At 39.7% G+C, this 240,394-nt stretch overlaps 2 protein-coding genes and 1 non-coding gene across 5 annotated transcripts; 2 read left to right on the top strand and 1 right to left on the bottom strand.

Annotated features, from left to right (window-relative positions):
* Window positions 1-1,307: 1,307 nt before the first annotated feature.
* LOC124718830 (DNA replication licensing factor Mcm6) lies at window positions 1,308-72,773 on the bottom strand. Its single transcript, XM_047244451.1, has 15 exons — window positions 72,578-72,773; window positions 72,360-72,503; window positions 71,725-71,989; window positions 64,819-64,967; window positions 51,569-51,839; window positions 48,021-48,192; window positions 39,810-39,934; window positions 37,401-37,634; window positions 30,416-30,583; window positions 24,221-24,358; window positions 20,427-20,579; window positions 14,777-14,999; window positions 12,899-13,048; window positions 8,267-8,406; window positions 1,308-1,741 (listed from the first exon to the last, which is right to left on the bottom strand). Exons 1-15 carry the CDS (start codon window positions 72,667-72,669, stop codon window positions 1,634-1,636), a joined length of 2,532 nt encoding a protein of 843 aa, XP_047100407.1. The 5' UTR covers window positions 72,670-72,773; the 3' UTR covers window positions 1,308-1,633.
* A 5,382-nt stretch (window positions 72,774-78,155) lies between these two features.
* On the top strand, window positions 78,156-204,598 carry LOC124718945 (coronin-2B-like). 3 transcript variants are annotated; one of them, XM_047244612.1, is made up of 14 exons: window positions 78,156-78,571; window positions 103,695-103,788; window positions 116,861-117,058; window positions 124,398-124,514; window positions 126,541-126,690; window positions 136,731-136,895; window positions 142,127-142,351; window positions 148,278-148,364; window positions 149,895-150,017; window positions 161,165-161,282; window positions 170,134-170,273; window positions 185,951-186,124; window positions 200,166-200,261; window positions 201,113-204,598. In XM_047244612.1, exons 2-14 carry the CDS (start codon window positions 103,774-103,776, stop codon window positions 201,239-201,241), a joined length of 1,737 nt encoding a protein of 578 aa, XP_047100568.1. In that variant the 5' UTR covers window positions 78,156-78,571; window positions 103,695-103,773; the 3' UTR covers window positions 201,242-204,598. The 3 variants fall into 3 exon arrangements, with proteins under 3 accessions (XP_047100568.1, XP_047100567.1, XP_047100569.1); XM_047244611.1 differs by having other exon boundaries at window positions 161,165-161,339; XM_047244613.1 differs by having other exon boundaries at window positions 78,158-78,571; window positions 161,165-161,339; window positions 185,951-186,049.
* Trnaa-cgc lies at window positions 159,096-159,168 on the top strand. Its single transcript has one exon. It is a non-coding gene; the product is annotated as a tRNA-Ala (tRNA).
* Window positions 204,599-240,394: the final 35,796 nt, after the last annotated feature.

Below are 240,394 nucleotides of genomic sequence, written 5' to 3'. Positions count from 1 at the left end.
TTCCCCGAGACATCCTCTACAACCACTGAACGTTTGTTGCAACATTTCTGGGACACCCAGTACATTTTATTAGAGGGCAGGCAGATGTCGTGATCATGGTTAAAGTCGTCTTATTAATCACCAGAAATCTCTAATGATACAGTGATACATCAGCCATGTGATTAGAGATACCTTGAGTGTGAACAACAAAAATGACCACTTCTCAACTTTTATCAGCATAATCGATACATATTCATACTTTCAAGGAAATTTATTCCACCTAATGGAAGCATCTAGTGAATTCATCATCTTTCACACACCTTCAATTATGCCATCGAGCTCTTCAGTAATTTGGTGACTAAGATTTATGCTGTGGATCTGCTGTATCCCAGCAGCACGAATGATCCCATATTCTTTTATCAGAAACATTAAATTCGCTTCTGACCACTCCACTGCCCACACAACTAACGACAACAAAAGTAAACAACAGACAAAACAGCAGATGAATGCTCTCTATGCTGGTAGTGTGGAAGCAAAGATGATGTGAACTTTCTCTGACTGTTCACCAAAAGGCAAAGGAACAAGTGTGATGCCATTCGGTTGTGTCCACATACCTTTGACACCAGAGAGAATTCTTGTTCATTGTTGCTCATTCACTTATGTTTGCCACAGTGTAAACCAGTAGTTGCACAGCTGTTTATCAAAAGGTCACAGGAGCATATTTGAATCTCTAGCGTGCCTACGAATTAAGTGCACCGACCACAAATAAAATTGTTTTGCACCATTCCATTGTTGTTTCACAACTGTGAGCCCATATTTATTCCTTCATTACTGCTTCGCTAACACAGTGATAAACTGTATTGCCATATATCCAAACAGTCACCTAACCTGAGGAAAAGATTTATGTTCCTTGAAAGAAAATGACCCAGGTTATGAGCTAGCAGCACGACCCACAATGAGACAGTTGTCTACAAGATAATTACCAACTGAATATGCAGTTGGCTGGGATCTGATACGACTGTGCTGTTTAATGCTTAGATGGGTCATTACTGTGGGATAACACCTGTCCATGGTAACATAGTGATGAAAGTTTATTTCATTGTTGTTTAATTTAACAGTGCTTTAGCTCATATTATGTAAATTACGTTTGCTGTTTTTTCATTAAACAGAGATTAAACTATGATTTTGCTCATACATACATGCTTATCTTCGTAACATAAAGGCAGCAACTCTTTGCACGTGTGCGAAGTATGCCATGTACCTACTCGTGTTATGAAAAACGGTGCACCCACTTGAGGTTTAAGTAAAAAATTCTGAATGTCTGAAAATATGTATAAAAAATGTTTATTTTGTCTTACATAAAATATTGAGGATTTACATTTCATGACAAAAATAAATGGTGTTTCTTTACAGTGGCAGAAGGGTTGGTCTATTTACACATTTCTAAAGTCATACTAAAAAGTGCATCTGGATATAGCATAAAATATTATAAAAATAATATTGCCCACGAACCCAGATAGCCAAAAATCTGGTGAAGCTAGTGCCACATGGAGACAAATGTGATGTTCTGCAGTTTCACATTTGTAAATGTCTACTATTTGTGTGCTTAGAAGTCCACAGAAGTAACTTTCTTCCTTAAGCCTCGAGACACTGATCACATGTCGACCACGTAGTTCGGATGCACCACGAGCAGCGGGTCATCTTCCTCCGACTGCTCCTCTCCCCGGAGCCCGACACTACTCAGGGGGATGATCACCTGGTCCTGTGAAAAGCAAGCCAAGTGGATGCAGGCTCGGGCAACATATCAGTTATAACTACCCTTAAAAGATAATCAATACAACTATTAGCTTATCATGCTGTAACACCCCCCCCCCCCTTTCCACACTCACAAACAAACCACCTTCTGTTTCTCAGTACACTATTTCACTTATATTTTTAATGAACAACCCAATGCACTCATATACTTCAATCTTGTAGCATGTCATTTGATATTGTCAATAATATACAGATTTTAAGCACACAACTAACCCTTCACATACAGTTTTTAAGCACACAACTAATCCTTCAGGTCAATAATTTGAGTATTTTGCCCTGATTTAAAAGTATCACTATTTGCATAAGTTACAGACAATAATAATAATAATAATAATAATAATAATAATAATAATAATAATAATAATAATGTGGCTGACACGTATATCATTGATTTTTGCCATTAAAATCACAAATTGTCATGTGAAAATGAATTAACTGATGCAAATCAGAGTTTACTTGATTCTACATAATGATTAATTACTGTATACATGCAATCACTTTCTTTTAAAAAAATAGGAATATAAATAAAAGTATAGCAGATGGCGAATTGTATGAGAAAGACAAAATGCTTCTCTCAGAGAAACACATTTTCTGAAAAATTACAGGTCAACAAATTTACTGAATAACTTATCAAGAATAACCAAATGAAGTTCTGTGGTTTCAGAGACCTCTTCAAATCTCAAAAATCTATGATGTATATTTGCAGACTGAAGACCAAGGCCAAGGAGGTGTACTAAGTTGGCTGAGGCATAAGTGGGAGTTTGGATTGAGACACAAGGTGTGGTAGGGTAGTTGTGCAAATCCACTGTGTGGTGGAGGCATAGCAGTCTAGTCTAGTGAGAAGGACACACGTATTCAAATCCAAGGCTTGGTACAAATTTCTATTTATCACTTCAGTCTGCATAAATAAATCACAGATGTCCAAGATTCGAAGCACAGGTCTCTGGAACCGTACCGTTTCATTCAATTAACCATTTGACATCGGGACGTACGAGTCCAACGATAGGTTATCAGAGAAGTGCTGCATGTTACTACTATGTATCAATGTACCACAGATAAAGGGAAGCCTACTAATGGTTAGCAGAATTCTTATAATCACAGATTGCACCTGTATGTTTTGCTGTCCTCAAGTTACATTGTTAACAATCAACTGTATTTTCACATCAAATCAGTTCACACCTGCAGATACGTATCCCGATTAGCAGCTCTGCAAAATGGGCAGCTTTCACGCCTTCCCGGACACATCGTGTCAACAAGTTGCACCCACACGCTTGCCACATTACAAAACGAAGACCATATTCAGCACCTGTAATGTGTCACAAACGTGGAGAAATACTTTGTCCACAGATGTGTGTGTGTTTTCAGAATGTCTTGCACTTTCTGTGCAGTCATCGTCTGAAATGCTGCAGGTACTTATGAATAATCCTGTATGTCCTACACCTCGCCCCCCCCCCCCCCTTTTGCCACACAGAAAATGAAACGGCAGGAAACATCCATTCCATACTGTTACATATGATTAAGACATTTAATTAAAACAATCACGGATTAATGTTTTTTAAATAAAATTCGTAGTCAAAGGGTTAATGCATCTAAGCTGTGGTTTCATTCAATGCTGAGATGCTATTTGAATTAAGGGGGAATACCAAGCGTTGCTGAGACGTGAACTGGAATTTGGATTTAGGAGGCAGTCTTGCTGGGGTGGTCTGTCCAGTTGTGAAAAGCCACTGTGCCAGGGTGGCATAGTGATTAGCACACCTGCTTGCCGAGCAGGAGACCCACGTTAGAATCCCAGTCTTCGTACAAATTTTTATTTGTTGCTTCAGTCTGCACATATGTTATCATGGATAATCTGTTAAAAATTGTTTAAGTGGAATAAATTAAATCATAAGAGTAAAATTTAACAAAGCAAGAACTGTACTGTCATTTAAATGATTATAAATAGGACGGCAGCTGTGACTGCACGGCAGTGTCGGGTTCATTCACAATTCATTACTGTTTAGGCTCTTTACTATCACCAGTCTCAGCTACAGCTCTTTCACAATTTGCCTGTCACACTCTTAGTTTTGACTCAATGCTCACTCATCATAATGTGTATTATTCAGTGTTCAGGGCCGTGACAAGGTTTTGTAATAAACACCACAGATTAAGAGAGGCAGAAATGCTTTTCATTTGCATCTTCACTGGTGCACTAAGATCACAGGACCGAATATCATCTCCTATATGAGCTAAGTAGCTGCTAGGTTAATGCCCCCATCCTGACACAACCGCGCCAAAGCACTTGTTCGTCATATATGCCCGTCACCCTCATTCACTGTTGACGATACAAAGATTTTTCATGTTGAAACAAAAAGACAGTGACAGTGAGACTAGTTTCATACCGAGGAAGTTATGTTATACACTGTCCAGTCACATTATTGTAACCACCAGTTAAAAGCCTGAATAACCAACTTTTGCAGCACATACCAACACAGAACACACAAAAATAAGACTCAATGAGGTTCTGGAAGGTACAGACACACATTGTGGAGCCTCGGCAACTCCAGTTCCGTGGCCAGTTGTGCTAGGTTTCGTGTTCGGAAAGACTTACCTTTCCGCTCCCGGGATTGGAATGACTCCTTACCCTCTCTCTTAAAACCCACATCCTTTCGTCTTTCCCTCTCCTTCCCTCTTTCCTGATGAGGCAACAGTTTGTTGCGAAAGCTTGAATTTTGTGTGTATGTTTGTGTGTCTATCGACCTGCCAGCGCTTTCGTTTGGTAAGTCACATCATCTTTGTTTTTAGATATATTTTTCCCACGTGGAATGTTTCCCTCTATTATATTAAAATTATATTGTAAGATATATATAGATCAAAATTTGAATTTGCTTATCTCTTCACACAATATGCTGAAAATCTGAGACCCGCAATCTCATTGCAAGTTTACTTCTTTTAGTCATCACATGTGGTCAAACAATACTGGCTCTCAAAAGCTATTTGCATCCTGCCAAGTATACCGAAGCATTTGGCTAGGTAAGGCTACACAAAATACTTTTAAAGTAAAAGTTTTCTGGAGTAGCCAGTGCAAGCTGTAAAATGCCTATATAAACGTATAGTTGTTCTCTTGGAAATTTCACTGAAACCTCGAGGCCAACAACAACCAACGAAAAAAAGTTCGTCCCTGTTCCCAGTTTTTTTCGATCTATATTAAAGTACCACAGTGGGGCAGTCGAAAGTGCTACCCCCAGTAGGTATTCAGATTGAAGAGCATAAAGCTATTGAAACCTAACCTTCTGCCAAAGACCACAGTCCTGTTACCAATTTCACAGACAAATTGCAGAATGAAGTCCGTATGCTGTATATCATATCCAAAACAAATGTCTGTAAAGTTTCAAAAAATCAAAACACGATGGCGACTGTTTCATCAAAAGATTTCTCCGAGATCTCCCTGCTGAAGTTGCAAACTTAGTCGAACCAATTCTTGTTGTACGTGAGGGCAGTTATTTCTTTTCTACTTTTATAGCCGCAAGTGAATTTTTTTGAGTTGCTACATCAATTATAAGTCCCCAGAAATTGAACTGTTACCACTGTCCACGATCATTCAGTGGCGTGCTGCGCCACTACGTGATAACTTCGAGTAACCCTCACAGGAACGTGGTTCAAACTGTTACCACCCACGTGAAAAGTCAGCACACTTTATAAGCAACAAAGCACGGTGTTTGAAAGCCAACTCTTTCGATGCTGATCATTGTTAACTTGAAGCGTGACACTGTGAGAAATACATCAAAGCACTTCTTTATATTCAACTTAGTAATAAGACCTGAAGCCTAAATATTAATTGCCAATCTACAACACCGGTGTGTTCAAATATGGATCTGTATTTACAGGGTGGAGCAGAGGAAACGCACGTTTTTTGAACCGCTAGTATGCGGCGACGAGAAAGGGTATTGACCGTGAATGAATGTTGGCAGACTGCCCGTACAATGCAGTTTCAGTCGCTATGGAGCGTACGGCATCGTCTGTTCGTTGTCGAGCAGTACTTTAGAAACAATGATTCCGTAGTCACAGTGCAATGTCTTTTCTAGCAAAATTTTAGACTTGGGCGTCGAGGCGCAGTGCCTGATCGAAATATTGTACTCCGATGGGTTGCAGTATTTAGTAGGACTGGATCTGTGATGAAAAAGAAATCACCTGGTCTTCCCCGTCCAATTCATACTCCGGAAAATGTAGACCGAGTGAGAACGGCAGTTCTTGCTAGTCCGAAACGATCGGCTAGACGACAGGCTCTAGTGCTGGGTATGTCACGTCACTCGCTTTACTGCATCTTACATGATGATCTTTAGTTTCCCTGTACAAGATATTGATCGTCCAGCAGCTTAGTGAAGGGGATTTTGTGCAGCGCACAGAGTTTTGTCGCTAATGGACGAAATTTTTACAGAAGATACAGATGCTACAGTCTTCATGAGTGATGAAGCACATTTTCATGTAGACAGTTGCGTCAATGTTCAAAATTGTCGGTATTGGGCACCAGAGAACCCACATGAATTACGCCAAAGACCTCTCCACAGTTTAAAAGTAACAGTGTGGTGCTGCGTTTCAAAGATGGGGATGTTGGACCCCACTTTTTTGCAGAGAAAGGAACTCCAGTTACTGTGACATCAGCGCGCTACATTAAAATGTTAAACAAGTTTCTTCATCCAGAACTTGAAAGGTGTCAAGCGAACATGAGAGAAATATGGTTTCAGCAGGACGGTGCCACAGCTCACATGGCGAGAACATCCATGGAAGTGGTTTGACAAATGTTTCCAGGACATGTTATTTCGAAATATGGTGATGCTTACTGGCCCCCTCGCTCACCCGATTTGTTAATATGCGAATTCGTTTTGTGGGGATATTTAAAATCAAAAGTCTACATGAACAAGCCTCGCACAGTCGATGGCCTGAAGAATTCCATTCATCAGGAAACTGAAGCTGTGCCGAACAAAATGTTGGAGAGAGTCAAGCTTAACTTTTGAGAAAGGATCCAAATTTGTATCCAGCAAGAAGGACGTCATATCAAAGACATTATTTTTCGACCCTAATTAAAGTATGTAATTTCAAAACTGCATTAAGAAATCTATCACTTAATGCTTGTTTTTATTATTTTTATCAAACTGTGTCCCAGTCATTCAATAGCAAAAAACATGCATTTCCTCTGCTCCACCCTGTATATTTTTCATGAAACTGAAAAAGCCATATTTAATTTTGTGTGGACAAAGATTCTGCAGCTAGGTAACAAATTCTCTTGGTCATATTACATTCCATCCCACTCTTAACTGTGCAATGAAACACAGACTTGGACCCCCGAGACCCACAATCAATAGTGAAGATTTAGAAGGTCAGCGAGCAACTGAGCGACAAACAACATTTCAACAGCGGCGAATTACTTGCTTCCACAAGATGATCACCTGTTTACAATAAAGCAACTGAGCGACAAACAACATTACCACAATTCAGTGAACTACTTCACCTTTCTTTACATGGCTCCTCAACTGACTGTTTCCAAAGCAGAATCTCAGAGACCTTTGAAACAAAAAGACTGTACATTTGTTTTCACCACCAAAAAGTTCAACTCCCACTAGTCTCTCTCAGACTCTTCCCGAATCTTTCTAAAATACCTAACCTTTCCAATAAATTCAATCCCCCTGAGAATTCTCAGTTTTCCAGCCACGTCACCTCCTGCATCACCTTTGAACACCAGAAACCAATGTCCATCCCTTCAGGGTATTACAACATGACAACACGAGACCCATCCCTTGTATCACATGGAATACTATCTTGCAACAGAAATCTAATTCATTGTTTCATTAGGGGAGGGGGGGTTGGGTTGATTGGGGGAAGAGATCAAACAGCGAGGTCATCGGTCTCATTGGATTAGGGAAGGACAGCGAAGGAAGTCAGCAGTGCCCTTTCAAAGGAACCATCCCGGCATTTGACTGTAGCGATTTAGGGAAATCACAGAAAACCTAAATCAGGATGGCCAGACACCGTATCGAACCATTGTCCTCACGAATGCGAGTCCAGTGTGCTAACCACTGAGCCACCTCGCTCGGTCAGAGATATAAGGTATTGCTTAGATGGACCAGTGGGTCAACTCAAACTACCAATATCAGATGTCAGCTTTGTCCTGAAATGTAATAATGATGTGGCACATCATGCCCACACATGTGCAAACAGAAAGAGAATGGAACAATGACAATATTTCTTTTGTACTGTCAGTTGCAGTGACAGACTGATCTATATCCTAGCTTGAGGTCTAAGGTTAGATTGGAGGGTGACAGTTTGGTCGAACTGCCAAAGTCAACGAATGTTGACAAAAATCCTGGATGTGGCAACAGACTAATCCATAGCGCAGCCCGAAGTCTAGGTATCCTGAAAGGTAACACATTAGTTGTGAGGTGGTAATGTGGAATCAAACGGTTCATTCAGTCACTCTGGCTCTCGGCTCTTTACTTACGTGGTGCACCAGCCGGTCCAGAACCTTCTCGACTAGCGCCTTCCTCTCGAGCAGTTCCTCTTCTGTCTGGATCTCCTCAGCAATCTGCTCCAGGTACCACGCCACTATCACACTCCTCCTGATGCCCTCTGTACTTCCACCTGCAAAAACAAGTGTCATATGTCACAAATTACTTGCTTAAACAACATACCCACTAATTTACTACACAATAATAAAGGCTGATTCACACTAGATGTCATGGAACATAATGTCCGAACATTCCACAGCAAATTTCAAAGGAAGCCATTCACACAGACCACCAACAAAATGAAGCGTTATTGCCAAATATTCTCGGGAAGATAATTCTGATTGTCATATTGACAATGGCGACTATTCACTTGTGTTACAGTATTGAGTTCTGTGTCTTCTAGACCTTTATTGGTTGCTCTTTTTTATGACACATGTGAAAGACCTGTATATTTTTCCTGTAAGTGTTCTTCCACAAAAGATGCTAAATATATGAAAGTGAAAAATGATTTACATTTTACAACACCTGCACGAAGAAAAAAGCCTTCACTGCGTAAATAAGTGCGCAAAATAGGTTACACAATCTTCATTAAACATACTTTTTTTAAACAGTGAAAATGAAAGCTCTATTTCCATTTTTGGTGCTACTTAGCAGTTGAAAGAAAAAAGACACAGAGGATAAAGTATTGCCTTCTAAATATTCTTTGATGTTGTTTGTTGTATATATTTTCTTAATCAATCAAATGACGTAATGTTTTCACAACACTTTTCTTATTCTTTTAGTTCACAGTCATGTGGAAAATTTACCACACAATCTTCGCCAAGAACATCTTACAAATTTTCCTTTGGTCATTGATAAAACTTTTACTACCATTGCTGGTTCCTTAATTTTTATGCTATACTGCACCTTTTTGTAAGACAAACTGTACTTCATAATTTCACTCAGACCATCCTGCACAGGACTAGAGCCATGACATCATGTTGATGTTCCTTAGGGTGTGACATGTCTACATTTGACTGTGACGTTGCCTGTTGTTCTATCCAAGTGATGTCCAATACATAATGTACTTTAACCTTATACCTACAATGTGAAATTAATTTGAACAAATAAGATGCCTATTAAATGTCAAATTCTAACAGTCATAATATGTTTACATTGTCAGTTTACCAGCTGACCCTGTCATGAATAAACGTAACTTTGAGGTGTACCTGCAGGTGTGCCGAACTTGTGACGTGCAGCCTGCCAAACATAGCATTTTATGGCAATTTTTGAATTAAGAGCCTATAACACAGCATTTGAAGTTTATCATTTAACTGTGTGAAATTTTAGTACACAATTTATAATTAAAGAACTGACGAGAAATGGAAAGAAATGAACTCATTACGGTATCTGTAACAATATAAGCTGGAACTATCCACTTTTTCTGTTGTTCCACTCCTAATAATATTTTCTTCCTTTCTTTCATCTCGTTTTCTGAAAGATATACATAGTGATTAACTGAAACTGTCACTCGCTATGTAATTTTTCAGTTATGTTACATAATAATCACACTTTGAGATAATTTATGTGGTTATATACTCATGATTTAACACTTGAAAATGAAAATGAGAGTGAGTAACATTGACTGTATTGACATATCTCCTATGGAAGCTCCTCAGTTACTCTTTGCAGTAAATTTCTTATGTTTCCAAAAACATATTTCAAAAGTTATATATAGTTAAAGTGGATGCTGTGGAGGAATGAGGATAGGGTATGTTGGCCCTGAATGCATCACCAATCAATGAATAATGAACATTGCCAAACTGTGGCCAAGAGCAAAGTTAACCACGCAGTGGCAGAATATGCTGCTGAGCACAACATGTTCGATTTCGATGCCTGCTTCACCATCTGCATCCTTCCTCCATGCACCACCTTCTCTGAACTGCGGAGAAGGGACTTCCCCTTGCAACACAACCTTCACTTCTGTAATCATCATGACCCCTATTCTGCTACCCCCTGCATCTACACCCTTTACCCAAGTCTCCCCTTTCTTCTGTTCTGTAATTCCATCCCAACCCTCTTACCCACATCATCACCACCACCACCACCACCACCACCACCACCACCATTACAATCACCATCTGTGGCACAAATGCACCGGCTCCAGTGCTGGTGTATCACATTCCTGTTCCATACGCCTGCTGACTTCCTCAGAGCCATTAGAAAACCTTCCCCAATCCTTCCACCCACACCCCCACTCTTTTCTCCCATCATCATCCCAGTGTTCCTGTCAATCTGCAGGCCCGGCATTGTGTACCGGCAGAGCGGTGGGCGGCATATGCACATGTGCATGTACTCGAGCTTGCAAAATTAATCGTCAAAATGCAATCCAAGCTTTGTTTAAATCACTTCTGGGCTACAATCGCTGTTCTCAGACTGTAGGAAGGCTAGCTGGGTCTCATTCCCATTTTGTTTTGTTAATTATCTCCTTAAATGACCATTTTTCCTTTGTCTTTCTTAATTATTATTAGTGTCAGTGAGAGATTTGCTACAAGATAAAGCTGTCATTTCTGTAATTCTGAGTATAAGGCCAAGACCAACTTCGCTAAACTCCATTAATTAGAAGAATTTCCTAAATAATTCGAACCATTTCAAGTAACTAGTTTTGGTAAAGCTCAGCTCAAATAACTAAAAGTGATTATTTCCTATTCTGGTCACATTGTTGACACAAACAGATGTAATTACTTTATTACTGATAATGTTAGGAAAATAACCCATTGAAATCCTTAAACTATTCACGTAGCTAATTTCAAAACCACAGTAGGAACATCGGCACTTAATTAGTTTCCAGCTAATTAACACTTATGTATGGTATCGCTTATTTAGCTGTTTTTGCAGTTTTGTCCACACTGTCCAATGAATCTGAGATGTAAAATTCTAACTGTAAATCATCAAAATTACATATTTAACAATGTGAAACTTTAGTAGCCATTTTTGTAAAGCTATATAAGCACCAGGCCTGAAGCCATTTTTAAGCCAGTCGATACTGAGATTTTGAGAGTGGAACCCATGTCAGTCAAAACAGCAATGGTGCAATGATGTATGGCCATAAAAAAAGAAGAACAGTGAAGCACGACAATTAACAATGATTGCCAATTAACTTCAATATTATAAAGTGCCAACACATCGTTCATATGTGCAAGACTGTTGTAGGTTGGTTAGGTTATACTGCACAGTGCATATTGTCATATAATTAGAAGGTGCAGTACGTGCATAACTGGGAAGTGAGACTTAGCTACGTAATTGAGACCACGAACTGGGCATAACTAATTCTACGAGGTGGTCTGACATTTACAGAAGTAAAACCTGTGAAACCAAACGTGTGTTTGTGTGTGCGTGTACGTGTACCACATTATTGGAAATAGATACTGCTGCACCCAACGATATTCACGGCTGTGATCACAGCAACTGAGAAACTATAAGCTGATTTATGGCCATGTACGTAACAAGATGCTACAGGTGCAATTTTAATATTCACGATCTGTTCAGTTGAGATAGTAGCTACGTCCTGCGTGCAGTCTCCGGCTGATGAAGGGGGCTCTCTGCAACTGAGTGCTGCACAGCGCACTCCGGGCCACATCGAGCATCTGTGTCTGCCCAGTTGTCGTAAGCACCTGGGAGTCACAAAGCTGCCCTTGTAATCCAGTCCGTGTCTTATCTTCAGAACTTACGGACAATGGTGTAAACAACTAGCAGCCCAAACTGCAGCTCTATCAGCCATCAGAAATATGTACCACAAGAAAGGTTCCTGTGTTTTATTCTTTCACTGCAAGGCCCTTACTCCATTTAAAATATGGGAACAACCTATATTCTACTTTATTTTTTATAAAAACTGACTGAATGTTACTGTAAAATTCATTAAATTTTACAGTTTTCACAAGTAATGACTGTCTTTCAGAGGACATGCACAACAAGTAGATAAAGTAGGGAACGAAAAGTATTCCTATTTACATAGCTCCCAGATTTTCGGTATCATGTTTACTTTGACAGCACATGAATCTTTATCTACCAACCACCACTCATAGGTACGATCCATGTATACTTAAATAGCACTTTATGTAACTCACAAATGGGGCTAGTGAAAATACTTTAGTTGATTTAAGGTCTTGATACAAGCTTTTTATTTATTTTTTACTATGGTAGCATTTGAAGATGGCCACTGAGGGCTGGAACTGGTAACCTCTGTGTTGTTGTTAAAAGTGACTGTGTAAAAAATAAAACTTTATAATATCTCTATCACCATCTCCTTAACCAGAATGTTGTTTTTTCCAGAAGTTTTCTCATTCATGTGTGACTGTCAATGACTCAACAATTCTAATATTTGGCGAGTTGTTTCCATTACTCCTAAGTTATTATATTCTGCCATAATTGCCCACTATATGGAGGTCCACAGCGAAGTACTGAAATGAAGGCAAATTTTCATTAAAAATATTTTTTTTATGTAGGCATCTAGGATGCAAGCTAGCTCACCCGTGCGTAAATATGGCCGGGCTGAAACTGTGTGGAGGTGGAGACGAATTGCAAGTTTCGTGCCCACACTCCAAGGAAACACACTGTGTGGCATCCAACAGCCTGGCCTCACTCACCTTCCTCTTCGCTCTTTTCCTCCTCCTGCCTCATGTGGATTATCAGCATGTTGGAGAGTGCCTTGTACTCGGCAAACGACAGCGTCAGTTTCTTCTTCTGGGGGCTCGAAGGGGGGGCCGGACTCCTGGGGGCGCTGGCTCTCCCGAGAGCTGAACAAAAAAGCAAACATAAAGTAAAAATACACCAAATTAAATGGCGCACACAATTTAATAAGGTAAACACAAATTATTCAGAGTTTACATTTTAATTCTGAACCAGTAAACTGTTCGAAGCAGGAGATATGAAGGGTTGTTCATGAGAGTGGAACAACTCTTCTAAAACAAGGACAGGGGGATAGACAGAAATCTGAAGTAGTATGAAATGAGAGAGAGGTAAATCCTGTGAGGCAATGTTACCAGCATGGCTATCGATCATTTTGGCAGGCGTCAGCTTCGATTTCAGTCTTATTTTATACAGGGTCCAGTCACACTAATGTGACCAACTATCAAATGCCTAAGTAACCACCTTTTGCAGCACAGACCACTGCAAGATGTGCATTGTACCTTCCCGAATGATGTAATCACCCAGGGAATGCCACGAAAACATTCCCTGTACCACAATGCTCCCTTCTCCAGCCTGGACCTTGTTGTAGGGTATGCCAATCGCCACCTATCTAATGGTGCATAGAACGTGATTCATCTGAAAGACCACCTGTCACCACTCAGTGGATGTGCAGTTACGGTATTGGCATGCAAATTCAACTCTCTGTCACTGATTAAGAGCGGTCAGCACAGTTGCACGAACCGAGCAACTGCTACACATGGGCATCCGCTTAACAGTCACTGGGGAGACCCTGTTAGCAGCAGCTTTCATCTGGGCAGTCATTTTCTCAACAGCAGCACATCTGTATGTCCATAGACATCTCAGGAGCTGTCTTTCACCCACAGTCTACAGCCACGTTGCACCACTGTTGGTTCGGCAGCAGTTATGGATAGTGCCATTTGGCCGTCCACAGTATATTTTAAGAACAACAGCATGCAACTTAGCTGCTTTGCAAATGCTTCCACGGTTGCCATTTTGGACATCAGATTTATTGCTCATTTCTGCATTACTATAGTGACTGCACTCTTTGCTGCACCCCCCCCCCCCCCCCCAAACACACTTTATATACCCTCCACTGCTTGTGCTACCACGTCATCTGTGAGTGGGTTATTGCATGTTGACATCAAACACAAAGGTGGTGTGATTCAACCGTGTAAATGCAAAGAGCGTCATGTGTGATTTATCAGGCAGAGAATCACACACACAAAAAAGAATGGTTCCTTACTTCTGAGCATAGCTTTATCTATTCTTGAGTTACAGCTGATGTTCCTTCCTAGAATGTGATGTGAATGCTGACAGTGTGAACTTATTAGGTAATAAATAGTCCCTGATGAGTATTTTGATGCCTGTCATGTACATATACCGTGTATAGTGCATCCTATACATAATTTTCACTGCTTAAAACATTAGCTCTGTTAGTACTTGCATGAGAATTGATTATTAAGTGAAACCGAAATTATAAAATCTTGCAAGCAGCTATGATGGCAGCACCATCAAACGATGTCTTCTGACAAACCAAGCAATATATAATTTCCTGGCAGATTAAGGCTGTGTGTCAGACCAGTACTTGAACAGGAGCCTTTTGTAAGCAATGCTGTTACTGACCGAGCACGACTCATGACGCCCGCCCCCCACAAAGCTCTACTTTAGCCAGTACCTCATCTGTTACCTTCCAAACTTCACAGAAGCTCTCCCAGATACCTGTCGTGACAAACTGCTTCGTGACAGGGTATTACCAATAAATGGCTTAGCTGTAGCTTAGGGGGTTCTCCATGCAAAGAAAAATAGACACTCACCTGGGGAACGGGGTGACTGGTGGCGTTGCCGGCTGGGCGGACGTGTGTCGTCTCCAACGTCCATCCTCTCGATACCACTGAGGTTGTCGCGGTCCAGATCCATCGGTTCATCCGCATTCCCGAGCCCCTCATCATCCTCGGCGAGGTAGATGTCCGGCTGCTCGACTCTAATTATCGACTTGTTCAGCAACCTGTACGCCTCGCGGACGTGCTTCTCCTGCACCTGGAGTAGTGTGTAATTAAAGACGTATAAAAATTTGTTCCAACAATAAACTGGAAAATTCCACATCAGAGGTACTTTTAGTGACGTCATTTCCCCTGTACATGAGCGAAAATGTTGAGAATCTGAAAGTGACAGTAGGCAAACAAGTTTTCTTGGGTAACAGGTTCACTCTCACCTTTGAAGGAGACCAGCGATATTTGTTTGTTAGGTATAGAGTATGTATGAATGTCCAGGATCTCCTCCCAAGCCCCTACATAGATTTCAACAAAAAACAGCACAGAAACATCAGGCTTTACAGGTGTCAGCACTGTAGGATTTATAACTTTCTAGCTCCAATAGGTGCAGAAATACAGGCAAAAACATGGTTTTCCCAGTCTGCGGCATATAGGCAGCCCTGCGCGAACGGCATGTTGTGTCTGAGCAGTATCAGCCTGTTTTGCAAGGCAGTCCTACACTCAGGGACAAAAAACAGTTTTCCAGGCACCAACACATAGGCTACCCTGCATGACACGTGTGTTGTGTTGGAGTAGTACTGCCCTGCTTATCAACCTGTTTTGCATGACAGCCTGTAAGTCAGGGGCAAATAAATGATTTTCAGTCCCATGATGCGTAGCCTGAACTGTGTGAGAGGCGTTTCACAACACCAAAATCAGGCTGATTTACTGATCTGTACTGCAGGAGCTACACGTGCAAATGAGCATGGCTGGAGACAGACTGAGACAGATAGAGGAGGGGACAGACTAATTGTGGGGGAGGAGGAAATGGAACAGAGGGGAGGAGGGGGAGGTCCATGAGGCAGGTCAGAGGTGTAGAGGGCTGGTGGAAAAGGAAGAGGGGGACATGGAGATGCAAAAAGAGAAGGGGGGAGAGGATATTGTTAGAGGGAGAGGGAGAAAGATATGGTCAATGAGGGGGTGGAGGAGATAGAAAGAATGGGGAGGAGGGGATAGGCATATATAGGTGGGAGGATGAAGTGGACACGAGAATGAAGCGGGTGTGGAACATGTATGTGGGCAAAGCCTCAGAAGAGGCTAGTATATAAATAAACTGTAGAATTTACAATACTGGCCACTTTTTAGTTTATTTTAACAGATAACTGGTTTCAGATACACAGACGTCATCAGATATTAAAATAGCAGCAGTAAGGAAGTGTCCTCAGCGGCTTAAAATGGATATCAGTTATCTGTTCAAATAATTTTATAGTTATCTGTTCAAATAATTTCATATGGGACTAAGACTGAATTATATAGTTCATGAGCTCTATACTGCCTGCTGTGGCGGTTACTGCTTCTAATGGTGTGCCATAAAATGTGTCAAATTTATCCAGTGTCAAAAGTATGGTTGCAAGATAGCTTGATCAGAAAACACTGAAATTTGTGACAATAAGTGACCAAAAAACTACTGGAAAATAGCTTATCAGGCATCAGCAGTTCTAGACCAAACCACTTCATTTAGAAAATCAAACTCAGACATCAAAGGAAAAAGGCAGTGACAGAAAACTGCACAGTGAGACAAAGTGCAAGAGGGAGAGACAGCAACACAAAGTTTCGCAGATTATTTATGCTTTCTGCTTTAATGTATGACTGAATTCAGTCAGAAGACAGTAGAGATTCAGGGTAACGACAGAAAACACAAAGATAAATATTAGTAGAAAGGAGCATTATGTCGAGTGTAAGATGAAAAATGGCTGAGACGTGTAGGAGAAAACTGATACAATTCTTGTAGCTAGGAGGTGAAATTACAGAGAATGGCAGAAGAAAAGAAGCTCTAACAAACAGTCTGCTACCGACGACAAAAACTTTCTCCAACAAAAAGAGCTCTTGAAATGCAAACATTTTATGTTAGGCTTGAATGTGACGATTGATAATATAGGTTGTAATGTAACAAGATATTGGAGCTTTCACACTGCTGCACTTTCCACCTCAGCAGTTACAGGTGAGGAGACTTTGCAGTAATATAATACATGTTAAAATGATTTTTTTTATGTATTCAAATGATTTTTGCTGTATATTACAACACTGAATGAAACAGACATTTCATAAATGTGTGTTTTTTTCTATTTCATATGAAGTGTACGTGAAACACACCATGCCAACAGCACAGTGTTCATTGCTGCAACCACTGAAGCTGAGCCGGCCATCCTAACACCCACATCCACAAGTTACGGTGCAGTGACAGTCATATACATTTTTGCAACATAGAAAATCCTAGGTGGGTATGCCACATTAATAGACAAAGTGAGGTGTTCCATTAACGTGTGGTGTGGAATCCTTATTTCAAAGGTGCTCCGGCACGTGAGATGTACTGACAATGTATTGAAAGTGCCAATATAGACACAGGAGACATACGTGGATGGTGCAGGTTGGTCACATGCCCATTCTGTGTGTGATGACATGCAGACTTCCTAGAAGGTGGTTAGAATCCAGTGGTCATCAGGAATGCTCTGCGCAGTTGCAAGGTTTAAAACTGGTAGATTTCTCTTTGTGGGGATGTCTGAAGTATTGTGCTTATGTCACAACACTAGATGACTTCAAACAGTACATCAAGGACATCTGGCACTCTGCAACATCGGCAACTTTACGCACATCATTGTGAAGTTGCACCGAGCTGTGCAGTCGGGAAAACACATCACTTCAGTGAATACTGCGCAACCAGAACATCTATCTGAACAAAGCTAATAACGTACAGCATGTTATATCTGCCCGTACAACTTGGGTAGAAACTCATTTACTTTAATTTGTAAATAGTTGGTTTAAATACATCAGCTACAAGATTGGGGGTGGAATGGGAGGACCGAAACGACGACATCATACACAACTCGAGGTTGTAACTCTCTGGAAAATAACTACATAAACTATTTGAATAAGAAATAATCACAACAGCTGCCGTGAGAAGATTTATTGATCTTCTGTTGGTTCACGCCTTATTTTGCAACTAAAAAGTCACATCTTCAGGTGCCAAACAATCTAACTAAAGAAGGTGGGAAAAAACCTTTTTGTCAACCAACATAGGCGAATCTGTATGACAATTTTAGTTACGTTGTAAATAACAAATGAAAGACCATGGACCTTTTTAGACATGGAAGCTGCCCCTCATAAAAATCACAGATGGCCCCATCATGCTGATCGTAGCATAAAAATGCAATGGTCAAAAACTTGTGGGATGTAACCTAGAGCAAAAATTGGTACTAAGAATCCAATTAAATTATAAAGGAACCCCACCCCATCCCAATAATAAATGGTGCGTACACAAGCAGCATTGTGAGGCCATGCCCGGAATGGCACAGCCCTAAGCACAGTGTATACAGACAACTCAGCTGTTCCCACGCATGCACAACAGCGCAGTATTTCCGTGCATTACTCCTGAGTTGTCACTACATGTATGCTTTGAGCAAGGCCACTCTGGGCACGTCCTCTCCCCACTGCCTGTGTACGCACCATTTATTATAGGGGATTTTTAAAATGAGTTCTCAACTTCCCTTAAGCAACCATTATTTATCACTGGGATACTTTTATAGTTTGATTGGGTTCTTAGTTACGTCTCGGATGTAGTCCACTGTCAAGTTTTTGACTGTTCAGATTTTAGGTTACAAACAACATGAGGGTAAATGACAATGTTTTGTTGAGGGCCAGCTTCCACATCTGAAAAGGCCCACGGTCTTTCCTTTGTTATTTATGAATAATTAAAAGTAGTCAGAGTATAGTCCATGTGATTAAAAAAAGGTTGCTTGGCATCTGAGGATGTGACTTTACAGGCAAAAAACTAGTTGTGAACCGGCAGGAGATCAATAAATTTTCTCACGGCAACTGTTCCAGTTTTTTATTATTAAAACTGATTTCTACAGCTGTGGCTTTCCCCACACACCAAGCAATCTATCTCTAAATAAATTACGTTGATAACTCTGCAGACAAGAGTAACATTGCTTAGGTTTACCTATCTAAATTAATATTCCTTTCCTTTCACTTATTATTTTGCCATGTACAGGAAAAAGTAGAAGCCAACCTCAGGTAAAATCAGTTTGGATTCTGTAGAAATGTTGGGACACATGAGGCAATACTGACCCTACGACTTATCTTAAAAGCTAGATTAAGGAAAGGCAAACCTACGTTTCTAGCATTTGTAGACTTAGAGAAAGCTTTTGACAATGTTGACTGGAATACGCTCTTTCAAATTCTGAAGGTGGAAGGGGTAAAATACAGGGAGCGAAAGGCTATTTACAATTTGTACAGAAACCAGATGGCAGTTATAAGAGTCGAGGGACATGAAAGGGAAGCAGTGGTTGGGAAGGGAGTGAGACAGGTTTGTGGTCTCTCCCCGATGTTATTTAATCTGCATATTGAGCAAGCAGTGAAGGAAACAAAAGAAAAATTCGGAATAGGTATTAAAGTCCATGGAGAAGAAATAAAAACTTCGAGGTTCGCCAATGACATTGTAATTCTGTCAGAGACAGCAAAGGACCTGGAAGAGCAGCTGAAAGGAATGGACAGTGTCCTGAAAGGACGATATAAGATGAACATCAACAAAAGCAAAACAAGGATATGGAATGTAGTCGAATTAAGTCGGATGATGCTGAGGGAATTAGATTAGGAAATGAGACACTTAAAGTGGTAAAGGAACTTTGCTATTTGGGGAGCAAAATAACTGATGATGGTCGAAATAGAGAGGATATAAAATGTAGACTGGCAGTGGCAAGGAAAGTGTTTCTGAAAAAGAGAAATTTGTTAACATCGAGTATAGATTTAAGTGTCAGGATGTCGTTTCTGAAAGTATTTGTGTCGAGTGTAGCCATGTATGGAAGTGAAACATGGACGATAAATAGTTTGGACAAGAAGAGAATAGAAGCTTTTGAAATGTGGTGCTACAGAAGAATGCTAAAGATTAGATGGGTAGAACACATAACTAATGAGGAAGTATTGAATAGGATTCGGGAGAAGAGAAGTTTGTGGCACAACTTGACTAGAAGAAGGGATCGGCTGGTAGGACATGTGTTGAGGCATCAAGGGATCACCAATTTAGTACTGGAGGGCAGCGTGGAGGGTAAAAATCGTAGAGGGAGACCAAGAGATGAATACACTAAGCAGATTCAGAAGGATGTAGGTTGCAGCAGGTACTGGGAGATGAAGAAGCTTGCACAGAATAGAGTAGCATGGAGAGCTGCACCAAACCAGTCTCAGGACTGAAGACCACAACCACAACAACAACAACAACAACAACAACAACAGGGGGAGGGGGACAGCTTGCCCAAAAGAACTGCTATAAAGGAGTGTCAAATGCATCAAGTGGAGGGAAAGATGGAATACCAAATCACTCGAAAGGGTGACAAATGATGCGCTGTAAAATGAACAGACAGAAACCACCTGTTTTAGCTCCACTCAGAAATTGATTGCTCATGACTAATATCTTAAGCACCACGTCTGCACTCCCTACCTCATCCGCACACTCCATCTTGGCCATGGCCTCCGACAAGCGCACCATGCTCTCCAGTTGCCGCACGGTGATGCGCCACGTAGACTTGCTGCCTCCCGAGCCATCCCGTTGCCGCAGCTTCACATAATTTTCCACCATCAGCTCACCGGCCACCTGCAATGACCATTTCGCTAACTTTATTTGACAAATTCGAGGAGGAGGAGGAAGAAGAGGAGGAGGAGGTGGTTGTTATCATCATCATCATCATCATCATCATCATCATCATGGACATCATCATGGACATATCTGGGTGCACATCATCAACATACTTAAGTCTGCAGAGGTGAACATGCTTAAAATACGTGTGTTAAACAACTTTAGAATAAAATATTTCCTAATAAGTGTAATAAAATGTGTGTTAAATGATTTTAGAATACATTAATAAAATATTGCCTAAAACTTCTTATGAAACACACAAAAACAAACAAAATACAAAACCTTGTCATGTGTCCATTCTTAATATGTGGATGAAAGGAAAGCTCAAGAAAAAGGTATTACAAGACATTTCACTAGCTTATCACTGTGTTGTAATTAAGAGGAACTACTTATATAAGGTGTCCCAGGAGGTATGGTCAATATTCGGAGATACAGCAGGAATGATTATTTGTAGCAAGGAAGTCTAGTAAACGCTGCTTCTAAAATGCATACCTTACATGCGTACCTTATGAGTTAGAAGCACTGGTTCATTTTTGTTACTGAATAAATGCTCATGATTATTAGTGTATGCATTTTAGAGCCCATGTTTACTTCATAACTTTCCTTTGAATGATCGTTCCTGTCCTATCCCTAGATTTTGGCCTTTCCTCCTGGGACATCCTGCGTGTACCTAAAAATACAGTTGGCTACCGGCAACAGCATTAGAGAAGTGTGATACTTTACCTGGGCATACCGATATCATTCGGCAATTGGCAACTACAGTAGAAAAATTTTTAAAAATATATGGAAATTAACTTTCAAGTTACGTGCATATGAGCTTTCTGCATTCATTTGCTATGGATAAAGTAATTTTGGTAACAAGTTAATTTGGAAATTTAAGCATGTAAAATTAGTTTGTTCACACCATGCTTGACGTAATTGCAGTTCATGTTATCAGCTCAAGTTAGCACTTCATAATAGTCACTTGGGTGTTTATTTTCTGCAGTGTCATTCTTGTGAAGAAAAAATGTACTGTCATTTAGAAGATTATTTTGAAGGCAAATTACAGAAGAGAGGATGCAAAAGAAATCTGTGTTATTTAATAACAGATGCCACTTACATGATCTATTTCGATTTCTGTACATATTATAGACTGAAGTCAGTCACCGTGTTTTTCTGTCTGTCTAACTCATGGATAGCAAGTCATCCAGCATATGTGAATACTTAGTAACATTCATGTGAAAAAGGGTGGGTTGCTAGTTATAGATAATTGCACCTTCTTTGTGATGCAAAATGTGAACCAACATACGAGGGCTATCCACAAAGTACATTACGTTTTGGAATTAAAAATAAATAAAGTATTGGAAAATTTTTTTATTATATACAGATGAAAGCCACACTTAAATACTACTTTTCTACATAGTTGCCATTTAAATTAAGGCACTTATCGTAGTGATGGACGAGCTTGGAAATTCCTTCGTCGTAAAATTCGACCGCCTGCGCCTTCAACCACGTGGTTACCTCTTCTTGAAGCTGTGCGTAGTCATCAAAACGCTGCATAGCCAACCACTTCTTCATTGCTGGGAATAAGTGGAAGCCGCTCGGTGCCAGGTTGGGACTGTATGGCGGATGAGGAAACAACTCCCACTTAAAAGATTCGAGAACTTCAAGAGTGGCATTTGCCGTGTGAGCCCGGGCGTTGTCGTGAATGAGCAAGATCTTTGAGCCCAACTTTCCCCTGCACTTGTTTTGTATTGCTCTTCTGAGGTTGTGCAGAGTTTGGCAATACCTTTGAGAGTTTATTGTAGTGCCTCTTTCCAGGAAATCCACAAAAATCACACCTTTTCTGTCCCAAAAGACAGTCGCCATCACCTTCCTTGCCGACATTGTCTGCATGCATTTCTTGGGTTTTTGGGGGAATTTGTGTGCCCCACTGCATTGACTGCAATTTTGTCTCACAGTTCACATGCTTAACCCATGTTTCGTCACCAGTACCAATGCGATCGAGTAATGAGTCGCCATCTTTCTCGTAAGCGTCCAAAAACGTTAACGCTGCAGCCATTCGCTGATTTTTGCGAATCTCTGTCAAGATTTTTTGTATCCATCTTGCACAAAACTTGTGGTAACCAAGCTTTTCGGTAATGATTTCGTGCAACAAACTTCGTGAAATTTGTGGAAAACTCATAGAGAGTTCCGTTATTGTGAAATTACGGTTTTCACGGACCGCGGCATCGACTTTTTCGACAAGTTCAGCAGTCACAATGTTCTTCGTCGTGAACGTTAGTTCGGCCATTTTTAAATTTTATGACCCATTGACGCACTCCACCTTCAGTGATTATGTTGTCCCCATACACTTCACAAAGTTGCCGATAGATTTCTATCGGTGTACAGTTTTTTGCAGTCAGAAACCTTATTACAGCACACACTTCACACTTTGCGGCATTTTCAATTAACGCTGACATTTCAAACTGTCACAGTAACTCAACAGAGCACAGCACGAACCTCTCACTAGCACGGCAGGATGCCGTCTAAGCGGCGAAATGCCATGAACCCAAGATGGCCGTGCTAGCCCCGCCCCTAATGGACACAAACTAAAACATAATGTACTTTGTGGATAGCCCTCGTATATCATCCCTAAGAAGACCTTGCCATCATAAGTAAGAACTGTTTTGAAATAAAAATGAAAAAAAAAGCAAACTTTTTATTTGCAATTAATTTTTACATGAAAACACACACTTTAATCAACTTTTCTACTCAGTTCCCACCAGTAATTGGTGTGTTTATGTCTTTTGTGGGAATCTGAAATGCCTCGTCTTATGTGAGAATCTGAAATGCCTCCTCCAACTGAAAATACCATTGATTGTGCAATACATGCAGTGATTCATTTTCTTAGTGCTAAAGGAGTGAATGCAGCTAAAATTCATCATCAGGTCTTCAAAGAGTATGAAGAAAACATTATGAGCAATGGTACAGTACGGAAATGGGTGAGAGCTTTTAAACGTGGTTGTACAAACGTGCATGACAAGGAATGAAATGGGCAACCTTCAATCACTAATGATTTGGTGCAGAAAGTTGATGAAAAAGAGAGAGAACAGACACTTTAAGATTTCAATGTCGAGTGATGAGCGTCCTCAAGCATCAAAAAGTGTTTTATGCAATTCTTGCCTAATCAGGCACCAGGTTTTTATGAGGATGGCATTCAAAAGCCAGTTGTACAACACAATAAGTGTGTTAATATTGATGGGAATTATGTAAAAGCATATATTAAAGTACGCGCTTTCAAGTAAAATTAAAATTGTTACGAAAAGTCTGTTTGTTTTATTTTTATTTCACAATGATACCTACTTTAAAAAAAAACACACACATGCCTTGTATACCGAGGCAAGTGTTAGATTAGAATTTTTTTAAAAGTGAGCATGTTTTCTGACAGTATGAATTTGAATGACACAATCTGCATATGAAAGACACATCACTGAAATTTGATCTTTGGTAAGAGGGGTGTTACATCTCATTTAACGAAAACAAAAAGTTAACCACGAAAAATCAGAACTAACAAGTGTAGAGACAAACTGAGAAAGAAAGAAACTAGGCTAAAGAAGCATACAAAATGTTTGACTCACATCACTGATGAACGGCTTGAACTGCCTCGCAAACAGAATGTATCTTATGACATCCTCCTGCGAGTACACCCTCTCCACCGACTCCTCGACGTTGCTGTGCAAGTCAACGATTTTCCTGGCTATGGCATAGTCCACCACCTGCAGAAAATCACAATGCCAGAAAAAATGAACCAATTTGTAAAATTTAAGAAATTGTATAATCTTACATTATGTCACTATCTTGACTGGAAACCAAAGAAAAGAAACAACCCCCCCCCCCCCTTTCACACACACACACACACACACACACACACACACACACACACACACACACACACACAGAGAGAGAGAGAGAGAGAGAGAGAGAGAGAGAGAGAGAGAGATACCATTCACAAGTTTTTGTTGATTTACTTAAATCATTTTATAAAGCAACTTATTTTGAAGCATAAGCTTAATCTTAAGGCTAAAATGGCAGCACAAAAAAACCATTTAACAGAAGTACATAGTAAAGTTGTTCTGTTCAGTCTTTGCATGTGCTGTGGCCATCCTGGGGAGAAAGAGAAGTATGACCTAATATGAGGGAATATTTACCCTGCTTTACATAAAAAGAATCACGCACTTTGTTCATGTAACATGTCTTCTTGGGGTGTGTACAGTTACATCTATTGCTATTGCTGCTTGGATTTTGTTTACTACTATTTATAAACTTGCAAAGGACACTCAAAAACATGTCGTCACAATTATCTCTGCTGTGCAATAGACAGAAGATGGTGGTCAAAACAACACTCGTTTTGATTTAACTGCTGATGTGTGTATTCTGGTGGCCTCTTGTCATTCGCAACGTTATCTGCACATCTCGCTGGTGCATCTCTGATATTAGTTCACAAAATATATTAAATAAGAGAGATGGTGACAACTTTATAATTTATATAAATAAAAATGAGAGTTAGTTTGTTCAAAATCTTAAATCTCTTGAAAGATCTTCACCTATTCCTCTGGAATTTTGATCCAATGCTGCATTTGAATCAAATACAAAACAAATCCGGGTTACAGCTATGGGCACCCGCATGGCACCATCCCACACCAACCTATTCATGAGCCATCTAGAGGAATGCTTCCTCAACACCCAGAATCCCTATACCCTCTCCTGGTTCAGATTCACTGATGACACCTTCATAATCTGGATCGAGGTTGAAGACACCCTATCCAAATCCCTCCAGAAACTCAACACCTTTTCTCCCATTCGCTTCACCTGGTCCTACTCAACCCAACAAGCCATCTTCCTCGACAATGACCTCCACCTCAGTACCTCTGTCCATATCAAACCCATCAACCACCACCAATACCTCTCCTGCGACAGCTGCCACCCCTTCCATACAGCCTCGCTATCCGTGGCTGTCGCATTTGCAGTAACAAGCAGTACCTCTCCAAATATACCGAGGGTCTCACTGAGGCCTTTAAGACTGCAATTACACTCCCAACCTTGTACAAAAACAAATCTCCAGTGCCTTATCATTCCAGTCATCCACCACCTTCCAAGATCCTACCATCCAGCCACAGAGGAGCATCCCCCTGTGAGTCAGTACCACCCAGGAATGGAGCAACTGAATTACATTCTCCGCCAGCGTTTCGATTACCTCTCGTCGTGGCCTGAAATGAGAAATATCCTTCCCACTATCCTCCCCACCCCTCCCACAGTGGTACTCTGCCGCACACCGAACCTAGACAATATTCTCGTCCATCCCTGCAGAAGCCTACTCCCAACCCCTTGCCTCATATCCCTGTAACAGACCTATATGCAAGACCTGTCCCATACGTCCTACCACATTCAGGGAGAGCTGAAAGGAGGAGCTGAACAAAGGAAGGGGGAAGAAGAAGAAGGAGATGGCCAAAGGAAAAGGAGGAGGAAATAGAAACAGGAGGGAGAAGGCGATTAGGACGTGTATCCAATTCCCATATATACAAAGAGGTCCAAAAAAATGTATCCACTGCTTAAAAGTCCATAACTGGCAAACTAACTGACGGAGTTGTCTCATCTTTGGTAGTGTAATAGTTTGTAGTTCCAGCAATCACCACACAAGCTTTGTATTGCATTGTTTTGTTTTGTCAGATGACAGTCGCCAGATAGTCAGTGTTTTTGTTCTTAGTAGCACCTAGTTACTCGAGTTAACATGGCTGGCACAAGGCTTACATTCAATGAAAGAAAGTTAGTTTTGAAGTGGTATTTTAAGTACGAAAACATTAATGAGGTTCAACGGCAATGGCGAAATGAGTATCAAACAGAGCCACCAACACGTTTAACGATTCGTCGCATTCAAGACAAATTTGAAGACAAAAGCTGTGTTAAAGATGTACACAAACAACGATCTGGATGACCTGTAACAGCTAACTGCCATTGTGTGTTACAACAATTCACTCGCTCACCACAGAAGTCTGTGAGACAGTGCGCCCGTGAAATTGGAGTGAGTCGCTGAAATGTTTTGCGAATTTTGAAGACAGCAAAGTGGAAGTGCTACATCCCACGATTGCTACACACAATGAACGAGGACGACCCAGATCGTAGAATGGAGTACTGCGAGTGGTTTACTAACATGGGTGGCAGGGATGAAGAGTTTGCAGAGATGATTGTGTGGTCTGATGAGGCACAGTTCAAACTCAGTGGTACAGTAAATCGCCACAATTGCATCTACTGGGCCGCCGAAAATCCGAACGTCCATGTAGACAAAGCCGTGAATTTGCCAGGAGTAAATATGTGGTGTGGGTTGTCTTACCGGGGCTTGATTGGGCCATTCTTCTTTGACGGCACGGTTACTGGTGAGGTGTACCTTCAGAAGCTTCAGACATCCATCTTACCTGAATTCCAAGACTTGTATGGAGACGGAAGAGTTTACTTTCAAACAGGATGGTGCCCCGGCCCACTATCAAAATCGTGTTAGGGCGTATCTCGACTAAAATCTACTGGGAAGATGGATAGGCCGTAGAGGTGCTGTGGAATATCCACCAAGTTCCCTAGACCTAACTCCTCTGGATTTTTACCTGTGGGGAACACTACAGGACGTCGTTTATCGACAAATGCCACGCACATTGGATGAACTTCGAGAATCCATCATACATTCATGTGCAAATATCCAACTGAACACGTTGCAGTCAGTAGTTCCTGATGCAGCTCAGCGGCATCGTTTGTGTGTTGATGTTAATGGTGACCATTTCAAACACCTAAAGTGATATCTTTAAGTTGGACTTTAAGCTACACTTTCGCCAAAAATGAGACAACTCTGTCAATTAGTTTGCAAGTTATGGACTTTTAAACAGTGGATACATTTTTCTGGACCCCTCTGTGTTATGAACACGTGCGTTCTCTTTTCTTTCTTTTCATTTTAACCAGAGTGAGCCACAGCAGTGTGTGGCAGGGAGCAGCTAGTGGCAGCATAAAATTTACTTTACAGAATTACAAAGATATTGTGGCTGGAACACAGATTCATGCATATTCTTAGTCATCACGTATTTCCTAATTTTAAACTACTGAAAAGAATTTGGTGAATAAATTTGAGTTCTTGAAATCTGCGATTTGATTCTGTATCTTGTTATTCCACTTGTTGGCACAGATGGACATTTCCTTCAAGATATCCATTTTATGGCTCTTCTCTAAAGTGTACAGTACTTTAAGACATTTATCTATCGGAACATGGTATCCAGTTTCATCTACGTGCTTTGCTATAGCTGACTTGTTAGCTTTATCAAGTCTGAAACAGCCAATATGTTATTCAAAGCAGGTTTTAAAATTTCTGCCCATTTGGAAAGTGTACTATTTCTTACAATGACTGCATGTCACTTTATAAGTTACCAAATTACTCATTTTCTCATCTGGCTGTGATTATTAAAAAATATTATTTTTATGGAAACGGCAGAGTAATAAACAAAGTAAATGTTCCCCCCACGCTAGGTCATCATTTGTCTACACGAGATAGCCACAGCACGTGCCAGACTGTAAAGAACAACTTTAATACATATGCAGAAGTTTTGTTAATTATTGCCATTGTGGCCTAAAGTTGAGGTCTGTGCCTCGACACATGCCGATTTACTAAATAATTTAAGCAAAAAAGGTTGTGACTGGTAGTGATCTCTGAAAACCTTTCTATATTTCTGAAGCAGCCACAGCCAATTAACAGTGAATACGGCTTTTAACCATCACACTCACCCACTCACACTGTCTAGGCCGACTACACTGGGCTGACACTGTTGCTCTATTGGGACGAGGGGTCGTGTCATGTGGAGGGGGTGACAGGAGAAAGGAGGCACCGAGCGAGAGGAAGGGTCAGATGAACGGCTGACAGCTGGAAGGGAGACACAGTAGGTGCACAGTTTACAGATGCGGCACCAGTGGGCTCGTTCTGGCTGCAAGCAGGGGGCCTTGTGTGTAGCGTATGGAGGTGTGGAGGAGTAGCCTGGGAAGAGGAAATTGAACAGAGGAAGAGGAAACTGTGGTAAGAGTGGAGAGTGAAGTGGGGGAAAGGGGGTACAAGGGTGGAGGTGGCCTTGGGACGGAGACTAACAGAGATTGGGTGCCTGGTTGGTTCGTCAGTTGTGGGATAAAGGGATTAAACAATGAGGCATTACTTTCTCAGTTGAGAGAGAGAGTTCAACTGGAGTTAGTGACATCAGCCATAAATTTGATCAAATTCTGGAAGTACCAGTCGAGTACCCGGTGATCTATTTATTTCAGTTCCAGTATTTCATCTCCTCATTCCACCCCACTCTCTGTGTATCTCCTCCTGCCCCCTCTCTCTGTCCATGTCCTACTCCCTCCTCTCTCTTTTCCAATCTCCTCCTCCCCGCCCCCCCCTCCCCCTCTTTCCTTTCTATTTCCACATCATTTTGCCCCCCTCTCCCCAGCTATCTCCTCTTCCCCTCTCTCTCTGTGTCATACACTTTTATCAGTACATTCAGTGGCGTATGTGGATACAGTCTGCTAAATGTGTTTTGCAAATAGAGTTAGTAGCAAAGAATTAATAAATTTAAACATAAAGCACAATGCAGCAGTTTTTCATGCATCTCAGTGTTTACGGCTTCAAACCTCCTGAAATATGTACAGTACCACAATGTAATTTTGTAACTGCATTTAGCGGCAAATGTGGATTCTGTCTGCAAAATTTATTGGGAATAGAGTACCTAGCACAAAAGTAATGAAATTAATTGTCATACACGATGCAGCAGTTTGTCAAGCATTTAATTGTGTATCATGTTGTGTCTCCTGAATTAGGATAGGTTAGTGGTTTTTACCTCCACAGTGATTTCATCTGTATGTTCACTGAAAACATTCTGTCATTAATTATAATCTCCCTTTCCCACCTTGGAAGATTCTACTCCTTGACTATTCCTAACATAAATATTTTATAAAAACCTTGCTCTTCCACTATCACTCACTTTTGACCATATCTTGAGCTTTGATTTTCTGTTATTCATATTAACACTTTTTCAATGCTCACATCTCTGCTGCATTGAAAAGAAATAAAAATCAGAGCATAACAATTTTACACAACTTTAAGAATAACTTTTTAAATCTAACACATTACAAACCCTGGTGAGCTACTTATTTACATTTTGTACTAAACTACAAAGAAAGTAAAAGTCTGGTACAGGTTTTGTTGCTCGACAACTTATCCTGACAACTAGGAAAGCTGCTCAAATACCGGGAAAGCAAAAACAACTCTGCTGTAAGCCCAAAACTTTTAGAACGTGAATTTGGCTAAGAAGGCTCGATTATAAATCCTACTGTGAAGGAAAAAGTAAGGCATGGCCTTAGAAAAGCAGAGATTAAACAGGTCAATTCACCACAAACTTGGGAATCATCACCACTTTTAAGTGTCTGCGAACTACGTATTTACATTTTCTACCAAACTACATGGATACTAACCGACCACATTATTAGTGCACTCACCTCCCGTGGATGTTATTGGAAAAGCATGGTGATGTTAAAGTAAACAAGTACAGTTGTGACTAAGAGAAAAGTATCACACTGTGAATGATTTCAAGAGAGATGTGCACGCACTATCAAATGTCCTCATGACATACCACGATAAAAATTCGTGATAAGTTGACTGAAGAGCCATCACTCCCAGGTGCGATAATATTGTGGTCGACTAATAATTAAAAAGTACAACACAAAACAATTCGCCAAAGTTTGGTCAAAGTACATTCAGTCATCCTGGCACTTACCTCGTTGCACTCGTCAACGAGGATGAAGAAGAGATCGAAGCGAGACATGATGGGCGGGCTGAGCGAGACGTTCTGCTGCAGCGACTTGGTGCGGTCGTAGCGGCCGCCGATAGGATTTGCAGCTGCCAGGATCGAGGTGCGAGCGTTCAGGGTCGCCCGCACTCCGGCCTGCGAGGACAATATGTGCGTTTCCACACTGCCGCATTAGGTGGTTCCGTGAATGTGAAACAGCTGAGCCATTATTTTCAAAATCTTTATTACACTTCATTACACAAATCAATTTCCGCAGCTTTCACTGAGAGTGTTCTCAATGACATTAAAGGAATACTAAGACATTTTGTTTATTTAACCACAATACTGGGCAACAACTTGAGTCAAAGTGTTAGTATTGCTGATTGGCACATTTAAAGCTAAGTGCCTTGTCAGTTCCAGCTGTGGGATTGTTAAGCATGGGTCCCATGGCTACCAATACCCATGATAGTTCAAAATTAATATGCTGCATATTTTATAATTACCAAATTGGGTGGGAAAAGAAAAGTCTAGTAACACCTCAAACCGGAGACACAGTCAGTTCACTGGCGGCAAAATGCTGTTGCTATTCAACAAAACAATCAATTCTGAAAGCTTACATACATCCACACACAGAAAACAAAGGCCATTTCAGAAAAAGAAACTACTGAAGTTTTTACAAAAGCAGACATTACAGTCATAAAGTTCCCAACTAGCACTTTTTTTAAAACACTCAATTTCAAAGTAGTATGGCTCTGTTTGTCTTCACTCACATAGCGGTGAAAACCTTTTGAATTTGTGTGGCAAATCATTTATATTTTATTAAATATATATACGTGAATTTTGCAAAAAAGATTTACAGGGTGTGATTCAAAAGTTTCAAGACTTAACTCAGAACTAGAAATTTATTGGACATTTAAGTGTAGTGGACTAAAATTTTTCAAAATATGATCCTTCAGCATCAACACAGCGCTGCCAACGCATCTTACAATGTTTGTAGCCCTTCTGGAAGGCCTCGGACGTCATGCTGTCAAGGGCTATCGTCAAAGCCTGCTGGATGGCAAGATGGAGTCTAATAGCTTTTAGGCCTGTCTTGATTCAGGGGAAGAGGAAAAAGTCACTTGGAGCCAAGTCGGGGTTGTACGGTGGCTGTGGCAGTGTTGTCACATTGAACTTGACCAAAACTTCAGCGGCGGCGCACGAGACGTGAGCGGGCGCATTGTTGTGGTGGAGAATCCAATCGCCCTCGATCGCCGGGCGGACGCGGCGAACTCTATCCCTCACATGGCGGAGCACACCAACGTAAAATTCACCTGTGACAGTCTGTCCACAAGTAACGAACTCCTTGTTAATCACTCCTTTACCTTTAAAATAAAAACAACAATCAGCATGCACTTCACATACTACTTGCTCATGCAAGCTTTCTTGGGCGTCGGTGCGACTCAGAATCGTACTTGTAGACCCAGGTCTCATCACCAGTAACCTCTTTCTCCAGAAGGTTCGGATCAACATTCAACCATTGGAGCATTTCCTGTAGGTCATGCGCCCTTTCTTCTGATCCACCGACAAAACTTTTGACACCAGTTTGGCCCACACTTTTCACAACATCAAATTCTCCATCACTATCCTCCACACCATACTCAGACTGAGTCCCAGTTCATCGGCAATTAATCTAATACTAAGACGACGGTCATTGTTTAAAAGTTCCTGCACTCTCTCCACATTTTGATCCATTCGGCTTGATGGCCTCCCAGAGTGGTCGTCGTCTTCAACATTCCCGCAGCCTTCTTTGAAACATTTGTGTCACATGAAACTCATTGCACGGGACATGGCTTCTTCCTTAAAGGCCTCTTGAATCATACTGAGAGTCTCCGTGGCAGTCTGGTTCAGTCGCATGCAAAACTTAATCACATAACACTGCTCCAAGTGCTGCTCCATTTTCGCCTCTCCCACATTTTGACCGAGGTCAATGACATGCACCCACGCTGCAAGTGATGCGCACTCTCCAGGGTTCTGGAGGCAACTGCCGCATCTTCAGTTCCTTCCCTGAGACTCCCACTACTTCCCCCAACCAGTCCGCACGCACTCCGCTACTCAGAAATGAATCAGTCTTGAAACTTCTGAATCACACCTTGTATGTGCATTTTGCAAGAAAGATATACATTCATTTTGCAAAAAAGACTTGCATTTTTAAAAAATATATACTGGGTGATCAAAAAGCCAGTATAAATTTGAAAACTGAATAAACCACGGAATAATGTAGACAGAGAGGTACAAATTGACACACATGCTTGGAATGACATGGGGTTTTATTAGAAGCAAAAAAATACAAAAGTTCAAAAAATGTCCGACAGATGGTGCTTCATCTGATCAGAATAGCAATAATTAGCATAACAAAGTAAGACAAAGCAAAGGTGATGTTCTTTACAGGAAATGCTTAATATGCCCACCATCATTCCTCAACAATAGCTGTAGTCGAGGAATAATGTTGTGTACAGCACTGTAAAGCACGTCCGGAGTTATGGCGAGGCATTGGCGTCGGATGTTGTCTTTCAGCATCTCTAGAGATGTCTGTCGATCATGATAGACTTCAGGTAACCCCAAAGCCAATAATCGCACGGACTGAGGTCTGGGGACCTGGGAGGCCAAGCATGACGAATGTGGCGGCTGAGCACACGATCACCACCAAACGACGCACCCAAGAGATCTTTCACATGTCTAGCAATACTTTTTATTATTATTATTATTATTATTATTATTATTATTATTATTATTATTACTATTTTTTATAAAACCCCATGTCATTCCAAGCATGTGTGTCAATTTTTACCTCTCTATCTACCTTATTCCGGGGTTTATTAAGTTTTCAAATTTACACTTACTTTTTGCAGAAAATATATACATGAATTTTGCAAAAAAAGATATACACAAATTTTGTGAAAGAGGTAGATGCTAATTTTGAAAAGATATGTGCGGATTTTGCATAAACGATATACACTGAAGAGCCAAAGAAACTGGTACACCTGCCTAATATTGTGTAGGGGGATGCTGCATTTTCCAGTCCCTAAAGGTTATGTATAACATACATATAATTAGGGCTTGACAGAAAATGACTCCTTTGGTTCAAGCTCAAAATCTTAATGAAGTTGGCAGGAGACCACAAGTAAAGAGGATCATGAGCAGGGGCACTACATCAGTGATGTGAGGTGTAAGTTGAGAATTTGGGTCCGATAGGAGGCATGCTGTGGTAGTGCATGAACTTGCGGTGACCACCGTGTGCGGATGGCGTAATGGTCAGTGCACCTGCCTAGTAACTAGGAGACCTGGGTTCGAATCCCTGTCTGGCACAAATTTTCAACTTTTCCCATTAAAATAAATCAATTCCCACTGGCAACCAATGTCTTTAGTACCTTGTTTCTTTATCAGACTATTTGTAGATTATCATTACATCTTAAGATTGGAGTTAACATGTCCTCTTTTACTGTGTTAGTCGCGATCTTATTGTAATAAATTACTTCCTGGGATAATGCACTGTTTTTGAAACTTTGTGGCAGATTAAAACTGTGTGCCATACTGCGACTCAAACCTGGGATCTCGCCTTCTACAGGCAGTGTTGCTACGACTGAGGTATCCACAAAGGTAGGCGAGAGACCTTCTGCGTAGTTTGGAAGACAGGACTCAAGGTACTGGCAGAAGTAAAGCTGTGAGGACAGGTCGTGAGTTGTGCTTGGATAGCTCAACTGGTAGAGCACTTGCTCACAAAAGGCAAAGCTCCCAGATTCAGGTCCCAGTCTGGCACCCAGTTTTAATCTGCCATGAAGTTTCAAAAACAGCATACATTCTGTTGCAAAATGAAACATTCATTCAGGAAACTCCATAAAAATTATACAAAACATTGGCAACCCTTGTTGAAGTGTTCTAGGGCCTCTGCAGCTGCTACAGGGCGACAATTACTGAACTATACAAAATAAAATCGTCATAACTTTCGAACGGTTTGTGTTAGGACGTTTAAACTGCACGGTTGGCTGCGGGGCACGATGAGAATTACACTCCTGGAAATGGAAAAAAGAACACATTGACACCGGTGTGTCAGACCCACCATACTTGCTCCGGACACTGCGAGAGGGCTGTACAAGCAATGATCACACGCACGGAACAGCGGACACACCAGGAACCGCGGTGTTGGCCGTCGAATGGCGCTAGCTGCGCAGCATTTGTGCACCGCCGCCGTCAGTGTCAGCCAGTTTGCCGTGGCATACGGAGCTCCATCGCAGTCTTTAACACTGGTAGCATGCCGTGACAGCGTGGACGTGAACCGTATGTGCAGTTGACGGACTTTGAGCGAGGGCGTATAGTGGGCATGCGGGAGGCCGGGTGGACGTACCGCCGAATTGCTCAACACGTGGGGCGTGAGGTCTCCACAGTACATCGATGTTGTCGCCAGTGGTCGGCGGAAGGTGCACGTGCCCGTCGACCTGGGACCGGACCGCAGCGACGCACGGATGCATGCCAAGACCGTAGGATCCTACGCAGTGCCGTAGGGGACCGCACCGCCACTTCCCAGCAAATTAGGGACACTGTTGCTCCTGGGGTATCGGCGAGGACCATTCGCAACCGTCTCCATGAAGCTGGGCTACGGTCCCGCACACCGTTAGGCCGTCTTCCGCTCACGCCCCAACATCGTGCAGCCCGCCTCCAGTGGTGTCGCGACAGGCGTGAATGGAGGGACGAATGGAGACGTGTCGTCTTCAGCGATGAGAGTCGCTTCTGCCTTGGTGCCAATGATGGTCGTATGCGTGTTTGGCGCCGTGCAGGTGAGCGCCACAATCAGGACTGCATACGACCGAGGCACACAGGGCCAACACCCAGCATCATGGTGTGGGGAGCGATCTCCTACACTGGCCGTACACCACTGGTGATCGTCGAGGGGACACTGAATAGTGCACGGTACATCCAAACCGTCATCGAACCCATCGTTCTACCATTCCTAGACCGGAAAGGGAACTTGCTGTTCCAACAGGACAATGCACGTCCGCATGTATCCCGTGCCACCCAACGTGCTCTAGAAGGTGTAAGTCAACTACCCTGGCCAGCAAGATCTCCGGATCTGTCCCCCATTGAGCATGTTTGGGACTGGATGAAGCGCCGTCTCACGCGGTCTGCACGTCCAGCACGAACGCTGGTCCAACTGAGGCGCCAGGTGGAAATGGCATGGCAAGCCGTTCCACAGGACTACATCCAGCATCTCTACGATCGTCTCCATGGGAGAATAGCAGCCTGCATTGCTGCGAAAGGTGGATATACACTGTACTAGTGCCGACATTGTGCATGCTCTGTTTCCTGTGTCTATGTGCCTGTGGTTCTGTCAGTGTGATCATGTGATGTATCTGACCCCAGGAATGTGTCAATAAAGTTTCCCCTTCCTGGGACAATGAATTCACGGTGTTCTTATTTCAATTTCCAGGAGTGTAGTATGCGCATGCACGGGTTCGTCAATAAGCAAAATTGGTGCATTTGGGGGACCAAAAATGTGCATTTTGTGATCAAGAAGTCTTTTCACCCTCAATTGGTGACTGTGTGGTGTGCAATGTCCAGTCACGGAATAATAGGTGTGATATTCTGCAATGGCACAGTGACTACCAAACATTATATGAAGGTTCTGGAAGATTATTTCACCCCATTATCCAAAGTGACCCTGATTTCGACAAGATATGGTCCATTCAAGATGGTGTTCGACCCCATTGAAGCAGGAGAGTGTTTGATGTCCTGGAGGAGCACTTTGGGGACCGCATCCTGGCTCTGGGGTACCCAGAGGCCGCTGGCACGGGCCTCGATTGGCCACCATATTCTCCGGATCTAAACACATGCGACTCTTTTGTGGGACTACATTAAAGACAAGGTGTACAGCAATAACCCCAAAACCATTGCTGAGCTGAAAACAGTCATTCGGGAGGTCAGTGACAGCATCGATGTTCTGACACTTCAGTGGGTCATGCAGAATTCTGCTAATAGTCTGCACCACATCATCACCAATGATGCAGGCATATTGCACATATCATAACCTAAGCCCCAATATCTGTAGTAACATTTATATGTTGAATAAAGTGTTCGCATGTCATAGTTTGTAACTAAATTTTATTTATTTATTTATTTATTTTTTTTTCATATAGTCACCCTGTATACAAAACATTTTGGAGACAATCTGAGCATGCTTCTTAAGATTTCTCACAGATGATGCTGTTGTTTACTGTCTTGTGACGTCATCAGAAGATCAAAACTAATTGCAAAATGATTTACCCAAGATACCTGTATAGCGCAACGAAAGTATGAATTCCTCTGTTTCAGTACTAAGAGGAAATTTCACTTAAACAGCAAATAACCCATATTTAAATGATGTTGTTCACCTAAATACTTTGGGATTATAATTATAAACAACTTAAATTGGATCACCTCATAGAAATAATAGGGAGGGCAATCCACAGACTGTTTTTGTTGGCAAAGTGCGTAGAAGATGCAACAAGCATACTGAAAAGGCTACCTATACTAAGCTCGTCCAGTCTGTTCTATAGCACTGCCTCATCATTTGCGATCGTTACGTGATAGGATTGATACAGCATGTTGACAAAGTTCAAAGACGGACAGCTTATCTGCATTATTATTGAGTACAAGAAAGTGTCAATGACACGATTTTTCTGGCTCTCCACCTACCCAGGAAGAAATGATCATCATCATAAAATAAGGCAAACAGAGCTCATATGCTATTTGAGACTAAAACGGTACAGAAATAGTCTGAAGGTGATTCGATGAATTGTCTGCCAAGTACTTAATTGTGAATTGCAGAGCAATCGTGCAGATGTAAATGTGCCAAGGACCATGACAAAATCAACTCAAAGAGTACACTATTTTCATTGTACATCATAAAATTTTTCACAGAACTGGAAACCTTCCTTCCTCAGTGTGGGCCAGTAACACTGACCTTCGCTATGGATATCGTCTGCTGCTCCATTGCCTCGTGGATCGCCACCTGGTCCCTCGGGTCCATCTTGTCAAACTCGTCGATGCAGCAGATGCCATTGTCGGCCAACATCAGAGCGCCTGCCTCGATGACGAAGTCGAACGATTCTTCGTCCCTGACGACAGCTGCAGTCAGACCTGCCGCCGAGGACGCCTTGCCGGAGGTGTATATTGCTCGTGGACTCACCTCCGCGATCTGATAATTTGAGATGTCAGTAATTATTTCTCATCTGCCACTCGTAAGTATTGGAGAACACAATACACACAACTTGTAGATAACCCAATACAAACATATATTTCATATTCATAATATACCTTTCAATCTTTCATTGTCCTTCAGTTTTTCGGTTTGATATTTCTCAATTTTGATTGTTTTTCTGGTTCAAATGTTTCTGAGCACTATGGGACTTAACATCTGAGGTCATCAGTCCCCTAGAACTTAGAACTACTTAAATGTAACTAACCTAAGGACATCACACACATCCATGCCCGAGGCAGGATTCAAACCTCCAACCGTAGCAGTCATGCGGTTCCGAACTGAAGCGCCTAGAACCCCTCAGACAATTGTTTTTCTGTATACCATCTATTCTTTATAATCATATTCAGCAATATGAGAAAGTAACACTGTAAATCAAAAATAAGCATGCATAATGTATTGTACTGTTAACATCACTTAATTCAAGGAATATTCATAGAAAAGATGTCAGTTTTCTAGGAGACTTCTTTTCCGTAAGGATGAGGAGTATTCCAATTCTTGTGAGTGAACATTAAATACCTTAATAACAGAGAAAAGTGTTTACTGGAAAGAAGCAAGATGCTTAAGACACAACATGCACAACATGCTTAAGTCGCAACAGAGTCACGCAAGGAGGACTGCAACCACTGTGGAAACTCAGGGTACATCTTGTATCACTGCTTTACTTGGTTGCTAAAATCAACAAATCACTAGCTGTTCAAAATGAACTTGCTGGCACATTTTGTGCATAGCCCATCATCAGAACAAGTCATATTGTCTTAATACACAGTATTGTGTCACATAATTACTTTCTCAAGATTGGTTCATCACCAATGCCAAGAATGTAATTATGTAACATATTACTTTGTATTAAGGCATTTTATACTCTTATGATGTCCTTACGATGGTCTCCACACTAAACATTTCAGCAAAAAAATTTTAACAGCAAGTGATCTGGCGATTTTAGCAACCTAATAAGACAGTGATATAAGACAGGCTCAGGGTCAAGAAGCAAGAGATTAGACTGGGCAATTATGTAATTTGGCGAGACGAAAGAAATTTTGTCAAAACTTTTAGTTGTAAATTACATTAGTTAAAAATCTGAAGTAATCTGGAGAAATATCTTGTGAAATCAACTGAATTGTGAAAATCTAATTAGACTGTAACAACACAAATAATCAGTTTTTGCAAATATGATGTAACTGGTTAAATAAAAATATTTACTCACCAAGCAGCGAAATGAGAAACAAATACAAAGGTATTAATGTCTGCAAGCTTTTAGTCAGTGGCTCCTTCTGGCAGAAGGGTTCAAGGGGAAGGAAGATGGGCGAAGGAAAAAGACTGGTGAGTTTTAGGAAAAAGGGTAGAGTGCAGAAAAGTCACCCAGAACCCCGGGGCAGGGGAGACTTACCAGAAGGGATAAGAAGAGAAGTTCCTTCTCATCACATCCAGAGCCATTGGCTCCGAAAGCTTACAAATATTAATACTTTTGTATGTGCATTCTCCTGTTGCTGTTTGATGGGTAGATTTTTTATCCATCCAATTACTTTATAATTAATTGTAAGTCGTAACAAAGAAAAGTGCAAGCTGAATATCAAAGTTGTATAATGCAGCAGCGATCACGTGAGTCAGTTCTGAGCAGTTGTTGAATGGGAATACTAGCTGCCTTTTGTACTGTGTTATGAATGCAGATTGAACTAGAATTTCTAAGTACATACGAACTGAGGACTGTGGAAAGAAGTGTTATTAGCTGTCACACCTTGAATTAATCACTGAACAGATTTGACAGTTCTGACTCAGGTCATTTATATGGGTGAAAACCCTTTACCCATTTTGTTGCTGGCATGTGGTGATAAATTGGGATATGAAACCATGGATAATTACGTTAGAAATGAGAGCTCACTCGCAATTATATAATTTACGTAACCTGGCACTAAAATTGTATTTGTATTTTTGCAGTAACTCTGGTTTAAAAGGTAATGTTCATGAAAAGTTGCGCAAGCACTTATGAAGATGAAAAAATGGAGATTACATTAGAAAATACACACAAATGCTAGCTTTGTAAACTGCTCGAAAATGGCACTACAGAATTATTTGCATCTTATTACCAACACTACAGAAAGCCAATGCACATACCTGCTTCAGTAACTGGGATTTAGCTGTACTTGGGTCACCCACAATGCATACGTTGATGTCTCCTCTCAGAGACGTACCTTCCTCAGTCTTCTTTGGAACTCCACCAAACAACATCAAGACAATACCTGCAAGAAAGGCATCAATGTAACAGCAACAAAACAACAACAAGCACCACCTCACTGCCATCACTGTCACAATGATTATCAGTGGGTAATTCTTCAATTTTAGCACCCTGTAAGTGAGTGTCTTCCAGACGAATTAAAAAAATAAAAGTAAAAACTTCCTGACATATTAAAACAGTATGTTGGACTCAGACTCATACTTGGGACCTTTGCCTTTCGAGAGCAAGTGATCTACCAACTGCGCACAATTCACAACCTGTCCTTCCAGCTTTACTTGCGCCAGTACCTCGTCTCCTACCTTTCAAACTTCACGGAAGTGAGCATGCCTAAAATACTCATACACAGAGCTCACACTGTCTCAGATGTGGATATTTTGCGTAAAGAGCTCACCTGACTAAAGACAGTGTTCTGGGAGGGGGGGGGGGGGGGGGTTATTCCACATGGCAGATTAATAGGGCACTGTCTTACAATGACGAATCAGGAAGTGGATAAAGAGAACATTCTTACAAAAATTTTAGCTAATCTTGCCTTTGTGAGCAACATTACATTTAAAACATCAAGAATCCTCCATAAATTTCAGGTGAAGGTGATTTGTCCACCATCTACGATTGTACAACTTTTGGGATCAGTGAAGGACAAGTTGTCACTGAGCATGGCCAGAATTTACCAAATAGCTTATCAACAGGGTCAGACCACTCGCACTGTGAAAGAATGTTGCATTGAACATCAATGTTGCACCCTCCTTTTGCAACCAATCAACTCCACTATTGCTGAACACTGTATTTTGAAGTGTTACATGCCGTTTAGACAACTGAAACTTCACACTCCTTGTGTAGTGGTAGGAAAGAGGATTGTGACAAAATAATATTAAAAAATAATATTAAGTAGAGAGTTAGTTGAACATATACTGTGAACGGGTGTTTGTTTTCATATGCAGGCATTAAACGGGACGTGTGGAATATGAGAAATGGCAAGGTATGACAACAAACAGCTTCACCTGCATTGGACAGGGCCTTTTACTTTTTTGTGTCGCAGCGTGGCGGTGGCTTGACTGTCAAAGAGCAACCACACTCTCCAAGAATGAAAACCAATGGCAAGATGGTTTCGTGACAAATAAATATAGCGAAATCTTGAATGTCATGTTGAGCCTTCGAGGTGTGTGTTGTATGTAAAGTTGTGTTCTAATATAATTCATGAGTCACTCTAATGATCTGTACAACCACTCTAGGAAATGTGTGTTTGTAAAAGGAAAATAGTGGATGTGCCATTTCATGATGTGAGTAGAAGTTATCTTTTTTTGCTCCAATAACAGCTGCAGAACATGAAGTTAAGCCTTTCCTTGGCTACACATGGAATTTCAGAGGCATTGCTTAGCAGGATCTCTACTTCAAGAGAATCAACCATGGCAACGGGATTAAAACAAAATGGTAAATATGTCAGACATTGCACTGGAAGACAGATCTCGTGAAGTGTTCTGACTCAGCTACTACAAGGAGTAAGCCAGCAGCTAAATCAAACCTTAACCAACAAGAAAAACACTTCAGCTTCCACTGGACATTCAACAGAGTAGGATAGAACTATGGTTCTGACAACAGTAACATCTTTTTGAGACTCCATCATTAAAGAATCTGTAGAAATATGCCTGGCAGAAAATCTAATGAGCCGTGATAGTGGCTACCAGTTGGACAGTGCACAGAACCTTGCCATCTACACGATTTGTTCCAATCAAAGATTAGAGGGCATACCAATGGCCACGGTGAACGGTAATGCAGAGGACAGCTGAGTTCCGCGGTTCCACCAGCAATGGCATTGCTGCCAGAAGGCGTGGTCTGCCCGTGAACTCGATTCTGACACGTGCGCAGGATACTTACAGCATTCTATATATATATTGCGTAACAGAGCAATTCTTCAACAGTATCCAGTTAAAATATAGTGGAATGTATTAAATGACACGCTGCATGCTCGAAATTTGTCTGAAAAGTTTCATTTTGTTTCCTCCTTACCTTCTGAGTGCTTCATATTTTTGTCAGGCAGTGTGTTACCTTTAACCATTATTCCTTTTTAAAGGAAAAATAATTGTGAGCATAGAATTGTGACGCTGAACATTTGCATTTGTAAATTTAACTAATAAAACAAGCTGGTAATGACATTTGCTTACTGATTCTCTAGAAAAACTGAAAGGCCACAGGAATCAGTGTCAACGGTACTTGCCTGTAGATCAGCTTTCCCGAATTTTTTTTTTATCCCCTTCAACCTGGACTTCACGTATATCGATAAATATTAGATTTTGGTGTATACTATATATGAGGCAAATTTTAGAAAAATGTAAAATTATTGTGACCTGGTGTGGAAAAATCAGTCAATTGAATCCACCGATACAAGATTTGGGTATGGCCCCATGACGTAACGGTGTTAGGCATGTGACGTGTGCAAACAGAAAAAAGACGGACACTGGCAGTATTTTTCTGTCCATATTATTTTCTGGAATTTAGGTTGTGGTCTGTAGCATAGTCTGAAGTCCACTAAGGTGATGAAAGTCATGGGATTCCTCCTAATATCCTCTCAGACCTCCACCTGCCCAGTACAGTGCAGCGACTCAATGTAGTATGGACTCGACAAGTCATTGGAAGTCTCGTGCAGAAATACTGAGCCATGCTACTTGCACAGCCATACAGAACTGCAAAAGTGTTGCCTGGGCAGGACTACGTGCAAACTGACTTCTCAATTACGCCCCGTACATATTCGATGAGATTTACAGTGAAACCCCGTTTTTACACTTTTCGAGGGACTTCAAAAAAATAGTGTAAAATGCGGGAAAATGTAAAATGTGGGAAATAGTGTTTTAAGCTGTTAAAGTTACATTTAAGATACCCCTCTCGCACTCTATGTATAATGTATGTACATAACAGGTATCAGAAGACTTGTCAGGGACTTTTTTATTATCTAATAAAGGTTAATTATCTAATAAAAACTGCTGATGTAACTGGAATTGATAACTGTCTGGGAAGTGGAAACGTTTCACTTTATTTCAAAGTTCATAATCGATGGTTTTGAAAATCCTGCAGCTGTCATTCATTATTTAAATAATGAAATACTTTAGTAGGTACTGCCTCTTCAGTTACGTAGAAAACCACACACACACACACACACACACACACACACACACACACACACACACACACACACACACACACACAGAGCGCGCAAACTATCAGTCACATTTTTTGTTTGAGTAACACCAGAAAAAATAAATAAGTAAATACTGAACCTGACAACGAGAATAAATTCCCGAAACACATTTTGCTCAGCATGAATACAATGCGTAACCGGCACTGTGTTTACACTTAAAACTTTTGGGTAACACAAAGTGAAAGATGGTATCAACTAGCACTCCACGTGGCCATACGCTGAAACACACTAAATACGGTTCGACAAAGGTGTCACGATGATCACAACAATCACAAAACTGCATTTGCGCAGTAGAGACAATTTAGAAATGGTTGAGATTGGTCATGATATCTTCATTCGAATGAACCTAGTTACTCCCATCAGCCATCACTGACTGCAGATGAGCTACTTGGAGAGCATTTGCAACCATTCATAGACTTAGTTTCCAAATAACAACGCAATGTTTATGGATGACAATGTGTCATGTCACTGGGTCACAATTGTTTGCGAGAGCTAGGCAGCGACGGGAGATATGGCACGAATCGTTACATCTTTTACTCGTTTACCTGTTCAAATCTGCTGAATAGTGCCCTGGTGCCAAGAAATTTAACCACTTAATATTTGTAAACACTACTGGACGGTCAACATTATGCCAGCATCATATTTTCTCCACAAACATTTTTTCGTAATGCGTAAATTGCAGGAAAATTATAAATACGTTGACGCAAAATCAGGTGCAAATTAACATTGCGCGCATAGGAAATTTGACAGGACCGATAAAAAATGTCGTAAACGGTGGGAAAATGTTAATTCCGGGAATGTAGAAGAGGGGTTATACCGCATGTCGGGCAATCTGGCTAGCCAAATCATTTGCCGGAATTGTCCAGAATGTTCTTCAAAGCAATCGCAAACAATCGTGGCCTAATGACATGACACATTGTCATCCGCAAACATTGCATCGTTATTTGGGAACATGAAGTCCACAGACAGTTGCAAATGCTCTCCAAGTAGCTCATCTGCAGTCAATGATTGGTTCAATTGGACCAGAGGATCCAGTCCATTCTACGTAAACACAGCCCGAACCTTATGAAGCAACCACCAGCTTGCACAGTGCCTTGTTGACAACTTCGTGGGGTTTGCACCACACCTAACTCTACCACCTGCTCTTACCAACTCACTGAAATTTTGACTTATCTGACCGTGGCACGGTTTTCCATTCAACCTACGGTCCAACCGATATGGTGTTGAGCCCAGGAGAGGTGCTGGAGGATGTGCTACTGTTAGCAAAGGTACCTGCATCAGTCGTCTGCTGCCATAGCATATTAACAGCAAATTTTACGGCACTGTCATAACAGATATATTCGTCACACGTCCCACACTGCTTTCTATGGTGTGTCACACAGTACTGCTTGTCTATTAGCAGTGACAACTCTACACAAGCACCACTGCTCTCAGTCATTAAGTGAAGCCCATCGTCCACTGCATTGTCTACGGTGGGAGGCTCTTTGATGCCGTGGATCTCTGAATATAGAATTCCGCAATGAGTTCCAAAATTAAATGTCCCTCATTTCTAGTTACAGCTATCATTTCACATCTTAATTCACATTGTGTGGCCATAATCGAGTTGGAAAACTTTTCACACAAATCACCAGAACGCAAATGACAGATCTACCAATGCACTGCTCTTTTATGCCTTGTGTATGCCACCTGTATATGTCCATATCGCTATCCCATGACTTTTGTCGCCTCAGTGTGTAGGTTTGGGTGAAAGTTCCCAGATTGGTTGTGAGACTGCAAAATGGTACTGAAGGCTTCAGTTAACCCGGGAAGTTTCAGGGATAACTGCTTAATGGTGAAGTCAGGATAGTTACCACAGAATATACTCAGTATTAATCTACATCTACGTACAAGACGGCCTCTATGCATCTACAATATCTCGACGATGACACTTCCCGATCACTACAGCATCATCAGCAAACAGTTGGAAGATTGTTGCTCACCCTATCCATGACCTCGTTTATGTATAGAATGAACACGAGCAGCCCTGTCACACCTCCCTGGGACATTAATGATGAGACCCTTGCCTCTGATGAACACTCGTGTCCAGGGAATGAAACTTAGTTGTTGTACTTAACAACTACTTGATTTCTGAAATGCATTTGACTTAGCACCACATACAGGGTGTTACAAAAAGGTACGGCCAAACTTTCAGGAAACATTCCTCACACACAAATAAAGAAAAGATGTTATGGGGACATGTGTCCGGAAACGCTTAATATACATGTTAGAGCTCATTTTAGTTTCGTCAGTATGTACTGTACTTCCTCGATTCACCGTCAGTTGGCCCAACTGAAGGAAGGTAATGTTGACTTCGGTGCTTGTGTTGACATGCGACTCATTGCTCTACAGTACTAGCATCAAGCACATCAGTACGTAGCACCAACAGGTTACTGTTCATCACAAACGTGGTTTTGCAGTCAGTGCAATGTTCACAAACGCGGAGTTGCCAGATGCCCATTTGATGTATGGATTAGCATGGGGCAATAGTCGTGGCGCGGTACATTTGCATCGAGACATATTTCCAGAATGAAGGTGTCCCGACAGGAAGACGTTTGAAGCAATTGATCAGCGTCTTAGGGAGCACGGAACATTCCAGCTTATGACTCGTGACTGGGGAAGACCTAGAACAACGAGGAAACCTGCAATGGACGACGCAATTCTTTGTGCAGTTGACGATAACCCTAATGTCAGCGTCAGAGAAGCTGCTGCTGTACAAGGTAACGTTGACCACGTCACTGTATGGAGAGTGCTACGGGAGAACCAGTTGTTTCCGCATCATGTACAGCGTGTGCAGGCACTATCAGCAGCTGCTTGGCCTCCACGGGTACACTTCTGCAAATGGTTCATCCGACTATGTGTCAATCCTCATTTCAGTGCAAATGTTCTCTTTACGGATGAGGCTTCATTACAACGTGATCAAATTGTAAATTTTCACAATCAACATGTGTGGGCTGACGTGAATCCGCACGCAATTGTGCAATCACGTCATCAATACAGATTTTCTGTGAACGTTTGGGCAGGAATTGTTGGTGATGTCTTGATTGGGCCCCATGTTCTTTCCACCTACGCTCAATGGAGCACGTTATCATGATTTCGTATGGGATACTCTACCTGTGCTGCTAGAACACGTGCCTTTACAAGTGCGACACAACATGTGGTTCATGCACGATGGAGCTCCTGCACATTTCAGTCGAAATGTTCGTACGCTTCTCAACAACAGATTCGATGACCGATGGATTGGTAGAGGCGGACCAATTCTATGGCCTCCATGCCCTCCTGACCTCAACCCTCTTGACTTTCATTTATGGGGGTGTTTGAAAGCTTTTGCCTACGCAACCCCGGTACCAAATGTAGAAACTCTTCGTGCTCGTATTGTGGACGGCTGTGATACAATACGCCATTCTCCAGGGCTGCATCAGGGATTCCATGCGACGGAGGGTGGATGCATGTATCCTCACCAACGGAGGACATTTTTAACATTTTCTGTAACAAAGTGTTTTAAGTCACGCTGGTACATTCTGTTGCTGTGTGTTTCCATTCCATGATTAATGTGATTTGAAGAGAAGTAATAAAATGAGCTCTAACATGGAAAGTAAGCATTTCCGGACACATGTCCATATAACACATTTTCTTTCTTTGTGTGTGAGGAATGTTTCTTGAAAGTTTGGCCGTACCTTTTTGTAACACCCTGTATATTGTCTAAAGTATAGTCGTATGAGGTATCAAGTAAAATTTGTGACTGGACTGAAGATTTTTGGTAGGGAGGCTGCAGCATATTTTTTTCGAGAGTCACTGACAGATGTACAAGTAACTTCAGGCGTGCTCCTGGGAAATATGTCGGGGCCCTTACTGTTCGTGTTGCATATTAATGATTTTGCGGACTATATTAATAGTAGCCCCAGACTTTTTGAGGATGGTGCAGTTATCAGCAATGAAGCACTATCTGAAAGAAGCTGCATACATATTCAGTCAGATCTTGATAAGATTTCAAAGTGGTGCAGAGATACGCAACATGCTTTAAATGTTCAGAAATGTAAAATTATGCATTTCATTTCACAAAACAAGACAAAAAAACGTAGCATCCTGTGACTATATCAATGGGCCACAGGTCCAATCAACCAACTTACATAAATTCCTGGGTGTAGCATTTTGTAGGGATATGAAGTGGAACGGTCACACAGGCTCAGTCGTGGATAAGACAGGTGGTAGACTTTGATTTATTGGTAGATCACTAGGGAAGTGCAATCAGTCTACAAAATAGATTGTTAACAAATTACTCACGCGACCCATCCTAGAATATTTTTTAAGTGTGGGACCTGTACCAAACAAGACTATCAGGGGACATTGAACATGTACAAAGAAGGGGAGCACAAAGGGTCACAGGTTTGTTTGGCCTGTGGGACTGTGTCAGAGATGTGCCGAAGAAACTGAACTTGCAGACTAAGACAGACGAGAAGTATCCTGAGAAAGTCTACTTACAAAGTTTCAAGAACTGGCTATAAATTATGAATCTAGGAATATAGTACAACCTCCTATGTATCACTCAAATAGGGACAGTGAAGATAAGATTAGATTACTTACAGCACACACAGAGGCATTTGATTGATAATTTTTACCACACTGCACACATGAATGGAATGAGAAGAACCCTAGTGACTGGTGCAGTGGGACATACCCTCTGCCATGCACCCCACAGTGGTTTGCAAAGTACAGATGAAGTCTTCGAGCCACTCACATATCTGAGAACACATTCCGTATGCTAAGACCTCTGCTGAAAACCTGCGCTGTCTGAGATTTTCTTTCCTGATCCCTTGAACTAGTACTAACTACGTGCAGTGTTTCTCACTGCACCGCTACTCACCTCTTTTGACTTCGTCGTTGCCATGTATCGTGGGGAAGAGGCTGGAAACGAGGTTCTGGTAGAGGTTTCGGTCTCTGCTCATCTCGTACACCTTGTTCCACTCGGCATCAGTCATCTGCTGCTTCATTATCTCGGCAGTCATCTCCTCCATGTGCAGTTCTGCACCCCCAAACTGAAACCACATTTCGCTATTGTACTCCGACCAGCTTACAACATGCAAATTGATGATTCAAATAAATTGACACCTGAACATTACACTCAGGCAACACTCAACGAGGATGTCACTGTAAGAAGAAGAGTATCTGAGAAGGGGAAAAAAGACAGGTGGGTGTGTTGTCAGAGATCAGTGCACAATATCAGTGAGGGAACCTGAACTGAGAGGAAGTTATAGGATAGACGGGCAGAAACTGTCGGGTGAAGGGTGTGAGAACAGTAATTTACCACAGGCAGAGGCCGGGATGACTTTGAAAGCTGAAAATGTGTTGTAAAGATAACTGCCAACTGTACAGTTCAGAAAAACTTGTGGTGAAGGTAAGGATCCAGATGGTCCGGGTTGTAAGCAATCAGACGTCACTCCACCTGTGAAAGCAACCATATCCTATATCAACTGTGCTGCAAACAATTTCACTGCTTTTTATATTGGTATGACTATGAACCAGCTGTCTACCAGGATGAACAGCAACGCCAAACTGTGGCCGAGAGCCATCTTGTGGCACAACATGCATCTGATCATAACACGGTTGATTTCAATGGTTGCTTCACAACTCAGGCCACCTGGATCATCCCCTCCGCCACCAACTTTTTCAAGCTGTGCAGATGGAAGTTATTCCGACAACACATTTTTATTCCCAAAATAATCGCCTGCAATGCTCTTGCTTAATATTTTTAAGTGTGACAATTCTTACTGGCTTCTTTTGCAGAAATAGGATGCCCGTGCAGCCTGATCAATGACCCCACAGCTGCATTTCACAGTCAATACGGCTGTGGAATAGAGCACGGCACATACAGGAAGAGACAGAAAAATGGGAACATTTTCCATAGTCCAATAAAACTAGAAGTGATGAAAGAAAGAAATTGCATTCATAGAAATTAAAACCTTACAACTTTGCCATTTACGAAACATTGATAGCATTTATCACTTTTTAAAAAGTTACATCCTTTAGATGGCGTCGTCCTAAATGAATACATTCGTGAAACTTGCTGCTGAGATTCCTCGTTGACCACTGCAACATCTCAGCTGGGATACTGTGAACTGCATCTCGAATTCTCTATTTTAACTCGTCCAGGGTTCTTGGCTGAATGATGTGACATTGCTCTTGAGGTAGCCCCACAAGAAAAAAAACCACACATGGATAAATCTGGTGATCTAGGGGGCCAGGGAATGTTACCGAATCGTGAGATCACACGGTTGCCAAACAATTCTAGCACATATGCCATTGATTGCTGTGCAGTGCGTGATGTCGCTCCGTCCTGCTGAACCAGGCTTCTTGAATGTTTGGAAAGTTGTTCAATGCAGGTGTAACGAAAGTTTGTAACATCTCCACATAACGATTGGCACTGACAGTTATTGTTTTTCCCTGTTCATTTGCGAAAAAATACGCTACGATAATCTTGTCATGAAACACTACACCATACTATCACTTTACTGCGTGTAAAGCACACTAATGAACGTCATTAGGATTTGTGTTGCCCAGTAACGGTAGTTCTGTTTATCCACATAACCTGTGAGGTGAAAATGTGCCTCATCTGACATCCACAACTTTTTTAGAAATTCATCGTCATTGTTAATTTTTGTCATCATTTGTTGACAGAATCCTAATTGAAACCAGTAATTATTGTTCTTCAATTGTTGCACCATTTGTAGTTTGTACAGATGAAATTTTAAACGGAGATTAAGAATTCTGTGAACACACTCCCGGGACATTCCAACTACTGCTGCTTGCTTACGAATTGAATGCCGTGGGCTCCGTAAGACAGACTCATGTACAAGATCAATGTTCGCTGGTGAACGCACACTTCTTGGCCGTCCTGTTGGTTTCTTCTTGCGGGCAGATCCAGTCACTTCAAAGTTATTAAGCCAACATTTTATCACATGTTTCGACGGACCGGCATGATGACATCCTGAATTATAAACATCAAAACTCCCTCTGTACGCTATCAAACTATCATTGTTTTTATAAAACATTTTTATGGCTAATGCACGCTGTTTTCCTTTCCACTGATCCACGATTACTGAAATAGCAGACTGTTTACTCGCTAAGTGTCATGAACCCACAGTGCTGCCATTTGCCCATGGCTGACACTACTCATTTCAAACATTCCATTATGTCTCCCTGTAGTTACCCGATACTGGTCTGTAATTACATTTTCCATCAGCCTCAGAAAGTATACTATACATGAGAGTTCCTCACATACACACTCACTGTGTCTACTTCACAAGTTTGTTATAATTACAAAATCCAGCAATTTTAAAAATTCTAAAAGGTCCAGGAATGTCCTTTACCACAGTCACATTTCTTACGATGAGTTTTTCCTTCATTTATTTCAATCTTATTTGACAGAATCACTTTTCCACCCTTCCAAATGACTCATCTGATTCCCTGTGCAGTATGTTACTATCTTGGCTTAGACCATTTACAAAAATGAGGAGAAAGAGGAACTGCGACACCCTTGGGGCACATCATGTTCTAATTTCTGCTCCAAAGAAGCCACCCCTGGGACAAAGCAGAGACTACGAAGGTGATACATACACACATCAGACGATGCTGGATGAATAAGATGAGGAAATGAGATGTTGGCAATAGCTGATGATCTGTGTTGTAGGGTACCAAAATACTGGCAATGGCTGAGGTAGAGAGGATATAAAAGGCCCAGTTGCTATAGCAATAAAACCGTTTCTGAAAAACATAAATTTGCGGACATCAAATATAAATTTAAGTACTAGGAAGCCTTTTCTGGAAGTATCTGTTCAGAGTGTAGCCTCGTGCACAAGTGATACATGCACGAAAAATAGGGCAGGTGAGAAGGTTAGTGGTAGGTTGGTTACTTCAACAGATCATATGCACGATAAATTGTAATTATGTGGTAAAAGTTGATTTAAAATACGATGCTGCGTGAGAATGCTGGGACTATATAGGTAATTCAAAGACTTAATTAGGAGGTACTGAACAGAATGGGGGAGAAAACAGCATTACAGCAAAACTTGGGCTTTAACTGATATGACAAATCACGATTACGGAGAGTAGTATGAATGGTAAGAACTGTACAGTGAGACAAAGACTACTACATTAAGCAGGTTCAAACTGACGTAGGTTGCAGTAATTACACAGAGGTGGAGACCACACAGAATAGACTTGTGTGTAGAGCTGTAAGTAACCAGTCTACAGGCCGAAGGCAGTGACGACGACGACGACAAGAACAGTGTCTGTCAATGTACCTACCACTGTAAGAACACGTCCTGAGTTGTCAGTTCCATGCAATGTTTCTGTAACTGATTCACAGTTACCCGCAGACTCAATTTGGCAGCACAGACAACATGGCACGCTTACCCTGGGATTGGTGGGCGCGACGCTGCAGGCGAGGAAGGCCATGCGGTAGTTGAGCTCTCGCACGCCGAGAGCCCTCAGACCGCGCACGCCCTCTCCCGCCATCTGCGCCGCCGCCTGATCTCCTGCTTTGTGCCTCGAGGCCAGCTCGGCACGCTGCCCGGGCGTCGACATCACGCCCACGTCCGGCACCACTATCAGTGTGCCCGTGAAGTCGTACTGATCGCCCGCCTGCACCATGTCCACAATCTCGGCTCTCAGCACCACCTCTACACTGTGGATGGACATTTTTATGATCACAAAATGTACTTGTCAAAACCCATTACAAACATTTGTTGTCTCTGATGTACAGTGAAACCCTGCATTTCAACTTTTCGAGGGAATTTTAAAAAATGGTGTATAAAGCAGGGAAAATGTAAAATGTGGGGAATAACTCTTTAGTGGTAAAACTACGTTTGTGATCCCCATTACATTTTTGTAGTTTCTTTATAATATATGGACATAATAGCCATGAAGATACTTGTCAGGGATTTGTTTATTATCCAATAAACATTATCCGAATCTTGTGATATCTTTAGCCACGAATGTAACTGGAAGCGGTAACTGTCTGGGAAGCAGAAATGTTTGACTTAATGTCATTTATCATACCCTATATTTTTTGAAAGCCTTTAGTTGTGTTATTCATTATTTGACAATGACACACTGCATCAGTTACATATTTTTCATGCTTAGCACAACACTTTTCAAGAATTTATTCTCGTTGCCAAGCACAGATATCCACATAACTATTTTGTGAGATGTTTGCATATGTGTTGGTCTGCATCTCAAGCACCATAGTCATATTTTTGAGGTTATAAGATATTGTGTCGCCTCCACCCTGCAAAAAAATCCTCACACACATAAACCATCACTCACATTATTTCTGTGTGAAACATCACAAAAAATACTTAGGTATATGTTATTAAAAACATATTATAAAAATTTTCAAAACATTTTGCGAAGCATGAAAAAATACACAACTTGTGCAGTGATTCATTATTCAAACTGGAAGCATTTGAACAACTCAAAAAGTGCAAAGGTTGTCAACTAGCGCTCAAGTGGTTAACAAATGAAACGCTTGAGTTATGTACTTGATGTGTCATGACGATCAAAAAGTTGAACACACACAGTGGAGACTTTCAAAACTGTTGTGATCGGTCATTATTCGAACGAACCTACAAGGAAGTTACTCCAATCAGCCACCACAAATTGTTCCAATTTTTGCCAGTTCAGATCTGTTGGATTCGAACTGTTAAGAGGAGCACACTGGTGTCGAGAAACTTAACAGCATAATATTTGTAAACACTAACTGAAAGCCAACGCCATGCCAGAGTCATTTTATGTCAATTAAGTCAGTTTTTTCTCCACGAACAGTGTTTTGTAAAGGGTAAATTGTGGGAAAGTTCTAAATATGTTAACACAAAATCAGGTGTGAATTAACATTGTTAACCTAGGAAATCTGACAGGAGTGTTAAAAAATGATTGTAACGGAAAGAAAATGTTAATTCCGGGAATGTAAAAGCGGAATTTTATACTGTATTAATTCCTATGTTTTCATATTAAAAGTACATTTACTCCTTAGTGATTTTTTCATTGACAGACATCTCTTTCCATGAACTGTGATACAATCGCAATACAAGATACAAAATTCATTTTCATGTAAACCATGGCTCCTTGTCTAGGATTCAAAGTGAAGTCTGTGATGTGTGTTGTGTAAAAGACTGAGATTAACTTACTGTAGTATAGAACACATACAGAGTGATCTTATTACATGGTTATATAAATAATTTTGGTGAGTTCTCTATTTTTCACCTTACGCAAAATTTTGTTTAGTGACATTTGAGACAATATGGCAAATACTTCAACAGAATTTTGTTCATGCCTTATTGTTCATAAAGTAAAAATGCACTACTTACTATGTAAAACGAATGACGGTTGTACTAATGAAAACATACATACTGTAAAATTAAATTGTTAAAAATACTCATAATGTATGAGGGAATACTGAACAGTAACGCCTCCAATTTTTTGTGTGTAAACTCTTACAGCTTTTTAAAGAAAACATTATTAACATTCTACATCTTTATTCTTCATTTCTACATATTTCTCTCTCAACAATGTAATGAAAAGGATAGTTGCTCTTCACCATACAGCGGAGATGCTGAGTCACAGACAGGCACAACAAAAAGACTGTCGGAAAGTTAGCTTTCAGTCAAGAAGGCTATTGTCAGACAACATAAACTCATGACCACACTCACTCACGCACAGATGAGCACAGTCTATGATAGCTGAAGCCAGATTGTGACTCTGTGTGGTGTGTGTGTGTGTGGTTGTGTGGTGTGTGCTCAGCATCTCCGCTATATGGTGAGTAGAAACTATCCTTTTCATTCTACTGTTACAATCTTTCTGGATTTTTTCATTGTTTTATTTATTTCTCATCATAATCACCCTGGTGCTGAACACATTTCTCCCAACGACAGACCAGCTTATTGATACCGTCACGGTAGAATGATTGACTTCATCGACGGAGCCACAACTTCGCCTCTACTTGCATCGCTTCATCACTATCAAAGTCAAGTCCTCAAAGATGTTCTTTAAGCTTTGGAAATAGATGAAATCAGATGGGACCAAGTTGAGACGATGACAGTGAATCCAAGGCACCAATTGTTGCAGATGATGCAATGCTCGTGGTGCGATCTGGCATTGTCCATGTGTGGATGAATTATTTGAATTCATGCTTTCAGTTTCTGAACTATTTCTCACAACTGACAGTTACATTGCACACCACTATGTCACATGCTACAATTTGGAGTCCTCTAGTGGCAGAATGTTGCAACTTACGTCAGTGAAGTGGGAAAGTTGACCAGTACAAAAGATGTGTGTATGTTTCAAAAAAATTGGCTCTGAGCACCATGGGACTTAACATCTGAGGTCATCAGTCCCCTAGAACTTAGAACTACTTAAACCTAACTAACCTAAGGACATCACACACATCCATGCCCGAGGCAGGATTCGAACCTGCGACCATAGCAGTCGTGCGGTTCCGGACTGAAGCGCTTAGAACCACTCGGCCACCGCGGCCAGCTGTATATGTTTCCTGCTGAGTGTGCTGTCACGCATAAATGATTTTTTACAGATTATCATTAACTTTAAGTTGCTTAAAATAGCATTTCTGATAATACCCAAGACAGCTTACATTGGCGGCAAGTTATATCAGAGATTGCAGCTGCAACCACTCGGTATTATTATTATTATTATTATTATTATTATTTATTGGTAGAAGTACTACTGCTGGCATTAGTAGTAGTTGTAGTAGTAGAGACTCAGTATTAAATGCTGTTGATTTCAGTTCTGTTTATGTGAATAAATAAAGAAATATGTTATTTCAAAACTTTTAAATTAAATAAAATCCTCACAACCAGGTAAGAACACAAAAAATCCTAAATATTAACCTCAGTACTTCTGCTGTAATGGCTAACACTCTTTGACACATCGGGTTCAATTTGGTAAGAAACCAAGTAATACACAAAAACTCTGTTTATCAGGCAACACACATTAAGATGTAGATACGACACATAAAATAATATTTCTGAACTTAAATTTTGACTTCATGTGTATTAAGTTATTACAGAGACTCAAAATTTACAATACTTTGTCAAGCAGATACTTACACAACTAACAAACTACATCTATACTCTGCAAACCAGTGAAGTGCATGGTAGTGGGGACATCCCATTGTACAAGTTAACAGGCTGGGGGGAGCATTCCCACAGCCAGGGAGACTTTGTTCAGCACATACACCATGTTGTGCAATGCTGCTAGCAAGTCAGTGCTATGTGGAGTGGGACTCTGTGTGAGGATATCTTGCACACATTGTATGGATCACAGCTAACTCAGAGAATAACTCCAATCATAAATATTAACAACAATAATCCATTTTTGTATAGAAAGTGTCAGGGGAAGGAAATCTAAGTCATCAGTCACAGTTGCGGCATTACTATGACGCAGTAAACTTCATGTTTTGCTAAATAAATGATGTGATGAGTCACTCGAGAATATACGAGGAAGTATAATACAGTATCACATTACAGGCAAGATTTTGAAGCATGTTACCTCAGTAAGTTGCCACTGGGACGTAATAAATGAAAGGAACAGTCTAATAAGTAGATAATATCAACTGAAAGTAAACCAAAGAATAAGAAGCAGAAAAGAGATTAGTGACAAACTTAATATCACAATTGAGGACTACAATGACGAGGAAGTTAAGAAATTCTGCTACCTTGAAAGCAAAGTAACATGTCGTACATGAAGCAAAGATGACAAGAAAAGCAGACTGGTACAGACAAGGAGGGCATACCCAGCCAAGAAAAGTCTACTGGTATCAAACATAGCCTTCATATGAGGAAGAAATTTCTGAAAATGTACATTTGGAGCACAGCATTGTATGGTAATGAAACTGAGCTGGAGGGGATAAAAACTGTAGAGGATGACAGAGATTGGATTATATAATTAAAATAAACCATGCTAGTACAGGTATCCCTGTTTTACATTCATTCCTAAGAGACGCCTAACACTATCACTTTACAGCACTCCCAAATACAAAAGACACTGTCGTACTATCTGCAACACAGAACATGATCTTCTGGATGACGTAATGTGTTTAATGTATGGAAACTCGTTTCAACAGGTATTGGTAAGTTCAATTACCATTTCATTCACAAAATACAGACAAAATAATTATAGCTTTACTTTTGAAGTAGAAATATCATAAATAACAATTATATGTATGTTCCTGTCATATCCAAAACCCCCACAGCTATAAGTAAATTTCTATATTTCCCTTTTCTAATTGCAATACAGAAAATTGACAACATTACATAATTGTAAGAATTAGAATTATTACTATTTGTTCACTTAAATACATCTTTGTATCATGTTTCATAAACACAGAGAGAACGAGGAGAGTTCTGGTGGGAGATGACAACGCGACTCACTTCCATGGATGGCCAGCAGTGTCTTAATTAAAAAACACCTATACCATAGAATACATACAAAATTAAATTCCAGTACTTTTTTTTTTATGATCATGATCAAGTCAAGTGCATCATTACATAAAGACAACTATACTTAACGTTTGTGTTGCAGGTAGGTTCTTGGAGAATGTAAATACTTTTGGATTAAAGGAGAGCTCTCACCGAAACATTGAATTGTCAATAGCCACACACAAAGGAAAGAAAACTTGCTAGCTTTGGGATTACTCTTTGACGAACTAGAATAACACCCCCCCCCCCCCCCCACCACACACACACACACACACACACACACACACACACACACACACACACACAAACACACACACCAACACCCACACACCTGTGGCCCTACTTATTGCTGCTGCTGGACTAGCATTTCCAATTTTTCAGCAGATAGAGTGGAATATTCTCACAGAATATGTTTTGTTCATGCCGGATTGTTCTCATGAAATGAAATTATCGCCTGCGTATTTCTTTGTTTAAGAGGATTAATCTTGTGTATTTGTAGGTGTAAATTCATTCAGTGTGAAGCAGAATAGTTGCTCACTGAACAGCTGCGTAGCTCTTTAAAGCACCGGCGTCCATTGGTGACAAATTAGCAGGGTAGCAGATTGCATATTTAGGATTGTCTGCTTTTATAGTTCACTTCTTCAGTTAGTCTCGTTATGACGGATAGGATGTGTGCGTGCTGTGTGCAGACGCATGAGCAGCTGGCCACAGTTTGCGAACAGCTGAATGTGGTGTTGGCAAGGTCGGTCACCTTCAGGCTGCTGCCTCGGGTTTTAGCGGAGGCAGAGAATCTGGCATGTCGTACGGGACACCTCAGGTGTCGCTTGTCTTGCCCACGGACTCTGCTTCTAAGGCACCTCCTAGTGCACCCAACACAGTGGATCCATTCTTACAGCAGAGTGAGTGGCGGGTGGTAATGCATTCGCTTTGCTCGGGGCGGAGGTCCAATGTGGAGACTGGCTGCCTGGCCTCACCCATTCACCCTCTGAGTGGCCACCTACAGCTGTCCGCTCCTTCAGCAGGGTCTGAGGAGTCACACGGAAGGAAGGGATTGACTAGTTATTGGAAGCTCCAATGTCAAGTGCATTAAGGAGTGCCTTAGGCAGAGAGCATTCAGGGCTGGACAGAATGTCTGTGTGCACTCAGTATGTCTGCTAGGGGACATCATCTGAGATATGGAGGTGGCCTTGCCTGTGGTTATCGAGCTTGCAGTCATCTGCACGTTGTGGCTCACATCGGCACCAGCGACCTCTGTCACACGGGTTCCGAAGCGATCCTCAGTTCGTACAGGCAGCTGGCAGGGGGGGGGGGGGGGGGGGGGGGGTGGAATACTGCCGCCCTCGCGTGCGGGGTGCGAGCAGTTGATCAGGGTCCTTCGGTTTGGAGCCGAGAGGAGGATCTCAACCAAAGGCTTTGTCGACTCTGTGACGGTCTTCGCTGCATATTTCTAGACCTCCATTATTGTGTGGGTATTTGTAGGAATCCCCTTCATAGATCAAGTGTGCACTACAGCAACGGAGTACTTGTGAAGAGTAAATGAGGGTTTTTTAGGCTAGGCTGTGGTTTGAGATGCTCTGATAAACTCTCGCCAGTTGACTCACAGCAAGGGAAGACACGTGGCATTCAGAATAAAAACACTTCAACTATCACAATTTTATCAGTAAACCGTCGAAGTACTTGTAATAAAGTTCTCGCACTCAAATTACTCTTGGGACCGAGAGCTCGCTGAAACCCGAAGTGGAAAGCTCTGAGATATTTAGGAAGTCATGGAACGTATATTGGAAAGACAGATTACGGGCCTTAGGAGGGGTTAGTGTTCATTGCAGTTGACAAAAATATTGCCTCTATTGAGATCGAAGTTGAGTGCGGCAGTGAGGTCACATGAACACGATAACAGGTATAGGTGAAATTAAGTTAATTGTTGGATGTTTCTACCGGCTATCCGATTCTGCTGTGACAGTTCTAGTCATTCAGAGAGAGTCTACGGTAAATTGTCTTGAGCAACTAGCTCAGCAGCCCACATTGAATGGAAATATCTTAGATCTTGTAGCTACAAATATGATGGACCTTATTGATGATGTCAATAAAGAAATGGCGATTTGCGATCATGATGTCATTATAGCAACTATGATTTCAGAAGTTAATAAATCAGTCTAGAAGGCTAGGATATTGTTTCTGTTAGTTAGAGCAAGTAAGTAGTTATTAAGATCTCACTTAGGCAGTGAACTGGCATCACTTAGTTCCAGTAACATGCAAGTAGAGGAATTATGGACAAAGTTTAAGCAGATTGGGTATCATGGTCTGCCTAGTAAGTGGATAAAGGATGGGAAAAACCCACAATGGTTTCATAAAGAAATTCAGCAGACGGTGAGGAAGCAAGGGTTGTTGTGCTATCAGTTCAAAGGAGAATGCATAAACGAAAACAAGCTAAGGTTAACAGAGATTCATATGTCTGTGAAAAGATCTATGCACGAAGCATACGACTACCACCATTACACCTTAGTAAAGGATCTACCAGAGAACCTGAGAAAATTCTGGTCATACGTAAAATCACTAAGCAGGTATAAAGCTTCCATTCAGAACCTTGTTGACCTGTCTGGTGCAGCAGTTGAAAATAGCAAAACAAAAGCCCAAGTTTTAAATTCCACTTTCAAGAAATCTTTCACATAGGAGAATTGTATAAGTATACCATCATTTGACCATCAGACAGACTCCTGTATGGATGACATAGTAATAAGCATACCTGACACAGGAAAGTATCTCAAAGATTTGAAAGCACATAAATCACCTGGTTCTGATGGATCCCAGTTCAATTTTACAAAGAGCACTCTTTGGCATTGGCCCCTTACCTAGCTTGCATTTACCTTGAATCTCTCACCCAGCACAAAGTCCCAAGTGACTGGAAAAAAGCAAGGGTGACTCCAGTATAGGAGACAGGTAAAAGAACACACCCGCAAAATTACAGACCAATATCACTAACTTCTGTTTGATGCAGAATCCTTGAACATGTTCTCAGTTCGAACATAATTATCTTTCTTGAGACTGAGAAGCTTATGTCCACAAATCAGCATTGTTTTAGAAAGCATCACACATGTGAAATTCAGCTTGCCCTTTTCTCACATGATATACTGAGAACTACGGATGAAGGGCACCAGGCAGATTCCACATTTCTAGATTTCTGGAAAGCATTTGACATGGTGCCCCATTGCAGGCTGTTAACGAAGGTATGAGCATATGGAATAAGTTGCAGACATGTGAATGGCTTGAAGACTCCTTATATAACAGAACCCAGTATGTTGTCCTGGATGGCAAGTGTTCATCAGAGACAAGGGTATCATCAGGAGTCCCCCAGGGAAGTGTGATAGGACCACTGTTATGCTATATATACATTAATGATTTGGCGGAGAGGATGGGCGGCAATATGGTGTTGCATGCTGGTGATGCCGTGGTGTTCAGTAACGTATCAAAGTTCGATGACTGTAGGAAGATACAAAACAACTTAGATAAAATTTCCAGTTTATGTGATGAATAGCAGCTGGCCCAAAATGTGGAAAAATGTAAGTTAACTGAGATGAATATGAATATCAAACCTGTGACGCTTGGATACAGCATTACTAGTGTCTTGCTTGACTCAGTCAAATCATTTAAATATCTGGGTATAATGATGGAAAGTAATATGAGGTGGAATGAGCATGTGAGAACTATGGCAGGGAAGACTAATGGCCGACTTCGAATTATTGGGAGAATTTTAGGAGAGAATGGTTCACCCGTGAAGAAGACCACGTAAAGGATGCTGGTGCGACCTATTCTTGAGAACTGCCCCAGTCTTTGGGATCCATACTAGGTCAGACTACAGGGAGACATCGAAGCAATTCAGATGAGAGTTGCTAGATTTGTTACTGGTAGACTCGAGCAACACATACATGTTATGGTGATGCTCTGGGAACTCAAATGGGAATCTTTTCAGGAATCGCTATTGTGAAAATTTAGGGAATCAGCATCTGAAGCTGACTGCCTAACAATTCTACTGCCACCAAAATATATTGCACGTAAAGACCATTAAAATAAGATATAAGAAATTAGGGCTCATACGGAGGCATACAGACAGTCACTTTTCCCTCACTCTATTTTCGAATGGAACAGGAAGGGAAATGACAATTAGTTCTACAGAGTACACACTGCCATGCACCGTACAGTGGCTTGTGGAGTATCTATGCAGATGTAGACTGGCCAGGAGATCCCATTTGGGGTTGTTCAGCCGCCTACTGCTAAATCTTTATTTGATGCCACTTCGGCAACTGGTGTGTTGAAGATCGTGAAATGATGAGGAAAATACAACACTCAGTCCTTTTGTGAATGAAATCTCCAACCTGGCCGGGAATCGAACCTGGGCCCCCTCCATGGCAGTTAGCTGTCCTGACCTCTCAGCTACATGGGCTGCCTTCACAAAACCAGGATATCCAATGCTGAAAAAAATTCAACAACCTGACAAGGCTTTTCTGTGGTGAAAATCCTTTTACCCTGGGCAGCTGGAATGTTGTGGTTATAGACATCATGATCCTGAGGTAAAATCAGAACTAGTGCGGACGTACAGTGAGGAGGAAAGATAGACACTGCCTAAAGAAAACCAAAGAGACTTTTGGAGAAAAGAGAAGGAGCTGTATGAATATCAAGAGCTCAGATGGAAAACTAGTCCTAAGCAAAGGAGGGAAAGCCGAAACGTGCAAGGAGTATATAGAGGGTCTACACAATGGAAATGCACTTGAGGGTAATTTTACAGAAATGGAAGAAGAAGATGAGATGATATGATACTGTGAGAAAAATTTGACAGAGCACTGAAAGACCTAAACTGAAACAAGATCCTGGGAGTAAACAACATTCTGTCAGAACTACTGAAAGTCTTGAGAGAGCCAGCCATGACAAAATTATTCCATCTGCTGTGCAAGATGTGTAGAACAGGTGAAGTGCCCTCAGATTTCGACAAGAATGTAATAATTGCAATTGCCAAGAAAGCAGGTGGTGACAGGTGTGAAAATTACCAAGGTATCAGTTTAATAAATCGCGGCTGAAAATACTACCACAAATTCTTTACAGAAGAATGGAAGCTCACCTTGTGAAGATCAGTTTGGATTTCGGAGAAACGTAGGAACACACCAAGGCAATACTGGCCCTATGGCTTATCTTAGAAAGTAGGTTGAGGAAAGGCAAACCAAAGTTAGCAGCATTGGTAGACTTAGAGAAAGCTTTTGACAATGTTTACTGGAATACTCTCCTAGAAATTATGAAGGCCGCAGGGCTAACACACAGGGAGTGACAGGCTATTTACAACTTGTACAGAAATCAGATGGCAGTTATAAGAGCCAAGGGACATAAAAGGAAAACAGTGGTTCAGAAGGAGTGAGACAGGATCATAGCCTATCACCCATGTTATTCAATCTGTACACTGAGCAAGCAGCAAAGGAAACAAAAGAAAAATTTGAAGAAGGAATTAAAAGTACAGGGAGAAGAAATATAAACTTTGACATCATTCTGTCAGAGATCGCTAAGCACTTGGAAGACCAGTTGAACGGAATGGACAGTGTCTTGAAAGCAGAGTATAAGATTAACATGAACAAAAGCAAAACATGGATAATGGAATGTAGTCTAATTAAAACCTGGTGATGCTGAGGGAATTAGATTAGGAAATGAGATACTTCAAGTAGTACACGAGTTCTGCTATTTGGGCAGCAAAGCAATTGATGACTGAATCGAAAGAATATAAAAATGTAGACTGGCAATGGCAAGAAAAGAATTTCTGAAAGAGAGAAATTTGTTTTTGGAAGAGAGAAATTTGTTAACGTCAATACAGTTGTGTCAGGAAGTACAGGGTGAGCACAAAGTCCTGCCCTGATTATAAAAATGTATAACAGAATAACCATTTCACATAATAATTACATCTGATGCCATTACATAGTGTTACTAGTTGTTGCGGCCAATAGATGGCACTAGTGCTACACAACACCGACGCAGTCTGTTAGGTCACGTTAGTTGCTGGCAAAATGGCGATGAAGCAGGAGAAAGCGCAATGGATGCTTTGGTTTCACAAAACGAAATCGCCCATCAGTGCTCAGCGTAAATTTCGGGCATCTTATGGATGCAGCCCTCCTGACGTTAAATCAATAAAGCAATGGTATGCATAGTTTAACGAAACAGGCAGCGTTAATGATCATCCTCGAAGTGGCGGGTCTCATGTGAGAGATGCAACTGTTGATCGTGTTCAGCAATCGTTTAAACAGAGCCTGTCTAAATCAACTCGTCAAGCATCACGTGAACTGTAAATACCACAAGCAAGTGTGGTGAAGATTCTTCATGAAACTCTAAGGTTGCATGCCTACAAAGTGCAAATCGTGCAGGCCTTGCAACCGAATGATTTACTGACACACGCTGCATTTGCAACTGAGATTCCCAACAGGATTGCTGGTGCTAATGATTACTTAAATTGCATATGCTTTACCAATGAATCCACCTTTCACATCAGTGGAATGGTAAATAGGCATAATGTCTGTATATGGGGTTCAGAGTCTCCACATGCTACTGTACAGTTACAGCAAGACAGCGAAAAAGTGAATGTTAGGTGCAACCTCATGCATAACAAGCTTTTTGGACCACTCTCCTTTGCAGGAAAATCCATTACTGCTAACATTTAGTTAGATGCTTTGCAACAGTTCATTGCCCCACAGTTGTAAGAATATCGACCATGGATACTTTTCCAGCAAGGTGGTCTACAGAGAACAGTCTCTCAACATTAATAAAACAAACAGCATGTACTTTAGAATAAACAAGAAGTACAACTTCATAAATTTAGAACTATATAACACTCCAATAACATATGTAACTAACACTAAATTCCTCAAACTGTACATTGATAGCCAACTAAAGTGGAATGAACATATCATGATTATCTCAAAGAGAGTCTCCATAGCATGCTACGTGCTTAGAGTTCTTTCATCAGTATGCAGTGACATCTGTGTAAGGTCAGGTTACTTTGGTTATGTGTATGCCATCCTTAGATAAGGTATAATCTTTTGGGGAAATAGTACCCAGAATCTGCAAACAGTTTTCAGATTACAAAAGAGAGCTATAACATGTTCTTTGTGAGTTTATTTTTCAGACCATAATGTATATGTGAAAAAAATCTTGAAAACAATAGCTTAACTAACATTATGCAAGATCATAACACAAGGTTGGGTTATTGCCTCTATTTAGATAGAAAGAATAAGCTAAAAGCTCAGAACAGTCTCTATTATCTGATCTATAATAAGCTACCATAGAATATAAAAGAAATTAGCAGTATGTATTTTTTTAAAAACTGTAAAACTATTTTTGCAAGAGCATTGTTTCTACACTTTCGACGAATATCTTAAATGAAAACCAAAGAATTGTTGGGAACACATAGCATAAGATATACCTGACTTCCCCCCCCCCCCCCCCTCATTCGTGTATTACGTATTTATGTCTGCTAGTTCCATGTCAACACTCCTAGTACATTTATTTGAACAATATAATGTAATATGTACGCAGGGCTTTGTATTTATGTATGTTAGTTCTACATTAAAGTACCTATGCTTATTAAACAACGTAGAACGGCACTTGTTAAAAAAATATTTAGACTTCATACCATAATTTGTACTTTCACTGTTGACATCCATACGATGTACATTGTCTAAGGATGGATAAATAAATAAAAATAATAAAAAAGTAAAAATAAAAAGGAAAGAAATCAATGGTCATATACTGGTTGAGGCCCCATATGTGAAGTTCCCAGACATGCAGACATAACAGACTGAGGTGGCACAAATGTGTGGATAAGTTTGTGAAAAGCCTCACTTTTGGCTGCTTTACACCCAGAAATCACTCTCAATTTCTTGACTTAATAGCACATGTTCACTCAATTCTACCCAAAGGCAAAATCCTCTGGGGCATTGCATCAAAGATGACAAAAGAACTCCACAGAAGTGTGCAATAATAATACTATATAAAGTTGATAATCAACATGCCAACACGAATTTCCTAGTGATATTAGAGGTTGATAATTAGAATGAAATCTTGCCATCTCTGCATTTCACAACAGCTTAACTGATCCCTCAAGATACCATTTCACCAACCCTGAACTCTTAAATCTCTTCGACTTACCTTCTAGGTATACAACCACGAGGCAGTTCCGCCTGTGTTTCCTGAATTCTAACTTTCTGAAAGTCAACAAATGTTGACTTATCCACATCCAACATGAAACGACGGCGGTTGCTGCACACAGGGTTGCGGCAAATTGTAGGGTATGTGAACTAGAAACATAGAAAATTGTCCTTACCAAAAATCCTCACATGCAATTTAAAACAATGTGCGGTGGAAACACACACAAGCATATGAGACAAAAAGAGAATGCCAAGTGTGACATTCCACCGCTTCATTTAGCTACCTAAATAAAGATATTCACAACCAGCTGTCTCTTTTTGCCCCACAAATAGTTTTTACAGAAATTAATTGTGTCACCACCCTTGTTATAACAGGCTCTTTGTGGCCAGGCGACACAGACTCAAGTCTGATACAGACTCAAGTCTGCGTCGCCTGGCCACCAAGAGCTGCTGCATAGCGATTTGATTCATGGATCCAGTTATATGGCTCCTTCCGTGTATAGAGATTTTACAACTATGACGTTTGGGGCCTGAAGGTGGCATCAATGTAATGTCGAAACTCATAGCATATAAGAAGTTTATAAAATAAATTTCTGCAATACATACGGCTGTTGGTAAATTATTGCATCAAGAAATACATGCCAGCCGTTGTCCCACAGTCCATAATGGATCAACAAAGATTTGACAAACTTGGTTCAAAAACTAGTGATTTTGACTTCCCATTGCAATTATACTGCACCAAACGTCAGAAAATAACTACTATAAGAAGAAACATGTGGTTTGATGTTTCTAAACTGACAATACAGCAGAGAATCATCTCAGCTTCCTGCTAGGTTAAAGACTACAAACTACAAAACAGAGCTTCGGAAACTGGATTGTTGATTAATACTGGTTTTTTTTTCTTTTTTTTTTTCTGTCAGGAAGTATGTGATGTAATTGTTGTAACTAATGACAGTGACAAAATAGGTAGTGTCAACAAAGTTGCAGAAAAAGACAAGTCCGACACAACTTGGAAATTTGAGGAAAGGTCACTTTTCAAGAATGAAAGTGAACAAATTTTATTATTTGGAGGTATAGAAAAATAATCTAGGAAATGTTTCATTGTTTAAGTGTATTCCTGGACTAACAAACTTAGCTGCCACTTGTTAAGAACTTCATCTTGCCTGGAACCAAAGATATAACAGACAGATGGAAATCGCACAATGCTTTGAAGAAAGTAGTAGTTCACCATGAGTTTATAAACCGTTATCTCGAATTCGTGTCTTCTGAGGATCCATCTATTCACTTGCAAAACAGTGAGCGATCATGGAAATCTCTGTAATCCTCTATAAAAGAGAAGGATGACAGATGACCGAGACAAGCTCTCCATTTTTCAATACCTCTACTTCCATAATTTGAACATACGTGGTATAAAATTTCCCTGTGAGACTTGGTAAATGTTCTTAAGAGCTACTGCTAGAATGTACTCCAGCTATGAGAAAACTCCTACTGGCAGCATACACATTACTTGGAAATATCCGGGACCAAGATATTGATGATGAACAAGTGAAATTACATTTAATGCCATCATTGGACAATATCCATGTATGGTTGTTCTCAGTACCAACACTATAAACAAATTCCATGTCATTCATCTTTTGTCGTCATAACTGCCATTGCTATTAACAAAAATCAATATCTCACTGTGGCAGTCGCACATTTGATATACATACCTTGCAAGCGTTCTTGGAAATTACCTATTAGACACACATACTGACAAAAGAACAATGGAACAAAGTATCTTACTGGGAAAAATGCAATTAAAAAGGACACATCAATATAAATTGAAAGGGAAGGTGGTTTGTTACTGTCCATTAACTAACTCCTCCGTACTATTCCACACTTTGAAATGAACAATTAAGTTAACCTCAGTAACACACAAAACCCTTTCATGGGCACATTTTTTGTAGCAGCTCAGTGAAGACAATTTTTTTCTTTTGCTATCCAGTTATAATTGTGATCAACTGACTATTTAATTTTTGTTAATTTTATTTTTGTGATTTAGCATCAAAACATACATGGTGGTGCATACATCACCACAGCACATTTGTGAGGTATTAAAACTGTGGTGGTAAATGGACTTCCCACTTCTCTTTTTGAGCTGTTATGTGTTGCCATTGCATATAAAAAAAGTAATGAACAGTGTTTTCTGTTTTTATTTTGTTTTCTTTTACTTTAATTAAAAATAATTGTTACCAACATTAAAGTTTACTTATCAAAATGTGAAAACAATCCTTGGAACTTTATAATGCAACAAAGGTCAAAGGTATGAACCGATACAGGTCACAACAACGTAAATTCCAGAGGCGAAGCAATGTGTTCCGATAATAGAAGTGATTCCACGACAATCAGAAACTGATTGTTGCAGCAGCTTTTATATACCTTGTACAATGTACTACAAGATGTCAGGAATAGACATAGATAGCAAGACGTATTCCCAAAAGCTTTGGGATACCCCCAAGTTGGTGGTAAGTATGCTGCCAAGAACCACTAATGACAGATTAATTTTGTGGCAAGTACACTTCGCTAGCCCCTTCCAGAAACTACTTTGGTGGTAACCATACTTCCCGATAACCATTATAACACCGCTGTTTGGTGGGATATACAGGGTGCTCCATTGATTGTGACCCGGCCAAATATCTCACGAAATAAGCGTCAAACAAAAACACTACAAAGAACAAAACTTGTCTAGCTTGAAGGGGAAACCAGATAGCGCTATGGTTGGTCTGCTAGATGGTGCTGCCATAGGTCAAATGAATATCAACTGCATTTTTTTTAAAAAAACAGGAACACTCATTTTTTTTTTACATATTCGTGTAGTACGTAAAGAGATTTGAATGTTTTGGTTGGACCACTTTTTTTTCCTTTGTGATAGATGGCGCTGTAATAGTCACAAACATATGGCTCACAATTTTAGACAAACAGTTGGTAACAGGTAGGTTTTATAAATTAAAATACAGAACGTAGGTACATTTGAATATTTTATTTCGGTTGTTCCAATGGGATACATGCACCTTTGCGAACTTATCATTTCTGAGAATGCATGCTGTTACAGCGTGATTATCTGTAAGTACCACATTAATGCAATAAATGCTAAAATTATGCCCGTCAACCTCTATGCATTTGGCAATACGTGTAACGACATCCCTATCAACAGCGAGCAGTTCGACTTTCATGATGTTTGCACATGCATTGACAATGCGCTAACGCATGTTGTCAAGCGTTGTCGGTGGATCATGATAGCAAATATCCTTCAACTTTCCCCACAGAAAGAAATTCGGAGACGTCAGATTCGGTGAACGTGATGGCTTCGACGACCAATCTATCTGCCATGAAATATGCCATTCAATACCGCTTCAACCGCACACAAGCTATGTGCCAGACATCCATCATGTTGGAAGTGCATCGAAATTCTGTCATGCAGTGAAACATTTTGTAGTAAGATCGGTAGAACATTACATAGGAAATCAGCAGACACGGCACCATTTAGATTTCTATCGATAAAATGGGGCCCAAATATCCTTCCTCCCAAAATGCCACACCATACACTAACCCGCAAAGGTCGCTGATGTTCCACTTGTCGCATCCATCGTGGATTTTCCGTTGCCCAATAGTGCAGATTATGCCGGTTTATGTTACCGCTGTTGGTGAATGACGCTTCGTCGCTAAATAGAACGCGTGCAAAAAATCTGTCATCATCCCGTAATTGCTCTTGTGCCTGGTGACAGACCTGTACACGACGTTCAAATTCGAGCCATGCAATTCCTGGTGAATAGAAATATGGTACGGGTGCAATCAATGTTGATGTAGCATTCTCGACACCGGCGTTTGAGATTCCTGATTCTCGCACAATTTGTCTGCTACTGATGTGCAGATTAGCCGCGACAGCAGCTGAAACACCTACTTGGGCATCATCATTTGTTGCAGGTCTTGGTTAACGTTTCACATGTGGCTGGATACTTCCTGTTTCCTTAAATAACATAACTATCCGGCGAACGGTCCGGACACTTGGATGATGTCATACAGGATACTGAGCAGCATACATAGCACATGCCCGTTGGGCATTTTGATCACAATAGCCATACATCAACACGATATCGACCTTTTCCACAATTGGTAAACAGTCCATTTTAACACGGGTAATGTATCACGAAGCAAATACCGTCCGAACTGGCAGAATTTTACGTGATACCACGTACTTATACGTTTGTGACTATTACAGCGCCATCTATCACAAAGCGAAAAAGTGATCCAAACAAAACATTCATATTTCTTTATGTACTACATGAATATGTAATAAAAAATGGGGGTTCCTATTTTAAAAAACGCAGTTGATATCCGTTTGACCTATGGCAGTGCCATCTAGCAGGCCAACCATAGCGCCATTTGGTTTCCCCCTTCAAGCTAGACAAATTTCGTTGTTTGTAGTTTTGTCGTTTGACGATTATTTCGTGAGATATTTGGCCCGGTCACGATCAATGGAACACAGTCCTAAAGGCTATATTTCACAACAAACAGAAACTACAGGTGGTGCAGCAGACTGCCACTAGATGCCATGAGCATACAGAAGTGATAATACTTCCCTTAAACTCTGTAAAGAATTACAGTTAGTTGGAAGTATATTCCCCAAGGCCTGCGAAAGGGTGAAGACATGGTTTAAGGTCACCACAGTAACATCCTTAGACACTTCAAGTTTGTCCTGAAAGGCAATTACCTCAACAGCAAATATGTCCTGCATCTTTCTACTGAATAAAATTCCTGCTTCAATACATAATCAAACTATACTGAGATCCCATTGGCACTTTACCTTTCATTGTGACCCTTCGTACAGACAAGTTAGGAATATCACCTTTCATTGCAGTTACCATGCACTCCAGAATTGACTGCCTGCACTCCCCCATGGCCCCATACTGATACACTTTTCACCTTCCACTCCTCTAAAAAAAAATAATGCTCCCTTGGCCAATTAAGTACTGTGCCACCAACTATTTCTACATAAGTCCTTCCAAGTGAATTTCCAATACAGCTGTCATTTGGAAACCACAGATATCACTTCACAAAAGGACAACAACACTTTTCAGCTGTAAGCCCAAATCCGTCTGGTATTCACAACTAGCTTCACAGTCACTGGAGCTGCTACAGTTCCACAATTACTCCACCTATCACATATTCTTTGTAGCAAACATTACCGGGGATCCTATGGATCACATACAGTCTTTGCCACAAAACCTAGCCGCTGGCCAGACACTACAGTGGTTAAGTCTGAGATGTTCAATTAAAGTGCCAATTGAACTGGCAGCCCTCAGAATCCCAAGTCCATCCATCTGCGCGATCCTACAGCACTGTGTACGATGCGGAAGTTTCTGGAGGAAGTTGTCCTCTGCTCAAACTGCTACAATGGTGTATTCTGTTCAAAGTTTACTGGTAAAGACCACACAATGAAGAGACAAAGTTGCAAGTTCATTCCTTTATTTATTGAAACAAATTTTGGGTGTCTGCTAAAAGTATTAGCCTGATAAAAACTCAAAGATTACTAACTTCACTTAGTGAAACCATCCAGAAACATTTCTGAAAAAGAGCCTCTCACAGAATTAACATCAGAACAGCTTATGCTTAAGAGTTTCCCTGCCCCACAGTGGCCACCAAACACCCACCATCAGCCGGTTACTAACGTGGGCATGTTTCTGCACTCACTCTGGCCAGCATAACACTGGTTATTATTGCAATTTGATTTTTGCCGCAAAATAACTTCATAACCCAAGTGGATAAAGTGTAATAACAATACATGAAGGTTACTGTGAGAGTATTTATAAACAGTCAAACAACAGAAAATCCAGGGGGCGCTGTCTGGATCCTTCCTACCAACTCCAGCTTTTCTTCGGGTGGGAACACTCCGTGCAGAAGATCATACATTTCCAGAACCGTTGAATGAATGTGTGTTTTCTACTCTAGAAGAAAGCCATTTGGCCGAAATCTTACACGTATAACTGCCTTTTTGTTGTGCCTGTCTGCAACTCAATGTCTCCTCTATATTTTGAGTAGCAATCTATACTTTTTATAAAACTTATTTATTGATTTTCATTATTTTTTAAAATTTGATGTTCATATTTATCTTGCAACTACATACTGAATTTTGCTTACCTGAATCTTATAAAAAAAACTATGGAAAGGATAGATTGCTACTAACTGTAAAGATGACACACTGAGTAGCGGATAGCCATAACAAAAAGACTGTTACACATTAAGCTTTCAGCAAAAGCCTTCATCAGAAAAAAAGAAACAAACAAACAAACAAACAAACACAAACACAGACAAACTTATTTCTGGCTGCTCAGGCCTCAGAGGAACACAAATGAAGAGACAACATAAAATTATGATTCTTCAGCTTCTCCCAGCGTATTTCATATGGAAATAGCCCAAGGCTGAACTGCTGATGTCAGTGTCCACCAGACACAAATGACCACAATGTCACTTGTAAACTATTTCAATGCAGCACTGATTGTGACTATTCACAGACACTTCAAATAAAGCACCGAATGAAGTAAGTCTATTGTGCAAGGAAACCATATGCAGTACTCAAAACAGTGAGTTAAAAAAATAGTGTAGAAAATGAAATCAATGAATGTGTGCACAGATCAAATTAGATACCAACTTTCACTAACATAAAAGCAGAAGCCAGTCTTTAATAAGTAGACTTAAGTGAGATCAAAAAATAGACAAACTGCAAACAAATGAAAATAAAATATTAAACATTAAAATCTCTCTCTGGATTTAAAACAGCATGCACAAGATGTTAGAGATATAAAAAGGAGAAACAATTCAGTCCAAAGAGATTCAGATAACCAAACATATATTGGGAACTACATACTTTGAACTGCTGTTCGACATCCTTGATGACAGTCTGACAATCGAGGCATACGAAAGTTCCCAGTACCAACTCTGGATGAACAGGATGTGTACGCACAACCTGCCCAGATATACGGACCAGTGTACCAATCTTTGCTGTCGTCAGCTCTCGCACTTTGTGCCGCGTTGGTACATCTACAAAACTTGCGTAGAATTCACGATCTGCCTTAGCTTCCCAACGATCTTGAGCAAAATTGCTGATAGCCTGGTTGATATAAGATGAAATCCTAAAAAAGTCAGGTTGTGCAGTATTAGTGCAAAACAACTAAATCAAAGCCCCCCCCCCCCCACACACACACACACACACAAAATTGTATGTAGATATATGTGAGATCAACAGTGATTCAGTATTACTTTGATATCTTTACTTTCGTAGAATACTAGTCGGTATAATAATTCCATATAATCCCTTTTATTTCAGTTCCCCGTTGTTCAACGAGAAGTTACTAAAAAAAATTGTTCCCTCTTCCTGTATTTTACTATAAAATATCTAGATTACTACATTACATTTCACAAGCATTTTTGTCAATATAAACAACTTGTATACAACAGAGTAATTACGCACCTCAATTAAGTTTCAAAATAGCTTCTGCTTACCTATAGTATTCCTCTATAATAGTTGTCGCCAAATTCTGATTATACTTTTCGACATCCTCAAAACTGACTTCCAGCACACTTCTTTCTGGCTGTTTGAAGATGCTTGCTGCGTCCACATACTTATAACGATTATCCTCTTGGAATCTGAAATGAATTGCGGTATAAACAACGGGTTTTACGGCAAATGAGAATACAGAACATATGGACCTTTTACTCACTCCTCCAAAAAATCACGAAATAGCTTCTGACATCGAATTCCGACCTCATCTTGCACTCTTATCTGTCCAACATTACTGTCTGCTACATCCATGATAATCGAATTAAATTTAAAACTTACTTACAACACTAAAACAATGAAATTAGAAATCCTAGTAAGTATACACACAAACACCCGCCACTATTTTGGCGCGCTTTTCTACATTAGAGAAAAAAGGCCAGAGATGTTCCACAGCACCAAAGATTTATAAGTATCTAGATTTGTGATTGTCGTTGCAAATAGAGTGAGACAGTGGTATAGATCAAGTCCGTTGTGATCGGAAGTTGGTATGGAAAAATCATTGTTCACTTATTATAAACTTTGCTGTGTTTTCATTTGATTGTCAACTACCGCAAGCTAAGCTGAACGACAGGGGGTGGACCAGTTGCACGATAGCAGGATAAAGTCAATGAATCTGACCAGTAAGCTGACCAGCTCTAGTCTACATGACTATTTTAGTGATTGTATTTATCTTGCAGCAAAGGTGAGGAAGAAAGACTAGATATGGTACCAAGACACCGGTCCATACTAGAACTAACGGAACGGTGGTCATCACCGTTAAATATCGGTGCGTTCACACAAACACGCTAGTACGCAACGGTGATGGGTTAAGACATACCATTTGTGGTACAAAAATTCGGAATTAACGAAACTAGCAATGATGAAGTTTATTAATGGTGAAAGCCAACTTCATAATCAGTGCCCTTGATAAAGGTTATAGATAAACTACTGAGAAGCGAAACAAAACCATAGACATTTATTTACCATCGAAAACAAATACATAAAAATGTTTACAAGGCAATATAGAGCCTTTTTATGTTAGTTCTGGTGTAGTACCAAGTACCAGCAAACAAATATATTTTTCTTCTTCGGGAGAGCCAACCTTCTGAGTGCTGAAAAACGTTATGTAATTAAAGTTGGTTCATCAATTTATGTTCTCATTCATGCTTAATGTTGGCTTTTTCTTTGGCTAGGTATTGTAAAACCTAAATCATTTACAGCATTCAGGTATCAGCTGGTCTCCGCCAAAAAAAAAAGGGGGGGGGGAATCCAAATCGTCATGGAACATTGCAAAGTGTCAAGAAAACAAGGCAAAATAATAAAATAAAGACGAAAGATGGGATAGCAGGAAATCCACTACTATAAGATAAGTGATGCGAAGATAATAGATTAGCAGACAACAGCACTTTTCCCTGTCCCCGACGTGAAAATAATTGGTTAAGAGACGTAGCAGACGACGGCACCTCCTCCTCCTCCCCAAGTCAACATGAAAAATTTTTTCCCGAAAAACGTTGATGTCCCGTTCAGTTCACGACCTTTGTGAATGCCGCCATTTGAGATGCATTATCGAATGTGCTGACGTTCTGTACCGTGCCAGTCTGTTCTGTTCGTCAATTCCGAAACGATATTTATATTAGAACGAATCATTTACCATCGGATGAAGATGCGGACACCAGTCCCTCTGCCAGACTTCTCGCAAATAATTTCCCGTTGTTTCCCATTTTATCTGTTGGTCAATGCAGGGATATGTTTGCCTGGCCACAGCCTTGTCCCAAAGAGGGTTGTGGTTTAGCATTTTCTCTAGGTGCCAAAAGGTTGATAACTTCCAAGTCACTGACAGCCGACAGTAAGAGAAACTGGTTTAGGTTTCGTTATGGGACGGATGCCTTCACATCAAAGTCTAATTATTAGCATTAAATTCCAGGGATTGACATCTAAAACAACTTGTTCTCCTCAAGTTGAAGAAAACAATATGTATGTTATTATATCAGTAGATATAGATATGGTAACATTTCTTTTTTCTGGTGCCCAGTTTTACAAAAAATCATCGTTGTGTGAACTACCTCAATTTTGTGAATGAGAATATCAATAATGGCTTGTATCTGATCAGCCAGCTGGAAAAAATACTTCCAAACTAAACATTAAAAAGTGTGTACCAGGGAACAATTTATCCATTTCCAAACTATGAGGCTGTGTGCAGACCTGAATAGAATATTAGTATTGCAGAAAAGAGTAGCTAGATTAATGCATAAACTATCGGTAAGGTCAAGATAGTCCTAACGTGAATACTTTGCCCAACATAAATACACTCCTGGAAATGGAAAAAAGAACACATTGACACCGGTGTGTCAGACCCACCATACTTGCTCCGGACACTGCGAGAGGGCTGTACAAGCAATGATCACACGCACGGCACAGCGGACACACCAGGAACAGCGGTGTTGGCCGTCGAATGGCGCTAGCTGCGCAGCATTTGTGCACCGCCGCCGTCAGTGTCAGCCAGTTTGCCGTGGCATACGGAGCTCCATCGCAGTCTTTAACACTGGTAGCATGCCGCGACAGCGTGGACGTGAACCGTATGTGCAGTTGACGGACTTTGAGCGAGGGCGTATAGTGGGCATGCGGGAGGCCGGGTGGACGTACCGCCGAATTGCTCAACACGTGGGGCGTGAGGTCTCCACAGTACATCGATGTCGTCACCAGTGGTCGGCGGAAGGTGCACGTGCCCGTCGACCTGGGACCAGACCGCAGCGACGCACGGATGCACGCCAAGACCGTAGGATCCTACGCAGTGCCGTAGGGGACCGCACTGCCACTTCCCAGCAAATTAGGGACACTGTTGCTCCTGGGGTATCGGCGAGGACCATTCGCAACCGTCTCCATGAAGCTGGGCTACGGTCCCGCACACCGTTAGGCCGTCTTCCGCTCAAGCCCCAACATCGTGCAGCCCGCCTCCAGTGGTGTCGCGACAGGCGTGAATGGAGGGACGAATGGAGACGTGTCGTCTTCAGCGATGAGAGTCGCTTCTGCCTTGGTGCCAATGATGGTCGTATGCGTGTTTGGCGCCGTGCAGGTGAGCGCCACAATCAGGACTGCATACGACCGAGGCACACAGGGCCAACACCCGGCATGTTGGTGGGGGGAGCGATCTCCTACACTGGCCGTACAGCACTGGTGATCGTCGAGGGGACACTGAATAGTGCACGGTACATCCAAACCGTCATCAAACCCATCGTTCTACCATTCCTAGACCGGCAAGGGAACTTGCTGTTCCAACAGGACAATGCACGTCCGCATGTATCCCGTGCCAGCCAACGTGCTCTAGAAGGTGTAAGTCAACTACCCTGGCCAGCAAGATCTCCGGATCTGTCCCCCATTGAGCATGTTTGGGACTGGATGAAGCGTCGTCTCACGCGGTCTGCACGTCCAGCACGAACGCTGGTCCAACTGAGGCGCCAGGTGGAAATGGCATGGCAAGCCGTTCCACAGGACTACATCCAGCATCTCTACGATCATCTCCATGGGAGAATAGCAGCCTGCATTGCTGCAAAAGGTGGATATACACTGTACTAGTGCCGACATTGTGCATGCTCTGTTGCCTGTGTCTATGTGCCTGTGGTTCTGTCAGTGTGATCATGTGATGTATCTGACCCCAGGAATGTGTCAATAAAGTTTCCCCTTCCTGGGACAATGAATTCACGGTGTTCTTATTTCAATTTCCAGGAGTGTATTTATATTTGTGTAAAATTATAATATTTTTGGTCTAAGTCGAAACAAAATTAGAAAAATTGCAGTGATATGCATAATTATGACACCAGACAGCAAGAGTAAATACTTCAAGGGGAGGGCAATATTAAATAAAACTGACACTAGTCTATGTATTAATGGATAGCTATAGTTCAACAAGCTGCCACATGCTTTAAAATCTTGTGAAGCAAATCTATTCCACAGGAACTTTAAAGTTTTCCTAGTAAATATGTGTTTCTTTTCACTCTGTGAATTCTAAGCTACAGGACTTCTGCAGTGAGATTGTCGAGATGAATAAACGGGGTGACAATAATTGAACTATATCAAATAAAATCGTAATAACTTATGTACGTTTTGCGTTAGCTCGTTCAAACTGGGCGGTCGGCCGCGCGGCATGAGAGGAATTAGTATGTGCATGCGCACGCGCCGTGTTGTCGGCCATTTCATTTGGATGGGTTCGTCAACAAGCAAATTTGGGGCACTGAGAATCCGTATTTCGCGATCAAGAAATCTATTCACCTTCAATGGGTGATTGTGTGGTGCGCAATGTCCAGTCACGATGTTCTTTGATGGTACGGTGACTACCAAACGATATGAGATGGTTTTGGAAGATGATTTAATCCCCATTATCCCAAGTGACCCTGATTTCGACTTAAGATGTGTTTCATGCAAGACGGAGCTCGACCCAGTCGAAGCAGGAGAGTGTTTGATGTCCTGTGTGGCACTTTGAGGACCGCATTCTGGCTCTGGGCATCTATATTCTCAGGATCTGAACACATAGGACTCTATTTTGGGGGCCATTCAGGAGGTCATCGACGTTCCAATACTTCAGCAGGTCAAGCACAATGTCGCAATTCCTTTACGCCACATCATCGCCACTGACGACAGGCATATCGGACATGTCACAACCTAAATCCGAATATCTGTGGTGACGTTTACAAATTGAATAAAGTGTGTGCACGCCGTAGTTTGCAACTAATTTACGTTTTTTTTTCATATAATGCAATAACTGTCACTTGCCAAAGTCATCGGCATAATGGCCAAATGACAAAATTGTAAGTAAATAAAGAATTCTTGCTCTGTGTTGATAGAAAGTGAAAGCATACTGTTAAACATTGTCAGAAGGAATGCACTGATGATAGTACTCTTCAATAGTTTCAATAGAAAGACGCGAGAAAAACGCAAAAGTGTTGTTCTAATGATTGGAAAAAAACCAGAAGTTGTAGATATGTTGGAGAAAGGCGAACTTGTAGTAAAACTACCTCAACGTTATGAGTCAGACATACAAACGATGAGAAATTTAATAAAAAGTGTAAAATTTTGCAAAGGATAACGAAGTTGCACTGTCTGAAGTGCATGAAAACTTGAATACACGCGAATCTAGGTGAAGTACTACAGCTGTGGTTCCGGCTGAAGAGAATGCTTTGCTTGTGATGCAAATTTGACTTGATGTACACAACGTATGTTAGTCTACGGAATCAGGAAACTTAAATAAAAAGCTCGCTCGTGGAAGAAAATTGCAATATCCTCAGCTGAATGTGTATGGTAGTTGAAACAGATTTCTAGTTGTGAACATGTGGACGACGAAAACACCTTCGAGTGATTAAATAGCGATGGCCATATTCATATTTATTCAGCAGACCCATATAATGTAGGCCTACATGATGGGTGGTGTTAAATAGCCGAAAAGTGAGAAATAGTTGGTCGCCACGGTAAATATGTTTCTCGAGACAATTTATTATTGTTAGAGTCCATGCTCTTTACAAATTGTAACAGATCCGTTTTGCTGCGCAAGCGTTGTCGATGTTGGTAAGCTGATTGTGCCATGATGTTACAGCGATTACAAAGAGCCACTTGTTAACGCCATATTCATTGGAGTAACTGGCTTGAAACGCTAAACATGCGACAAATTCAATACAGTGCTTTGTAAACGGTTCATTGCGCCGTATTCGTTTCATTTCTTAACACGTTTGTCAATAGTCTCACGACATTGATTTACGGTTATAGTTCCATTGTTACTCAATAGATGGAAGCATTGTGCGCCAACAGAAGACGCCGGAGGCAGAGTAAATAGAGCGGGGATCAATTTTTTGTACGAAGCAACGGTTTTATAGCCATGTGGTCATGCCTGTAGCAAGCTCGAATGTAATGTACTGAAGAACTTCGCTGTGCCTTTGAAAGAGAATTGATTATTTACTTCGACGAACGCGACAGTAGTGCTTTGCGATATCCGTACCTTTTTTTTTCCTCCCTCGCTGGTGTTCTGTCAGCAGTAGCGCTTCGCTTGACGTAATAACATTGAGTTACCTCGTTTGACATGCTTGATGTGTCGGACGTTCATATAGATGCTTCCAGCGTTTTGGATGTAAAAAAAACATTGTCTAACAACATGATAGATGTTAGAGCTTGCAATAAACCAGTAGAGAAGGTGAGTGCACTGATAAATTTTTAAATCAATAGTTAACCCCAGTTTAAATAATTAAGTGTTGCGCTTCGTGCGGCGTTTGTGTTGGAAGGTTTAGTAGAAGTTATTTAGCATTCCACCAGATCTCCGAAGAATGTTTGCCACTTCGACGTGTCCTGGTAATTATAATCTAAACTTTGAAATTAATGTCATCTGCCAAGTAGGCCCCTATTTGCTAGAAAAAGTATCCACAGTTTTGAAAACGAAAGTTTCATCCTCTGCAGTGTGACATTTTAGCATCTGAAGTGATAGTGTAAATAAGCGAAAGTATCCGCATAAGCGTATGTACTGTCACTGTATTGATTGGAATTTAATCAGGTGAACTTTGTACACATTTGACGTTTGCGTATTTGGATAAGTCAGACTTATGAGAGTAAATTGCAAAATACCACTGTGCGGCGTTTGAAGTGACGTTCTTTAGATTTACCAAAATTTATATTCCTTCTACCATCTCGCCTCTCCTACCCTAAACTCTGCGTCTTACACTGTCTGTTAACCATAGCACTGTGTGAGAGGCACGTTTGTCTTTGAGGTGGCAAGTTTCGTTCACTGATTTAGAGGTAATCAGTAGGACACAACACTCCTAAAACTGTCGTCACTCAACACAAGACGAAGACGATGCCTCATACACCAGTAAAAATCTGTTTATCTTTCACAGAATTTTGCGGCAACCTCAACTTTTATTAAATGAGTAATTTTTATGAATGCGTGTTTTATATTGGTGAAATGACATTTCGATAGTAGTTTTGTGTGTTGTAAGTTATGGACACAGTGAGCAACTGGTCATAAATTACTGTATGGTTGACATTTCATTGTACTTTGAATTATGTAATTGGAAGATGTAAGAAAAATTATTAAAATGCAACTGTCAGATGTAGAACACTGTTAGTGTCTTCCACTATATGGTTATTTAAAGATCTGTATTTCACATACAACTAATGATTCGTACATGACGGAAATTGTTTGTGTTGTCATTGACATCTTGTTTATTCCCTTGATGAAGCATCACATATGAGTATAAATTCGTTAAATCATTAAAAACACTGAAGTAGACAGGACAAATATTTTTGAAAGTTGATTGCCCCATGAAGATTTTCCCAAAATCAAGTGGTGTATTTTTTCACTATTATTTTGTTATTATACTGGTAGCTATGATATTCATCAGTTACGAATGGTTAGTCGACTAAAACAAAATCTGACAGTTTGTTTTGGGATTGTCACAGCTCTGTGATTCGAGGTGGAGGTGATCACCTTGTGTATGCCTACTACGATTGCTGTGTACACTTTGCACTACTCAACTCAAGTAACACTTCTGATGATAATTTAAAATTGCAATAGTAAGGTGTTTATGTTCTGCAGTTAATGTTTTTGATGTAGAACATCAAGAAAAGTGTTTATTTTATAACTGCTATTGTATGTGTGAATTGTAGAGTAATAAGATTCCATGGATTAATAAAATGACTAAAATAATCAATTCTCCTCACACCAACAAAGAATTCAGTTAACTTGGAGATGGTTTCAGGGTATTCAGTTGAATATATATTTACAGAGTAACTATTAGAAAAATACTATTTGTGTTACCTGACATCTTGGTTGTTCTGCGTTATCTTTATTATGGGTGTAGTAACCAGCAAAACTGTGGCACAAAATTGTCTTAGTCTGTAAATTATTTCATCTCTCGGTTCCTTAGTTCTGAATCAATAGAAGACAGAAGACTTTGGGCCAGAATTCTTGCCATCTAAATGATAGTGTTTTACAGTAGTAATTAAGAAGTCTTTGTTGAATGTCCTCTGTTTTGCTTTGTCACATTTATCCTGATAATGTTGAAACAGTTGCTGATTTATTGCAGGTACAGCCTGTGACTGCTTCTTGGAAAAAAATGGTTTCTCATTTATTTTTGCTTTGTCATTTAACACATTATTATAGGACATGTCAAATACGGTTTATGTATTCACACTGGTCAAGAGGAAAATTCAATATGAGTGGTCAGCTTTGATTACTGATTTAATGTTACTAGCTCCCAAGAAGTCACTTGTTGGTGTGTATATTCAGTTGTCTTCTTAGTGGAAAAGCCAACAGACTGGAGGGGGGGGGGGGGGATATCTGGTCTAGGCAGGTTGGAAGGTGACAGTTTAGTTGCGAAGTCTGGAAGAAAAAGAAAAATTCTCATTGTGGGGCAGACTTATCTGTAGTTTGTACTTTTTGAAAAAATCGCCACCAATATCGTACTATAATCATGTGTTGTTTACAGCGTGTTTCATGTATCACCGGTCACAGCTGATGAGTCATACCAAATATCCTTCCTTACCTTGTTTACACATATATACAAACATATGTAACTTGCTTGAATTGGAGAATATTGTGACGAAGATTTATTTGGCCATATCAATGGGACCAACCCCTCATTTATCTTCAGAGCTTAGGGAAACCTTGAAAAATCCAAATCCATGTAGCGAGATGGGTGTTTGACTCCTGTTCGTGCTGAATTCAGAGTCCTATGCTTCAGCAAAGCACACGTTTCATTAGGTATTTTGTTTGTATAGGAAACAGTTAATAATATTGGCATGACTTGAACTTAAATGTAATCATATAGACTTGGTCCAACGTTGGGGCATGCTTTACTGATAATGTTAGTGCCCCTTCTTAAATTTGGCTCACCTGTATTGTTGATCTATTCAGAACTTAGAAAACAAAAGACAAGGAGCAGATATGTCCTTTTAAAAGCGCACACATTTTTATTGACAATTCAGATAAACAAACAATATAAAGCTTTAAGTACAGTGGCTGCACTGCGTGAGGTTGATAGCCCTTCTGTTCTGTGGAGTCAACTGAATTTGCCATTACCAGATGTGGGATTCATTCTGTAATATAACGAGATGTGGTGCGTGATGTCATACATGTGTAGACAAAGAGAGCAGAACACTAACAATAATTCTTTTGGATTCATATTATTTTTTGGAGTGTAGGTTGTCCTGACAAACTGATCCCTCCTCTATCCTGGATCCCATTCAAACTCGTTCTGTCTCTTATGACCTTGATGTGAGCGGGACATTAAATCCTAATCTTCCTTCCTTTATTTTGGTGTTGATAAACTAGCTTTTTTAGAGGATTTATTTTGTTGAATTCAGTATAGTGAGTTAAAAGTGACCTTTAACCCATTTAGTAAAATAAAGCTGTCATCAGCCTAAAGATTGGTTTGCTTTACTAGGCATGATTGAGTAAAGGGTAATGTCCAATATAAGTTGTCGGCTTTGAGCAGTAACATGGGAACATGGGCCAAACAGTGTAAACAATATAGTGACTATAATGTGATATCACAGATTTTTTTTTTTAGACTAAGCTACAGATCAGTCTGTCAGCGCAAACTACATTTTCTTGCTGTCACATTTCCCGATTTTTCCAACTAACAACTAAAATGTGAGTATATGTACCAAAAGGTGATGTAATAGCAGTCATTAACATTGTCAGTGGTCAAAGATAACTTGTATCGAATATTGCTCTTGATCCATAAGATCCTGTCTGAGGTGGTATGCTGTTGGTGGCTAAAGTGTGCTTACAATGTTAGTAGCTCTTGTGTTGCATGCTGATGTTGGCAATTCATTGATGTTGGTTGGTAATAGCACATGGTTGCCTGTGAGAATCACTGAATATATGATTTCTTTTGGCAGAAAATACTAATGGATTACATTTGTTTCTGTTTCGGAGAGCAGCAGAATAACATTTGAAGGTCTTGATATTAAGAATTTTAATGTTTGTTACTGATTTTCATGTTTTTTTAGTGCCAAGAAAAATATAGCTCTGCTGACAGAATGACCTGTAGCATAGCTCGAAGCCTACATTAAATTGTAAAGTGATAGTTTGCTTGTGAGTTAGCAAAGTCAGTGAATCTGAACCCAAAACTAAGGTTGCAGTAATAGATTGATATGTATCAATGAGATATATATTCACCACTTTAGTAAACTACTTGCACAGTAAGTCTTATTTCAGTTTTTATGGAAAATTCCAACGGTGTAGTTAAATTCTAACCTAAATAAAAAACTCCATCCAACTTTATTTTACAAACTCTAGGAAGTTATGAACAAGCATTATAATTGGCTACAGATTAACAATTTGGCATATTCAGTTCCCAGTGATCATCACAAGAGTTGTTGCCCACATCAGCATGCTATGCAGAAGTCATTGATGCTATAAGTGCCTTTTACCCCACTGCTTCCTCCGGACTTTTAAATTGCCATATCGAATCGGTCATAGGATGATATGTACTTAAATGTGGACTCCGAACTAAGCTGCGGCTGGACATTTTTCACATTGATGAATGTTGCCAGAGGTGAAAGAAGTGATAAGTATAGATAAAAATGCTAAGAGTTACTAAGGATCAAATGCATGACCTTTGGATTTCTAGTCCGGTGCATTAGCACTCAGTAAATTTTACTAATTTATTCTTTCTGGGAACAGAAGATGGTTGAAGTGTACTTTGCACAGTTTCACCCAAATACTGTCCTATGGCGTAGTCTTATGGGACAGTGCTGCTAAGACCAGAAAACTGTTTGCACAACAGAAGCTTGGAGTAAAATCATCACATAAAGTTGATGACAGAACAGCTTGCAAAAGCTTTTCAGCGACTTACGGATTGTTGCTCACATGCCAGTACATTTACTTCTTAACGATATTTGTGGTGAATGAGATGGAATTGAGGATGCGTAGTACAATTCGCATCTACAATACCTGGGGATGAAATAATTTCTATACAGGTTATGCATTCTACATCTACAGTCTGCAGACTGTCGTGAGGTACATGGCAAAGGGTACATCCCATTGTACCAGTTCTGAGAATTAAGTTCTATGTTTTTGTCCAAAATGTTGTTCTTCTGCCAATGTACTATGTGATGTTACATTAGTGTTGGGTTTGAGGTATTAGGTGAAATCGGCAACTGACTAGCACAAGAGTAGCAGCAGTGATGTTTTTTTTCCTTGGGTGTAGTTGATTTCTTCATATGAATATAAAGGGATGTAATTCATACAATTAAGCAGGACTTCTTCATACTTCTACATTCTGCAAACCATTGTGATGTGTGTGGCAGTGTGTATGTCCCATTATACCAGTTATTAGTGTTTCTTCCGAGTCATGTGTTAAAATATGCCATTGTCAGGCCTCTCTCCAAAAAGGGGGACACCATAGATGTCAATAATTATTGGCCAGGATCCTTGCTTACAGCAATTTCAAAAATCTTCGGGAAAGTAATGTACTGATGAGTGAAGAGTGGTTAGCCATCTCGACGGTAATGGGGCACGTAGTAAATCACGGTTCGGATTTCAGAAATGCTGTTCCACTGAGACAGCAATATACAATTTCACTGTCGGCATAATAGAGTCCTTAAATAGTAAAATGTTGCCAATAGGAATTTTCTGTGACTTGTCCAAAGCATTTGATTGTGTGAATGATGACATTATGTTACAGAAATTACAATTCTATGGTACAAAAAGTTTCTTTGTATGGGTTAAGTGATGTAAATAAGTTTGCCACTTCATCTTAACTGGTGTGAAATTACATTAGGTGTTCCACAGGGTTCAGTCATGGTTCCGTTTCTATTCTTGATATATATTGAACAACCTCCATTCTTACCGGAAACAAGAAGCCGAACTGACAGTGTTTGCTGATGATACAAGCATCATTATTAATCCAGTAAAAGAAACTCAATTGAAAATGATACAAATAAGGTCTTTGGAAAAATGGTCTTGCTTCAAACTTTGAAAAAACACAGTACATCCAATTTTGTGCTGCAAAAAGTACAGTTCCTTCAATAAATATAACACATCAACAGAAGTCAGTAGGCAGGGTAGAGCATACTAAGTTTTTGGGTGTACATACAGATGAGAATCGTAATTGGAAAATTCATATTTTGGATCTTGTGAAGAGACTAGGTTCAGCAACTTTTGCAATCAGAATAATAGCCAATTTTGAGGATATAGAAATTAGTGAGCTAATGTACTTTGCATACTTTCCGTCTCTAATGTCATACAGAATAATGATTTGGGGTAACTCAACACACAGATAAAAAGTATTCACTGCTCAAAAGAAAGTGGTTAGAATAATGTGTGGGGTTCATAGTCGCGTGTCTTGTGGGCATCTTTTTAAAAGATTGGGAATTCTTACAACAGCCTCACAGTACATTTACTCACTAATGAAATTTGTTCTCAGCAACATGACCAGTTTAAAGACAACAGTAACATTCATGATTATAATACCAGAAAAAAGAAACACTTACACTATCCTTTACTCATCTAGTCTTTGGTACAGAAAGGGGTAAAATATGCTGCTATAAAAATTTTTGACAAATTACCAGATGAAATAAAATGTCTGGCAGAAAGCAGTAATAGCTTCAAAAATAAATTGAAATCATATCTCCTTGACAACTCCTACTATACCATAGATGAATTCTTGAATAGCAGTAAATAAATCTATGAATATAGTATATGCATGTTGTGCAATTTAAGGGACTGGGGTAAATAATAGAAATATTAATCTTTAACACTGTACTGTAGTATATATTTCATATGTGCATTCCTTGTGCACTTGACATGTGTTTCACATCATTATGGCTACCATACTATGCGATTGATCAATGGAAGATGCAACCAACTAACTAACATGGAGTGCAGGAAGTGTTACGATACGAGTGGGCAACTGTTATTTTCCGAGGATCCAAAGGTTATGTCTTTGTTGGTAATAACTGAGTGGAAGGTGGCCAAAGGAATCTGTCAGTGTAGGAATCTCGATAAGCAAGCAAAAGATTAGTTGACATAAATGCACTTTAAATAAATATATTTTACTCAACTTGTTGCTGAAGAACTGCTGCACTCTTGACAACTTGTGGCAGCCGTGGCTAGATATAAGCAAAGGCCCAACATGAGTGTGTACCCGTGTTCACTAAATGTTTGCCAGTAGAGCTAGTTATCTATAGCTCGGAGTAGTGTTTGGCACTAATCATTGACACAGAAATATTGTTGAACAAGAAGGTGGTGCTCAGGTGACCACTGCTTGTAACCCCGTCCTGGTGGTCTTCATCAGTTGCCAGGCTGGACGTTCTTCGTTGGTCAGGTCATCCTATTGGTGGCGATGTTCAAAGTGCCACTCACTGCGTTCCCAGGAAACTTCATCGAAGTACCACCTGTGTCACTATCAATAAACTATGACACTACAGGAAGAATGATTGTTTAAATGCCCAATGTATGCAGTAATTAATTTCCTTGTCAGAATTAATGAGTGGATAATCACAAGTCATCATTTGTTGTTAGTATACTTTACAAAAGTAGCCTGCCGTGGCTACCTTTGTCTATCAGTGTGCAGTTTGACTCCTTGCACCTCTCCGAAGGTTCTAATTCTTAGAATGCAGTCTGTGAATGAATGATCAGTAGAAAAATGTGCAACGTAGGTAACTTGTAAACCTACAGTTCATCACATATAGCCTTCAGATTTTTGTTGAAAATGTGTGTAGCAGGGTGCTGCACACATTCTCCTAATAGTACTTACATAGTTGTCAGAAAAAGGGCTTGAGGTAGGTCGTAAGGTGACCTTTATTATACACATGTAGGCATAGAAATTGAAGAGATGATCAAAAATGTACCATTCTCCAGAGTTGGTATGTCAAATCAGGCAGGACCACTGTGAGCATTGAGGCAGTCATCCCACTGAAGCACCAGTTTGAAAATACCAGTTTGGCAAAAACCATGTCCTGCTGTGTGATGAAGTCTGTAACTGCTTGCTGCACATCCTCATCCAACAGGAATTGTTGACTTTTCAAGCTTCTTTTTAAGGGACCATCAGTGTGATAATTGCATGGGGGGAGATTGCGGCTGTATGGCAGGTGCTAATGTGTCTTCCACTCGAACCGATTTAACTTCTGCATTACGACACATGCGATATGAGGACGTGCATTATCATAAAGCAGCAGCACAGAACTTGGCGCACTGTTCCATAACGGAAGTTTTCGACAGACGCGCTGACACACATTCTTCATTTTCTGATGGATGTCTGCCAAGAAAAGAATAACAGAATGTTGTTGCTGCTTTTACACGATTGGTAATAAAATCACCATAGTTCACAATTTTGCATTTACCGCGTGCATGTTGGAAAGATGTGAATGCCCCACTGATCCTGCGTGTACATTTTGGTGCTTATATACTAGCATCAGAATAACACTAGGTTGCATATATGTTGCAGCAGAATCCTAAAATGGAACTTTTTGATGCCCCTTATATTTGTTATATAGAAATCATTTGTAATATTTTGATAATAGGCAATGAAAACCTTGTAACTCCATTTTGTTAAATTTTGCGGGTGAAGCAAAAACGGTTTCTTAAAAAATAATATAAAGTGATTAAGAAGGTTGTGACGCATGTAACTGAATAGTAGAAGCCTATTTATTGACGGATTAGAGAAATCCGTGCACTTTCAAATCTCTCTATGATTATGGAGTTACTTGTTACTGGATTGATGCGTTTTCAGAGACATATTGAGTTACGAGGTTTTCATTGCCTAAAATCAGTTTATTACATAAAAATCTACCAAAATATACAGAAATATCAAATAGTGGCAAAGTGAAGATCAATCTTCTTTTGACATCACTGTTGAATGAACAGTAACAGGCTAATGAAGCAAATATTCCTATATTTTTGGAAAAATAACTCAGTAGTAGTGTAGGTTATAGAAGTAAGAAGAGAACTAGAAAGAAACCTCATTAAAGAATGAAAAATAATAACAGGAATCTTTTTAAGAACAAAATACTTAATTTAGAAGACTTTCAAGACAGAAGAAATGAGAAATTAGGAACAATGTGGGCAGAAGAAAAGACAACATGGAGAGCAGATGAATGAGTACTGGAAAAATAAGAAACAACAAAGAAGAGTTGAAGTTGTTATCTGAACATATTTTGTCAATGCAAAGATGGAAAAGTCATTCCTCTTTTGGGTTCAGTGAATTTAAACTGTTCATTTTGAATATACTCTTGTTTTCTGCCACAAATCCCACAGTTGAGCAGATGTAGCCCCATTGCAGTGTCGTCATAAGAATTTCTGGTGTGTTAAAAAGCTTTCAGCTAGAGAATCTACGCCTTAACTAGAGGATGATACAAATACCCTCCATAAATGTGTATTTGGTTAGTAACAAGAGTGAATTTAGGAGTAACTGCAATTTACAACCACAATACTAAAATTAATATCTGTGTAGACTACATATCCTTGCCTAGGATTTAGAACAGAATTTTATATAGTGGTACTAAAATCAGAAACCAGCTGGAAACTGAGAATCTCTTGATTAAGTGGGATAAAAATTCACTTAAGTTGTAAACAGAAAGTCTCCCTTACATTTGGATCAAAATTAGTATTGCAGTTGACTTCAGAGAGCGCCCCCCCCCCCCACACACACACTAGTTGTTTCTTGATGCCTCTTCAAGATTTGTCCTACCGGTCTATCCCTTCTGTAACATTAGTTGCACCACAAAAATATGTTCAAGCCAATTTTATTCAGTACCACTTAATGAATTATCATATATACCCTTGTAAGTATCAGAATTCTACTGTAGCACCGTATTTCAATACTTTCTATTATCTGTTTTCATTTACTGCCTCCCTCTCATGCCCTTCAAATCTTTTGAAGACTTACTTTTGCTTCCTATATTTTATCCCTTAGAACTTCAGTTTCAAAGAGTTTATTCCCTTGTCAAAAGTGTTTTCTAAATCTGCAAATGTGTAAATTTCGGTTTATATTTCTTGATCTATCTGCTAAGATGAATAGTAAAGTCAATATGACCTCTCTTGTTCCTACATTTCTCCTAAATCCAGGTTGATCTTCCCTCATATCTGCTTCAACTAGTTGTTCCAAACTTCTGTGGATAATTTGTGTTGGCATTTTTGCAAACATGACTTACTAATCTAATTATTTGGTAATACTCACACCTGTGTTATTTGAAACTGCAGTTATTACATTCTTCTTGAACTGTCAGGGTGTTTCACACGTCATACCTCTCTTTCACCCCAGCTGTAACAGTTTCGTCATTGTTGGACTTCTCAAGAATACCTATTCCAGATGCCTAGTTTCAACTTACACATTTCGGTACTGTGTTACATTATTCTTACAGTGTCTCATCTCCTTTTAATCACTTCCTCTTCCGTTTCTATAAAACTGTCTTTAATTTCTTTGACAATTTTATGAAAAGAATAGATGGCTACTCATATGGAGCAGGCGTTTAGTCGCAGAGAGGCGCAACAAAAACATTGCTAAACATGTGAACTCTAGGCCAAAAGGCCTGCTTCTAAATTATACAAAACGCGCGCACACGCACACGCACGCACACACACACACACACACACACACACACACACACACACACACACACACACACACACACACACACACACACACCTGGCCATCTGTACCAAATTAGAACAACTATATAACAAACGTGTACATAGTGCCTCGTAAAACATTTTTCATCAAGTAAACATGTCTACTGTTATGACTGTCCTTAATATCTTATGTGCAGGGCTTAGATATTGCAAACATTTTAATTGTTATATTCTAACAACATAACCATGACATTATATTGCTCTAAAATTCAAGAAACTATTGGAGGATCCAGATTTTGCGTTAATTATTCCTTTGTTAGATTCTACAATCATAATTATTCAGATTAAATTGTTGAAATACCATCTATAAAAATGTTTAAAACATAAGTGTGTATGCATTCAAATAATAAAAGTAACTTGTACAAATACTTTGTGGGGAAAAAAATATTGCAAGTGTAGTTGTGTTAAACAGTAGTAGGTACGACTGGAGAGGAATTCTGCCTTGTGCCAGACACTGGGCGTATATGTAGCCATATTAACTAATAAGTCATAAGAAATTATGATTGCTTGATATAGGAATTATGTCAATTCTAGTCTAAAAGTCTCCAGCATCATTTCTTCACTAAGCCTTGGTGTTACGTTTAAATAAAGGCATTGACAGCTGATTATGTTGTTATAGTAAAACTTCCTAGTCAGGTTAGATACATGAATGCACAGATTGCTCTTTGTAATTGTACTATGTTAATACTTATAAACAGAATTTATCATTAACATGTTCTGACTGTGAATTAAGATGCACATTGACATCTGATTACACACTGAGTTAATTTCATAGTAAATAACCATGCATGGTTCCAAGTTATAATTGTTCTTCTGTGGCAGACATGGCCCAAGAATGGTCAGATTGTGCCTGAGATAGATTGTGGAAGTAAAAATAACTGCAGCTGTGTGTTGGGTTGTTCAGTTCCTAACCAGTATGTGCTGTGACAGTGTGTAGGAGGAAGGAGGGGTTTGAGAAACTTCCTGGTGAATGGAGTTATCTGCAGATAAAGCAGAGTGCTTTCCAGTGAGGCAGGAGGTGTGAGCTGCAGCCGGCCTTCTCTCCTGGCCACCAGAGCGTGGCAGCTCATCTGCAACGCCCCAGTGCCCGCACTTTCCCACCAATTAGCCACTGCTGGGGTGAACACCTTCACTCAGGAATGCTGTTCCAGAGCTTCTTACTTACATAACAAACACATCTGGACCTTCACTTTGTTTTAAAGTTCCTCGCTGAAATAATATGTTAAAGCTGTACGTGCAGTGAGTCTTCCATTGGTAATCTTCCTTATTCAGGTTGCTAACTTCAAAGCATGTAACCTAATATCTGTTCAGGGTAGTCATGTGCTTTCCAGTGATATGTGGGGTATGAAGAAGAGCATATTTTTAATAGTAAAGAAAGTACTGTTAAATTCAAAACTGAAGATAATACAACAAGCAAAAATTTTTAACTGTATTGGATATCAAAGAAGCTATCCAGATCAAAATGTATATAAGAATATGTGTGTGGCACTATGAATAGAAAGAAACTAAAATTAAATTTAATAGAATTATAGCAGTCCCTGAACTTAAAGTGGCAGTGTGATCTGGACACTTGCCAAATGACAGAGAAAAAAGGTTCAAGCATCTGAAATTAGATTCCTAAGAGCTGTGAAAGTGTTTAAAAAGTAGATAAAAATAAAAGAATGTAGACAACAGAAGAGTACTAAAAGCTGAACTGTGAATGTGGTGGTTGTGCCTCAAATTGAGTTATTTGCTGTATGTATTGAGAAAATGGCCATAAAAATCCTAAATCCTTTTGGATACACAAGCAGCCCTTGGACGAACTACAGATTTATTTATTAATTTTGTGTGTGTGTGTGTGTGTGTGTGTGTGTGTGTGTGTGTGTGTAGGGGGGGGGGGGGTGGTAGTGATGACAAAACTGTTGTTACGACTTCTAACAAAAATGTACGAACACAACTTTCTTCCTCTGTCTGCTGATTCTAACAACTTCTCTCTTTACATATTTCTGTTTGCTTTCTTAAATGCTTCTCATTTTCTAGAAATTTCATTGATTTATTGCAATTTTTCTTTGTGACAACTGTACCATTTTTTTCTAATTAGCTTTCCTTTCATGACTTTACATTGAATGTAATCATCATACTGTAGTAAGCCACAACACAAATAGGCCAAGAGATGTCCACTGCTTATAGGTTTTTGCCTGAGGCAACCGTAATATGCCAAGGCACCCTGTTTATGGAGTCTGTAGTATTAACCATTTTATTAGCAATTGTTATGGATCTGGCTGTGCGAAAGCTGGAATTTGAAGTCACAGTAATGCCAGTTTCATACAGTCTCAAGTTCTTTTGCCATCTGCTCTGTTGACAGCAGTTTTATCTGGCAGTGTGGTCTGTATATTAATATTTAAGTAAATCTGTAGTATTTTTGTGTATGATTATAATTAGTTTCATCGCTATGTTTTTTAATGGTGTGTATGCACAAAGTATTGCCTTATTAGCAATTAGTAGAGTTTTTTCTGTTAAAAGTTGCACTGCAGTTGGAATACTTTTTTTTAGAGAAGACAGTGGTGGCTAAAAGTAGTGGTAAAGGCTATTAAAACATTTGAAAAAGTACCAAAATTATTTTGTTACTGAAATCCTGCCAGAAATAATTTTGATTTATTACTGCTTACCTTGTTGTACATTCAAATGTCATTTATAAATGAAACACCACAGCATCAACAATCAACCTACACCCCCCCCCCCCTACACCCCCCCACCCAACTCTGCTCTCCATCTCCTGTTTTCCCAACCCTACCCATGTTATGTGGTAGTAAAAAAATAGTGAATGGGCTGATTGTTCTGTCACTTTTGTCAATAATTCTTAACTGTCAAGGAGTTGTTATATTTTCCTGCAATTCCCTCTTGCGATTTGTTTTCCTGTCATTGCAGTGGAATGCATGGAATGCACTGCACCTGCAGCTGGTTTTTTTTTTTTTTTTTTAAAATTGTATGAAGGATTTTTCATTATGCAGATACCAAATTTTGTTTAAGAGTTTCAAATCAGTAGTTCAGTTTCTGATGCAGAAAATAAATTTCATTCATTTGGGGTTCTATGGGGTGGTGCACTATTACTGTGTCAAAGCTTTGTCTCATCAGCTATCGGAGTGCACTTGTCACGTACTTGACAACTCAGAAAACACATTGTCACATCGTAAGTCCTCTGCACTCAACAGGAAACCATTCAGGTATTCTCTTAAAGTCTGTTGGCACAAACCTGGGGAAATACTTGTCTTCTGTTTTGAAACTGAATGTTGTCATACATAAATAGTGCAGACCACAATACTCCCACAGGTTAAAATTGTTTGACAAGACCCGCAGCATTAGTAAGCCACTTGCACAGCACCAAATGAATTAAATTAATTGTTTGGATTGAATATGTAGCTGAGAGTACAATGCAAGTGAACAGATTTTGTAGTTATATGGTGAAAAATATCCCCATACCACCTATGCTGCTCATGGATTTAAACTTAAGACTAGTTCTCAAAATATCTTGGCATCAATGTATGTCAGTTTTAGACAAAATAGCATCTTGGCATCACTTTGGCTATTTCACATAATGGTAAGTAATCACGCGATGCAAGTATTAGGTATGTGGTTTATTTCCTGCAATTGTGATGGGGAGATGGAAGTGACATCACTTTCTTATGAGCATTCTGCGTGACCAGCAGCTGTGAAGTCAGGCCGGCCACATTCCTTGCTGCTTGCCTCAGTCCCCCACTGTGGCAGGCAGCAGGGAAAGTTTAGCCAGGCACTTCTTTCTCTCTCCACATCTGCTGTCTGTTGCTTTCAACATCAGCAGCTGGCCTGTTCAGACCATCTGGAGGTGGGTGGAGCTTACATTTGGTGGTCGCAAAGTGTGTGATGTAGGGGAAGGGGGTGCCAGCGGATTGAAATGTGCTTTTATTGTGTTCTTGGTGTCACATTGTCAGTCAGTCAGCTGGCTGTGGTGCTCATGGGTGGTTGTAGTGTTGTCTGCCTGCAGAAGCTGGTTTGTGAAGTGGCCTCAAAAAGTTCTCTCACTGTGTTGCTATTTTGTTTGTGCTGTCTTATCATATTCTGGTTTAGCTTCTAGATATAAGGATAATAATTCCAATTCCATTTGCTATATTACTAAGTAGAACAGAAAGAGAGTGTGTGTGTGTGTGTGTGTGTGTGTGTGTGTGTGTGTTTGTGTGTGTGTGTGAGAGAGAGAGAGAGAGAGAGAGAGAGAGAGAGAGAGAGAGAGAGAGAGAGAGAGAGAGAGATATCTATGTTGGTTGAGAAAATCTGTGCTGCAGTATAGACTGGATTTATTTATATTAGTGACTTTTGATTAAGACTCTCTTTGTGCAACTGAATGAAGCCAATATTTGTTTTGCCAGACATGTTTTGCCTCAGTTTATTAAGGCATCATCAGTAGTCCAAAGTAAATATGCATTTTAATTTGTATGCATCACTTAAACTTACTGATGATAGCTATAAATTGAGGTGTAATTGTGTGGTGAAACGGATATTGCTTTCATTTGGTTGCTTGCAAATGGCCCTACCCTAAAAATCACGAATGTAGTATCAATAGCAACAGAGGATTGACAGATTGACTACATTAAAGGTACGACTGGACTTAGTTTCACTTGGAGAAAATACGTGTATGCTATTTGTGTTGAGAGAGAGTATAAATACATACCTCTGTAAGGGATCACTTATTATAGTACTACAATGTAATGTAGTTGATTACCAGTTTCGGCTGTTAGGTGATGACTTTCAGGGCTACAAAAGAAAATTATGTATCTCTGATTTAGTGTGCGTATTAATGAAAACTGGACCAAAACTGAGAGTAAACTTCACATACATACAGAAAAGAGTGGTGGGGGACTTTAATTTGTAATATGTATAGAACATTAAGATGTATATAGATTCTGGCAATAATAATTTTGTGTAGCTCCAAGGTCAGGTGCAAGTCTTTGAGTTAGACACCACTTTGGTGAATTGCATGTCTGTAATATATGCCAGTTATCTAACCAAGGAAAGGGGACCTACAGTTCAGTGTGGAATCCAAACCATGGGTCATTTCCGGTGGACTTCTGCGTCACAGAGAGGTGAATGCAAGGTTAAAAGGCACATCTTGTGAAGGACTTCCTTCAGGATAAAGACATCGCTCAACTAGAGTGGCTAGCATGATCCGCAGACAAAAATGTCCCCTATCGTACATGCCTGGGATGGATTGAAAAGGGCTGTTTATGGACGACCTGACCCACCAACCACTCTTAGGCATCTACGGCAAGTCGCCGTTGAAGAGTGGGACAATCTGGACTAACAGTGCCTTGATGAACTTGTGAATAGTATGCCACAACGAATACAGGCATGCGCCAATGCAAGAAGACGTGCTGCTGGGTATCAGAGGTACCGGTGTGTGCTGGAATCTGGACTACCACCTCTGAAGGTTTCTCTGTGTGGTGGTACAACATGCAATGTGTGGTTTTCGTGAACGATAAAAAGGGCGGAAATGATGTTTATGTTGATCTCTATTCCAGTTTTCTGTACAGGTTCCAGAACTCTCTGAACCGAGGTGATGTAAAACTTTTTTTTGATGCACGTATTTAGCAGTTGCAAAGCATTGCCGGGTTCATTAGTTAGTTACACACACAAAAATGTCTCATGACTCGGACTTATTTGTTAGTAAAACCCATATCAAAATCCATGCAGTAGTTCCTGAAATTAAATGGCACATATAGGACATAGTTTCCTGCCTGTACAATATCTTCTGTGACATTAAGTTTTCTCAAGTACCTTCTTATCCCTTCCAGTTAACCCATGCTGTTTTTTAATTCTGAAGTGAAATTAAAAATTTTCTTCATTAGGCTATTGTCATTCATTCTGTAGATATGACCGTAAAACTTTAACCTACTCTTCTTTATTGTGTCTGTGATTGTTTCTATGTTTCTGTATGGATCGTAACTTCTTCTTTGTCCAGTGTTATCTTTGTTCTTTTGTCATTCTAAAATTTTTGTATTTTTCTTTTTTTCTTTTCCAGTTTTTTTTTTGTTAGGCATTCACATCCGTAAAGTGCTTCCAGTTTAATTGCTTTTGTGTAGTGTTTAATTTTTTCCTGGAATGATACTGATCACTTATTATATCGGTTTTTGGTGGGTTTGTATGCTAATTCTATTTTGTTCGATATTTATTTACTTGTGGTACTATATAATACCATTTGATCATATCCATTCTCCCAAATTCTTAAACTTATTAGCTCTTTTGCTGATCCCGTGTTGTGTTTGTAAGCACTTTCCACTATTGCGTATATGTTCAATGTATTATGTTACCTATATTTGTAAGCCGGTTTTAGCTCCAATGTCGCAAAGTGATCTATCGTTATCGTTGCATTTCTTTTGTCCTTAAAAATTACTGCAATATCATCAGCAAAAGGCACATTTCACCTCAAATGTTCCTCTTCCTTGTCCTATATGCATTCCTTCAATGGTTTTCTCTTGTAGTTCCTTCTCCATCTCTCTCGTGACCTTGTCTGAGATTGAAGAGAATCGGTGAGAGCCCTGTGGAATGCGTGGTAATTGTCTGTTGGTTTTGTTTATACTTGCTTATCAATTGTTAGAAATACTGTCTGTCTGTCTACAGAATCTAAGGCTTTTTTTGAAATCAGTGAATGTGATGACTGTGTTAAGGTTCCCTATTGTTCGGATCCTGTCAACTGTTTTAAAGCTAAAAATTTGCACAGTCTGTTTTTGTGAATCCTGTTTGGTACTCACCAGTTGTTCTGGTTATTCTTCTATCTTATTCAGTAGAGCTTTGGATATAATTTTGAAGGTGACTGAAAGTAGAGATACGCATTGATAATTTTTGTCATCTGTCCTGTCACCATTCTTGTGTAGCAGGTGGATTATATCTTGTTTCTAGTTTTCTGGTGTTCTACCTTTCTCCCAGCTATCTTTAATAACCTCTGAAATGGTTTCAGCTACCCACTTGGCACCAGTTTCCACATCTTTGCTGATGGCCTATCTTCACCTGTCACTCTGTTTTGCATCTGGTGAATGTATTCAGTTCGTCGGTTCCAAAGGTGGATTTTCCTTTTGAGGCTTTCTGGAAATTAGTTGTCCGTTCCTTCAAGTTCGAAGATTTTGCTAGTATCTCACAGTGGTCTTTGTTGTCGGTAATCAGTTTTCCGATTGAATCTGTGCAGTGTAGGGCACCGGCTTGTACCCTGCTGTTTCTTTTTTGGAAACTCTGTAGAAATCTCTAGTGTTGTTCCGTCTGAAATTTGTATCTGTTTCCTCTAATCATTTTCATCATACTTTTAATTCTCTGTTTGAATAATTTTTGATGTCTGATTTGTGATCTCAATGAAAGTGTTCCAGTCTTTCCTTTTTGCAGGCGTTCCATTTTTTTCCAAGTTGTCAGTCTATCCTGTATTCTTTTGTCATATATCTTATTCGATCACCTACGTTTCCTTTTTCTTCGTGGTTGTTCTGTCTTTCACTGTGTCTGTCGCTGCTTATCTGATTTCATCCCAATTTACTATCTTTTTTCTGTGAAGCTTTGTAACGAATTCATTCCTGCTGTCTGATGGAAATTTTGTGTCAATCGTATGGATTACTTTAATTTTTGGGTTTGGTTTTTTAGGTTGAAATTTGGGTTTGGTTTCTGTTAAAAATTGTGCGGCTCTACGGTTAGTCCTTTTCTGATCGGTACGTTTGTGATTTCTCTACGGTTTTGTTTGGTTACTGCCATGTGACTCAGTTGATATGAGCCTAAATGTGTATTAGGAGAAGACCAGGTCTTCTGACTCCTTGGTAAATTTCTGAAAAATTTTGACCTTAGATTTAAGTTGAATTGCCTGTAGAAGTTGACGTACCTTTCTCCGTTCTTGTCGGCGTGTCTGTGCGCAGGAACGTTTCCTGCCGTCGACTTGCATTTCTCGTCTCTGCTGATCCGTGCATTGAAGTCCTCCTACGACTAATTTTGTGTGGTGCTTTGACATTTTTGATATCTTATTTTCTAGGTTTTCCCAGAATTGTTTGCCTTTTTCTGGATTTTTTTTTTCTGTTGTCATTGTTGGTAGGTGCTTCTGCAATTGTGATGCTATAGTCCTTGTTTGTTGATCGAAATGAGAGAAGTTAATATTCATTCCAATGGGGATGCAAAACTTGTTATGGATTCTGTTAGATTTCATTTGACGATGAAAGCCATTCCGAGCACAGTACCTTTCTGTATATTCTTTATGGCTGGTTTCTCAGTCCGCCCCGGTAGCTGAGTGGTCAGCGTGACAGACTGTCAATCCTAAGGGCCCGGGTTCGATTCCCGGCTGGGTCGGAAATTTTCTCCGCTCAGGGACTGGGTGTTGTGTTGTCCTAATCATCATCATTTCATCCTCATCGACGCGCAGGTCGCCGAAGTGGCGTCAAATCGAAAGACCTGCACCAGGCGAACGGTCTACCCGACGGGAGGCCCTAGCCACACGACATTTCCATTTATTATGAACTTTGTAGCACTCCCATTCATATATGTTCTCATCTCAGTATTTGGTTCCCTGAAGCGCTAATATCACTATGTTGCATCTGTTTGATACATCCATCAATTGTCTGTTTTCTAGTCTTTAGTAAAGTGTTGATGTTCAATGTGCTTAGCAGATATTTTTTCATAGGCCATATGCAGAAGTTCTAAAAAGCTCCGACTCTTCCTTACATGATTTTCTAGGCTCTCCAGAATCCAATTGCTAGTTGCATCAATGTCTCCAGTGATGAAGGATTGTTTACCCACTAGAGTACTTTTCCGTTCAGTGTTTCCCGTCACATCTTTGCTGAATGTGGTATGTTACATATGTGATCAAGTCACCAGATGGGTCTTAACAGGCTGCTCAATGTGGGAACAGACCACTTTGGTAACAGACACTACTGATTTTTACAGCAGCTGTCAACATACAGACAGGCGCTGACCGTGTTAACTGCTAGTTGCAAGTCAGACGTGATGTGAACTTCAGTTCTGCTTTTTGGGTTGCTGCTTTCACTAGGTCTACCATAGTGAAGTCCACACTCTCCGCCTTTAATACCATTGAGGTATCATTGTGAGGAGAAAGACGCATCGGTCTTTTTTGCTCTTAATATTAATAACTTCACCTGCTTCGGAAGCTGTTGATCTTCTTCATCTCATTTCCACACTGCTGACTATGTGGCTTCCCTTCTCCTCTTACCAAGCAGTTAGCTATTACAAATAGAAAGGGTCTTCCCTCCCCCGCCACTGCTTCAGTCCTGCATACCTCAAATGTTGTTCTTTCTCTGTAATCACTCTTCCCCTCATTTGTTAATCTTGGTTTATAGAAGTGTTTGTGTCTTTGAATGTTTTGATTTTATGTGCTTTGGTTATTTTTTTAAAAAAAATTTGAAATTTTGGTGTACCCTTATACCTACGTTGATTTTCACAAGCCATTTAATGCTGTTCTCCCTGTTGGATAATGTTTCTATCGTACTCGAATTTCTGTTTTCTTGTGACCAAAGAATAAAATTCTACTTTCTTACTGTGTTCATTACTGGTTCCATTTTGTAGTATTATATTTCATAAGCAGCTAGTCTCGAGTGACTTTATTTTCTTAGTATTTTTGTTTATGCTCATTTCCATCTTGAGCATTCTGTCTATTTATGCAGTTTCAGTTTTTTTTTTGTTTTTTTTTGTTTGTTTGTTTTGTAGTGTTTTAATTTTGTGGCTATTGAGAGCACTTTAATGGTTATGTATTCTTAGTGATCTTTGTGTTTTTGTTAGTTTAATCTGTTGTGCCACATAAATTTCTTGTTGAGGTTATATTTATGATTTCTTCCAATTATTTAAAGTTTTCAGAGATTTGAATTTTCTGTTGTACTAGTATTATGTTATTTGAGTGGTGGGTGTCTTTTTTAAGGAATTCAAAGACCGATTTTCTGTGCTATTTCCTCTAGTGATTTAACCAATGCCATGTTTACTGAATGTTGTTGGACTAGATAGCAAGTCAGTCAGTGAACGCGAGGCAGTTTAAATTTAAAATGTTGTCTTTGGGTCTTCCAGTTCCAACATTCTTCAGCTTAATCTTTTACCATTTTCTCAGTATATATAGTTCAACACAGTTGAACAGCAGTTGTGACAGCCGATCTCCCTGTGTTTCAGTGAACTGCTCACGAAATTTTGTTCTAAGCGTGACTGATTTGTGTTAAGGTGAGTTCTGTAAAGTTGACTATTTTTGAGTGCAGTCTGAAGTTTCTTGAGGTTTCGTATATTGAAGGTATATGGACACAGTTCCATCCTTTCTTAAAATCTACAAATGTTCTTGCAAGGGGATTGGTTTCCTTTAATGTGCCATGAGTAATTTTAAAATAACAATTTCCTATGCACAACTTTTCCGGGGTCTGTAGCCTCCCCATTACCCACCTGTTTAAAGCACAGTGCAACCTGTCAAGTTTGACTGATGAGGGTGTCAGTGATGCAGGTATTTGTCTGTATTGTGTTATCAGTACTATGACTATGACACCATAAAACCACTTGCTTCTCAGCTGTCAAAGTGTTAAGACATCCCTGTAGGAAAATATGGTTTTTCACTGGGGGATGTAAATATGGAATGCGCAATGCATAAACAGAAATTGCCATTGCCCGTTTATTGGCTTTATGGTACAGGCTAGTTTGCTGCCACAAACCTCATGTAAAGAAGTAGCACGGATGGTGTTGTCAGTAGTGGCTGCAGAATGGCAGGGTTGTGAACATCAGTATACTAAGTTTCCTCGAGTGTCCCATTCCTGGATGGAGTCTGGAAAGAATCACTGCCAGTACGCTTTGGTGTTTTAGCCTGCACTACAATCATCTACGGTCTTGTGCTCTAGTGTTTCATTGAGAATTTCTCCTCAGAGTGACTTGATCCACTACTTCCATTGGTAGTAAGCAATAAGGCACACCAGAAACAAAGTTAGGAAAATTTTAAAGTAATGTTCAGCAGAGTGAGAACTAATTGTCACTGTGTTTTAGCTTTATGGTCTCTGTGAAGCTATGTGTAGGAAGCTTATTAGCTTTTGTAGGTTCCAAACTGGAAGGTGCAAATTGAATTTTGTAGGTGTAGTTGCATTCTGATGAAATACTAGGCATTTGTCATGGTATATCTGTCGATTCTATATTACATGTTCCCACCTGACAGCCAGGCCAGAAATAGTTCACACTGCACTTTGTTTTCACACACACACACACACACACACACACACACACACACACACATGTGCAGTGATTTTTGCTAAATGGGACAATTTGCAGGAAACAATCCCTGAGAGGATAAGGCGCAAAAGTGTTCAAATGACCATAAATACACCTCAAGGAAGTTACACCTGCTTCAAGGTGGAGACAAAAAGCCTTCAGCAGTGTAGCTTTCAATGACTGAAAACATATGTAGTGCTCATCATGCAATCCCCAGTGTCAACAGAAAGTCTTGGTTTTTTTCCATTACGAACAAAATTCTTTTTGTATATATGCAGACTGAAGTTGTGATTGAAAACTTGTACAAAGAATGGGATTCAAACCTGGGTGTGTCTCACTAGGGACATGCGCTAACTGCTTTGCCATCCTGGCACAGTGGCTTTGCACAACTATGTGGACTACCCTGGCGTGCCTCCCTCTTCATTCCAAATTCCCATTCGCATCTCGGCCCACTGAATTCGAACAGCATTGTAGAGGCTCTCGAACTGTATTGGAACAGTGCCTCAGCGCTGGACGACTGAGGAGGGAGGTGTCCTTGTGTAGTCTGTGCAGTTGTGCAAACCACTGTGCCAAGGTGATACATTGGTTCGTGCATCTGCCTAGTGAACAGGTGACCCAGGTACGAATCCCGGCCTTAGTACAATCTTTCGTTCATTGCTTCAGTCTGCATATATGCATAGAAGCTTGAAGAGGTCTCTAGAACATAAAATTTAATCTGTTTAAAAAGGTATTTTTAAAATGGAGTTTACATACCCTTTGAATTGAGCAGTCTCAAATTAGTCTAGTGTGATATTCACTTCAAAGAATGATATGTATTAACATTGAAAGTAAAACCTTTGTTTGCCACAGCTTCATTTCCTGATGTGCGCTGTCTCATATATCGTCCAGACCCATGCTGTATGCTACTGCCGTGCAGTAGTGCTGCTCAATTGCTGCTGGAGTACTGTCCCTATTAATAACACGTCACTGAACTAGACTAAATTGGGCCTGCTCTACTAAAGGGGCATGTAAAATTCTGCTTTTTTTTAAAGTGGAAACTGACAATTTCTGTTAACAGTGAGAGTCGCAGGGAACATATGATGAAAAGTATTTGTTTGGGCCGACTCAGTCTACACATTACAAAAGTGAAACAGAAAAATCTTGTGAAAAACCAGGAAAAAATCTGCCTGGCAACTCTTAAAAAGGGACACTCTGTATAATGGGAAATCTGGGATGGTTAAAAAAAACACGTGTGCGCGCGCCCACACACACACACACACACACACACACACACACAGAGCTGTTAAGTTGGTGCAACTCTTCCTTGCTTCAATTATCATTACTCATTGTACTTCAATGAAGATTCCTTTCATGAAGGAATCTATGGAAAATGATGCATCAGTCAACTATGGAACACATTAAGCCTAAAACTATTCTCACCACCTCTTTTGTCCAGCCCATAATATTTCTGTCTTTCTGAGTGGACTTCTTATTGCCACCACGTATTGTTCTCTGTTTGTATTGATGCATTGTGATTTCACTAATGGTTTTTCTGTTATCAGATTATCATGTACCATCAACCTTTATAAACTGTTGTTTTCTTAATCCGCTATGAACTGTTTTGTTAATGTTATGTGGCTGAGATTCTGATTGGCAGATTTTTAAAGAGTTTCCATTTTGTGCCATAAACTCATTGTGCACAATTTTTATGTAAAACATGGAAAAACATTAGCATTTATTGAAGAAATTAGGTTTTGCATCATGCTGTGAAATATCTTGTGGTGGTACAGTTCTTGTCAAAACAAGGTAGCCATATTGGAATGTTCATGTATGGAGATACTGTTAAACAGGAGAGACTTAAGCCTCCATGCACTCATCCCGAACTGATAGTGTCTCAGTGTAATGTAAACTATTGACTGCATCAGAGTAGCAGGTGCTCGATCTTATCAGTGACGCACAGTGGGAGGGTGGTGTGGGCAATACTCACATAGCAGCCTTATCTCCAGAGAAGAGACTGATAAATGCTTGACTGGCTTGTTGTGTGTTCTTCCTCTACGGCTGGTGTTCACTTTGCCACTACAGTGGTGGGAGTTGTGGAGGGGGAAACAAAACTCTGGTGTAATTGAGGCACAGCTAGAGTAAACTTGCATCGTAGATGCTGCTGTTCTTATGTACATAGGTGGAAACTGCATTGGTATGCTATTTCAGTAGATGTTGTTTTGTTGTTTATATTGATGCTGGTTGTGATCAAAACAAAGGAGTTACTGCTGCAAAAGAGTGCAGGGTTGTTTGATGGGGGTGGTATGTTTGTGATTATTTTGTGAGTAACGACACTAGAAAGAATAACTTACTTACTTTCTAATATTCAACTGCTAGTCAATCGAGATTGTTTTGATTATCATATTGTATTTAGAACTCTAGGAGCTCAATCTTTAGGGGCCTGCATGCAGTTGGACAACTTCAGTAGGTTTTACTAAACAGTTTCTTTGGTGTCCTTAGGTTTCAGTGAACAGTTTCTGTAGAAACAGCTCCATAATCAGCAGGGCTTGGCATGACACTCACACTTGATGGTGTGTAACTGCAATAACTGATTCTGGCCGTCTTGTTTCTGTTTTAGAACATTTCTCAGATGCTTCCGTGAAATGTTTCAACACCAATGTTAACAACTGCTGTGTTACTGTATATGTATTTTCAAGAGAATTCCAATGCCATTAACATTCCATTCTATTACAAAAGCTCAGTTGATGAAAGAATTAAGTGTAACAAAAATGGCATATTGTCATTTGCTGAAAATGTTCTATATTGTGAGGTGTTCAAAAAGTAAAAAAGGTTTTAGCCTTGCGCAACTGACACTGGATATGTCTCTTTATATTGGATTTGTTGTTCTGTAATGATTTCACAAATTCTGATCACGTAAATTAAATTGTGCAGATCTTTTATTAGTGCATTAAGGAAAAAGCTGGGGCTTGTGCCCTCACCAGGTAAAGAAAAGCTGTAATCTTTTCATCTGTCTGCGTGCTTAATTTTATTCTGAGCAGCACCAGTAAAGTTTGTTTTGATATGCTTCCTTACATTTTACATGCTTTGAATCATTATATTTTTGTTTGTGTGTATAGGAGTTTGTTACAGATGAAGTATTACTGTATTACATTTTGTCAAAGAAGTCACTGACAAAGGTGGGAATATGGTACTGATGCAGCATTTATAATTCTCTCTTCCAATAGCTTGTATTTACCCTCTTAATTATTTGGAACTTGGTACGCTGCCCACAGTATTTGGACTTTTTAGAAGTATCATTGAGGTACTTGTTCCTGAAGGAAACTTGTTTGAAATGCATTGTGGAACATGTAAAGAATGCTTTATTTTTCATCCCTGTAGTTTTGTTGGATTTGGTAATTTGAAATTTTGTTTTGAATTAGTGCTTATCTGTTTCTGTTCTGTATATTGTTTTGTTTGTTTTTTAGTTATGTCTGTTGTTTCCCTGTCTTGATTTCAGTTGTGAGTACTTTGCTTGCTCCCCCCAGTAGTATGTTGTTCTAACGCACTTGGCAGTCTAGCAAGAGCGTGTGGATACAATGACAAACACTCAGGTAAGTGCTGTATTATTTCTTCTCTTCTCCAGTGGCAAACTTTGAGCCACTTATTTCATTACTGTATATTAATATCAACTTAAACACAAGATGGCGTGGGTGTGGGAAATTTTCTGTTACTTTAAACTATAAATGTATATACATATGGTTATCAAAATAATGGAAATATTCTAGGTTCTTCTTGCACAGCTTGACATGTTAACAACTGCACTCACTAATTAGTTAGCAGCTTACTTGGTTGTCAGGAAGCCCTTCACACAGTGTCATTACCGCTGTTTGAAATGGATGAGTCCATTTTTAGGGTTCTGTACCTCAAATGATAAAAATAGAATTTTATAGGATCACTTTATTATCCATCTGTCTGTCCAATTGTTAAAACCTCTTTTTCTCAGAAGCATGTTGATGTATCAAATTGAAAATTGACGCATACTAAGAACTATGGTCCCTTGGCAGTGTAATAAATTTAAGCTTCTAAGTCAGTGCATTCGAAAGGTACGGCCACTGATGTCACACATTTTGATACTCGCAGATCCACTAATCAAACCTTAATGCGTACTTCTGTTTGATGTAGTATCAAGCAGATTGGAAGAAGCAAGTTTTCACAGTATAAGTAAAGGAGAAAAATCAGAAAATTGTTAATTTGTAATTATATTAAATCAAAAAAAATTATTTGTTATCAGACTCCTAAAGTAAATTAAAAACAGTTCATGAAAGCCTTGGGTTTCGTGGAACAAACATCTTGCCAGTATCAATGTTTATAAAAGGCAAAAATCATAAAGATTCTAGATTCCAGGGGTGGATGAACTGCCTCTATAATTAATTAAATTTTTATGGGACCGTCAGAGCACAAGTCCTATTCACTCCTGGCTAATTTGTTTCTTTACAACCCAGGAAGAGTTATAGGTCATTTGCTGTTCATATCTGATATAAAAGATTTACAAGACAATCTGAGCAGCCCTCTTGGATTTTTTACAGATAATGCTGCCTCTTTGCAGTCTCGTAAAGTTGTCATAAAATCAAAGTGAATTGCAAAATGATTTAGACACGACATCTGCATGGCGCTAAAAGCGGCATTTGACCGTAACCCTTCTAATACAGAGTATTTTTTGTTACGCTGAGTACCATTGGGGTCTTTAGTGACCCCAACGGAATTTATTTTTTATTAAGGATAGTTTTAATAATGGTAGAATAAAATCACATTCCTTATTTCTTCCACAATCTAAAACATGATTTCAGTGACATTACATTAAATTAAAATGCATTTTTTTTTTTTAAATTATTTACTTCTGTAAAATTTACAAACGATTCTCATGAAACTACAAACATTTTTGATTAAGTTCCGAATTGACATTTATGATGCATTACACTTTCAGCAATAAATTGCAGAGTGGTTTTTACACACAAAACATCCACATTTTGAACATTTATCGGTGAATTTTCTATCCTCAGACCTTTTACAGAATGGACGCCTTCCTCTTTTTTTTTTTTCTGTACTGTTGATGGAAGTATTGGGGATATAATTTCTTCCAGCGAGCTGCTTTCCTAATTCTATGAGAAATGCCCGTCTCTTGTAGTTGGTCCTTTCTGCCCAGTCTTGTGTAAGATGTAGCCATATGATAAACGCGTTCAGTGCACTGATATCAATCATGTTGTAAAATAACTCCATTGGCCACCTTCTGCTCACCCTCTTTGTAGTGTACATTCTAACAGGCCTGTCCATGGTATCTACTCCTGATTTTGTTTTATTATAATCCAGAATCATTACTGGCTTGCATTCTTCACAATCTTCCACTTCCTTCCTTGAATGCATTGTACTGAGCAAAGTTACAACTTTTCCCTTTTTCAGATAATATGAAACAATTGAAGCATGCTCTTGGAATCCAAAAATAGATGAATATTTGACTCGACCTTTGGTCTGAGTGAATGAATGCTTGTGGTATTTCTCCTTTATTTTTTCTAATTGTTCCTAAGAGTGTGAGACTGATTTTCAGAAGTTCTCTCGCCAAACTAAGGCTAGTGAAAAAATTGTCAGTTGTTACATTTCTGCCACTGTTTTCCAAGCCTTTCACCATATCTAAAGCAACTCTCTTGCCTTGACCAACTTCACGAGATTTGTTTTCTTGTCAACCAGTGTAAACTTGGAGATTGAGAACGTAAGACGTTGCACTATCACATACAGACCATAATTTCAACCCATATTTTCCTGGTTTGGAAGGAATATATTGCCGAAATGGACATCTACCATGAAATGCCACAAGTTGTTCATCAATTGTTACATTGCTGTGAGAACCATATGCTTCTTGAAATGTGTGTATCCACATTTCAAATATTTCTCTAATGGGAGCCAGCTTGTCAGGAGTTGTGACGTCTCACATCTGCGTCATCAAATCGGATTCACCTTGAAATTTGCGTAAAGTGATTTCTAGCCATTGCTTCACTAAAAATGGGTCTACCATCCTCTTTGTTCCACAGATGTGTAACTGCTTCATTATGGGCCTTGTAGGATCAAGACACCGATAAAGCACTTCAGTTCAATGGCATCCACTGGTTTCCATTTACTACCGTAAACAAGACTACCATCTTTGTTAGTCCACTTTAGAATTACATCAATGATGTTTCTTCTAAGAAACAACTGAAAAGCTGATTCTATGGGGTCTACATTCTTCACTGCGAATTTTGTTGGACCTGGCTTTACTCGCATTATGTTCCATCTCTCTTCTCTTCCACAAGCTCTTCTCAACTCGTGTTTGTGCCACAGTTCTTCTTTGTTTTTAGACCTACACAAAATAAAAAATACGAAGGGTATATCTTGGTGCTAGACCATAATGCACATTTACAAAAATACAACGTGTACATACATATAACAGTCAGAAATATGTGTTACTTCCTGTTCAGGCTGGACATCTGCGCTGTCGAAATCTTCTTCTGAACTTCCGTCTGATTGAGGAATATTCTCTTCTAAGACGTCAATTTCTTCATCGCTGCGTGAGACATCAGAAACTATATCGCTGATATCACTATTTGATTCTCCAGATAGAGGATTATCCTGCAGTAATATTTCAAGTACTTCGTCTTCAGAAAGGTGACGAGACATTTTCCACTAAATGCAACACACACAATAGTAGTCTCCCCTTGTATGGAACAAACAACTGTCGGCTTATAAAGTGTTGGCAACAATCACACATTACAACAATATTTACGAGAATAAAGCAAAGGAAATACAGCAACAGTTATGGATTGAATGCAGCATTATTGGGTAATAATACCGCAAGAGAAAAATGGGGTCGCATTTAACCCCAATGCTATTCAGTGGTTCTCTCTTGATTTTATGCAGAACTAAATATTTTCAAAAAGTTATATTAATATATTACGAACCCATTACTTAACTCAGGAAAAGTCCGAATTTTTCATAATTTTTAGGAATGGGAAGTAAGGTATATTTTACAGATAATTACGGCCTGGGGTCATTATAGACCCCACGGTATTAGAAGGGTTAAACAATAAAAAATGTTATGTCCTCCACATGAAAACAAAAAAATTAAGTTTTGGTTTCACAATAAATAACACAAATTTGTTGTAGATTCAACTAAATACCTTGGGAGTATAGTACCAGACCATTGAAATTAAAACCATCCCATAGAAAATGTTGTAGGAAAGTTAAATAAAGCAGGTGTTTTATTGGCAGAATACTAAGAAGATTCAGTAGGTTACTAAGAGAACTCTGAAACTAACTGATACGTTATCTTTTGGATTATAAGTGTGTAGTATGAGATCCTTACCAGATAGGATTGATGGAAGACATTGAAAAGGGGAGCAGCCCATTCCCATTTTGTGTTATAGCAAAATAGGGAAGTGAGTGTCATGAATATAGTAAGGGAGTGGGGTTGGCAGTCATTAAAACAGGCATTTTTTGTTGCCTCAATATCTTTTTACACTATCTTAATCACCAACTTTCTTCTCTAAATGCCAAAATGCTTTGTTAATGCTTGCCTACCTAGAGAGAAGTGACCTTTGTAATTAGAGAATACAGAGCCCTCAGAAAGATTCGTGAGTTTAAAGGCCGAGATATAGTCTGGATGTGAACCAATGAACCCCATGCAAAGCACTTGAGTGTGAATTGCAGAATAATTGTGTAGATGTAGATTACAGTGAAGGAGGTTTGTTATTTTATTACGAGGTTGGCAGTGTAACAGACTGGAAGGGATGTTTTTAAGTCCATTGGTACATAAAAAGAAACAAATTCTAAGACTGACCCTTTATCTTTTAGCGGAATATATACCTGTGCAGAGTCATTGTGCCTCCAGTGCTACTGACACATACATATTGAGCCAAGAGGAGAGGTACATTCTTTGAGGACGGACAGTATTGGTGATTCTGAAGGGAAAAAGAAGAAGAAGAAGAAATTAACATTTGACATTTTCTTAACCATATTCAACATACAGCTCTTTGAAAATCACGGGCATCAGTCACATGTCCTTCACCGACACTCACTTGCGAATAAAAAAGTGACATTGGGCTCTGTAGTGTTGTCTTTACTGACCATAGGTTATTTTTCTGAAACCACGCATTTTTCCCCACGTACACATTCACTTGGTGTGCCCACAGTGTCCAGCAGGAGGGTTCCAGTACATCTTCACAGCAGTTGATTTGTACAACAGTTGGGCTGGTGCTACTCCGGTTATTTACATTTCAACAGAAACAACAAAACTATTGCTTACTACATAGGACTTCTACTTCATATTTTGTGTGTGTGTGTGTGTGTGTGTGTGTGTGTGTGTGTGTGTGTGTGTGTGTGTGTGTGTGTGTAAGTAAAGGACCATGCAAATGGTCTCAGATCAGCAGCACAGTAGCTCTCTACAAGTGCTGCAAAATGCATTGCAGATGATGGTTAATTTTTTGAATGTCTTTTGTGAAGAAATGTGCAGATTAAACAAAACTTTAGATCACAATGTTTTTTACTATCACTTGCATCTGTCCTGTTCCCTATTGTTTCCATCAGTCTCCTTGGAAACTCTTAAGAACATGACATGTTCATATGATAATTTTTTGCCCAGAATCGCTAATACTATTATCCCTCAAACCACGTACATTTCCTCCTGGCTTTGTGAATTGTGAATTGTTTTGTGAATTGTGTTTTATTCATCTCATGATGCACATTTGCAATCTGTTTGGTTTGCGTACAGGAGACATGTCAGAAATTTATAAGACAGTTCCAATGATTTTTACATTAATAAATAATGGCACTGTAATAAATAATAACACTATAAGGATATTTCTTGAAATGAAATGTGTAACACATTGTATCCAGCTCAAATTTCCAGTTTATCCTGCACGAATTCGACTGAGTAATAACTCTTCAGTGTCGGTACGTCACATAGCTTTGTTTTAAGTTAACCTAAATTCATCTGCATCAACTTGTTCCCTTTTAATTTATTACAAATTTTCATTCCCATGTATTAAGGTCCCTGGGCATACAGTCTGAGGCAGCGGGTGGGAGCATAAATTTTTCTTTGTTTCTAGTTATCATGTGAATGGACAAAATGATTTCCCTTGAATAATTCATGTCTGGTGTACAAAAATATAATAATCTCATATATGTATAAGGATGGCAGAGTTAATATTTTAAGTTTTCTAAATTATAGTTGACATGGTTCTTTGTGATTTGCAGTGCACATATTTCAAATGATTTTTTTCTGTAGTTTTAGTATCCGCACTGTGTTTGTCGAGGTACACCAAGAAACAATACCATACCTAATAATGGATTCGAAGTAGCTTGTATAGGCGACTTTTCGTGTGTCCATGTCAGTTGCAGTTGATAATATTTACTTTGCAGATGCAAAGCTGCTCAGTTTGTTCACCAGGTATTCAATTTGTGCCTGCCAGCTCAAATTTTTATCTACATTTAAACCTAAGAATTTGACTGAGTCAGCTTCTTCTATACCTGTTGTGTACAATCTTAATCTGCTCACATTTTGACTGTTTGGTTTTGAACTGCATCACATGAGACTTACATATGTTTAGATTCAATCACCCCATATGTGCGACAGGAGCTGAGCGTACCAAGAGTGCTAACATTGGATATATAAGTTTCAAGGTTTTCTTAGTAAATGCACACTCTGTTTGGAGAGTTGACACGCAAGTCCATCTTTCTCTCTCTCTCTTTGCATGAAAGAACAACAAATGCAAAAAGTACAGTTCACATGAATAGGAAAGGTACACCAAAACTTGAAGCCAAACTACAAAGAGATGAGATAGAATTTAGGTCAACAGACACTATGATGACTTTGAAATGGCGCGATGAAAGAGATGTATGTATGTATGTTGATGACCCACATACTATACAGATGCAATGAAATTGGCCGTGAAAATGGACCGAAAAACTGATACTGAAAAATGTAAACCAAAATGTGTAGGCTTACAGTGAGTCTATGTGTGCAGTGGACAAATAAGACACACTGCTTAGCCCAAAGCAGTGTGTTAGCAAACTGCTGAAATGCTACAAAAGAGTCTTTCCTTCTCTTAGACGTGTGCATGTTAAATTGCCTCACTATTCACAAGATTCTTGTGAGAAGGAAAACTTAAGCCACCAAAGTTAATCTCACAAGGGGACCATCAGACCTGTGAATCACAGATTTTAGTGAATCTTAGGTATGTCGTAGAGGGACCTTTCCTGAGAACCTGGTCAGTGGCCTTTCATGTGACAGCCCACAGTTTCCGAGATAACTGATGTTTAAGTTTTATACGTGGCCCCTGAGGATGGTCCTCATTTTTTCGAATTTCATGTTTCTTCACTCACACCACCTGGTTTTTCTACTTCTGTTTTAATAAGAATTTTAAGACCTGCTTTGTTGAAAATGAACATAAGGAACCCATGCTGCAGAGCCTGGGAAACAGCGTCGTGTCACTCTGTGTTGTTTATTAGTGTTTATGCGCGTGTACTTAACTACTATTTAGTACACTGAAATTTTACATTAACTTCACTCCTCCTTCCACTGTATCCTTTGCCACATTAAGATTTTACGTAGCCTCTTTGGTATTAAGGTAGGAAATGTTTGAATGACAAGAAAAAGGAATTGTATGTAAGAACTGTAAACCTATGTCTAACTACTTCGTCATGTCCAGACTCATGACTTGTCACCCCACTGCAGAGTGAAAATTTTATTCTGGAAATATCCCCCTTGCTGTGGCTAAGCCGTGTCTCCGCAATACCTTTCTTTCGGAAGTGCTAGTCTCACAAGTTTCACAGGAGAGCTTGTGTGAAGTTCGGAAGGTAGGAGACAAGGTGCTGGCAGAAGTAAAACTGTGAAGACGGGTTGTGTATTGTGCTCCGCTAACTCAGTTAGTTGAGAACTTGCCCAAGAAAACCAAAGGTACCAAGTTTGAGTCTTGGTCCAGCACACAATTTTAATGTGGCAGGAAGTTTCATATGAGTGCACACTCTGCAGCAGAGTGAAAAATTCATTCTATTTATTTCTCAGGGTAAAGTCACACAAATCAGGTTTCTACATTTTAGTGAATTTTTCCTAAGGTTAATTCAATAAGTTAATTAGTAAATTGTCAAAGTATGACTGAACAGGTCAGGAGAGGCACTCACAGTGCCTATTTAAAGGTGCGAGAGAAATCAGTGGGAGCCTTGCATTGAGGGCTTCTTACCGGACAGAATGAGAAGAAAGAATAAGCAAGTTTGTCATCGCCCCAAGTGCTGGAAGAAGTGTTGTTTTTCTATGCTTTGTCAAGTTCCATTCTGCATACAGTGACCTTGTGGTCAACTCAAACCAGTATGTTGCATCACAGCTTCAGACCATATTCCTTCAGTCTGCTAATAAATGAAGGTAATCCCACTATTTTGATAACCATATATTATGTTTATTTTTTGTTTAGTTATATAAACAATATTTTCAGTATACAATGGTCACTGAGTTAAACACAATGTTATCTTGAGAATATCTTTTTTGTGCCATGAATAAGTACTTAATTGTAAATAGTCTTCACGGGTTTACCACCGGATCCTGCGCAAATTCCTCAGTATTTCCTCAGAGCAACTGTCCAACATCTTCAGGTGGTTCAGCCTTGCCAGTGGCTAGGTATGCAATGCACTATGGCATTGTGTAGGATGATGGCAGCTCGTGGGCTACCGTTGCTTCAAGGAAATAGTGTGGAATTTGCACAAGGTTATCTGGTGGCAAACCCGTGAAGACTATTTACAACATATCCATCGGGAAAGCTTGAAGACTCACAAGTACTGAATTGTTTACCAGATCTGTTTAAGACGTATTGAAGAAGCTGAAATACGTTTATATTTAAGTGCAGATAATATGAATCTTAATTATAAAAGATTAAAATGTGCATTTTCAAGTAATAAACAAGTTTCTCATTTCATAAACTTGACTTCTCCTCAGTCAAGATATGTTTTGCCTCTACTTTACATGGATGTTGCCTAGTTGTAGTCTTCTCTTTATTTTGCTTACACTACGCCATTATAAGATATAGGAGACACTAGTTGTTGTTAGGAGTTGTACACTTTTCTGTCAGCAGTCATTAAATTAACCTAACAAATAAAGCAATGATCTTCTGTTGGTCACAAATTAGATTTTCATCCATAAAGTAATTTCCCTGGGGGAAAAAAGATTGGGGGGGGGGGGGGGGGGGTGCACTGTGGTGTGTGTGTGTGTGTGTGTGTGTGTGTGTGTGTGTGTGTGTGTGTGTGTGTGTGTATTTTCAGTGCTGCTGAAAATACATGTCAGTGACCTTGCATTCCTGTATTCTAGACGCATAACGTGATCCATGATAATTTTCTTGAGTGGTTTGATATACATATCAGGAACTTCTTTAAATGTGTAATTTCAGCCTTATTGCATTAAAGCTTTCGAGATTAGATACCAGTTGCAACTAATGGGAAGACACTATTGAGCACTTAAAATTGGTCAACATGAAGTAATAACTTGGAAAACTGAACAGTATTTTGCTTTTACTGCAGAGACCGATAACAACAAATGGAGTTGTTACGTTTACAAACATTTTCTAGGAACCCAATCCCCACTGCCCCAACACATCATGTTGCTGAGCAGTTGCCACTTGCTTGCTGAATACAATCTTCACACTTGCAGATGTTGATCTAATTTTCCTGATGCTAATGTGTTATCAGGCTCTTTATCTGCTGAAAGTGGACATGTAAGAGTCTGCTCTTCACATTATGATGGTCTTTCACTGTTAGCTGTTATCACTAGTTGTAATTTTTCCCTGTTGTCCCCCATATCATAATGTTCCTCTTCTTAAATTAATTTACAGGGAAAAAAATCTCTCTCTCTCTCTCTCTCTCTCTCTCTCTCTCGTCAGTTCTTGTTAAGGAGCAAAGGAGCATTAATATGCGCCAGCACAACTTGGCATTAGATTACTTTTTCCTTATTATGTCTTCAGAGTTACTGCAGTGACAGGTTAAAGGTGGCATAATATTATTACTGAACAAATAACTTGCCTGGTGTAAGAGAATGCCACATGCACAAATTTTGTCGTGGCAGGTGCTAACTCACTGCAAAGATAGAGATGCTAATGAACATTGAAATTAATGTCCTACTCTCTAGATTCTCTCTTCCAAATTCATCAGTCAGTAAAGGGCATACATGAGAATACTGGAATCCGTATCTTCTTTCATGTTGTCCCATATAAATCCATGAGACACTGTATCTCCATCTGCAGCAGGGCATAATTATGACAAGTATGTGCAAGTGGATGAAGAGAGGAGCTACAATTTGTCTTCTTTCATTACTGTTAATGTCATACTCAAAGTGATTATAGAGGCCAGATAGTGCTTCTACTGTAACAAGATACCAGAAACACTAGAAACTTTTTCTTCTCTTTTTTCATTTATTTATTTTTTACCGAGCATTTGCCTTAAAGGCAGTTTTCATTAGCTAAGTCTTTTAAATAGATTTTTCAATTCTCTTTAACTTTCCATCAGACAGTTTGACTTCCCAGTAATTAATATTTTCTAAACAGTGATGTATCATACATATGAACTGCAGGAACAAAATGTGGGGTAGCTTGGGTATTTCTCAAAGCCTTGTAAACCTCTTACGGAGTCATTGGACCCATTTTCTGTGATGTCGCAATTTCGTTTTTGCAATGTGTAGCTATAATCATCCCAAGCAAATACTGCTCATCCAATGCCCAGTGTTGGCAGAAAGCGACAGTTTGTTTCCCACTAGAATCAGTTTTTTTTTTTTTTTTTTTTTTTTTTTTAAGTGGAATTTAATGTGATGTCCAATAGGGTGATCCCAAATTAAAAAATGTTCAAACGCGTGTGAAATCTTATGGGACTTAACTGTTAATGTCATCAGTCCCTAAGCTTACACACTACTTAACCTAAATTATCCTAAGGACAAACACACACACCCATGCCCGAGGGAGGACTCGAACCTCTGCCAGGACCAGCCGCACAGTCCACGACTGCAGCACCTTAGACCGCTCGGCTAATCCCGCGCGGTGATCCCAAATTAGCTTATTGTGATTTTGTTCCCAAATTAGCTTAGTGTGATTTTGTTCCCAAATTAGCTTAGTGTGATTTTGTTTTATTCATATGTATTAACAGGGAGAGTGAAACATGAAGAATAACCAATATTCCAACAGTGGCAGCACCACCTCTACTGTCTTGCAACAGTGCTGCTCAGTTGCTGCTGGAGTACTGGTTGTTCTACGTGTTTTACTGTTCCTGTTAGTACATATTGATAAAACAAATATCACATGAGGTGATGGCTCTATAAGTGGCCATGTGAAATTCCACTTTAAAAATCTTTTTGTTTGTAGCGGCAAACAAATAGATGCTTTCTTTTGATGCTGGGTGCAGTATGAAAGATTTGATGAGTGTAATTTGTTTTGGCTGGCTTCATCTACACTTAAACAAAATAGCAAATTTCTTCCAAAATCCAAAACACTACTGAAAATACACTTGTTGGCTCTTAGGATGTGAAAAAGTCTATAAAATGTGGGCTCTAAAATACATACCTCAGGAGCTGTGAGCACTTCTTCATCATCAGTACTGTGAAACAGATCTCATCTACTGCAAGCTCTTGGCATTCCACATATCAAGAGGTGGTAATATGGACCAAAGCAAGACAAACTGTTCATCTTTGTTATTCTGAAACAAATATTTTTTCGTAACAAATGCTCATAGCACTTAAGGTAGGCATTTTAGAGCCCTTATTTACTGGACATTTTTGTCTATACTACCTACCACCTCTCAAAATATGGAATTGGGTGTTTTTTTAATACTTGAGCAGGAGGGGGGGGGGTTGATTTTATTGAAAATTGCTTCAGCAATCAAGACTATAAATTAAGAGCTGTGTGGTGTAACAGAAAACTGATCTGTCTGATTGTTTGAAGTTACCAAAATCCCTTGCACCACATTAGCAGTTGCCAGTTAAAACCTACTTTACCAATTCATTCATTTGCATTATTAATATACTGTAAAAGTCTCTTTCATTCGCAGGAAGAATACAAAAAGGACTGCAGAAAATAACAATTTCCATTTATATATTTTTTTTCTTTCTCTGACAGCTCAATGTAATTTACACTGTATCCTAGGATGAAGAGACTTTTTATTAGTTATCTGGAGCAAGTAATGGGCACCAAAATCCTAGAAACGCATGAAATAAAATATATATTATTGTGACTCCAAAGGCAATTAAACCTTTGATGTTCATTCATTTGAGGCAAAAGTAATTAGCCTTAGGGAGAACAGAGATGCAAGCAGCAAATGAAAGTTGGTTGCCCAGTGTAGCAGTACGTATTGGGCTGCCTGTTGGTGGTGAGGTGCCATGCCTGCCTGGGCCGTTGGCCCTGCTTCCTGTCCCTCGGTTTACTGAGTTGCTCCAATTCCCTCTCATCAAGGCTCTGCCCTGCTCTCCCCTCTCCCCTCTTACCTACAGCATTGTACTGTATTCAAGCCGTGGAACCCATTTGCTGTCTACATTTCATTCACTAAGACAAAGAACTCAAATGCTGTGAAACAATGTGTTCCTCCCTCTCCCACCTCAGCTACTGTTTTCTTTCTTTCTTTCTTTTTTAATACATAAAATGTTGTTGTGCAAATTTAAATAAATAAGAAGACTGAGAACTTGAACTGTGGCAGATAGGCAGAGCAAATGTGTAGCAATATTCCACCCAGATTTGTTCTCAGTACATCTGCAGGAAAGCCAGCAGTAAAAGAAAATTTTAAGTGTTTTTTTTTATTTAGTTTTATTTATTTACATTTTCCTTGTGTGGAGCCATCAAAATGATAGCTTTCACAACAGTCAGAAATAATAGTATTACAATTATTGCAACAATTGTTGCATCTTATATAAATTTTATACCCTTAGTACTTTACAGCTGTTATACTACCGGTTCATATAGTAAGCAGTATAATAAAATTCATCAAACGAATATAAACATTACCCTATGAGAAAAGATTTTAATTTACTTCAAAATAATTCCCCTTTCAAGTCCTTGGAGAGTTTGGTAGTTTGTCCATCAATCAGGTGGATAGACTGACAAAAATTGCTTTATCCTGTTTTATATCATGGACAGTAAAACTGTGTTTAAGGACACACCTGACAAAAACTGTTTTTTCCCATTTTTAAATGTCTTTTCTTATGTGATATGCATTATAAATCACCATTATCATGTATATAAAAATATTTTGTGGTTAGAGAAAATCTCACTTTTGAATAAAAGTATTAGATAGATCTCTGTTTTAGTTTCATAGCCAAAAATATACTTTTCTGGGGGGTCGGGAAGGGGTAAAGGAAAATAAGAACAGAGTTCCAGCCTGGAATTCTTCATTAAGAGACTAGTCCTTTCATAACCATATGAAGAAACCCTATTTAAGTGATGCTGAAAAATCTGAGGAAATTTATGAATAGATCTCATTCTTGTAGTGTCTTCCCCCTGTACCCGATGTTTTCTCCAAATAAGTATAGGTCTTTAAGAGCCTACCAAGCATAATATACGCCACAAGTTTAAGAAATTTCACCTGATGATGTAGAGAGCTGCTTTTATGTCCTTTGCTAAAAAATCATTCCAACATTCCGACCAGCTGTGGTTTCGTGGTGTGCGGAGCTCCAAGTTCCGCCACGTGTACGGAGCCCCGGCGAAACGCGAGCACTGCTACGAAAACATCAAGATAACGAAAAATGCACACGATGGCCATTTCTGCGCAGTCAATCCGAAATTTGTCGCCGTCGTTACGGAGGTTGCAGGTGGGGGCACATTTGTTGTGCTGCCAATTTCTGAGGTGAGTGGCAGTTTACACACAACATTTTTGTTACAGTCTGTTGCTTCTTTTATTGCAGCATGTAAGTTGAAAAGGAAATTTATTTTAATAATATTCACAGCCTTACAAAGAAAGTGAAGCACCTAGGTGGGAATGAGAAAACGAAATGAAATTTCACAAATTAAGAGGGTACGAGATGTTATTTCACCGATAACAAAATAGTCAAATTTTCAAATGACTTAGCAGTATGAACCCACTTACCAATATGACATTGCATCCCCTCTAGCCATGAACGTGTGAATTAATTCAGTTGGGAAGGGTGTCATAAAAAGATTGTAGCCTCTCCAGAGGCTAGCTGACACACAACTGTCATAACTGGTCCTCGATATCCCAGATACTGGCACTGATGGAGTCTACATCTGAACTGGTCCCACACATGTTCTATCGGGCACAGATCTGGGGATCATGTTGGCCGGCCGTGGAAGTGCCTCACCGTCTCGCAGACAACTCGGAGAGGTCGTGCCGTGTGTAGATGGGCACAGTCCTGTTGAAAAATGATCCTACGATATTGTTCCATGAGGGGTAACACACAAGGATGCAGGACTTGTACAACATATCACTGTGCAGTCATTCTCCGAATCACTACTGGCCCTGACCTGAATTCGTACCTGATTGTTCCCCACTCTGTGATGCCAGGACTAACACTGCAGTGCATCTCAAGACAGTGCAAGAATGGAATCATCCCAGATTGCTGCCAACAATCTTCATCTAGGTTAATTCAGAACTGTGATTCATTACTGAACACGATGCGACACCATTTGTTAGCAGTCCATGCTTCCCAGTCGGAACACCACTCCAAACACAACCATTTGTGTCATAGTGTTAGTGGCGGCCTACTCATGGGATAGTAATTCCATAGTCCGGTGGCTGTTACTAGTCTGACCAATTGTGTGAAATGACACAGAATGTTGCAGGGAGTCCATTACTTCTTCACAGATGTGAAGGGTTTACGATGTACGCGACGCACAATATGGCGGTCCTGCCTTTCTGGTGGTCAGATTTGGTCAGGTGGAACACTGACAAGTATGACTACTGTCACATTCCCATGCAGTTTAACTTTGTCTGACTGTCACATCCAAGTGCCTTTAATGCTCTTTTTCCCAGACTAGGGAAGGTGAGCCAGGCCCAGGTCAAATCTGCCCCTCGGAGCAACAGTGTGGGTCGGTGAGCCGACCAGCCTGGACATGGCTTTTAGGCGGTATCCCACATTTCACTAAGTGAATACCAGACTGGTGCCCACGTCCTCCCTCTGATACACCTTATGGAAACCTTTAGAAAATGTCGTTTCACTTTCACATAGGATCAATTTCAGACACAGTCAGATAGGATATACATATTATGTCCTATTGGTTGAATAAGTGACTGATGGTATTTGATATTTACCTTCTTCAAATTGCCAACGGTCTTGCCCCGTTGGTAACACGGGTTCCCGTCAGATCACCGAAGTTAAGCGCTGTCAGGCTGGCCTAGCACTTGGATGGGTGACCATCCGGTCTGCCGAACGGTGATAGCAAGCGGGGTGCACTCAGCCCTTGTGAGGCAAACTGAGGAGCTACTTGGTTGAGAAGTAGTGGCTCCGGTCTCGGAAACTGACATACGGCTGGGAGAGCGGTGTGCTGACCACATGCCCCTCCATATCTGCATCCAGTGACGCCTATGAGCTGAGGATGACTTGACGGCTGGTCAGTAGTGTTGGGCCTTAATGGCCTGTTCGGGAGGAGTTAAATTCTTAATGAGCAGCAGCAGCAGTATGTCCAAATGCCCCACAAATCTGATGAGTGCACGATTTAACCAGTTGGACAAGTGACAATCCACAGTGAGGCCTCTTTCTAACTTTGTCGGGTGCTGATAACGCTGTCTCACAAGAGTATGAGCAATCCCTGTGTTCTGTGCTGTAAGGAGTCAACATCTGACGCTGTTCACAGCCCTTGTATACCCTACGGCCCTGGTAATGGCACTAAACACGAACAGCCCTAGTGCACTCTGGTGGCCATTTTTTCCATTCCAGAGAATTGTGAGTTCGATCATTTACGTAGCCAAAGTTACGTGTCCAAAGTTACATTTATACCCAACTATGTCTTCTGGGTAATTCGCTTTTTTTTGTCAGGCAGTGTATAATGATAAAATAATTGAAAGTTTCTTCAAATGTTTGAAATTCTTAATAATAAAGAACTACTGCCTTCAGCCACAAATTGTGATTTTATTAAAATGGACAATGCATTTCAAGCCCTGGAGACTTATCTTCAGATGCTTTGACAGTCTACATCAACTTTACTTTTTGTTTAAACGAAATGTGAAGTTGACGTAGACTGAAGATAAGCCACCGGGGCTCGAAATGCATCACACATTTTAATGAAATCGTGATTTGTGGCTGAAGGTGGTTGTTCTTTGTTATTACCAAAGTAATACAGTCACTGCAACACTGTAAACAATGGATAAAATTAAGTTTGAAATTCTGACAAGGCCAAGAAAAAGTTTCATTAGAGTTGACTTTGTTTGACAGCTATTTTTAGGCGGCCTGCCCAAAAATTTGCCCTATCTGCTCATTTCCAGATACAGTCTAGAGGGAGCTTCTGACCGCATTAATCTGTGGTGTCAGTTTGTGATGAAGGTGGCTCCATGTGCATCCTTTCTACCCCTCATCAGTCATTCGTATCCTTTGATACCATTCTGCATTGGGCCCTGTCTTGCATTAATGCAATAAGTGAATACTCACAGTTGTCTTATAATAAGTTAACCTCAGATGTGTTACAAAAACTAATTTCCTTAAATATACAATCTGTGCTTACATTTTGACGTTAATTCTCCACATAGTTGTGACCCAAATTCAAACATCTGTCGTACTGTGACACTAGCTTCTTTATCCCATCATCAAAGAATGGTGCCACCTGGTGCTTCAGCAAGTTGCTGAGAGAATCCTTATGGTAATTTTTTGGTTGCACCTCTTTATTGGGATAAATATGAGTTGCATGGTGCCATGTCTAGACTATAGGGAGGATCTTTGAAAATCTCACAACCAAAAAGACTTTTTTCCTTGATTAATCAAATGAAGGAAAAACAAGTCTTTTTGGCTGCGAGATTTTCGCAGATCCTCCCTATAGTCTAGTATGAGGTCAACCATTATCGTGAAGGAGGGTGATTCCTTTCGTAATCATACTGCACTGTTTGTTTTGGATTGACTTTCAGATATTTGTAAGTGTCTCAATACATCTATGATACCACAGTGTTCCCATGTGTTACACTCCATTAAATCTGTTGTCAAAATTTCCCCCTCTTCATGGCAGTGCTTAAGGAGCATTTAGGCCAAACTCACTCTTCCAGTTTTGCGTGAACATCGGTTTACATTTTGGTAGCCATTATGCGCATAACTTAAGGTAATCTAACCTTTCTATGACAGTGTTAAAGAAGGTTGTCCTTGAAATATGAGGCACGCCTTCAGAAAGTTCAGAAGTTATTAGCCGATAACTAATGCATACAAATTCACAAACAGAATACTCAGGTTTATCAATTGCATCTGAATGTCTCCCTAGACCACTTTCATTAAGCTCAACTGTGCACTCCACCTTGGATTATCTGCACCACTCCCTTGCAACACGATCACTTGTAGTCACACACCCTTATATGACAAAATTGATGACAAATCTCTACACCATTGTCTCCCGCTTACATGAAGCGATTGGCATAAATACTTCGCAGCTGGCAGGAGACGCAATACACTATCCATTTCAATTGCATGCTGATTACACAGTGATGCAGTGTGACCTTCAAAGTCTCCTTTCCCAATCATGCATCTGCTACATAGCTTCAAACATTTGTTTATTTTTAATAGCCCAGTGCTGCTGCGTGTATCTGCTCTTCCCATCAAACTTGAATAATCACTTCCACACATTCTACTCTTCATCTGCACCTTCCAGTGCCTTAACAGGTGATTCAATAATCTCTCCCTTTTTTTCCATAATACTTTGCCAAGGATGTCTTGCTAATGGCTTGCTCCACAGTGAGAGAAATTCCTCTGACTGCTCTCTTTGACCTAAGTTATTGCACTATGTGGTTCCGTGACTACCATGGTCCAAACTATAACGAGGCAACACTGGTATTTTTTATTTCTTCACCATGTACTATATGGTAGCTTACAGACAACAGATTTAAGCACAGTAAAAGAAAAAAAAGTAGACCAACTCTTACTTCCTGTGGATATATTCTATTTTTAATGAGTATGTATTAAAACTGCTCTCTCTATTCTTCATCACCTGAGGAAAATTTCTTTCTAGTGTTTGCTGAATGATCTTTTTGGCAGTATGTCATATCTTGCAGGAAATTCTGCAGGTTTTCCAAAGACTTTTCCCTTTCACTGTTCATAGATAGAGGGTGTAATTTCTTTAATTCAAAACACATTTCTGGAAAGAATGTGATATATTGTTTAATATTAGATCACGGTTGTTTGTTTCCTGCAATCATACCAGCAGAATTTAATCATATTAAGTGAAAGTATATGGCTGAAAGTTTTTGACTGTGTAAAATAACTGAAAAAAATTGAGGATTTGACAACTATGGTGGTAATAAGTGGTTGGTGATCAGAAGGTATTGTTGTTTCTGACTGTTCCATGTAATCAGTTTCTCATATTGAATTATTTAGATAATTTTTTTTTATTGATCCATTTCATCTACAGCTGCACAATGTGCAAGAGATATTTGGATTTTTTTGTTAATATTAACAGTTTTACATCTAATATACCTTTGTACATAACATACATTAATATATCAATTAATGATAAATCAGCACATTTCAGTTTTTAGTTATTATTTTGTTATCAAGTAAATGTACAGTGGCAAACTTCAACAGCATATTTTGTCACATTCTTGTTTGCACTTGTGTATGTTTTTGCAACAGTAACACATTGATTGTTCAACAGTGTCTTCAGAATGACAGGATCGGTGAAAAACATTGTAATTACAACCTGAATATTTTTTCTGGCTCCATTTTTATTCAGTGTCAAATACTTATGCAGGCATCAAAAAGCAGACTGCTATCACAGTTTGCCAGCTTAACATGACGTTAATGTGCAGAAAGTTTTAATCAGTGAAATTCACACACACTGTGATTCAGGTACAAATATGAGGAAGTGTCAGTGAAAACCTTAATTTTTTTCAAGTTTTCATTTTTTGAACAAAAGTGGAACACAAATGTGTCATTTTTTGACATAGTCTCCCTGTTGTTAAACACAGATCCTGCAGCATGTAGGAACTGCATTGACTCCTCTGAAGAAGAAGAAAGAAAAAAAAAAAATCTTCCATTGATGTGCATGGGCACTTGTACAGAGCCTGATGCACTTCTTCATCGTAATGAAATTTCTTTCCTCCCATCCCTTCTTGGAATGGTCTAAACATGTGGTAAACATTTGATGCAGTTGTGGCAGAGTATCAGACTGCAGGTTGTCGATGGCTGCAAGTGTTGCATGGGTGTTATGGGGCAGAGCATTGTCATGTTGCAAAAAGACACCTGCAGTCAGAAATCCATGTCGCTTTGATCTTATCACTGTCCAAAACTGATTTTTTAACATATTGGATTATAACATGCTGGTGATGGTGTATCACCTAATGTTCAGAGACAGCACCTCATTTATCCCAAAAGAGTCAGTGATACCTTCTGTGTGGATGACTGCACCCAGAAATTGTTGGGTTTTGGTGATGAGAAATAGCACCATTGCTTGCTTGCACTTTTCAATTTGGGTTTGTGGAAGTATACCAAAGTTTCATCTCCTGTAACAATTCTCATGAAGGAGATGTCACCTTATGATTCAAAGTGTCACAAAAGTTCTTCACAGATGTCAATGTGTTGCTTTTTCACTTCCTTAGTGAGCTACTATTTCAGACCCTTTGCAAAACTTAAGTGTTTTCTGAATAATGTGATATGCTGAGCCATGACTAATGGTCAGATTTGTGGCTACTTCATCCACCATCATACAGTGATTTGCCATCACAATGGCTTCAACTGCTGCAGTAGACTCTGGTGTCACAATTTAGTGTGCCTGACTTGGCCACTGAACGTTTGTCACAGAAGTCACGCCATTTCCAAACTTTCTACTCAATTTGTACACTTGCTGCAGTGACAGATGTGCATCACCACACTGGAACTGGGCACTGATAACCGCACTATTGAGTGCCCCACAAAGCTAACATTATCACACTGGACCTTCATAGTTTCATGGATACTGGATTTCAATAGATTTTGTACCTTCACTGCTCAGAAAACATATAACAGAATGCTGTTCTTCCTCGATGTACGTCACAAGTGGTGCAGTCATATTAAAATGGTGTTGCAGCCACCTTCCGCTTGTCTGTAGTATGCCGCTGCCAATAGGGCATCCCCTACATTATTGGTTACAGAACACTTACATAAAATCTTGATTTTTAAATACATATTCAAGGCTTTCATCTGACTCCTGTTCATACGTGTGCATTGAAATGTTGCATATAGTATGGGTGATTCTGAAGAGGACGCTTCATACAAACACATCCTCATTGCTCAGATATAACTGATAGTTAAATGTCAGGAGTGGGAATGATGCAGGTGATAATAACTCTACAGATGGCGCCTTCTCAAAGCAGATTTAATATAAAATATGAAAAACTGTCAGAGGTGACTTCAGTGAATTTTGTTGCTCACCTGTACAGGTGTAGCACTGCAGAACAGGTGTCTTGACTGTTCTTTAACTTGAGCACACACATTCAAAATGGGAGCAAGCAATTCTTCCATTGCTTATGCTTCTTGCCTGTAGGCAGTGGTCTTTACCCATCCTTACAAAGAGCAATCTAGTGAAGACAGATTGCAAATGATGTTGCTATATACTGTCCGTGCAAACTAAGTTGACACTCCGCACGCTGGTTGATGGGAGTGGCCGTAAAGGAATTTCCCATTTACAGTCACTCCCATCAACCACTGTGCCAAGTGTAAACTCAATTTGTGTGGGCAGTAACTGGTTAACACTGCAAATACTGTGCCTATCAAATGGATGTACTGTATTCCATAAACTGTTAAGAATAAAAGGAGCATCAGTATATGTAGATTTTCCTTCAGAATAATTCATACAGTAATCTTTGAATTTATTTCTGTTTCCTAATGTAACATCATCTATAATTACAGACCTTGACGAGTTCTGTTTTTGAACATAGAAACAATTTATACTGAATTAATGTTGCATATATGTAATGGCAGTTTGAAGGATACTATTGTTAAAACTTTTGCTGCTTCTTGACAGTTAAGAGGGAAGGTTTTTCCAACTTAATGTATATTTTGCAGACTGGTCGTTTGGATTTTAATGCCAGCAGGGTAACAGGCCACAGGGGTCCTGTCCTCGACATTAAGTGGAATCCTTTCAACGACAACATAATTGCATCATGTTCTGACGACTGCACGGTAAGTTAGCAGTTGCAAGAGTGAGTGTTTCTGAAGATAAGCTAGCTCTCTCTCTCTCTCTCTCTCTCTCTCTCTCTCTCTCTCTCTCTCTCTCTCTCTCTCTCCCTCCCTGCCCCCCTTCTCTCCTCCCTTCCTCCCCCCTCCCTTAATCCATGCCCTCCCTCTCTCCATTATCACCCTCCTCTCCTTCCTCCCACCTCCCCCCCCCCCCCACTCCCTTCCCAGTCGCTCTCTCTGTCCCGCATAATCTCTACCCTCAGAACTGGTATTGTCTTGTGTAGCCAGCAAATCATCCTGCAAAAGAACTGCCTTAGACTATCCTGCTACCCATCCTCACCTCGTTTGTCTTTCTCGACCTCCGTGGCACCCAGACAACTGCTTTCGATAATATACACTAATCAGTCTGGCTGCTACTAACAGTGTGTGCTTTTGGTTGTCTGTGTGGTTGTTTGTCTGAATGTGTGTACTGGCATATAACAGTGCTATTCTGTAGCTGTACTGAGCCTAGAAGACATGTTACCTTCCAAAAACTCTGTCATCCTGATGCTATCGATTATGCTTTTTACCCTATCTATCTTCTTGTACTGTCACCTTTCTAGAATTCTCTTGATACAGTGGACCTCCTACCAAGTGTCATCAACTCTTGCTGTGTGGCTTCTTCTCCATCTACAGAAGTTCGAAGGCTGGAAGGGAACTTTGTAGTACTCAGGCTACAGAGTGACATAATTGCTTTTTAAAGAACTCTTACGTATTTTGTTGCTCTTATATAACAATTGCAACATTGGGTGATCTGATCTCTTTTTAATCAGGACACCATTTCTGAACTGAATCTCAGAACAGAAGGGAATGACATTTCTCTTCAACTTTGTTCAGCTGTTTCTTGGATTTGTCATTGTAGGCAGCACCTCACATTCTCTGGCTTTCAAACCACCACCAAGCCACAGTGCCAAAGAATAGACTCCTTCACAGCAGATGGGGACACCCAATCAGTGAACTGAATCTCAGAACAGAAGGGAATGACATTTCTCTTCAACTTTGTTCAGCTGTTTCTTGGATTTGTCATTGTATGCAGCACCTCACATTCTCTGGCTTTCAAACCACCACCAAGCCACAGTGCCAAAGAATAGACTCCTTCACAGCAGATGGGGACACCTAATCAGTGTTGCGCCATGGTAACATTCTCTGCTCACACGTCTGTCTGGCTCTGACTCTGTACATTCATCAAACCAGTGTGCACACAGTGGAAAGTTCACTACATGCTAACTACCTAAACAACATTTTAACAGAAACATCTTTCATCTGATTGTGAGGAAAAGGTTGGGCATCACGTTACACCTCAGTACTCTTACTAGAAAAATAGTAAGAGCTCGAAAGCTAGTGTTAACTATTTCGTATTACGTATTTCGGTGCGCCATGCACCAATCCTCTATAGGTAAGTGGTTGTTGTTTTCTTATTTTATGTATAAGTTGTTTTAAGATTTTCATTCACAAGTACAAGTATGTGCAGAAAAGTAATGCCTCCAGGTCTTTTTATGTGAAAAATCGCGAGGATTTCTAAATCAAACCAAGTTCATTCTTCATCTTATACATTGTAAAAACATCCGTCCTCTTCATTTCACTTTGCTGTTATAAACCAGTGGTGTCTTGTGAAATTTGCCACTGGAAGTTCTTTGACCAGTCACTTCCAGTGGCAGCGGGCAAATTCTAACACAAAATGCTTTCTCACTACCATTTTCAGCAATTACAGCCACTGGTGCACCTGTTAGTGGTTTTCCAAATTAACTTGTCAGCACAATGTTCGAAAAAATCTTTGAATGTTTCTCTTTCACGTAATGCATCATTTGCTAAATTATGTTCAAGTCATTCACTTACACAAATTAAAAAAATGTTTCATACACCATATAATCACCCAGTCCCTTGGGTGTTCAGCATGTGAAGTTTCGTAACTTTTTTGCTATTATTTATGTGCTTATTAATTTACAGTTATTTTGTAATAGGAAGCACATGTCCTAATAATGCATTGCAGGTGAAGCTGTGGTACATACCCGACAATGGACTGGCCACACACCTCTCCGACTGGATCGTGGACCTGCACGGGCACAAACGCCGTGTCGGCTATATCGAGTGGCATCCGACGGCAGAGAACATCCTCGTCAGTGCAGGCTTTGACCACCTGGTGAGCTTATGAAATGCTACTGTGCTTATATGTCATATTTTCATGTCAATTAGCTTCAGTGTAAAGCAGTTCTTTCTTTGTATTTTCTTCCTGCCTATAAGCAATGGTCTATACTCCACCTTACAAGCAAGAACACAATGACAGTAACACTAGTCTTTCATTAAGAGGAACAGAATAGACAGCATATAAAAAGGAAAGCAAAGGCCAGCTATTTTGATTTGTATGAAGTTAAGCATTGTGCTTGATACCATATCGAATCCAAACAAACGCAAAATGATGGCTGCTTATTACTATGGTGCGAAATGGACATTCATACGAAACAGAAGTAATCTAACCGACTAAAGGGAAACTTCTACAAAAGGGAATGCTAATGGAACATATGATAAATGTTTAGCTAAAAAATTATATCACAAGCTAGCCACCTGTGCAAGCTGTGAACTGCCACTGCTTTTAGCTTCAGATGGTAACGAAGATACTTTGTTCTTTCTTTCCCCTCCCCCCCCCCCCCTTTGCAGCAATTTTATCTTCATTATTAATTTTTCTTTTTTGAGACTTTGATCCTATAAATCAACTTCACTTTCAACAGAAACAGCTGTTATGGGACACTCTGCATGAATTTGTCTTTGTGTCAGTGCTGGAATTTTAATTCATGTATTCAACCTGAAAGTAAGACATAGGCATTATTTAATTGAATGTATGGATGAAAAGTAATTAATGATGATTGACAGCTGCATGAAATTAATTCGAAATCAATTGGTGTGCACAGACTGGTTACTGCAACCGCTCACGGTGAGGGGAAAATCTGGGTTTGAGTCTCTGTCCGGCACACATTTTCATGTCGCTAATGGGTAGTATACCTAACAAAGGTGATGCAAAGATATTTGCAGTCAGCAAATTTATTTTGAAATAACTTAGGAATGACTTCAAATGAAGTTTTAAAATTTAGAATTAGACCCACACCTGCAAGTTGGCTCTAACGTATAATGCAATACAAAATATGTTTGCTTAACAGGTGATGATTGATAAGTGTCACCAAGAAACTTTTGGCAGGCTTTGTCCTAAATATAAGATGTGTTTCAACTTTTCCATTGGGTAAGTTTTGGTGTGGAATGTTTTCTTCATTATTTTCTTCCAGCTATAAGTACAACAATAAACCACTGTAAGTAATATCAGAAACGTGTATCTACTTAAATGAATCATTCACGGCTGGGCTGCAGGCTAGCAACACACTGCATAAGCAGGCAGCACACTCAAATAAAATACTCCAACTTACATTTGATGTATACTCTAGTGAGATGTTGCTTCTTCCAAACTTGAAAACAATTTCGATATGTTAGCTACATTCAGAACACAGCAACATATCAACTAAAATGAAACAAATGTAAAGTAGTCGGCCACCACATTTTTCCCCCCCAGGGGATCCACAACTCTTTTGTGGATACGTGCGTAGCGAGCACGGGGCCCCGAGCTAATGTGGCCTTCCTTCCTTTCCGGGCTGCATACCTTCCCTTTCCGCATCCTTCCCCATCCCCTGTTTTCGCCCCCCCCCCCCCCCTCACCTCTGGCTCTTTCCTTCCCTTTCTCCCCCTCTGGAAGTATGGTTTGTGCCTACGTCCGGAGACGGATGCTTGTAAATGTACCGCATTCTTCGCCTTCCTTGCTTGTATGTCGTCTTTCTTCCTTTGTCCTTCTCCTTTCCTTACCTCTTCTCTTTACCCTTTTCTCCGCTGCGGCGTTTGAGACCCCCTCTTCTTTCCTTTCCCTTTCTCTTTCTTCCTCCCTGTGCGTGTCTGAAGGCCGACCCACGCACTTCCGTGCGTAGCCGGTGACGGGGTAACGCGTAATTCCCCGCCCCGGGTAGACAGGTAGGACACGTACGTATCCCCTGGTAACGGCCATGCCCAGGGAGGGGTGATTACCCGAGCTGATACCTTCCGAAAGTGCCGATTGGTCCCTCCGTCCGTTTGTCGGGAGGTGTGACCTGAGGTGTGAACAATCACCTAAGGCGGGAGTGCCCTCAGAGAGGGCCCCCACAAGGGAGGAGCGCGCCATCGGAAACGCCGGTAATCATGGGGGATTCTTCGGCAATGGTTTCCTCACCTTCCACTATGTCTGCTCACAAACGTAAGTTCACTGAGTCTCAGCCACAGTCAGTTCTTCCATTGTTGCCACAGTTCCTTGTTGTTTCTCGGTCTGACGAAGGTCACGACTTCTCCACGGTCAACCCTTTCATTATTCAGAAAGGTGTCGACGCAATTGCAGGTCCTGTAAAGTCTTGTTCCAGATTACGGAATGGCACCCTGTTGTTAGAAACAGTCAGTGCCCTCCAGGCACAAAAATTGCTGCGTACCTCACTACTACACACCTTCCCTGTCCGGGTGGAACCGCACCGTACTTTAAATTCCTCGCGTGGAGTCGATTATACACGCTCCCTCGATGGCTTGTCTGACGAAGAAATTCAGCACTACCTGTCTGACCAGGGCGTAACGGCTGTTCGTAGGGTTATGAAGAGGGTTGACACAAACATCATTCCAACCCGCACTGTCTTCTTGACATTTGACACAGTTCAACTCCCATCAAAAATCAAAGCAGGCTATGAGATAATATCCGTTCGCCCTTACGTCCCAAACCCTACGCGTTGCTATCGGTGTCAGCGGTTCAATCACACCAGCCAGTCCTGTTCCAATCCGGCCAAATGTGTTACGTGTGGCAAGGATGCCCATGAGGGTGCTTGTCCACCTCCATCCCCTCGCTGTTTCAACTGTATGGGCGACCACGCTGCTTCCTCTCAAGATTGTCCCGTTTTTAAGGACGAAAAGCTCATCCAGGAAATCAGAGTAAAGGAAAAGGTGTCGACCTTTGCTGCTCGAAAATTATTCGCCAGTCGACAGCCCACCGTGCCTCAGAAAGGAAAATACAGCACTGTCCTTGCTTCTCCTCGGCCAACAAAGGAGGCGGCCACGCAGACTTGCAACCTTACCTTTAGTGCCACGGTCGTCAGATCGGCCAGCGCAAAGATCGCCCGTTCAACCTCCCCGCTTTCGCCTGCCCACTCTATGGCTCACCCTTCGTCGGGTTCTGCTAAATCTCGAGCCCACAAGTCAGACACGACGTCTTCGAAAAAAGAGCATACTCGTGAAGAGTTTTTACGTACCACAACTTCACAACCATCGGTTCCTCCTTCATCTAAACATCATACTTCCAAGAAGGCTACAAAGAAACCCAGTTCCTCTCCTTCTCCGCCAAGGCGTGTCCCATCTACAGCACCATCTGGCGGAAATCGCCCTCGGCCATCTTCTGTGTCGCCGAGGCGCACTGCTGGTGGCCGGTCAACCGGCCAATCGCTGGTGGCAGGAGCTGCTCCTGACCCACCTATGGATCAGGATCTTCTGCCTTCGGCTGAATGCCATTCCATGCTGTCGGTCGCAAGCTCTGAGCAGTCGTTGAGTTGACAGCGACCTTGGTCACAGTCCTCAATTTTCTGTTCACCCTATGTCCATTATCCAGTGGAATATCCGCGGCATTCGAGCCAATCGGGATGAATTGTCGATCCTCTTACGATTCTACTCGCCGGTCATCTTCTGTCTTCAGGAAACAAAGCTGCGTCCCCATGACCGCTTTGTTCTCCCTCATTTTCAGTCCGTCCGATATGACCTCCCCGCACCCCAGCACATGGAGGACTCGTGATTCTTCTCCATGAAACTCCCCATTATCACCCAATCCCCTTAAACAGTTCCTTCCAAGCTGTCGCCGTCCGTCTTTCTCTTTCTGGATACACGTTCTCTCTTTGTACTGTATACATTCCGTCGTCCACACCAATGGCATGAGCTGATCTCCTTCATCTTCTTGGTCAGCTTCCACCCCCCTATTTGCTGGTTGGGGACTTCAATGCCCACCACCCGCTTTGGGGATCTCCACATCCTTGTCCACGTGGCTCCCTATTGCTAGACGTCTTCCACCAAGCGGATCTAGTTTGCCTCAACACTGGGGTCCCCACATTTTTGTCTGCCTCCACGACAAATTTATCTCATTTGGATCTTGCCATCGGTACTGTTCCACTAGCTCGGTGCTTCGAATGATTCGCCCTTGAAGATACACACTCGAGTGACCACTTTCCATGTGTCCTTAGACTGCAGCCTCAACTGCCATATATGCGCCCGCGACGCTGGAAGTTTGCCCAAGCCGATTGGACACTTTTTTCGTCTCTAGCGACATTCGATGACCGTCGCTTTCCCAGCGTCGACGATGAGGTCACACATATTACCGACGTTATTCTTACAGCTGCGGAACGTTCAATACCACGCACCTCCGAATTGCCCCGGCGCCCCCCAGTTCCTTGGTGGAACGAGGCATGCCGTGACGCAATACGTGAGCGGCGACGTGCTCTTCGCATTTTCCGTCACCATCCTACTTTGGCCAACTGTATCCGCTATAAGCAGCTCCGTGCGCGATGCCGTCGCGTCATCCGCGATAGCAAGAAGGCAAGCTGGAAATTCTTTATTAGCTCATTTAACACCTTCACTCCCTCCTCGGAAGTTTGGAGTCGGCTTCAATGGTTCTCAGGCGCGCCTAGTTTCTCCCCGGTCTCTGGGCTCACTGTCGCGCATGATACCTTAGTGGACCCCGTCGCAGTTTCTAACTCATTGGGTCAGCACTTTGCTGAGATTTCGAGCTCTTCCAATTACCCGCCAGCATTTCTCCCGAAGAAACGTGCAGCGGAAGTGCGACATCTTGCTTTCTCCTCTCAAAATCACGAAAGCTACAATACTGTTTTCTCCATGCGGGAACTCCAACATGCCCTCTCTTCTTCTCGCTCCTCCGCCCCAGGACCGGATGGTATCCATGTCCAAATGTTGCTGCATTTATCCACCCATAGTCTGCGTTTCCTCCTTCGCCTTTATAATCGAATTTGGACCGACAGTACTTTTCCCAGACAATGGCGGGAAGCTATCGTCGTTCCCGTTCCGAAACCTGGAAAGGACAAACATCTCCCCTCTAGCTATCGCCCCATTTCTCTCACGAGTAGTGTCTGTAAGGTTTTAGAGCGTATGGTGAATTACCGTTTAGCTTGGTGGCTGGAATCCCGCAGTCTTTTAACACCTGCCCAATGCGGATTCCGAAAGCATCGTTCTGCAGTTGACCATCTTGTTGCTCTCTCCACTTATATCATGAACAATTTTCTCCGGAAACGCCAAACGGTAGCAATATTTTTTGATCTGGAGAGAGCATACGATACCTGTTGGAGGACAGGCATCCTCCGCACACTGTTCTCTTGGGGCTTTCGAGGTCGGCTGCCCCTTTTTCTTCGCGAATTTATGGCAGAGCGCACATTTAGGGTGCGGGTGAACACTACTCTCTCCCGTACTTTCTCCCAAGAAAACGGGGTACCCCAGGGCTCCGTGCTGAGTGTTGTACTTTTTGCAATCGCCATAAATCCAATTATGGATTGTCTCCTTCCTGATGTCTCGGGCTCCCTCTTTGTGGACGATTTTGCGATCTACTACAGCTCTCAACGGACAAGCCTTATTGAACGACGTCTTCAAGGATGTCTCGGTCGCCTCCACTCGTGGAGCATCGAAACCGGCTTCCGTTTCTCACCCAGTAAGACCGTTTGTGTTAATTTTTGGCGACGTAAGGAGTTTCTTCCGCCCTCCTTACATCTAGGTCCTGTCAACCTTCCATTTTCCGACGTCGCTAAATTCTTAGGTCTTATGTTTGACAGAAAACTGTGCTGACCTCCCACGTTTCCTATCTTTCGGCTCGCTGTCTGCGTTCCCTTAACACCCTCCGTGTCCTGAATGGTACCTCCTGGGGAGCGGACCGAGTGGTCCTTCTCCGCCTCTATCGCGCCTTAGTGCGCTCGAAATTGGATTATGGAAGCATAGTCTACTCCTCTGCTCGGCCGTCTATTCTTCGGCGTCTCGACTCTATCCACCACCGTGGATTACGTTTAGTGTCTGGAGCTTTTTACACTAGCCCTGTGGAGAGCCTTTATGCTGAGACTGCTGAACCTCCGCTGTCCAATCAGCGGGCAGTCCTTCTGAGTCGTTATGCTAGCCATCTGTCTTCCATGCCTGCTAATCCAGCCCATGACCTTTTTTTCGATGCCTCCTTTGATGTAGGGTATGCAGGCCGCTCCTCCTCCCTACTACCCCCAGGAGTCCGCTTCCGTCAACTGCTCCATTCTCTTTCCTTCCGCTTTCCTAAAACCTTCTTGACAACTTGGGGTACAGCACCGCCTTGGCTCCGTCCCCGGATCTACTTGCTCCGTGACCTTTGTCAATTTCCCAAGGATGGTACCCCTACACTTGTTTACCGTCGGGCATTTGCTGCTCTATGCGCACAAATGACGGACGCCACATTTATTTACACCGACGGCTCGAAAACATCGTTAGGTGTAGGGAGTGCCTATATTGTTGGCGACACCCCAAATCACTTTCGGCTTCCCGACCAATGTTCGGTTTATACTGCGGAGCTTTACGCTGTTCTCCAGGCTGTCCACTACATCTGCCGCCATCAGCGGATACAGTACGTAATCTGCTCAGATTCTCTCAGCTCTCTCCTCAGTCTCCAAGCTCTTTACCCTGTGCACCCTCTGGTCCACCGGATTCAGGACTGTCTGCGCTTGCTCCACCTGGGGGGCGTCTCGGTGGCGTTCCTCTGGCTCCCGGGACACGCTGGTATCTGTGGGAATGAGGCGGCTGATATAGCGGCCAAAGCTGCAGTCTCTCTTCTTCGGCCAGCTATTCAGTCGCTTCCCTTCACCGATCTATGGAGCGGTTTATGTCGCCAAGTTGCTCATTTATGGCATGCGCATTGGTCAACACTTCTCCATAATAAATTGCGGGAAGTGAAAGCCCTTCCTTGCGCTTGGACCTCTTCCTCCCGAACGCGTCGTCGAGAGGAGGTAATTTTAGCTAGACTCCGGATAGGGCACTGTCTTTTTAGCCATCGACATCTTTTAAGCGGCGATCCTCCCCCACTCTGTCCCCACTGCTCTCGGCTGTGGACGGTCAGACACCTTTTAATTGAATGCCCCTATTTTAATTCATTACGCTCCCGTCTACAGCTATCGCCTGATCTATCGTCGATTTTAGCAGATGACACGCGCTCAGCCGACCGCGTTCTCCAGTTTATTAGTGACAGTGAAATGACTTCAGTCATTTGAAGCTTTTTTTGGGGACAACCAACCCCTTTCTGTAGTGGATTTTTAAGCATTCCTTCTGCTTTTAGTTTCTCAAATTTTATGACTTTGTTCCCATTGCTGCTGGTTTTAAATTTCGGTTTTTTCCTGTTTCCTAAGTCACGGGCTGGGCGCTAATGACCATAGAAGTTTTGCGCCCTAAAAAAAAAAAACACATTTTTCACTGCAGACCCTTCAAATTTTATGTTGCCAAGTTGTAGGAAATTAAGTATCACAGTCACTATGACCAGAATTGAAGAAGAAAAAAAGAAAAATGCATTTCATCATCGAGGTGTGATATGAAACTATAAGCTATGAAGGACATTAGTTCTGTATGCTAGTTAGTTGTCTCAGAATCGAATGAGAGTTATTATATACAGTAGTGAGGAAAAACAAAAGTTTTAGCAGCGATAAAACGGGAAAACTGAGTTTTATTGTGTACTGCTATCAGCCACCTTATGGGAACAGTTAGTTACTTTCCTGTGTGGTCTTTTTTTCTTACTTCTGCTTATCATATATTTTTAACTTTAACAGTACAACAAACAACTGTTTACTTGTAAGTAAGTGCAGCAGCTAAAATGCACAATTAATAAAGTAACTGAAACATATCCATTCCCCTTTGGCTTCCAACACAGCTGTTTATTCGGTTTCAGTACGGCTGACTTCTAGCATGCACACTAAATTTTAGCGCATGGATTGTAGCAGTGTTTCTTTTCTGTGTACTGTTTATTCTGTGTTTCCTGTATTAGTTTGGGTCACTCATTTTGTGCCAGTATCTGGACTTAATTTACACATATATCATAATATTTGTATTGAAATTCGTCATGTATCTGCAGCTGGCAATATTATGAATATTGCACAGCTATAAATAACTTCATTTATTGTCATTATCTCTTTTGCTTCTGAAGCCACATGATCAAAAGATCTTGACGGCAACTGTATTGATAGCAATGGATGCTGATGACCCGTAATAGCAAAGTAGTCATAAAATATGATAATTAAGGCCAAAATTATGTATGCTCATTGAAACCAAACATTAAGCTACTGTTGTATCAACTGTAACATACAAGAGCCTGAGCATATATAGATCTTACATGTAACCCAAATCCGTCTTTTTTCATATTGGCAATTTATGGCTGTATGCTGATGGTGACCATTTCATAATGAAGCTTTAGCCTTTGACCTGGTGATGACAAACTAGATGAAAAAACAGGAGAAGGTTTTATTTCATGAAGTATTTTCATTTTCTCATCCACATCATAGATAAACTGTTCATTCTCTGAACTTAATAATAATTGAGTGGTCAACATATCAGTGCCAAAACCAGACAAAAAGAGCGATGTTCCCAGCCTAATTTTTTAGTTTTTTTTTTTACTCTTAAAGCAGCCTCTTTTTCCTTAATCTAAACTAATTAACCTATTTTGTCACACAAGGTATGGGCAGAGTCATAAAACAAATATAAATACACTGGAATTTTTCACTTTGAAAGAAACCTTATTGGCAATAATGCAGTTTCAGCAATGTTTATAAAGCTGACAGAAACAATTAATTCTTCTTTTGTAGTAGGTAGAAAGACTGATATATCAACAAAAATAATCAATTTTTGAAAACAGAATACTGTTGAATGGATAAAAAAATCTACTCACTAAGCGGCAGCAGGAGGAAATGTACATAAGTTCAGGAAATGAGCAAACTTTCAGTCAATGGCTCCTTCTTATGGCAGAATGGTTGAATGAGAAGGAAGAGGGATGAAGGGAAAGGACTGGTGAGGCTAAGGAAATGAAGAGCATTATGGGAAAGTCACCCTGAACTCCAGGTCAGAGGAGACTTACCAGATGGGATGAAAAGGAAAGACTGATTCCTGAAATACTGAATTTATCATGCTGTTGCAAAATATTTGGCTTTATAACTGTCAAATGAATATTCCAGTTGCAGATAAAGAAATGTCACTCTGTAGACAGTGAATGGTGAGGACCCCTGATGTCAAAAGTGTTCAAGCTCTGATATTAGAAAATCCAAGTCAATAATTTGCAATTGAAGTAAACCATCAACTCATAGAATTGCAGAGGATGATCTGTGATACAAATGCTACACATCAGAGGCAAGATAAATGTTTTCCAAGACTGCCAGGACAAAGTGAGTAAGTTACTGCACTGTGCTTATTGAAAAAAAGGATGCCATGCAGTGACACACATTCTGTATGTCTCAAAAGCTACATATAAGAAGTTCAGAGACTGTACCGGTGTCTTGCAGGAGACTAGCTGAAATTCCAAACAGGTTGGTATCTCTGCAAATGGCTTGACAACTTTGTTCCACAACCGAAAAGCATTAGGTGGTTTGTGGTCCAGATGTATAGAAATGGGTGGAAAGAATGATCTAAAACACACATTTGAACTGAAAGATTCCTTGTGTGTGGCATTGCATCCTCTAGTTATGTTGTTGTGTAGCATATCAGTTGGTCAGTTGCTTATAATAAGCAATATGTTTTTCTTTGGTTTGTTGTACTTTCATTCTGAATGATTCTTTCTTGTGTAGAACGACATCAATATAAAAGTGTGATTGTCTTGCTAGATTTCCCTGTGTTGGTGATACTAGAGATAACATTTTGTATTTATAGCCTATATTTACGGCATATCTTCTGCTCAGAAACTCTGCAGGAAATTGCAAGCTATTGTAATACACAAATCATTGTACTGTGCACTTTCAAAGCCGTGGGCATCTTGTTTTCTGAAAAGAGTAATCATAACTTATTTCTGTCTCAGAGACAAGACATCTGTAACCTGGCCTCTGGAGGAATGCATTGTGTGTCCACTGAATGGTGATGTAACCGGGTGTGGTTGCCCTGTTCGCATTGCAGATGATTGTCTGGGACGTGGGGAGCGGCGATGCGGTAAACGTGATAGACTGCCATCCCGACGTCATCTATTCCATGTCGTTCAACCGTGACGGCTCGCTCATCGCAACGACGTGCAAGGACAAGAAGCTCAGGGTCATCGAGCCACGGAAAGGCATAGTGTTTTCGGTGAGCAGAAGCTGTTGTGAATCATCTGGATGGTGTCTCGAATGGCATTGCATGTTTTGCTTGAAGATCCCTATGTTGATATTGTATAAATGAATAACATTTCTAATGCCCTTGTAATGTAGCCTTTGTATCAAAAGAACAATTCACTCAAGAAAACTGTAAAATTGCAAGGGGATGGGATCTCTGACCACCACTTACTTACATCCAGAAAGTGGAATTCTAAGTAATACCATTACACACAATTTTTTTCGTAGTATGCCTTATCCTTCTGCAGCTGCTGCATGAATTTGTTAACAATGATATGTTAAACTCTGACAGTGATGATCGTGCAGTGTTCCCATACAGTTCTTGAACTGTAGTACATCACACAAAACAGTTATTTGCTCATTCTACTCAGATCAGTAGACAAATTAGGTAATTATGTTCAGATATGTCAAACAAGAGCCTGCTTAAAATACACACTCAAGCTCAATGTTCTCTTCTCCAGCATTGTTTGTTAGTGTTAAAGAAGCTTTCTGTCTCGCATATTTCTTGGGAGTTGCAGTTGGCAGTGAAACGTGTCTCCACTTGTTCTGCATCACATTGGCTGCCATGCCCCAGTGCTGCCCGTAGCCCAGTGAATACCTCAAACAGAAGTTGCACAAGACAAACAGAGACAAATGTCTACTATACATAAGTGTCACATGAGTTTGCAGAATACCATGTAATATAAATCAATACGTACAACTCTGCACATTTACTCATTCATATATGTCATCAAGGGAGCAGAAATTTTAGAGTTATACGTTAGTATGCGTTTTAGGTTTTTAAGTCTTGAAATTTCTGCGTCCTTTCGTCCTCAACCCCCCCCCCCCCCCCCCCCCAATCGCCCTTAACCAATAAACCCTCAATTCTTTAAAGAATCAAACTCCTATGCATAAAACAGCTTCAGATGTCTGAGTACTTTACAAATGTGTTACATATTTCATTTTAAGAATGTAAGCAAAGAAAAGTGCAGGAAAAATCTGAAGTTAACCAACGGCCTTGCCGCAGTGGTATCACCGGTTCCCATCAGATCACTGAAGTTAAGCGCTGTCGGGATGAGCTAGCACTTGGATGGGTGAACATCCGGTCTGCTGAGCGTTGTTGACAAGCGGGGTGCACTCAGCCCTTGTGAGGAAAACTGAGGAGCTACTTGATTGAGAAGTAGCAGCCCCGACCTCGGAAACTGACTGCGGCCGGCAGAGCAGTGTGCTGACCCCACATGCCCCTCCACATCTGCATCTGATGATGCCTATGGGCCGCTGGCTGGTCAGTATCTTTGGGCGTTCATGGCCTGTTCGAGACGAGATTAGTTTTTTAAAGATTTGACATTATTGGATGAACATAAGTGGGTAATTTGTACTCTATTTTAAGCAAAAGCTAGTTTTCCACACATCTCAGTGTTCGATGTTATATCTCTTGACCTATACTTTGTCCACTAATATAATTTTGCAGGTATATTCAGTGGTTTATGCGGATACTGTCTGCAAATTATGTTATGAGTGGAATTAGTTGTAAAGAAATGATAAATGAAAATGTCATGCCTGATGTTAGATTCACTTCATGAACAACAAAAATTTAATAAGTGACAAACATTTTTCCTTCCATTTTGTGGGAGGTGTCAGTGCAGAAAAATTTCGTAGAGGTTTGAAATTAAGTGTGAAGTTTATTGGAAATTGTTTAGTGCTCTCTTTCTCAAATAGTGGACCTGAAGTCAGTGTATTTATGTGCCTTGACCTATGTTGCCTCAAAACACACACTTTCAAACTGCAATACCTGCCGTATTGTGTTAAACTTTTAAAATAAGATTACACCCCTTGATGAATAGATTATAAAAGCACATTAAATTTTTAAATTCAATTAATAGTCACACGAAATATTGAAAACCAAATTTGTTTGTCCATATACTGAAACTGGTCTGGGTTCCAGGATAGCATTTTAGTAATAGAGCTTCCACTAATTTCTGTGTCTTTCAGTTTGCCTTTACTTTGCTGTCTAACTTTTCATTATCTCTGGACTGAAGCTGGCATGACTGCTCACCAATGCCCTATTTTTGATCACCTATTTTGTTATCTGTTCCTCCTTTCTAACCTTCCCATACTTATCCCTCTGTACTCCCTGAGGAAGAATCATATAATTTGCAAAAACTAGGTATAATTGTGTCTATTTCTATGTGTGTCTATTTGCAATACTTGAATTGATTAATTTATTATCACATCAAGGTCTCTTAATAACCATATGATGAAAATTAAACATTTTGGCAATCAGTTGCCATCTTCAGAAATGATTGATCCACTGACATCTTGCTCATGAGATACAAAAATTCCAAACAACAAATAAAATATGTCAATGAATCGTGTGTCATGTCATCACAAAATCACATAGTAAAAACTTAAGCAACAGTGAAAATAATGAGAGTTAAAAAACTTCACAAAAATTAAAAAACAACTTAAAAAAATAAATAATATTAAAAAGGTGTGCATACACCTGAAGATAATAATAAAGTAGATGCAGCAGTTAAGTACAAAAGTGAGCACATACCGTGTCTAAATATACGATAGCAGAGACTGTTACTCTTTACTGGAAGCATTCTGTTTTACATTTGCTGTCTGCACGTACGTGTGCACGCTATCAGAACTGGCATGTCCATTGCCATATAATTAGATACATTATGAGATGTTGGCACCTACAGCGCTTGAGAATGGCCTGTGAGGCCAAAACTGGCCAGTCAGGTGAATCTAAATAGAGTAAACACGTGTAAACAATAGCTAAGGTGAAACCATGAGACGGCCTTTAAATATTATTACTTTTTTGGTAGGTCAGGGTATATTAGTGTATCACAGCATGTTCTTAATACATTTTAGTCCAAAATTACTAAAAAGAGGCACAAATTACATCCATTTCTTGAAGACATGCTGACACTGTGATTAACAGCTTTCTTCAAGCAGATGTTTGAACATGTGTTTATTCACTGAACTAGAAAAAAATTAAGTATTAGAAAGGAAAACGCTACCTAGTGTTCTGCAAAATTATAGTTATTTGGTCACGAACCATCTTTTGGATTCTCGGGTCACTTTTGGGTGAGAAATGATTGTCACAAGCACAGATAAATACGATATTATTTGTACAGAATATACGAAAATGGAGTGTTTGCGTAGAAAACATCATATTTTTTATCATCTAGATATAATTACATAACCTGAAAATGGGGAAGAGAGTTTTTATGCTGAGATACATTATCAACTGATGAGAAATAAGGTGAATTTACAGTCTGAGCCTGGTATTTATAATAGAAACTTAATTTAATGAAGGGGAAAAAGGAAACTGACCATGATCTTTTAATACTAAGCTGGCATTCTGTATCATGTGTTTGTTGATTTCCATTAGGGTCATCTTTCTGCTTAAAATATTGAAAGTCAACAAACATATGACACAGAATGTCAGGTTAGTATTATATAATCAGACTGTTTGCTTTTCCTCCTTTGTTAAATTAAGATAGAGTGTAAATCCATCTTATTTTCATCAGTAGTTAATATATCTTCACATAAGAACTTCCTTTCACCCTTTTTTAGTTTATGTAATTATTTGTGTGTGTCACTGTATCTTCTGTACACATATGTACATTGCACTTCATGTTTATCTGTTTTTGCGATCTTCAGTTGTTACTTGAAGATGACCTGAGAAGCCGAAAGCCGATTTGTGACAAAATAAATATAATTTTGGTGTACATTAGGAAGCGTTGTTCTTTTTAATATTATTATCATGCTCTGCCAAGCACCGATGCAAAAGTCAGTTAACCCTTCGCTGCTGTGGGTGTGTACACACATCCTGCTACGCTGCTCTGAAGGTATTGTTGACATGTATATATGCATACACGCTCCGCTTGGATTTTTCTACAGTGCTATGGACATCTGAATTAATTGTGAGTCGCCAACCTCTTACTGCTGCAGATGAGTTACTTCCATATCTCGGAAAATAAAAAACTTTTGGGTATTTATCATACAACATGTGTGCCTCATTACATGCTCTCATTTGCAGAAAACCATGTTTCAGTATCTTGAATTGCATGAGAGGTGATTATTGTTATGGCTGTATGATTTGTGATGATACGCAGGGATGTGAATGAGCATGTCATGCGCAGCTGTACTTCATATATGAAACAAAAATTTTTTTCAGGTGACTGTTAACAGCATGAATATACTTGGAGAAATCCGTGATAACTCACTGTGCTGTCTAATGATATATTTATCCACAACTGGTTTCAATTATGGACCATTTTCATGGTGTAAAAATTTCTATTGTGACACCTTCGTATGTCATACGTGCTATTTAACCAGAAAAGTATACACTGTTCTTGACCTGAAAATTTTAAAATAATACTTAATTGCTCAGGCAATGTTGCTGTGCACTTACTTCTGTTAGATTTTTTCTTGTTTTCACTGTTTCCTGCTTGCTTAAGCTGGTATAATGGTGTTAAGTATCATTTTAATGTTTTCAAGTTAACAGTGGTGTACACAGTTCTTGTTAAATAACACTTAAGGCATGTGAAGTTGTTACAATCGATATTTTTCCACTATGAAGGTGGTCCATGATCGAAACCAGTACTGAATAAATACATTGTAAGACTGTGTTGTTATGCATTTCTCCGAGCTGGATATATATAACCTAATAACGAAATGAGACATCCTTCTGCTCTCCATTTTAAATAAAATTTTGGTATCTTATCTATATTTCATTCACTGCAATGTATGAGCTAAAATCAACCACATGCAAAATTTATGTGATGCTTTTTTACCTCTGCAAAATCTTTACAATTTTGTGCAATGTTTTACTTAATTTGATGCTGAAATTCAGTTTTTTAGTGAGTGAAGGTATAGGACTGTAAGAAATGCAAAAATCAACCCTTTTCACCTAATAGTTTTCAAAAAATTAGATGATAAGTATTTCATGTTGGCCAGAATGCCATCAGCATTTGATGGCCATTGCAGCCTTAGTGTAGTAGCCTCAGTACGGAATGCAGAGTTTGTCTTTAGCAGCCTGTGTTGTACTGACCAAAAGCTTTGGCAAAATGACTTATTTCCAACAAAGACATTATTACGTAACTGGAATAGCTATTTAATCAAACTGGAAACAGCAGTTGCATATGCCGTATGTCAAGATGAGCAGCACACTGGACAAAATCATGACTTGTTATTCATCTCTGCGTGCAGGAAGGGGTATGCCACGCAGGTACCAAGGCGTGCAAGGCGGTGTTCCTGGGCAACACGGGCCGCATCCTGACTACGGGCTTCTCCCGCCACTCGGACCGGCAGTATGCCGTGTGGAGCCAGAGTGACCTGTCCCAGCCGCTCTGCATAGAGACCATCGACAGCTCCTCGGGGGTGCTGTTCCCCTACTACGACCACGACACCCGTGTGCTGTTCCTCGCAGGCAAGGTGTGTTGCAAAACGAATTTTATTTTGACCGCCACCTCTGTATAACTACTGCAGCGTACATCCATTTGAACCTGCTTACATATTCATCCCTTGGTTCCCCTCTGCAATTTTTACTCCCCAGACTTCCTTCCACTAACAAATTGACAATTCCTTGATGTCTCAGAATGTGTCATGTCAACCAGTCTACATCTACATCTGTACTCTGTGAATCACTGTGAAGTGCAGGGCAAAGGGTACATTCTATTATACCAGTTATTAATGTTTCTTCCCGTTCCATTCACAAATGGAACATGAGAAGAATGGTGGTTTAAATGCATCTTTGCATGCTGTAATTAATAATTTTCTCCTCACAATCCCTATGTGAGCAATGCATAGAGGGTTTTAGTATATTCCCAGACTCATCATTTAAAACCGGTTCATGAAACTTTATAAGTAGGCTTTCTAAGGATAGTTTGTGTCTGTCTCAAAGTTCCTGCCACTTCAATTCCTATAACATCTCCGCGACACTCTCACACAAGTCAAACAAATCTGTGACCATTGGTGCTGCTCCCGCTGTATACATTAAATATCACTGTTAGTCCTCTTTGATACGAGTCCCATATACTTCAGCCAATTTTCCAGAATGGGTTGCATGTGTGATGTGTAAGCAGTCTCCTTTTTAGACTGATTGCATTTACCCAGTATTCTATCAATAAACCGAAGTCTACCGCCTGCTTTACACATGACTGAGCCTATGTGATTATTCCATTTCACATCCCCACAAAGTGTTACCCTAGGTATTTGCATGTGTTCACCCATTCCATTTGTGCTTTATTGATATTGTAGTCATAGGAAGTGAAGTGCACAATTTTACATTACTGAACATTTAAAACCAGTTGCCAATCTTTACACCACTTTGACAGCTCATCAACATCTGACTGAATATTTGTACAGCTTCTTTCAGACAGTACTTCATTATGGATAACTGCATCACATGCAAAAAGTCTGAGATTACTGTTAATATTGTCTACAAGATCATTAATATAAAACATGAACAGCAATGGTCCCAACACACTTCCCTGGGACACACCCAAAGTGACTTCCACTTCTAACCCTTCTTTTATGCTGGATGTGCCATAAATTTTCTTTTTTTACCCAATGAGATTCATTAACTCCTCATTATCTATGTAATCTACCCACCTAATTCTCATTGTTACTCTGTAGCACCTATTGCATTCCAGCCTGAACTGCTTATAATCCATATTTGACTTCCATAGAAGACTACATTCCAGACAAATACATTCAGGAAATATTTCCTGATACTTGAATTTGTGTTCAGTGTTGACAAATGGACCTCTTTTTTATTTTATTTTTATAATTTTTTTTCCCCAGGAATGCTTTTCTTGCTACAGTCAGTCTGCATATCTTATGCCCTATACTTCAACCATAGTCAATCAGTTTTCTACTCTGATAGTGAACGTCGTCAACTACTTTTAATGTTTTATTTCCTAATCTGATTCCCCTCAGCATTACCTGATGAAATTCAACTACTTTGCATTAACTTTGTTTTGTATTTTTTGATGTCCTCCTCATACTCTTTTCAAAAAACTATCCATTCTGTCAACAGCTCTTCCAAGGTATTTTCTCTCTGACAATATTACAATGTTATCAGCAAACATTACAGTTTTTATTTCTTCTCACTGAACTTTAATTTCCTTTACAAATTTTTCCTTGTGTCTGTTCACTGCTTCTTTAACATACATGCTGAATACTATGAGACATGGACTAAAACACTGTCCCATTCCATTATTAAGTACTACCTCTAAAGGGCACCCATACAGTAGTTTTGGATGGGGACGACAAGACTTGGGGCACGGAGTATTTTTAACATTTTGCAGGATAAATGGCATCTTTCAAATAGCCATTAAAAAGATCTAGTTTCGACCCTGTTAAGTACCTGCATAATACCAACTTTTCAATCAATTAACCCATTGGTTTATACAGCTGGCTCACAGCCTGCTGCAGGTTTCAAGTCTGTTATTACAGTGCCGGCTGTAAGATGGGCCGTGCAGCTATGCCTTCTTCTTAGTGTTTCTTCTTTTCTGTCAATAGATGGCACAACATGTTATATAACATTGGAAGGCTGAGAAATCTATTTAGCGATGCATAACGTACTCAATTTGTCTCGAAATTTTGTGAGTTACAAGCAATCTGTTTTGAGGGTTTTTCGGCAGCTGTGTAGTAGCAAGCAATGCCATACTATAAAAAAAAAATTCTCAGACAAGGAAATCAAAACTCTGTTGAATAAAAGTGACAGTGATGTGACAAAGGAAGAAAATTTTCTCTTACTTGATGGACATTTGGTTTTTCAGTTCATATGTTCTACTAAACAAAGCGACAGGGAAAAAAAACCTTGTTTCAATCAGTTTAGAATTCAGCTGGCAGGGAATATATTAGGTCTGCCAGGCTACTCTAGATCTGGACAAGCCAGGTCCACAGGAACAACTAAATGTATTGGTTACTGTCACTGAACACTAGTACTTGTATCACTTGATACAATACAGAATGATAGTCTCATATCAGTGTACAGTTGACTGTAAATTTTGATATATGTTACTGGCTTCTAAACCAACTCTTGCTTCTCGATCTGAAGTAAGATGATGCTGTTCTTGTAGTAGGTGGCAATTACAGAGGGGGGCAGAGTGGCGCTGCACTGTGACGTAAGTAATCTTCCAGTTGTTGCGTGCCTATGCTGACGCCTCTCGTTCATTGCTGTGTCGGGCAGCAACAGTTCTCACTTGCGATTCTGTTGTGAGGTACCAACTTGGACATGGGGACTTGTTCTTCAGATGATCCCATAGTTCTTTCTTAAGATTTTTTTTTCAGTAGCATGTTCAGTCCAGTCTGAGAACAGAAGCAAAATCAGAAAAAATATAGATGTGATCTCTCTCTGCACTATTGTTGTTGTTGTTGTTGTTGTTGTGGTCTTCAGTCCTGAGACTGGTTTGATGCAGCTCTCCATGCTACTCTATCCTCTGCAAGCTTCTTCATCTCCCAGTACCTACTGCAACCTACATCCTTCTGAATCTGCTTACTGTATTCATCTCTTGGCCTCCCTCTACGATTTTTACCCTCTACGCTGCCCTCCAATGCTAAATTTGTGATCCCTTGATGCCTCAGGACATGTTCTACCAACCGATCCCTTCTTCTGGTCAAGTTGTGCCACAAACTTCTCTTCTCCCCAATCCAATTCAATACTTCCTGATTAGTTATGTGATCTACCCATCTATCGTCAGCATTCTTCTGTAGCACCACATTTCGAAAGCTTCTATTCTCTTCTTGTCCAAACTATTTATCGTCCATGTTTCACTTCCATACATCGCTACACTCCATACAAATACACTCCTGGAAATTGAAATAAGAACACCGTGAATTCATTGTCCCAGGAAGGGGAAACTTAATTGACACATTCCTGGGGTCAGGTACATCACATGATCACACTGACAGCACCACAGGCACATAGACACAGGCAACAGAGCATGCATAATGTCGGCACTAGTACAGTGTATATCCACCTTTCGCAGCAATGCAGGCTGCTATTCTCCCATGGAGACGATCGTAGAGATGCTGGATGTAGTCCTGTGGAACGGCTTGCCATGCCATTTCCACCTGGCGCCTCAGTTGGACCAGCGTTCGTGCAGACCGCGTGAGACGACGCTTCATCCAGTCCCAAACATGCTCAATGGGGGACAGATCCGGAGATCTTGCTGGCCAGGGTAGTTGACTTACACCTTCTAGAGCACGTTGGGTGGCAAGGGATACATGCGGACTTGCATTGTCCTGTTGGAACAGCAAGTTCCCTTGCCGGTCTAGGAATGGTAGAACGATGGGTTCGATGACGGTTTGGATGTACCGTGCACTATTCAGTGTCCCCTCGACGATCACCAGTGGTGTACGGCCAGTGTAGGAGATCGCTCCCCACACCATGATGCCGGGTGTTGGCCCTGTGTGCCTCAGTCGTATGCAGTCCTGATTGTGGCGCTCACCTGCACGGCGCCAAACACGCATACGACCATCATTGGCACCAAGGCAGAAGCGACTCTCATCGCTGAAGACGACACGTCTCCATTCGTCCCTCCATTCACGCCTGTCACGACACCACTGGAGGCGGGCTGCACGATGCTGGGGCGTGAGCGGAAGACAGCCTAACGGCGTGCGGGACCGTAGCCCAGCTTCATGGAGACGGTTACGAATGGTCCTCGCCGATACCCCAGGAGCAACAGTGTCCCTAATTTGCTGGGAAGTGGCGGTGCGGTCCCCTACGGCACTGCGTAGGATCCTACGGTCTTGGCGTGCATCCGTGCGTCGCTGCGGTCCGGTCCCAGGTCGACGGGCACGTGCACCTTCCGCCGACCACTGGCGACAACATCGATGTACTGTGGAGACCTCACGCCCCACGTGTTGAGCAATTCGGCGGTACGTCCACCCGGCCTCCCGCATGCCCACTATACGCCCTCGCCCAAAGTCCGTCAACTGCACATACGGTTCACGTCCACGCTGTCGCGGCATGCTACCAGTGTTAAAGACTGCGATGGAGCTCCGTATGCCACGGCAAACTGGCTGACACTGACGGCGGCGGTGCACAAATGCTGCGCAGCTAGCGCCATTCGACGGCCAACACCGCGGTTCCTGGTGTGTCCGCTGTGCCGTGCGTGTGATCATTGCTTGTACAGCCCTCTCGCAGTGTCCGGAGCAAGTATGGTGGGTCTGACACACCGGTGTCAATGTGTTCTTTTTTCCATTTCCAGGAGTGTACTTTCAGAAATGAGTTCCTGACATTTAAATCTATACTCGATGTAAACAAATTTCTCTTCTTCAGAAACACTTTCTTTGCCATTGCCAGTCTACATTTTATATCCTCTCTACTTCGACCATCATCAGTTATTTTGCTCCCCAAATAGCAAAACTCCTTTACTATTTTAAGTGTCTCATTTCCTAATCTAATTCCTTCAGCATCACTCGACTTAATTCGACTACATTCCATTATCTTCGTTTTGCTTTTGTTGATGTTCATCTTATATCCTCCTTTCAAGACACTATCCATTCCATTCAACTGCTCTTCCAAGTCCTTTACTGTCTCTGACAGGATTACAATGTCATCGGCGAACCTCAAAGTTTTTATTTCTTCTCCATGGATTTTAATACCTACTCCGAATTTTTCTTTTGTTTCCTTTACTGCTTGCTCAATATACAGATTGAATAACATCGGGGAGAGGCTACAACCCTGTCTTACTCCCTTCCCAACCACTGCTTCCCTTTCATGTCCCTCGACTCTTATAACTGCCATCTGGTTTCTGTACAAATTGTAAATAGCCTTTCGCTCCCTGTATTTTACCCCTGCCACCTTTAGAATTTGAAAGAGAGTATTCCAGTCAACATTGTCAAAAGCTTTCTCTAAGTCTACAAATGCTAGAAACGTAGGTTTGCCTTTCCTTAATCTTTCTTCTAAGATAAGTCGTAAGGTCAGTATTGCCTCACGTGTTCCAGTATTTCTACGGAATTTATCACTATTATAAAATAGTAATGTTTTTCTTTTGATAATCTATAATTTGACTTCATGTTATCTATGGTTATGGAAATGTGTGAACTCTGGCTGTATTTTTTTTTTAAATGTGTGAAATAATGTAAACTGCTTCAGTTACTTTTTATTGGTATTTATTAACATGATGTGTTTCAGCAGCAAGTTGCCAATGCTGTCAACAAGAATGTAGTAGTAATGAAGATATAAATGTATTAAGCCAGTTGAATATGGGTGAAAACCCAAAATGTGTTGTGGCATAAATAAAATTATATAAAATAGTAGCTGGCTGTATTTCTTAAAGCTACTTAATCTGTAGCCATGGAGACCGTCACTCAGAAATTAATCTAATTTTGGCTTTATTTACAGGGAGATGGCAACATCAGGTACTACGAGGTCGTTGACCAGGCCCCATGGCTGCATTATTTGAACCAGTTCCTGTCTGGATCTCCCCAGGTGAAGAACTGGAAAAAAATTGACTTTACAAATCCTGCTTTGGCCAAAACTTGTAGATTAATTTTGCACAGTGAACAGTTTCTTGTGTAATAACTGGTTTAAAAGTTCACTGGCCATTTTTTTAAAAAATCTAATTCGACCTCATTTGCGTGAGAGGCATTCTTTTACGGAATAGTTTATTTTGATAACTCTGTGTACTAGAAAATTTTAGACTACTTTATGTTCTTATTATAACACTCAACACACAATACACGGTCCAGTCTCATTACTGTGACCACCTGGCAAAAGTCTAAATAGCCACCTTTTGTCCAGTGAACAGCAGTGGCCTTGGGTGCATAAACCAGGTGCCTGCTGTGGAGGTCCATATGCAGCAACATTCACTGAACAGTCATTGAGGAAACAGTATTGGGGGCCCACCTAGTTCATCTGGACGGTCAGTTGATCAACAGTTGCACCACTGTTTGACCATAAGTATCTTTGCACTCATCATTCACCTCTGCCTCTTATGGCCTGTGCTTCACTGTAGTTGCCTCGGCGCCAGTTTTTCGTAGCGCTTTTTTGCACAGCATACTTCAATCGCAGCTACATGCAAACAGTTTACAAACTTGGCCATTTTTGAAAATGCTTGCATCCTTGCCCAGAAAGCCAATGATCGTGCCCTTTTGGATGTCAGATAAACTGCTCCATTTCCGCATTATGGCAATGACTGCACCGTTTTCCATATCACCCATGACACGCTTTATATACCCTCCATTGCTAGTGCTGCCACATGCCATCTGTGAGTGGTTATTGTATGTTGGTGTCAAATGTAGGTGGTGGTCTCACGAATGTGATTGGACCCTGTACATCAAATTACCATTCTCATCCTGATCGAAACAAAGTATGAATATTACATATAAATGAACTGACCTGACACTACTAAACAACTTTCATCCTTTCCTCTAGTCCTTAACAGTGTGCCAGACTGTATTCCACCAACCAGTGTTATGAAGTGTTGACCAGTTATTGTATAACACTCTCCAATGTTATGACCCCACTAGGTAAGGAGCTTATAGGCAAAAAATTAAACAACACAAGGAAAATTAGTGTAGAACTGATTTCTGCTCTTTCTAGTTTTGTTCATCAGCTCTGATGTGGAATGTTCACAGGATGAATCGACACAAGCTTCACTTCTTCCTGCTGTTATGCAAGACATTCTTTATTTTTTCTAATGAATGGAAGCTTATTTCCTTACGAATGATGTAGCAGTAATGATGTCATGATGAGTAAAGGAAAAAAAAACTGAATATTACTACACTTCAGTATATCAGATCTCTCTGAACTTAAAAGTTTATCATTAAAATAGACATGGAGTCATGAAGTATGTATGTACACTTCTGGCCTTTAATTTCACGCCTTATGAAACACTGTCTTAATATGGCACTAGTACACTGGAGGTAAACGTAGACTGAAGATGGTGATTGAGATTATAATGAGGAACAGTGGCACATACACGTATCTAAGAATTGTTTTTGTTTCGATTTGTTGCAGCGTGGCTTGGGATTTATGCCAAAGAGAGGCTGTGATGTTCACCAGTGTGAGATTTTCCGGTTCTACAAGCTTCATGCAACAAAGGGGATGTGCGAGCCAATTTCTATGATAGTACCTCGCAAGGTAAGGTATGAGAAATTGCTGCTAGCAAAAAATTTCTGCTGTGCTTAGTCAATTAATTGTGTTATTGATGTATATATTTGGTATTTTCTGTTGTAACAATGACACATTAAGTTGCACATAGGCACAATTAAGACACTTACCCATAAACCTTCACCAGAAAAAGAAAAATACACACCATTCATTCACACTAGCAAGCACAGCTCATGCACACGACCACCAACTTCAGAACCTCATACCAGAATGCAGCTGTCGCGTGGAATGGAAACAGAACCTGGAGGTGGTGGGGAAGAGGAAGAGATAGCAGAAAACAGGTGTGGAGAGAGAGGAGTGTTGTCTGGCAGTGCGTACAGTGACTCTACTGCTGACAGGTGCAGCGTCGGGGGGTTGAGAGACAGGGAGAGCGGGAAAATGAAGTGAAAAGGAGAGTAGCAGGGAAAAAGTGCAGATATTTTGGTAGAAGGCAGCACACAAAGAGGGTGGGAGATGAAAATTGGGAAGAAGTGAAAGGACAGAGGGAGTGGAAACTGTTGGATGGAGGGTGTGGAGACAGTATGTTACCGTAGGTTGAGGCCGGTATAATTATGCGAGCGGAGAATGTATTGTAAGAGTTACTCCCATCTGTGCAGTTCAGAAAAGCTGGTTGTGGAGGGGAGGATCCAGATGGCTTGATTTCCATGCCTGCTTCATTATCTGAGCTGCCCGGATCCTTCCCTCCTCCACCAGCTTTTCTGAAATGCGCAGATGGGAGTTATTCTTATGACACATTCTCTGCTTCTGTAATTAACCCAGCCCCAACCTACGGTAACATACTGTACCCACACCCTCCACCCAACAGTTTCCACCACTCTCTTCTATCAGCTCCTCCACATTCTCATCTCCCACCGTTTTGTGTGCCACCCTCTGCCAATGCATCTGCCAATCTTTCCCTGCTCCTCTCCTGTTTCATTTCATTTTCCCCATCTCCCTGGCTCACAACCTCCTGATGTTGCACCTGTTGGCAGTCTAGTAAATGCACGCTCTGCCCACATGTACACTGCCCTTCCCCTTCTCTGCCCCATCCAGACTTTTGCTTCCATTCTGTGCGACAGTGGCATTCTGGTTTGAGCTGCCAGAGTTGGCGATTTTGTGTGTGTGTGTGTGTGTGTGTGTGTGTGTGTGTGTGTGTGTGTGTGTGTGTGTGAGTGTGAGTGAGTTGTGCTTGCTGGAGTGAATGAATGATGTGTGTTTCTCTTTCTTTTTCTGACAAAGGCCGTGGCTGAAAGCTTACATGTAAGTGTCATAATTGTGCCTGTCCGCAGGTTAAAGTGTCACCTTACATTACAGAAGGCTATAATTAGGCAAGCTTTCAGAGTCAGTGGCTCCTTCAGGCAGAAGGTTTGAAGGGAAAGGAAGAGGGATGAAGGAAAAGGGCTGGAGAGTCTAGGAAAGGGGGCAGATGTTGGAAAAGGCATTCAGTAATGTGGAGCAGGGGAGACTTACCGGGATTCTAATCCCGTCCGGTTAGTCTCACTTGACCTGCGGTTCTGATAACTTTTCTAAAGTCTGACTTTTTTTTTTTAGACCTCTCCAGTCCTTTTCCTTCTTCTCTATTCCTCCCCCTTCAACGCTTCTGCCTGAAGAAGTCACTCACACTGAAAGCTTGCCTAGTTATAACCTTCTGTAATGTGTGTGTCCTGCCACCGCTTGGTGACTAGATTTTTTATCTATACAGTTATGTTATATTTTCCTTAAATTGGTGATATTCCAATGTGGAGTTCCTATTGTTTGTAGTTTCTGTTGTAATATCCCTCGTTTTATTTATATATATATATATAAATACAAAGATGAGGTGACTTACCGAACAAAAACGCTGGCAGGTCGATAGACACACAAACAAACACAAACATACACACAAAATTCAAGCTTTCGCAACAAATTGTTGCCTCATCAGGAAAGAGGGAAGGAGAGGGGAAGACGAAAGGAAGTGGGTTTTAAAGGAGAGGGTAAGGAGTCATTCCAATCCCGGGAGCGGAAAGACTTACCTTAGGGGGAAAAAAGGACAGGTATACACTCGCACACACGCACATATCCATCCACACATACAGACACAAGCAGACATATTGGTCTTTAAATATGTCTGCTTGTGTCTGTATGTGTGGATGGATATGTGCGTGTGTGCGAGTGTATACCTGTCCTTTTTTCCCCCTAAGGTAAGTCTTTCCGCTCCCGGGATTGGAATGACTCCTTACCCACTCCTTTAAAACCCACTTCCTTTCGTCTTCCCCTCTCCTTCCCTCTTTCCTGATGAGGCAACAATTTGTTGCGAAAGCTTGAATTTTGTGTGTATGTTTGTGTTTGTTTGTGTGTCTATCGACCTGCCAGCGTTTTTGTTCGGTAAGTCACCTCATCTTTGTATTTATATATAATTTTTCCCACGTGGAATGTTTCCTTCCATTATATATATATATATATTCCACGTGGGAAAAATTATATATAAAAACAAAGATGAGGTGACTTACCGAACAAAAGCGCTGGCAGGTCGATAGACACACAAACAAACACAAACACACACACAAAATTCAAGCTTTCGCAACAAACTGTTGCCTCATCAGGAAAGAGGTAAGGAGAGGGGAAGACGAAAGGAAGTGGGTTTTAAAGGAGAGGGTAAGGAGTCATTCCAATCCCGGGAGCGGAAAGACTTACCTTAGGGGGAAAAAAGGACAGGTATACACTCGCACACACGCACATATCCATCCACACATACAGACACAAGCCAAGGCATGTTTGCGGAGGGAATGTAAATAAAACTTAATGGGGTCATTGTGGGGGTGTTGTGAGGGTGACATGGTGTTAGAAGGTGGAAAGTGTAACCTGAGGTGAAATGAAAATGAAAATAAAAATATATGGGGAGAGATAAAGGTGAACCGGAAAGAAACTGGAGATCTGGAATGAAAAAAGGCGCAAAGGTGTTGGTTACAGCTGGGCTATGTTGGACTTGGGTTGGTAGACAACGATGTGCATAAAGGTTAGGTGGTTGTGTTGCCGCCAAAACACGTTAAAGGACGGAGAAATTCGGGAAAATTTCGAAAAAACTGCGTGTAGTATATATATATATATATATATATATATATATATATATATATATATATACTACACGCATATATATACTACACGCATATATAATGGAAGGAAACATTCCACGTGGGAAAAATTATATATAAAAACAAAGATGAGGTGACTTACCGAACAAAAACGCTGGCAGGTCGATAGACACACAAACAAACACAAACATACACACAAAATTCAAGCTTTCGCAACAAATTGTTGCCTCACCAGGAAAGAGGGAAACAGAAAGAGGAAAATAAGACGACAGAAAAGATTTCGAAATGCAACAGTGACAATAACAAACGTAATTGTTGGATTCAAATTAATGATATCAATATAATGGAAGGAAACATTCCACGTGGGAAAAATTATATATAAAAACAATCCCTCTTTCCTGATGAGGCAACAATTTGTTGCGAAAGCTTGAATTTTGTGTGTATGTTTGTGTTTGTTTGTGTGTCTATCGACCTGCCAGCGTTTTTGTTCGGTAAGTCACCTCATCTTTGTTTTTGTATATATATATATATATATAAAATGGAAGGAAACATTCCACGTGGGAAAAATTATATTAAAAACAAAGATGAGGTGACTTACCGAACAAAAGCGCTGGCAGGTCGATAGAAACACAAACATACACACACAATTCAAGCTTTCGCAACAAACTGTTGCCTCATCAGGAAAGAGGGAAGGAGAGGGGAAGACGAAAGGAAGTGGGTTTTAAGGGAGAGGGTAAGGAGTCATTCCAATCCCGGGAGCGGAAAGACTTACCTGCTTGTGTCTGTATGTGTGGATGGATATGTGCGTGTGTGCGAGTGTATACCTGTCCCCCTAAGGTAAGTCTTTCCGCTCCCGGGATTGGAATGACTCCTTACCCTCTCCCTTAAAACCCACTTCCTTTCGTCTTCCCCTCTCCTTCCCTCTTTCCTGATGAGGCAACAGTTTGTTGCGAAAGCTTGAATTGTGTGTGTATGTTTGTGTTTGTTTGTGTGTCTATCGACCTGCCAGCGCTTTTGTTCTATATAATATATATATATATACGAGGGTTATTCCAAAAGTAAGGTCCGATCGGTCGCGAAATGGAAACGACTATGAAAATCCGATAAAGCTTTGCACAGATGTGTTGGGTAGTGTCTCTAGTATAACCCCAGTTAGCATCACGTCGCTCTTCTCATTTCTGAGCTCGCAGTGAGTGCGTAAAGATGTCTAGAAAATAGTGTCTGCCGCCAAGTACGAGGGCCTGGTGAGAAATTTCGCCTGAAGCTATGCAGCCAACATTACATAACTGTCGTGCTGTTTCGTCTTCACGACAATTCTCAGCCGCATTCTGCAGGGGCAATGAAGATGCTCCTGCATCGTTTTCAAATGGAAATGTTAGATTACCCACAATACAGTCCGCAATTGTCTCCCCCTGAGTTTCATCTCTGGTCACATGAACCGCTGTCTTTGAAGACAACATTTTGACACAGACAACGAGGTGTAGGCGAGCGTGGAGAATTGGCGGAAAGCACTGGCGGCTGCCTTCTATGATGAGGCTATTGAAAAGTTGGTACAACGCTATGACAAAAGTCTCAGTCAGAACGGCGACTACGTAGAGAAGTAGCTGAAAGGTGTAGCTAATTGTTACAAGTAAAACATTTCTGATGTTCACCGTGGTTTCAATTTGGCAATCAATCGGACCTTACTTTTGGAATAACCCTCGTATATATATAGGCAACCATAGGTTGCGAAAGCTAGAATTTTGTGTGTATGTTTGTGTTAGTTTGTGTGTCTATCGACCTGCCAGCGCTTTTGTTTGGTAAGTTTCATCATCTTTCTTTTTTTATATATATATATATATATATATATATATATATATATATATAAAAAAAATAGAGGGAAACATTCCCTCTTTCCTGACGAGGCAACCATAGGTTGCGAAAGCTAGAATTTTGTGTGTATGTTTGTGTTTGTTTGTGTGTCTATCGACCTGCCAGCGCTTTTGTTTGGTAAGTTTCATCATCTTTCTTTTTAGATATATATATATATATATATATATAGCATGTCTGCTTGTGTCTGTGTATGTGTGGATGGATATGTGTGTGTGTGCGAGTGTATACCTGTCCTTTTTTCCCCCTAAGGTAAGTCTTTCCGCTCCCGGGATTGGAATGACTCCTTACCCTCTCCCTTAAAACCCATATCCTTTTGTCTTTCCTTCTCCTTCCCTCTTTCCTGACGAGGCAACCATTGGTTGCGAAAGCTAGAATTTTGTGTGTATGTTTGTGTTTGTTTGTGTGTCTATCGACCTGCCAGCGCTTTTGTTTGGTAAGTTTCATCATCTTTCTTTTTAGATATATTTTTCCCACGTGGAATGTTTCCCTCTATTATATATATATATATATTTTCCTCGTTATTGGTAACTATTGGACCAGAGTTATTTTTATGTTGAGCAATGGAGCTGTTGTGGAGATAGACAAATTTGCTTAGAAACTGTCCTAGTTTCACAAAGCAACTACTGCAATATGCCTACAGTTTTGCCTTTAAATTTGATTGTTTCTAAGATTTTGAGCCGACTCAAAACCAAGAATATTAATATTAGCAAAACATATATGCATTATAAAATACTAGAATATTAATCAACAGGCCCCAGATCTACTCCAAACTGTGCCCACAGTTTTGGAAATTTGTGCTTGTTGTGTCAGCATTGCTGCATCTAAATTAATATGAGAACAAATACACATAGGTGACAGAAGTTCTCGGGTACATCCTAATACTGTGTCTGACCTAGTTTTACTTGCCATAGTGCAGCATCTCGACATAGCATGGACTCGACAAGGCATTAAAAATCCCTTGCAGAAATGTTAAGCTGTGATGCCTCCATAACTGCAAAAGTGTTGCTGATGCAGAATTTTGTTCACCAACTGACCTCTCAGTTACGTTGCATGAATGTTCGGTGGGATTCATGTCACGCGACCTGGGAGGCCAAATCATTCATGAGAATTGTCTGGAATGTTCTTCAAATCAATCACGAACAATGTTGGCTCGGTTACATTGCGCATTGTTATCCATAAAAATGCCATAGTTGATTAGGAACATTGTTGAAGTCCATGAACGTGGCTACAAATGGTCTTCAGGTAGCCAAACATAACCATTTTCAGTCGATGATCGGTTTGGTTGAACCAGAGGATCAAGTCTGTTCCATGTAAACACAGCCCACACCATTTTGACAACTTGGGTTCATGGCTTTGTGGGATCTGCACCACACTCAAACCCTGCCATTACATCTTACCAACTGAAATTGGGACTCGTGTGACAAGGACACTGTTTTCCAGTCATCTGGGATCCCACCAATATGGCCAGGCGCCCAGGAGAGGCACAGCAGGTGATATTGTGTGTTAGCAAATGCAGTAGCTGCCATAGCCCATTAATGCCAAATTTTGCCACACTGTCCTAATGGATACATTTGACGTAAGTTCCACGTTGATTTCCGTATTATTTCACACAATGTTGCTTGTCTGTTAGCAATGACAACTCTACGCAAATGCTGCTGTTCGAAGTTGTTAAGTGAAGGCCGTCTTCCACTGCATTATCTGTGGTGAGAGGTAGTGCCTGAAATTTTGCATTCTTATACTCTTGACACTGAGGAGCTTCGAATTTTGAATTCCTGACATTTTCCGAAATGGAGCTCCCAATCATCTAGCTCCAACTGCTGTTCCGTGTTCAAAGTCTATTAATACCCATCATGTGGACATAATATCATCAGAAATCTTTTCATATGAATAACCTAAGTACAAATGACAGCTCTGCCAATGTGCTGCCCTTAAGTACCTTGTGTACGTGACACTACCTCCATTTGTATATGTGCATAACGTTATCGTATGACATTTGTCACACTAGGGTTTAAGCTGTGTAAGGTGAGACAATTCACAGTTGATCATCTCTGGGCTCAACAATGAGTTATAAGGCTTCTTGTTTGAGAGCACACAATCCAAGCTCTGTAAGGTGAGACAATTCACAGTTGATCATCTCTGGGCTCAACAATGAGTTATAAGGCTTCTTGTTTGAGAGCACACAAGCCAAGCTGTGAAAGTATAATTTTTATATGAATTTCTTGGCACTGTTTTGTTATTGCAATTCAGTAGCAGCTTTCTACAAAAGGTATAGTAAACTATTAGAGCCATCTCAATCTATTGTGCTTAGTGAAGTCCACCTGTCCAGTCATCAAATAATATTGTGATAAAATCCACAATCGCAAGGAGAGTAGTAGTTATGAAGTGAGCGAAAAAGCGAACTTGAAACTTCCAATATAATATCCATACTCAATACTTAAAGCAGTATTCTATATATGGTAATTAAGGATAAGTACATTAAGTTTCTTCTGTTTCATTTCATTTTTATTTCTTTCGTGGATCAAATGGGTTCAGTATTTCATAGCATTGGTGTGTGGGAAGGCTGTACTACGTATCCATCAGTAAAATAAAATAAGTATTTCAGTAAACAAGAGCTTAATATTAGTCGCAGAGTGACATTGTTGTTCTCAAAGATAATGGACATTGCTAAATTTCAAACTGTATGTCTTTTTGGTTTTATGAATAACTACAGATACCCAAGTTAAACTGTGTGCTGTTCACAACAAGCATATTGAGTTTTAAAAATTACAATTTTGATTGAGAAGAGAATGTATCCCACAGATGAGAGATAAGAGTTTTTTACTAACATTTGAAATTGGCAACTGAATAACAACAGTGGTTGTAATACATTGGTTAAATTTGGTTATAATTTCACTTTGGATTCAGCTGACTTTATGGCTGCTGGGAGCTTAGATCTATGTTCTTACCCGCAGTGTGCCTGCAATCGAAGGCGGTCATTGTGACCTTACCAGAACTAATGTGAAGAACTTCAGGTTTCTTTGATGGGGGAGATGTGGGACATTTCCTCGGGCTTGAAATGATGACACCAAATAAGATCAAGGTGACCTCCTTTGACTGCAGGGATCCTCTTCTTGTTGAGCTCCTCGTGCATGGAATCACAGTCAATGCGCAGCACTGGGAAGACACTTTGCAGAAACTGCAGGATGCCATAAAGTCAAAATGCCGAGGAATACTTTGGGACACAATCATCCTTTGGCATGATAACACCTGCCCCCACACTGCCAATTGGACAAAGGCTACAGTGCAACGTTTTGACTGGGAAACGTCATCCATATAGCCTGGATCTTCATTTTGGCATCTTTGGCAACCTGAAGAAAGATGTGTGTGGATGCCAGTTTCAGTTGGACATGGAATTTCAAAAGTGGGTGCAGTTGTGGATTCGGAATCGATTGAGAATGAGGCTGTGGCTAAGCTGTGTATCCACAGCATTCTTTCTTCCAGGAGTCCTAATCTTGCATGTTTTGCCGGAGGGCTTCTGTGACGTTTGGAAGGTAGGAGATACGGTAGTGGTACAAGTAAAGCCGTAAGGATGGGTCATGAGTCATGCTTGGGTAGCTAAATTGGTAGAGCACTTGCCCATGAAAGGCAAAGGTCCTAAGCTCGAGTCTGGCCAGGAAGTTTCAGGAATTGATTGTCTTGGCTCACAGTGGGATAAAGATCTTAACGTGTGTGTGGTGATTACTTTTGAATTGAACCATTCCATGGTCCCATTGTGGCAGGTGTTCAGTTTTCATTTGAATGCCTCTTATATATATCAAACAACTCTGTTTGATTGGAGAATTAAGGAACAGAAACTGGATTTTGTCCAGCCAAAGTGTTACAGAACAGTAATTAAAACATTCAAACAACGGAAAATGCAGGATGGAATGTAACAATATTATGAGAAGGAAAGTTGGTACTTACTGTACGCCGAGTCGCAGATAGGCACAATGAAAAGACTCCCATTCAGGCCTTTGTCAACAATACACACACTCACACAGTACACACACTCACACTCTTGCAAATGCAACTCACACACACAAACTGCAGTCTCAGCCAACTGAAACCACACTGTGAGCAGCAGCACCAGTGCATCATGGGAGAACAGAGCGAGGTGGCGCAGTGGTTAGCACACTGGACTCGCAATCGGGAGGACGACGGTTCAATTCCGTCCCCAGCCATCCTGATTTAGGTTTTCCGTGATTTCCCTAAATCGTTTGAGTCAAATACCGGGATGGTTCCTTTGAAAGGGCATGTCCGATTTCCTTCCCCATCCTTCCCTAACCCGAGCTTGCGCTCAGTCTCTAATGACTTCGTTGTCGACGGGACGTTAAAACAGCACTAACCTAACCAGCATCATGGGAGTGGTGACTGGGTGGGGGTGAGGAGGAGGCTGGAGCAGGTAGGGAGGGGAATAGTATGGCGGGGGTGGCAGATAACGAAATGTTGCAGGTCAGACTGAGGACAGGTGGAATGTGAGGAAGGGAAGTAGCAGAAAAGGAGAGATATAAAAAGACTGGGTGTGGTGGTAGAATTATGACTGTGTAGTGCTGGAATGCGAACAGAGAAAGGGCTGGATGGGTGAGGACAGTGACTTACCAGAGGTTGAGCCAGGTGGGTTACTGGAACGTAGGATGTGTTGCAGAGAAAGTTCCCACCTGTGCATTTCAGAAAAGCTGGTGTGGGTGGGAAGGATCCATATGGCATAAGCTGTGAAGCAGTTATAGAAATGAAGGATATCACGTTTGGCAGCATGTTCAGCAGTAGAGTGGTCCACTTGTTTCTTGACCACAGTTTGTCAGTGGCCATCATGCAGACAGACAGCTTGTTGGTTGTCATGCCTATGTAGAATGGAGCACAGTGGTTGCAGCTTATCTTGTAGACTACATGACTGGTTTCACAGGTAGCCCTGCCTTTGATGGGAGAGGTGATGTTAGTGACCAGACTGGAGTAGGTGGTGGTAGGAGGATGTATCGGATAGGTCTTGCATCTAGGTCTATTACAGAGGTATGAGCCATGAGGTAAGGGATTGTGAGGTGGTGTTGTGTAAGGATGGTCAAGTATATTGTGTAGGTTCGGTGAACAGTGGAATACCACTGAGGGAAGTGTGGGAAGGGTAGTGGGCAGAACATTTTTCATTTCAGGGCATGGCAAGAGGTAATCGAAACCCTGGCGGTGAATGTAATTCAGTTGCTCCAGTCCTGAGTGGTACTGAGTTACGAGGAGAATGCTTCTCTGTGGCTGGACGGTGTTTTGTGTTTTAAGCAAAACTTGTTATTGGAACTGAAATATTTTGACCTTGTGCTTTGACTTAATTACATCAAATGATTCAGAAGGCTTTTCTTAGTGTCAATCTGAAGGTGACAATTTCTCACGCTTTGCGGGATTTGTTTATGGAAGCATCCCTCTCCCCTCTTTGGTGTGTGTGTGTGTGTGTGTGTGTGTGTGTGTGTGTGTGTGTGTGTGTGTGTGTGTCTCACCCGTACATTTTATTCTCTACCCTCTCACCTTGAAGAAACTGCTTAAAAAATTACCAATACCACACACTAGCTCTTTTGTTCCATAGTTGCAAAATACCCTTTCCTTGTATTTGAGATTAGATTAGATTAGAGTGGAGTAGAGTAGAGCAGATTAGATTAATTTCATTTCAGTTTTCCTTCTACAGACCTGGAAAGAGATGATTCTAGAGATGATTCTTGTGGGTCGGACAATGCCAGAAAGTGTAATGTAAAAACACAGAATATTTGAACATAATACTCACTACCCTGATCATTTGTCAGGTGATTTTCAAGATATGCGATTACATTACAGTAAATTGAGACTGCTAATATTTACAGAATTAATACACTGTCAGAATGAAACATAGTTACACATTTTTAATAAATTTTTTTACACAAAATACCTGATCGTGACTGTTCTGACCAAGTGCTGCCAAAACTGAAATTTAGCAGACATTTTTACTTAAGTTGGTCTAACAGTCCCCGTCAAAATATTCATCTATATAGTAGAAGAAGTTGCGTATCAAAAAGTCTGTCAAACTCTGTTTGAATTGTGCTTTATCTGACACCAACTTTTGAACTGCTGTTTGTAGATATTTAAATAGAGAGAATTTATAATTGCACTAGGATGGAGTATGACGAGAGTGGGGACTGAAGTAATTTTGGCACTATTTTTCAGAGCGACCAGTTCCAGGATGACCTGTACCCGGACACGGCAGCTCCAACACCGGCGCTCTCTGCCCAGGAGTGGCTGAGTTTCAAGAACAGGAACCCGGTGCTGATGTCAATGAAGACAGGTGAAAAGTCAACAAAAGCCGCCGAAGACACAGTGTGCCCTTTCCAGGACTGTAAAGGTAGCTCACAACTGCACACACACGCTACCACTCGTACTGGAGGTGGCGGAGCGTCGACGGGTGGCTGAGGTGTCTCGTCTTTCATGTCCTGTCGCGGGCTTCTCTCCACTTTTGTGAAGTTGTTTTGTACCCGGTTTTGGTAGGTGGGGGTTGTGTCGAGCAGTTGTCGCATCTCCAAATCCGTCTGTGCCCTGTCTATATTTAATCGGTCTGCTTTCTCCTATAGGCAGTTTATATCAGTTTAAGATCCTGTACTGTTTATTATGTTTTTCATTGGTGTGGAGTGTGATATCTTTGTAACAGTGAGTATTAATTAGAAAATTATACCTTTTTCTGTTTGAGGCTTAGATTATTGGAAACATTCAAATGATGTGATAACTGGTACAGTGTGTCGTAGAAAATTGTTGGCTGAAACACCATCAAACAGTTTTCAGCTTTTTATTAATATCTGTCATTTAAGTGACATGGACAAGACTACTGCTGTGAGTTATTGTTGTCATGATCTTCAGTTCACAGACTGCTTTGATGCTAGTCTATCATGGGCTGTTCTCGCCATGCCTGCATAACTGAGGCAATTTGCAAAGTGTGTCCAGAAATTAATTGTTTAACAATCGAAAAGACAATATATTTCCAAAAAATTTACAGATTCACATATATATGTCCGACACTATTTTTTCGTGTAGTCACCTTTCTTTTCGATACAGTTAGTGCGGCGAGGAGTGCGCTTTCTGATACCTTCCTCAAAAAATCCTCCCACTGCCCCTTAGCCCATTATTTGACACAACTCTGGACCTCGTGGTCGACAGAAAACCTTTTGCCACCCACGACAAGTTAACAAAAATGACCAATGTTTGAAAATATAAAAATTGAATAGATAAAAATTACTCGCCAAGTGATGGCATGGGCAACCACACTTGAATGATGTGGAAATGTGCAATCTTTCAAAGCCAGTGACTCCTTTTTCTGGAAGAAGGATTAAAGGAAAAAGAAGGGTCAGGGGAGACGTACAGGCTAGGACGAGAAGGAAGTACTGATTATTGGGGACTGCACTGAATGAGATTTGAAAACCTCAGAGCTTAAAGGTGGAAGATTGGATAATACACAAGACAGAGGTTATATTGCATACAGTGGATGTGAGGGGCAGGGGAAATAGACAGGTCAGAAAATAAAAGATATAGAAAATTAAAAGGTAGTGAAGAAAGGAATAGTTGGTGAGCAGAAATACAGAGACCACATAAATTAACGCCAGGAGGGCGGTAAGAACTGAGGACAAATAACACCTGTTCCCGCATGTGGAATTCTGAGAAGCTGGTGTCAGGAGGGAGAATCCAGATGACGAGGTGAAACAGGTACTTCAGTCAAGACTGTCGTGTTGCAGAGCATGTTCTGCAATAGGATACTGTGTCCGTACCCGTTTGTCCTAACTGATAACTTTGTGGTAGTCACACTAGTAAAGAAGGCTGAACAGTATTTACGTAACAGCTGGTACATATTGTTACGACTACCACCTAGTTATCAGTTAGGATGAATGGCCATCCTCAGAGGCTGTGTACTGATAGTAAATACCCTGGTACAGAACACACTGTACAACATGACAGTCATGACTTTGATACCTGTTTCACCACACATACAATGTGACACCAGTTTCTAAGAACTGTGTAGGTGAGAACTGGCATTACAACTGTGCTTGGTTGTCACCATCTTCCTCACCTAGATGTGCGTCAGTTTATGTATTACCAGAATTTCATTTTAGTATCCTACCTATTCCTTTTCTTCACTCCCCTTTTGTTTGTCTAAACTCTGTCTTGCCAATTATCCTATCCTCCAGCTTTAAGCTCTCAGGTTTTCAAATCTCATCCAGTACAGGTACTAACAATCAGCATTTTATTCTCATCCTGTTTGGTAAGTCTCCTCTGACCCGGAGTGCTAGGCGACTTTTCTAAACCTTACCAGTCTTTTTTCTTTGTCTCTTGTCTTTCCCCTTCAACCCTTCTGCCCGAAAGAGCCATTGGCTCCAAAAGCTTACATTATACTTGTTTTCTCCCATACAAAACTTCAAATAGATGAAAAGATGAAAGTGCCGGATCAGATTTGTGAGCAGGGTGCTTGATGATGTCCCAAATACCTGAATCCAAGAGTTGGCTGTGCGGAGGAGTGCATTTTCATGCAGCAAATGTATTTCCTTTGTTGACATTTACCTTCTTTTGTCCAGTATCACCCCTTTCTTTCTTTCTTTCTTTCTTTTTTTTTGTAGGGCTTCACAGTACTGTACAACATTGTCTTCCCATGGGGCAAAAATTCACTGAACAGAATCCCTTTGTGATCTGAAAAGACAGAGCTAATTATTTTTCAGGATGAAACAGTTTTTTCAATGTTTGCTTGCTTTTGCTGTTTTGCCTCAAGAGTGTAACAGACCACACTAGTTTTGTGGTCAGGCACATTAGTCAAAGAATTATTTATCTTCCAGTTCAAGGGGCTCTTGAGGTTAGTGTGGAGATGCAATTCTGTTGACCCGTTTTTTATGTGAGTTGCTTTGATACAACCTCTGACATGGTTTTCAGAAACAGGGTTTCAGTAATGATTTCATGCAAAAGAGGTCTGGATTTCTGGAAACACTGCATTCATCTCGTGTCAGAGTCAATCGCCGGTCATCACAAATCGTGTACTTGATCTGGTTCACCATCTCATCAAGACACTATAATAAGAGTTCAGTAGACTGAGACAAATGTGTGTACCTTCTGCTGCCAACACCTTGTTCTGGTAGGCATTGTTGCCAGCTTTGTCCAAAAAATATCCCTTTTAGGGTTAGATGCTCATAACTCTTACTTTCTGGACATGCCTCGTACATCCTCTTCAACCTTTTCATCATAATCAAACTCTGGTTTTCCTTCACAATTTTTTAAAAGTAGAAAAAAAATTAGAAGTTTGGGTGGAAGAAAGGGAAAGACAATATGAGGAAACGAGGAAAAGGTGGAGTACTAAAACACACACACACACACACACACACACACACACACACACACCACGCATGTGCACACGTGTGTGTGTGTGTGTGTGTGTGTGTGTGTGTGTGTTCTGGAATATATTCTTTGCTATTGTGTGGAGAAATTATATATATTATATATTTAACATATGAGGTGGAAGCCACACCCCCAGAAAGTCTTCCCACCTGTTCTTTTGACGCAGCTGTTTTGTGCACAGGTAGGCATTCATCCGAAAGAGAGCTTCCTGTTTTTTTGTTGTCCTGTATGGTCAGCCACGCACACTTCCTGTCTCAGGACAGGACACACACACACACACACACACACACACACACACACACACACACACACTGTTAGCACATGGGCTTGTATTTGGTAAATGGAGCAAACCAACACAGCTGTGACGTGTTTGAGATTTCCAGTGGTGTGAATGTGCTGAGGTGTACATTATTTATGCATTAATTCTTGTTTCCTTAAGTAGTTTCAGGTGAAAGCGAAATTTGAGAGGCTACACCCACCTTCACGTTTGGTAACTAGCGTAGGCCGTAAGTTCATTTTGCAAGTGTGAAATAATACTACTTTTTTTAAAAACTTTGATTGTGCTGTTTTTCTGAAATTAACATTTCGAGTAAAATTCTACACTGAAGGATTTGCAGGCCATTCACGATGATTGAGGTACTTTGTCTAACTGCATCTTCTTCATGCATGTAAACAATTGTTTGTAATATGACATCAGTATTGAACTGAACAGGAAGTGGAATAGGTTCCCTTTTAAATAACTGAGAACAAATAGTTTCCACTTACATTTATTGACAGACTGAATATCATTTGTTCCTGAATGGCTTCCTGCTCAACAATTTTCCTTTCATCAGTATCTGTTATACACTGGACAATAGTTCCTGTAACATCCTGATTGATTCCATGATGTCTCAGATGTCCTCGGTTATCTAGCATGTGTATGGATTTTCAGTCTAGATAATGTCTTAGTTTCTTTGGACAGGTAACAGGTAAGTGGTTTTTGGCTTTACAGCCGCCATCAGGTGTGTAAGGTAAACAAAAACTGAGGTACTTTAGAATTTCTGAAAAATGGACCTAGTACACCTCTCACATGTTTCTGTATTCATCATCTTCAGATTCTCATAAAAGATCCAAAACTGGATAACTGAAACTCGTTTAAAGGAGTGAAAAAAGTTGTAATCAAGACTTATGTGAGTAATTGTCAGTTAAGAGAATATAGTTGCATTTCTCTATTGAGAATTATCATCTTTTATCATTAAGACTGGCACAGTTGTTCGACCACTGCTTCCTCCACTATCATCATATTTGTTTATTTTCGTTCCCTTCTAAAATATTTGGAAACCTCTTTGTTTAATGGCAAATTAAAAAATTCGTAAGGAACACAGTTCCTCTGTCTTGTAACACACAAATAGAATGCTGTTTTCGAAATAGCTGTGCCAGTACGGCTCAGAACACTGCCATTTTCAAGGCATTCAGAGGAACCCTCATAGTGTGCCAAATTGCTGTTGAAGTTCATGTAACTGTTACTGTTTCTAGTTTTGTCTGTTGAATGAATTATTTTTCACAAGTAAAAATTCGTTTTCAGTTAGTTGTGTGGTATACGAGTATCAGTGTTCCACTATCCCAGTGGTGTATCAACTTTCCTTTTGTGTGATGCTCTTATGCCAGCACTTCAGTCAGTTTTGATAAAGATGTCAGGGCAAGCTAGTTATAATAGGCATTAGGTAGCAGAAATTTCACTGTTACTAACATTCTAATGTTAGTTTGCTGATCTGTTCACTTGGAAGGTTTTTCCATTATTTAGTGGTGACAATGGTAGTTTGCAACTTAATGTAATTATTTTGACCCTGATCTGCTTGTCATCCTGTTCAATGCATTTTTACTGAATTTTGAGTATTTTGTAATAAGATTCAGTGTGTGGTCCCTTAGTTTGTGGTGATGTTGCAGTGTGTATGCTTCAAACAGTAATTAGTTTAGTTGATACTAATGTATGAAGCACTGAACACTAATTTAAATTGACTAATGCGATTGTTTTATGAACTGCTGACACAACACATAAATGACACCAGTTATCTTTAAGGTATTGTTGTGATAAGACTTAAACCAGTATAAAACAATTAAAGAGAAGTCATGGGCTCCACAGATGCTTGTTAATTCTGTGGAATAAAGCCAATAGTGCAGTAAAGTGGGAGTTTTTGATAGTCAATTAGGTTTTGGCTAAAATTAAGCGTAAGGCTACATCAGGCAGTTTTTCAAATACTGCTTCTAGATCAGCATAGAGTCAGTCATGTATAGTCAACAGGGGGATTTTGGTAACAAACTAGAGGTGACAAAACAGATGTCTTTTTAATTCTGAAATTGAAAACTTATTATTTTGTGTATGTAACACTGCCTGTAGTTGTGGTTCATTTGGGGCGTGAGAGTTTACTTCAAATTCCTAGTTATAAAAATTTCTGCCTGCCCTTCTCTCATAGCCTGCCATCTGCATTACTCCTCAAAACATCTGTAAGAGCAATGGCACCTTAACCAAGTTACTTTCTCTTTGTCTTCTGTCAGATCTAGTGCTTCCCACTTTTAAATTAGTTTTGCCACCATATTCTAGCATGTTGCAAGGATTGTCTATCATCATGCCATATTATTTACTATTTTACAAGATTATTCTTTAGTTTGCCTGCATATAGAGTATCAATAATCATGAAGTGACAACTGGTGAAGCTATATCCAGCAATAAAAATTATCTTTGCTTGCAGAAAATTTGTTGTAAATTATTGTTCTCATTCTGATTGTTGTCACACAGAGTTTAATACACCAATGGGGAAAAAATTACAATAAAAATTATGTAGAATAATGAAATTTTGTGAATACTTTAATCTAGGCATCATATTTAAGTGATTGACATTGCAACATCACAGGTTAATGTAAGCACAAGATTAAGCCAATGCAAATGAGAAATGCTGACAAATTAATAACTGGTATAACTGCCAGAATGTTGAATGTGAGCATGCAAACATGCATGTTTTTTGCTGTATAGGTGCTATATGTCTGTCTTTGGGATGGAGATCAGTGCCCACACTTGGTCAGTCAATACAGGGACAGTTAACGCTGTTTGTGGATGACGCTGGAGTTGTCATTGTACGATCCCATATGTGCTCGATTGGTGACAGATATGGTGATTGAGCAAGCCAAGGCAACAAGTAGACACTCTATAGAGCCTGTTGGGTAACAGCAGTATGTGGGCCAGTGTTATACTTTCGAAAAACATCCCATGGAATGCTGTTCACACATGGCAACACAACATGTCGAATAAACATATTGGTGTACAAATTTGTAGTCGGGGTGTGTAGGGTAACCATGAGAGAGGTTCTCCCGTTACACGAAGTTGCACCCTGGACCATAACTCCAGATGTAGGTCCAATGTATCTAGCATGCAGAGAGGTTGTTTGTAGGTCGCCAGTGGCCCCCTTCTAACCAATACACAGTCACCACTGGCACTGAGGCAGAACCATATTTCATCAGAAAACACAACTGACCTCCAGTGAACTCTCACTTGACACCACTGAAGTCACAAATGGCTGTGGTTTGAGGTAAGTGGAATGTATGCTACATGGTGTCTTGCTAGGAGCTGTCCTCGCAGTAATTGATTTGTAACAGTTGGTTCTTTCACAGTGGTTCTAACTGCTGCTATAATTGCTGTTGTAGATGTAGTACAATTTGCCAAAACCATACACCAAACACGATGGTCTTCTCTCCCGGTAGTGCCACGTAGCATTCCAAAGCCCAGTCTACTTGCAACCATACACTCTCACGATCAGCGCTGCCAGTGATCGTGTATAGTGGCTACATTCCTACCATTCAGCTTCTCGCAGCCGTATTACCCGGCGTCATTCGAACTCAATGAAATGTTGATAATGGCATCTTTGCCACCTTATAGGCAGTCCTTACCAACATCAACTCACCATGTCAAATCTCAAAGGTAACTAATGCTCATGACCATTACAGCATGTGTGATTTGCACACTTACAGTGATGCTACTAGCATCACTCTTATACAACTGGTGTGAAATTTGAATAGACATCATCTTTCAGATGTAGAAATGCACTACCAACTTTCGTTTGTTGCACAACTCCTTCTTGATGTTGCTTTGTGTGTGTGTGTGTGTGTGTGTGTGTGTGTGTGTGTGTGTGTGTGTGTGTGTTCTGATTAAAGCTGTGAATCGAATTTTTTGGACAGAGATAGTCCAACAATAAACAGTACATTTTGTGATCCCATCATTAATTGTTATTAATTAAATCCTTTGTCTGTATCATAGTCTGCTACTGAAGGAGAAAATGAATCATTATTTGAATAAATCAACAAATTGACAGAATCTACCAGTTACGATCGGCCAATTGGAGAAACAGATTTCGAGAGAAGTATCGTAGCATTGTCACTAATGTTGCATCAGGAGCTTTACAGTGTGGATATTTGTTCGTGTTCTTTTCCTGAATAATTTTTTATGATGAAAGTTGGTTACATCTATTCATTGCAGTCAAAACATTTCAAATTTAGTTGATTTTGAATATCTGATGTATGAGCGCATTTAAAAAATAGAAAGTAAGACATTCTCTTTGTGAATTTTGCATTTTTGGACCAAGATTAAAAGTAAACGTGGCATTGTTTTAAAACTAAAAATTTATGCGCATGTCAAAGTGTCTGGTGTGCTTGCTATTGTCCATGTGTTACACCTGCAATTATAAGCTATTTGAAGGTGTTCATATTTGGTGGAGCAAGAGGAAATGGGCTGTAAGATTAGTCCTTTAATGACTTTTTTCAAATTATGTTCAAAAAATAATCTTTTTATTAATGAAAAATGGATGACATTACCTAAAGACAAATAAAGACAGCTTTTATAGCTCAAAATAAGTTACAAAATTTTAAGAGCACAAATTATAAAATCCCTAGTATATTCGTGCACTGGACTTCGACTAAAATATCCTGAAACTTGAAGTCACTTTTTAGTTTCTGTGTAACTACAAAGTCTAACCATGTATTTCACAACAATTTCCTGTAAACATAAATCTTGAATGGCTGGCTGGAGCACAGCGGATGTATTCATCTCATACCACTGGTGAGCACTTCTCACTCAATTGGCGAACTGTCATTACTTTCAGTCTTCATTGAAGAAATATCACATTCTTCTACACTTTCTAACCTGCTAAATTCAGTGTCAAACTCAGGATCACTACAGCCATTCTGTGTTGAAAGCATTGTCTTAACAAGGAGAGTGTATGAAAGCACGTGCTTTGATGTCGAGTATCCAAAGCTGAACACTGTAAAGACGATATCTTGAGGCAGCCACCTCAACCAAAACACAATAGCCGGGCTACAAATGTAGGACCAGATGTTCTTTAGTGGGTGAGCACTTAACTATCACTGCTGAAAAGTATATACGCATTGCCCCTCTCTCTCCTCCCAATGGTCTGTTCTTCAGTTGGTCGAGTATACTCTGAATTTTAAGTTGCTATCAAAACAATAAAAACTAGATAACTCATGGTATTAAGGTAAGGAGTTGAAAATAATTATTTGGTCAAAGCGCTTTTAAATGACGAATTTAGGAATAGTTGTTTATCAAGTTTAATGTGCTATGCAAGAAATTTTACATATAAAGGAGCACAAGAAGTTATAATACTCTTGAGAATTTCAGTATGTGACACATGATTTGGATGGACTCTTTAAAGATTAGGCTGTTAGCAGTTATTGATTGTTGTAGCACTGTTCCTGCCTTTCATAGCTGATAGTGTTCCCATTTGTCTAAGGTGTGACAGTACACACGCACAAACCTCGAGTCCGTCAGCCGCGGGACAACGTGCTCCCCATGGCTAACAACAACAACAGCCGCAAATTTGCCTTCCTCTCCCAAGAGACGGTACCAGACTACCGGCCCATCGATGTTAAGGTACGTTTAGTTACCGTTTGAGGTTAAATGACTATTCCGTTGCTTCTTAAATGAACACTGTAATTATAATTTTTTTGACACCTAATATTGTAACTGGTTTGATGCGGCCACCACAGAGTCCTCTCCTGTGCCAACCTCTTTCACTTCGCAGTAGCAGTTTCATTCCTGCATCCTCAACTATTTACTTTGTGTATTCCAATTTCTGTCATGCCCTATAGTTTTCATCCTTGGCAGCTCCCTCTAGAACCATGGAAGCTATTATGTTATGACTTAACACATGTCCGATCATCCTGTCCTTTCTTCTTGTCAGTGTTTCCCATATGTTCCTTTTTTCCCCAGTTCTGTGGAGAACCTCCTTATTCCTTATCTTATCAGTCCTCATATTTTTAACATCCTTCCACAAACCACATTTAGAACACTTTGATCATTCTCTTTTTCAGTTTTCCCACAGTTTGTGATTCACTACCTTGTAGTGCTGTGCTTCGAACACACATCCTCAGAAATTTCTTGCTCATTTGCTGTTTCATAGTAGCTGCCTCTCTTGACGAGGAGTGCCGTCTTTGTTTGTGAGACTCTGCTTTTTATGTCCTTTGTCTGTCATGTATTATTTTGCTTACAAGGTGGCAGGATTCCTTAACTTTATCTATGATCATTCAAAAACATTCATACATGCAATAAGTCATTTATTCCACTGTGAGTCAAACAATTAATTCTTTTTTCATAGAATGCCATTGGCCACTGATGGCTTCACAGCCACACCCACACTAGCACTCTCTCATCTGACTGAAACCATGTCCACACATCTTTCTTCGGACTGCCAAGGATTTGAAAATCACACAGTGAAAGATCTGGGCTGTACAGTTTATGTTGCAATGTTTCCCAACCAAATTGCTGGATCGTGGCCTTCACTAGATTGGTAGTATGGGGACAGGTGTTACTGAGCAAAAGGATGATTCTGTACGACATCCTGAGGGCAAACAACAAAACCAGCAGTGTATACATCCCATATCTCCCCCGCCAAAGAAATCCAAAGCTGTTCACACAAGTTCCAGTAGGTCGTGACGATTTTCTTCTTCGACTGCAAGGGTTGTCTGCTTACAGAGTTCTTCCACTGTGGAATCACAATGAGTGTGCAGCACTATGAAGCACTTTGCAGAAACAGCTTTGCTCCATGAAGTCGAAATGCCCAGGAGTGCTGTCTGATGGAATCATCTTGCTGCATGATAACGCCCGCACCGACACTGCCGAGCAGACAAAGGCTACGCTTCTGCGATTTGGTTACGAAACATTGCAATGTCCTCCGTACATCCCCAATCTTTCACCATGTGGTTTTCACATCTTTGGCGACCTGAAGAAAGAAGAGCATGGACATTGGTTTCAGTTGGATGGGGAAGTTCAAGGTGCAGTTGTGGATCCATCAGCAGCAGACCATGTTCTACAAAACAGGAATTGATCGTCTCATCTCCTAGTGGGGTAAATGTCTTAATGCAGGTGGTGATTACTTTTCAGTGGAACCATTCTGTGTTCCTGTTTGATGGGTTAAGTTTTCATTTGACTGCTCCTTATATATTGTAATCCCTGGTTTTGATGTTAGATTTATTGCTACTCTTATCCCTGCTACTTCTCATTACTTCTGTCTTTCTTCAGTTTACTCTCATTCCATCTTCTGTGCTCATTAGGCAATTCATTTCATCCAACACATTAGTTACTTGATACACCTATCTAATCTTCAATATTCTGCAGCACTACATTTCAAAACCTTCTAGTCTCTTCTTGTCTAAACTGCCTACCATCCCCATTTTAATACCTTACTAGGCCTAATACTTAAATTTGTATGTAATGTTAACATACTCCTTTTCTTCAGAAATGTTTTTCTGGCTATCATCAGTCTGTGTTTTATCCCCCTCTCTTCTACAATTATCAGTTATTTTGCTGCCCAAATAGGAAAACTCATCTACTACTTTAATGTCTCATTTACTGATGTAGTCCCCTCAGCATCACCTGACTTGATTCAACTAATATTCCATCACCCTTGCTTTACTTTAGTCTGTGTTCATCTTACAACCTCTTTTCAAGACACTACCCATACTTCACTTTGAACTCCTTCACCATCTCTGACAGAATTAAAACCTCATCAACAAACCTCAAAGTTTTAATTACTTCTCCCTGAACTCGATTTCTCATTCCAAATTTCTCCTTTGTGTACTTTACAGCTTGAATAAATTCGAGGGATAGGCTGTAACACTCCCTACACAGTCCCTGCCTCCCTATCTCCTAAGATCCATCTTTCCATACATGCATGAATAATTTTTGTTAGTATTTTGCCATCATGATTCAATAAAGTGGTTGGTTCATTAATAATCACACTTGCCTTCCTTGGGAGGCAGAGTTAAATTTTGTGATAAGCTGATTGAAAAAGTCATAATATAGAAGTGTTTTTATTTCTGCACTTAGAGAGTAGGAAGTTGGGACAATCTACTTCGGGTTTTAAGAAAGTAAGCTTATCAGTCTAGCGTAAAATAGATTTCTTTTAAAAAGGCTATTATTTCTTAACAATGTCTGTTGATCGCTATACTTTCGACCCACCAAGAATCCATATTTGTCCGTCCCATTCCAAAAGTATGTTTTTTCAAACTGTTTAACACTCTGTTGTAGCCATCATCACTTTCTTACTTGATGAAAATATTTCCCCTCAAAGTCAAATTTTCAAACTGTGGTTAGGAAAAAGAACTTGTTGCTACATTTGGAGAATGAGGTCTGTGGTAAACTGGTTTGAATCATAGCTGATGCATGTTCACCATTCTCTCTTTCATTATGCTGTTTGAACTGTTGTCCCAGTGAATGTACACTGGCCCCACCAATATGCAATGTAATTCTTTGTGCAGTCAAATAACAAAGTGCAACTGCAGCCACCTGTAGTGCTTCTGTTGTCAGAATAATTCATCAGGATTGTAGTCAGGATACCAAAAGCAGCAAGACTACAATCTCCACAACCACCAAACCTTTGACTACTTTGTCAGCAGTTTTCATTGTTAATGTGAGGATCAAAGTTCATCCACTATTAAAAATCTGTGCAGAAAGGACTGTGGATTGGACCTTGCTGGATTTTGCATTGAAGAGTTGTTCCATATGCATTTTGATCAAAAGTAGACTGTCACTGTTCCCAGTGCTAACAAAGCTTTTGTGCAGTGTCAGTCATTGGAAAACTTACAGTAGCAATTATATGTAACACATTAATTTTTTGTTCTTCCTTTACTTCAGTATTAATTTCCTTGACGAATTTTTCATAGTGACCACAACAGCCTAGCTGGAGCACACTTCTGTTTCTGTTCCCCTGTAGCTACATACCAACAATCTTCTGTATCCCATGCGTCTGATAGCTTCAGCAAAAACTTTAAAATGATACAATAATTTTGTGCATTTGCTGCCACAGCTGTTAATACTTTAACCCTTTCAGACCTGATTTTTTTTTTCCCTGGAGGAAGGAAACATTTTTCTTTGTATATTAATGCCCTTAGGTGATTTTTTAAATGATTTTAGATGCAAGATTTATACAAAAATATGTACCCGTTTTCAAAATATACTTTGTACACTTGGCTTCATTTTATTGAATAAAATAACTAATAATGAAATATTCTCTATTGTAATAAATAAAATGACCATTCAATAATTACCATGCAAAATAACAATAACAGTATTCAATTATACAGTGGAATATAGTGAACCAACCACATCAGGGTATTCTGGTGTCATGAGCTGCTGCACACTGTTGTGATGGCTAACAGTTGGCAGCACTTGCACGTAATGAAAAGCTTGAACATTCACAAATGCATACCTCAGATTCCAATTGGGGGAAAAATTTTTATTGCAGCTAAGACACAGTAAAATCTTAAAGGTTTAATGTAACACTGTGCATAAAACACCACCTCAGCTGCTGTTGAGAACAGGTTCAGTTTCCCCTACTGGTTCCATTCATTGAAGATCCTCAGATGCCCAGGACCATAAAATAATCACAGTTAGCAAAAACAAAATTTACTATTCTCCCATAGAAATTTGCCAGACTTAACAAACTTCCCTCGTATCCAGTACAGGGTATGTACTGAAAGTACTGTGTGCATGATAGGTACAATCACATAATGAGATCTGGCCTCTGTGTTTGTTGTTCCACATAGACCTGCAAGAAGTTGGTCATCAGGTGCCCTCCTTTGTAGCTTCAGAACAGTGGTATCTGTGCTGTTGAGGGGTAGAATATGTCTTACAATGCTGGCAAATGATTTGATTATGTTGATCAAAAAGTAATGTAAATATTGAAAGCTGTGGTGTTTTGTCATCTCCACATGTCTGTCACATACAAAAAAAAAAAAAAAAAAAACAAAAAAAAATATTCTTTGGTTTCCCTTATCCAATTGAGACTGCTAGTTCTTTTTCTCTTCCCCATTTTTTTTTATCCAGTTGCTAGGTATTTTTTGGATTTCTTCTGTTGACTTTGTAGAAGTTTAAAATTATGATAAGTTGAAGTGCTAAAGTATTGAGAGAACATATTAAAAAATCAATTTTCTCCTCTTTTGTTTGCATTTGTAGTGTAAGAGGATAGTTTGAGAAGTTCTCAGAGTGAAATAGGAAAAAAAACAGTTTGCCTCAGTGAAACTATTTTTCATTTAGTCTCCCACTACACTAACACACTTAGTACAGTCATGTTCCAATGCCTTGATACAATTTTGAAAATTAGATACTTCCAGGCCTGCAAAGTACCTATCAACTTCTGCAGTCAGTTCGTCGTTTGAAACTAATCTCCATCCACTGAGGAAAATTTTGAATGTAGGGAAGGAGCGACATTGGGCAAATAAGGCAGGTGTGGCAACAATTAGTGTCATAGTTCATGTATTTTTACCACAGTAAGGACACTTGCATGTGGGTGCACGTTGCCTCAATGAAAGACGGCATTTTCCTTGCCAAACATGGTTCAGGAGGTCAGTGTTGCATTTTCCCGTAGATGTATGACCAGTGGGTAGATAATCGATCAGCAGAATCCCTTTCACATCCCAGAAAACAGATACTGTGAACTTTCTCACTGAACGTATTTCCTCTGCTTATTTTTGCAGTGGTAAATCAACCATGTTTCCATTGCTTTTGACTGTTGGTTTGTCTCTTGGGTATAGCAATAGACTAGAGTTAGGTCTGTGGTCACATACTGATGCAGGAAATCTGTTGGTACCTTTTAAAACAGGTCAAACATTGTTCGGGCGTTTCCGTTCTGATGCATATCTGGCTTTGTTTTAAGAGCCAGTACAGATTTTCTCATATCCAGTTCCATTGTTAAAATGTTATATACCCATTCAGATGACACCTCTATAGCTTCACCAATTTGTCACATTTTGTCTGTGATCCTCCATCACCACTTTATGCACTTTCGCAATAATTTCTGGGATAGTGGCAAATGTTGGTCGGCCACTACACTGGTTCATCATCCAAGTTGTCCTAGCAAAATTGAAACTTGTTCATCCACTTAGCAACAGCTGAACATGAAGCAGCAGAGTCCCCCAGAGTGTTATGAAAATCAGCATGAATGTCCTTTGCTTTCATAACTTTTTTACGAAATACATAATCACTGCTCAGATCTCGACCTCCCACCCTCGTTTCCCCTCTCTTCCCGCCTCCAACTACAGAAATAACAACATAGGAATGACAAAGGTATTCCCACCACATATCACTACCCCGAGCACTGACACATTGTGGTGTCACCGCCAGACACCACACTTGCTAGGTGGTAGCTTAAATCGGCCGCGGTCCATGTAGTACATGTCGGACCCGCGTGTCGCCACTGTGATCGCAGACCTAGCGCCACCACCAAGGCAGGTCTCGTGATACGAGAGAGGACTCGACCCCAGTTGTACGCGAACCTAGCTACCGCCCAGTTGTACGCGAACCTAGCTACCGACCAGATGTATGAAGCCTTTCTCTCTCATTAGCCGAGAGACAGAATAGCCATCAGCTAAGTTAATGGCTACAAACTAGCAAGGCGCCATTAGCCATACAGTGATTGTACTTAAAGTCTCCTGTGTATCTGAAGATCGATGTACCACAAGGATTAATTAAAGTTAAGTATTAAACCTGCTCCGTACTTTTCTTCCTAACATTAATTACGTATCCTGTTCCAGTACTTCACGTCCGTCTGCGTTAGTCTCGCGTGCATTTTCAGCCACCTCAGCTTCACGGTGTCGGCCCGGCTGCCGACACAACACACATCACATGTTTTCTCATAAAAGATGACTTATTATTATGCAGGAACCTTGTTGTGTTAGCACTGACCTCTGGTGGCAATTCTGTGAACTTCCAGTTGTCTCCTATTTATTTCCTTTGTGTTTGGATCTCAATTTTCTGATTCCTGCTCATTCTCCATGCCCTGTCACCCACCTGATATGAATATCCCCCCTCCCCCCCCCCCCCCAGTACCTCAGATTTATTATTGAGTTAGCCAGCTACATTGATATGCATTAAGTTTTGCTGCTGCTCTTTGTGCTGTATTCTGCTATTTATGCAAGCGCAGCTTTTGTAGTTGGAGTCAGTTCTTTTTTATTTTTCTTGGTATGTAATTGTGCAATCCTGTACATGAGACATTTCGCTGTGTTCTGGACAGCTTTAATAAGGGGTGGAGGGGTGGGGTGTTGTTGCAGCTGCATACATGCTGTTGGATCTTTATTCTTAGTGTCACGCATTGCGGGTATACTCCATCAGTCCAAAAAGTTCAAAGACTGATTTTATTCCTGGAATGTAAGTGATGTCAGTGAAGTAACTATAGTGGCAGCTTGAAGTAACAACTATAAACAACAGACATGCTTTGGACCAGCCAGTTGCAAGCAGACAAGGATGTGCGGCCATAGGGTGTCAGTGTTGCGTCACAGATGGCAACAGAGCAACATGAGTAAATTGAGTATTAGTGATATTCTCCAGTGTGGTTTGAAGAAGAGACAAGTGTGTAAAGTTTGTCCCACTCACCGTGAATCCCAAATAAGATGACAACATGTACACCATGCTATCAAAAGTATCTGGACACCTGGGTGAAAATGACTTAAAAGTTCATAGCTCCCTCCATCGATAATACTGGAATTCAGTATGCAGCATGATGTGTGGCTTATGAGCAACCACTTGACCATGAAATCCAAGTTTTCTCTCCTCCCGCCTGTCGTAGTACTTGCAGTGGATCCTGATGCAGTTTGGAATTCCTGTGTGATGGTCTGGATAGATGTACACATTACGACCCTCTTCAACTGTTGGCAGTCTGTCAGTCAACAGATGTGGTCGGCCTGTACACTTTTGTGCTGTACGTGTCCCTTCATGTTTCCACTTCACTATCACATTGGAAACAGTGGACCTAGGGCTGTTTAGGATTGTGGAAATCTCGCTTACAGACAAGTGACACCCAATCACCTGGCGACATTCGAAGTGCATGAATTCCGCGGAGTGCCCCATTCTGCTCTGTCACTACATCTAATGACTACTGAGGTTGCTGATATGGAGTGCCTGGCAGTAGGTGGCAGCATAATGCACCTGATATGAAAAATGTGTGTTTTTTGGGGGTGTCCAGATACTTTTGATCACATGCTGTATGTGACTACCGTGATCTGGTTCAAATGCAAACACTAGTTGAACAAAATCCTGAAGAACTTTTCTGACAGTATCACATGTTTATATGAATGTTCTGTGCCTTGTACTCAAGTGAGGGGAAACTATACGGAACACCATAAGCCTTAAAATCACTGTCTTAACTTTCCTTTATTTTATGTTCATCTAGTCCTGGAAAAACTTTTTGTACACTCTCTCTCTCTCTCTCTCTCTCTCTCTCTCTCTCTCTCTCTCTCTGACACACACACACACACACACACACACACACACACACACACACACACACACACAGTAATCTAATAAAATAAATTTTGATAACTCTACTGCAATGACTGTTTGATTATTGCAGAATCGATGTTTGAATTGTTGTTTAGTTCTGTTTATTTAGATTTAGAAAACATTTTGTAATAAAGAAATAAAAATTATGTACTAAAAAGTTAAATAGGTTGCACCCCAGCAGTAAAAAGAGTTACAAAACACACAATTTGTCAGTTATTCAGTGTTGTTTGGCTCTTATGTAGAGGCACATTCATACAAAATTGTTCCTGCCTTTTATTCTTCTGTCTAGTTTTGGGCAAAATAACATTTCAGTAACTAGACTGTAACTGTGTGAACAGTACCCGCCAGTATGAATGAGGCCTCCATTGTTATCAGCTCTCTGTGATACCCCTTCCCACACAAATTTAACAGAAATCTATGTCCAATATTGGGTAGAGAGAGAGAGAGAGAGAGACAGAGAGAGAGAGAGAGAGAGAGAGAGACTACCCAATTTTTCTCCGGAAGTTAGCAACAGTGATTATCAGTGTTAGTTACTTAACAAATTTGCAAATAACATACATTTTTACCCTATACTCTTCATGGATCAGCTAACAGTGCAACCTGACCACATTCTGCTCCCCATACCTTCCAAACTCTGGACACTCTCCTGCAGTACTGGATCATCTTTGTGCGATCTCACAGTTTTTAAGTTATGTCGCAGAGAACTATATTCTGCAGTTTGATCCTGTTACCAGATTGTACCATCACCTATGATCTTCAGGTCATTATTATAAACAAAAAAGAAAAAGAGAAATTAATACTGTAAGTCATGCAGATGTCTATGTAGTTTTTAAAGATAACCACATTAACATTTTACAAGCTTGTGATCCCTAGACATCATATTTGACCCATGTCTGGAAACGTGCTGTTTCCATGCTACAGCCAGTATTTTATTGGGCCTGACCCAGTACATCACTTGTTTTTACTATTCCACCCATTAATATCCAAAGAAATTGCTCATGTATTCGTCAGTGGGTTCTCTTCGATGTGATGCAGTATGGCCTCATCCGATATGGGTGTGCAGCATCTCCTTGGAGCACCGCAGTTATGCCTGCTGACAGTGAAGGTACCCTTTCTCAAAACCTTTCCGTAATTGTGGTGAAAAGGGTACACAATGGAGTCAGACATTGTGGAGAACGATGACATTGGCATATCTGACATAACCAACCCCCATCGTGGCTACCTTTTTGCATAGGTACCTAGTAAAGACATTTCCAAATGGCTGTAGTGTGGAAATGGTATGTGTCCAGACATGAATTAAATTTCAGAGTATTGTCTCCACAACCCCTCTTACAAGTACTTGAGGGTTTTAGATATATGTAATGTACTGTGATGTGCATGTGTGGGTTGTGGAGGGTGTACTTGTGTGCAATTTTTTTTGCCAGTTTATGATAAAAAAAGAAAGATTGACTCTTTAACTACTATTTTAACTTTTCATCGTGTTTTTTTCACTCTTGCCTTCATTCTTAAGCATGTGTTTGTATGTATATCTATTTCTTCTTTGACTAATTTATTTTTTTTATAATTTCTGTGCATCAACTTTTCTCTGTAGAAGAGAGCGGTACGTATTTGTATAAGAATTATGCCACATTGTAAATGTTTGTAATATTCACAGCTGAGAAGAATGTGTGCTATAGGAACTTTTTTGCTATGATTGGGGAATGAGGTGACATAGGCTATAGCATGCTACATTTTCACGGACGCTTACGTGAAAATTGTAACTGTGACCAGCTCGAAAAGATGTGAGTGATATAAAGATGTTAAAGTATCTCACGTATCCAGTGCACTGATACTTCTGGAATATTGTTGGTCATATTTTCTATTTTTGTACATGGTATCAGCAACTGCTGTATTTCTGATTCATATTTTGTTTTATTTAGTCTAAACATTGCCAGTGGTATAATTTTCACATCTGTTTCTTGTTTTTAGGGTGGATGTCATGTCTGCATTCACATTTCACTTGAGGTTTCTTATTCAGTATTGGGGCTGTACACAGGAAATAGACTCATAAGGCTGACAATCACGTCTATTAGTAAGCCATCGTTTTTGGGGCATCCAATGACACAGTTTGTGGTCACTTACAGGGCACAAAGGAAAAGGGTCACGGGGGGGGGGGGGGGGGGGGGGTGAGGTGGATAGGATTGTTTACTCTCTCACCCCTCACAGACATTCTTCTCAGCTGCCTTCTGTAGAGTAGAGTGAGTACTTCCTGGATGCACCTCAATATTACTCTTAACAGTTTTATTGTAATTGGTATGCCATTTATTCATTTTCTTCCTGTTGTTTTCCCCTTACAATGTCTCTAATTTTATAATTTAGTCAATCTAAGGTCTTGTAGATATCTTCAACTGCACTTAAGTTGTACACAGAGCACTTTGTAAAGATAGAAGAAAAGAAAACTGGAGGGAAGTGGTTCTGTGGCAGAGACTGTTGTTTCTTCCTTGGGAGGTGCAAAATTCAAATCCCTGTCCATCCGTTGTGATTAAAGTCTCGTTACTGGCAATGTGTGCGTGTGTTCTAAACAACAACAGAAATTTGTGAGCACAGCTATGGTACTGCATTTAAGTTCTTGGTTATGTGCACAAAAACTGCTTTATTAAGAGTCTTTATGAATTCCACTGTTTGTATTCCACAAAGGATTTTCCGGTGTGGTGTGTAGAGGTTTGATGTACATTCCATTCAAACGCTGTAACTGATATATGCTTAATTCTTCGAAGTAAAAATCGTGTGCTTAATTCTTCAGAAAAAAACTGCAAAGTAAAAATCAAACTGATTTCATTCAATATTTATTTCAAAATGAAATTAGCTGTATGTTGTACAAAGGTAGAAAATACGGGAAATTAAATGAGCAGTCATCACTGTTCCTTTGTCAAGTTAAAAATATCAACCCTACATAGGAAAGCTAGTCCAAAAAATCATATTATTTGAAATATTTGTTTATCATGTTAAAACGATGTTACGACAGATGTAGGGGGTTATTATAAAGCCTTAATTATTACTTCAGAAACATCAAACTGTGACCACAGAATCCATGATGGAGTTCGTCCTTCTCTAGATGTCCACCGTTGAAAGCAAAACATTTTTATCAACGGTTGATGACTTGCCAGGGACCTCAGTTACAAAAGTCTGCATTTAAACTGTTCAGGAAATTTTCCAGTACAATATTAACTTGTAGTCTGGGAATGGCTGCCATGTAATCGTTTCTTCACCTGAGGAAAGATGTAGTCACTGGGCCTCTTGTCAGGAGAATACAGGCTGTGAGGCTGAATTTGATAGTGTGGAAAAGCAGCATGTATAACTGTGTCCTGTGCAGAGTGAACTGCGGTACTGTCGCGGAGCAAAAATGTCCCTTTGGACAGCTTTTTGAGATGCTTCATTCGCTCATTAATTCGTCCATTCACCAATTCATTTGGTCATTCGTTCATTGTTCTGTAGATACTGTCGAAAAGAAAAACCTTCAGGGATGTGGAATGAGTTGGGTGTATATCAACATGAGACAAGGACATTATAGAAACTCGATCTATATGTTGCATTAACAATGAACTATCACTACACTGCTTAATGCTGTTCACACCTAGGCATCTAAATTTGAGTAAATTTGTAAGAAAGCTTCTACTTCGAGAACAGCTACTTCCTCCTCAGTTTTCCAATACAGCTACTGTTTATCTGTTATTGGTATGCTCGTACATGTACGTAATTGCAATTGGATTTTATAACCTATAAATACACAGTCCTATTTACACAAGATCCATCCAATAAAGAACTGGAAAAGTTGTATGAAAAATACAAAACGTTGATAAAACTTGTGCTTCTTTGTTGAAACCAGTTGAAACACACTGTAGGATGGCAGTGCATTGTGGTGAAAGTTGAATCGAACACAAGTGTAAGAATGGGCAGATAATTTCAAACGGGATGTGCCAAGTGTTGAAGATTCACCGTGCCCAGGATACTCTGTCTATGCAGCCACAGAGAATAACATTGCGAGAGTTGTGTTGGTACGGGAAAATGGGCATGAATGTTGTTGCAACAACAATGAACATCAGTGTCAGATCAGCCCACTGTATTGTTCATAATGTACTGATGATGTTTGAGAAAATGTTTGCAAAGTGTGTTCCAAAACATTTGTCATCATAAATGAAAAAAAGGTGCAGGAATATGTGCAGGGAGACGTCAAGTCTCTTCATACTCTAACTTGCAATGTACCACATGCAAACTGCATGTGTCAGGAAGCCGTAGTGTAACAGGGATGTGTAGATCTAGTGCTTAGCTGACATACCTTGTCGGTTCTGCATCTCTAAAGTCCATCTATGATATCCATATCGGTCAGACTTACCTTACTTATCTACAGGACAGTTTACAGCTTGTCGCACACTGGCATATAAATTTTGATAATGAATGTGCTACAAATATTATACTCTCTGAAAGCTGTTCCACTTGCAAATATGTCACAGACAAATCTAGTTGAAGCTCAGTATATTGCTGAGGCCCACTGTCCTCCAGTATTGTAGACGTACATTTGTTACAGCAATAACACAAAGTTCCAGTTGCTTGGATCAGAAAAGTAAACATAACTTTGAGCTCTCGGTCCTAGACTACTGACACACGAGAAAAGTTACTGGCGCCAGAAGGTACAATACTACTCTCCTCAAATTCTGGTATGCTGAGAAACCTGTACCTGTCACGCAGGTCTTGCTACCACACAGCCAGGGTAGTTTAGGAAATGCTGGCACTTTCTCAACTAACGCAAAATAATGGAATTCTCTCCCTGTCACAACTGGATGCTAATCAGTGATGATATATTCATAACACTGAGACTGTACACATGGAACAGGGAAGACAGCCAACTTACCTACATGCATTGTAGTAATGGTTTTGTGACTGGCATAAGGTCTTCACCAAACAAATTCACTTGTATGCAACTTGGCTCCCCAAAACATCACTTATTTAATACATACAAAGACAAAGCATATTTTGCCACAACTGTAGAGCCACGTCTTAATAAAAGTCTGCTCGCTCGATGCTCCCACCGCACTCTTCTTGAACAGTGGCACGTCCTTCCACTACTGCCTGGCAGTGGCAACAATTTAGTTACAACCTTGCCTTTGAGAATTATTAATATTCTTTATATTACAGTGCCTTCCACTGATGATACGAGTGAGACCCTTACACAATGATATCTCCTCCTAACTATTAAAGTCCGTAACATTTTCAGACCCTACTTTGCCTCTGACTTTCTAGGTTACCTCGGACCTGACCACTCATTTGGAAGGAAGAGCTGTAAACTATGCAGTATTTTAGCTGAGGGGACAGTTTGTATCCATCCATCAGCCTTCAAAACTTTCCAGGCCCCATGATGTCACTCGCACTCCAATGACTCCCGCTATCTCGACCACTGCCTCCCCCCCCTCTGCAACAGAGGCAGAACCCACTCGCTTTGGTCACTTGTGAATTAAGATCAATCAGCTGGATTGAAACTTGAATATCTCACGATCCACATCTAAGATCATTTTGTGGTTTTCATCAAAACTATTCTAATAAGATTCTCAATGCAGTTAAATATGCTTGTACTTGCTCAGTTTTTTCTTTAATAATTTTAATTTACCAAATCGTGGATGAGGGGTACAAAGAATGTGGACAGTGGACAGACATATCACTGCCATGTCCCATGGTGGTGCATTGTTGTAACACATTTCCACCAAATCAACGTATTGTTCCCCTTCAATTGCAGAAAACAAGTTATCTCACAATACTTCACTGTCAGTGGATTGTGCCGTTTTGGTCTGTTTCCTCTAGTTGTGTGCTACAGCACTGTGACACGAAGACTTTAATATCTACCAGGGCACTCGTATATATCAGCAAACAAACAAAACATTAATTAAGTAACTTTATTTTTTCTAGGTCATAATTATGACTACGTACCCCTCATATAAGAAATGCTACCTAAAAGTCCCCAAAATCTATCACTAAGTACAACCCCAGATGTTTCCTTCTCGCATCCTCGCTTCGGCCACTTTAGGATGTTGTGAAAGAGTTCTCCATTACTCATCTGACCACAATGTATGTGGATAATCCCATCAGTATCAAAGAAACAAAACAATGAGGATTTGTGTTCTGAACTTGACAGGCTTTCTTTGGTTGAGGTGAAATGGTCCCTACCTTCGGGCCGATTCATCACCTATAATGACATTAGAAAGAAAATCTGAATCAATTTGGAGTTCTTTATTTTCCCTGCAGACATTCATGTTTTGCTTTCTGATCATCACTAAGCAGTCGTAGTACGAACTTTGCAACAATCCTTCTCGTGTTCAATTTTTCTGACAAAATCCACGGACGTGTGATATGATAATCCCACTATGTTATAGATGTCGTGGATGGTCTGCCTTCACTCTTTCGTAGTCGCATTCCAAAGAGTACTGATTTTATGGTGTAGTGCTGGTAGATGGTCTTCTCAATCAATCATCAACATTATCAGTAGATATCCAGCCATTTTTAAAATGTGTAAACCAGTCATATGTTTGTGTCTGGTCACGTCATTAATGAATGCTTGCACTAATGTATAACTTGATACAGCAACTGTGTCCTCTCAGGTTGGTCATTGTAAAATTGCAAACACGAGCAAACGTCAAAATGGGAAACTGCTCGACAACAATAAACGTGCCCACTAAGATTGAAACCACTAGGCATACTGATGCACGAAACATATATTACGCTGCTCTTAGTGGTGTTTGGTTGTACTACCGTTTGTAAGTAGGGCTCGAACAAATTTTGAGAATTTTTGGGTAACACTTCATGTTATTCATTGCAGTGTAGAAGTGCCAACATTTGTGGCAAGTGGGTAAAGTATCTCATTAAGTGTTGGCCAATACTTCTCATTGGAGTGATGGTGTGTCCAATAGTCTTCAGTGTCTCTAGGTGCTGTGTGCAAGTGCAGTTCAACACCTGCCAGCATGCAAATGCTCTGTTTCCAGTTGATCTTGTTCAGAAAATTGTTACTCTAGGAAGAAATTCCTTACAGTGGGACAGGTGATAGGGAAACAATACATCATTTTGGTAAGATATATGAGAATGCAAACTAAAATTTAAATGTGATTTCAGAGCACAACACATTGCCACATATAATTTTGATAACTGTTCTTTATATTTTTTTATAATATGCACAATTTACAATGGTAGTACTTTGAGGAGGGAGAATTAATAGAACACAGTGCTTATGAGAAGGGAAGGGAAATTATGACAGGGCAACACAGTGCTTGGATTATATTGCAAATTTGAGGACATTTTATGTAAGAAATGTGTAGTTTTGACTTCAGTATTACGAAAAGGATAGATTGATTCATTGTCATAGGAAAGGATAGATTGCTGCTCACTGTATAGTGGACATGTTGAGTTGCAGACAGGCATGACAAAAAGACTGCTGTATGTTTAAGCTTCAGCCAAAAGGCCTTCGTCTAAAGCAGAAAACACACACAATTTCACACAAGCAAAACTAACGCACATACATAACCATTGTCTCTGGCCTCAGTGGCCAGCTCAAATGTATAACAGTCTTTTTGTTGTGCCTGTCTGCAACTCAATATCTCCTCTGCTGGATTTTTCTTTTACCTATAGTTTGTATAATGTTCCTCATTCACCTTTTTTCTAATTTTTGACGTTGTATATGTAACATAATTATATGTATTACTCAGAATGTTTTGCCTTCCATATGCTGAATGTACACTACATGCTTTATATCACAGGTTAGCCCTCCTACAGAGAAGAGCCAGAAGACGGAAAGCAACCAAACCACAAAATTCCAGCAGCTGCAACAGATGTTTGCAAACAGAGCATCTGGACAGGTCAGTACGCAAAGCAACCAAACCACAAAATTCCAGCAGCTGCAGCAGATGTTTGCAAACAGGGCATCTGGACAGGTTAGTACCCAGCACCTTTTCATCGTTTGGAAATTACCTGTAGTGCGATATTCGTAATATTTCGCTAACGATGAGGCGTATCAGTATGGGATTTTGAGTAGTTTTAGTCGACCATAATATTATTGCACCTGGGAGTGAGACCACTTCATTCGGCTTTTCGTGAGTTTTTATCGTGATATTTCACAAGGGCAAGTTGAACATCTTATAGTACATGCACAACTGTCTCGAAATCGTTCACAGTATGACGCAATTTCCTTAGTCAGTACTGTGCTTTTCTACTGCAATGTCACTGTTTGTTCCAGTGGTGACTATAGGAGGCCAAATGCAATAATATTGTGGTAGGGTAACATAGTACATGTTGTTCTTGTTGTTGCCGTTTTCGTCAGTCTGAATACTAGTGATGCAGCCTTCTGTTCTGTTCTGTTCTGTCCAGTTCATGTCCGGATAAGTACTGCACCTGACATCAACTTGAACCTGCTTAGTGAAATCAACCCTTGGTCTCTTCTGCAATTTACCCCCCCTCCCCCGCTCCACACTTGCCTCCATCACAAAATTTACTAATCCTTGATGCTTCAGGGTGCTGTCTGTCAGCTAATTTCATCTTTTAGTCATGTTGTGCCATAGATTTTTTGTGTCACCAGTATAATTGAGTATGTCTTCATTATTTATGTGATACGCCCATATAGCATTAAACATTTGTTGCACCTTCTAATTGTTCTGCCAATAGTTAGTTACAAGGGCATGCTGAAACATAATGCTTCTGAATTTATGTGAAAACTCTTAAAGCTTTTTAAATCAAACTAACTTTCTTAACATTATGCAGCTTTACTCTTCATGTCTACATATTTATTTCTCAATGGTCACCCTGGAAATGAACACATTTCTCCCAACGAGAGACCACTGTAGACTATTTGATTGTGTTGATGGAGTCATAACCTCACCTCACTTTGCAGTGCTTCATCACTATCAAACTGAACTCTTCAAAGGTGTTGTGGAAACAGATCAATTGGGAGTGTACGAGGGCTGTTCAGAAAAGTAAGGTGACTTTTCAAATTGCGCAGGCAACATACATTCGATTATCGAGCTTTTTTTTTTGTTATGTTGGTGCAAATATCTCGAACATATGTTCACAATTTCAAGTGTACAGCATACTTAGTTTGTTTTTGACAGATAACAGGGTTAGACATAGTTTAGTATGCTCGGCGATGTTCGATTATTATGAAAAACGGAGCAAAGAATTTGCATCAAATTTTTGAGGAAAAATGGAATCAAGTGCTCTAAAACACTTGAAATGTTGACAGTGGCATACGGCAAGCCTGCTGTAAGTAATAAAAAATTACATGTAGTACAAGCTCCTCCAGTGTCAAGCAGATGCCATTGATGAACCTCGCTCTGGACACCCCAGCACATCAACAGATGATAACGTTGAAGCTGTGAAGAAAATTGTTTTGGGTCAATCCATACCAAGTGGTCCAGCACTGGTTGCTTGACCATATCAGAAAAATTTTATATTTGTTGGGTGGATTCCCCAATGTTTAGTAGTCACAAAAATATTTTTTTAAAAAAATGATTGTTTATTATTTTGAAACGGTGGCCATATTTGTCCCAAGCCGCATCGTTTTTTTGTATTTGCCAGCATCTGCATTTTTTACAATTATTCAGTAGTGGATTGTCCTAAGCCTTTCAGATAAAATGCATTTAGTTCAACACACTACGGGCTACAAATTAACATCACTATCATTTAGCTGAATGTATTCTTTAATGTATTTTTAATAGTTCAAAGGTATCAGCCACAAATTAAAAAACTCAATTTTTGAACACTAGTTTTCAAAAGAAAGATTAATTTCTCTGCTTTAATATTTTTTTCTGCTATTACACTGTATAGTATAGTTACTTTTTATAGAGTATCAATGGTGAGCAGCTTACACTTTAAAAAATACACCATTTTAAATTTAAAAAATACACTATTTTAAAAAATGGCATTTTTTAGTTTTTCCATTTTGTGGCATGCAATATCTTTGTTGGGGGACCAAATAAATATCTGAAAATTTCACAGTTAATAGACCTTTATGATATCAAACTTGAGTATAAATTTCAACTTTGAGATTCAACTGGAAAAAAATTACAAACACAAGTCAAAAATACGCTTTTTAACATCTGCGATATCTGGTAGGCCAATCAAATAAAGTATACCAATTGCATAATGTAACACACCACATTACACTAGCTAATGATTATCTGTCAAAACGATGCTATGGTAATTGTTTCAGCAGGCTAACAATTGCATCGGCAAGCCTATACAAGTCTGAGTGTTGTCTTCCCCCTTACACCAACAATTGTCTACTCACACTTATTTAGTTAGAAGTTCTTGAAGTGTGCAGTTGAAAAATAGTGTCTCAGTGTTCTGTTGGTGTTATTATTAATGAAGCATGTCATAAAAGTGAGTATGGAGTGTATTTTAAATACGTTACTTTAATCGAAGATTACAGTGGAGAAGAAAAAGTGTTGTTTTACTTAAAAATCGGCCCAGAGGTCAAATCAACATGCAAGTAGCATGAAATGAAATACTTAAAAAAAATTTCATCACGTTTTTGGTCAGTCTTGCATGGACCCTTTTGAGAAACATAAGAAACCTATAACAAAAGGTCTACGAGAAATAACATTTGATTGTTATTCTAAAAATAAAAGCCCTTTTGTCAGTCTCATACCAGGAAAATCATTGTGTCCAACATGTTATTCTAAGATATTTATAACTCACAAGAGAGAGGATAGTGAAACCTCAGATACAGAATTTTGTGACTTATCAGCAACCATTAAAAAGTAGACACAGCTTGTGAAATCCTGGGTATATTGCCTGCTAGTAAAATTAGAAAATTAAGTCAAGATAAAAGACCAAATGCCTTGAATACAGAAACTGAGAAAGTGGCAGCTACAGTCGAATAGAATTTGGAAATTTCATTTCAAAATACAATTTGTACTAAAACAGATGGAAGTTCTAAGACTTCACCCACAGAATATGATGATTTGATAGAAAAACTAAAAACTAAATGCAGTACTTCAAACAAAGAGGATAAAATTAAGATCATCAGTTTAATGCCGAATTCTTGTTGTAAAGCAAAAGTTAGTGATGAATTTAGTGTGTGAGAACATGTTTTTAAGTTAACAAGGCAGTTAGTAAAAGCACAGGGAATTTTACCAGCATTAAAAAAGAAAAGTGCATCTAATTTGGTAGATGAAAACACAATCAATAAAGTTATTAAGTATTATGACGATGACAATAACAGCTGTTTGATGTCTTGCAAAAAAGACTGTGCTTCTGTGAAAGAAAATGGTTCGAAGATTCAAAGACGAAAAAAGGTTAATATTGTGTAATTTAAATGAACTATTCACTGAATTTAAAAAAGAAACTCCTGACATTAAAATTGGAAGATCAAAGTTTTAAGAGTTGATACTAAGATGGTGTGTTGTTGTTTGTTTGTATCATCAAAACGTAAAGTTGATTATGAATGGGGCCAATCTTAGAGTTGACTATAAAGACCTTTTGGCAGTTATGGAATGCAATATTGACAGTCACGATTGTATGATCAAGGGAGAATGTGAAGATTGTCCAGGCAAGTGTTACTTGACATGTTTGAAGAATCCGAAGATGATGATTTGATGCCTGACAATATAAAATACAAACAATGGGTGACACAAGACAGAACTAAAATGGTGACAGTCATAAAATCACGAGAAGAATTTTTTGGAATGTTGGTGACTAACCTTGAAAATCTGAAAATGCATTATTTTATTGCAAAAGCTCAAAGTAAATTTTTGAAAGACAAAAAGCAAACCTTGGCAGCTGATGAATGCTTAGTTCTTGCTGACTTTTCAGAAAATTATTCCTTTGTTGTTCAAGATGAAGTACAAGGGCACCACTAAACAGCAGCACCCTTCCATAAGAAAACTGATTTACTTTTCGGATGGGGCAGCAAGTCAATATTTAAAAAAAAAATGTTAAAATCTCCGTTCATAAAGATTATTTTGGGTTTGATTTGGAATGGCTTTTTCTCACTCCATGCCATGGAAAGAATGCTTGATGGTGTTGGGGGTACAGCAAAGCGAGCTGTCACAAAGGCAGCTCTGCAGCGGACCGATGACAATCACATCGTAACACCTCAAGAAATGTTTGAATTCTGTAAAAAATACATCAAAGGAATTACCTATGTTTTTGTAAAATGTGAGGAAACACAAGAAGTCTATGACACTGTCTTGAAGGAAAGGTGCAACACTTGTCAGAAGGTTAAAGGCACTCGATCTTTTCATTGTTTTGTACCCCACCCACACAACTTACTGAAGTGTAAGATCACATCAACTTTGCCTGATAGTGAACTTAATCATTGTGGAAAACATGTACAACTGGTTCTTCAAAATAAAGACATAGTGGCTTGTGTTTATGATGAACAGTGGTGGATTGGCAAAGTTGATAATATTGATTGTCAAAACCAAGATGTACATGTTGTATTTTATCACCCTCTATGACCAAGGACATCTTTTAAAAAAAATTGAGAAGAATCAAGTTTGGATGCCACATAAAAATGTACTGAGGAAGCTGTCTCCCATGGAATTTACAATTGTGACTCGGTGTACTTATAATCTAACACCCAAAATGATTGAACCAATTTCTCAAATGTACAATGATCGATGTAAAAAAACAAACAACAAGAGAACAGTTTAATGTAATTAGTAGGCTTATTTTCAATAAAAAAAGTAAGTAATCATAGATATGATTAAATTAATATAATAGAGGGAAACATTCGACGTTGGAAAAATATATCAAAAAACAAAGATGATGTGACTTACCAAACGAAAGCGCTGGCAGGTCGAAAGACACACAAACAAACACAAACATACACACAAAATTCAAGCTTTCGCAACAAACTGTTGCCTCATCAGGAAAGAGGGAAGGAGAGGGAAAGATGAAAGGATGTGGGTTTTAAGGGAGAGGGTAAGGAGTCATTCCAATCCCGGGAGTGGGATGGATATGTGTGTGCGCGCGCGCGAGTGTATACCTGTCCTTTTTTCCCCCTAAGGTAAGTCTTTCCGCTCCAGGGATTGGAATGGCTCCTTACCCTCTCCCTTAAAACCCACATCCTTTCGTCTTTCCCTCTCCTTCCCTCTTTCCTGATGAGGCAACAGTTTGTTGCGAAAGCTTGAATTTTGTGTGTATGTTTGTGTTTGTTTGTGTGTCTTTCGACCTGCCAGCACTTTCGTTTGGTAAGTCACATCATCTTTGTTTTTTGATATATGATTAAATTATATACAGTAACTGATATATTTTATTCCATAAGCCTAGATATCGCAGATGTTAAAAAACGTATATTTGTAATTTTTTTTCCTTAAATTCCAATTGAATCTCAAAGTTGAAATGTATACTGATGTTTGATATCATAAAGGTGAAATTTTCAGATTTTTATTTGGTCCCCCAAACAAAGATATTGCAGGCCACAAAATTAAAAAATTTCATTTTTTAAAATAATGTATTTTTTAAGTGCAAACTGCTCACCATTGATACTCTATAAAAAGTAACTATACTATACAGTGTAATAGCAGAAAAAATATTAAAGCTGAGAAATTAATCTCTCTTTGGAAAACTTCTGTTCAAAAATTGAGTTTTTTTAATTTGCGGCTGATAAGTTTGAACTATTAAAAATATATTAAAGAATACATTCAGCTAAGTGATAATGATGTCAATTTGTAGGCCAGAGTGTGTTGAACTAAATGCATTTTATCTGAAAGGCTTAGGACAATCCACTACTGAATAATAGTAAAAAATGTAGATGCTTGCAAATAAGAGAAAACGCATGCGGCCTGGGACAAATATGGCCGCCATTTCAAAATGATAAACAATAAAATCTTTTAAAAAAAATTTTTGTGACTACTAAATATTGGGGAATTCACCCAGCAAATATAAATTGTTTCTGAGATGGTCAAGCAACCAATTATTATTATTATTATTTTTTTTTTTTTTTTTTTAATTGACCCTTTTGGAAAATTGTCAAACTACCATAAGAGAAGTTGCTGAGGATGTTGGCATATTGGTCAGCTCAATTTTTTCAGACGATTTGGGCACGAGATGTGTGTCAGTGAAGTTGGTTTGAAAACATCTCAATTTTGATCAGAAGAACTGTCGCATGAGCTCTTGAATGACGTCAGTGATGATCTTGATTGGCTGAAAATGGTCATAACTAGTGACAAAACATGGGTTTATTGTTGTGATGTCGAATCCGAAGCCCTATTGTCCCAATGGAAGCATCCCAGAGAGCAAAGACTGATAAAAGCATGCCAAGTTCGGTCAAATGTCAAAGTTTTGCTCACTGTTTCTCCCCCCCTTCCAATTACCCTGTTGTAATGCATCATGAATTTTTGCCTCAAGGTCGTATGGTCAATAAGGAGTATTACCTTGACGTTATGCACCGTTTGTGAGGAGCAATTCGCAGAAAATGTCCAGAATTGTGGAAAAACAATCTATTGCTTTTGCATCACAACAATTGAGGAAATAAAAACTGTGTCACTGGAAGTACTGAAGGCTATACCAAAAAGTGGTTGTAAGGAGTGTTTAGAGGATTGGGAGAAGCATTGGCACAAGTGTATTGTATGTGAGGGGGATTACTTTGAAGGGGACAACATGAATATTGTTGCATAAATAAATATTTTTTCATAAAAATATAAAGTCACTTTACTTTTTGAACACACCTCGTATGGATGATGATTGGTGATAGTGAACCTGAAGTGTTGGATTGTTTCAGATGTCACAGTACTTCTGTGTGGTCTGGCATTGTCTTGCCGAAAGAGAGGGTGCTCCTTGTGTGGACAAACTCTTTTGAATTCGAAACTCAATTGTGCCATGCTGTTTCTCACACACTGCTATTATTGTGTTACGTACCGTCATGTTACATGCTAAAATTTGGAGCTCTCTAGTGGCTTTAAGAGTTTTCACATTAAAACTTCGGAGCCCTTGCTTTTCAGCACACTCATAGTTTAATGTTACATAGATCATTTGTATGATAAATCAAAATGGTACAAAATGATTCATTTTACATTCACACCCCAAATTAATTTTTAAATATGGCCCCAGGTTGAACAGTTATAACTTTTTTAAAATATGTACAGATTTGAGTAAGTAATTCCTACCTGCCATGTTTTCTACATTACCCTATTAAAAATTCTTGTACAGAATAGGAGGAGTTGTAAAGGAGAAACTTTTCAATTTGTTTTCAAATTTTACTTTTCTGTCTGTCAGACAATGTATATCACTTGCTAAATGAGCAAATATTTTAGTTGCAGCATTGTGCAGTCCTTTTTGTGCTAAGGTCAACCTTAATGTGAAGTAATAAATGTCATTTTTTCTTCTGGTATTGTAATTATCTACTTCATTGTTCAATTTCCACTGCAGTGGGTAATTTACAGAAAACTGAGAAGCTGTAATCAAAATCCCTAACTCCTTAAACAGATTTATAGGAGATGATTGTTGGTGAGCGCCACATATTATTCCTACAGCACGTTTTTGAGCTTACCCCAGAATAATATTCCAGAGCAGATTATGAAGTGCAGACTTTGGTTCACGTTCTCCACAACATTTTCTATGTGATGATTCGAATTTTTGTTGTTTGTAACTCTTCTCCTGAGGTATTTACCGTGCAACCAAAATCTAAGGTTTTTTGGTACTCGTGTGGAGGATCTCACGATTAGTGGTTTTTTAGGGTCCAGTTGCCACTTTTTGCTCTATGCAGATCTCGTCTAAGTCATTTTGCAGTTCGTTTTGAGCTTCTGATTACTACATTAGATGTTAGAGGGAATTGTCTCGAAACAATCAGAGGGGGCTGCTCTGATTGTCTCGGATATCACTTGTATAGATTAAGAACATCAAAGGGTCTATAACGCTTCCTTAGAGAACCCAGATATCACTTATGTTTCACCTGGTAACATCCTGCCAGTTACTACAAACCGTGAACATTCAAACAGGAAATCATGAATAGCATCACACAACTGAGATGATGATACGCAGACATGAAATTTTACGTTCAATAAGTGTAAAAATGTTGTATCAGTATGAGATTCCATATCAGTAACACTCATTACTTTGTGAATAAGGAGGTAGTTGTGTTTTGCAAAAATGATATTTGCTGGTTATGTGTCAAAAGACAGTTGTTTTTTTTTTTTTATAGATATTTCATAATGTTGCAACACAGTGTATGTTCCAAAATCCTCCCGCGCATCTGCAAAACTGTGCTCAAAAGCCGATGGACAATGTCTCACAAAGGCTGAGGTACACTGTAGCCGAGTAGTGTAAATGACAGTACACACTTTGCAATAAAATTATTTATTAACGTGACTAAACTACAAACAGCTTCTGAGAATGAATTCCCACGCAACTTGGTAACAGAAATGCCAATACTTGACAGTGCCTACCAGGTTTACACTAGAAGTGTAGAGATGTGCATGGTCCAGGGAGGATAAGTAATGGCACAGTTCCACGAGGCTGGGAGCTCACAAGCATTCCACTGACGAGCAGCAAAGTGTCGTTACAACACTGTTGCACAAGGTAATGAGATGGAAATGGAGTGTCATGTGGGGTTCACAGTGTAGGTAAGATGGTTCCTCAATAGGCAGCGGTGGATGTCGGTCCATATCAGAGTCTCGTAGCTGCTGGCTGTCGGTCAGTTCGAGCCTGGAGCGGAACTGGCCATCAAAGATTGGAGTGCCTAGTGCGCCAACCTAAGTAGGCATCTGTGGAAAAGAATTTGCGCAGTTTGGTCTGGACTCGTGACTATGTGGACACGAGTAGATGCCTTCAACTGTTGCAGTGTGTACCACGACTTGCTTGCTACGTAGTTGCGTGGTTTGCACCCGTGGACACGTGGCAGCTGCTGGAGGCTCGACGGTACGCAGTTCAGAAGGAGAGCTCCCTAGCAGTGGGATAAACTTTTTGAGACCATTTGTATGTTGACGTTGGTTAAAGTCCCAGTTAGTACAGTCTGCAGCCATTCACCCTGATGGCCCTTTGTTTATGGATAATCAATGGAAAAAAAAAATGGAATTTCGCGTGATGCTGCACTGCTTTAAAAAGTAATGGTCAACACTCTTGATTACATTGTGTAATTGTTAAGGTAAAGGCCTTACAAAAGGTTGTAGGTTAAAATCTCATCAGATGCTTGGAAATTTATTTTTAAATCTTTTCCAAAATGATGATGATGATGATCATTATCATTATTAGCAAATGTCCTCATTGGAGAACAATAAGCAAGTGATTTTCAATCTTTCTTAGGGTTCTTCTTATTTTCCCAGCATTTCTGTATTTTCTCCCCGAAGGCCTTCTTTCTTCAGTCCACTTTGGTCAGTATCGTTTTGGTTCCATCTCTGGAATAAACTTCCACTTACCAATTTTGCTTCTGAATGTATCCCTGTCTGATGTGTTTGTTACATCAATTTTTGCTTTTGTCAAATCCTTCTTAACTTCAGTTACCCAAGATACTGATGCTTTAAGGGATGTCACATAGTCCAATAGATGTTTAGCTAGTCTGTTTCCAGGTAATCTGTCTAGGTGTCGGTAGAACTTCATCTCTTTCTGACGTCAATTTCAATCTTTGATACTTTTTCTGTTGTCTCAAAAGTTTTCAGTCCATATTCATCTAGTGTGTACTGTGGACCCAGAATTTTTGTAATAATCTTTCTCTCTATTTTCTTAATTTCTTGTAAATCTAGTTTTCAATTAAGTGAAAGTGTCTCACTTGCATGTGTGACTGTCGGCTTGGTTACTGTGTTGTTGTCTGAATTTAAGGCCTTTTGACAGGAATTTTTTGTTATACAAATTCGAAACAAGTCCTGACGCTTTCTTAATTTTCTGCAGTCTGTTTGTGTGTGCTATTTGTTCAAGTCCTGTTGGTTCAATCATTTCCCTGAAGTACTTAAAATGTTTGACTCTGTTGATTTCACCATAATTTGTTTTAAGTTTCAGAGTTTGGAAAGCATGAATTCAGTCTTCTCAAAGGAGAGTTGCAGGCCAACCATCTCTGCACGTTCTTTTTTTCTTCTTTCATTTCGAATCGCAAAGTCGTCTGCAAATGCTAAGTATGTAATGTTTTATTTTCCTTGACCTCTTCCTAGTTTGATTGGCTTCCAAAAGTTTTGTTTTCTTAGTTCAATTTCCCATTCTTTCATTACTTTGTCTAAAACTACGTTGAACAATAGTGGCAAAATCCCATCTCCTTGTCTTACTCTTGTTTTAGCCAAGACTGGTTCAGAAATTTCATCTATGACTTTAATTTTTTATTTTATTTCTGACACTCTTCATTCAGTCAGTTTTTGAGTTTTGGTGTCTAGTTTGTGTTCTTCTAGACTATTGCATAGAGATTCTGTCTATAGAATCGTGCTTTCTTAAAATTAACAAATGTGCAGACTATTGGTTTCGACTTGATTGCTGTAATTTTTAAAATAGTCTTAAGATTAAAGATCTGTTCTGGGCATGATTTATTATGTCCAAAGCTTGCTGGGTAATAGGAAATTGTATGTTGTAGCTGTTCTTATGCTCTCTTTAGAAGAGACGCAGATAAAATTTTGTAAGTGATTGGCAAAGGTGAAATGCCTCTGTAATTGTTTACATCTGATCTCTCTCAGTTTTTGTGCAATGGGCAAATTAGTGCACATTTCCAATCATCTAGAATTTTTTGTCTGCAGAATTTCTTGAATGATTTGAGTGATCGCTCTTAAGGAATTTGGGCCAAGTTTCTTCAGTAGTTAAGCTACAATTCCATCTTCTCTTGATGACTTATTAGTTTTAAGGTTTTAAGCTATTCATTCATGTGATCTGTTAGTAATCTGAGGAATTTCGTACTTGGTTATGAAAAATAATTGGCTGATTCTTGACAATTTTCTTTGTTTGTACCAATTCTGCATTTTGTTTCCTGAAACAGAGGTTTTGTGGAGTGTATCCTTTGATTTGATTTGCAAAAATAATAATAATTATTATTATTCAGTTAATTGGGAAAATGTAATTTTTATTTCTGTTTATTTGTCACATCTTTTTAATTATCATATTATTTTTTTCATTTTCTCTCATTTTTCTTCCACTTGTTCTTTTTCAATTTGGAGTGTTTGTTCATGTGATTTTATTACCTTTGTTTTAATTTCTTCTGTTTTATCATCCTGTATTATCCTCCATGTTATCGCAAGTATTATTTCTGTTCTGCATTTGATTGACTGTCATTTTACTTACTATCCTTTCTTTTCATTTAGATTTTCACTTGTGTTATTTTGTCCACAGAGCAACAAGAATTTGCTTCAAATGTTTTTATGACAATTACCATCCAAAAATCTGTACATCTCATAAGGAAAAATAGGTTTTGACATCTCTGTAAAGTCAACAGAAATATATTACTTTGTCTTTTGTTTTTTTGTTTTTTAAGTGATTGATTGGCAATTTAAATGTTATGGTAGATAAACAAAAATAATTAAATTCACATACACAATTTTAAAGTGGAATAAGAATAATACGAAGAAAAAATGAGAGTAATTGAAAAAGTTAATACGGTGATTAACATGATGGAACAGAGAAAAAGATATAAGAAAACTGCATTTAAACCAAGTAATTGTATAAAAATAATTATCAAACTCAATACAATCAAGATTTAACAATCAAACATTTCAAAGCACCTGATGAGATTTGAACTCACAGCCTCATGTGAGACCTGTACAATAACGATTATACTACACAATCAGTCTGTATAAAATTTCCTTCTTAAGTTGTATATCATCACATGAAATACCAAAATTTCTTATTGTAAGTTACTCTCAAACAAGGGCCCATCTGGATGAGTGGCTGCAAAATACCTGAGACCTTAACCTACATCACTGTACGGATGGTTTCAAAAGTTTATACCAGCCCTGGGTATTCACCCTTGTCAGTGACTCTTCCATTAGCAAACATCCTCCAAAGTTGTGCAGGGACTGTATTTGTTCCATGATGGATATAGGTCAAGTGTGGTGAATGAACATACAGGGGCGCAGCCCTGCCTATACCACATAGACAGTAACAATAGGCAGATCGACAAATGTGTCTGTTGTGTCTGTGGAGCTGTACTGCCCTGTCGAGTTCAGTCGGGCGGTGGGCTATGTAATTAACCTGTGACGAGGTGTGGGCTACGTAATACACCTGTGACGGTGACAGCCATGATGTACGTGCCGTCCTTCATCAGTCATAAGTGGTGCTGGCCTAACTGTTTTGACCACCTCACTGTTGGACTCCAACTATGTTTCCTGTGTCTCTGCTCTCACCTTTCCCTCCAAGCACAGCCTCTCAGCGCTGCACCAGTTCCCCCCACTCCCATGCAGCACTAAAGCATCTTCCCCGACCCCCAACCTGCTGTCCCTCCCTCTGCCTCTTCTGCCTCCACCATCCATCTGAGGTGACTGCTCACAGTACAACATTCGGTGCCTCGGTAGACACGAGGAGAGGTTGCCAGGGTTGACTGGTTTTTTAAGCTGTGCATACGGTGTTAAAGTTTAGGATCCAACATATCACGCACTGCAGCTAGTCATGCTGGCAGCCAGTCATGCTGGCAGCCCTCCATTTGCAAGTAGTCAACGAGAAGAAATTGTGTAATTTTGGGTGATCCTCTAGTGCTTCAAAACTAGTAGCAGTAAGCAGACTGGCAACATAGCGTAACGGTTAAAGTGCGTTAACTACATGCGGAAGATTGTGTGTTAAAATCCACTTGGGTGCTTCGAGATTTTTTTATTTTTTATCTTTATTGAAATTATTTTGATTGTTATTTCTATTTAGTTAATTGGTTTAAATGTATTCTTTTATTATTTCTAATCCTATGTCATGCTATTTTAGTCAACATTTTAACTTTGATTTGCTGTCAAGCTTTCTACCTTTCGTTTTTTTCCATTTGGAAACTGTGCACATATGAATTTAATTTTTTTTAAATTTAACTATCATAGTTTTCAATGTTTAAAGACTATCAATTAAAAACAAAAGACAAAATTTATGTTGACTGTGCAGTGATGTAAAAATTAGATTTTGCATTGCAAGATGTAAATTTTTCTGGATTGTAATCATAACACAAAGATTTAAGACATAAATTCTTGTTGAGAAATGGTCAGAATAATGCAGATGAAGATTTAAGTGAAGGCAGGGTTATGACTACAAAGGAAGCCAAGAAAAATGAAAAACAGAAATAATGAAAGTAGTGGACAAAATTATAAAATGGCGAAACAAAAGAAATCAAATCAAAGAAAATGAATAATACTAATTTAAATCATATGAACAAAATTCTAGATTAAATGAAGACACCATGAGAGAAAATGAAAAAGCTAATGCAATGATTAAAGTGAGAATGAGGATTAGAAATAAAGAATTTGCAAGTAAACCATTTAATTGAGTAAAAAGCAAAATCAAAATAATTTTGCAAGGATTAAAAAATAAAATATTTCAAAGCACCAGAAAAGAATTCAAATCCACAACCATCTTCATATGAGGAATTCACCTTAGCCATTACACTACGCCACTAATCTGCTTACTGTAAATATTTTTAAATCTCTGTAGCACAATGCATAATAAGTCCACCCACCTCCCCCCTCTGTTGATTACTTGCAAATTAGGGTCCAACATGATGAATGGTTGAAGGTGTGATACCCGGGAACCTAACATACACAACTGTACAGAGGGTTTCAAAGGGTAATCCCTTCTTGTGTATGCTATTTATCAAACACATTCTAGGTTACACTTGAGCAAATACCTTCAGAAAATAATATCTAACACTTGAAGTTGCATGAAATGGTAACAAATTTCTCTATTGCCAGTCTGCATTCTTCTTATTTTTTTATTTCTCATTTTCTAATCCATTTAATTAACACTTCTGTTTAAGTTTCATTGAATTTTCAAACCTTGTACTATACAGAACATGGCTAATTGTATAACATTTGAGTTTTCTATTATTTTGACATACCTTGATTTGGGTGAATGGAATTCGTTTTTGACATTGTGTATGTTTTTCAGCCAAATAATAACTTGTTGAATGAGGAATACAAACGATCGTCAGAGGAGAGGGATGAAGTCATTGCTTTGGATGGAAGTCCAAAGTCTCAAAACCAGGTACTAATTTTGCTGTTACTGTTTAGAATTCATTTATACACATTTGCAATAGTTCATCAGATCCTGGCTACTAAACTAGTATATGCTCTAATTGATGGTACTCTCCTATCATTTTATTTTATCTGTAAAGCGGGATCTACACTTTACACCAGCAGTGTAATGTAACAGCTATTAAAGATTAATTTGATGTTCTTGAACACACATGCCATGAACACCCCCCCCCCCCCCCCCAAAAAAAAAAAAAAAAAAAAAAAAAAAAAAAAAAAAAAAAAAAAAAAAAAAAAAAAAAAACCACACACACACACACACACACACCACACACACACACACACACAATTTTTTCACGGCTCTATTTCTTTTTATTTATCACGTCACATTAATTTTATTATTTACTGAAAATCGGGTTTATGTGTGGGTCTATGCTGCACTTTCCTTGGTGGTGTTCATGATTTCCAAGTGGATCTATCCTGATGGAAGTGTGTTGTAGATGGTTTTTCACAATCAGTTTTGACCAATCGCCTTGTGTCTGATGGTATGAAATGCTCTTGATACCTTTTCACGAAATCTGATGAAGCATGAACCAGGTGAAACACATTATTTGTAAATGACTTTTGTCATCCTTTCACAGTGTCGTCATTATTCCACGCTGGCTTTTCCGTTGTTTAATAAACATAATTTTAATATATTTTGGGAACTTCGGAATAGCACCTGGTAGAATACTAAACACCTTGCAGAGATTTCTTCTTAGATCTAACACCACATTTTTATTGGCCATCACTGGTAACCCACCCTGTGCTGCATGCTCTTATTTTCGCAATAAGACGTCTGTTACAAATTTTTGCTTACTGCAGTTGCAGCGGGCGTACTCTAGGCAGTGTGAAGAGCTCAAACTTCTCAAGAAGCAGTTGGCAAACCGTGAGAGGCGCGTCTCGGAGCTGGAAGAGGAAGTGCAGCGGCTGCGCAAGGCGCTCGGCAAGTAGAGACGTGCAGCGAGGAGCTGTGGATTGGAAGCTTTCGATGTTACCAGGGGGGTCCTGGCGATCCCCTGCTTAATGTTTTTAAGCTGTTTTAACACTATTTACATTTAATGACCTAGCTTTGACTAGGTGAAGAGGCAATGGACTGCATTAGCTTATCAACGTTCCTGTCACTATTACACGGGCTGTTTTGTAAGTGCTGTGAAGATGAGTGACAAATGTTGGGCACTTAAACAGAGCTACATTCTGCTTCTCACACGTTTTGGAGGAAGCTAGCAGAACATTGCCAGCAAAGCCATATTCTTGGTGCACGTGCGCACACATTCAATCAGTTCGAGAGTAGTGTAATGTTAGTGTTTCAGCGATATTCCTAGCTGTGTTGCTTTGCTGTAACAAAGTTTCTTATGATGTGCAAGTAACTGTTCTAGTATTACATTTTTGATAACAGTGAATTGAAAGAAGTGAGTCACATCATTTATGTTAATTTCTAATTCACTACACATGGAGTAAATTAAAAATACTGTTTAAATGTCTGTATGGATCATATGAAACAATTTTTTTGTAATTTGTTTTTGTTATTCATGTCTTGACGTGGTGTCCTTTTCGTATAGTGCCAGGAGTTCTGGAAGACTTTCTTGCCCCCTTATAATGAAAAGTTGCTTTGTAATAGTCTACCCAAATAGGAATAACCAGTAAAAATGTTTGTAGGTTACATGTATGATTTGTAATATTATTGGGATTTATTTCATCTGTAACTAATAGTATATGCCTCGTACTAAATTCATACCATTACTACTTGATGTACTTAAATAATTTTGTACACAAGATACCTAAAAGGAAAAAGAAACAACTGTGTTGGAATAAAAAGTGTTGATACTTGAAAGATATTAAGGAGAGGTACAGAAAAACAATAGCTCTGTTAATCTTAAGTTTTCGTTCATGTATTTAAACTCGAATCAGTTTTTTCATTACTTTTTTTTATAAAGAACAATTTTTAAAAAATCCACTTAAAGAATTAATTCTACAGCTGTCATAAATTGAATTGTACAAGAACACTATTAACCAAAAAACTTACAATTGTGTAAATGTGAATTTTATTCTTCCTGACAATAGCTTCAGCTATTTTCATATCTCCCAATGTTAATATTCTTAATCTTAAAAATTATTTAACTGTGCAGTATGTTGGCAAGAAATTTGTGTGAAACTGCTTGGAAGGAAATCTTTATCATTTGGCATTTTAGCTCAGGCTGACGACCTTAAAACGTAGCATTTTTCCTACCAAAATAAATGATACAGCCGTGAGGTAGGAAAAGTATAACTACTGAAATTCGCAAATTATTCTTGTGGATTGTTGTGTAAAATAATTAGTTATTGTATTTCATTGGGTGCAGTTAAATTGCAAGCAGGTGCTTGATTTATTTGCACTGTTAAATTACCTTTTTCTGCATAATTCTGTGTTTAATTGAATTTGTGAGAACCTGTTTTATATTTGATAAATTCACACATGTATATCTGTCTGATTAAAAACTGAACCGAATTTGCTTCAGGTATCTGGGTTATTCCCAGTCTAGCACACATTTTCAGCTTGTCTCTTTTCTTCTGCCATTTATTTCGCTGAGTGTGTTGTTTTGCTAATGGGGTGTGCCTGTAGTACTTGTAAAATCTTGCTCTGCTGATTTTATTTGCCATATCCGTATTGCACATCTGCAGAGTGGAGACAAGTAACAAAATATGAGATTAAAAATGTGTTGTTGTGTTTTAGAATGTAATTAGTGTAACTTTACAGCTGGTAAATAGCTGTTATTGTTCTCTGAAATTTGGAAAATCTTAATGAAACTAACATACCATTAATATAAATATTGGTTACATTTTGTAAGTATATATTTGATACTAGTTTCATTTAAGAAACAGAATAGCTTAGATCAGAGGTTTAAAGAGTAAAGGAAATTGGGAAGTATTGCTTGAAGTTGGTTTTAAATAAGTAAGTGATGTTTGCAAAAAGATTCTGGGAAAGCTAATAGAGGCTGTTCAGTTACCAAAGATTGAAAACTGTCTTTCATAAATAAGGCACAACTTTGTGGTTCTCAAGCTATTTGTGGGTGATACAGACTGGAAGTTTCACGGAAATTTGATTGCATTTGGTAGGCTTCATGTTCAGTTTTTGAATACGTCGTAGAGCAGGTTTTCCTTCTAAACATTAGTCCTGGTATTGAATAACAGGTGGTGTAGAATACCACAGCCCTCTGAAATTGTGATTAAGCAGACATTTGTATAACGATCCCTTTGGGGGGAGAAACTTCAGCATTACACATTATAACAAAGCTCTTTGCAGAATGTGGGAAATATTTTTGCGTCTGTCAGGTTTGTCTTTCCTTTCTTGATTGATTCTCAAACAGAATGTGTTCAGAAAATGTAACTTAAAAAGCTCATTAAGTAAAATTGTACTGCCTCCACTACTTCATTTCTGTACCTGTAACAAATCTATGTTCATGGATGTGGGGACCATTTTGTTGTTGATTTTTTGGGCTCGGGAAGGTGACACACTAGGAGTACCCAGCAGAAGTGATAAATTATCTCATGTACTGCAGTATTCTTGGCACTAATTGTTCCTTGAATAAAGTCAGGCTATGACATATTCTTCTGTCAGAACTCTCCATACAATCTCAGGGGATGTATCTTCTACAAAAGCTGTTATTCAGAAGAGTGTACTGGTCACAGATAGTCATCCAATTTTCTGTGGTTCCAGTTTATAATGAGACTTACCATGCATTTCATTCCATGACACGTGTAATTTAGACACTTTCAATGTTTGAAGCTTAATGTTGTCAAAAAAAATTTGCAGGCTTGCTACAGTATACAAAGGGGTCAAATAATTTGACATATTTAACTCTTATATGGAGATATAGAGGCAACTTGTTCTTTTTCATTTTTAAATAGAGCAACTCTTCAAAGATAAAAATGATTATATATTGCAGAGTGGTGCCAAGTGTGGTCCTAACTGTGGCAGGAAGTTAGCTGGACCGCATGTCAAAATATAGTTGCATTAAAACGTGTTTCTGCATTGTTGTTGCCGGCCGCTGTGGCCGAGCGGTTCTAGGCGCTTCAGTCTGGAACCACGCGACCGCTACGGTCGTAGGTTCAAATCCTGCCTCGGGCATACATGTGTGTGATGTCCTGCACTGTTGTTTGGTAGTTTTAGCATAGAAATATACAACAGAAAATGTGACTGCTAGCTGTTAATTTAAAATGTAAGAGATCAGTGCTAACAGTAAAAATGATGAAATAAACATCTGAGGGGTTAAGATATCAAAAATGTTAAGAGTAATTTCTGTTAGGTCTTATCCTGTACATTCAATACACAGCTACATGAAAAATATTTTTTTTATTTATTTTTTTTTCTTTTTTCTTTTTTTTTTTTTTCTTTTTTTTTTCTCTCTTTCATGTTGTTACCAGATCAGCTTTATTAATATCCTTTCTTTAAAAAAGAAAGTTTAGATTTCTGCTGTAGGTAAGTTGATTGAAAAGCAGTCAAACATTTTATTGAAGTGTGTCAAAAGTCTTGTTACACACAGTCAGACATAAACTAAATTAGTATGGGGCAAAGTGCATGCAAGTAGTCGTTATTTGTGGCTGAGCAAGTGGAATGTAGTTCCAGGTTCGCTGATGATCATGATATTGCACTGGAAACATGAGAAGCAGAAGCCACTTTTGTATTCTGGTACCAGTGTCTTCAGTGATCATTTGAAAAATTCATGACACTGCTCTACTTGGAACAATAGCAATGTATACCTCATTTCTACCCCAGTCTCTTTCTTAGATGTAAACATGATGCTGGTACTTTCACCTGGATTACAGTTTGCTTGTCATATAACAGCTGTCAATGTTCCTCAGTGAAACTCTTCCCCCCAAAAAGGTGGGAAATTTATGAACTGAAAAGAGAAGGGTACAGGTTGCAGTGCAATTTGGGAACTTCACCAACCAAATGTTGTCCCTCAAACTGCTCAGTTAGTTAACCTTATATGAAATTAGTTTACAGCTTGTTTTTGGGTAACCACCTGTAAGACTTTTGGCTGTCATTTGTTTAAGGAAAAATGTGTGTAGGTCTGATATATTACCACAAAACTGTAGTGTGTACTTAAACATTCAGTAGTGCTACCTCTCTCTCTCTCTCTCTCTCTCTCTCTCTCTCTCTGATTTACATATCAGCATATAAGAGCAAATTCAGTAGAAGGTTTAAGCTTTGGCAGCTTAGCAAAGAAGACTGATTTCTGCAGTATTTACCAGTCACACACACCATTCTGTTTGGCTGTTTTGGGATGAAGTAAAGAAAAGGTTTTGGAAAGAGACTGAGAAAGTTGTCAGTGTAGGGGAATAGAATTTATATCCCTTGTCCTGTACAACTTTTTATTTGATATGGTCTTTTCTTATCTTAGCCAGAAAGAATGATTTCACAGTTTCTGATATGGGAACTTTGAGTCGAATTTTCAGAACTTTACACCAAAGTACTTTGCATTTAACTCTTAAGAGTATATTCTAGATGTTAATAGTTATTATTTGTGTTAAAAATATTTTTGTAACGCATTTTCATATGAGACAAGGCTAGTTGTATAAGCAAGTAGGTGAGCCAAAGAAAATGCCAGAGGTAATATCTTCTGGAAGGAGTCTGTGATTGTGTAGTGAAAAGGGAAATGTAGGTATGTGAAGTGTGTTTCTGTGGGTAATGTTTGGGACTGATTGTCATGGAATTTGTACTACCATATGAAAATGTAGTGTAATAGCCACATCTAAAGCTTGTATAGGAATTGAGGTGTGTGCAGTAATTTGTAAATACATTAAACAATGTACCTGTGAGTAGTGGTTACGTCCATATCTGTTCAGTTTGGTTGCTGTAGTGTATTCAAATTGTCTGTTGGTATAGTTGGGTACACCAGGCATAGGATGTTCAAATCATCTTCATTTTGTACAGGAGTACATGGAAAAATACTGTAGTGTGTTCCTCACAAAATAATGTCTCGGTTGCAAACTGCTGGTTTTCAAGCTACAAGTCATCTGCCCAGGTGTTTGTTTCCTGCTGTAAAAACAAAATTTATTGGGATGTCATTACCTATAGTTTTTGCCATGTGGCAGCATTATGTCCCTTTTTGAGTGCACACTGCTGCAGTCAGTGCAGAGTTGTAAGACACCAAATATCAAATGTTTCAGTACCTGCACATTTCTTTGGACGATGAATACTTCATTTACTGTGCATACATGTTCATACTGACACTAAATCAGGTCACATACCTCCCCACAATAATTACTGAGAACATGGTTATATTAGTCTGGATTTACAATTATAATTCCACTTCAAATAGATTTAAACAGTAAATTAGGACATGAAGTTGCAAGTAGAAAATTATAATTCGTGTGTGCATCACATTAAGGTGCTTAATTCAAACAGTTGTACTTGAATAACTTACATGCACAAATCCTAACATTGTATTCTTAATTCCAACATTCCATTTTTTTTTAATGCAATGGTGACGAGTTTGCTCATGGATATGCATTAATGAAACAAATTTATATATGTGTTGCAAAATTTGTGTGAGGGTAATTACTTTGTGTAACGTGGTCCACAATCTTTGTAAATGATTGTAATATGAAGAGGAAACATTGCCATGTTAGAAATATTTGCTTCTGAGCGACACAAAATGTGTGTTGCAAGCTTTTGGCAATCATGTTTTGACACTTTCTGTATGTCATAGTTCCAGGTGTTTCAAAGATATGCTTTACAGTAGTTGGCAATGCAGTGTCACAGCTGTCTATTTTTCATAACCATGTACTTGTGGTAAATACAGTCATTTTCTCAGTGTGTCATGAATGCTTAATTAAAAATAAATCAATGGAAAAAATCTTAATCTTTCATTGTGTGTGTGTTTTTTGAAATCCCGTTAATTATTCCCAAGAGAATAAAGGAGGAGGACAAATTGATACTCTCTCTTGTTCATTGCAAGTGGCATTTAACTTCATAAGACAGAGCAATTTGATAGATTTGAACATTACACCAGTATTGACAAATCTTATGTGCCTAAATAAACATCAAGAAATTACTGTTGCTATTCAATGAGAATTTAGATGGCACCTTCCTTGTGCAACATTAATGCTAGAACTCCCGTGAATGTGACACAGCAGGAAGGTCATTTTGACTCAACATCAAAACATTTTTTATATATAAGTGTAGGTCATCACTAATGACATAAGTGTAATTTTTGAAAAATAAATACAACACTACATCCTAAAAGATCTGGAGCTTTTAGTGAAGAAGCACCAGCTACAGGGAAATTATCTAATCATATAAGCAGCTACAGATATTGGCACACTGCTAATAAGACAAGGTGTGTAAACCAACAAGAGGGGGCTGTGAAAATATGAACACTGCAACTGACCTACACCTTCTGATTCCCAAACCAGGAGTGTACAAAATATTTATACATAAGAATAAAAAAGAAAACCTGGTTTAACACGCTGACTGCCACAAGGCCACGAGCAACAAAGACTCATGCCCACCAGTAGCCACAGTAGAGCCCAGTGCCACGTGCTATGGCTTCCTGGCATAGTGGCTTTGCACAACTGCATGGACTACTCTAGCATGCCATCCTCCCCAATCCAAATTCTCATTCGCATTGCACAGGCCCTCCAACTATGCTGGAATTTGGATTGAGGAGGGAAGTGTACTAGGTTAGTCGGTGCAGTTGTTGGTCCAAGAATCAGTTTCGTACATTGTTTGTACATGTGATATCGGACAGTGGTAAACCTAGTTAGTTTACAATACAGTAGTCATTTTGACTACATTGTTGACGTAATAAAAATGCATAATAATGTAGGTTGGTGTACTACATTGCTTCTACATGTGATAATAGCAGTTATTAAGTGAGATGACATAAGCACAATGTAAACTGTATTATGAATTAGTGAAATTTGGTAAATGAAGTTTACTTATTATGATGTTCCATAAACTCAGACAAAGAGTAGAAGCAGTGGTCAAGCAAGAACTGTTTTAACTTTATTTTAAATGCATTTAATGTTGGTATGCATTTTAGGTACGAAGGCATATGCTTATATAACATAGCTCCAGAATGATACACTCCTCTTTTGCATTAGTTTGTATTTACTGTGTTCCTGTGTAGGTGCATCTTCTGTCTAGTTTCACATGTGTGTATATCATAGTTGTGTTTGAAGAGATTTCCCTTTTTTAAGATGCTCCCTTTTGTGAAAATTAGTATTTCGTATATATACAAGCAAGGCAGTGGCAATATTTTCAGTTTTAAAATGGGGTCTACAGGAATCCTTACATAAACTTTTTTTTATCACCCTGATAATCTTTTTCTGTATTCTAAATGTTTTTGTAGTATTTGTGGAATTCCCTCAAAAAATTATTCTGTACATAAGTAGCGACTGTATACTGCAATGATACATTGTCAGCACTGATGAGCAGCTTATATTTTGAGTTAGGATCCTAACAGCATATGCTAGTGAATTCAGTCTCTTATTTAAATTGTTTAGGTGTACCTCCCACTTCAGATCTGCCTGAACATGTACACCCAGAAATTTTGTATGACTGATCTTCAACACATTTTTTCCTTCGATAGTGAAAACAGGGTTTGCAGGATGGAGGTTTTGTGTGGTATGAAAGTTAATTGCCACAGTTTTTTCATAATTTGTGATGAACCTATTGGTCTTGAACCAATGTGTTAAGGTACGCATAACTGATATCCTGCACCCTCCAGCAGATTTTTCTCATTCTGTGATTTAATTAGAATATTAGTGTCATCTGCAAACAGTACAGTGATTCCATCATGTATTTTATTAGCCAAGTCATTTACATACAGCATAAATAGGACAGGTCCTATAACTGACCCTTGTGGAACTCTATACTTGATTTTCTGCTCATCGCTGAAAAAACTAGAAATTATTTGTGTTTCACTATCTTTGTGTTTTATTTCTGTAATCTGCTGGCGATTACTGAGGTATGACTGGATCCACTTTTCAGACTGGCCTCTAATTCCATAATTACTTAATTTACCCAAGAGAATGCCATGATCAATTACATCTAAGGCTTTACTTAGATCCAGAAATATCCCAGATACAATGAACCATGATTTATTTTCAAAGAATATTCTTAAGAACTTATTTTATTTACTAGCGATTCATCAAGAACATTAACACATTTAATCACACTACGTAAGCATGGAAGTAGTTGCCAGGGAGTAACTGATGAAATCATAACCAAATTCCTTTTAACAAATAGGAATTTTATTCACTTTAATAGTGCCTAAAAGAATTTTTTAAAAGCAACAGATTTAAAATTATAATCAGAAAGCACCCTCTAAATATCAAAGTTACAATTTATTCAGTGGCAGAAAGAAACAAGTTTTGACTGTATGAGCTTTTGGGCAGAGAACCTTGCCACTCCCTTTTGACACAGTCATAGTTACAACCGCTCACAACAGCTTCTGAGAGACCACACTGGTGCAAATCTGCAACACACCAGATAACTTTAAACTAAGAGTTTTAACAATTTACACGAGCACACAAACTATGCACCCCCACATAGGAGGGATGGAAATGGTACAAAACACTAACAATTAAAATATTAACCTTGCCACCGAAGGTGCAACTTGATTTTAACTTCTAAGAAAAGTCTAACGTGAAAGGGTGGCAACTTTAAATACTAAAAATAAAAGCCCATGAAATGTAATCTTATATAAAATTCTACAAGGTTGGCCAAACAATAGTTAAGATGCTCTACAGTACGCAGATACCGCCTCTCAAGATCATAGGCAATAATATCAAGGTTTCCAAAGATCAAAACATATTTCTGGTATTAGGCCGTTACACTCCAAGCAATAAATTCATTAACACACCAAATCCGACAAACATGACAGAAGCAGCTACTAACGTACAGTAGATTGATAGGGAGATTACCGAACAACCCGAACCGCAGGTTGCTCTAACCCGCCCCTACTCCACAAGGGAAAAACGGACCACCCAATTTATAAACAACCAACCACCTTCCCACGGGTGGGCAAACGGAGAAGAATGGTGGGATGACCCCAAAGCAAAACGGCTGGTGATCTCACCAAGAAAACAAGTAGAATTTAACAAGAGTAAATCAAACAACATATCACCAATCACTTAACTTCTAATAAACTGTGATTTCTCGAGAAGACCTGGCACAGCCACCCCCAAATCGCTCTCCCGAACCGTCCGCTGCCAGCCACTTCAACGGACACAGGAAGGCGCACCGATCTCCCGTCTCACGGTGTCGCAGCACGCACAGAGACTGATATCGTGGGTTGACTCCTGTTGCTCTCGTGTTGACCGCGAAGTCACTAACCCTCTCTATACGCCGCGGCCCACTGGACTCACATGGTGACCTTCCATGCGCCGACGCTCAAGACGGACAAGTCATCTTGTGTCTCAGTGTGCGACCGACCAACCGATCGATCCAACCACCAATGACCATTGCCTGAGCAAACTCGGGCAGACTGGCAGCCTAACGCGCAGACTCAGATGCAGGAACTAAGCCCCAACCAGGCAACCTCTCACTGAGTTCTCTTACTGGTGGAGTGGAAAGACTCTCATTTTGCCAGTTTTAAAGGTTGATCTGAATAACAGATGTACTAGCACTCCGAACAACAGACAGACACTAACAGCCTAACAAATGCAGATGAGAGACAGACTAGCAAGCTGGGGACGAGAGACTGACTGACTGGTGAGCTCATAGCGCCCCTTAAATGCACATGAACAGGCAACCTTTCCCACCAGAGGGAGACACCAAAGCTGCGATTGCCACAGCGGCACCACTGCCAGAAACGGAGGGCGACTGCTTCCCACTACGCGCTGCGGCGCGCTCTTCAAAACAGCAATTTGTACCACAGCTCATAAATGTTGTTTATCATCCACTGCTTTTAATACTTCACTTAAGAAGGCGAAAATTGCTGACTGAGTTGACTTTCCAGCTCTGAACCCATGTTGGGAGTCACTTATCAGCCTCTCTTTATATAAGAAAATTGTTAATCTTCTAAGGAACATTTTTTCCATAATTTTGCTGAATTCTGACAAAACTGAAACTGGTCTATAATTAGCAATATCACTTTTTGCACCCTTCTTATTAAAAGGTGTTACTTTTGCAGTTTTAGATTATTTGGAAATACACCACTCTCAAAAGATGAATTTACTATGTCTGTTAGTGGTTCCACAATAAATGTTGCACTAGCTTTGATAATAGCATATGGTATCTCATCAACACCCACTGAATATTTATTAGGTAATTCTGTTAGGATTCTTGACAGTTCCTCAGGTGTTGCTGGATACAGGAATAATGTGTTTGAATGAATTTTGTGGTCTGAGTGACTGGTTGGCTGTTTGTCATGGCGTGTATTTATTAACTGCTGTGTTACATTTAAGAAATAATTGTTGAAATCACTAGCAACATATTTGGGGGTCAGTTAGTTTATTTTTATTCATAATCAGCTTATATTACTGTTATTAACTGGTCTGGTACCCATTTCTTTTATTATAATTTGCCAAGTTGCTTTAGTTTTATTCGTGGAATCTCACAATATTTTGCCACTTTCTAGTTTTTTTGCTTTTGAAATAATTCGTGTTAGTATTCTTTTGCATCTTTGACATATGCAATAACGTCAGGACTGGTATTATGCTTGGAGTACTCATACAATCTCCTTTTATTTTCACATGATAAACCTTATCCCTTTTGTAACCCACTTGTTTGTTTTTTGAGTAGAGTTCAACATAGTTATTTTCTTGGGAAAAGCCATTTCAAAAAAATGTGTGAATGTAGCCATAAACTTATCATATTTCTCATTGGCCTCATTACAGTCACATACATCTTCCCAAATTTTACCCACTAGGAGAGAACAAAAATATTCCAAATTTTTTATACTGAAATTTCTTACAGTGTGTTGTATTCGACTGGGAAGTTGGTGTCCTGAAACATTCATTGCAAGAATTTGAGCATAGTGATTGCTAAAATCCACGTTTACAACTTGTATGTTATAGACATATTTGCACGTATTTATCAAGATCTGATCCATAACAGATGCAGAGGTAGGTGTTTCACGAGTTGGTTTGGTTACCGATGGACTCATGTTGAACGATTGTAGGAAATTTATAATATCATCTCTGAATTTCTTGGATTTCGAGAAATCAATATTAAAGTCACCACATTTTTCTTGGGAGAGTGAATTTCTTCCAAGAGATCCTCCATGTGATTGTAAAACACTTTTTTGTCTCCATCTGGTGACCTGTATACACAAAGAATAACTTTATTTTGCCCTGTTAGTTCAGCAATAGAGAGTTCTATATCTTTTTCACAGGACAGTTTATGGTATTTAGTTACACTAATGAATTCAATATTTCCTTTAACATATATACAAGTACCCCATGACTCAATATTTTCCTACAAAACATGCTTGCAAGGTTGAATTGAGGAAGGTATGTTTGTTCTAACATATCTTGTTTGAACCAGTGTTCTGTAAAGCATAGTTCAGAAATACCATTTAGATCATTTAATATTATTTCTATTTCATTTAGTTTATTCGGGAGCAACTGAACATTTTGACGGAGCAATTTAAAATAGGGACAGGGAGGGAATCATTTCTTGCTTGACCACTTACCTCACTATTTGAGCTAGTGTACTTAGTGGTAAAAATTCCTCATGTTTTCCACAGATGGTATCATGGTTGTGTAAAGACGCTGTGCCAGGGTGGCGTAGAGTTAAGCGCATATGCCTAGTGAGCACGAGACCTGGATTCAAATCTTGGCCTCGGTACAAATTTTAATTTGTCACTTCGTACTGCATATACACATCACAGATGTTTCACACTTGAAGAGACCTATGGAGCCATATAGTTTCATTTAATTAAAGCACCTACATCTGGGATTCAGGTAGGATTGCCATTTTGTAAGATGCTGTGGTGCTGTTTCAATACAGGTTGGAGAGCCTCTGCAATGCTGTTTGAGTTTGGGGGAATACCAAGTGGGCTGAAGCGTGAATGGGAATTTGGAGTGAGGAGGGAGGCATGCTAGGGTAGTCCGTGGAGTTGCACAAAGCCACTGTGCCAGGGTGGCGTAGGAGTGAGCACATCTGCAGGAGACTCATGTTTGAATCCCGGTCTTGGTACCAATTTTCATTCGTTGCTTCAGTCCACATACATACGTCATTACTATAGTAGAATATAGGGGCCACTTAAATTTAAATGCGTGAAAACAACTTTTAATAGAAGAGGAGGAGAAATGAAATTAGACACGTTGTGACCCTCAATGTCAAATAAAGAGAGCAACGCCACCTCTTTCCTATTACAAACCCATAATAAATTATGGTGAGTCTCCGCGATCTTTACGTGCCTGTTACAAAAGGCCGAATGCACATATGCAGACAATTCGCCAATGTTCACAACTTTTCGCTTGTATCTGAAGAAGCATTTACACTGTGTGGAATAAGGGAACACTGTGTTATTCTTTTTGGTGCTAATAATCAGTGCACAGGATACAACACTATGTAGTTCGTCCCACAATACGAAACCTTGATATTCAGAGAGGATTATTCTGCATGGCGGATGCATTGTAAGAAAAATGGTGTAGGAAATGAAGAGGCTGAAAGTGAAGAAGATATTGTAGTCCTACTGAATAAAATGGATAAAGTTATGGGGGAAGAATATAATATGAGAATTAAAAAAGCAAAAACATTTGAGAAAAACATTATGATCCCCATTCCAAAGAAGGCAAATGCTACAAGATGTGAAAATTATAGGACATTCAGCCTAGTTACTCACACCTCTAAAATTGTAACCTCAATTATCCTAAAACGCATAGAACAAAAAGTCGAAGCTACACTCTCCGAAGACCAGTTTCGATTCCGGAAAGATAGAGGAACCAGAGAAGCAATATTTGCTCTAAAACTAATAATAGAGAAACGACTAGATAAGAACCTGACAACATACATAGCTTTCGTAGATGTAGAGAAAGCCTTTGATAATGTTAAATGGAATAAGATGTTTGAGGTACTCAAAAAAGTAGGAATAGACTATAAAGATAGAAAAATTATATGGAACCCGTACAAAAATGAGACAGCAGTTATCCATGGACGGACAAAACAAGAAGAGGTGCAGATACGGAAAGGTGTCCGACAAGGTTGCGCACTGTCCCCTGTTATCTTTAACCTATACATTGAAGAGGCGCTGAAAAAAGTAAGGGAAATTTCACAGACAGGTGTAGTAATTCATGGCCAACGAATAGATATGATAAGATATGCTGATGATAAGGCTGTCCTGGTTGAAAATGAAGAAGATCTTGTAGTCCTACTGAACAGAATGGATTAAGTTATGGAGGAAGAATATAATATGAGAATTAATAAAGCAAAAACAAAAGTAATGGCATGTGACAAAAAAGATCAAGTGAAAGTCCAAGTTCATGTAGGCAATGAACTGCTTGAACAAGTTGATAAATTTACATATCTGGGCAGTAATATTACCAGGGATGGAAGGAGCAAGGCAGAAGTGAGAAGTAGAATTGCTCAAGCAAAGGCTGCTTTTAACAAGAAAAACATCTTAACATCTAAGAGCATCAGCCTTGAAATCAGGAAAAGATTTTTGAAATCATGTGTGTGGAGTGTGGCATGCTATGGGTGTGAGGAAGACAGAGGAAAACCAGAAGCGAAATTCTTTTGAAATGTGGTGCTATAGATGCATGCTCAAAATAAAATGTATCGGCAAGGTCACAAATGAATTGGTTCTGGAAAGAGCAGGTGAGAAGAGAAGCTTCTGGAGTTTCATTGTTAAAAGAAGAGTGCAATTTACAGGCCGTCTATTAAGACATAAAGGACTCCTGAACACAATCATAGAGGGATATGTCGAGGAAAAAAGACCAAGAGGAAGACCACGGCTGAGGTACATGGATCAAATTGTGAAAGGTGTGGGATGTAACACCTATAAAGATATGAAGAGAAAAGCTGAAAGACGCACAGAATGGAGACAAGCTGCCATTGTAGCTGTTGCAAACCAATCCTTGGATTGACCACTACAGAAGAAGAAGAAGATGATGATGAAATGTCTGTAGGTAGTGCACTTAATACTGAATTGCAGCCCCACTTTTCCTTAGTGTTATTCCAAAACTTTGCTCGCATGTCAGCTGATTCTTTTCATTGGCCTCTCACTACAATTGAGGAGGAAATTTAAAAGCAGAACACTAATTACTAACATAACTTAAAGAAAGGCTTTGATATACACTATAATCCACTTAAATCAGTAGACCAGAGTTCTTGCTGACAAATTACTTTGTCATCACACTTGGTTACATAATGTATGATGTCCATGAGATGTTATAAAAGGTGTGTCCAGACTTCAGACAAGAGGCTGCGTAAAATATCCATCTGAAGTGCATATTCTCTTCTTCACCTTTGTTCATTTCAGGTTCTCACGGAATCTTCCATCTGGCATATTGCTTGGAGCTGCAGTTGGTGACTGAAGTGTGTCTGCACTTGCCCTGACATCACAACGCCAGCATGCCCCCAACACTGCCTGTAGCCCAACAAACACCTCAAACATAAGGTGCACAAAACCAAGCCAAGACAAATGTCATGTTCATTAAATTAAAAAAAAAAAGTTTACAAAACGTCTCACCAATTATTAACCACTACAAGAGCAACACTCTAACCTAATATGTTCACTCATTCATACCCGACATGGAGGGAGCAGAAATTTTAGTATGATGGGTCACACACATTTTGAAGATTCTGTAATCTCAACATTTTGGCACCCTTTCAGTACAAAGAAGGTACTGTCAGTAAAACATGTTACATATGGAATGCTTGATAAAATCTGCTAGAAAGTTTGTTAGAGGGCCGATACTGTGGTTCTGGGCAAACCATTCTTACTGATCATCAGAAATCTCATTCAACATAGCAGTGATGAGTCAGTCATCTAATAACAGACACCAAGATTTCAGGTAAAGTTAGCGTGCTTTCTGTTTTTAATAAAAAGAAATTTAAAGCTTATGCTTAGTCACTCCTTTCCTGCCTGATGGAAGCATGTAATGAATTTATTGGCTTCCTCACATGCCCGTTTGGATCTTTGGTGAGTTCCACAGCAATTTTCTACCAAACTTATTCCTTTTCCTTCAGCATTTGTGCTGTAAATATCGTGAATCCTAGAAGCACCTCTATCTATATTCTTCCATTAGCAACATTTCATTCTCTTCAAACCAATCCACTGCTCATCCAACTGGTGCCAACAACAGAAGCAGACAAGACAGCAGATGAGATCTGTCTGTACTGCTAGTGCTGAGAGAAGACACAAATGAATGTAAATGTGAACTAAACACAACCAAATGCCGTTAGCTGACATGCACCCAGCATTTACACAAGAGAGAATTCTCGTTCACTGTTGCATATTTACTTCAGTGCAAAGGGGGCTTTAGGCAGCCATCCTGTTATGTCATGACCTGACCATTGTGTGGAGATGTCCGATGAGGAACCACTCGAGTGCAAGGTTGCAAGTTCAGTCTTTAGTAAGGCTCATTTGTAAGTACTGTATTAACAATTATGACAGGAAAAATATTAGCTATTAATGATTAACCATGTGCATCAGGAGGGAACAGAAAATGAGTGTCCAGAAGGTGCAGAGATAAACCTTTTATGGTATGTACATAACAACATTACGAGGAGGAAAGTTGCTACCACACTATGGTTTCAGTTGTCTGAGACTGCAGTCGTGTGTGTGAGTTGCGTTTGCGTGTGTCTATTGTTTAAGAATCCTTAATGGCCAAAAGCAATAATTGTGAGAGTCTTTTTGTTGTGCCTATCTCTGACTCAGCATCTCCGCTATATGGTGAGTAGCAACTTTCCTTCTCATAATACTGTTACATTGCATCCTGGATTTTCCATTGTATGGTATGCCTGCGTAACGCTTCACAAAATGGACACTGTCAAGAATTGAGAAACTTTCAAAACAGACCAGTAACTTGCACCATAAACACCAAATGAAAAATGGCATGCTACAGTGATTACAAAGGTACACACTATCAAAATAAAAGGCAAACTGGTTGGGGGTTACAAACTTTGCAGGACATTCAGCTAGGTACCCACTCTTAAAGAATGCATAAAGCACCCATATTGATGTAACAGGATGATGAGAACTGATGGAATGTGATGGCTTGCAACTGAATGCGAAAGTCTGCCATGGAGCTTATCATGAAAGTGGCTATACTTTAAGGGATAGCTGCAGACAGTTTGATAACGTTTTTTATAAGCACGAAAAAACGAACATCTTGAGACTGAATTCGTCCAGCAGTCCCAGGTGGATGAACTGCAATGTCATATGCTTTTCAGAAGGGATAGTTTGTTCCAAAGGAATATGATATTTTATATGCAGACCAGAAATCAAGCAAATTAGTTTGACCAACTATTGGCTAAAAACAGTACTCACACCATCACTGTAGATCTCTTATACTCTTGCTGGTTGTGAGAAATATTCTCTAAGTCTTTGGAAGACCACGCACACAAAAAAAAAAAAAAGAATCATAGGAGCCAGAGCACCTGTAACTTCTCACAGCACAATAAATAATTTTCCAGTCAATTTACCATCCAGATTAATAATCGGCATATGTATAAGAGGCATTGATGTAAGCAGATCTTGATACAACTCTCTGGGTATCTCTGACTTCCAGGGTTCATTTTGTATGTGTTTCCTCTTCAAATCCTGATTGGTCAGAGATGAAAACAAATTCCTTACTGAACGATGGGATAAGTTTGCTTATCTCATCTATAAATTTTCGGACCAATTCTGCAGTTTGAGGTGCATTGTCAAGTTGACACTTTGTTTGAAATTTCATTTTCTTACGTCTTCCAGTTTTGTAGCACAGCTTAAAGTTATGCAACCATCTGCTGCTTCCCTTGAAATCACTATAAACTACATCGAGCACAATTTTATGTAAATACAGTAGTAGGTCACAATAATGCAGATCCTGTAAATTGCATCAAGCATCCTTGAAACGCACAAACACCAGTTTTTGTAAGAAGTGCACCTTGTCTTCCCACGAATATTCATATTTTTCTCTTATACACCACACTGTCGTATTGCTACAGACTTATTTGAAATCTGCTCATAACTGGTTTTTACTATGTAGCGGGTGATCTTCCATGTACATGATTATGTTTAGTACTCACTCCTTGGACAATTGTCCTTTATTGCATTTCATTGGAGATGACATTTGTGGCTCCTGTCCAACAAAGATGATGAACTACATGCCTCGGCACACGTTTCAGTATCATTTTCACTTGTTAAGCGTGTATTGTCGTCATTGTACTCTTGATGTAGATTGTCCACACAGTCAAGTGTATACAACATGAGACATTTTGTGCGCCCTAAAACACTAATAATCATCATCATCATGAGACATTCCATTGCTCATCTTGCAGACACCCTAATATTTCATCTGCCATTTCTTTCTCACTCTGCAAAATTCCTTGGGTTCCTTTCTGATGAAGTAAGTGTCAAGTCCAGCAACTGTTGTTGTAGATATAATGCAACATTTGGCTTGTTTATCACTGCCATCGCCATCGATCTGCTTCGTATCAACACCAGTAGCACAGCTGTAAGTTACTTGTCCACTCAGCAGTTCTACTACGTTCTGTAACCTCATGCTGTGTCTACCATTGGATACCTCAGTCCCACTCCTGTTGCCATTAGCAACCAATACTGTTGTCGCGCAGTAGACATTACATGAACAGTCAAAAGCCGTGAACACCACTGGCCTTTCGCAACCTCGCACTCAAGGGGTTGCTTGTGAGAATATCTCCAGTACTAGAAGATGAAACGTTGGGTTCAGAAATCGCCTCGGACCACAACCTAAAGCTGGATAAGACAAAATTAACCACATAAATTGTGATATAAACAATCCTAGTTCACAGTTCAGTATGACCTTCAGTTAATATATATCAAAGGAAAATACAATAAAAGGAATTAATAAATTATGAGATAATTATTGGCGGATACTTCCCTACATGAGGTGCAATGAATAGTACTGCCAACAATAACTATAAAAGTGATGACACTGTCCTAGTCTTCAGAACTAATTGTCCCATCATGAGGAGGAAATAGGGGGAAGTACTCCAACAAGAAAGAGGCCATGTGTGTTACTAAACCTGAAGGACCTCTGTAATCAGGGATGAGCACAGCAAACAGTTGTGTATCAATCTGTATTATACTGCAGATCTAGTTAGATTTCAGCTACAGTATAGCCAATATAAATGCTTTTAGGGAGAGTTATACAGACCTAGAAAGCTTGCCTATGCATGATGTTAAAATTACCTTAACCTTAACTGAGTTATCAACAGCTTAAGGTCATTTTAACATGTGCATTTACAAGCTGTCTGGGTCTATACAACCTGCCACTAAATACACTGATGATGGCTATACTTTAGGTGAAATCTAGTTAGCTCTGCAATAACAGTAAAGAATGGTACATGACTGCTGTGTTTATCCCTGACAATAATCATTTCACGTTCCCTGAGCACAAGGGAATCCAGTCCACTGAAGGACTTTGACTGGTAGCTTAGTCTACTTTAAAAAACAATCTCCTCTAAGTGGTGAGTATAAATCTACCCTAATTCATATAGTTCAAGTTTAAATTGTCGTACGGTTGTAAAATACAGAAACTGAATTATAAACGTCTCCTCACATCTGAAATCTTTGGCCCAGTACAAACCCAACTACTCACCACAAACATATCTACGGTCAGAGGAAAAACCAGTAAGTCACCTCTTTTATTCGAGTTACTAGTACAGTTAAATTCAAATCGATCATACACATCTGTTGAGAGGCTAAAAGTGGAAAAAAATGTGAGTCCAGAGATACCAGCATCAAAAAATTTACTGGATAAAAATGTTGTATTATGGAATGCAAAGGCATTCACGGAATCACCTGAAGATTTCAAGGAAGTGCTCGAAGCATTTAGATGCAACCCACCCATTTCACTGTGGTCAACATTAATCAAGAAATAGTATTAGACTGGAAAACACTGTACTCTAAGTACACTGCAAAATGCCCCTTTAAAACACAGCCTATTAAGATAATGTCATCTGATTCTGGACACTGCCATGTGCTGAAATATTAAATTATTTATTATAGGTGAATGCAAATTGGCATCACAAGGACACCACATCAATGGATGAGTTGTTTGACCTGCCCATACCTACTTATAGTGGTATGTTTAATTTCAGTATTCCTTACTTGTCCAATGCACAACAGCTTTGCAGTTACCTTCTGTGTGCTATAAAGTAACTCAAACAATTCTGATTTGCAGACTAAAATATAAAGATTTTCATATCCTGATGTTTTGCTGTTCTGGCGCTGTGATCTTTTTCAGCCAGCTGTCACAGAGCTAAAAACACGGTTCAGTTATATTAATGTGACCACCACCAATATTTGATGCCAACATGAAATAACCACTCACAGATGGCAGGTGGTAGCAGTAGTAGTGGAGGTGGAAAACGGTGCCATCATTGTCACAAAGTGGAAACTCGGCAATTTATCTGATATCCAAAAGTGCATATTATTGGCTTTTGGGCCAATGGTGGAAGCACATCCAAAACAGTTAAATTTGTAAACTGTTTGCATGCTGCTGTGGTTAAAGTATTTTGTGCATGGCAAAATGGGGATATCCAAACCTGGTACAGAGGCAACTGTGGAGGGCAGGTGTGATGTACAAGTGCAACTGATTGCCCAGATGAACCAACAAGGACGTGGAGCCAAACCGATTCCAGTGCTGTGGCAAGCTTTGCTGGGTCTCTAGGTTGAGGATCCATGGCACAAACAGCCCAACTGAGGTGGTCCCACAGATTCCCTGATTGGGTTTTCATCAAGGGAGTTTAGTGGTTGGGAGAGTAAGGAAAACTCATGCTGATGCTCTTCAAACCACACACGTATACTGCAAGCTGTACGACATAATTCATTATCCTGCTGGTAAATGCCATCATGCCAAGGAAAAACAAACAGCACATAGGAGTGGACGGAGTCCTCAAGGATGGGTGCATACTTGTGTAGATCCACTGTGCCTTCCAGAATGATGACATCACCCATGGAATGTCATAAAAACATTTCCCAGACCATAACACTTCCTCCTCTGGCCTAGACCCTTCCGATGATTGTTGAATGGTGTTTACTTTCAGATGCTTCACGCCAATGGCCATTGTCTGACAGAGCATAAAATGTGGTTAATCTGAAAAAGTCACCTGTTGGAACTCTGTGGACATCCAGAGGCGGTATTGGTGTGCAATTTCCAGCGTTTGTCACCACGGGTGATGGCAAAGGAGGGGGGGGGGGGGGGGGGGGGATGTCCTATGGGGGCTACAGAACCCCCCCCCCCCCCCCCCCCCCCCCCGCCCCCCAGTTGAGTAACATATTACACTGGATAAAATGACTTAAGAAATCAGTGAATATATTACTTCAACAGATTCAGAAGGAGAACTGAAACTACAGAAGAAAAAGTGAGTTGATGAAAGTAAAAGATCTGAAACAGCAACAGAAGATTTAAAGAACTGTGACAAGCAGTTTTCCCAAACGTATATGTTTTACTTCATATATCTGGGACTATTCCTGTCACCACAAGCACTCCTGAACAAGAAGAATGAAGACATATTTGCGTAGCACAATGAGGCAGGTGAGACTAAATGGATTTTCCCTTGCAAATATCCATAAAGAAAGAGATATAGAAATTGAAAATATCATTGACATATTCAGTAAAATGAAACAGAGACAAATGAGCACTACAAATTGGGCAGAAGACGGAAATAACCAGTGAATTTTGATACAATTTTTTTTTATATTCATGTTAAGTTCAAGTTTTTACATTCATGTCATCATCTGTATCCAGAAAATTAATAAAAACTTATTTGTTATAAGTTGACCTTTCTCGTGGTTTATGTAATTTATAAAATCTCTCATGTTAAAATAAGTTTTTTTTTTTACACTGAACTCCGAAACAGTTACCAAAAACTACTTTGTGAAACACAAAATTTTACCAATTTGTCGGTGGAGGACTCTCCTTTTGTTAAGCGATATTCCATTCCTCCAAACCCCCTCCCCCCTCCAATTGACTGACTTCTAGAATCGCCTCTGTTTGCCGCTAATGAACAGCATGAGTGCATGAACTAGGAGTCTGCTGCAGAGGTCCATTAACAGAAACATCTGCTGAATGGTCATTGAGAAGATGCTGTTGGTAGTCCCTTCAGCCTTTTGACAGGTTGTCACAGTGATGTGACTGGACAGTGTATATGTGATGTAAATACTATTAATGTATTATCACAACCATAATTTCACTTGGTCATGATTGTCATGGAATTACAGCATCTGCTTTTCTCAACTTACCTATTTCTTCCCCATTACAGAGTGAAATTTGGCTGCAGTTGGAAAAATTACTACTTTCTAGCAATGCACTGGACACCAATAATGCTATTTCCACATTTGATGCAAGCAAAATGTCTAATTTATGAAAAAAAATTGTATGTACTTATGTATTGATGTAATCACAATTAAAACATTGTTTTTGTTGTGGTCTGCAGTCCAAAGAATGGTTTGATGCTGCTCTCCACACTACTCTGTTCTGTGCAATCCTCTTCACCTCAAAATAACTGTTAAAACTCACATCCTTCTGAATCTGGTAACCGTATTCATCTCTTGGTCTTCCTATACAATACTTACCTTCCACACTTCCTTCTGATACTAAATTGGTGATCCCTAAATGTCTGAAAATGTGTCCTATCAACTGATTTCTTATTCTAGTTAGGTGGTGCCACAAATTTCTTTTCTCTCCAGTACTACTCAGTGCCACCTCTACATAATCTGCCTACCTAATCTTCAGCATTGTTCTGTAGCACCATATTTCAAAAGCTTCTATTCTCTTCTTGTTTGAATTGTTAAACATCCACTTTCCCTTCCATATGTGGCTACACACCATACGAATACTTTCAGAAAAGACTAGGCACTTCCATCAGTATCCCACCTTAACAAATTTCTCTACTTTGGAAACACTTTCCTTGCCACTGCCTGTCTACATTTTAAATCCCTGTAGTTTGACCATCATCAGTTACTTTACTGCACAAATAACAAAAATTATCTACCACTCTCATTTCCTAACCTAATTTCCCTCAGCATTACATGATTTAATTAGACTACATTCTATTATCGTTTTGCTTTTGTTGATGCTCATCTTATATCCTCCTTTCAAGACACTGTCCATTCTGTCTCTGAAAGAATCTCAATGTCATTGGCAAACCTCAAAGTTTTTATTTGTTCTCTTTGTACTTCAATTCCTACTTCAAATTTTTCTTTGGTTTCCTTTACTGCTTGCTCATCGCACAGATTGAATAAGATTGGGAATATGCTACAACCCTGTTTCACTCCCTTCTCCACCACTGCTTCCTTTTCATGCCCCTTGACTCATAACTGCCATCTGATTTCTAACTGAAACAGGGCATAGAGCAGTATCTGGTATATAATCAAGAAATGAGAAGACCAGAACAGCATTATGTTTCTTCAACACTATAATTAAGGAACAAACATCAGAAAACCTAATGGGAAGGAATAAGATTTACACCTGTAAGAAAGCTTGGTCCCAGCTTTCTCAGTCTGGCCATCTGATCTGTCATAGCGAAAAAATTGAGGAAATTCATTTTACAGAACACTTGTAAAATATACTCACATAAAGCAGAGAACCTGTCTCATACAAGACACTGAATTAGTGTTAGTAATACATACAGTCTGGTTAGTACAGACAGAAAACATTGTTTCTGTGAAATTTTGTGCAGAGGAATTGAATCACCCTCTTGCCTAGAAACATCAGTATTACAGGGGCGATTCTGAAAGTAACTTTTATCTGCATCCTGCACAGGAAGGAGGAAATGAAGTAAGATCTACTGTTGCTATGTACCAGTAGCCGACAAGTCTTGTGTGACAAAGGTTTTGAATGACCACTGCAGTCTAACTGAATAGTGCACAATGTTTTGTTTACTGTGGGCAAGAAAGAAAAGTCCACTAACATTCTGCATGAAACTGAACATTTTATGGGGAAAACATTGAGCAAGTGCTGTCAAACAGTGATGTGACCCCTACACTGGGAGTGATTTGCTCGGTTGGGCAACGGGTCTTCACAAATCTGGGCAAGAAATGCATGAAACATTTAAGAGAAAAATAAACAACTTCGATTTTGCTGTCATCAATTTTTCTGACTATCTGTGAAAGGAATTGCATGATGTGGTATGCTAATCTATCAGTTATAACACATTCTGCACTCGGTGGATGCCCAAATTACTTACTAACAATTATAATTCTCATTTACCTGCACCAGGATGCAGGCATAGATTACTTTTCCCTTAATCCTTAAAAGCTGATGAGGCATATTCCGCATGGAACAAAACTGCACTATGGTGCGAGACACCACCAGTTTTCAATGGAAGTCCATAAAATACTTCTACACATTTTCTTTGAGTGTATGTTCATAGTTATGTGGCACAGCAAAGGTGTATTGCCCGTTAATTCTGTGGAACATGAGAAAACAATCAAAGGGTTCAAAAGTGTACAGTGAAAATTTAAGAGAACCACAAAGATAATTTCAAAACTAATGATTTGGCATACTGAGATCTGGTGGGGTTTTGCTACACGTCTCCTTGTCACACTTTCAAACAATGCTGACAATTTTTAAATTAGTGTTGTCTGTCCATCCTTCATACAGCCCTGTTTCATTGATGAGATTCTAAATAGCCACAGGCGTGTAATATTCCAAGCAGATATACTGCAGCAGTTAGTGGAAGACATCCTACTGATCATAAGGCAAACATGTGGCAATAACACGCAGTTGTCTATCCAGTCCACAGAGATGATTACAGACCCCCATGACAAAACGTTTTGAGATCACTGGATTGTTTGCTCAAGATATTATCTTTTGGGAACGGGGTAAATACCCATCAATTTCCCCCAAAAACCATGAAATACTGTGTAACACAGGCCTCTGCTGTCATAAAAACAGGTTAAATTATTCTCTCTGCAAACACCTTTATATCAAATTATTCAAATGTCCAATATTTTGAGCATTTGCTGTGACAATCATAATAAATATATGATCCGAACCTGTTATGCATTTGCTAACATTTAAGACAGGATCACAGACATTTGCAGGACCCCTCTACGTCTTCTGACAGAGGGACAGTGATTTGCGGCACTGTTAACTTGTTGCATTTAGACTGAAATAAAAATTTTGTCATTGAAATTATCTTCAAAGGATCTTTCCCATGGCACACAAACAATAACATAGTCCCATGTCTTCCTTCAGCAGCTGTGTGTCCATATATACGAGGTGTGATAAAATGTAAAGGAAATTTTTTGTTTCTCTTAAATAAAGTTTATATATTCATCAGCATCAACTTTGTCCCATTCAAGTAATCCCCCTCAGATATAGTAAACTTTTTCCAGTGCTTTTTCCTATCTTGAAGCACTTCTGGAACTCATTGTTTGTTTGGTGTTCAGCTTCTTCACTGATTCTGTCCTTTCACAGTTCTCTACAGCCTTGGGAATAGAATGAAGTCACATAGGACCACATCCAGTGAATACAGTGGCTGAGGCAAAGAAAGTTTTGTTTATTGATAAAAAAAATTATGAACAAGCATTCAGGTGTGAGTGGTAGCATTATCGTGATGCAATTTCCGCAAGTGTTTTTTGCCACAATGTTGATTGTTTTCTTCAGATTGCTTCAGGCAAAAGGCACATAATTTCCAGGTAGTATTCCTTATTGAACGTAGGACGTTTTTGGTCATAATTCAACAATTTTAGAACAAACTTTGCTGCTACCCATTTCATGTTCAAATCACCAGAAACAATTTCTTGGCACAAGCCAAACGATATGCCGATGACAGCAGCAATCTCTCTGACGGTGATTCAGCAATTTTCCAGAACGATTTTCTTCTTCCACATTGTCGTTAGTAATTGATGTGCTACAGCACCCAGGCTGACCGTCATCTTCAGCGTCTTGTTGACCCTCTTTGAAACATTTATACCACTCGTAAACTCGTCTCACTCATAGTAGATTTGTGAAAAACACAGTCAACATTCTGAATCCAGTGCTGCATTTTAATCCATTTTTCAAGCAAAATTTAATGCAAATTCCTTGCTCCCATATTTTTCAGAAATTCGCTGAGCAATATTCAACATATAAGAGGTGTTCAAAAAGAAATGAGCTGGAGGCATAATTACAGAAACCAGTACCTGTATGTCAGAAGTATTGACCCTGGCTGTTGAGACACTTGTCCCACTGTGACACAATGTGGTGAATGGCTGTCTCATAAAATTCCCGGGGCTGCGATGTGAACCTGTTCTGCGCGTACAGCTGGACTTCGTCGTCCGAGGTGAATCATTAGCCCCTCACAGTGTTTTTAAGGGGACCAAAAATGGTGTAACCACAGGGAGAGAGGTCTGAGCTGTACGGAGAGTGGCTGAGAACCTCCCATTTGAATTTCTGCAGGAGTGCCGCGACTGTGTTGGCCGTATTGAGGCTTTGTATTGTCGTGGAACATAATGACCCCATGCGTGAGATTGCCTGGTCGTTTTTTTTAATCGCTTGGGGAGGGGTGGTCAAAGTTTGCGAGTAATGCTTGGTAGTCACTGTTGTCCCGTGCTGCAGGAGGTGAATCACAAGGGGGCCATATTGGTCAAAGAAGAAAGTCAGCATAACATTTCCGGCACTCATGTGGATGACGTCGTCTGGCTGTATGTGCAGAACTGGTTAACATCGCAGTCCCGGGAATTTTATGAGACACTCATTCACCGCCTTGTGTCACAGTGGGACAAGTGTCTCAACAGCCAGGGTCAATCCTTCTGACATACAGGTACTGGTTTCGGCAAATATGCCTCTGGCTCATTTCTTTTTGAATGCCCCTTATACATCAGGAGCATGTGTACCAACAATATAAAAAAAATTTGACAACTGGACTTATAAAGCCCGCAAAATTAAAAAAAAATCCCATTACTTTTGGATCACACCTCACAGATATACACGCATACATGTGATCATGGACACAAGAATATGTGCTGACCTTACAATGTTCCTCTGTAGGTGGTACTCTTGTACCCTTTGGATCCAGTTCTGATGGCTGTCCAGCTGCTGAAGGTGAAATGTGTTTTATTCATCTCATAACGTACACAAATTCAGAATGTATGTCTGATGTACAGGAGACATGTCAAGGTTACAATTTGCTTATTTAAAATTTTGTTGCACTTACAATAATACTTTGTGGAGTGTTTACTTACTTGCAATTTGTCAAACTTACAGTATTTACATCTACTATAACTATCGTATATTTTTGGGATCCAGCTCAAAGTATCACTTTGTCCTTCATGAAATCTTCCACAGAGTAGTAGCATCGTTCAATTAGAAAATCATGTAACTTGCTTTTTAAAATATTTATCTTCATATTCATTATGTCACACCATTTTATTGTGTTGTGAATTTTCATGGCTATATACCGAGGAGTCTGAGCATGCAGTTTTAAGCGATGAGAGGTGAGCATAAAGTTCTCTTTATGTCTTGTGTCATATGAGTGTTCAAAATGATTTTTTCTTTTTTTTAAAAATAGATCAGCTCTGCTGCATAGGAAAAGAACTGCCTTAAAGATGTATAAAGAGGGGACAGCTAACATTTTTAGGTCTTTAAATAACTGTTGACATGATGCCCTCGGCTGTGCAGAGCACATGTTGTGAATAATTCTTTATTGCAACTTTAAAATTCGTGTAACATTTCTCAAGTTTCCCCAAAAAATTATTCCATATCGAATAACCGATTCAAAGTAACTATAACATGCTATTTTCCCGGTGGCCATATCAGTGGCACAGGCTAAAATTTCCATTGCAAATGCAAGGCTGTTTAATTTATTTGCTAGATATTCTATATGAGAATTCCAACTCAAAGTTCTGTCTAAGTTTATTCTCAGGAACCTCACTGAATCAAGTTCTTCCATTTTTTGATTGTTGTGAGTGACACAGATTTCTACAGTTTTTGAATGTTTGGATTTCTGAAGTGTTTAGCCTTAAGCCATTTTGACTGAACCATGTTTCCAGATTACTTAATGTATTTATGACACTCTGTGGTATATTGTCATAATTTTCATTTTCAATTAGGGCAGAAGTATCATCTGCAAACAAAGTTAAATGAGTATTTATATTGAGAGGCAAGTCATTTACATAGAACAGAGATAAAATAGGTCAAAGGATTGAGCCTTGATGAACACCTTGTGACACAGTTTTCCACTCAGAGAAGTGATCTGCTCAATTTGATGTGAGTAATACCCTTTGTTTCCTTTCCAAGAGATATGATTCAAACCATTTCAAAGCAATATCCCTTATTCTATACCTGTTGAGTTTGAAAAGCATCAGGGCATGGTTTACAGAGTTGAATGCTTTTGTAAGATCACAGAATATTCCTGTGACCTCAGCTTTCGTATCTAGTGATGAAGTAATTTTTTCCATAAACTCATTTATCGCATCTACTGTGTTTTTTGCCTTGTTGGACGCCAAACTGGTTATGTGAAATATCATTCTGTGTGATGGAGCTTTGTATCTGTAAAGCAGCAATTTTTTCACAAACTTTTGACGACAGGGAGTATAGAGACGGGGTGATAATTTCCCGTCTCATCTTTTGAACCTATTTAAGCAATGATTTTACGTCCGCGTATTTCAAGAGATCAGGGAAAAAACCTTCTTCAAAGGATTTGTTTATTATGAGAGAGAGGATGATTTTCTCGTATCATCTTTTGAACCTTTTTAAGCAATGATTTTATTCCGCGTATTTCAAGAGATCAGGGAAGTAACCTTCTTCAAAGGATTTGTTTATTATGAGAGAGAGGATGAGCTATTATGTTGTAAAAAATTGTAATTATTTTGGTAGGTATCCCATCGCAGCCAGCAGAGATTTTGTGTTTTACGAAGATTATGACCTTTTCAACAAATTTTGCCGAGACTGTGTTAAATTTTTTGAGACATTCACTGGTATTGCTTTTTAACCCAAAACTATTTACTTTCTGCTTATAATTTGCTATGTCTGAATCAGATTTTGTTACATTTATGAAGTACTCATTGAAGCACTCGGATATTTGAGCTGGATTTTCAAATGATTTATCCTTAAGTTTGATTTCTAAAATGTCTTTCTTATGATTTCTGACACCTAATTCAGACTTAACTACAGACCATACTGCCCTCGTTTTATTTTTCTGGCCTAGAATGAATTTGTTATTTGCTATTTGTTTTGAAGCTTTCACAACATTTTTAAAAATAGTTTTAAAGCTTCTAACATATTTTACAAAATCAGGATCTTCGTCATACTTCAGTTGATTGTGTAGCTTTCTTTTCCTTTCACTCGATATTTTTATTCCTGGTGTGAACCATCTTATATTACCTGATGTTTTGTTGCAATATGATCTTGGAGCGAAAGCTTCATTAAATACTCCAAGAAAACTGTTTAAGAATGTAGTAAAGTTTTCATTTGTTGAATCACCATCCCCAAAACACCACTTACTTTGCTTAGTTTCTCATAGAATATTTCAATATTTGTTTAATTGAATTTGCTTTTGAGATATGTTTTTCTTATATTATGTTTATCAGTTTTTGGCAGTGAGACAAAATAAGGCCGAGTGATCAGAAAGTCCTAAGTCTAGACAGAATTTATGTACATTATCAAAGTAGTAACTTGTTACAATGTTGTCGATGCATGTTGCTGAGTGAATATTTTCTCTGGTGAACTCCAAAAAATTTAGTTTAAAACCAGACTTTTTTAATTGAATCAGTAAATGTTGTTGATTCTTTATTGTCATTTGCAGTGTTTATATTAAAATCTAGTGCTACTACAATTTTTTTCTTCTTTTCTTCCTTTAGTAAATCTAGCAAGTACTGGTATTTACAGAGGAATGGCGTGACTAAAGCCCTTTCTGGAATTCTATAAAATTAAATGATCAACATATTAAAAGTCTTTAAGTTCTACACAGCAACTTTCGTACATGCAATCTTCATTTAAACAATTAAAGTCTGTTTTCACTTCATAGCTTATAGAAGAGTGCAGGAGTACGCAGCAACCTCCGTGAGATTTTTTCTCCCTGCAATAGCTGCTTGCAACATTGAAGTTTTAAATTTTATTCAAAATATTTATTGTATTAGAGCTATGACAGTGTTCATTTGAACAAATAGTTTTTATGTTTTTACATTCTGAGAGAAGAATTTGTAACTCATCGAGTTTGTAGCTTACCGTAGGCTGCTTGAAGATTTAGAACTTAAGCCATTTGTATTCCAGTGTATCAAATAAGAACTTTTGCTTGTTTTGATGGCATTAAGTGTACATTTTAGTAGACACTCTTTAGCAGACTTCTTTTCAGCTAACAGGCATTTTTCTTTTACATCCCCTCCAGTAAATATTAGTTTCCCTTAGTTTTAATGATTTTTACAAACATCCATAAACATTTTGCTGAAAGTCATCGATCCTAGTCTGTTTAGATGCAGTCCATCCTTGGGTAGACATTCCTTGCCTAAAAACTTATTTGAGTTTATAAATATAGCACCTAGTCTGTTACAGCACTCATTAATTCTGCAATTGATTCGATAGATATAACTGTCTCTCACTGACCTCCTGTTTATGATTCCGCTGATCACTATCCTGGAAGCAAGGTAAATTTTTTCTGGCTGATCAGATTATATTTTTTGATTCGTTAATAATTTCCTCTTCACTGTATCCTCAGAAGTAATTTGTCCCAACATGGATTAATTTGTAATTTTTGTTCCCTTCTTTATCGATGTTTTCTCTTGAATTTGTAATGTTTCTGAAATAATTACTGAGCCGATGGGACCTAATTCCTGGGCGGACGTCAACTTCACAGGTTCCCACTAAAACATTTTTCAACATGGAACCGCCAATTATGAGAACTTCATTTTCAGCTACACTTCTAATACTATGATGTCTTTTGTTCTCAAACTTTCCACTTGTCCATTTATATGTAGTATTTATGCCTGCCGAGTCTGCACTTTGCTTTAATTCACCTGACGTGAAACGCTTGTCTTGCAGGGAGCTCGTATTTGTATCCCTCCGCAAATGGCGTACTTCCTTGTTTGCATTGGGTCATTTTTTGGGATACGTTTGAGTCGCAGTTTTCTTCATGAATGAGATCCACATATTTATTTCTAGGCATCAGTACTTCTGATAGTAGTTTTATTGCTTCACAGAACGCCTCATTACAGTTTTTTTGAAACAAGGATCATATCACTCCGCATCTGCAGATTGTCATTGTTTCTCGTGATGTAGTCCCCGCAGTCACAGTGTTTTTGGTGCTTAAGTTCGCTGTTTTCTTTTTGTAACACTAACAAGTCGTCCTTGAGGGATTCAATTTCTTTCTGCAGCACTTGAATAACAGTTAATTTTGCAGTCACTTCACTTTGGAGATCAGCCTTTTCTTCACTTAAACAGGTCCGTTAAACAATCCTGGCAGCGCCACAAGAAATCATCATCATTTAAGGTCCTTCATAAGTTCATCCCTCTACCACTTCCTTACAATTGGATGAGTTTCATCGGGTTTTCCCATAAGCACAGCTTTGAGCTGTCAAGTTTTTGGCTTCCTGGCAATGCGCCCTGCCAGGCTTATTCTCTGTGCTTTCATTTCCTGCGTGATGTTAGGTTGTTTCATCAGGTCGTACAGCTTCTGGTTCTTCTTATGTCTTCAAATGTGCACTTCATGGATTAATCCAAAGATCTTTCTCACGATTTTCCATTCTAAGGTCAACAGGTTCTCCATCTTTTTTGTGCTGCTTAAGGTTTCTGTCCCAAATAAAATTACCAAACTATCACTGTATTACAGGCTTTAAGTTTGTTCTTACTTAACTGACAGATTTTTTGGTGACATTATATGCTTCAGACTGAAATAAGTTTTAGATTCGCTAATGATACATTGATTAATTTCTGTTTTAGGTTATTATACCTGTTGAACCAGGTGCCTAGATATTTAGGATTTTCCACATTCCTACTTGTCAGGGAGTATATTAAGTCGGGGGAATATTATGGGCTTCTCTGGATACTTCTATCATTTCAGTCTTCTGCGTATTAATCCTCAGTCCAATGCTACTGTCATTCTTTGCAAAGTCCTTCAGCAACTACAAACATTCAAAAACTGTATATGACAAAATTCTGCCACCATGGAAGTTACAACATACACACAAAAAATGCTGTGGTGTGCCTTAGCAGCCTTACAGTGTGCAAAAGCTGAATAGTCAAGTTTGAATCTAATTGTTATTTGAGTGCCCTAATATTTTTAAAGTGCGAAACAACACTACAAAAAGTAATTTATATTCATACAACAATAGTGATGGAGCCACTCATCTACAGAGATCAATGCATGGAGCACAGAAACATGTAACAGAAAACAACATTCACACAAGATTTTATACTCTTTTCCTAGCATTGTCCGCCTGCTTAGTTGAGTGGTAACGTGTTTGCCTACCATGCAGTGCGCCCAGGTTGGATATTTTCCCCGCTCCTGGATCTCAAGACTCTTGTGATTGAAATATACATGGACCAGTCACATTAATGTGGCCATCACATATGTTCAATGTTGAAGTGGAATAACCACTCACAGACAGAAGATGACAGCACCAGCAGTGTCAGTGAGACTTGAAAACAATGCAGTTGTTGACGTACTGTGGAAACCGATCAAGCTATCCGATGTCCAAAAGGTTATTTCATTGGCTTCTGGGCCAAGTGTGGAAGAATTTCTGAAATGAAACGACAAAGTTTGTAAACTGTCTATGTGTCGCCAGGTTAAAATATACCACCATGGCAAAATGGCGCTAGCCAAAACTGGTGTCAAGACAACTGTTGCACCACAGATGACAAAGGTGATTGCTGGCTGTGGAGATGTGTACGAGTGAACAGCCATGCAACTGTTGAGCAACTAACCACCCAGAAGAACGAGAGGCTACCAACAGTGTCTTCTCAATGGCCATTAAGTGAATGTTATCGAGTACGGGCCTCTGCAGCAGAAGCTCGTTCATGCACCAATGCTGACTGCTGCTCGTAGGCGATGAAGGTGGAATTTGCATGCCAGAACCACAATTGGATGTCCACCGAGTGCAGACAGTTGGCCTCTTCAGGTGAGTTAGATCTTATGCTCCACAGGAGAGGTGGGTGTCGGTAAGTATGGCATGAACATATGAAAGTAAACACCCTGCAACAATTGTCAGATGGGTTCATACCAGATGGCATTCCTTGGGTGATCTCATTATTCTGGAAGGTACAACAGATCAACACATCACATGAAGACTGTGCCCAACCCCCCCGCCCCCTTTACATTGCTTTTCTTTGGCACAAAGGCATCTACCAGCAGAACAATGCAAAGTGTCACATGACACCCAAAGTACATGTATGGTTTGAAGAGCACCAGGATGAGTTTACCATACTCCCCTGGTCCCCAACACCCCTGCCCAATTTAAACTCAATCAAGAATCTGTGGGAACACTTCGACTGGACTGTTCGCACCATGGATCCTCAACCGAGAAACCTAGCAAAACTGACAATGGCACTAGAGTCAGTACAGTACTGCATCCCCCTCGGTACCTTCCGTATCCTCATACACACACTTCCTGCACGTCTAACAGTGGTCCATGCTCCAAAAGGTTGTAATTCTGTCTTTTGACAGGAGGTCTCATTAATGCAGCTGGACAATGTAATTCCTGAATGTATTCAATAATCTGAATGAAGAGGAACTGGGTTGACAACTGACTTTGTGGCATGAAGTAATGGGATGTGTCCTGTTGCTAACATTCAGAAAACTGATCTGCAGAATCAGCTATAGGTTTTCCTTATATTTCACAAGTGATACCTCTTCATGGGTTTGAGAAGATTTGTATACAGTTCAATTCTGCAACAAATGCAAATTAATTTGCCTCAGATGAGCATTCCTTCAAAATTAGAAGTGTAATATACCATTCAAACAAAAGCTTTCCAATATTCTCCGGAAACAAAAAGTTGCAATCTGCTCGACTAACATAAGACTAATTTGAAAAATAATAATATAAAGCACTACTTCATTACAAATAAACAGAAGTTTAAAATAAATATGCCAAAATCATTTTATCTCAATAAAGATATGCAAGGTGTGATACATGATATCAGTAGCAATGGTTTGACAGGCTTGAACAGATGGATAACAACATCTGTTGCAAAAGCATTAGTGAAAGAAAAAAAACCTGTGGGCTTATTCTGACAAAATTAGTGATTCTCATCCAATACCAATACCATCAAGTACATGGGAGGCATTGACTTCATGGATCAGAAGAAAGTAACATACGAGACTGACAGAAAAGCAAAATTATCATCTATCAAAAATTACAGTCTAATGTTTGTACAAATGTAGGGAAACTCATGAATTCATTAGAATTTAAATAGTATGTTGCTCAAAGTCTAATTGGCGATTGTTCAATTCTACAAAGGAATCTGACAGCAATCATTGAAACAAAGAGATGAATTCAAAATATCTGTCATCCTTTATGTCCAGGTCATTGTATGACCGACACTTTACTCTCCTTCTGTCACTCCTTTCAGCCCCCCCCCCTTCTCCCACTCTTAAGCAAATTGTTGTTTATATATAAATTATGCCTCTGTTGGCAACAGTTATTATGTTTCTACAGGGTACAGGGTGGCGTAAATAAAAGCGAACTGGATGAGTGGATACAATTGGATATGAATTTGTGGCAGTATTAACGGAGGAAAGTACCTACAATTACTTTCAACCTGATGGAGCAACTGCCCATACATCTGTCCGAACCTTGGAGCACATTTACACAACCTTCACAGAGTTGTTAGCAGAGGTAAGTCTGGTCACAGCCCTACCTGGCCACCTAAGTCACCTGACCTCTCAGTGTGTGATTGCTTTGTGTGTGTGTGTGTGTGTGTGTGTGTGTGTGTGTGTGTGTGTGTGTGTGTGTGAACCCTAAAATCTAAGGTGTGTGCAACAACCCCCATAATCTTCAAGAACTGCAGCACAACATTTTAACAGAAAACATTCTGTGACCAGTGGAGATATTTACATCGACACTTCTATTCATCTGTGCAACCAGAGATCTCCACAATGCTTTGAGACTTACTCCGGAAGTATTTTGTTTTGGTATATGTTCTTTGCACTTATTAGATCCTAGACATCAACTTTGTGTCCTTAGTGGTTATGAAGTGCGATACTGTATGTGGTATAATACAAGAGAGGGAGGTACCATTGACCACTGGAAGTATTTTATTTTATTTGGTTTTCTTTCATATTTATATTTTTGTTCACCCTTTCAGTCAATGAATTCCACAAAACTATGAGCCATGTGTTGAAACAGTGCTTCGTTTTTCTCTACTAGACAATGTCACAGGTTACTTCAAAGTTGTATAACAACACATACACGTCATATTAATCCATGTAAGTCCATCCGATGAGGCTTTAACCCTTTAACTGCAGGAGATTTTCCCAATTTTCTGTACAAATTTGCAGGGCATTTTTATACGATAATCCGAATAGTTGTAGGGATAGAAAATAAGTATCTAACAAAAAAGCCAAAAACTTAACTAAGAATTGATAATTTTTCTGAGTGTTGTGTATCTTGAAAAACGGTCCCATATACAAGCTTAGGAATATGGTTACAAAATTGCTGGAGTGATAAGGTGAATGTGTAAGTATACGAGTGAGATTCGAGTATGTGTCAAATGCAGCTACTGATGTTTCAAATGGGAAAAATTGCGACTTCCATTGTTACAGAGCAACAGAAAAAGATACGATGGCAAAATAGCAGCCTACGACATTCCAAAGTAATAGAAAAGTATTCAAAAAGAAAACTGCAACTTCCAATGTGCAAGCAGAGCACAAATTATGTATGATGTGATAACAACAGACCTGTGAAAATGTTCAGAAAGAGCTGAATGCATACTTCTTGTCGTCTGAGGCTGGAGTCTTAAAGCACCAAAACGCGTTGTGGAATTAAAAAAACAGCGGGGCTGGTTAACTTGTTTCATTCAATGTACCAACTGTGCATCGAAAAACATTGAAAATCATAATAAAAATATTTGTGATGATGATTTGGTTTGCGGGGTGCTCAACTGCGCGGTTATCAGCGCCCGTACCAATTCCCCACCTTTGCTCAGTCCAAACACGCAACTTTCATGAATGATGATGAAATGATGAGGACAACACAAACACCCAGACATCTCGAGGCAGAAAAATATTTGTGGAGAATGAAATGAGACTCAGATAAATCGTGCAAACAGGAATTGTTTCAGTGAATTTCACAACAGACAGTGATAGTAAACAAAGAAAAGAACCAAGAAAATTATTTTTTTTAAAAAAGAAACTGTTAGTTCTACATGTTATGTACCTTTAAAGTACATAGGTAGATGTATGTCCCATAAACTTCCTTGGGGATATAAATTAAAAATTTCAAATTTTTCAGAATGTTAAACATTACCCATAAATACTATATTTTAATTAAAAAATACAAAAATCTACTCCTGGTCATACAAGTGCTTCAAAGAGTTAATACTGATTCCTTCCCCATCTACTGAAGAAACACACTGTGCCATCTTCGTCTTCTTGTAAAAACTCCACCCAGCTGCACTGGTGTCCACCCCTAGCTGCAACAGCCGCCACACTTCCAGAAACGCCACTGGTGATTTGCATAGCTACATGCTTATTGACAACAGCAAGGTGGGACTAGTCACAGTTGCTCTCTTACCGAGCCTTAGACAGGGATTCACAGAGGGGAGTGGCCCAAAGTTCAGCTTTAACATCTACACTGTGCATCAGAATTAAAGTATCATTTTTTCAGAACCCCATAATAGCCTTCCACTGCAATGCATAAATTTGAAATTTGGCTCGAAAGTGTCTACAACCTTCCTCTGTAACGGCGCAGAAGCGTGGCATCCTACGATGTCCCCTCTGGGCTTGCTGACACTTCAAACAGCATTTTGTTGATACATGCGAAAAAAGACCACAACTAAAAAGTTCATGTGAGCCACTGGTGGGTTAATGATGTGATAACGGGATCAAATTTCACCACAATTCCGCCCAATGCTACCGTGGAACTGTCACAGGATGAGATCGTCACCACAGCCCGTCACCCACATCTTGCACCTTCTTCCGACGTCTCTGAGATGGGAGGTCAGAACCGCAATGCCTACCATTGAAATCGTGCGATTTTCTTCCAACTGGCTGAAGAAAGCATTTCAGACTCGTCACTGCTCAGAATCAATAGAAAAAGGCCTCAGAGTGTGGTATAAAGAGTGTCAATGGAACCAGCCCTTCCCCTGGGGCATTGATTCACACACAATTTTTGTGTCACAAATGAAGTTCACATTGAGACGAACAACAGGGAGATATTCTTGTCAACTGCAGTCACACTGCTAACACCCTCAGATGTTTCATTCCTTTTCTAAGGACATTGTAGAGCTGCATCCCCAATGAACATCATCACACTCCTGGAGTGCAGTGTGAACAAAATTTTTGCTTTCATGTAAAAGTTGAAATCACTAGGGACTGTTCAAAACCATTACATGAACTATGAGCAAAGAATACCTTTGGTTTTTCAACCTTCGTTTTTCGTGCTACTGTGGCACGATCAAGCGAGAGGGCAACCTTTTTTTTTTCTTTCTGCTTCGTTAGGATCCTTCAGGATCACGTGAACTTGTTTTGCAAGTCTTTTTTCTTCCCAATACTTCTTCATTCTCTCGCTTCTTCTGTTTCTTTCTTCTTCTGTTAAGACAACTCTGATTTTGGTGTCCGACCACCTGTGACCATCCTCCAATCCTTTAATCTTCTCCCTGTCCTGTACTGCTGTCTGCAGATTCCTTTCTTTTATTCCTACAGCCTTCCAGTCATCTCTGCCTTGCTTCACCCAGTTGTTTCCTGTATGACATGTTGCACTCCATATCTTCTTCGTCAACCCCTCCTCATCCGTCCTCATGATGTGCCGCACAAATCGTAACCTCCCCTTCCGTATCTCGCTCGATATGGGTTCAATATTATCATACAGTTCCTGTCGTGTTCTGTGTATCCAGATATTCCCATGTTTTTTGGTGCCCCAAGTGTTTCTCAAAATTTTCCGCTCCTCCTTCAACTATATAGAAGCTCCGTTGCTGAGTGTGATAGTTTCTGATGCATACAGAGCAGCATTTGTTAAAGTTGGCATTCCATGACAGATTTTTCTCGCTATATGTTGTTATCACCACATACCGAAGCTTCCGCAAAAGCTGTGACCTGTCTACTGCGCTACTGTTGTTCTGTATGCCACCAGTTATCTCCTCCCCCAAATAACAAAAACTGTTATTGAGTTTCTCAACCACTTGGCCACCTATCTTCCAGTGAGACTCAGTGTTCAATGTCTTGGTCTACTTATATGCAATCTTCAGTCCAACCTTTTCTGCTAGATTTTTTAGTGCTGTCTTTGCCTCTTCTTCTGTCTCATTTAAGAGTTCCACGTAATCTGCGAATGCCAGGCAGTCCACTGTTGCATTATGTTTGACATTGTACCCTATTTGCACACCTTTGATCTTCATGTTACTATTTAGTTGTCTCCACTGTCTCACTACTTTCTCCAAAACTAGGTTAAATAAAATTTATGGCAGTATGTCCCCTTGCCAGACTTTTTTTATTTCGAAGCTGTCTGACAGCATTCTGCTAGTGTAACATTAACATGTGCATGAATAAAATGACACCCCCATTTCCTAATCCTCAGGCAGTAGAGCTGCTGCCAGGCTGAATCGGTGTCAAAGTTCATGACAGATAAATTTGTAACGTGCTCAACAAAGTGGCACAGGTGACACTGAGGGTGTTGCAGAACTGGGAAGTCTCAGAGGGACCCTTTGCCACCTTATTAACGCACATGTTAAAGTTGCACCCTCGCACGATCGTGCCACAGGAGAGCGGAAAACAAAGGCTGAAAATTGGAAGTACCCTTTGCTGCTCGTATCACATTCAGATTTTGTCTAATGGTTTTGAACAGTCCCTTGTGGTTCCAACCTCTACACGAGCGCAATAATTGTACTTGCACCGTACTACACATGGGTGTGATTATGTTCAATGGGGATGCAGCCCACAATGTCATTAGGGAACGGTTGAAACATCGAGGGAATCGGCAGTGTCAAAGGTTGTCCAGAACAACTTCCTGTTGCTCATCACACTGCGAACTGTCATTTTCAACTGTGAAATGTGTGGGAATCAATGCCCCAAGAAAGGGGTGGTTTCATTGATGCCCTTTTGCTTTTTTGGGTCGATTCTGAGCAGTGTTATGTCAAATGTTTTCCTCAGCCAACCAAGAAATACCCCAGGGAATCGGTTGGTTTCAATGACACCCTTTTGCCACCCACTGTCGATTCTGAGCAGTGATGTGCCAAACGTTTTCCCCAGCCACCCGAGAAACCGTGTGATTCCAATGCTGGATGTCGCAGTTGTGACCCCCACACAGAGGCGTCAAAAGAAAGTGTGAAATCTTGGTAAGATGAGCTCCGACAATCTTCTCATCGTATGCAACATCCATGGTAGCACCAGGAACAACTGTGGTGACATTTGGTACAATTGTGACATCACTAACCCACCTTACAGCTCACATGAACTTCTGAGCTGTGGCCTGTTTTTCCGCATGAGCTGACACCTTGCTGTTGGAAGCATTGCCCAGCCAAAGGGTGATGTCAAAGTGCATCACACTTTTGCACCATTATATGGGAGCAAAATCTCATACTTATGCATCGTAATGGGAGACAATTACGGGGTTTCGAAAAGTGATCCTTTAATTTTGTTGTGCAGTGTATATTACAAGTCATTACCTGTGTTTGTGGTTTCCTAATAAGCAGATTCAAGTTACTTTCTGAAACATCCATCCAGCAATACACAGGGAAAATGCCTGAGAAAACACCGCAACTCCTTTTCTTAAAAGTAGAAATCTTACTTTTCAAGCAATAACAAGTTGAAACAAAATTAAAGGATTCAACAAATATATGCAGTTTTTCTTCTTCAAACGTTTATTCCAATAAGTGAAGGGATAATAACAGAGGCAAGGTTGC

Source organism: Schistocerca piceifrons, chromosome 10 (genome assembly GCF_021461385.2).
Source record: "Schistocerca piceifrons isolate TAMUIC-IGC-003096 chromosome 10, iqSchPice1.1, whole genome shotgun sequence".
In the NCBI taxonomy this organism is placed as follows: Eukaryota; Metazoa; Arthropoda; class Insecta; order Orthoptera; family Acrididae; genus Schistocerca; species Schistocerca piceifrons.
Note: the sequence above shows the minus strand (reverse complement) of the source record. Positions and strands in the feature narration are given on the sequence as shown.

Excerpts from the sequence above, each read along its gene's own strand:
- LOC124718830 (XM_047244451.1), bottom strand. The coding sequence starts at position 72,669 with ATGGATGTAGCAGACAGTAATGTTGGACAGATAAGAGTGCAAGATGAG. Across the intron at positions 51,840-64,818 it reads CGTGGTTGTATACCTAGAAG|TGTAGAGGTGGTGCTGAGAG; the intron begins GTAAGTCGAAGA and ends GTCCATCCACAG. Across the intron at positions 24,359-30,415 it reads TCGTTGACGAGTGCAACGAG|GTGGTGGACTATGCCATAGC; the intron begins GTAAGTGCCAGG and ends GATTTTCTGCAG.
- LOC124718945 (XM_047244611.1), top strand. Across the intron at positions 161,340-170,133 it reads CCCTTTCCAGGACTGTAAAG|GTGTGACAGTACACACGCAC; the intron begins GTAGCTCACAAC and ends CATTTGTCTAAG. Across the intron at positions 200,262-201,112 it reads GTCCAAAGTCTCAAAACCAG|TTGCAGCGGGCGTACTCTAG; the intron begins GTACTAATTTTG and ends TGCTTACTGCAG.